General features: G+C 38.7%; 11 protein-coding genes, 1 non-coding gene and 1 pseudogene across 33 annotated transcripts; 9 read left to right on the forward strand and 4 right to left on the reverse strand.

Annotated features, from left to right (window-relative positions):
- The first annotated feature begins 8507 nt into the window (after nt 1-8507).
- On the forward strand, nt 8508-15852 carry LOC148869300 (uncharacterized). Of its 4 annotated transcripts, none has more exons than XM_088972731.1 (7): nt 8508-9569; nt 10216-10526; nt 10964-11704; nt 12702-12830; nt 13601-13804; nt 14430-14630; nt 15350-15852. In XM_088972731.1, the coding sequence occupies exons 1-7, from the start codon at nt 9305-9307 to the stop codon at nt 15482-15484; spliced, it is 1986 nt and encodes a 661-aa protein (XP_088828857.1). In that variant the 5' UTR covers nt 8508-9304; the 3' UTR covers nt 15485-15852. The 4 variants fall into 4 exon arrangements, with proteins under 4 accessions (XP_088828857.1, XP_088828859.1, XP_088828858.1 ...); XM_088972733.1 differs by having other exon boundaries at nt 14566-14630; XM_088972732.1 differs by having other exon boundaries at nt 10970-11704.
- Nucleotides 15853-17275: 1423 nt separating this feature from the next.
- On the forward strand, nt 17276-24370 carry LOC148869301 (heme-binding-like protein At3g10130, chloroplastic). 6 transcript variants are annotated; one of them, XM_088971502.1, is made up of 9 exons: nt 17315-17819; nt 19873-20408; nt 21071-21204; nt 21339-21407; nt 21502-21573; nt 22468-22550; nt 22651-22782; nt 23406-23619; nt 24013-24370. In XM_088971502.1, the coding sequence occupies exons 2-9, from the start codon at nt 20381-20383 to the stop codon at nt 24055-24057; spliced, it is 777 nt and encodes a 258-aa protein (XP_088827628.1). In that variant the 5' UTR covers nt 17315-17819; nt 19873-20380; the 3' UTR covers nt 24058-24370. The 6 variants fall into 6 exon arrangements, with proteins under 6 accessions (XP_088827632.1, XP_088827627.1, XP_088827628.1 ...); XM_088971503.1 differs by having other exon boundaries at nt 17371-17819; nt 19873-20188; XM_088971504.1 differs by lacking the exon at nt 19873-20408 and adding an exon at nt 18102-18306 and having other exon boundaries at nt 17375-17819.
- A 9146-nt stretch (nt 24371-33516) lies between these two features.
- On the forward strand, nt 33517-52046 carry LOC148869302 (protein ANTI-SILENCING 1-like). Its single transcript, XM_088969906.1, has 12 exons — nt 33517-33622; nt 34995-35096; nt 35197-35251; nt 42264-42668; nt 46063-46231; nt 46375-46554; nt 46636-47189; nt 47415-47451; nt 48374-48440; nt 51247-51352; nt 51450-51566; nt 51675-52046. The coding sequence occupies exons 4-12, from the start codon at nt 42312-42314 to the stop codon at nt 51723-51725; spliced, it is 1638 nt and encodes a 545-aa protein (XP_088826032.1). The 5' UTR covers nt 33517-33622; nt 34995-35096; nt 35197-35251; nt 42264-42311; the 3' UTR covers nt 51726-52046.
- Nucleotides 52047-70578: 18532 nt separating this feature from the next.
- Nucleotides 70579-89457, forward strand: LOC148869303 (Acyl-CoA N-acyltransferases (NAT) superfamily protein). 3 transcript variants are annotated; one of them, XM_088968912.1, is made up of 5 exons: nt 71224-71459; nt 71587-71754; nt 72349-72464; nt 88582-88693; nt 89070-89457. In XM_088968912.1, exons 2-5 carry the CDS (start codon nt 71601-71603, stop codon nt 89285-89287), a joined length of 600 nt encoding a protein of 199 aa, XP_088825038.1. In that variant the 5' UTR covers nt 71224-71459; nt 71587-71600; the 3' UTR covers nt 89288-89457. The 3 variants fall into 3 exon arrangements, with proteins under 3 accessions (XP_088825039.1, XP_088825038.1, XP_088825040.1); XM_088968914.1 differs by having other exon boundaries at nt 71269-71459; nt 72349-72468; nt 88659-88693; XM_088968913.1 differs by lacking the exon at nt 88582-88693 and having other exon boundaries at nt 70579-71459; nt 72349-72468.
- Nucleotides 89458-90022: 565 nt separating this feature from the next.
- Nucleotides 90023-135268, reverse strand: TTN7 (Structural maintenance of chromosomes (SMC) family protein). 3 transcript variants are annotated; one of them, XM_088970626.1, is made up of 29 exons: nt 135129-135268; nt 134704-134765; nt 134536-134611; nt 134339-134377; nt 134152-134219; nt 133966-134037; nt 118337-118416; nt 118112-118190; nt 117907-118024; nt 117650-117825; nt 115012-115257; nt 114801-114922; nt 114364-114508; nt 107060-107232; nt 106860-106959; nt 106064-106200; nt 105734-105935; nt 96573-96660; nt 96334-96483; nt 95710-95861; nt 95424-95615; nt 95143-95326; nt 94994-95064; nt 94741-94892; nt 93448-93616; nt 93196-93342; nt 92604-92699; nt 92041-92215; nt 90023-90763 (listed from the first exon to the last, which is right to left on the reverse strand). In XM_088970626.1, the coding sequence occupies exons 2-29, from the start codon at nt 134716-134718 to the stop codon at nt 90573-90575; spliced, it is 3615 nt and encodes a 1204-aa protein (XP_088826752.1). In that variant the 5' UTR covers nt 134719-134765; nt 135129-135268; the 3' UTR covers nt 90023-90572. The 3 variants fall into 3 exon arrangements, with proteins under 3 accessions (XP_088826752.1, XP_088826753.1, XP_088826754.1); XM_088970627.1 differs by having other exon boundaries at nt 134704-134751; nt 135129-135262; XM_088970628.1 differs by lacking the exon at nt 135129-135268 and adding an exon at nt 134911-134968.
- Nucleotides 135269-145174: 9906 nt separating this feature from the next.
- LOC148869305 (DNA-directed RNA polymerase subunit beta) lies at nt 145175-151803 on the reverse strand. Its single transcript, XM_088973232.1, has 7 exons — nt 151575-151803; nt 147048-147090; nt 146870-146962; nt 146712-146774; nt 146530-146625; nt 146309-146386; nt 145175-145514 (listed from the first exon to the last, which is right to left on the reverse strand). The coding sequence occupies exons 1-7, from the start codon at nt 151718-151720 to the stop codon at nt 145428-145430; spliced, it is 606 nt and encodes a 201-aa protein (XP_088829358.1). The 5' UTR covers nt 151721-151803; the 3' UTR covers nt 145175-145427.
- A 6311-nt stretch (nt 151804-158114) lies between these two features.
- Nucleotides 158115-195291, forward strand: LOC148869306 (DNAse I-like superfamily protein). 2 transcript variants are annotated; one of them, XM_088972631.1, is made up of 16 exons: nt 158115-158581; nt 158671-158971; nt 159241-159407; nt 174060-174125; nt 174207-174259; nt 181081-181162; nt 181336-181385; nt 189194-189275; nt 191933-192025; nt 192136-192168; nt 192276-192379; nt 192458-192816; nt 193162-193643; nt 194056-194141; nt 194283-194367; nt 194926-195291. In XM_088972631.1, exons 1-16 carry the CDS (start codon nt 158504-158506, stop codon nt 194992-194994), a joined length of 2190 nt encoding a protein of 729 aa, XP_088828757.1. In that variant the 5' UTR covers nt 158115-158503; the 3' UTR covers nt 194995-195291. The 2 variants fall into 2 exon arrangements, with proteins under 2 accessions (XP_088828757.1, XP_088828756.1); XM_088972630.1 differs by having other exon boundaries at nt 192458-193643.
- An 11189-nt stretch (nt 195292-206480) lies between these two features.
- On the forward strand, nt 206481-206587 carry LOC148869307 (small nucleolar RNA R71). Its single transcript, XR_016108578.1, has one exon. It is a non-coding gene; the product is annotated as a small nucleolar RNA R71 (small nucleolar RNA).
- Nucleotides 206588-211813: 5226 nt separating this feature from the next.
- On the forward strand, nt 211814-214861 carry LOC148869308 (3-ketoacyl-CoA synthase 11 pseudogene; annotated as a pseudogene). Its single transcript, XR_016106687.1, has 2 exons — nt 211814-212204; nt 212863-214861. The product of XR_016106687.1 is annotated as a 3-ketoacyl-CoA synthase 11 pseudogene (transcript).
- Nucleotides 214862-240622: 25761 nt separating this feature from the next.
- Nucleotides 240623-251558, reverse strand: HTA9 (histone H2A protein 9). The gene is made up of 2 exons (XM_088972360.1): nt 251292-251558; nt 240623-241155 (listed from the first exon to the last, which is right to left on the reverse strand). Exons 1-2 carry the CDS (start codon nt 251403-251405, stop codon nt 240859-240861), a joined length of 411 nt encoding a protein of 136 aa, XP_088828486.1. The 5' UTR covers nt 251406-251558; the 3' UTR covers nt 240623-240858.
- A 205-nt stretch (nt 251559-251763) lies between these two features.
- On the forward strand, nt 251764-263418 carry LOC148869310 (uncharacterized). 7 transcript variants are annotated; one of them, XM_088969268.1, is made up of 9 exons: nt 251764-251966; nt 252063-252150; nt 252439-252585; nt 252878-253013; nt 254167-254248; nt 257196-257371; nt 262129-262266; nt 262354-262493; nt 262997-263418. In XM_088969268.1, exons 3-9 carry the CDS (start codon nt 252468-252470, stop codon nt 263266-263268), a joined length of 1062 nt encoding a protein of 353 aa, XP_088825394.1. In that variant the 5' UTR covers nt 251764-251966; nt 252063-252150; nt 252439-252467; the 3' UTR covers nt 263269-263418. The 7 variants fall into 7 exon arrangements, with proteins under 7 accessions (XP_088825394.1, XP_088825391.1, XP_088825392.1 ...); XM_088969269.1 differs by having other exon boundaries at nt 251809-251971; XM_088969265.1 differs by having other exon boundaries at nt 251766-251966; nt 252063-252585.
- Nucleotides 263419-268655: 5237 nt separating this feature from the next.
- LOC148869311 (26S proteasome regulatory subunit 8 homolog A) lies at nt 268656-275889 on the forward strand. Its single transcript, XM_088967192.1, has 9 exons — nt 268656-269087; nt 269658-269755; nt 270794-271018; nt 271250-271312; nt 271415-271578; nt 271785-271941; nt 272054-272152; nt 275010-275120; nt 275500-275889. Exons 1-9 carry the CDS (start codon nt 268889-268891, stop codon nt 275638-275640), a joined length of 1257 nt encoding a protein of 418 aa, XP_088823318.1. The 5' UTR covers nt 268656-268888; the 3' UTR covers nt 275641-275889.
- A 1192-nt stretch (nt 275890-277081) lies between these two features.
- LOC148869312 (uncharacterized) lies at nt 277082-287112 on the reverse strand. 2 transcript variants are annotated; one of them, XM_088967193.1, is made up of 7 exons: nt 286935-287112; nt 286406-286609; nt 285608-285693; nt 285330-285476; nt 278934-279057; nt 277493-277779; nt 277082-277300 (listed from the first exon to the last, which is right to left on the reverse strand). In XM_088967193.1, the coding sequence occupies exons 2-7, from the start codon at nt 286581-286583 to the stop codon at nt 277208-277210; spliced, it is 915 nt and encodes a 304-aa protein (XP_088823319.1). In that variant the 5' UTR covers nt 286584-286609; nt 286935-287112; the 3' UTR covers nt 277082-277207. The 2 variants fall into 2 exon arrangements, with proteins under 2 accessions (XP_088823319.1, XP_088823320.1); XM_088967194.1 differs by having other exon boundaries at nt 286799-286944.
- Nucleotides 287113-288358: the final 1246 nt, after the last annotated feature.

Consider the following 288358-nt stretch of genomic DNA (forward strand, 5'->3'; position numbering starts at 1 on the left):
AGCCCAGAATCGGAACCACTTTGGTCACCGGTTTCTGGGTTAATGGTTCAACTGTTTAATTTGAATGATCATCTTTTAAAAAATTAAAAATATAAAATTAATTAAAAAAAAACTCAAACCCACTGTATAGGTTGATCAGGTCAACAATTCGACCATCCAAATCAGTGGGTAACTGACCAATTCAACAGTTTTTGGAGAAATAACAGTTAAGGGCAGAAATGGAACGATATACTAGTCAAATGGTCCGACCGCCCAGGTCAATAACAGTTTTAAAATGCTTTTTTTTGGAGTGGGTCATTAGTCAACATTTTAAAACCTTTGATTCCTCAAATTAAACAAAAAACACTGTGACAAATAAAAATTATTTTTATTAACGATAAAAATGACAAAAATACAGAAAAAAAGTTAATATATAACCTATCACATGCTTACCAGGTCAAATGCTTCAAGGGTTCAACCAATCAGATCACAAGATCGATGAATCTGAAGTTGCACCTCACAAAGTAATTCTCCCACCCACCTCTCAGTCTCAGCATATTCCCTGTATATTGGAAACATATCACCATGCCATGAATAACAGCACACAAGTATCGGAAATGTTCTGGATGTGCGGCTATAAGATGTTGTGAGGTCTGTCTGAGGAATGAGCAGATTCGGACTTGCTTGAATATGAATTATGAGAAGGACCTGAAATTCTATCCAAACGACAGATTGACCAATTTGACCACAGTTTGAAAACACTGCACACCAAGTGCTGTCCAAGTTGTCCTGTTGCAATCTTAATTCTTGAATTGAATAGTGAGAAGGACATAGTGGTCAAGAAAGAACTTTATTCCAAGTAGCCCACCGGTTCGGCCATCGTCGCATTTCTGCAAACGGATCGGATCAAATTGGATATAGGCAAATTTAAATTTGATTCATTTATATTACCATGATCGAATTGGATTATATTCATCAGATATTTAGTAAATTCTAATCGAATTTGGATTAAAATATGATATTAATAAATAGTATAAATAAATTAGAGGAAAATTTTTAGATCAGTATCATGTACTTTGGGTCTAGTGTCACTTTGGTCCCTGAACTTTAAAATGTGACAATTCAGTACTCGACTTTTAAAACGTATTAATTCAGTACCCACCATTAATCAATCGTTAAGTGACATTTGAAAAGGCACAAATGCCCTTCGAGTGTCATCTAATTCTCTTTATCAACCATCCAAACGTTGATAAAAAATGACAGTCCAAAATCTTTGCCTCGCTTGGATTGTTGATAAAGAGAATTAGATGACACTTGAAGGGTATTTGTGTCTTTTCAAATGTCACTTAATGATTGGTTAATGGTGGCTACTGAATTAGCACGTTTTTAAAGTTCAGGTACTGAATGTCACATTTTAAAATTCATGAATAAAGTGGCACTAGACCCAAAGTATAGGGTACCAATTGGAATTTTCCCTAAGTTAGACAAAAGTGACAAAAATATTATATATTATTAATAAAATAAACTAAAAATGACTTTGGTATTATATTTTATAAACAAAATAAATTAAAAATTACTTATATAAAAGTTGAACCTGTGGCATATGACAATTTAGTGAAAATATGACATTCAATAATAGATATGATATAAATTTAAGTGAGTACATATATATAAACCGAATGGAATCGGACTATATCAGATATAATAGGGGTAGATCTGGAGATGTCAATTGGACTGAGTTTGGTCCAATTTGATCCAGTCCAATGTGAGTTCATTATAAATAGCTCAGGTCCAATCCAATCCAACGAATATTTTGGACCGGTTCAATTCAATTTCTAGACCGTCTAATCTATTCAAATTTGTTTTAGTTTTGATTAATTCTAATCCAAACCTAATCCATTGACACATATATTCCTATCTTTTATCAAATATCAATGGACTAGATATTGGCTCAATCCAACCCAATAATACAATATAAACTCATTACAAATGGATCAGGTCCAATCCAATCCAATAAACAGTTTAGACCATTAAGTCTGGACTGATCCAATTCAATATGTCTTATTGTTCATCCAATCTGTCCAAATTGATTTTGGATTGCACACCGTAGATTCATATTTGATCCAACTAATTATAAAGGGATTGAATTCGGGTCACCTTTAATATGATCATATTCGAATTTGAACTCGGATAATGGGAATATGGGATACCGTTTTCAGCCCTAAAAAATATGAGAAAATAATAAATTTTGTTCTGTAAAGTGGAGGATGGGGCAATGGCGAGAACGTACGAGAAACAATTTGGGTTCTACAAGAGACAACAATCACGACGAAGAAGAAGACAAAGACAACTACAGCAGAAAGGAAAAAAATTTCACCACAAAGACATTGAGCCCCCACCACTGCCTCAGTGAGCAGCAGCAGCGGCAGAAGCAGTTTGTTTTTTTAAGGTTCTGTGATTAAATGCTAAATTGGCTTTACAACAAAAACTATATAATTTATGGGATTTCGAGTCCAGTCTCAACTCTCTCATCTCCCACTTTTGAGAGATCAATTTACCCGGAAAATCAGCTTAAATGAATGGTGTTTGTATGCTTTTTTTACTGCTTTGTTTTTGGCTGTGAAGAAAGAATCATGTTAAAGGCTTAGAAGAAGAACAGAACCCAGACAGAAAACTGCACTCATCAAATTCTTAAAAAGTCATATATGAATCGTATTTTGATACAAAAATCTCGTCGATGGACCCATTCAGTGATAAACCTGTTCCCCTAAACATGCAAAAACTGACAATCCACTCTGGGACGCCATTTACACAGGTCCTGCGGCCCTAGACTCGAGAGTCTCCTCGTATGAAAAACAGAAGAATGGACGTAGCTTCAAAAGTGAGCCACTATTTCTTTTTCTCTTTTCCTCTTTTCTGGTACAGAACAACAGCTTAATCCTTTTTACAAACATGGAAATTAAGCACAGTTAGTACTTCCGTACTGGTTTGAACCAAGGTTTTGATATTTTGAATTTTGAAAACTTCATCTCAGACTCTTGGTTTGTGAAGAAAATTTTCATTTATTTTGGAATTCAATTAGTAGTTATTTTATTCACATTTTACAAGATTTGCATTGTTGATTTTCATTATTTTAATATTATATATTAAATTCCATGTAAAAATGTATTTTTTCACTACTATTAAGGGGAAAATGTTAATATGAGCTAATTTATATTAAAGTGTAAATGCAATGTAAAACTTTTTTTTGACTAAAATTACCTCGTACTTCTTTGTAGAAATGGTATAGATGACAGCTTTAATGCTTTGATAACTACTAAAATGTCCATAATTGTGTATTTAGTCCATCTATAATGGTAAGGTTGAAAAATGTAACTTCAATTATTACTTCCCACCTCATTTAATTATCTCTCATTAAGTCTTATACTTAGGTATTAATTCCCATTTTCTCTTACTAAATCCTATATTTAAGTTATTTTCACTAATAAATACTACTAATTAGCATGGTTTTCAAAATCAGACCGGACCGAATGGTCGGGTCAGAAAAATTGGGAATCGACCTGTTCCATTTCTCCCCCAAAACCACTTTTTAGCAAAAAAACCATTGATTTGGTCAGCGAATCGTTGACCCAAGCAATCAAATCGTCAACCCGAAAAACAGTTTTTGGCCTTTTGTTTTTTTATTTTTTGTTAGAATGGGTCATCCATTCAGACCATTCGACCCAAGAACCAGCCCCTAGGACGGTTCCCTATCCGATCTGGTTTTAAAAACCTTGCTGACAATATAAACCAAATATTTTAAAATTAACTAAAAAACAAAATTTATTCTTTATTCAAGTGGTGGCTAAGCAATTCAACCATCCGAATCAAAGTGATCAACCTATGAAGTCATAGTTAGGTAATAAAATTTTAAAACAAAAATAAATATAGAAATTTAAAAAAAATATAGAAAAAAAGTTAGACACATTTATGATATTTTTATTAATCAATTTAAAAAAGTGTAATAAACAATAATTACTTTTATTGATAATGAAAATGAAATACATAATTTAGAACTAAAAGAAAATGAAATTATTTTATGATTTTGCAAAGACCAAATGTGTTAACATTTAATGTCATAAATAAGTAATAAAAATTAATAAAATATAAAAGTATAAAATACATAAACTTTGCAAAAAAAAAAACACTTAAACACATGTATGATATCATGTAATTATCATATTAAAAAAGGTAAGTGTGTCATATCAAAATTATTTTTACACACAAAAATACAAATAATTATAGAAAAAAAATTAGCACATCTATAATTTTATATTTACACTACTATTAAAAATATGAATATTGTGGAACTTTCTTTTGACTAAAATACTCATTTTTGAGTTTAGTCCCTATTTAATTACGAGGTTTGAATTATAAATTGAATTACTACTTTTCACCTCATTCAATTCTTTATGTTTAAATCTTATATTTCTTTGATAAATGAACAAAAAATTATACAAAAAAAAATTAAACATTACAAAAAGAACAATCTAGCCAAATAAGTAGTCATGTCAATGATACTTGAATTTGGGATGAGGTGTTTATGTAATCAAATTTGGATTTTGCAATTTACATCCGATTAATAATATATATAAGCAAAACAATAAAAAATACATATTTATAGAAATTTTTGATATAGTATATATTAATATCATTATCATCATATAGAATTGACACGTACAAAGCATGTACATGATTACTAGTATCTTCAAAACATGAGATGACCCTATATTAGAACTTTATTGAGTAATGGAATGAATCCACTATGATGAAATTGCACATCCAAATACAGAGGAAAATAACAATAAAATATGAAATAATTCTTCTTACATGGCCAACTTGGCCACATCCTATCTCAGTCAATTGGACCAAAACTTAAGTAATTAGCTACAGTTCAATTCAACCCAACTTTGCTAAGCTGTGAGCAATGACAGAAAGTTCAACCCAGCTATGCCTTGTCACAACTATATATATGGGGTTAGCTACATAAATTCTATTATGCCATTTCACTCTGTCAATGCCATAAGACTCCATTATTTCTGACTTCTGATGAGACCTTAAATCATTTCCCACTACTTCAACTTATGTCCCTTTTGGCCTTCCCCTATTTCTTGTTGATCCTTCTATATGCCATCACTTCTTTTCACTAGTGCCTAAGGGCGGATTCGAATCGAGCCGAGCCGAATAGTATTAGGCTCGAGCTCGATTCGAGCCAAAACCTTGAGCTTGAGCTCGGCTCACATTGGCTCATTTTATATTTTATAAAAATATTTTATTATATATTTATTATAAAAATAAAAATCATGTATATAATTTTTTATTTTATATTTAAAATTTTAAGCTTTATAATAATTAATAATTATAATATTTTTATTATATATATTATTTTCTATAATTTTATTATATATATATATATATATATATTTGAACCGGTTAGCAAGCCTCACGAGCCGAGCTCTAGTAGGCCCGAGTTCGGCTCGTTTAATAATCGAGCCACTAAAGTGGGCTCGAGCTCGACTGAAACCGAGCCGAATCGAGCTTGAACAACTTGTGAAAAGCTCAGCCCGTTGCGACCCCTATTGGTGCCCTTAGCTGAAATTATGTAAATCAGATTCCTGTTGAGGGCTTTTGATGTTGTTGGACAGGTTAGGTCAGCTTATCGAGTAGTTGTCCAGATTTTTAATGAATGCATGCATTCTATATGAACAGTTAAAGAAAGGGTTTTTAGATTCATGTTTATATATATGCTGGATTTTTTAATCTAATAAAAAGAGTTTAAATTTAACAATAAAACAATCAGTAAATGTTAAAGAACTGTGTTTGGTTTGGTAGAACATAAGAAATTTCACAAGTTTTGATAGAAATAGAGGGTAGTTGAAGGAAAGTTGTTAAAGAATTTCACAAGTTTTGTTAACAACTTTCCTTCAACTACCTTCTGCTTCTCTCTTGTTTCTATCAAACCAAACCTAGTCTGATGCAAAATCAAACTAAAAATGTTTGTATCCAAAGTCCAAATCCTATTCTTTAAACCCCATTCTTATTGAATTTTTTTTTTTTTTTTGGTGGAGTCGAATTTTATCCCATGTCCAAATTAGCCCTGCATCATACATTTGTTGTGTGCCCATTTGCTTATTCTGGCCAGGCTCGAGGACACCTGATTAAATCCAATGAACCCTAAATAAAATAAAAAGACCCAAATTTTGATTCTGAGGATATCTGAGGGAATGATGACAGTTCAAACTTTTCTGCAAAATGGTTGAGACAAGAGTCATGCTGGCCAAAAATTAAAAGCAACAAAAAGTTTACATTTCTAGAATCTGACCCAGCAACTATCAGCTTTTTCTCTCTGCACCAGCAAAGCTCATTTGCATGAATAAAGGAATGGTTGATTTTCCAATATTATATTCCATGACATAAATATTTATCTTAATTGAGAAATTTCCCCAGATTCCTGAGCCATGGCGCAAGCCATGTGAAATGCTTTTACTCTTCTCTAGTCTTCACTCCCCATTTCCGTCTTTAATTTCTCTAGTTCAATGAGGCTATGTGCCTATGACAATCCATTTGGTTGCCAAAATAAGCACAAATAATGGCAGGTTGAGTAGTTGACAACTCGTTTGGCTATTAAATTAGAGAATTGGCTACAAGGAAACCTACAAATGAGTCATTTCCAACACAAAAGGGGAAAAGAGAAAAGAAAAAAAAGAAAAGAATAAAACTTTGGTTGGCATCTTATAGATATAATTGCCTTTCCACAACCTAAAACAATTAAAAAAAAAAAAAAAACTACAAGCAAGAAACTTGAATGAATCTTCATTTATTTCTCAACAAATGAGAAGAATGAGAGACTCCCATGCTCTGGTTGCTCTTTCCTTGTTTATACGAGGAATTTTCATTAATCAATTCGGAGGTTAGTGTGGGGCCCATTTGGGGTCCTCTCCTGAATTGAGATGGCGACATGATTCCTCTTACCATGTTTTTCCAAATACCCTTTGTATCATCCTTCTTTCCTCCTCCTCTTTCCTTTTTGCCTTCTAGTTTAGTAGAAACTTTTATTCTTCTAAAGGAAAAGAAAAAATCAGTTTAGATATATTATCATTCCCATCATTTAAGTAAGGAGTGCAAATCGGGTGGGCTAGGCCGGGTTGAGGTCAACCTAAACCCAACTCAAGTTGTGAAAACCCTAATCCTTTTTAGATTGGGTTTGTGTTCGTCTAACTTCTCTAATCTCTCTTTTATTTTGTCAAATGTTCTTGTTCCCTATATTCAAGGGTTGAGGTAAATTCAGTTTTAGCATTATTGTATATGTAATAGGACATACTTGTCATGTTTTTAAAAAATTTTACCTTTAAATATAAAAGTGTTGATATACACACATGTATATATGTATGATGGCGGTTCAATTGGTAGTATCTCTGACTTGTCCAAGCATCGGTTCCCACTTCCACCACAATTTGGGGATACCCGAGACCATAAAGCCAATAAATAAATAGCTAAATAAATAGATTCATGACAAAAAAAAAATTAATAAATATTAATAGATACAAATAAGAAGCTACAACTCAAGCTAGCATTGGATCAAATTGGCTAGGCCTCAATACTAATCCAACTCGAAGTTAAATTAGGTTCATATTTTTCAACCTTAACCCTAATCTAAACTTTAGCCTGATTTTTCCAAGTTTAGCTCTACATCTAAACCTTATCTAACTATAGGATTGGTTACTTCCGAAGAACAGCACCCTAGCATGAATTCATGGATGATTTCGGATTTGCTTCTCACAAAGTCAGTACTCACACCTACCTCACAGCTTTTGCAGCGGCAATATTGGGAACATTTATGTCCTTAATCAATTTTGTTCATAAGGAGATGTTCCCAATTTTGTTAGAGAAATTTCAACAAGAATAGGAAAAGAAAATTCAAGTCATGAATTTTATTTTTACACGTCAGAATCCACCTGTCATCCTCAACATCATTTGCCATGGCCCAATGTCTCACATGTCACAACTCACACGTGACCAACCAACCCATCTGTATTTACTTGGAACCTTGAATCCTATGCCTAAAACATTAAATTTGTCTAAAGAACAATAGGCGAGTATCTGATCATCTGCAGCCGTTAAAGTCAAAACATCTCTGCCAAACTGAATCGTGCCGCACAGGCGTAAATTTCCGATACGTATCGCCCAGAATCTCCCTCGAGATCCATGTGACATACCGACACCACCGTCAGAGCGACACGATACGGTATCCAAAGAGAGAAAAGGAGAAGAAAAATCTGACCGTTAAAGCTTCCCGCCTCTCGCTACGGCTGCGCATACAGCGTCTTTTTACATTCTCATTGAAGTGCTGTACAGTGATTCCACGTGTCACGCCACTAACGAGTCAGACCACAGGCAAAGTGAGCCCCACATGGTCAGCGCCGAGCGGATCCGACGTGACCCTTCTTATTTTTAGATCTTTGGTCCCGACCGCGATCTCCTCCCCGGACCAAAAAACCTATCTTACGGTCACGCCCCCGGGAAGTACATTCCATTTTAATGAAACTACCAAATTAGCCCTTCTTATTCTTCTAATTTGCTCAACTTTCCCCAACTCTTTTCATATTCCCTTTGTGCCCTCTGCCCATGGGAGATTAGCGCAGTACAGTCCGCCATTTGGTGTTTTCCCATCTGAGGGCATATATGTCTTCCGAAACTTCAAAAGCGTTTGAATTTTGTTTTTATTTTTTAATTAAGATTTTCCTTAACAGGTGTAACTTAGTGGAGCCAGATTAATTATTTTCAATTATGATTTTTGTTAATGACAGGTAATTAAATTAAACGATGAAAACGAAGTAAAATTTTAAAAATAAAATTGGGGAAGAGAGAAATCCGATACGATAAAACCAGGCTCCTGCATCTCCTGAAAGCTGAAACATTTTATTGATTAAAAAAGGAAGAAAGTAGAAATCGAATCTTTCCTCTGGTTCGGGTGCTGTGATCTTTGAAACCCTAGCCATGGCGCCTTCGAGGAATTCCTGTCGTCCAAGCATTTTGCATTTTTAACCGCAGAGCAGCAGCATTCACTAGTCATTACAATGGCCGGAGAGCCGCCGGAAAACGAAACTGCCTCTGCTATCATGCCGTTGGCTAGGGTTTCATCACGTTCTCTGATTTTAGAGCTTTTGGAACCCCGCTTTACCGGTGATCTGAGAGCGAGAATTGTTTGATTTACCGGAGGAAAAGATTCTGGGAGAAACTTTTGATTTGTTTCCGTTTCCGGCGGTGTTGGACGGTGATTCTGAGCATGGCTGCAGGAAAAGGGAATCTGGAGAGAATTCGGAGAGGCATTCGGACGATTTTCTTCATGTTGACGATGGTAGCGTCACTTCTGCTCTTGTCGGCGCCTCTCCTCGTCGCAATAGGAGACATTTTAGTGCCGTCTGTATTGGCTTCGAGTTTCACGTGTGTAAGATGCTATAGCTTCAGAGAGCATTTGCAGAGATACGGTTTTAGAAGCTCGTTGGTGGATATTCCTCTTGTTTCGGCCATCAGATCTTTCGTGATAACTTGTATGGTGTTCCCCTCTATTCATGTTCGCGTTAATTTCTTTTTAATAAGCTATCATTCATGAAGGATCGGAGAATGTTGCTGGTTTCTTGATAAACCTATCTCACGCCCTTAAGGCACTTGAAACATCTCTATATATCCTTCTTCCTACTTTTCCTTTTTCTCTGGTTTGAAAATCCGGCTAGAAATTTCCCTATTGTACAAAAAAGTAAAAAAAATGAAGGCTGCGTAATTTTTTTAATACCTTTTTTTTTTTCGAAAAATTGGACTTGAAGTCGGTTTTGGTGGTAGAGACTAGAGGGTTGATTTTGGTTCATTTTCCGAGTAATGGACTTAAGACGATTATCTGAAAAGATGTTTGAAGACAGTATCAGTTGAGAAATCTTGTTAGTAATTTTTTCCTTTCGATAATGCTTTCACGACATGCTACAAAGCTTATCGTACCCTAAAAGCTGTGAATGTAATTATTTTTTCTTATTTCTTGTAGTAGATGCAAAATTTCCCTGAAATTTTAAATTTCAAAACATGTCTATCACCATGAGTTCTCATCGTTCTAGATAAACGAATTAGACTAGTGGTTGGTTAAATCTGTTATTTTCCCTTTTTTGAAATAATGCCTGTCATTGCTCAACTTTACTTTCTCGTCAGGTGTTTATTCTTTGTGTGATGGTCCAGGGCTCTCTCATGGGCCTTATCTTGGAACAACCACACTCTGCTGCTTTGTTTCCATTCTTGTTCTATCAGTGAAGGCCTGCACTTTTACTGTGATTTCGGAAATTGAGGCTGAAGCTTCATCTTCTTCTCTGGCAAGGCAGAAGCTCCATTTGAAGAAGTCTTGGGGGATGCCTGTTTTGTTTCTCTCTTCACTAGTATTTGCTCTTGGGCATATTGTGGTTGCTTACAGAACGAGCTGCAGAGCACGGAGGAAGCTCCTATTCCACATTGTCGACCCAGAAGCAGTAAGATTATCATAGCATTCTTTTCTCAATTTTGTTTATTTTCATTCACATTTTTTTTTTTGGTTTTGAAATAGGACTATTGCAGCTGACAAGCATGAGAAAATGGGTTTGTCTGAGAGTGGTCACCTTGTACCAAAAAAAAAAACAAATATTAGGTCTGCATCCAGTCAACCCCTCTCAGGCTGACAACATTGGTTTTGAAATCCAAGAACATGTTCCCTTTAGCTTCTCATGCTGTCTGGGTACAGTGGGAGACTATTATCAACTGCATAAATAGATTATCCAGTTTGTCTAATGCCTGGCCATGACAAAATTTGTAACAGATATCAAAATTGGCTTGACCATAGAGACAAATTCTATGGGCTTTTTTCTATGCATTTTGTCATATTACTCTAAATTATTGATAACTGGCATAACCTTACAAATCTCTGTCTAAGTCACAGGTTCTATCATGCAAAAATGTGTTTTCAAGTTACCAGAAGGTGCCGCGATCTCCCACACCCTCTGCAGGAAAGACCCCAAAGAGTGACAGTGAAACACGGCGGAAACCTTTATCCACAGCTCGCTGTGAGGAGGAACTCCCAATTAGATTACTTGCAGACAGTGATAGCTTGTTTATTGCCTGCCAAGGCCTGACTCTTCATTATAAACTCAGCTTCTCTGAATCTGCTCCTTCTCGGTCTTTAGCCTCCACTACCTTTATTGATCACAATTTCAATTGCACTTCACCAAGAATGACATCTGGAAGGCTAAAACATGATAGATCGTCTTCAACCATCCCATACAAAATACAGTATCATCTGCCTAAGAGCATCAGTAATCAATTCCATAATTCCTCCTTATATGATCCATTATTGGACAGCTCCTCAACTTCACCTGTCTATTTGTCCGAAGAGATCCCTGTTCTGACCCTAGATGATGGTGACACTGGAAATGGCCTGCTGAACCCTGTGAATTTGGTGGGAAATGTAGAGGGATCTGAGAAACTTGGTATTGTTTTAATCCATGGGTTTGGAGGGGGAGTTTTCTCATGGAGGCATGTAATGAGAATCCTGGCACGCAAGGTTGGTTGCACGGTTGCAGCTTTTGACCGACCTGGTTGGGGATTAACATCCCGGCCACAAAGGAAGGACTGGGAAGAAAAACAATTGCCAAATCCTTATAAGCTTGAGACGCAGGTAAATTCCTACTCATGATCATTTTTTATTTTTTTCTAATTTTTTTTTATTTTCTGTAGTACCTAAAAGGTCTATGAAGAAAAGTCTACTCTTTTGAAATTGAAAAGGAGTCCTAAGAGCCAAATCCACTGGTGGAATTACCAGTTTCAAGCTACTACAATTAATTATGCAACTGAAAACTAACAACAAGAAATAAGGTAGTTTTACTGAAAGTGTTAACAAAGAAAATTTTGGTCTGGGACTTCTACCATACTCTATCATGCAATCTGGTGCTCTTATTTTAAATGGATTGTTCTTGTAAACTTTAATTTGAAGGAAACTTATGGCTTATTTATCCCACTTATGAGTTGAGAAGAATTCAGATATACCAAAGAAGTTTTTGGCATGTCAATTATGCTACATGTTCATCTTGAACATTTTTTAATTATCAATGGCTATTCTTGAACAATTAATTTTTATGCCATCTCTCATGTATCACCAATGAACTATTGCAGCTTTCTTGATCGCAAAATTCAAGGAAATTGTAATTTAAGATTCAAGAGGTAGATAGCTAGGGCTGGCTACCTCTAGAGGGTGCTAGCATTATACAAATAATACTGGTTTTCCACTAATAACTAATAAAATTTTAACAGTAGGGAACTGACCCTATCCAGCATCTCAGGTCTTTTTTATGACTCGGTTGCAACTGTCAGGTATTTAATAAGAACTAAGAAATGCTGTCATAATGTCTTAAAGCTCATTATTGAAATAAGATAAAGAAAGGAATGAAACATTGTACCAGGGCCCATGGGATCATTCTATGATGAGATTTCTTTAGTTTGCTAAGGGAACATGTAGTTGTAAACTCATAATTGGTAAAAACATAGGTATTTAATGGAAATAATCTTGTCAAAGGCATTTGTGAACCTCAACTTTCAAGGCTTATGTTCTAGTTTTTTATTTTTTTAATCATCCTCCCTCCATGTGAGGTTTAATTTGTTTGATTCTGATGCATCAGGTTGACATGCTCCTTTCTTTCTGTTCGGAAATGGGATTTTCTTCAGTTGTACTTGTCGGACATGATGATGGTGGCCTGCTTGCTTTAAAGGCAGCACAAAAAGTTCGGGAATCTGCACATTCTGTCCATGTGAGTAATCTGCTAAGTTTTTGCACAAATTAAGCATCCTCTCTGTTATTGTTTTTTTTTTAACAAGATGTAATCCTTCTCCTACTGGTATTTTTTAAATTACTCTCACAAAGGATTCAAAATTATTAGGTTTCAATCATGTCCAAACTAAATCAGGAGTATCTTTCACATTGTGACTATGTGATCCTGAACTTGTATTAAGCAGTTTTTCATTTAGCCTTTTTTAAGTGCTCATAATTATTATATATTAGATTAGTTTTTTTTTAAAGAGCCAGGATTTTTTTTTTTTTTTTTTTTGCATTTTGGGAATAAATAGAAATTATCTTGGAAGCTAAGTTGAAAAGCTTATGATTGATATTAATGATTTTGAAATGTTAATTTGGTTCTCCTATCCCATGTTAGAACTACATTCTTAATGCAGATGTTGGAATCTACCTCAAGTTTCACCATATTCTCCTGGGAAAAACACAATCAAAATGTTGATATTTATTGTTAATAGTTTAAAGGTATTCTATTCTGTCTTCTAGATTGGGAAAAAATGAACAAAAAAATGTTGCAGATGTCACCTTTTGTTTTATGGACAATACATTGTACTGTATTTGCTTTTAATGCAAGCAGATCTGGATCAGGTTAAATTCTCAAATAATTGAATGCACAATAGGCAATATCATGATAGCTACTTCCATTTTTTTCCAAACTCCCCTTTTTTGACTGGTAAATCCCAACTTTCTGACTTCCCCTTCATTCATATTTCTTTCTCTGCATCTCAGGTGGAGATTAAGGGGGTGGTACTTCTAAGTGTCAGCCTATCAAGAGAAGTTGTCCCTGCCTTTGCCAGAATCCTCCTGCGCACTTCCTTGGGGAAGAAGCACCTGGTCCGTCCTCTTCTGCGAACTGAAATTACTCAAGTGGTTAACAGACGTGCATGGTATAATGCTGCCAAGCTTAACACTGAGGTTTTGAGTCTCTATAAGGTATATTTTACTTGCATTTGTTTGGTATTGATAATGAGTACAAAATCCTGGTTTAGAATATCATATCTCATTTCCTCAGAAGCAAAATTGTCACTCTTGAAAATCTGGAATTCAGATTTGTTTTCTATGTTATGCTTGAATACGCGTCTATGTTTGCAAAATAATAGATTGAGAAGTTGTAAGTTACACGAGAAGTTGTAGTTGTTAAATCACTTGAGTCCAACCAATATATGCAAAATTTTCTAGGATTAACATTCAACTCCTGTTTATTTAGCGTTGCTTAGAAATGGATTGATCAAATGAAAAAGTTGGCAATAAAATAGAAAAATTGGACAGCTCATTTTTTTTTACATACTTTCTCCAATCAGGATAAATAGGTATAGCTTTGCATTATGTATGGACTATTATGAAACTTGCAGCCATGTACGTGCACATGTGGTTGAATAATTAGTAATTCTTTATGTACGACTAGGTTAAAATCCTAATAACAGCACTTATCCATGCCAAATGATTGTACTTTTTGGTTAATTACATCTATATTACTTGGGACATTTAAAGTTGGTATGAAATGAATTGTGACTAGTCCACATTATTTTGTTTGTCTGCTTCCTTATGCATCGATCAGGCACCATTATGTGTGGAAGGTTGGGATGAAGCACTTCATGAGATATCTAGACTGTCATTTGAAACAGTCCTCCCATTACATAGTGCTGCATCATTGCTGAAAGCCGTTGAAGATCTGCCAGTTTTGGTTGTTGCAGGTGCAGAGGATGCACTTGTCTCTATTAAATCTGCTCAAGTTATGGCATCAAAGCTTGTAAATTCTGTAAGTATTCTGCCTTAGATAAATTGTTTTATCATCCTCACTATTAGCAGCTACAGTTAAAATGTGCTCTTGCAGTGTTATAGCAAAGAAATAACAATAAAAAAATACTCTAGCAAAGAAATGGAAGTCAGTGGTCCTTTAATTTTGTGTTTCTCAAAGAATGCTGAGTTTGACTACTTGGTTCCTCGGTTTGTGGACCAACCGTTTTGCATAGGATTGGGATTCATGAAGGATGAGCTTCAGTGCTTCACACACCCCTGACTCAAATAGTAGATATCCTGGTTTGCTTTTAGGGTCTTCAAGTCTTTAGGCTGTGTTTGGTTGCAGTGCAAATAAATTTCCACTAGTACAAATGCATGGGAGTGCAAATGAAAAAAAAATGCAAATTCTCATTTAATTTTGTTTTGGGTTTTACTTTATTCTGTTTCATGTCTTAATTTACTTCATTTGTACTGCAATCAAATAAAATAAGCTAAAATTTAAAACAAAAATAAGTCAGAATTTACTTAAATCATTTGCATTGCAATAGTTTTGCAGCAGTGCAAATTTATTTGCATTGCAACAAAACATAGCCTTAAGCACAAACCGAATGGTTGACATTGGGAGGAGCTTTCTAGCCCACATATCATTCCTGTTCAGTTCTGTTTGTATTGAAAACATATTACAGGGAAATTGTATAATTAATTACTTTGCTGTTACCATGTCTTGTGTTGATGCAGAGACTAGTAGCGATATCTGGATGCGGCCACCTTCCACATGAGGAGTGCCCCAGGGCCTTACTTTCAGCTTTATCACCTTTCATAACCAGAATCTTATCATCACAAGACCATTATCAGAGCTTGCAGAAACAATAGCATTTTTTTAACGTATTACTAGGGTGCTGAATAGTTGAAAAGGGTCTTTTTCTTTTTCTTTTTTTTTTCCCGCTTACATCAAGAGAAGAGCCTAATGTCCCCTCTTCTCTTGGGTATTTTTTAGATGTAGCTTGAAGCCAGGCCCTAATGTTCTAGGGTTTTTGAGCTCTCACATGTATTCTTTCCTTTTTCTGTTTGTACCCTTTTTTATCTTTTCGAGGTTTTGTTTCTGTAATGCTTGTTTGACTGGCTATTCTGGTTTTCCACTAAGGAGTGGAAAATCCCATATATTTGTATATTTATCTGAGTGAAAATGCATGGCTTCAGATGGTCTGTTTCATAAAAAAAAAAAACAAATATTGCTATTACTCGGTTGTGCCATTTTCCTTATTTCTATTTTCAGTGTAATGCAAACAGGAATAGTAAAAATGTAAAATCAAGTGAAGATGCTTAAACAGCATTTGGAGATCGAGATTATTGCCAACAATAAGATCACCGTCCATCTTTGGCATGGTCCAGAGGATGAACTATGCAACGTATGATTTTCTTCTCCCCACCTATACCCTTGAAGGACGCCAACTTTATCTTCTGTAAGGCAAAGAATACAACAGTTGCATAGCATTCCTCTCGGTCACACCAATTGACAAGTCAAGCCTGAGACTCTGAACTCGATGAATGTAAGCAGGGATAGACGCATATTTGACCTTCGTAATGCCGTAAAACATGGGAATCAACTCATAAACTGAAATGATCTATCTATTCGTTTTTGGGTTGATCTGATTTCTTGGAATATTAGTCCTTCATTGAAGGTAGCTGTGAGTGATGAGTGATGAGAACCTTGGATACTAGTAGAGATTCCTTTACCATTGCTTCTGCTACGTCTCTTCTCAATTTTTGGTGTAGAAAATAAATCACGTTCAAAGTAGTTTTAAAGAAAAGAACCAAAGTCAAAATAAACAGGAAGAGCAATTCTTCACTAAATATTTAAGAGAAAATCAATCAAAAACTATCAATCTTATGGTTCCTACAAAAAAGTTTCATAATTTATGAGAATACTCATTCCTTAATGGAATCCTATTAAGGCTCTGCTCTCTTTTTGGTTAGTTAATTACCTGGGTAAATGCATTTACCTAGATAAGTGATTTCTAAGAAAAATTTACCAAGTTAAGTGTATTTACTCATGTTCGTTTATTTCACAAGTGAAAAAGGAAATGATCATTTTAACTATAACAATTCATTATTAAAAGGACATTTTTGTCTCATTCAAGTGTTTAAAACTTTTTCTCATGGAATTCTTGGTCAATGAGAACCAAAATCCCTTTGACCATCACTCCCCCCCTCTCAAAATCCAAAAAAGAACTCCCTCTAAATTTCCTCAAAAAGAAAGTTTTAATTGAATACAAATTCCAAAATTCCATATTAATGCTAACTTAATAATTGTTTACTCAATCGGATCAATAATGTAATCCCAACTTTTTATGTCTTAAAATAACTTCAATATGCATTAAACTTATTCACCTTCTCTTGTATTTCATCATTGGCCTTTTAATATAATTCTTAAAAAGTAACTTTATAAATATTTACTCGATTGGTCCGAATCTCGTGCTGAATTTTCTAATTCTGAATTACTAAAACTTCTCATGGATAAAGGCCCATTCTGAGTTTCTGACCATGTGGCCTTGGACCAAGTAAAACGTGGCGAGCTATTGGCCCCAGATCAATTATGGGTCTCCCTCTGCTCTGCTCCCCAACCCAAAAAACCCAAAAAGAGTAGACACTCCTTTTCTTCTCGGAATTTCCTCAAACAAATGCTAGCCAATCGTTTTGATTGGCTGAGCTTTGCCTCTATACCACTCTAAACGTTAGCAACCCAGGTGCAGCACAGTAGCTGGGATCGGAGACCAACTCCAATTGACAAATGGCCACGTATCTGTCCGACCAATTCCTCCGGCCAATTGCGGGGCTCCATCCCAATGCCCGACGATTCAGCACCCTAAAACCTGCCCGAATTTCTCACTCACCGTCAAAAGTCTCCCGGAGAGGAAAGCTAACCAACGCTGAAACTGGTCCGAAATTCAATTGGGCTCTTAGACTAAGTTTAGCAGAACAAAGCCCACCCAAATCAACGCTTGACGTGAATCGGCTAGTGGATTTCTTATACGAGGATCTCCCGCATCTCTTTGACGATCAGGGAATCGATCGAACGATGTACGATGAGCGTGTCCGATTCCGTGATCCAATCACCAAGCACGATACCATAGGTGGGTATCTCTTCAACATTGCGCTCTTGAAGAAACTTTTCCAGCCGGAGTTTCAGTTGCACTGCGTCAAACAGGTACCTCTACCTTCTTCTGTTCAGTTTTCCTATAGCTTCGTCTCTTCCTCCACCAGTAATTCCTCCTATGGTTGGAGTTCCAACACGTAAAGCTGCCATGGGTTTTTGAGAATCTATTTGCTACAGCTCAATACCAGTAGAGACTGATAAATGAACTCACATACAGAATTCATCTAGTTTGGCATCAGATGCAAAGACCTCCATATACATATTTGGGGAGGTCCATTTTCATCATGTACAGAAGTTTTATTTACTAAACTTTATGGAAGCTTGTATTTACAGTGACGAATTTTATTAAAGTGAGAGGACAGCCCTCCCTGGGAATAAGGCACAACATTAAAGAAGCAAAATATCTAGCCCAATCAATGAATGCCTCAACCACATGTGTCAGGAGAACAAAATTTGAGGATGATTCTCTACATAGAGGGTAGACAGGGCACAGATGCATTGGTGACTGGGGCCATCTAGGTCAAGGGTGATTATATGGGTATGGATTTCAGGAGTTGATGACTCCATTTGTACACAATTATAGGTTGCACTCTCTCAGTAGACTATTTATAGTTCTATAGCTCTCAGGAGTTGATGACTCCATTTGCAGGAGTAAACAAAAATATGAATTGAATTCAAGTCAAACTCAAATATTTATAGTTCTTTAAATGTTCTTTTGTGTCTTATGGAAAATTCTAAAGGAGTGCCATGTAACTTTTTCCTTGAACTGTGCAATTTGCAACAGTCTCCAATGGTTTTCTTCATTAATTGCCAATTAACCACTTAAGTGGGAAGCAATCTCTATGCCCCCTCCCAAACAACTTGAACTTTAAAGATGGTCTATTCACCAAGTCTTACTGCATTTATTTATGGATATGATCATTAAACATATCCAAGAGGAGATCCCATAGTGCCTGATGTTTGCCGATGATTAAATCTGTTCATGGGTCGGGCCGGGTTTTGTCTATGTATCAAGAAAATACATTCAGGCTCAGGCCTGAGCCTAGCCCAACCATCGGACCTAGGTCTTGAGCCTGAGCCCGAGCCTGGCCAAAAATTTTATTATTTTTTTATTCAATAAAAAAGTGTTTTATTTATATTAAAAACCTTCAAAACTCAAAAAAAAATCTCACTATTACTTGAAAAAAAAAAGAGAAGAAGAGCATAGAAAAAATATTGTATATATATATATATATATACGTCAGGCTCAGGCTCGGTCTGGGCTTTTTTAAGAAAGCCCGAGCTCGGCCAGAAAAAGGTCAGGCCCAGTGCTTTGGGCCCGAGCCTGAGCCTGCAGACCTAAAATTATGACCAAACCCGACTTATAATGGGCCCATGAACAGGTTTATTGATGATATGGTACTAATTGATTAAATTATCAAAGGATTAAATGCAAAATTAGGTTTATGAACAACTGCATTAGAAACAAGAGGTTTTAAAATAAGTAAGGCTCAAACATAATATATGCAATGTAAATTTAATAATAATAGGAGTGCAAATCAGGGTACACTTAAAGGATTGGAGACCAAGAATTGTCCAAAAAAATCTATAAAATAGTTTTAAGGCCAGGCATGCTGTATGAAGCAAAGTGTTGGGTAGTTATGAAACATGTCCAAAAAAATGAGTGTGGCAGAAATGCAAATACTTATACAGTAGCAAGAAGACTATAAAAGACAGGGTTAGAAATTAAGTCATGTAAAGGAACCTAGGAGATCAGCAGGTGATAAAATGAGAGAAAGTAGATTGAGATGGTTTGGTCACATGCATAAAAGACCATCTATAGAACCTGTTAGAAAAAGTAATATGTTATAAGTTGAAGGGGCTAGAAGAGCTAGGGGAAGACCAAGAAGGACTTGGATGGAAGTAGTTAGGGGTGAGCATTCGTTTTTTGTTTTTTTTGTTCAAAACCGAAATTTCCAAAACCGATTTAATAAGATGGCAAACCGAAACCGAAACCGAAATGTATAGAAACCAATTAAACCGAACCGATTTTTTTTTCGGTTATTTCGGATATTTCTGCTAAAACCAAAATTAAGTCAAGCCTTATGTGTTCTATCAAAAACAGAAGGCCAGCAAAGGCAAAGAAGACACAACAGCAACCGACAGAGGCAAAGAACACGCAGTGGCAGCCGGTAGCCCGCAGCCATGGCACTCGGCGGTTGATACTCAACAGAACAGGGAAGCCTCAAGGGATTGACACTGCAACATGCCGGAGATCGGTTCCGGGAGGCTTGAGGCGGTGCCAAGATGGACGGCTGGTTTCTATCTTTTGCAGAGGAGAAGGGAGCAGGAGGAGAGAAGAAGACGAAGTGACGAACTGATTGAAGAGGGGGTTTATGAAGGCATGACGTGTAGGACCAAGCAGGACCCACATTGAATGGGTTTGTTTTGTTTTGTTTTGAAAAGCTTTCTCGGGAGGTTGCCGAATAGTCTTATTATTGAGATTGACAGTGCTGTTGGAACTCGGCTATGAGTAGCAAGTTGGTAGCCTAGTGGTAGTAAATGTACTACCCTATTGATTAAGTAATTAGTTGTGACAGATGTCCACTATCTTGAGTAAATGACAGATTCACATGACGCAAATGCCCCCTAATCTTATCAGTGAGTAAAATTAGATCGGTTTTTTTGGTTAACCAATTTATCAGTTATGATAACCGAAACCGAAAACCAAAATACAAAATAACCGAATAATAAAACCGAATCCAACCAAAAAACCGATTAGACCAAACTGATTAAACCGAAATCAAACTTTTGGTTCGGTTTTTCGGTTTTAATTGAATTATGCTCACCCCTAAAAATAATAAGAAATTATTTAGGTGCCCATAATTTAATAATGGATATGGCACTGAACAAAACAGAATGGTGAAAATGGTGAAACAGGATTCGTATAGCCAACCCTTGGGACAAAATATTGTAAGATATGCCTATAGGTACCTTAAAATAAACAAAACATCATTACCCATTGGGATATTTTAGTTTAGTTAACTTAGTAAAGTTGAGTACTGTGGTTGAAACATAATATGACTCCTACTGATCAAAAAATAAACATAATGTGACTCCTTCAACCATAATAATTTGTCATACTCCATAAATAGCTCTTCCTTCCCTGGACATTTGACATGAGCAGATCGTGTTTTCTTTTTATTAAATTTGTTCATTTTGTTGCATGATAATTAATTAAGTAAATTCCTCTTAATCCTTGTAAACCTTCTCCTCCTGTTTTTGGGTTTAGCTCCTTTGATTGATTTAATTGTTATAGACAGGACCGCATGAGATAACAACAAGATGGACTATGGTAATGAGGTTCGTTCTTTTACCTTGGAAACCAGAGCTGATCTTCACAGGGATCTCTATCATGGGTATCAATCCACAGACCCAAAAGTTTTGCAGTCATGTGGTAAGCTGCACTTCAAGTCACATTATAAGAGGAGGAAATGAGGCTGCAGATGCACATGTAATCATGTATGTGCATTCTGCACATTTTGAATTTTATAAACTGCTAATTATACAGAAAATTGTCTTTCCTTGTAGGATCTTTGGGACTCTATTCAGAAAAATGATTACTTTTCTCTAGAAGGTTTGTTGGATGTAATGAAGCAGGTACCAACTATTTTATTTACAAAAAGTTGGTTCTATGTGTTAAATTTGTTTCTAGACTCCTTGGCCATTTCTTGTAGTTTTTGTTTCTCTACAGCTGAGGATTTACAAGACCCCAGACTTGGAAACACCAAAGTATCAAATACTTAAAAGAACTGCAAATTATGAGGTATATCTACTACATTTTATGGAATCTTCTATTTGTATTCATTAAGATCTAGCATTTTTCCTATTCTATGATTCTGTCTTATTTAGATGTAGAACACATGCACCCAGTTCTTTAATTGCAAGATAAATTGCTAATTTCACCAAGGAAGTTATGTCTAATTTGAAATCCAATACAAGCTGCTAAATCCCATACTCATCTAAATAAATCAGTAGGCCAACTATATGGGATCAGCTACACAAATAGTGGTGTCACTCCACTCTTTCAAGGACCATGTCCATTGCTAAAGTGTGAACCCTCAAATCATTTCGTACTACCTGTACCCATGTCCTGTCTGATCCATCCTTTGCTCTTCTCGGCACTTCAACATTTGAAATAGACCATTAAAATCGAATATTTACTCTAAATATCCACAAGGTACCATATTTTCCTTTTCCAGGTACCGTTCACAGGTATAAATATTCTAACCAAAGCTGTTAAATTCCCGGTGTCAGGAGTCTGTCCATGTTCTGCAAATAGAACATGCGGACCAAGTAGGAAAATAGAACCAAGGTTCTAGAACCTGTCACAATGGATTATCCTGTTCCTTGTTTCCATAGATTTTAAGTATGAAATTTAAAGTATTCCTGATGTATTTATACTCTCAAGTCATCCTTGAAGCTTATTTGCAGTAACTAGGTATTATTTAACCAAATTTCTAGCTCCATTTACACAAGGATCTCATTGCTCTTATCCTTTTCATTTTCATGCATGTCAATTTTTAGATGTAGCTGTTGTTGGGAACTCTTAAGAAGATTATGTCAAATCTGATTGGTTAGATTTGATCTCTCAGCAAAGTCTAATTGGAAAATTGAAAGAAAACATCCAGGCTGATCAGATTTCCAAATGCAATTACAGGTGCGGAAGTATTCTCCATTCATTGTTGTAGAGGCAAAGGGAGACAAGCTGTCAGGTTCATCTGGCTTTAATGATGTTGCTGGGTCAGTTTTTTCTACTTTTTTTTTCGGATCGATTTTATTTTATGTTATTTAATGTTCTTGCATGTGGAATAATTTATGAGAGTTAATGGTATTTCTTTAGGTATATATTTGGAAAGAATTCCTCTATGGAGAAGATCCCAATGACTACTCCTGTGTTCACTCAGGCATTTGATGCTGATTTGTCTAAAGTATCTATTCAAATAGTTCTGCCATTAGAGAAAGATCTGAGCAGGTAATGCTTTTATTATTTGATTTGGTTCATAACTAAAATTTAAAAAAATTATAAATATATCATAAAAATAATACTGATCAGTAAATGGATCATTAAAGAAACATAAAAACTGGAAGCAGTAAAACACAACAACCAAGTGACCCATAGTTTTTTTTTTTATATTTTTTGGCATTCGGTGCCATGCACCATTAATAACTTCCCCCTTGACCCTTTTGTTCCCCAAAGTGCTGGTTGCGGGATTCGATTCCACGTCAACGCTGGAACAAACCAGCTAACACACCAACAAGTCAGCCCTAGGCTGAATTGGTGGCAAGCCATTCCTCCCATAGTGGAGGCACAAGATCAAAGTAACATGTCTGTAGGCTCTTTGTGGTATGGCCACTAGGTCTCAAGTGCACCTAATCCCTTCCCCACCCTGTCTTTACTAACCTCTGACCCACTAACCCAACTATTCAAAAAACAAAAATAAAACACTAAAAAAAAATTGGGTTCAAATATTTAAGTTGTTATGTTATAGAAAATTGCCTAAGTAGTTGGAGTAAATTCTCTCTTTGATAAAACGTTTTCTCATGCCTATTTAGTTTGATGTGTGAAATAATTTAATAAGTATGCTTCTCAATCAGTTTGCCAGATCCAAACAAAGAAGCACTTAGCTTGAGAAAGGTGGAAGGGGGCATTGCTGCAGTATCGAAATTCAGTGGAAAACCAACTGAAGACATTGTTCGTCAGCAGGAGGAAGCATTGCGCTCTGCACTTCTTAGTGATGGTTTCAGACCAAAAGAGGGTTGTTTGCTTGCTAGATACAATGATCCAGGGCGGACATGGAGTTTCATAATGGTATGATATTTTGGTATTTTCTTCCACTGTTCCAATAATGAGTATTCTGTTCTAGAAGTGTTGCAAATGATCTCTATGAATTCATTGATAGAATTACAATGTCACTCTATCCCATGCAAAACAAAAGAAAGAAATATTGAAATTTGGACTTGTGGTTATGCTTTTTATCTGTCTTCCTCACAATATATTTCCATGATCCAGTTCTCTTTACAGTTTCCTGCATCAGTAATTGACCTGCAATTTACCATTTTTTCTTATATTTTGCACAACTAATAGTTTATGTAGAATAGTCATTTGAAGTTGGATGTTTGCAATGGTTTTCTTTCTGTCCTTTCATTTCATCTTATCTCCTGAAATTGTTATTGACTTTTTTGTGGATGCTTTGCTTCGTAGAGAAATGAGGTGCTGATATGGCTTGAAGATTTCACAATGGAGTAGTGTGTACTAAATGCAGCCATCCTGTGATTTGAATTCCATGCTGATTGGCTTTGCATGAAGGTACTGCCAGAGGATGTTTTCAAGGTACAAACTAAAAAAAAAAAAAAAGGGAGGAAAAGAAAAGCAGCAGTTTAAGCATACAGATATCAACTGCACCATTGAAAATCTCTGAAATACTTAACAATCCAAAATGTAAAGCACTTGATTCAGTAAATATTTTGTATAGGAAGTAGTTACTTCAGACATTGTTCCCCTCCCTAAAGATGAGGGAAGTTTTACAAGGTATTCATTGGTATAGTGTTTGTTTAGGACATTATTGGTTTGGTACAGTTAACAACCCTGCAAACCTGCCTGTGTTTTCCTGGTTCTGGGCTATGTTACAAGGATGCCACAGTGCCAGGGTATTTCTTTGTGCAACTCAGACACGAGGAGTCCTAACACTCTGCCATATTGTGAAAAAAGTGTGACATTGTGTTAGAATTTGTCGAAGTAGCCGTCTGGTAATTGCTGAATTGGCTAAATTGAATTACTTACAAATTCGCACTTTTAGTGGATAAAATACCCATCTTACGAAATATTGGAAAAGTAGTAATTTGGGATGCCATTTAGCAATTAAGGCTCCATTTGGAAGAGTACAAATACAAATATGTAGAGCTTAAAACCTTGCATTATGTATTATTTTGTACCTGTTTGTACTGTACATATTTGTATTTGTACTCCTTCCTGAGTTTAAAGAATTTGTTTCATACTGATCAATAAGTACACCATTTAGCAATTTAGTAGTTATCGAGCAGCTCTAACAAGTAGATATAGGAGAGTACTTGAGTTACAAGGTTATAAATTTTGAAAATTTTAGCCATTTAATACCCTTACTTGGTTTGTTATCAAATTTTCTGAAGTTTCAAAATTCTGGGTGAAATTATTCTGATAAAACTTGATTATGCTATAAATGATTTAGTATTTTAAAAGGAAAAATCTATGGTACCAGAAAGACATGATACCAAAAGGCTTTGACCAAGCAACACTCCCCCTGGAATTTTGATGAAAATTACCACTTTTATACCTGGAATTTTGATGAAAATTACCACTTTTATACCTGGAATTTTGATGAAAACTACCACTTTTTTTTATACTGGTTGATTGGTTATAAATTTTTTTGATATCTTGTGTGAGACAATGGAGTTATATAAATACATAAGTCCCGTTGATCCACCGTAAATCCAAGACCAAACCAATGGTGCGTTAGCTGGTTTGTTCCAGCGGAATCGGATCCTCCGACCAGCACTTTGCCATCACTTTGGGGAAAAGGGTCAAGGGGAAAGTCATTAATAAAGTCATTAATGATGCATGGCCAGTACGCGCTTCTCTGGGAGTCCGGCCAGTTCAGTTTCCTTCTTTAATGTTCCAAATAGCAGTCACTTTGTTAGACTTTCAGAGTTAGACCGTCAATGCCCTATCTGTCGGCTTACATATCTTTTTCTGTAAATTTGTATGGATATATAACAATTAGGGGTGAGCATTTGATTTATTCGGTTAAAAACCGAACTGAGTAAACTGAAATTTTAATAACCAAACTAAAAAAATAAAAACAGAAATCGAAACTGGAATTTAGAAAAAACAAAATAATTGAAACTAACATTTTCGTTCGTGTTTTGGTTATTTCAGTTAAAACCGAATTTTAATATTATATACTCTATTATATATTATATATTATAAAATATATATTATGAAGTCAAATATCACTATATTATATATTATCTGTTACATATTATATGTTATATATTATATATTATATATTATATGTTACATATTATATAATAATAAGAAGTTCGATTAATTCAGTTAATCGAATTTCTAATTCTAAAAACCGAAACAAAAAATCGAATTAGCCAAAAATCGAATTAACCAAACCAATTTAACAAAAAATCAGAATTTTTGGTTCAGTTTTTCGATTTTAACCAAATAGTGTTCTCTCTCTCTCTCTCTCTCTCTCTCTCTCTCTTTGTGTGTGTGTGTGTGTATAGGTATTGGCTTCTAGATTTTTTCTTTACTAAAATATCCCTCATCTTGAAGTTAGTCCATCTCCATTGAAAGGGCGGAAAATGTAATTAAAAGAATACCATTAAGTTCATTCAATTATCTCTCATTAAGTCTCACATTTAAACCATTAAATAAATTGCATTCTCTCATTGAATCCAACATTTATACTTTTTTTTATCATCATTAAATTCCACTAATAAATTCATACACAATAATTATTAATAGAATAAAATTTTATATTTTTAAATAAACATAGAAATTAAATCATATTTTTCACCTAGGTGGTGGGTAAGTAGATCAACCATTTGGGTCAAATGGATAATTTCATGATGTCACAAGTAAATAATACAAAATTAGAAATATAAAAAGATACTTTTAATTATCATTATTAAATTACACAAATAAATCCATACACAATAATTATTAATAGAATGGAATTTTATATTTTTAAAATAAACCTAGAAATATAATCATATTTTCCATCTAGGTTGTGGGTAATTATTTCAACTATTTGGGTCTAATGGATAATTTTATAATGTCATAAATAAATAATACAAACTTAGATATTAAAAAAATATAGAAAAAAAAATATATATATATATTTAAATAAACCTAAAAATGAAATCATATTTTCTATTTAGTCCGTGGGTAAGTAATTCAACCATTTGGATCAAATGGATAATTTCATGATGTCATAAATAAATAATACAAATTTAAAAATACAAAAAATATCAAAAAATAAAATTTTGAAAAAAAAATGGACATTTTTATTATTATATATTTGTCATATTAAAAAATAAATATGATAAAATAGACATAATTTGTATAAAGCATTTTGATACAGTTCTATTGTTATATATTCACCATATTAAACAAAATAAACGTGAAAATAAGAATTACTTTTATTGATGATGAAAATGGAATACATTATTTAAAATTAACTAAAAAAGCAAAATGGTTTTTCCATCCAAGTGGTGGGTTAGTGGTTAAACTACCCATGTCAAATGGATCAACACATGATGTTATTATTAAATAATAAAATACATAAAATTCTAATAAATCTATAACATTATATATTCATCATATAAAAAAGTGTGATTAATAAGGATTATTTTCTTTAATGATAGAAATTGGATAAAAATTAGGATAAAAAATAAAGAGCATTAATGTCTAACACATGACTCGGCTAACCATGTCAAATGGTTCAATAATTTAATTAGTTAGGTCATCATAGGCAAGTGGTTTGGTAGGGATGCAAACAGATAAGATCATATTTGAATCAACCCTGGTTCAAATTTGATATTATCCAAAAATTCGACTATATCTCATAAATATTGATTCGAATTTGAATCTGATCAAGATGTCGGATATACGAATTAGATGCAATTTGATTTATTTTTTGTAAATAATAAATTATTAGAAGAAAAGGAAAATATAACAATTGAAATAAAGAACAAAAAAATATAAGTATTTTTCAACTATTGCCATCATATGTAAAGTTTACAAAAATGCAATATAAATAACATATTTCTATATAAATAATAAATAACATATATATTATATATAAATACTATATATAAATAATTGATTTGGCCACAATATTAAAAACCAATATTCAAACAATATATTGGAATTGCATTTTCTCTTGGTAAATAAGTAATTTGTACTATCTCATAAATTAAATAATAAAAAAATAAAAAATATAGAAATTTGTATAAATTAAAAAAATTGGGCATACATTAACATTATATACTCTTCATATTAAACAAATATATACATTGAAAAAATTAGAATTATTGTTAGTAAAGATAGAAATGGCTAAAATACAAAGAAAAAAAATGAATTAATGTCTTAATCACAGTTCATTTTCCTGGTTAAATAGGTTAACGGTTCAACCAGTAAGATTATTTGATTGTTGATTATTATCATCATTATCGTTTGATATTGGCACGTGCAAAAATAAGAATTATTTTTATTGATGATGAAAATGTAATACATGATTTAAAATCAACCAAAAAGGAAAAATGGTTTTTCCATCCAAGTGGTGGATTAGTGGTTCAACTATCCATGTCAAATGGATCAACACATGATGTTATTATTAAATAATAAAATACATAAAATTTTAGAAAATATATAAATTTGTAGATAATTTTGGGTACATTCTATGATATTATATATTCGTCATATAAAAAAATGTGATTAATGAGAATTATTTTCAATAATGACAGAAATTGGATAACAATTAGGATAAAATATGAAAAGCATTAATGTCTAACACATGACCCCACTAACCATGTCAAATGGTTTAATGATTTAATTAACTAGTTCACTGTATTCAAGTGGTTTGGTAGGGATTAAACTTTATTCAATCTGAAGATCTTATCGGATCTCATAAATATTCATTTGAATCTGAATCCGATCAAGATGTTGGATATTCGAATCTGATACGATCCGATTTAATTTAAAAATCATAAATTAATAAAAAGAAAATAAAATATAATAGTTGAAATAAAGAAAAACAAAAAATATAAGTAACTTTTCAATTATTTTCATCATATAAGAAGTTTACAAAAATGCAAATAAAAATATACATAAATAATTGATTTGACCATAATATTAAAAACCAATATTCAAACAATATATTGGAATTGCATTTCCTTTGGGTAAATAAGTAACTTTTATTATCTCATAAATTAAATAATAAAAAATAAAATATAGACTTTTTTATAAATTTTATACAAAAATCATAACACAAATTAATATTATATATTCTTCATATTAAACAAAAATATGTTTGAAAAATAAGAATTATTGTTAATAAAGATAAAAATGGCTAAAATACAAAGAAAAAATTAATTAATATCTTAATCATAGTCCATTTTCCTCGTTAAATAGTGATTCAACCATTAAATCATTTGGTTGATGACTACTATCATCATCATCATTTGATATTACCACTGCAACGTACTTACACTTTTGATATATATATATACATTGCTGAGTTTTGGCAACTTGGGAATGTTGATATGAGAATGCACTAATCTGAGCTCTGCGATTTTTAAAGTTTTTTTTTTTTTTTGTTTTTTTAACATCACATTAATGACTGTTGGTTCCCAAAACAAAGTGGGAGACCAAACGTCTCTCCTCTCTAACCTTTTCGTTCAAATTTCCTAACACAACTTCAGGACCTTCAGGAGGGCAAGGATACCCTCTTAGTCTCAAACGTCCAGCTCTCACACCCTTTCACTCTCAGACGTATAGCTCTCGCACCCTCTCTGTCTCAAACCGATATTTTTTTTTTCCCATTTTCATTCTTTCCTTGCATTCTCTTCTCATCTCACTTCTTTGTTTTTACACGGGTTTTCTTCCAACTTCTTTGTTTTCAGCTCATATGGGTTGCAGGCGTTTTAGCTATTGTACCGAGTGAGGTTTTAAATGTTACAAACGTTGCAGGCACTTCACCTCCTTTTTGGATTGAGTAGATGTTTCAGCTCTTTTTTGGGTTGAGCAGACGTTTCCGAGGTTCTGGACGTTTCAGCTCTATCAAACAATATCTAGGAGTAGGAGGTCAAATCTATTACCTATTGTGAAAAGATGCATAAACTATTAAAAAAAAACGAAGAATCAACAAGAGAGAGAGAGAGAGTAAAAAACACTCAAAAAAACCTAGAAACTAATCAGGTCGGCGCATGCCCCACGTGACAGTTTGGGCGAAGAAGACGTTCTAAACAGGTCAGTGATGACCTATTTTTGAGAACAAGGGGTAATAGCATATAAAGGCAATTTTTAGGGTTTAATATCAATAAAAAATATATATTTAAAAAAATTTCAAAAATAAGTTAATTTTTAAAAGTAATATCAATAAAAGACAAAAACACTATTCATCTTCTTCTTCTTGTCATTTATTCACCAGAGCCGTTGTCTGCCTCTGCCGCTTGCCACTACCCGCCCGTTGTCAAAGGCGGAGGCGGAGGTGGGTGGAGGCGGCAACAGACAATGGTGGCGGGTGGCAGCAGATGGTGGCTCTAGTGAACAAATGGCAAGAAGAAGATGATGAATAGTGATTTTGCCCTTTATTGATATTATTTTTAAAAAGTTAACCTATTTTTTGAATTTTTTTAAATATATTATTTATTGATATTAAACCCCAAAAGTTGTCCTTATATGCTAGAAACCCTTGAAAAAACCTGAATGCGAAACGACAGATCTAGCTAATCTAGTTCGTAAAGAGTACAGGTTAATTGGACTTGTGCATAATACAATTAAACCCATGCACAATACATGTATAATAATAATAATAATAATAATAATAATAGTAAGGGAAAATTCCCGATCAGTACCATGTACTTTGGCTTGAGTGATAATTTGGTCCCTGAACTTTCAAAATGTGGCAATCTAGTACCTAAACTTTTAAAATGTGACAATCAAGTACTTGTCGTTAACCAATCCATTAATCAACTGTTAAGTGACATTTGAAAAGTCAAAAATGCCCTTTCGAATGCCATATAATTCTCTTTACAACCATCCAAACGTTGACAAAAAGTTGAACAGTCCCAAATCCTAGCCTATTCTATTCAAAAAACTTGGTGATTATTTAGAAGAATCTAGAATTTGGGACTATTCATTTTATCGTCAATGTTTGGATAGTTGATAAAGAGAATTAAATGGCATTCTTTGGGCATTTTTGACTTTTCAAATGTCACTTAACTGATCAATGGACTGGTTGATGATAGGTACTAGATTGTCACATTTTGAAAGCTCGGGTATTGGATTATCACATGTTAAAAGTTTGAGTACTAAATTGTCACATTTTAAAATTCGGGGGCCAAATTGTCACTCGAGCAATAATCTTCCCTTAATAATAATAATAATAATAATAATAATAATAATAATAATAATTATTATTATTATTATTATTATTATTATTATTATTATTATTATTATTATTATATTATTATTATTATTATTATTATTATTATTATTATCATCATCATCATCATCATCATCGTCATAATATTATGTAAACTATTATTATGATTAATTATTAAAAATTAATAATTAATGGTAATACTTAAAAACAATAATAATAAATACTACTCCTAATAATAACAATAAATAATCATAATTAGTAATGAATAATTAAATTAATAATCATAAAATTATTTAAATTATTATTATGAATAATAATAATAATAATTAATAAATCTTAATAATCATAATATTATGTAAATTACTATTATGATTAATTATTAAAAAATAATCATAATAATAATTAATGAACTACATTAATTTTCTTTTCCATGAATTATATTGTTTATGATTATTTCCATCAACTATCCAATTGACTTTGTTTTGGCCATTCTTATTATAGTTTATTTTAGTTTTTTGTCAAATTGATCGGACTATTTTGATTCTTTTAATTTATTTATATGTATTGATTGTTTCATTCTTGATTAACAAACCGCGTTAGTATAAAATAATACAAAAGTACAAGATTTGCACTTATATATTTATATTTACACTCTTACCAAATGGAGCCTAAAAAAACAGATGTGTGTTGTTTTAGAAACCAAATTGTATGGTCATCTTTTTTTCAATTGATCCAAACCGGAAAGCTAAAAACTAGTCACCCCGATCGGTTTTGTTTCACTCCAAAACCGCTTTTTGGCCAAAAACCGTTGATTGGTCAACGAACTATCGACCCGAACAACGAATTTTGGCTTTTTTATTTTTTTAATTTATCTTGTTTTTCATCATAACAAGCTATCTGTTCGGACCATTTGACCTAGGAACCGGTCCCCATAATGGTTCCCTATTTGGTATGGTTTTAAAACATTGGTTGAGATGTATAACTGACTTTCGGATTAAGCTATCTCAAGTAACTCTGCTAAAATGGCTACTTAATGCAAAGGCCCTGTCAAATAAGCTCTAACCTTGTTTGGTAAAAATCCAAAAAGCTAAAAATAGGCTTACATGAGCCAAAAGAACTAATTTTCTAGTGGGTATATTCTTAGAAGCGGCTCAATCAATCTTAATCAATCATTGGACAAGCCCATTTTGGAGGGCTTTTTGGGATGCAACTATTGGCGATCATTATTCGGTTAATTTGGCTTTTGGAAATTTTGGTTTTCAGAATTAAAAATTCAGTTAACCAAAAAAATTAAATTAATCAAAATTCATTATATAATATGTAATATGTCATATATTAATATTATATATATATTATACGTTATAATATATAATATTTTATGTATGTTAATGAAATTTGGTTTTAACAAAAATAACCAAAAACCGAACAAAAAATTATGGTTCCGGTTAATTTGGTTTTGATTATTTTTTTTTTCGGTTTTTTAAATTTTGATTTATTCAAGTAGAAACCAACGGAATAAACCAAATGCTCACCCGCAACTTATTGAATTCCAAGATAGACTCCACATGAAATTCATAAAGCTACGTTTGGTAAGATAAAAAAAAGCCAATATTAAAGTTTCGAACACAAAGAACAGAACTATAAATTAAAGCTACTGCAGGTAGCTTGTTCAGAATCAACCACCACCTCGCCTCCAACGAAGAAGCCGTCCCAAAAGCGGCTTAATCAACGCAGCTCATTCAATACATAAGCCTTCCCCAAGAGACCCTATATCCCTAGGGCTCTGTTTGTTTGCGATACAAACATTAAATCGGGGTATTTATGCACCCGGTTTGTGTTTAGGAGCATTTGTTTGAAACATAAAAAAAGTAATGATTATCATAAAGTAAAAATGCATTTTATAATATATGCTCTAAAAGAAGAACGTTACTGTACCTATTTTTTAGATACAATTTTGTGTTCATTTAATAATTAACTTTTTGACTAAAATTGAAACATTTAATAAACTTACATCTTTGCATTGATTTTAAACAAATAGAACAAATGCAAAAACGATTTAAAATATAAACCCTAAGTTATTTGGTGAATCGAAAAATAGATAAATATATAATATACATATTTGCTTTTGCATCGCAAACAAACGTAGCCTACGTGGCAAGTGGCAACTAGCAACTGCAACTGCGAGCAGCTAATCCCTATTTGAGAGAGAAGGGAAATGAGTATACTAATCGTTTTCATTTCGTGAAATTTGTCCACTGTCAGTTTGTCACACTGTTACACAGCCACGCCATACTTGTACTTTTACAGAGTAGACCGTAGCCCCCTGACATGCGAGAGAACTCTCCGACCTCCAAGAAACGAGAAGGGTAGGGATTAGGGATTAGGGAAGGGTAAAATTGGCATTTTGATTGAACGAGATCTATGCGGTGCGCTTGGGCTCATGGACAAACCGACAAAGCGATGACCATTACCGTATTTTTCTTTGGATCCCCAAATATTCGCAATAGAAACTCAAAAAATTAAAAATAATAGACCACATGATGAGAAATCAACGGTACGATGCGTGTGATATGGGCTGCAAGGCAAGACAACGTCGACATATGTTCTAATTTCTCACACGCAGACGCACAACCAGCAGTCACCTCGGCCGCTCAGGTTAGCACGATGCACCTTCCCTCTCCCTTAGCAGTTGTAGATTATTTTTTTGATAAATCTCTTAAACTAACACTGCTGTTCACGAAATAGAAAAGCTGTACCTTTGTTATTTATATATTGTCTTAAACTATCATTTAAGTTTTCTGACAATCGATACGTCCTTAAACACTAATGAAAAAAATGAAATATCGAATTTATTTTTCATTATTTGTTAAATTTTTAAAATAAAACCCACTGATGAAAAACCCCTAACTGGGTATGTATGAATTGATCAGGTTTTAATGGTGACTCCCCTTATGTAGCAAATATCGTGGCATCGGTTCTAATCTGGTTACTGAATCCAACTAGCACACTCCACTCAGTACACTGCCTAACCCAAACAGAACACAGATTACTTCAAAACATTATGGTTTCATCAATGGCAAAAGCAGATTATTGGTGTTTTACCAATGAAGTAGTTCTTCATCACTTTGGCAAAAGCAACACTTTGCTCAATCTGCGTCATCTGTCCGGTCTTTTCCTCTGAAGTCATCGTGCTCAAAAGATCCTTGACCCGAACATTTATATTCGATGTACTCTGCTTCTGCTATGGCTACCTAGGAGCACAACAACAGAAACCCATTAGGGGGGTTAAATAATCTTCCCATTTTCTAGACCTTGTCTGCCTTTGGGCTGAAACCATGCAATAAGGAGAATCAGAATGCTTACAAAAAAGCCATAAAAATCCTAAGATGAAGTAAATGAAAGAAAATTCTAAATAAAACTAAAGGAATTGCAAGACCCATAAGTATATAACTAAAACAGCAAAAAAAAAAGTAAAAATGCATATTGTATGTTTTATAGCTGGAAAGTAAGAAAAGTTCTATCAATTTAACACAAAAAGCCCCAATTCACGTGTTCAATAGCTCAAAAAGAAATTCAAAATACTGGGGAAAATGCAAAGTTAGATCTTTTTCAATCAAGAAAATGGTTGGAAGTTGCAGATCTGGGAGGGGGCAGAAGAAAATAGGGAGAACGAATAGGGGAAGGGGTGTCGGTGCTATCTTAAAATTGCAACAGTTTCCGGGAATTCTGCCACCGTTGCAACTCCCAATAGCGGTGGTGAATAATAAGGGTATTTTAAGAATTTTAAAATAATTACCATTTTCATAATGTTACATATGAACCGATTATGATAGAAAATCAATGGTAAGAGAGATTTTAAACAATTATAAAAAAAAATTTAAAGATAGTTTAATAATAAGTAGGGGTAGTTTAAGTGATTTACCCTTATTTCTTTCATTTGAATATTCTTTACGAGAGAGAGAGCTGACGTTTCACCTCCTCCTACACGTACAACCAAAAACTCACTCGAACTCCCACCACCTTTCAGTTCAGGTATTTGCTCCGCAACGCACTGAACTCCTCCGGTGCTACTTTGAGATAAACCGTCAAGTTTCAAGTCACTTCCAACCTATTTCGCGCGTCTTCGCGTGTGAGTTACTGAGTTCGTCCTTTCTTTTTTTCTTTACCTTATTTAGTTCACAAGTTTTTGTATTACCTTTATATAGAGTAAGCCTTCGTGGGTTTTACAGTTCTGGGCTGTTCTGCATTGAACTTCAAATGGGTTTGTGTTTGATCTCGTTTCAGGTATCTTTCCTTCTCTTAGTAGTTTCATACATTTTTCCCCTATTCTATACTTTCTGTACGTATTCCTCGCTGTTGGGAGGATAACCATCCGTAGTTCTCTCATTTATTTCCTAAAAACACTGTAAGTGGGTTTGGTTGTTCTACTGTAATGTTTTCTCTGATTGTTCCCTCTTTGAACCTGGAAGATGGGTAATCTTGGAATCTTATTAGCATAGTTTTGGTAAACTTGAACTCTCCATCCAACTGTTTTAAGGGTTTGTCCTCTTTATCTTTTTCGCTTAATATTCTTTTTCACGGTTTTTTTTCACAGTTTTCTAAACTCGATGTTTTAAGTTCCATAAATGTATTCAAAGAGATTCACTGTAGAGGTGAATGGAAACATGAATTCATGAAAGGAGCTATCAGTTTCGAGTGTCAATTTCTTCATGAGATTGTTGCTTGATATGATGAATGGAGAATTAATCAATAGTGTTTTGAAGTTTAACATGTACCTTTAACCACCTGACCAAGAAGGGGAGTTAATCAATTTGAAACCATTTACTTTTTTCTAAGATGTCACAAGTTTTCATTTGAGCGAGTTGATTGGTTGAACCGGATGGTTGGAGTCTTTTGATCCATTAATCTATGACCTAGTGGCCAAAGTGGTCTTATGTCCAGTCTGATAAAGTTGCCTTTACTTGTAAGCAAGGACCATATTCATCAACTTTTTTAGTTTTATTTTTAAATCTGCTTATTGTAGAAACTACAAAATCTGGGACGGAAATATAGATCACAAGTAAGTGGCACTGTTCTAGTACTGTTGATAGGATTAAGTCGTTGAATATTTAGACAGGTGATCATAACATTTATAATATATATATATATATTTTGAGCAAACATAACCAAGAAAGATTCTAGGAATAGATTGGGGATCCAACTTACAGGAAGAAGGAGATGTGTTCTGAGCAAAGCATTGACAACAAAAAATGTGAACATGAATAGAGAACAAAGTAGGATGAGAAGAGTAATTGATGTGGTGCCTCAAAGTTAGCCATGGAATCCATGATGTAGAGACCTTCAACCATGTGTCCTTTACGAGTCATTTTCTTTGATGTCAAAAATCCTGGAAAACATGAGTCAAGAAGAAAAATTACTGAACACTTGAACAGTTAAGTCTTTGTAATGCAACTAATGGAGAGAAGGTTAATAGCCATATTAGGGATCTGGAGGACATTAGGAAGAGACAAACCCATGGGCAAAGAGACAAATCACTGGCCAGCAATACTAGAATTCTACAAAAGGAACCAGCATCAAGTTTAACCTTATCTCTATAGGAAATTAAAATATGAAGAAAAAATATTAGACTTACCAGTCATATGATTAATTTCTCCCTTTTGGGAGGATTCATAAATGCCCTTCTACTCTCCTTTGACTGGATCGAGGCATAAACCTCTTGTAAATTAAGCAATTCTTTACCACCCAAAATCTGAACCTGAATAGGTTCATAAATTGATTTCAGACCTGCTAAGAAAGCAAATACTCGCTGCCAAGACACCTGAAGTATCTTATTGATCCTTCCAATTTATGGTTTGGTAATGGTCTATCTCTTTCGATAAAGACATAAGAGTGGAATAACAGGCTTCAAGACTTTTATCACCTTGTCCACTTGTAGATTATTCCATTTGGAGTTGATAGACTAATGCAAAGTGCCTCTATTCAGCATATGTAGTTGTAGCCTTGGCTGTTTTAACCCACATGAAGTTCTTTCTAAGGGCAGGTTGTATAGTGGAAACCAGCCATGTCATTATCTTGTAATTCTTTTGTTCCCACTTATCATGTATAGGTAGTATAGCTCCTTCTCTACTAGGTTCCTTGATCTTTCCCATGAGATGCGATTTTTTCTCTTCCTCCAATAAACATCTTCACATCCTTGAACCACTCCAAGTACTTGAGGCCATCAAGAGAGACAATGGACATAAGAAGGTTCATAGTATCCATACCACTACCAGGTAGGAACAGACTCCCAGAGGATACTGAGGCAATTGAGCCTTTTGAAGTCATGATTTCCAGTTGCCAACAACCAGTTGAATACACTATTGGGTACTCTAAACAACATCTACAGAAACACTGCTGTTAACGGTTAACCTATGCTGGATTCCTAGGGAACTAGCTCACTACCTGAATGAGGCTCAAAACGTTTTGAACTCAATGGATGTTAACGATTAACCTATGCTGGAATCCTAGGGAACTAAATGTATTACCAGATGGCTTAGCTAAATTAGGTGCTTTCTTGGACTATTTGTATAGTGACAATTTCCTGCCAGTTTAGCCTGTAGGTTTGTCTGACCATTTTTTCATTTTTCTGATGTGCATCTTCTCATGTACTCCCCCTTTTTTCTTGAATGAAAGTTTATCTTTTCTCAAAAAAAAAAAAAAAAAAGGTTCCACAACTAACAACCTGTTTAGGATTCCAAAACTTTTTCTGATTGCTAAGATCAACACTGATCTAAGACATACATCAACGAGGAATCATATCAAGCACCTGCAATGCTGCTGCCTTGACTGTTAAACATTTTCCTTCCAATAGTCACTAACCTATCAAACAACATCGTAGGACTGTTCTGCATTGAAAGAAGTAGTCAACACCCTTGCCAATGACTTTCTACTGCCTAACAGCACTCCCACAGGTCAAACCAATCATTACAATGATCACCAGTTCACCACGAGCAGAAAAGACCCTTGCAGTTTAAAGGAGAGCTACCCAGAAGCTAAACCCTGGTTTTACAACCAAGGGAGGATAAAAGAAAAATTAAAAGAGAATTGATCAGATCTGAGATCAAGTTCTTTGATTGCTTTCAGTGATATGATAATAGAATATGTCAAGTGAAGAAAAGATTCCAAGTATTCTCCATGATAGATGTGGCTCTGATACCATGCTATCTATCAAGAGAAGCCCTAGAGAAGGGTGCAGCCCAGAGAGAAGAGAGAGTGAGAGAATCAGATTCATGGGGTGTGTCGGTGCCCCATAACCCCTTTTATATAAAAATAAGATAATGTTAGAATTACTATACTGCCTCTGTCTCTACAAATATTAGAAAATACTATGTCCCACAACAGTTGTAATTCACAGATTATGTACACATAGTTGTCAAGGTGTATGGGTATTTCTAGGTGACAATAGAACTTAGTTGCCTAAGCAATGGAATTTGACAAAGAAAAACATATATTCTAGGCCAATCATTAGTTTTATATACAAAGTTACAAACCAACGATCTTATAAATTTAGAAAAAGCATACTGATAAAAAATAAATTTAGAAAAGGCAATGCTATTTATCAAGTAATATTAAATTTCATATGAAAACATGGTAAATCACCATATGCAAATGACTAACATTACTATCATGTATCATCATCATCATCATCGTCATCATCAGCCAAGCCTTAATCCCTATTCCCTACTATATGAGGTTGACTACATGAATCCTATTTTGCCATTCTGTTCTGTTTAGGGATTGAGGGAAAAACAATATAACTATATTAGTTTTTCATAGAACAATGTATGACAAAAAAACATTAGCAAGCAAATAAGGCTAGAATTTATCACTAACAAAATATTTAAATTTAACAAATAGAGAAAGAGTAATGAAAGAAAAGACAAGCTAAGTAGCTCTTTGATAATGGTTGAAGTGGCTAAATGGCATGGCTTATTGCTGTCTTTCAGTAGATTATATAGTTAATATAAGAATCAAGCAATCAGCCCAACATTTTGTTTAGCCATTAAGGAGCAAACAACCTACTTAATGATTTATCTATATCCGGATCTAGTCCCAACATAGGGTCCCAACAGCCATTGCAGTCGTGCATTGGGAACACCTCTGTCCTTCATGGCAAGATGTTTCCAATGTACAGCTGCAATGTCTATTGGGACCGTGTTGGGACCAGACCTGAACTCGATTTATCCACCAAAAGAGAAAGCAATAAGCATTCTCCTCAGCCAATTCAACTATTATCAACCTAACCCTAGGTGACTGAGTTCTTTGTTCTATTAAATAAGAGAATAATTGAACAAAAGTAGACGGTTCCTTTCTTTTGTTATCTTCTTTTTGTCTCTCCTTCCTCTGAAACACTTAGATCCTTGTATGTTTCATCTCTTAAACTTTAAAAGATATGATGCACCAGCACGCGTACTAAACAAGATACAACCAGAACAATAATAATACTAGCGGAGGGGCCCTGCTTTGCAGGGCCTGGAATGGAACCGTCGACCTGTTGATTCGTTGATCCTGTCCCTGGTCAAAAACTATTGAATCGGTCAATGACCCATTGACTTAAGCGGTTGAACCGTCAACCCGTTGACCTGTTCAATGGTTTTTGGCTTTATTTATTTATTTTTTTAATTGGGAACCATCCAGGCAACTGGTTTTGTTTTATCCTAATCTCAGTCCATGGCCAAAAATCATTGAATCGGTCAACAACCCATTGACCCAGGTGGTTGAACCATTGACCCATTCAATGGTTTTGGTCTTTTTTTTTTTATTTTTGTTGTCAGAATGGGCCATTCATTCGAACCGAACAGTTGAACTGTAGACCCGAAAAACGATGGCCAGAACAGTTCCGTTGTCAAGTCATATGAGTCACATGATCGATTGACATAACATGTATGGTATTGCATAATGGACGTCACGCCCAATTTTTTGCTTGTACTTTTTTTTGTCAGAACGGGTCATCCGTTTTTTTAATTTTTTAATTGGGAACTATCTAGGCAACCAATTCCGTTTTACCCCAATCCTAGTTCCTGGCCAAAAACCGTTGAATCGGTCAACGACCCATTGACCCGAGTAGTCGAACCGTTAACCCGTTGACCCATTCAATGGCTTTTGGCCATTTTTTAATTTTTGTTGTCAGAATGGCTCATCCATTCGAAACATACGGTCGAACCATCAACCCGAAAACCGGTGGCGACAACGGTTTCGTTTTCAGGTCGTATGACTCACGCTCAAATGACATAACACGTATGATACTACTTAATGGACCTCACAAACTCAACTTTTCCCTATAATTTTTGTTGTCAGAACAGACTGTCTATTCGAATTGGATGATCAAACCGTCGACCCGAAAACCGGTGGCCACAATGGTTCCGTAATTTTTTTGCTTGTGATTTTTGTTGTCAGAACGGACCATCTGTTCGAACCGGACAGTCGAACCATTGGTTGTCAAAACGTTATTAGCAACAATTATCAATAATAGTAAGTAATTATAGTATTTAATTAAATAATCGTTAATGATAGTTTTAATAATATTATTTAGTTATTTTTAATATAACAATAAATATTCATTAAATTACTAATTACCAAAATTAAATTAAATTAACAGTATTTATCAATAATAGTCAGTAATTATAATATTTTATTAAATAATCAATAACAATACTTTTAAAAACATTTTTAATTATTTTAATCTAACAATAATTACTAAATTTATTAATAACAATATTTATAATTTTAATTTAAAGTAAATATCTATTTATTAACAATATTTTTAATAACAATAATTATTAATTATAATCACTAATTATATATTTATTAAATTACTGTAATAATAAGTAATTTAATAGTATTTATAATTTTAAAGTAAATATCTAGTTATTAACATAACAGTAATTATTAATTATAATCACTAATTATATATTTATTAAATTACTATAATAATAAGTAATTTAATAGTATTTATAATTTTAAAGTAAATATCTAGTTATTAACATAACAGTAATTATTAATTATAATCACTAATTATATATTTATTAAATTACTATAATAATTAGTAATTATTAAATTACAGTAATTAATTACTGTAATAATCAGTAGATTCTATTAATTAAATTATAGTAATTAATTATTATTATAATCAGTAGATCTATTAATTACTGTAATTAATTACAGGGTTGGTCTACGTGAGAATCTACTTGCATGAGTAGATTCCATTTCCTGCATGGAGAGAGCAGCCCTATTATATATATATATATATATATATATATATATATATATATACCCACATTCTTGCATGGCGACCATATAATATAATTCATGGTGCTCTGTCTAGATGCCCCCCAAATGCCTTATCACCTAGGCGTCACTTTGACAGCTATTTATGTAATCCTGGTTTTGGTAGGGGTAGGCTCCTTTTAATTTTCAGTTTTGTTTATTATAATAAGATTCCCTTCTTTATTGTTCTTTTTTTTTTTTTTCTTCCTAGGCTCAGCAAGATTGTGTTTTAAGTTTTGGCCTCTTTGTTGGAAAAATGCTTTATGAGTGCTAATTAATCACCACATCCCCATAATGAACAAGCTTGGAATAGCCTAATTTTTTAGATAATAAATTATAGTGAGGAAACATTTGAAGATCTACTCATTTGCAATAAACTGAGAATGACTGGACAAGATTCGTGTAGCTTGATTTCATATGACTGGGTATAACTCTGCCAATGGCGAAGAGGACTTGTTTAAATATTTAGGCTACCATTAGTGCAATAATTACTTAGACTTTACCCTTGGGTGCAACTACAGGTCTGTGATGAGCTGATTGTGGAGTGCTCCAGTAGTGTTCTAGCATATTAGGTGAACAAATGGGGTTTTTTCATTGACTTTCCCCTTAGCAGCATTCTAATCCTACTATTCCAACCTTGTACTTGGCTAGTTATCTGCTCTATGCTTGGCCTAATGAGCCTCAAATGTCTTGATAATGTTTGTAAATGAGCTTTAGGTTGAAATTCAAATCAGTGGCATCCTTTAAAGAAAACTGCTCTGTTTCCATTTGATGGTATATCAGCCACCATAAGTATTCTTTAATCTTTATCCTTTCTCTGAATAAAATGTTTCCATTACTTCCTGCTAGTTATACCCTAGCTTTGTTCTATATGATGTAGCATTTGATAATTAGTTTGCTCATTATAGTTACTGTTATAATGGTTTATTTTGAAGTTCTCATTATGATCTCACATCATTTTTTCCTCAAAACATATTTTTTTTAATTTTAGGTTCTCAAAAACAACATTGTTGAGCCCTAAATACTTGTAGTTGGAAAGATGCAAGCCATGTCTCATTTTGAAGGAGTCAATAAGAACTGCAAACTTAAGTGGGGAAAAAAGAAAGGAGTTGGTGGGACAAACAATGATGTCCAATTTTATGAGTCATTTACCTATGGCTATGTGGAATATATATTATATGATTGCGTATATTTGTATGCCAAAGGTGAGCCTGAGCCTTACATAGGCAAGCTTGTGAAAATATGGGAAAAGGCAGATGGTAAGAAGAAAATAAAGGTTGTCTGGTTTTTTCAACCTATTGAGATACGTAATTGGTTGGGAGATACTGTACCATGTTGGAATGAGCTTTTCCTAGCTTCTGGTCAAGGAGTAGGCTTGTCCAATGTCAATCTTTTGGTAAATTGAATTCATTCTTTATCTAGTCAATAGCCTGCCTCTTTATTTTCCTCCTTTAACTGGTGACTATCTTGATCCCTATTCATCGTATTCAATATTGGGATATTGTATTGCTTCTTGCATGTCTATTATGCTTTTTATGTATTTTTACTTTTTATGGAGTATAGTTGTGGTTGTTATGTTTGAGAAGATGGGAGTGGCGGGAGAATGGAACAACACATACATCATGGCCAAGGTTTGAGGTTTTGGCTTTATTAGCAAAATTTTCTTAGCATCCGTTTGGGAGTGCTTATTGGATCTAAGTGCTTATCCTAATGAGTGCTTAACAGCAAAGATTAAAGTATTGGTATCAGGTATCGTATCGGACCATTCAGATATAGATACGCTTTGGAAACGTGTGGATACGAACGAAAAATATGGAGATGCTTGGATACACTAAGAAATGCATATAAGTTCCACAAGTATATTAATAACATTATATTTAAGGTGAAAATGGCCATAATTAATGTATAAGTACATGGGAAATGTATATTCTAATGGTATATGTGAAGAAACATTTTCCAATTAATATAGTGGTATACATAGAAATCATACAATTTTATTGATAATGTATTAATCAAGAGTGCTAGAACATATTATATTTCTTTTTGCAAATTAATCCATGGATAAAGTTATTAATATATTATTTTCTATTGAAGTTCAAGGCACAAAACATATGTACTTATTATATGTGAATTATTATATCAATTATTTCCTCTTTTACTAATTTTAATTTTTAACATTAACAAAAAATCAAGTAAAATTAGTTCTCAAATGTTTGGTGAACAATATGCTTATAATTTTAACTTAAAATTTCTAAGATACATATCATATGCAAATTCATAATTTTTAATTACTAAAATAATTATTCCATTAATAATATTTTTATTTATATAAATTTTATGAAATAAAAAACCATTTTTTGATATGAAAGTAGATTAGCGGATTTGACAAATCCAATTTATATATATATATATTTATTATATTCTCAAGTATTTTGTAAATAATATTTTTGTTTTTGTAAATAATAAACATGTTGCTAATAAAAGCATAAGAGAGTCACGTTTGAATAGTGGTGAAACTATTTCCCATATCTTTATTTCCTGTTCCTTTGTGCATCGTGTTTGGGAGCAGCTTTGTTTTCTTTTTGGGTGCAGATAGAGCCCTCCTCAGGATACGCGGGCCTTTTTGATCCTCATTTCTTGAGACAACCAACAAAAAGAGGAAGATTACTTTGGAAAGCAATGAGAGCAGCAATGGTTAGGATCGTTTGGGAAGAAAGAAATGGGAGAATTTTCAATGACAAGAGTAGGACCCAAGCAGAAATCCTCAAGTTAGTTAAGCTGAAGGCTGCACATTGGGTGAAAACTTTGGATGATTTCAAAGTCTTTTCAGTGATTGATATCTTGAGAACTTGGAAAGAGGTGGCACTATTGACTATAGACAAGGCAAGAACAGTGATGGAATAGAAGCCCCCGGCCCCCAATTTTATAAAACTCAACTTTGATGGACGCTTCATTGGTAATAGGGGATTGGCAGGGGTAGGGGTGTCTTCAGAGATAAAGAAGGCAAAGTGGTGGCTTCGTATTCAGGTCCCTTGGAGCATAGCGACACATTGACAACTGAACTGGTTAGTCTACTGTAGGGGTTAAGGCTTGCGAAACAACTGGATAACCTAGAGGTGGAAGGGGATTCCCAAGTAGTCATCTCATGGACCAGAAATAGCTCCCAGATTCCTTGGGTATTCAGGCATAAATTCAGGGAGGTTGTAAGCCTAACAAGGGAACTAAATGCTTCCTTTAAGTGGGTAAGAAGAACAAAAAATGGAATAGCAGATTCTCTGGCCAAACAAGGGGCTGTGAGAAGGCAAATGTTTTGGGCAAATCTGTAATCCTTGTTGATTTCAGGTGGAAATCACACCCCAGACCTTGTAATTCCTAATCTTTCATTAATAAAATTCCTCTTCTGCTGATAAAAAAATTATAATAAACATGTTGCTATTTAGTGCAATTTAAAATATTAATTAATAATTAAAAAAAATTAAGATACATATCATGTTCAATTTTGTAAGTTTTAAGTATTAAAATAATTATTCTATTACCAATATTTTTATTTGTATAAATTTCTTAACATTAAAAACCACTTTTGATACAAATGCGGATTTGAGAAATTATTTATTCCATTAGTTTACAAAATAATAATTTTTAATATTAATACTTTTATTTGTTTGGATTACATTTAGATGTTAAAATTGATAAAAGTTATTTTATTTCATTAATTATCATAAGATGAAGGTTGGCCTAGTGGCTTAAAGTCATGTTTTAGGTTTGTGTGTTGGGAAATTTGGGTTCGAATCATGACAGACACATTTTCTAAACAAGGTGGAAGTGGAAATTCAGTCAGTATTGTATTGTATCGGTGCATATTGGCCGATACAATATGATATGAGCTGATATGAGTGTGTTGCCCGGTACACATGATTTAGGGGATACGGGTTTAGTTGTAGTGTTTCCTATATCCCCCTTGTTCAATACCGATACGATACACCCCATATTGGGCATACCGTGTCGATACTTAATCCTTGCTTATGAGTGTTTGGTGAAAATGCACTTCTTTTAAATGGGGGTAGTATAGGTATTTTGAAACTTATGTGGTGGACCAAGATGGGCCAGAAATGCAATAAATGCTTTTTTCAAAAAGTGCTTAAAAAGCCAAAAATTGGATCTTAATCAAAACAGGCTTATTTCTTGAACAAGTGCTTATTTGGGTTTCTTTCCCAAATGCATATAAGTGCTTATTGGTGTGGTCCTGGCCTAAAATAAGTGCTTAAACATAAAGCAATCTTTAATGGGGGCGTAGTGATTTGGAAGACTCATGGGGGAGGGGGTGTTTGGGGAAGGATTGGGAAAAACATGGAATTTTAGATGAAAGTGATGAAACTTCAGGAACTGTTGTGGAAGCATGATTTCACTCCTAAGATGCAAAAAACAACTACAATGGAAAAACCGTGTGCAACAAAAAACAATTGATATTCTCTTGTTTCTGCCCTCTTGTACAGATTCTCTTTGTACAGAAGGTTTGATGTAAATGCTTCTGTTTTGTTTATGCATTAATGCATTCTATACTTTACATTGTCTCAAAAAATTATACCATCCAAAGTATGTTTATAATCAAGAGAATGTGATACAAGCATAAACATAATGGTGAACCAAATACACTTCTCAAACTTTATCCATTTATTTGCCTTTCCAAATATGACCATACTGTGAGAGTAATATAATGTACTTTTACATGTTTCATGTATTAGTATTTCTTGAGATGATTCTCTTTATTCTAATGTCCATGCATTTGCCAGGAAGTGCTTGTTGGCAAATGCAATGTTATCTGCACATCCAAGGATAGGAGAAACCCACAACCATCGAGCAGAGATGTTAAAATGGCTGACTACATCTTCTATCGTACATTTGATGTTGGAAGTTGTATGATTTCAGGTAACTTTGAGGATGCAATAGATGGCATTGATGGTACTAACATCTTACAATATTTATCTTACCAGTTTCTTGATATGTATAATATATAATTTATGATTATTCCTGTTCTGCAGTCTGATTTCTATGGAGAAGCTTAATTTGTGCCATATTTTTGAATAATCTCTAATGCATTGCAGTTAGATACTTTTTTAACAAGAAAAAAATTCAAAAGTTCATCCCTGCTCCCAAGGTGGACAAATGTTGCAAATATAAGACCCAGGAAAAGAGTTCACCCTCCAGGTTGGACTCATCAAAAGCAGTAGATGGTGCAGCCAAAGATGGAAAGGATGATCATCAAACAAATGCTATAATGAAAGGTTGTTTTTAATGAATAGCTTTGCTTTTTTAATTTTTTTTTTATGTTATCCATTATGGAGGCAAGCTTGCTTTTGACACAGGAGAGGAATTGAAGGAAACAACTAGAGGGAAGAGGCAGGTGCTTTTTCTAGAGGAGAACTTACCAATGCTGACAACTAGTTTTGACAAGGATCAAGCTAAGGCTGGTAATATTTCCTTCCGTCAAGATGGAGCAGATAAAGGGAAATCTGTCAAGGTTTTATTGCATTCGGATGCACCAGAAAGTAGACTTTCAAAGAAACAGAGATTTCTTAATCAATTCACTAAACCTGGGGATGTGGAACATAATGCCTCTTTTCCATCAGAACTTGGCAAGGAATCGAGAACCAGTGTCTCACAGAAGCTAAAAGTTGCTAACATGGAGAATGCTGAAAGGTCTTCAGAACCTTTTAGAAAACCTTTATATAAAGCAAAGGGTGAAAAGGTGATTGTTGATGATAGAGCAACTAAGCTTTCTGGCAAATCAGCTCCTAGACTTGAAGGAAAGGCAGGAAACACCGACAACCAAGTAGTTGGGGCTTCGAAAAAACCAGTTATTGTTCTCTCTCTCCCTCCCTCCCTCCTCTGCATATGTAGAGCTGATGTAACCCTTTGTTAAATAAGAAAAACATCTTATTATTTTAGAATATCTTTTGAATTATGTAAAAGGAAATTAGTGGAATCACAAGGTTGACATAAGAGAGGTGATATCGTGAACAGACGTTTATTTCAAATGGTTTAAGTTATTTTTCAACATGCAAACAAAGTATTTATCCCCCACTTGAATTTTTATTATGTAGAGAATTTAGTTGTCATATGATCCTTTTATTGACAATGAAAGGTTATTCAGTCTACTCTCTCTTTATCAGTTACATCAGGTATGATTTTATTTCTGCTAGTTAAATGAAGTTTTGAGAAGTTTGCTGATGTGGTAATATGCCTTTATGCAATGTTTTGCCTAGACTTTACAAATATTACCATGTACAGAAACATGTCAATCACTAAATGCACTAATTCGTTGAATCTAGGGCCCCTAAAGATGCCTTTCTTGTCCTAGGTAGTTTGGACTCTAGGTTTTGGTCTTTGAACCTTTTTCTCCCTTCTTTCTTTAAAGTGTTAAATGAACCAACCACCCTTCATTTCTTAGTGAATTTAGCTCATTGTGATGGTCCCACTCCAATGATGAGATCATTCTGTTGGAAAGTTGCATTAAAGATTATAAATGCTGGTGAGATGATCCAAAAGATGTGGAAAACCTGGCTTCTCTCTTCTCAGTTGTGTGTCTCGTGCCTTAGTTGTGATGAGTGTGGCAAAATAAAGAGGAAGAGAAGAAGAAATGAAGAGGGAGAGAAGAAGAAATACTTCTGTATTGATAATGTGTTGAAAAAACATGTTGAGCATACAACTTAAATAGGAAAAGATAGGAGAGACAAACTCCTAGGATCTCTCTCAATTAGGGATTGATTAAATCTTTCCCTTAATTCTAGGATATGATTTTCCTAATTTTATTCAAATCTGTAATCAATCAAATCAAATCTTTCTAAATTTGTAGCAAATCATATCTTTCTTAATTTTCCGCAAATCATATCTTGTCGACACTCCCCCTCAAGTTGGTGCAAAGATATCTATCATGCCCAACTTGCTAACTTGAAGTTCAAATGGCTGTCTCAACAAGCCCTTAGTCAAAACATCTGCAACTTGTTGCGTGGTTGGTACAAACGGAGTGCAAGTTATTCTTTCTTCAAGCTTCTCCTTTATAAAGTGTCTGTCAATCTCAACATGTTTAGTCCTGTCATGTAGAGCCGGATTATGAGCATGCTGATAGCTGCCTTGTTATCACAATACAGTTTCATAGGAAAACTCATTGGTATCTTAAGATCTGCTAGCACCCTCTTTAGCCAAAGAACCCCACACATTCCTTGAGCCATTGATCTGAATTCAGCCTCAGCACTACTTCTAGCAACTACACTTTGCTTCTTGCTTCTTGCTTCTCCAAGTAACTAAATTGCCCCAAAGAAATGTGCAGTACCCCGAAGTAGACCTTCTATCAGTGATCGAGCTTGCCCAATCCGCATCTGTATACACTTTAACCCCTCTCTTCTCATTTTTCTTGAAGAAGAGTCCTTTTCCTAGTGTACCTTTTAGATACTTAAGGATTCGATACACAACTTCAAGATGTTCTTCGTATAGGGAGTGCATAAATTGACTCACCATGCTCACAGCGAAGGCAATGTCAAGACGTGTATGTGACAAGTAAATCAATCTTCCTACCAGCCTTTGGTATCTACCTGCATCTACTGGAACCCCATCTTTAACTTCTTCGAGCTTAGCCTTAACTTCTATCGGAGTGTCTGAAGGTTTGCATCCACTCATTCCAGTTTCTTTCAAGAGGTCTAGAATATATTTTCGTTGCGAAACCACAATGCCCTTCTTTGATCTAGCCACTTCTATTCCAAGAAAGTACCTTAGCTGGCCTAAGTCTTTAATCTCGAATTCCTTGGCTAAGCTCTGCTTTAGTCTGCTCATCTCTTCAATATCATCTCCAATCAAGATTATGTCATCAACATAGACAATCACAATCGATACCTTGTCTTTGGTGGATCTTTATGTGAAAAGAGTATGATCAGATTGTCCTTGACTTTATCCTTGACTTTTAACGAACCTTGTGAATCTTTCAAACCGGGCTTTGTGAGACTGTTTAAGTCCATATAGAGACTTTTTTAGCTTGCATACCTTAGTTCCAAACTTCTCAGTGAAACCAGGTGGAGGCTCCATATATACTTCTTCTTCCAAGTCTCCATTCAAGAAGGCATTCTTCACATCCATTTGATTCAGTGGCCAGTCAAGATTAGCTGCAACAGATAAGAGTACTCGAACTGTATTTAGTTCCGCCACTGGAGAAAAGGTCTCAAAGTAGTCCACTCCATATGTCTGAGTAAAGCCTTTAGCTACTAGGCGAGCCTTGTATCTCTCCAATGATCCATCTGAGTTGTACTTCAGAGTGAACACCCATTTACAACCAACAACTGTCTTTCCATCTGGCAAATCCACTTTCTCCCAAGTAGCATTCTTTTCCAAAGATCTCATCTCCACAAAAACAACTTCTTTCCACTTAGGAACATTTAGAGCCTCCTGGATACTGTTAGGAATGGATATACTAGACACTTGTGAAATAAAGGCACAATATGAAGGTGAAATATTTTTGTAAGATACAAAATTTGATAGAGGATGTTTTGTACAAGACCTAACGCCTTTCCTAAGAGCAATGGGAAGATCAAGCTGACTGGAAGAATTAGAATTACCTAGAGGAATATTTTCAGGTATTTTTGGAGAATTATCATGAATTTCATGATCCACCCTCAGATCAAATTCTTGTTGATGCTGCAGAGTAGTGCCTCTCCTTTCATTACTTTTTAATGAAAGGATTAGAGAAGGGAGTAAGGTCCGAACAACTATTCTCCCAAAACCCTATTGCCGCCAACTTCTTCATCTTCTCTCTTTGCTGCTGATATCTAATCCTTTTCACAACTTTTTAAATCAGTCCATTCATTCTTTTGGATCGTTTTTCTTTTGGCTCGTAACCCTTCTTACTCTAGAGAAGACTTTTGATAGTATAGGTATGTCACTGCTACCTAAAATCTGGGCACACACTGGTTCAAATTCATACCTCAATCCGGAAAGAAAACGTGCTCCATCCAACTGATCTCTCTGTTGTTTTTGCACTTTGAGATCAATCGAAAGAGGCTGATACAAATCCAACTCATTTTGCAAACTCTTCAAGCAAGCATAGTACTCTTCCACAATCCTATCACCTTGCTGTAGTTGGAAATACTCCCGATACAATTGATAGATTCTAGTTACATTGTCTTGTCTAGAATACAACTGCCTAGCATGTTCCCAAATTTCTTTTGCACAACTGCCTAGCATGTTCCCAGATTCTAGTTACATTGCAATGGGCAGAACTGCCCAATAGACTTGATCTTCTTGCTTCAGTATAATCTTAAGCTTGCTAATGCTCAAAGTTGTAGTCTTTTCCTTGGGACCTACCAATTTACCTGCTCCTACTTCTCGGAAAACGAATGCGGGTTTGTTTCTTCTCCACGGGACCTACCGACTTACCTGCCCCTACTTCCCAGAAAACAAATGAGGCCTAAGTATTACATTAAGATTAGATGATAGAAAAATGAGAAGTTACATTCCAGACAAATATGGCTGATTTTGCTTGGTTTTAAACAATGTTCAGAGAACTGGACCAGGCATAGAACCAGAAAAAGGGAGAGGCTCATGAGTCAGAGGTTCAACCATGGTCAGGTTAGGAAGGGTCTTGGGACTTCATTGCAAAAATTGCAGATTTGTCCTAAAACAATGAAAGCTTTGAAATGAGGAAATTAGACTTAGGACAGGAATTTTCAATATAATTTTGTAGATAATTTTAATTGATAGTGCCAGAGGGTGAGAGCCTTCTCTATTACATCTTTTGTATTTCTCTATAAAATCATCTTTTCATCTATGCTTGCTTTTTGGAGCTCCAAATAAAATTCTAATTCAGACCAACCTTCTTAAAAGGATTTTGACCTATGAACTCCAAGTACCAAACCTCTATGTTTACATTCATTGCTTTATGGATGCTTAATCCTTAAACACTGCATTATTTGGTTTTGCTGTGCTTGCAGGCTATTGATTGGAAGTAAAGGAACTTTAAGGAAGCCTAGTAAAACAGCCAAATTTGTGGGCCATCTAGTCATTGAAAAACTCAAATACCCAAAGCAGCCAGAGGAGGTTGTGGTTGCCTGGCCTCTTATTACTTGCTTTTCTGGATATAATGTTGTTAATTTATTATATTTGTCCTTAATATTGTTTTTTACCCTCATCTCAGAGAAATGCAGTTTCCACATCACACTTTTCCCAGCCTAACACTATAGAATATGATATGGCTGTAGAATGGTGCTTGTTGATGGGTCAAGCAGACTTGTGGTGGAAGGCCTTGTATCAGGTGCAATTAGAAGCTAACTGAACTCCAGGCCTCCCTTTTCTTTCTTGCTTGTGACATCATTTTTCTTTTTTGTCAACTGGAGTTTGTAACGCATTTATAGCTTTATAGAAACATGAAGAGGAATTGGAAAGCATCAAGAGCCAGCTAAAGACTCGATGACTATGAAATATAAGCTTCTGGTAAGCCCTCGCATGCCCAGACCGACTTGTTTGAGACTTGAGAGGTCAAGTTTTTGTTTGTCTTGAGAGGTCAAGTTTTGTGCCTTCATTTTCTTCAAATTCACATTTTTTTGCCGGCATGTTTTGGATGAGAGAAGAATGATGAGATACGGGTCCCTATTCTTTTGCTTTTACATTTAGAGGAAAGAGGGATAAATTGTGCATTTTGTATAGGTATCATGTTCTGCTGACATAGAGGATTCCAACAAAAAAAAATTGTACACTACAAACTCAAATAGATGCATTTTGTCTGTTATTTCAAGCTCATTCCTCAGAAAAATTGTGGTCTGCTAACTGCTGCTATAGTATCATTGATGGTTTCCAATTGTTTGTCTTATTATCGTATTTGACTACGATACCGGAAAGACAGGATACCCGAAAAGTTTGTAACTAATCAATTGGTTTCATAAAAGCGGTAATCAATGAGGAGGTATCTATAAAAAATTCACATGGGGATTTTGATGATCGGTCAATTGGTAATCAATTGGTTATCATTTCTTTCCGGCACCATAGTTTTTCTTTTGTTTTGTTCATTTATTAAATGCCCCTATAAATTTTATGAATTTATTAAAATTTACCCTATAGTTTGCATTTCACTAAAGCACTCCCTATAGTTAGCAATGGATTACTTTCAATAGATGATAGTGAAAATAACAGTTTTGACCCTAATGCTTATTTAAATAAATTTAATCAATAGAAAATATATTTTAAAATATTATTTTTGTCCCTAAATACAAACAATCATTTTATTTGGCTCTATTTGGTTAATTTTGTTTAATGTTAGAAGTATTTTTTGAATAACCAATCATGAGATGATAAAACAAACACTTTTGGATAGATCAATTACGTAAATAGGTTGCAAAGTATAGGGTGTTTAAAATAAATGGAATGAAAACTATACCATAGGTTTGTGAAGGGGTATTTTAGTAAATGGTCACTTCTTATAAACTTGTTAAGGCTTAATTTGGAAAGAATGCAAATATTTGTATTTGTATTTGTACTCATTCCAAACTGAACTTAAGGTTGCATTTGTTTTAGCTTTTTAGGTTGTGTTTGTTTTTGGTGTAAATATTTGTCCATGTAAACGTGTAAACATTGTACTTCAACACCCATTGGTTTAAATGAGAGAACTGTTGTAAAGTGAAAAGGTATAAAGGGTTGCTCACCTCATGCACGCCAATTTCCCAAGTTGTTAATGACTATTGTTTAATGGTTTTCAGAATTGGATGAGCTACCCATTGTATACCCATGAAGGGAGTAAGCGAAACTTTCTTTAATTTTCTCTGTTTCTTTCTCCAATCGTAAGTTGTTGATGTTATTTACTTCTCTTTCATTATGCGGTACCTGCGAGATCTTAGTTTCTTCTTGTTTCTGGTCCTAATTTTTGTAGTTTAGGTTTAATAGATTGTAGAGAAGAGGGAGGACGCCATGTCCGGCAGTAGTAAAGAAATACTGCCAAAAATGCGGCCACAAACAAAGTACGGACGAGTACTATCGAGGGAAATCCTCAAAAATATGTATTGGGTCAACAAAACCGATTGCTTCCTAATAAACACAGCAAAGTATATGAGAAACATCAAGAAAAGACAGAATGTGAAGTTACAGGCGCAATCCCAGAGGGCAGCGTCATGAAAATTGAATCTAAGTACGGGGGGAAAATGGACTCTTCAGTGTCCATCTTTAATGGGGGATAGTTGGCAATCGGTCAGTTCAAATTTCAAATGAAAGGGACCGACTAGTTACATCTTACATGGGAAAAACAACTACGGAAATTCCAAAAATAATTTTAATCAAAACAAGGGAGAAGAGCCCATCTCAGAATTCTTAGCCCAACATGTGGATTGATGGTAAATCCACGGGAAGGATGTGATTTATGGGAGGGGCTATTAATAAACTGTGGATGGCTTTAATTTCAGAATTCTGAAGTGGGATGCAACTTTATTGGCCTGCCGTCCTTGTTAAAAATAAAAATAAAAGCAGACGACGACCCCTCTAGTGCATGCACTCACCATGCAGAGAGCGGCTCAATAAAGGCCGAAGACAACCACGTAATAAGGATATGCCATGCATGGAGCCCAAAGGGCGATAAACCTATGCAAAAAAACTATGGGAAGACTGTATCTGGAAAAAGGATAATAAGGAAGATAACAAAAAGGAGCTGAAAGGTGGAATCGGAAAGAATCAAATGGATAATACACTTGCCACAGATCCTAGGCCAGATGAGGACAAAAATCTCGTTGAATGAGATGGAAGGTAAAAAAATCATAAGGAGCTCTTAAATAGTGGGGAAAATCTATGATATGGAAAATATATGGTATGGAAAGAATTTTGACCAATCAAAATCCATCCATGAATTTTGATAAATAACACATGATTTGTTATCAAGTCTATGATTCCAGTTGATTGGTCAGATATTTTTCGGATATCATATTTTTACCATATCATAGTTGAATCCTAAATAGTGACTAAAAAAGTATAATAAAGGATACAGATAATTCAAGTTTGAAAGTGCAAGAAGCAAATACTCAGGGAAGAAGTGTAAGAAATGGTGATAATCTCTTAAACCTACTAGAGAAACTAATAACCAATAAAGCTGGGAAGACTAGTGAAATAAGTAAACCCAAAGATTTGACTACCCTACAGGATAAGTGGGTGGAAATTGAACACTATAAGGACTTGTTAATTAACGAAATTCAAGATGAGTCTAATGCTTTTTATGGAAAGAAATGGGCCAAAATATTTGTACACATAAAAAGGCAAAATGAAACACTATCAAAAGTTTAAATGAAAACCTAATGGGAAGAAACACTTGAAAGTATTCCTAAAGAAGATAATCTAGTTGTAAAGGAAAACTCTAATATCAGTAAGATTAATTTGCAGAAGGAAACCACAGTTTCCAAAACAAATCTACCATGGGACATAAAGGATCATACAAGAAAAATAAAAAATTTAAAAATTGGGAGGGATCAATTGAATGGAAGGATCAATAGACTAGTGGAGTGGATATAAATATGAATCTTCAAAGTTCAAGAGACCACAGTGATCAAGGAGGATTATCATGGGATTGTGATTCTTTACCAATAAAGAAAATATCCTCTTCCTTAGTATTCAATACTCTCAAAGAACCATTCAACCTAAAAGCTTAAGCTATTAAGTGGGGTCCTTGAATAGGTTTTATTCACTAAAATGCCCCTTCACATGAAAGCCCATTGGGTTTGAAGCGTGGATAGCATAGGCCCACACATACCTTGTGCTAAAAATTAATTAATTATAATGGGGGTGACAAGAATTGAACACTAGACCACTTGGTACCATTCAACCTAAAAACTTAAACTATTAAGTTAGGCCCTTGAATAGGTTTTGTTCTCTAACAAATACTGAGCTGGTCAAGAAATCTCTCGTTACTCGTAATCAACCAATAAAAGACCACTGAGTTTGAGAATGGCCAAAGTAGATATTATAAATAGTGAAGAGTGCAATAAGAGTGACTGTAAATCTGAGTGCTCCACAATGGTGAGTTCTATCCAAAAACTTACTACGAAGTTTTAAATCTTAGCATGTTGAGTCGAGCAGCTCAAGCAAGGTTAGGAGAATTTTGAGTAGCATGTTCCTCAAGGAAGCTGAAAGAAATAATGTAGAAGAAAAGATTAATAAGGTAATCAACAAAGATTTGTGGAAGAGGGATGAAGCATGAATTTGGACCTATTAAGCAGTAATGAAGACGAGAACGAAGAGAGAATTGAATATGCACGCCAAAGTTCTGGGAGAGTCATTATGAGTGGAAGTCATAACAACCAAAGTAGTCACAATGTAAAAGTTACAAAAACTGGTGGACATTCAGAGCATAGGTAATGGTTTATTCCTCATCACCTTTGAATCTAAGGAAGATTATAATTACATTCTAGAGGAAGGACCTTGGTTTGTTAGTGGAGGTATTTAGTCCTTATGAAATGGAGAATAGGGCTCAACCCCCTCATGGCTACTATAGATGAAGCCAGCATTTGGGTGCGCTTGTTGGGTCTCCCTATGGAATGTTGGACAAAAAAAGTCTGAGTAATGTACTCAGACAGGTGTGTCCAGTAGTAAGATTGGATAAAAATATTGAGAAGAAATTTCGACTTTTATTTCCTAGAGTTTGCGTAATGGTTAACCTCAGGAGGCCGTTAGTCCTTGAGATTCCTGTTACTACATGAGGGGTGGAACGCACTCTTACCATAATGTATAAAAACATTAGTGACTTATGCATCAGGTGTGGTTTCGTGGCCTCGTGGGCCATAAGTCTTATAATTGTCCTAAGATCATAGGGGATGGTTGGACTGGGACAAAAAATGTAAGAAATTCTCAACAGAAAGACCCAAATTTGGAAAGAATGTAGACACCCGAATCGATAGCAAATATCACAAGGCTTCATGGTTCAATAGAACCAAGACTAATATAGTTTCCAAAAACAAAGCTCTAGCCAAAATCAAAATGATTAGGCCTGGATGTACTTCTTTGGTGCCCATTCAAAATGAACTCCTATGGGTTAAAAAAAGGCAACAAATCACTCGGTTAATTACTCTACTCCCAGTCTCGACAACTCAGGTAAGAATAGAGAAAATGAGCTCAGTAAGGAGGAAAAGCATAATGATGATGAAGATGAAGAATTGGAGGATATTGAGGATGAAGATGATGATCTCAACATGGACCATGATGCTAATGCAGTCATGATGGACGAGTTATGGGAAAAACAGGAAGATAAGCAAAACAAAGTAGATGCTCTTGTTTCTACATTCCCGCGAGCCTCTACTTTAGATAGTCGTGACAAAGAAAAAAAGAAATTACTCCCAATGGACGAAATGTATCCATCTAATCTCCCCAACAATGAAATCATGAACGAAAATGCTACCATGGAATGTTAGGGGTGGAGGGAGACCGACCCTACGACAACAAGTCAAGGACCTAGTTCGTTATAATCAAATTGCTATTGTTGCATAACTTGAAACTAAAATCCAGTCTTTTGATGTTGGTAATTTTGCAAGTAACCAGAATTTGTTGGTCATGCATCTTCATTTATGCTTTGCCAAACAAGCATAACCAGAATTTGGCATGGAAAATTTTGAAAGATATAAGCAAAACAAGCAACCTACCATGGATTGTAGTGGGTGATTTTAATGCTATAAGAAGCCCAAATGAAAAATCTGGAGGTAGGGCGGCTAATAAAAAAATATGAGTGAGTTTAATGAACTTATCAATGACTATGAACTTATGGATTTATAAATGAGAGGATTGAAATTCACCTGGAAGAATAATTATATTTATGAAAAACTAGATAGAACCTTGGGGTGGTTGGACCTATACCCACATGCGTACAATGAAAACCTTCCATTCCTAAACTCGAATCATACTTCGGTGATGGTTCACCTAGGTAATTGGATCAACTATGAACCTAAACCCTTCAGGTTCGAAAACATGTGGGCTTCGAGAGAGGATTTAATTCAAGTAATTGAAGAAGCATGGAACCAAAGAGATAATGGATCTAAAGGGTACCAATTCTTAGCCAAAACTAATTGTACGATTATGGAAATAAAAAAGTGGAATAAGAAAAAATTTGGGAATATGCATGAAAAAAAAGAAGAATTTAATGGAGCAAATAAAACTGGCTCAAGAAAAAAAAATAGAAAAATCCGGGAAGAAGAGACATCTACAATAGAGAACGAGTTATTCAAAAATAGTTAAATAAAGTACTTAGAATGGAAGAAATATATTAGGCACAAAAATCAAGAGTTGATTGGCTAAAATGTGGGGATAAAAACACCAAATTTTTTGATACTTCTACTCTTATTAGAAGGAACAGAAAAAGAAATTTGGCAATATTATTGAAGGAGTCAAGGAAATAAATGATTGTTTTGTTGGAAAGTTTATGGAAAGGTATCAAAGAGGATAGACAAATAATATAGATTTATGTCTAAATGGGTTGGAAAGGAGAATAAATGAAGATCAAAATAAAATGATAATAAGAGAGGTCTCATCTGAAGAAATTTGGAATGTGATTCAATTAATGGGAGATTCTAAGTCACCGGGACCAAATGGACTGAATGCATACTTTTTCATAAAACATTCGTAAATTATTGGCAACTCAGTTGAAGACACAATCAAAGTGTTCTTTCATTCAAGAAAATGACTAAGGGTATTAACAAAACATTCATTGCTCTTATTCCAAAATCTGACAGCCCTGATATGGTGGACAAATTTAGGCCGATTAACCTCTGCAACATAAATAGATTGAAACCAATCCTGGAGGCATAATTGCCCCTTTCAGAAGTGCCTTCGTGCCAAGACAGCAAATTACTGACAATATTTTGATTGTCCATGAAATGATGAACTCAATGAAGAAGAAGGGAAAATATGGGATTTTGGCATGTAAAATAAACATGGAAAAAGCATATGATAAATTGGAGTGGAATTTCATTCATAAAGTACTTAAAAATGGGTTTTCACCACAAAATGGATAAAATGGATCATGCAATGCATAACTATGGTTTCTTATCAAATCCTAGTTAATGGATCCCCAACAAAATCATTAAAGTCGGAAAGGGGTATCAGGCAGGGAGACCCTCTCTCCCCATATATTTCTGTCTTATGTAGTGTGGTGTTCTGCAATATGATATGCAGCAAGAACCCACAAGAGGGAACTCAACTGGGATTCAAGCCTTCCAGAAATAGGCATAATATTCCTATACACCAATTTGCAGACGACTTCATTATCTTTGCTAAGGTTAATCTAAACAATGCAAAAAAGATAAAGGAAATATATGCAGAGGCTTTTGGCCAATGCCCAAAATTTTCAAAGTCTACCATATTCTTTTTGATGTAGCGCGATCCGGTCACTTCTATCTGGCACTCACGTGGCTCCTAGAAGATACCTGAGATGAAGAAGAAGAATCCCTGGGGCGGGAACACTCCGATGCTTAAGTTAGTACTCTGTAGGAGAAGCAAGGAGAAGGCGAAGGCTAAGAGTGCAAATAGCGCGTTATCACTATACTTGAGAGATTAGAAGTCTCAAGAAGAAATTTCTCTTCTGCGCTGAGGGCTTTTATAGGGGCGTTCATGTCAGGTCAGGCATAACCGCCACTGGGCTCCTACCACAGCCGGTTCCTACCAGGGCTGCGCAGGTGGCCGTTGTGATGTACTTCTCGCCCAAGTGAGTGACATATCTCCAAAGTGGCAGGCACACCTTCGCCTACTGAGAGACGTGGACGTAGACTGTCGAAAGGATAGGGACTGCGCCATCAGTAAGGGACGTGGCGCAATCCGATCGGTACGGCCTGTCAGATAGAAGCTTCCTGAGGAGTGCTCACACGGCTCATTCGCGAGCTACTTTGTAGCGAGCTTGGAATACTTCAAGATTACCCTTAATAGAATTGGTCATTGGGATGACTTGTCTGCTTGGGAGCTCGGGTGAGCTAGTTCCCCTTCCTCGCGAGCTAAAATTGCCTCAGAGTATCCCTTCAAAGGTAGCTCAGGGAACCCGGAGCTCGCGTTGTGGCGAGCTCCTCCTTTTGTGAGCTACAATGTAGCGAGCTGCTTTATGGGCCCGTCACTTGGTCACACTAGGCTACAATGCTAAGTTGTCGCTCGTGCCGAGTCATTGTCCACATGTCATCGTTTCATAGGTTGGGTCAAATCGTGCTTCATCAATTAACCCCCACTCCTTGAGCTGAGAGCATTGCCTTAGCGCGAGGAGTTCATGAAGTGTGATGGACTGATTTGATCGGAATTCAAACTTGATTGACTACTCACATTAAACGCATTTGTGGGAATCAAGAGATTTTCTAACTTTCCTGACTCTTCGGATTCCGAAAATGTGCTGAAGTGGCTCTAAACTTCGGACGTCGTGCGGCCGCCATTACCTTATTCATGGAAGACGTGCCGCCAATCACCTTCAGTTTTCAGAAGGTGTGCGGTCAGTGCGCCTGCGAGCCATTGGATCTGCTTTGATCTGAGCCATCGATTTGGATGTGTGGAGACTATAAATAGGAGGGCCCTCTGGGCCTCATTTTCTCTCATGCCATCTTGTTGTTTTCGGATTCTGAGGTCGCGCGTTCATCTAGTCTGCCCAAGTTCCTCAGTTTACTTCATTTCGTCTCTTCTGGTGAGTCCCAATCGCTGTCAACCATGTCTGGGTACCCATACCACACCTACCACCGGGGCGATAACCAAGACGATGATGCTCCCTCAAGCTCGGGGGGAGCTTGGGAGCAGGTCCCGAAGGCTCAGGAGGCCTCCAGTGATGTAGCATCTACTTCTCGAGGGAGGGAGCTTGGCACTTTTGGCCCTTCCTCCATGACGGCGGAGAGACTCAAGTCTCTAATCCACTACTTTCGCCTCCCTAGGGACCTGGCCTATAGCCTCCCCACTGGCAACTTTCTTGGGAGCATGGTCCCAATGACATAGTTATCTTTTAGGAACAGCTCGAGGCTGGCTTGCGTCTCCCTCTGCACCCCTTGATAGTGGAGGTGCTAAACCATTTTAACGTCACTATCAATCAACTTCATCGCAACGCCATTTGGAACATGGTTGGGACTATATCTTTGTGTTACGAGTACTGTCTTCCCTTGGATCTTGATATTTTTGTCTCTGTTCTTTGTATAAAAAATGTCACTCCTGGGGTTCCATCGGAGAGGTGTTTTTACTACCTCTCTCCCCGTCGCAGCCATAAGCTCTTGTACGAGCTACCGAATAAGATTCTCGCCTGGAAGCGGGATTACTTTGTGGTCCGTAACCCCGAGGGGTGGCCCTTCCCAACTTCTTGGAGGGGCGCCATCCAGGACCCTGGGGCAAGCTGGACCCCGAAACTCAGAAAATGATGTTGTCCTGGGCATCGGTAGGCTTCCTCTGTTCAGACTACTTGGCCGAGGAGAAGCTCGTGCAGGTCGGCCTGAGCCCGGGTAGGTTGTCCTTTTAGGTCGCATGGTTTTTGTCACGACATTGTGTTTATATGCATATATATATATATATATATATGGGGGTGGCTCCCTGTAACCCCCTCCATCCATACCCTTACCCTCCGTTCTCAGTGGGGAACTGGGAAGGGGTGAACGACTACCTCGTGGCTCATTGGAGGAGCCGAAAGGCGATTAACAACGACGAGGTCGCTCACTGGGGGAATATGGAGCCCAGGGACTTCGCCGCGTTCGCCTCCTCCCACTGCATGGTGGTAAGTGATTCTTTCCTTTCTTCTTCTCTCATTTTGCTTCCTTTCACTATCATTTGATCTTCTTTTCTGTTGGCAGGTGAATACTGCCATCCATGACATGGCTCTCTCGACGCCCTTGACCAGCGGGCTACTAATAAGAAGCTCTAGGGCGAGCTCAACTGGATCCGGGGCGAGCTCCATCACACTCACAAGGGGAGTAAGTCTCAAGAGCTGCTTGTCCGCAACCAGGAGGCTCAAATTGCCCGGTTGTCTGAAGAGAGCGCGCATTACAGGGAGGAGTCATCGAGGGTGGCGGCAGAGAGGGAGCTCCTCTAGCAGTAGGTGCGGGACTTTGAGTCCACTCTTCTAGATCGGACTCGAAACTTTGACCAGATGGTGGAGGCTGAACGAGAGAAAGCGGTCTGGGATTTCAGAGACTCCCAGGAATACCATGGCCTCCAGGCGGAATATGGCTCGCGTTCGTACCACTTTGGGTTTAAGCTTTGCCGGTGGTTGGTTCAGAAGAAGTTCTTCGGGCTCAACCTCGACGGCATCACTATGAAGGGCCTGTCTCTTGAGACGGCGGATCAAGCGGAAGAAGAGGAGCCTGACTCCCCAGAGGATGAGGATGAGGAGGCGGATCCCTGAGGCGGTGTTTTTTCGGACTTCTGGTGGCTCTCGGGTGCCATAAACCCGGTCTTTCAAAGGTCTTTGGTTGGGCGGTTGGGCCCTATGATTGTCAAACTTTCCTGAGTTGTTTAGATCGGTTATTGCATTGTCATTTTTCTCTCTCTTTCTTTTTTTTTCTTTTGAAATGGTAATGAAAGTTCTCCCTTTTTCTTCCAAGTATGATGTGCTCTTTTATCTTTGCTAAGGCGATCTCAACACCCAAGCTATTAGAGCTATATACCCGAAATAGGACTCCTCGATAATCGTTATCTCGAACTGTCCCTTAAATCATTTAAGGCATCTCTATGGTGCACGACGAAATGATTACCACATGTGCCCAAACTATACGCTTGTCGGTTATTCTCTAGTTCGATCATCGTACTAGAACGAGCTATGCTTGGCAGGGTTTAAGCCCGAACTATTTACACTTCTCATACTTTACCTTCATCATCGAAATGGATAAGTCTTTCTTGATGCCGAGGTGTTGGTCAGCTCGGCACTTGAAGTTCACCCATGTCATGGAGACGACTAGGTCTTATTGTGCCGAGGTCGTGTTAGCTCGGCATTTTGGCCCTTTGGCTCTAAGAGTGACTTATACTCCACTCTTGGAGTTCGCACATGCCATAAAGGCGACTGGGTCCTATTGCGCCGATGTCATGTTAGCTCAACATTTTGGCCCTTAGGCTCTGGGAGTGGCTCGTGGCCTACTCAGTTCTTACAGATAGTATTGTCTTAAGTTGACAATATTCCATGCCCGAGGTACTTGTTTCCCTTTGAGAGTCTCGAGCTCGTACGTTCCTTCCCCGAGCACTCGTTTCACTCGATAAGGTCCTTCCCAGTTGGACCCGAGCTTGCTAGCGCCAGGCTCAAGTACCATAACTTTGCGAAGAACCAGGTCACTGACGTGGAGGTTCCACTTCTTGACCCTGGCGTTATTGTACCGAGCTACTCTTTGTTGATAAGTTGCGGTCTTGATGTACGCGAGGTCTCTTACTTCGTTGAGTAGATCGAGGTTGGTACGGAGCTCATCTTCATTCATTTGGTCACTGTATGCTTCTAGTCGCAGTGTAGGGACTTCGATCTCTGCGAGGATAACTGCTTCGGTGCCGTAGGTGAGGTTGAAGGGTGTTTCTCCCATGGCGGTCTTCTCCGTGGTTCGGTAGACCCATAGAACACTAGGCAGCTCATTTGCCCACAACCCTTCAACCCGGTCCAGTCATGCTTTCAGTCCGCGGAGGATGGCTCTATTCGTGACTTCTGCCTGACCGTTTGCTTGAGGGTGTGCGATTGAAGTAAAATTCTGTTGAATTCCCATGTCTTGGCACCAGTCTTGGAATTTGATGTCCTCGAACTACTTGTCGTTGTCAGAAATCAATACCCGAGGTAACCCGAAGCGGTACACGATGTTCTTCCAAAAGAAGTTTTGGATGTTCCGGGCTGTGATCGTTACAAGGGGCTCAGCTTCTACCTACTTTGTGAAGTAGTCCACTGCTACTACTAAGAACTTCCTCTCACCCGTTGCTGGCGAGAGTGGCCCGAGTAGATCAATGCCCCACTGTGTGAAGGGCCACAGGCTGGTGAGATACTTGAGGTCGGCAGCAGGTTGGTGGTGAATATTGGCATGCCTATGGCATTTGTCACATTTTCTTACGAGCTCAATAGCATTTGCCTTCATTATTGGCCAATAATACCCCTGTCGAAGTGCCTTATGGGTGAGGGCCCTGTCCCTCAAGTGCCCACCGCACAACCCCTCATGAGTGTCGCGGAGTACGAGCTCGGCTTTGGTAGGTCGCAAGCAATGCAAGTAGGGGAGCGTGTAGGATCTCCGCTATAGTCGTTCATCTATTATGACGTATTTGGCTGCCTGGCGCTGCACCCTTCTGGCTGCATTGTGATCTACAGGGAGGGTCCCATGCAGCAAGAAGCTCGCGAGTGGGTCCATCTAGCTCGACTATGCTTGAACGACAAAGAGTGACCTCCTCTGCCCCCCCCCTCGAGAAAGCTAGGTCGAGGCAGGTCCTCTATGTACACAGTTCTCATGGTGATGTCGCTGGCGCTGGCTAATCTGGACAGGGCATCGGCCTCAACGTTCTCTGACCTAGGGATTTGCCTAATAAAGTGAGATTGGAAGTTGAGCATGGCTTCTCTGACCTTGGCTAAGTAGGCGACCATGGTTGGCTCGCGAGCTTCGTACTCGCCAATGACCTGGTTGGCCACGAGCTGGGAGTCGCTGTAGATAACGATGTGCTTGACTTTTACTTCTTTGGCTAGAGCTAGTCCAGCTATCAATGCCTCGTACTCCGCTTCGTTGTTAGATGCCGCGAACTCGAAGCATAGCGTGCACTCCAGCTTCGTGCCACTTGGGCCATGCAAAACTATTATGGCTCCACTGCCCTGTTAGTTCGAGGAGCCATCTACGTGAAGGATCAAGGGCTCCTCATCCCAACTCGCGCTTGGCCGAACTAGGAGAGATGCCACACTGGCTGCTACCTCACGGGGCTCAGACTCGACCGGCCTAGGAGCTTCGGGCTCACCCGAGTTGGGAGCCTCATGCTCAACTGGCCTGGGAACTTTGGAATTGAATGTGCACTCGACGATGAAATCTGCTAAGGCTTGGGCCTTAATGGCAGTTCGCGGCTTGTATTGGAGGTCGTACTCACTGAGCTCAACGGCCCACTTCGTCAACTGACCAGAGACCTCGGGCTTAAGTAAGACTTGCCTCAGAGGTTTGTCGGTGAGAACGATAACAGTGTGAGCCTAGAAGTACGGGCGGAGCTTCCAAGCTGCAATTACTAGTGCGTATGCTAGCTTTTCTATCTCTGGATATCTCATCTCTGCTCCCTGCAATACTTTACTAACATAATAACGGGTCATTGAACCCGATCTACTTCCTTTATTAGCACCGAACTGACCACTTCGTCGCTTGCCGAGAGGTACAGTTCTAAAACATCGCCCTCCTCGGGCCAAGTTAAGATCGGCATGCTAGCGAGGTACTTCTTGAGCTCGTCAAAAGCGAGCTGGCAAACTTGGGTCCACTCAAACCCTTTGCTCTTAATTGCCTTAAAGAACGACAAACAGCGGTCCGCCAACTTGGACATGAAGCGACTCAAGGCGGCTATGTGGCCGTTCAACCTCTGAACCTCGTTCCACTTCCAGGGTAGTCTCATATCTAAGATGGCCTTAATTTTATCCGGGTTGGCCTCAATGTTGCGTCGGTTGACGATGTACCCTAGGAACTTGCCCAAGGTCACACCGAATACACACTTGTTTGGGTTTAATCTCATATTAAATTACGCAAATTTTCAATAACAGAATGCAAGTCTTGTATTAATTCATGTGAAAATTGAGCTTTGACAACCATGTCATCTACATAGCATTCTACTTTTCTGCCAATTAACGGCGCAAACAACTTATTTACAATCCTTTGAAAGGTTGCCCCTGCATTTTTCAACCCGAAGGGCATAACCTTGTAACAGTATAGCCCGAACTCCATGATGAAGGTTGTCTTTTCTTCGTCCGCTGGGTCCATCTTGATTTGGTTATAGCTTGAATAGATGTCCAAGAAACTTAGCAACTCATGCCCTGAGGTCGCGCCTAGCAAGCGGTCAATTCTGGGGAGTGAGAAGTAGTCTTTTGGGCAAGCCCGGTTTAGGTTGGTGTAGTCGACGCACATGCGCCACTTGCCGTTGGCCTTCTTTACCAGGAGGGGTTGGCTACCCAGCTCAGGTAATGGACTTCTCTTATGAAGTCAGCTGTGAGGAGCTTCTCGACCTCCTCGTCGACCGCTTTCATCGCTCCGGGGCTAGGTTGTGTTTTTTTTGTCTAACGGGCCTAACTACAGGATCAGTACTCAGCTTGTGAGTTATAAGGTTGGGGTCTATACCGGACATCTTTGCCGCGGGCCATGCAAAAATATCTAAATTTTGAAGTAAGATACTTACCAGTTCGGATCGTAGAGGTTCCTGGACGGAAGCACCGATCTGAAGCGTCCGAGCTGGGTCTGCTACTGAGGTCGGAACTGCAATTGTTTCTTCCGTGGACGTGGCTCATTCTTCGCCTTGTTCCGTAGGCCGTTCCAGTTCGAGGTCGTTGACCACCTTGGTCTTTCCCTTTAGGGCGGTGACATAGCACTTGCGGGACTCGAGTTGGTCGCCCCGCGCTACCCCACACCGAAGTCTGTAGGGAACTTCATAGCCAAATGATAGGTGGAGACCACCGCTCGTAGAACATGGGTGATCAACCGACCTATTATGGCATTGTATGGGGAGGGGGTCACGACCACTAGGAAGTCGTGGTTGAGTCTGACTATGTAGGGCCATGTGCCAACTTTCACAGGTATTGTTATTTTCCCAAGGGGTCGGACTTCTTCTCCGCTGAAGCCCACCAAAGGAGTGTCCGCGGGGTTCAAGTCACTTTTCTGCAACTGAAGCTAGTCGAACGCGACTTTGAAGAGGATATCTGTCGAGCTACCCGATTCAATGAGTATGCGCCTAACCTCGAAGTCGTTGATCCTTAGCTTTATCACAAGTGCATCATCATGGAGGTAGTGGACCCCTCGCGCATCATCTTCCATGAAGAAAATTGGCTCTTCTGTCCTTGGCCATTTCGGAGGATTCTGTTCTTCCCGAGCGGCCTCACAAACTGACATACGAGCTGTTGTTGAAGTACAACTCGCGAGGATCAAACCTCCCACTATCACGTGGATGGTGCCCTGAACCGGCCTCTCTTCCGAAGGCTGCCTCTATGACTGTTTGGCCGGCCTGTTGTTGGACTCGGGAGCATCCTTACCGTGCTCCCCTTGCTGACCTGTTTTATTATTATTATTATTTTGTACAAAGTTCCTTAAATATTCGCGACGGATGAGCTCCTCAATCTCATCGCAGAGGTTTTTACAATTTTTGGTACTATGACCGTGATCTTCGTGAAAACTGTAGTACATATTCTTGTTTCTCTCATTGGGATTTCCCCTCAAACGGGGTGGCCACTTCACATACGGGGCATCCTTGATCGCCATCAGGATTTTGGCCCACTTCGCGTTTAGTGGGGTGTAATCAATTCGGTCTGCTACAAGAGCTCGGAACGACTGACCCGGCTTTGCCCCCCGAGCTGCATCCTTTTTCTTTCGGCTATCCCCTTGATTGGAAGGCTCTCCTTCCCTTTTCCTCTTTTCAGGTGCACCCTCGCCCTTCTGGCTGATCTCTTCTTCGGTGGCTATAAACCTGTCCGCGAGCTTAAGAAATTTGGTTATGGTCGCCGGTTGGTTGACGACCATGTGCCATTTGAACTCTTTGTGCATCACGCCTTTCTTGACTGCTACGAGGAGCACAACGGGGTCCAGGTGCGATATCTGCATGCAAGCATCGTTGAACCACTTGACATAGCTTCAGATGGATTCTCCCTTTCTCTGCACTATATTGAGGAGGTTTTCTTCAGTCCGCGGGCACCGCTTGCTGGTAACAAAGTGGGACGTGAAGGCTTGCACGAACTGCGCCCAACTTCTTATTGATCCAGGCACTAGGTTCCGGTACCATGTGCGGGCTACTCCTCTGAAAGTGGTGGAAAAGGCCACGCACATGCACGACTCACTAGCTCTCGCTAGGTGCATCTGCGACTGGAAGGGGTCCACGTAATCATTTGGGTCGAACGACCCATCGTACTTGTCAAGAGGTGGGAGCTTGAAATCTTTAGGCATTGGGACTGCCAGGAGCTCGGGAGATAAGGGGGATTGAACTAAAAGGAGGGGAGCCTTGACTTCGCCCAATCTTACCTCTTCTTTGCTTCCGAGCTCGGGCAGGTCGTGGGTGGCAGATCGGCGAGCTCGGTGGCGACATCTCTACTTCTTGGTGGGCTCGATGTTTGTGCTGCTCACCTCTGTGCTGTCAGGGATGGTGTGTGCAGGAAGTAGCTCAGGTCGTTGGTGATGATTGCGGACAAAGGGATCCTGCTTGGAGCCTGCGGCCAGAATCACGAACCGGTTCTCTAGGAATGGGGTATCGGGCTCGAAGGGCTAAGGCGACGTTGACTTGGCGAATTGAGGTCCTTCCGACCTGACTGCCTGCGATGAGACCGGAGTGGCCGATCTTTCTTGTTTGCCGTGGAAGGAGGCCTGGCTCCTAGGAGGGTTATGGGGGGCCTCTCCTTGGTGAGAAAGGTGCTCCTCCTGACGACGAGACCTAGCTCGCTGTGAGGCTGGGTGCCGAGGAGGGAGTTGCGGCTGCTGAAGCTGGGGTTGAGGCAGCTGAGGGAATTGCTGCTGATACTAGTACTGAGAGACATGGTGTAGCACCTGTTGTTGATAGAGCTGGAATTGTTGAAACTGTTGCATTTAGGCCTGCATGGCCCACATGCACTGCACCAAGTCCTCTAGTTGGTTCGGGTTGGCCGCTGGGGGCACAACCGAGGGTTCGGTGAAGGTTACTCCGACTGTAGTAGGGAGTTGAGCAACGATGGGTGCCCCTACAAGAGGCACGTTCAAACTCGTGATCCCGTCCGCTGAGAGGAGGACGGTGAACTGTCTGATGTAGACAGTAGGAAGCTGGGGCTGTTCCCTGGAGTTATCCATCTCCATGCTTCACCCGATGTTGCTTGAGGAAGCCATGAGTGTCAAGTTTTCAAGGAAGAAAGTGTTGTGAAGGTTTAGAGAAAGGCTTTTCGAAGCGTTTTTCACAGACGATGCCAAATGATGTAGCGCGATCCGGTCATTCCTAGCTAGCACTCACGTGGCTCTTGGAAGATACCTAAGATGAAGAAGAAGAAGAATCCCTGGGGCGGGAACACTCCGATGCTTAAGTTAGTACTCTATAGAAGAAGCAAGGAGAAGATGAAGGCTAAGAGTGCAGATAGCACATTATCACTATACTCGAGAGATTAGAAGTCTCAAGAAGAAATTTCTCTTCTACCCTAAGGGATTTTATAGGGGCGTTCATGTCAGGTCGGGCATAACCACCACTGGGCTCCTGCCACAGCCGTTTCCTGCCAGGGCTGCACAGGTGATCAGTATGACATACTTCTCACCCGGGTGAGTGACACGCTTCCAAAGTGGCAAGCACGCCTCCGCCTGTTGAGAGACGTGGACGCAGACTGTCGAAAGGACAGGGACTGCACCATCAGTAAGGGACGTGGTGCAGTCCAATCAGTACGGCTTGTCAGATAGAAGCTTCCTGAGGAGTGCTCACGCGGCTCATTCGCGAGCTACTTTGTAGCGAGCTCGGAATACTTCAGCATTACCCTTAATAGAATTGGTCCTTGGGATGACTTGTCTGGTTGGGAGCTCGAACGAGCTAGTTACCCTAGCTCGCGAGCTAAAATTGCCTCGGAGTATCCCTTCAAAGGTAGCTCGGGGAACCTGGAGCTCGCTTTGTGGTGAGCTCCTCCTTTTGTGAGCTACAATGTAGCGAACTGCTTTATGGGCCCGTCACTTGGTTACACTAGGCTACAATGTTGAGTTGTCGCTCATGTTGAGTCATTGTCCACGTGTCACCATTTCATAGGTTGGGTCATATCGTCCTCCATCACTTTTCTTGTAATACCCACAATAGATTTAGGAGGGTGATTTCAAGAATTCTGAAAATCCCGATGGAAAGGAACAAAAGAGAAATACTTGGGTGCTCCCATAATTGAGAGTACGGTGAGAAAGGAGACTTTTAAAGAAGTAGAGGAAAGGATAAATAAGAAGTTAGCAGGATGGAAGAGAATCACATTATCAGTTGTTGGTAGAGTTACCTTGCTTAGACCTACCATTAATATGATGCCTCAATATTTAATGAGGGTGTTTAAATTCCCCCAAAAAATGTAGTGGAAAATATTGAAAGAAAGCAAAAAAAAAAATGTGGAACAAAGGAAAAAGTAAAGGTCTTAACCTTCTTAAATGGAGCTAATTTGCCATTCGAAAAGAAATGGGGCATGGGGTTTAAAAAATCTCAAATGGGCAAATGAAGCTTGGAAACTTCTTACCCAACCTGAAAATTTATGGGTCCAAATTATGAAATATATATAATGGAAATTTCTAGTTAATTAAGGCAAAAAAAGTCGATTTCTTGAATTGGAGAAGCATCCTCCATTTCCGACCGAGATATTCTAAAGAAAGGGATGAGGTGGCAATTTGGGAATGGAAAATCCATAAATTTTTGGACGGACAAGTGGTTTGGAGAAAGAGCTTTAGTAAATGAGGATCCGGACTCTCATTCTAATCTCATTAATACAGTTAATGAATTTATCTCCAATTCATGGAACAAGGAAAAAATCTTGAGTAAGGTAAGCCTCAGGCAATGGGACTAAATCAGAGCAATCCCAATTCCATCAAGGGGTACTAAGGATAGGATAATTTGGAAATTTAGTCCAAATGGTGAGTATTCCATTAAATCGACCTACACTCTCCTTGAGGGTACCCTAAGTGATAATGCAACACCCCCCCCCCCCTAATGTTCAGTACTTCATGTACTTAGATTTAAAAAATAATCTGTTAACAAAATCGTAGTTAAAAAAACTAGATCTTGTTGATAATGTTGACTACTATTTTTGAGGAAATGAAGAAGATTTAAAACACTTCACAATTGTGAAGAGGTCAAGCAGTTGTGGCAAAGATGTAGCGAATGTTGGTGGGTTAGTATTGCAAGTGATGATCCAAAACATAACCCAAAGCTTTCTCTAGAAAAAGCTAACTTAATCATGTTCAACTTATGGAAAAGGCAGAATAACAATGTTTTTAATAACAAAAACCTTCTCATGGATCAAGTATTTAGTAAAGTCAAAGGAGATTTTGATGAATACTTAGTTGCTTGTCAACCATTACCTTCAACCAATCCGGTGGGGAAGAGGGATAATTTTATCAGATGGACCTCGCCAAATAATGGTTGGGTCAAGCTCAATTTTGACGCCACCTCTAGAAATCAAGATGGAATCTCAGCTGTTGGAGTTATTATGAGGGATGAATGGGGTTAAATTTTATGGGTGACTTGTAGAAACATTGGAGAATGCTCGATAAATGAGGCAGAAGCATGGGCAACTCTTGAAGCCCACCACATTGCATCCAAATTTCCTGAGAACAAATATATCATAGAAGGGGATTCTAGCCTTATCATTGATTGTCTTCATGAATGTTTGGTGCTTCTATGGAACTTATGCAATATCATCAATGAATGTCAGCATCTGAGACTCAAGTTTGAGATAAACATCTCATATTCTCATGCGTTTAGGGAAGCAATTTTTGCAGCTGATCGCTTGGCAAGCTTGGGTCACATGTTATCCTTCTTTGGTTCGAGGCTCGAAGATCATCTCTTCAACTACACTTGTTTTTGTGATGGTTGGGGTCATTTTACTAATCATCATGCTTCTTTTTAGTGTTTGTATGCTTCTATTTTTAGTTATTTGTTTTCTCCCAACTGTAAAAAAATGGGTATAATTATTCATGTAAATAGTTGCATCAATTTTGTCAATATTAGATTTACAACGATTATGGATGTAAAACTTTGCCATGGGTTGAATTTGTATCAATTTTTATGTAAAACTACATTCAAAACAAGAACGACAAACCATGAGTGAAGTTTTGCACCGGTCTGTATTTACACCCCGACTTCCAAGGGCTACAAACATTGTATCAGTTTACCATTACACTACACCATGCAACGCCAGAGACCGTCCGATGGAAAAGTTGAGGAGTTAAGTTTTTAGTCCGAGGCCCCTCAACTTCGTAGAACAACATTTCCTCCCATTCCCGTATTTATTCGTGTATTATATTATCAACCTTCAACTTGAAGTCTACACTCTACTGTGAACATCTCTGTCTCCATCTTCGGCTCTACTCATTCGCGAAACAGAGTAGGGGTCTCGGTAAGGCGTTGCCGGGGATTTTTTTTTTTTTTTTTTCTCTCGGCTCCTCTTTATTTATTTATTTTTTTTTTGTTTCCTTCCTCTCTTTTTCTTCTGGATGTTATTTATTTCTTTATTTCTAATGCAGGAAAAAGGGGGAAGATGGGAGCTGGTCGTGAGGTTCTGATCTCTTTGGATGGAGTGAGAGACAAGAACTTGATGCAGCTGAAGAAGCTCAACACGGCTCTCTTCCCTGTTCGCTACAATGATAAATATTATGCGGATGCCCTCGCTTCTGGCAAATTTACGAAACTAGGTCTGAATACTCTCATTTTTCCCTTTTGTTTTTCTAACTCGCCGCTGATAATCCAGTTAGCTGCATCCTCATCGTTCTGATGTTCTTTGTGGGTTGCATTCTAGATGTTAGGGTTCTTTTTTGTGCAATGGATGCTTCGACTTTGAGGGGGATGGGTTGGTGGTTTATAGTTGACCCATTAATGGGTATCCTCTGTTTTGGTGAAATGATGATGGGTTTTTGGTTTTCTTTTTTTAAGTCTTGGTGGTTTTCGAATCTGAACATCGTTTCTTTGAATCCTGTGATCTGCTAATTCGTTGGCAGGTAGAGTGGCAAGGAGTGGAGAGGAGTGAGCTTTATTGGGGTATAAGCCACACGGGGTAGATTGTGGTATCTGTTCTACCGTTTTTGTTGGTTTGAGGTTTTTGGCCTTGGTTCTTGATCATCTGGTTCTGATGGTCTTGTGTTCTATGTTTGATCTCAAACGAAGTTTTATTGTCATCGATTATAAAAAGAGTTACTTGAGTAATTGCTTTTAAGATGCATATAGATTCTCTATAATCATGTAAGTGCTGATAGTATCGTTCTTGAAAAAACATCTTCCTTTGTGTCCAGCATATTACAGTGACATTTGTGTTGGTTCAATCGCATGCCGCCTTGAGAAGAAAGAAAGCAGTGTTCGTGTTTACATCATGACGCTGGGTGTTTTGGCCCCATATCGTGGTCTAGGGGTAGGTAAGTTCACAACATATATTTTACCTTTTCTACTTTCATTTTCTGGACTATGCACCTTTTTTCTAGCACCAGAGTCATAGATTTCTTTACTACTACTCGTAGATGTGTATTTTTTATAAAAAAAATGTTCAAACTTGTTTTTTTTTTTTTGAGCAAAGGTGAATTGTATTTATCAGAACAGGAGACTTGACTCAACTTAACTGAGTTTGTTTAAGCTGTTTCGTGTTTGGTTCTCCTCAAGATATTTGAGGATAGGTTGATTCCTTTTTGCCCCTTTGTTAACAAAGATTTTGTTAATTGTATAACAAAAATTACAAGTACAAGAGGGGAAGACATAGGGGCGATTGCTTGGTGCAATAGTAAAACTTTGGGTTGATAAGCATGACAATGCTGGCTTGAGTCTGTCTGAGAGCAAACACTTCATGCTAAAGTTGAGAAGGTTAGGTCCATGTCCAGCCCACCCCACCCAGGACCCTTGATAACCAAGACCATCATTGGGTAATGCCATTTATAAGAGGGGAAGACATCTTTAATATACAGTCAAAATGAACTGTAGAATTTCCATCCTTTAAAACTGTTTAGATTACTACTAACTTGACAAGATATAGAGATCATTGCTTGGTGCAACAGTAAAGCCTTGGTCTGACAAACATGGGAACACAGGTTTGAACCTGAGAGTGGCCACTACATGTTAAAGTGCTGATGGTTAGATCCATATTCAGTCCACCACAGCACCACGACCAAGACTGACATTGTGTAATGGAAATTCTATGATTTTCACTGTCAGATAAACCATAGAATTTCCATGACCTACTTTCTGAATTAGATATATACTACCTCATGAAAAAACCTGAAAGATTGAGAATTTGAGTTCTTTAAGTTCATTGAAAATGGACTAATCATAATAAGCAGCTTTTCAGCACACATGTTCTCAAAGAGGACCGCCATTTTTCTTCAAACTATCAACTCTCCATAGAAATGGCAGAAGAAACTATCCTCCAAAGTATGGAACACATAACTCGAGCACAAGTTCAAGGGAGGACCCCATGGGATGTTTAGGTCATATTAGAACATCTCTGAAAGAAATACCAAATATCATTATCAATTCATACTGAAGAAGTGGTTTCAATTTCTCCCATTGCCGCATACACCAATTTGCTTATTGAGAACCCCTGATCCTCTGGTTGATCAAATGTTTCTGTGAAGCATTACAATACAAACAAAAGCTTTACCATCAGGACCATGCTTCTCCAAATCCACTCAGGAAGTTGAAAAGAAATCGGTCTAGCAGCTAACCAGAAAGCCATATGGTGAGCTTACTTAACAGAGGCCTTCTGCAGAACCTGCACCATTCTATAAAGCTTAATGTTGAAGCTTCAGAAGCATTTATCAAAAAAAAAATGTTGATGCTTCAGCAATCAACATGAGATTATACTTTGGTTTTTCTTTAATAAAAGTATCTAAGACTGGGTTTGAAACTTTTGAGTTCTATCTTTCTTGAACTTCAATACTTTGGTAAAGTCTGGGGGAGTTAAACCCAAGATGTACTGATTTATCAAAAAAAAAAAGGAAAGGAAAGAAAACCAAGATGTACTGGTCCCATAACCTTTGATCTAGCTATTTTGGTAGTTGGGAGCTCAATAGATTAGCCCATGGGTATTGTTTTATGGAATTGTATGCATTGTCATCAATTTATAGTTTTATACTGTGCAATCCATGGACTTCAAAAATCAAATAGGAGTTTAAGGCTAAAGATAGCTTGTTCTCATTTAGCAACTTTTTGCTCAATTTAATACGTATGTGCTTCTCTCTCTCTCTCTCTCTTTTAATTTTTGGCCATCAAAATGCCTTTTTTCATGGATCATGGAGATTTTTAAACAATTGAATATTTTGGGCTGCCAAAGATTTTTTTTTATCAATAACAATTTCAGTAATTTTATTAAAATATGATAGGAATAGTTACATCAAGGAAGACAAACTCTCTTATCTTCCAAAGACAACATAAGTCCTCAAAGAAAGAAAGGAAAAAAGAAGCAAATTAGTTACAACTTATCCCAAAACATTACATCCCTTTCTATCCCCTGTTTAGCTAGCCCATCAGCTATAGAGTTAGCTGATCTTTTAACCCAACTCAGCCTGATTTCCATTTCCCGCACCAGCCACTTGAACTTTCTTTTCTCATTGCTGTACTTCCATAATCCACAGTTGTCTTTCCTCAGCCACCCTATGACCACTCCCAAGTTCCCTTCAATTATGAGTTTTCTAACATCCATTTCCTTAGCTTTTTGAACACCTTCCATAACTGCCAAGATCTCAGCTCTAAGAGAGTCCCCCGCTCCAATTGGACCTGAAAACATGGTTGAAATGACCCCATTCTCATCCCTAAAAACACCCCCAATCCTTGATTGTCCAGGATTACCCCTACGACTCCCATCAAAGTTCAGTTTTAGGAATCCAGTAGGTGGGGGTGTCCAAGACACCTTCACCACTGATTTGGACTTCATACAGCTTGCAATCTCACCCCACTTCCTTAACATGTCATCCACCTGCAGTCTGTGAATAACTCTAAAGATTTCAGCCACTGTATAGCCTTGATACGAATCACAGCCCTCAATTCTTCAGCCCCTCCCTCCTTATTCGAAAAGGTTCTAAGATTTCTTTCTTCCCATAAGGACCAACATACTGCAGCCCTCAGTCATCTCCACATTGTCCTTCCCCTTTTCACGCGCCACCTGAACAAAGAAGGAGAAAATAGGATCTGCAAATCTGATGGAGGGTTTCACCTGCACCTAAAGAGAGAAAAAGCCCATTCCCAAATTGACTTTGCAAATTGGCACGACACCAGTAAGTGAAAACTAGTCTCCCTATCCGCTTTGCATGGAACACACCAATGAGGCGATAAGCATGTATTGGGTCTCTTCTTTTGAAGCAAGTCACCAGTATTGAATCTTTCCAGAAAGGCTTCCCAACAAAAACTACCAACCCTAGGAGAGATTGGTCTGCACCAAACCTCATTAACTGGGAAATGAGAGGTTGCGGGATTGGTGGGCTGACATAAGACTCTGAAAAATGAAGCACAGGAAAAAGAACCCATGGGAGTCGGGGTCCAAGTTCTAGAGTCCACCTTTGAGGGGACAATGAAGACATTATCAAGGAGGTCAGGAAAGCTCAAGACGCTGTGGAAGTTAGAGTCCCTCACAACCCTCCTCAATCCCAGGTTCCACCCAAACTTAGAACTGGAGGATGAAGGGGTGATGAAAAAAGAAATTGGCTTATTTTTAAACTTAGAGAGGGCATACAGGGAGGGAAACAAGTCCTTAAAAGGAACATTCCCCACCCAAGTTTGTTCCCGAAATTTAATGCAAGTGCCAGAGTTCAAATCATACCTGACTAGTAGGGAAAAGATTGGAAGCAAATTATGAATGGCTTTCCAAGGTGAGCTGCTTGTGGTCCTTGCTCTGATTCCAACATCCCATCCATTCTGCTCCATCCCATGTATGCTTGCCACTATTCTAGCCCATTGCTTCTCCTGCTCCAAAGGAAACCTCCACAACCATTTTCCTAAGAGGGCCGAGTTCCTTTTCCCAATATTCCCAAGCCCCAAACCTCCACAAGCTTTGCTCCTGGTCACCATTTTCCAGCTAACTCTATGGTCCCTCTTCTCCTCTCCCAGCTCCCTAAGGAAATCTCTCATTAATCTCTCCAACCTATTGGAAACCTTCATTGGAATTTTGAACACTGAAAGGAGATGGATAGGTAAGTTTGCAAGCGTGGCCTTGATCAATGTGGTCCTTCCACCAAGGGAGAGATAATTCTTTTTCCAAGAAGCAAGCTTTTTTTTCAAACCTCTTCACCACCAGGCTCCACAAACTCTCTCTCTTGGGGTTGTCCCCTAGGGGCAAACCTAAGTAACTCAATGGCCAACTTGAGACTTCACACCCAAGCACTTCCGCAATCTCCCTAGCCTCTCCCTCCATATTCACACCCACAACACAACTTTTCCTGAAGTTCACTTTTAAGTTTGACATTTGCTCAAAAAGTTGAATCACTAACTTCAAATTCCTGATGAACCTCACATTACCTCATTCACAAAACAAGATTGTATCATCAACAAACTATAAGTGAGTGAGTGGGATGTCCTCCCTACCAACCCTCCACCCTCTAATTAGGCCCCTAGAGTCTACTCTATGGATCAACCTTCCCAACACATCAGCAACAAGTAGGAACGGAAAAGGGGATAGGGGGTCGCCCTGTCTTATACCCCTAGTGGCTGGGAAAAAATCTACCACTGCCCCATTCACTAAAATTGAATAATGACAATTCCGAACACACCCCATGATCCATTTACACCATCTAGCCCCAAGCCCCAATTTGGTCACGATTTTCCTAAAAAATTCCCAATCCACCATGTTATATGCCTTCTCCAAATCCAATTTACACACCATTCCCTTCTTATTATCCTTCATGAAACTCTCCACACTCTCATTGGCAATGAGGATTTGATCTATAATCTGTCTTCCACTCACAAAGGCACTCTGATTTTGTTCAATTAAGTCTGGCAAAACCTTCTTTAGTCTCAAAGATAGTACCTTTTCAATGAGACTAATTGGTCTGAAGTCCCTTGGGTGTGAGGCTTCATTCTTTTTGGGAATCAGAGCAATGAAAGTGGAATTCATCCCCAAATTAGTAATTCCTCTCCAATGAAACTCCTCAAAAACCTGTAGAAGGTCCTCTTTTAGAATATATCCCAAAAATCCTGATAGAAAGCCATTGTAAAACCATCCGGCCATGGAGCTTTTGTTCTATCCATAGAAAAAACTGATTCCTTAATCTCTTCCAAGTCAAACCCCCTCTCCAAACTTCTCATGTTCTCCCCCCTCCCCCTACATCTGACCAGTCTAATCCCTCCACCCACATCCTTCTACTTACAAGCCTTCTCAAAATGAATTTAAAATGTTCTACACATGTCCCAACAATCTCCTCTTGTTGAGTTAATTCAATTCCATCCACAACTAGCTTAGAAATGTAGTTTCTCCTTCTCCATCCATTAGCCAAAGAGTGAAAGTACCTAGTGTTTCTGTCCCTCTTGTAACCATTTACACCTTGATTTCTGCCTCTAGCTAACTTCCTCCTTATGTAGGTAGTCCTCTAACTGTCTTCTCAAGGCTCGTCTTAATTCCTTGTCCCCCTCTCCAAATTCTCCCCTTTTTTCTTTAGAGTCAAGGCTTTCAATTTTGTCTATCAGAGTTCTCTTCCTTTCTTCTAGCTTCCTGTACTCCAAGATATTCCACTCCTTAATCTTAGCTTTCAAGAACTGTAGCTTCTTATGAAATCTCATCCCCTCCCATTCCACCACTGGGTTACACTCATTCCACCACTCTCTTACCCTAATTGTAAACCCATGATGGAGTAACCACATATTTTCAAGTCTAAAAGGAACTGGTCCTCCATTCCTTTTTTCTTCCTTGCAGATCACTATGGGCCAATGATTCGAGGTTACCCTAGGTAGGGCTCTAGATGCCATGTCTCCCCAGTGTTCTTCCCAATTCAAAGAAAACAAGAACCTATCCAACTTAGAGCAAATGGATCTAGATTGGAGATTTGACCAAGTAAAAGTCTTCTGGGCTAGAAGTATTTTCTTAAGCTCAAAGGCATCCACAGACCTGTTAAACTTCCTTATGCTAGTTGTCACCCTCTAATTGCTCTTATTTGTTTCCTCTGAATATATGATCACATTGAAGTCTCCACCCACACACCAAGGCCCATCCCACAATCCTCTTACATCAAGCAATTCCTCCCACAACTCCTTTCTCTCTCTATGATCATTTGGCCCATAAACATTTGTGAGCACCCACACATATCCATCCTCTTGTTGTTTGAACTTCATGGAGATTGAGAATTTTCCAATCAATTCCTCCAATCCTTCTACCACATCCCTCTTCCACATAGTCACTATCCCCTTTGAAGCACCCCAAGATGGAGCTGCCACCCAACTGATCCCCCTCGCTTTCCATACACTCCTTGCCCATCTATCATTAAATTCCATCTTCTTGGACTCCTATAACATTACAATGTTTGGGTTATACATCTTTATTACCTCTTTTATTATTGCTCTTTTCCTCGCACTCCATATTCCCCTCACATTCCAGCTTAGTGTCTTCATTCAAACTCTTTCCTTAATTCCCTTCCACACCTACCCACTACTTTCCCCTCTTCCTCCTATCTCCTTTTGCTCCAAACTTCTTATCACCTTCCACATCTCTTTTCAATCTCTCAACTTCACTCAACTTTATCTTTTTTGTTCTGACCTCCCTCCTCCTCTCTGTAATCCCTCCTTTAGCACATTTAGATCTTCTAATCTGTATCCCAACTTCCCCACAAAATCTGCTATTAACTCCTCTTGTTTATATTCCTCCCCCACTGACCTTCCTCCACATTCCTTTCCGGCCCTATCCTCCTCTCCTTCCCTTCTCTCCTTTGATCCTCCCTTCCTCTCTCCTCTCCATCCCTCACCCCTACCTCATTTCCTCCCTCCTCCACAATGCACTCCACACTCTCCTTTCCTTCCTTGCCCTCCTGTTCTTCCCTTCTCTCCAGTGAACCTTCCCCTCTTCTCTCCTCTTCCCTCCTCTTCACCCCTTCCCCCCGTATCCCATTTCCTTCCACTTCTTTGAATACCCTCTTAATAATTGCCCACACTTTCTCATTTCTATATCTCCCTTCCCTCTCCTCTCCGTTGTTCTTCACCTCCCTTTCCAATACTTCCACAACCCCTCCCTCTTGATTGACTGCACATACATGGGCATCAAAACAAGGATCGGAAGCAGAATCTGGAACAACGGACACAGGAAAAGCATTAGTACCAAAATTCGAATTCACTTGATTACCCGGGTGTGAGAGGGAAAATGGATTAGGAATGTTCCAGGCCTCCCTTTCTAGATCCCGAGGTTGGTCAATATTTGTCTCCTTGGGTTGGTGGGAGAGACCTTCTGTCCTTTGGTCAACATGATGATCTGTTCTCTGTACCCTTGATTCACCCCTGAATGGTATGTTCCAGCTTTGCTTCAGGTTCTCCTGATTTGCACTTTCATTTGTGCCTTGCACAATCTGAGGTCTTGGAAATAGGTTTTCTTGCTTCAGACCTACAATCTTGCTTGTTTCATAGGGTCCCAAACTTCTTGCTACCTCTATCTGACCTTCCTGGCCTCCTCTTAAACACCTCCCGTCTTCCTCTAAGTCATCCCAGAACATCTTCACAATGTCCCATTCTCCCTTGTCACCTGTATCGTAACCATAATCTTCATCCACACTACCGATACTGGTGCCATCCTCTACCCCTTCATTTGAATCATCTTCGTCACCGCTGCACATCACCCAATCTTCATCCGCCTCCTCTCTCTCTTCGGCTCTCTCCCTCGAGTATCTCGGGTTTGGCCTCTTTGAGAGTCGTCGTCCGGAGCTCCCCTCTTCCTTGTTCTGGCGAGGAACCCACTATAAATCCCCCGACCAGTTTGCGCGCGACTACTGGTAAGAATTTCTAACCTCCTTTCTCTTTTGGGACGATGATAGACCATTACTTGTGTCTATCATCGTGCAAATTAATCTCCCCTTCCCCCAACCTATGTGACCATTTAAGTTGTCACGTGGGTCACTTAAAAGAGTCCCCGGTTTGCACATCAGCCCACCCGACCCTCGTTTCATCTCGACCGGCTCAGACCAAGCCATTCTGCCCCCTGGTCTATTCGGTTTCCTTGCCACGTCAGAATAGCTTAATCCCGCCTTATTTTTATTTCGTTCAAAATTTTTTGAATTATTTTCTTTAATCAACAGGCCTAACGTTTGGGCTGCCCCAGCTGGCCCATTAAACCTTCCTTTAATGTCCATCTGCACCTCTTTCTCGCCACCCACTTTCTTCCTTCCACGTGTCCACCACCCCGCTCACTCATCATCTTCAACCTTGGACCCCCCTCCCCTCCACGCCTGTTCAAGTTCCGCAGCAACCCAAACTTTGTACCACACCTCAATGAACCTCAGCATGTTCTCACGCTTGATGCCGACCACTTGTATCTCCACGGCGACCAAGCTCCGTTTATCAGTTTCCACCAAGACTCCTCCTAGACTCTGTATAATGTATTCAAGAACAGAGTCGCGCCAAAGGTGGAATGGGAGACCTATAAGTTTCAGTCTAACACACCCATCTTGGGCAGCAACTTCATTGCAGATGGGATTCCATTTCTGGACCTGTATAAGGCCCCCGTTCACTGCAACAGCTTTAAAGCTCAGTTCCAGCTCGCCCACATCCAACACAGCCTTCGTATCTGCGAGTGGAACCAGTGTTGCTTCATCCCCAACACCTATCTCACCGGCTACTACATCCAGGACCTTCTTCCAGTCTTCGACTTTTTTTTTGATAAATAACAAATACTTTTATTAAGAGATATTAAAATTGAAAAATACAAAGGGAGGGGTAAAAACTCTTAACCCTCCCAAGAGAACATTTCAGATTACAATGTTGCCCATAACAAATTATCTCTTCCCACCCCTTGTTTAGCCAATGAATCTGCCAAGGAATTGGCACACCTCTTAGTCCACTGAAATTTGACTTCCATATTTTGTATGAGATATCTAATTTTCTTCTCTTCATTTAGAAACTTCCACAAACTAAAATCATCTTTCATTAACCAGTTGATAGTCAAATTAGAATCACCTTCCACTATCAGGTTTCTGATATTTAATTCTCGAGCTCTTTTTAACCCTTACATAACAGCCAATGTTTCAGCTCTAAGAGAGTCCCCCCAGCCAATAGGACCCGAATACAATGCGATAATTCGACCTTCATCATCCCTGAAAGCTCCCCCTATACCCGACAGACCTGGATTTCCTTCGCTGCTTCCATCAAAGTTTAATTTAGTGAACCCTGAAGCCGGTGGGGACCAAACTGGGTGAATTACATTCTTCATTGGAATTGACCAAGCCACTTCTTTCCACTTCCTGATGATATCTCCTGAAAAGTTTTCAAATATGTGCAAAGTCTTAGCCCACTGAATCACCCTTATGGAAATTAATTTAGTAATTACACTTTTTTTTCTTTTTTTCCCATGAAAGGTCCGTTGGTTCCTTTCCTCCCAAACTGCCCAACATACAGCTGCTCTTACACACCTCCATAGAATTTTCCCTCTCTTCTTCAGCCCCCTAACAGTAGTAGAATGGAATAGGCTTTGTACATTTGAGGGAGGGGTCCGCTTGCATCCAAAAAGGTAGAAAAACCAACACCAGATTTCTAAAACAAGTGGACAAGAAACCAGTAAGTGATAACAATTCTCACCATTCTTCTTACAAAGAATACACCACTATGGGATAAACACCAATTAGGCCTTTTTCTTTGAAGTAAGTCGCAAGTGTTACATTTTTCAAGGAAAAATTCTCAACAAAATGCACTTACTCTGGGAGGAATTGGTTTACCCCAGACTTCCAAAACTGGAAAAGGGATTCCAAAGACAGGTGGGGAATGGGCTAATACTTTGAAGAATGATGAACATGAGAAGACACCCGAAGGAGGAGTCCAAATCCTACTATCCCTCCTGAGTGGATCAATAGTCACCCACTCAAGGATTTATAGTAGGTCAGCAATGAGGTTCAATTCCGGGTCTCTAAGGGCCCTTCTAAAAACCCAAATTCCAATCAATGGATGAACTAGAAGAGGTCAAGAAAGTGGAGACTGGCTCATTTTTAATGTGATAGAGAATACAAAGACGGGAAGAGCTCCTTTAGCGGAATGTCTCCCACCCAAACATGATCCCAAAATTTCACAAGATTACCAGAGCACATATCATACCTGATTAGAGGAAGGAAAGAAGGAAGGATGGCATGAATTGATTTCCAAGGAGAAGCTCTCGTAGCCTTAACTGAAGCTCCAGAGTCCCAGCCATCTGCTGCTTGCCCATGAATACTTAAGACCACTTGAGCCCATAATTTATCCCTTTCCAAAGTCAATCTCCAAATCCATTTCCCCTGCAGAGCTTCATTTTTTTTCCTGCAAATTACCTAAAACAAGGCCACCATCATTTTTGGTTTTGGTAATTATATCCCACTTGACCCTATGATCTTTTTTCTCCTCTCCTGGTTCTCATAAGAAGTCTCCCATTAATTTCTCCAAAATCCCACAAATTGCTCCAGGCATTTTAAACACCGACAAAAAGTACACTAGCATATTTCCCAATGTAGATTTTATCAGAGTTATTCTGCCTCCCATGGATGGGTAATTTTTCTTCCAAGATGCTAACCTCTTAGTGAACCTCTCAATCACCGGGTTCCAGAAACTCTTTTTACTTGGGTTATCCCCTGGTGGCAGCCCCAAATAGATCAACGACCATTGTGTGATCTCACATCCCAAAGTGCGGGCCCTATCCTCCACCTCACTTTCACTCAAATTAATGGCAATCACACAATTCTTGTCCAAATTAACTTTAAGATTAGTCACCTTTTCAAAACCATTGATCACTTGCTTTAGGTTACTCACCCAACTCACCTCCCCACCACAAAAAAGAATTGTGTTGTAAATGTGTTACTGGGACATTATTCCTTCCTACCCTCCAACCTTTCACCAAATTTCTAGAGTCTGCTCTCTCAATGAGTTTTCCTAGGACTTTAGCAATTAGAGTAAACAGGAAAGGAGAAAGGGGGTCTCCTTACATGATATCCCTGGTAGCCTGGAAATGATCTACCACCCTCCCATTCACTAAGATGGAATAGTGGCAAGTCCTAATACATCCTTTCACCCACTTGCACCATTTCTGCCCAAATCCAAAAGACTCTAAGACTTCCAGTAGAAGCGACCAATCCACCATATCATATGCCTTTTCAAGATCCAATTTGCACACTAACCCCCTTCTTCCCACTTCTTTTGAAATTTTCCACACTTTCGTTTGCAATAAGGATTTGATCCACAATTTGTTTACTCTTCACAAAGGCACCCTGATTTGGGGAAATTATTAAGGGTAGGACTTCTCTAGTCCTCCGAGAAAGCACCTTAGCAATGATTTTATAAAGGCTGTGTACCAAGCTAATGGATTTGAACTCTTTGGGGTGACAGGCATCTCCCTTTTTTGGGATTTAGAGCCAAGAATGTGGAATTGAGGCCTGGATTAATCACCCCCCTTTCAAAGAATTCAGAAAACACTTTTTGGATGCCATCCTTCAGAATCTCCTAGCAATCTTGATAGAAAGCCATCGTAAAACCGTCAGGACCAGGTGCTTTAGATCTATTCATTGAAAATCTGGCTATTCTTATTTCTTCCAATTCAAAGCTTCTCTCTAACCACACCCTTGACTCTTCCGGTAGTCTTGGCCACTCCAAACACTCAATCTGTAATCTGCTCGACATAGGTGTTCTAAAGATTGATTTAAAATGGTCCACAAAGGCCCCTTCAATCTCTTCCTGCTGAGTCAATATTGCATAATTTATCACTAGCTTGGATATCAAGTTCTTCCTCCTGCCATTGGCTACAACATGAAAAAAATTTGTGTTTCTATCTCCCTCCTTTACCCACTTATGTCTGGACTTTTGTCTCCAGCTAATTTCTTCTTTAAAGAGAACATCCTCTAGGTTTTTCCTCAACTCCCACCTAAGCTCCTTGTCCCTTTCCCCAAACTCACCTTGTTCTTCTTCTGCATCTAGCTCCTCAATCTGACTCATCAATTGTTGTTTTCTTTCCTCATGCCTCCCAAATTGGAGAATATTCCATTCTTTAATTTTGATTTTCAACTCCTTCAGCTTTCACTGAATTTTCATACCCTCCCAATTAGCCCTTGGATCACTTGCTACCCACCATTCTTTCACTTTCTCCTTAAAACCTGGATGGGATAACCACCTGTTTTCGAATCTGAATGGGATAGGTCCTCTATTCCTAGGATCCACCTTATTAATCAAAACTGGCCAATGATCAGAGGTGACCCTAGGCAGTGTCCTTGACATCAGACCTCCCTAGTATTCTTCCCAATCAGTAGTAAACAAAAATCTGTCTAATTTTGAACAAATTGGATCAGCTTGGAGATTTGACCAAGTAAACCGACTATGCGACAAATTCAGTTCTTTGAGCTCAAACACATTGGTAAACTCGTTGAATTTCCTCATACTTGTAGTGTTTCTTTGCCACATCTTGTTACACTCGTCAGTGAATCTAATTACATTAAATCCCCTCCTAAGCACCAAGGACCTTCCCATAATCCTCGTATGTCTCTAGCTCTTCCCACAACTCACTCCTCTGCCTGTATCCATTGGGGCCATATACATTAGTTAATACCCATTCAAAACCATCGCCCACCTGTTTGAATTTAACAAAAACTAAGATTTTTCCAATCAATTATTCAACTCCTTCAACTTCATTTTTCCACAAAGTCACTATTCCTCCAGAAGTTCCCCATGAGGGACTCATTGCTCAACTGATGCTTGGATTCCTGAATTAGGAGTATATCTGGATTTTCTTTTCTCAGTAGCTCCTTTATTAACACCCTCTTTCTTGCATTCCTCAATCCTCTCACGATCTTCATATTGCCTTCTTATTCTGTCCCTAACCTGCTTTCCTATTTTTCTCCTTTCCTACCCCTGCCCTTTCTCTCACTGATTTTCTTATCCCCTTCCACATCTTGCTTCAGCCTTTCAACTTCACTCATCTTTCTTTTTCTCACCTTCCCTTCTTTTCTATTCTTAAGGTATATTTTCAGCTCATTCAGATTTCTTATTTTACATCTCAATTTTCCCACAAATTCCGCCGACGACTCTTCTTCTGCTCCTTCCAATTCAGACTCCTCTAATTCCTTCTCTTCTGTCCCTTCACTCTTTCTGTAATCCATCTCTTCTCCAGTATCATTATACCATCTATCCGCACTTTCACTTTCCTTCTTTTTCTCCCCGCTCTGCTCTTTCTCTTGTGTCTCAATTTCATCATGGGCAAACGGTAAGGAAGCAGCTCCGGAACCTGGAGTACAAGCAGCAAGACCAGAGCTAGAGTTAGTATCAAAACCCAAAGGCACAGACATACCTGGACTTGAGTTTGAAGTAGATTCGGCACTGGTCTGGACTTCACAATTCTCTCCCAGAATATAATTTTGTGACGAATTTTCTGAACCTCGGACTCACAACTACTTCCATCGCTGTCATTTATCCCCCTCTGTTATGCCTTTGTTCGAAGTTTGGATATTGATTGATATTATCTTACCCATTCCTTGCTCACTGTTCATTCTCTGACTTGGATTTCCTCTTTCTGGTACACCATTTTCCCTTTTATCCTCCAAATTGTACTCTGCATCTTTCAGCATTCCACCATTATTAGGATATTTTTTATTAGGGGTTAAATCCTTATGTTCTCCAACGAACAGTTCAGCAGCCGCGCTAAGCATGTCCTCCATGTCTTCTTTCTCCATCATATCTTCCCCAAAGCTGTCACTCTCTCTCAGATTCTGGTTCGTATTCATCGTCTGAGGATTCGCAGTGAACCCAGCCAGCGTCCTCTTCATGCTCCTCTCTTCCACATCTGAAATACCTTGGATTTGGGTGTTCTTCTCCCAACTTTCCTTGGTTCGCTGCATCAGATCTGGAAACTGGGATCCACTGTAATTTTCTCTTCACATCAGCACTGTTTCTTCAGCCGAAACAAGAATCCTTCTTTTGTTTTTTCTGTAAGGATGAAGATAGATCACCCATACAGTCTCCAGTCGCACCTAAGTGGACCCGACTCACCTGACCTTTAAAGGTATCACCTGAGTCGAGTAAAATATATGGACCACTCCCCCAGTTGGACCTCAATTGACCCACTAGGATGCCAGTTGGGTCAGACCGGGACCTATAAACAAGTTTTTCTCCTCTGGGTGGACCCAGCCCTTGGTCCGACCGAGTCACCCCTTTGACTGCCTCTGCGAAAGAATGGCCCTCAGATTTTTTTGGATTCAAAAAAAATTGAAAACTTTTCTTAAAATGGCTGAATATTTGGTTCTGGCCATTCAGCTTCTAAAGTGGAAACGTCTTCATTCCTAGAAGAGTTTTCCTTCCCAAGTCCGCACACGTGTCCACTTTTCTTTCCTTGTTCATCACCAATTGTAACTATCGTCTTCAATCTTCGACCTTCCATACCAGAGCGACGCTTCAACTTCCGATGCTACCCAGATTTTGTACCAGTAGCCGTCCGCATACAGATTGATGGATCTTGAAACCTTCTCAGGTTTCACACCAACGACTTTCAAGTTCACTGCTCTCAGGTCCACCGTCTTGAAGGATAGGAGAGCACCACCCGAAGCTGTCGCTATTTTTTGGAGAGTGGTTTTTTGCCATAGATGAAAAGGCAAACCTAGAAGCTTCAATTGAAGCTCCCGTTGCCCATTGTTACTTCATTAGCCGATGGGCACCAGTTTTCAATTGTTACAGGTCCCTCACTTGTTTCTACAGTTTTGAAGTCCAATATCTCCCTTCCCCCCACTTCCATTACAGCTTTTCTGTCATTGAAGGGGATTAGTATCACAGTATGAGGAGTACCAATCATGGAAGTCACCTCCTCGAGTAAGCCTTTCCAGTTGTTTACTTCCTTCTTTGCCAACAAGATTAGTCTTCGCTCCCAACTTCCTTTCTCCCCCTCCAATAAGATCTTTGGTTCCTGCATTGTTAGAGATTCTGCCATTGAATCAGTATTTTCTTCATTTTCTTCTAACCCCAGCCTCTCTAATTGCTTCCTTCTCTTTGTCATTTCTTCCTTTCCCAGTATTGCTGTCATTTTTTCTGGTTCCTTTATCTCTTCCTTCTTTCTCACAGCTATTCTCCGGTGAAGCTCGTTTGCTACCGTACTCCAGCCTTGCAGACTGTTGCCTACTGGTATGATGATGCTCTGTTTTTTCTCTGCTCAAAACTTTCCTCCAGAACAACAAACCAGCCATTGGAGTTTCTCTTTCTCTCAGCAAAATACTCCCTCCTTAACTGCCTAAGGGAACTCTTCCGTGGCCCACCCCAACTTACATGTACTGCTCCGTCCAGGAAGCTCTGGAACCATGATACAGCTTCACCCACCAACAGTTTCGTTCCTCTTCTTCCTTCTCTTATCTTTATCGTAAGATTCTTTTGGTATACAATTTCTTCCATCAAGAATCCTTTTCTCTCGGCTGTAATCACTTTTCTCCATTTTCCAGTTGTTGTGAATCCTTCGATCTTCTCCATCAAGAATCCTTCTTTGTTTTTATTATTTTGATCAATAACTTTCATGTTGTGTTTTTATATCCCTCCCTCAGCCAAATTGTCGTCGATTTTTGTCTCCAGCTCCACCTCCTCAGCGCTCATAGAAGTATTAATATTCTAAGAAATGAAAACTATCCAACCTTGGTGGCTAATTTTTTTCCAGTCTTCAACTTTTTTATCAGCCAACAGAACCATTCTTTTCTTTCAATCCTCCTTCCCTGCTCCCACCAGAATTCGTCGACATATAGATGAACAGGTCACCACCACTTCGGACATCTGAAGATGTTGGACTTCTGCACTTCCAGTAGTTTCTACTGCCAAAGATGTGCATCATTTTCCAAAATATTGCTTGTATTTCTCAAATCAAGTTTTACTCGTTGAGCTTCAAGTTTGTGAAGGAATCCTCCCTAGGGTAGATTGCTGGATGCGAAACTTCTGAATTGGGGGATTGATAAAACTGTTTGAACCTAGAATTGTGAGGACTGGATTTTCTTTTTGAGAAAGTTAATATTGGATTTCCTTTAAAATAAAACCAACCCATGCACATTGAGAATTTATATAGTGGGAGTACAATCTATAAGGCCATTAACCAATATTTCTTTGCTTTTCTTTCTTTCTTTTGGTTTTTTGGTCATTAACCAATGTGGTCCCAGCTATATGGGGGTCCGTGGAGGGGTGTACTGGATGCTTTCCTAATCCTTGGCATTTCTTTGCACAAAATGGCCGCTCTCAGACTCAAACCCACATTCTCACGCTTGACAGCGATTACACTGGATCTGTATAATCAGTATATGAAATTGGATTACAATTTGAATGCTAAACCATGAGTACAATAGCCCCATAAGATTGTTCTTCACCACTTCCATCTCATAATCTTTGTTGTCAATGATTCTCAGATTTTCCATGTTATCCATAATATCACTGCCGGTAGCATGCTTTATAACACCCTGCTCCTTTTACTCAAACCCTGCAGTCTCCATCCTTGGAAAAGGCAGAGTACTAACTTGGGTAAGCATCCCTTCACTCAAAAACAAGCTAGAGTCATCATATATAGATTGAAAATTATTATATTGATGGAAAAGCCACAGTGAATGAACGGGCAGTTCGAAGATACAGATCGAAAATTATTCTATTAGAATCATAAAATCAGTTTAGTGCAGCTAAACTGACACTCGGTGATTTGAACCTGCCAGCCTGTTGCCCCTTGTATACCATCGCAATTGTTGTATAAATGGAGGAATGGAATGTTAAAACATACTAAGTATGCGTTGCTGAAAGTGCCACCATGATCTATTCTCAGTTAGATATAATATTTGGGTTTCATTCTTTTTGTTCAATTTCTAGTATGCTAAACTTGGATTAACAGTTATCTTGTTACCTGCAGGCACCAAGCTGTTGAACCATGTTCTAGATCTGTGCTCCAACCAAAACATCACAGAGGTTTACTTGCACGTTCAGACAAACAATGAAGATGCAATCAATTTCTACAAGAAATTTGGGTTCGAAATCACTGAAACCATCCAAAACTACTATACGAATATTACGCCTCCCGACTGCTATGTTCTTACTAAGATTATCACCCAATCTCAAACAAAAAAATAGCATTTATAAGAACCAGCCATCATGTCATTAAAAAAGGTGGAAGTTCGAGGTTGAAAGTTGAAAATGAACATTGCTTTCAACTAAACTCCATAGTTCAGAAAAATGGATATTTGTGAGTAATTATTTCTTGTTTGGTGAATTCTATGCATTTGATTCTCATTAGGCGAAAACTCTGAAAGTCTGATTTTTGTGAGCAACTCGTACAGCAAGTCCAATGGTAAAACCTGGTGAAGAGGCATGGAATCAGTCCATTTTTTCTTATGTTTCTTTCTTGAAATTACAGTACCAATATAATGTTCTCTACCCAGGTAAGATATCTTGTTGCTGCATTGAGGCCAATCTAAGTATCTAACAAGGTATCTTACCTGGGTAGAGAACATTATATTGGTACTGTAATTTCAAGAAAGAAACAGATAAGAAAAAAGTGGTCTGATTCCCCATTACGGTTTAGTGGTTTACTGTTGTTTTATTCTATTGCCTTTTGAGTAGGCTATGCTCCGATCATTGCATTTTATCAACACAGTAACGTCTTTCTTGCTGGATAGGCTGGATTCCCTGAAACAATAATCATTAATCCACAGTAAAAGAAATAGGCTGTTTGATTAGGAAAAAAGAACTTCCAAACCAAACCTAGCATTAAAGATGAATATGAAAGGTGTAAAAACTCAACCAAAACTACTTTCAAAATTCAAATTCGTTAAAATAAATCACCAAACAAATAATAATATGGTATGATTTATCCAATGACCTGAATTTATTAATCATCGCAGGTGTGCCCTGTCATGTTAATTCACAGTTCACATTTTGTAGTCTATAGACCATTAGGTATACATTCTACATTACTTAGCATATATGCGTATCCTCAATGATTCTACGGTATCCATGTAGCAAATCCCAATATCTTAATTGCCTTTCTAAATACACGTTGAGTCTGTTACTGATTCTTTGAACCTTGGCCTCGTGCCATCCAAATTATTGGAATTAATCTTGTTTCTAGTTACATAATTTCTGAACCACCCAAATCAACTTAAAAGAGCAATCTCTTTTGGTTGACATGGACTTGGGGTTGAACCTGTGCTATCCAAACCATGCCACACGTGAGAGAGAGAGAGTATGTGCTAACCAAATCATTAAGAACAGTTTCTTGACAATGTGCACAGAGATGAGAAAATAGATGTGCACTCATATTCCAATCTGTCCATGCTCCTTGATAATCTACACCTACAAGCAATCCCTACAACCTAATATAAACAGGCTACTCTAAGCATGTATTAACCTGTAACCTCTAGTCAGTATTGTGAGTTTGGTCATGTTCAATGAAGTCCAAGGCTTCTTCCTTGGAGACGACGTTGACACGGCTGACCCTGCTTTTATGTGTCACCCCATATATCTTGTCAGCAACTTTCACAAGCTCTGGCCGAAACGTCGTGGTAATAAACTGAGTGTTTGCCATGTCTGCAAGGCGGCGAATCATATCTAGAACGACAAATGGTTAAGATTCCCAATCTAATGCCAAACAAGAACAAGGAAAATTACCAATTTAAACATATAACGGCCAGTAACCATGCAAATAATCAACTTAATTTGAAAGAAAGCAATAGTCTGCATTTATGTAAACAAAAGGTAAAAAGCATGTAACTAATAATCAAACTTTGGGCTTTGATAACAACATTTTGCTGCGTTTGGTTGCTGTGTAAATCTTGACCAGGTGAAAATTTTGCACCTGGTTCAGTTTTGTTTTTGTTTGTTTATAGTTGTGCTTTGCATTGTTACATGGTACAAAAATTTGCACCATCTTCCTCTTACCTTCATTCTGTTCCATTTAAAATGGAAGTCACCACATTTTACTTTTCACAAACAAATAAGACAGTCAAATCTGAAGCAAAAGTAAACCAGAATTTACACAGCCCTTTAGCACTCCATGCATTTACACCAATGCAAATGCAATTTGTATTCCAACAAACGCAGCTTTGGGAACACCAGTGGCTGCAGATTATCATAATCACATACAAAAGTCAACAAAATAGAAAGGTCTCCCACCCATGTTCATGAAGTAGGTCGACGTGGCAAGGTGAACCACCTATCAAGTTTTGCCCAAATGCTACGTCAGACAGTAAGAGCCTAACCCTTTTACACCATTTGAGGATCTTGACTATTCAATCTAGTTTATTCTTTTCAAAGGTCAGAAATCAAGCTGTAAAATGGGCCCCGTGGGCCAGCACAGGCCACAACCCCAGGCTGGGATGGGCCAGGGGATTGAAGCCTGTGGCCCATACAGGCATGTGCCGGCACAGCCCACTACAGTGCAGGTGGCACGAAAAAGTGGGCTGTGCATTACACCTATAGTTAGAAAGTATTAGCACTGCATCGAAGAGTGACCTGATAGTCATTTGTTAAGACCATCCAAGAGAGCATTTGACCACGCCCTATCCTAGGGGGGCTTCCTATTGTATGGACTTGAACAATGACTACAGCAATAAGCTTTAGCAATCTGAATAATGGTTTTTCACCAAACAAGAACTTCTGGTAATCAATCCAGGGAATCATCTTTTGGACAACCAAATCTAATAGGCACAACATTTAGGATGTTCAGACTTAAGATTAATGACCACTTGTTATGATATGGATGTCTACACAGTTTCTACCAGTTAACTCAATATATGCATTACCTCTATTTCCCAACCAAAAGATGAAAATTTAGATAGGTAAAGATAGAACATGGATAAACATAGCACAAACAAGAAATTGGATACTTCCGACAGCAGTCCTGTATTGGGGATCTAATGCTGCATCAATCTCATCAAAAAGATAAAAAGGAGCAGGATCACATCGCTGAATGGCAAAGATCAGTGTCAAGGCCACAACAGTTTTTTGACCTCCAGAGAGTTGTTTCATCGACTGTGTTTCCCCTTGGCCAGTAAAAGAAACCTATCAGAAGAGACCAATTCAAGTATCACAAGTTAGAGCAGGGAGCTGATCAAGAACTACATGAATACCATGACTTTTTACGTATGTGAAAAGAAAGAGATAATCCTCTTGGGACCCTTGATAAGCATAGAATTTCAAACAAAACTAGGTAAAGGTGCACCAAGTTGACAGCGCCAAAATACTAAATGAGGCATCTTGCATTATGATACCCAAATACCTATATATGTGACATATGATACACTTCAATTTTGAGTGTACAGTCCAATACCCTTTACAGATATGTCCCTTCCGTATCTGGGTATTATCATAGAATTATCATAGATGTTCTCAAATGTTTCTCATTTATATCTTCTGCCTATAAAAGGAAATTAACATTGAAGATACATGCCTTCACTTTTACGCCAGTATATTTCTCCACCCTTCCCTCCCTCTCTGCTTCTCGAGGGCCATCCTCATCCTGATCTTCATCCCCATGATCACCATCCTACAAAAATAGGAAAAGTACAATTACAAGGGAATTACCAATCATAAGTAATTCTTTTAATTGTTCAACTGACATTGAATCTAATCAATATGTAGGCTTAGGTGCAAGATAAATCCAAAACTGAAATTTTCGCACAAAATTGCATAAAACATGCTCATGACAAGGAGATGGCCATAAAAAATGTGTGTGCTGATCTTCCCTCTCCATGAGATGTAACTCATCACTTTCTTGGTATGTGAAATAGGGATGGATTGAAAGAATATACAAAGCAGAACCTGATAGAAGACAATTTTGCAGGAACATCATACTCATAATGGATTAAGAAAGCATAAGAAAATTTTACAGAGAAAGCATGGTTAAGATGTCAACAAAGACTCACAGTGCATGCACTGCCAATTTATGGAGGAATTTATTTTACCTAGCACACTTGATTCGATAACCAAAAATATATAGAGATTGGCCAGCATGGTATACAGAAAATAGAAAAATAACAAACCTTTTTCTTCATCATAACCAAGTATCCATGACCACCTTGAACAAGTTCAGAGAAGACTTCTCGGAAATGCCTAGCAACACCTTTGAACGTCCGTTCAATTGATTCATCTTTCCTCTGATCCAAGACTGAGATAAGTTCACTAATTTTCTGCAGAAGGTAAAAAGCAGTTGATTCAGGAAGCCCTGGCCCATAGCCATTAATTATAAGCTCATTGTCATGATATGCAAATCATGAGCTAATGGAAAATAATACCTCATCACCAGCATCCAGTTCAGCTTGCCTTTTCTGGAGTTCCTCTCTTTGCTCAGTAAAATTGATATATTGGTCAAGTGCCTTCTTATTTACATGGCTAAACTCTTGCAATTGTTCATTGCACTTGTGAAGCATTTTATACAATTCTTTGATGCTCTTTCGTTTGTATCTGTTAATTGTGTTAGAAAGAAAATGAATGAGTTATCTAAAAAACTTGACTTTAACAAATTAACAAAAACAACTGCACTACCAAATGCAATAAAATAAAACAAGCAATGCCAAATGATAATACGACAGTGGATACATTGCAAGCACATCATTATTTTTGTGGGTTGGGGGGAGATTCATATTCCAAAAGGGAAGAAAGGTAATGAATTATCATCTCAAAGAAAACTAAGCAATAACAAATTAGTATGATAAAATAAGCAGTACCAAAGGTGATAAAAAAATCAAGCAGTAGCAAATAACACAATAGTGCAATACCAAGTACATCATTTGTTTCTTCTGTTTTCCCCCCTCTGGAGAAGAATTGGAGTTCATAACTCCAGTGGTGCCCAAAAGACCAACCTATAAAACTGAGAATTACTATGTACATTTTTCATGACCAACAAGATGGTAAAATTTTACTCAGCAAGATTTGTAATTCAATGGTTTCCATTTTATCATCACCATCCAAGTTTTGTCCCAGCCTTTCAGTTCAACTACAAACACCAGAACAACCATCACCTTAGGGGTAGACCCCCACCCAATACAGAAACTAGAAAACTGCAACCCTTGAAAATCCTATAAGATTGACCTAAGAAATCAATATCCTCTCAATTCTTCCAACCACCACCTAATTTCATGCCTTCCAAATAAAAATTCTCTGATTTCTCCCCTTCTAGATGCTCCAGAAAATTGTGAAAGATGATTTGTCATTACAGATTCCCAGCTATCCGGGGTTTTGGGAGGGTGGAGTACATAAAACCTTTTGCATTTTTTTGGTGTGAGTTGGCCGCTCTCAGATTCAAACCTGCATTCTCATGCTTGTCTGCCCAACATTGTACCATTGCCCCAAGCAATGGCCCTAGCCAATATGCTGTGTCCTGCATGCATATTGGCCCATGATGGAAATTTCCAAGTCAAAACCAAGTACCAACAGAAAAATAAATTCCAAAAACTAAGGAAAAAACACCACACACATATAGTAGAAATTAAAGGATTATAAGGCATTATTCACCACGAAAATTGAAATGGAAAAAATCACTACACTACATTGAATGGGAACTTTTCAAGTGTAGAGAAAAGAATTACGTATCAAACGCATCTGATGGTAATGAACCCAAGTCCCTAATTTTCTTCATGTAATCATCTTGTTTAGCAATAAGAATATTCCTTTTACTCAATAGCTGTTCCAATTCTTTTGCTTCATCCTGAAGTGTCCGCTCATAATTGTCCTCCAAAGTCTGGAAATTACAATAGAAAAATGTGAAGCATAGATATTAATGCCAAGCCTCCCATACTTTCTGCTGCTCAATACACAATTAATACCATATAAAAATATAACCTTTAATCTATTTCTCTCGTCTTTGATTTTCTTGATCTCCTTTGTTCGTTCATCTATATTTTCTACGACTCCTGTGAAGAATAATTTCAGTCAAAAGAGGGCAATATACCACTGGTGAAAACTTAATCAAGGTAAATCTTTTGTCTCACTTTTGAGCTGTTGTGTTGCATCATCAACCAATGCTTTAGCATCCTTTAACTCCTGCCTCTTAAGTTCAGCTTCCCCAGGCAACATGTCATTCTCTACAGATAATTTTACAGCCTCCAACTCTTGTTGACGCCTTACAAGGTTGGTTGACAGGTTGGTCTCAAGCTCCCCTTTTCTTGTCTCAGTCTATTAATCAAAAACAAATATGAGAACACTGAACACTAAAATCCAACTTGAGCTTTAAAAAAACTTTTAACATAGGTTAACGAACTTGGTAATTTACCTCTATTCGGTCCGTCTTGCAGGCAATAAGCTTCTCTTTCAGCTCTGTGATTTCAGGATTTAAACGTGAAAGAAGATCTTTCTCCTCTGGTGTCAAATGATCAATAAGTTCTGTTCCCATTTCAGCCCTTTTCATAGCCATACCCGCTCTAAGCTGATCAATTTGACTACGAGCATTTGAAAGCAGTTTTTCCTGTAAATGAATAAGGTAAGCATGTTAATATCAAGAACAGCCAAGAAACCAATAGAAATGCATAATTACACATATTTGATGCAGTAAAAGATACCTTCTTTTCAAGAGCTTTAGAAATGGATTGCTTCTGCTTAAAAGCATTAGCAATATCCTGCTTGACTTGTTCCAATTCTGATTTATCATGGGCTAGCTTAGCATCAATTTTCTGCTGTTCGCTTACAAGCTCTGTAATTTTCTTGTCTATCCGTTGGAACAGTCAAGTTTAAACGAAAAGGAAATAAAAATCCACATATTCTTTTTGACCATCCCAATTAAGGCTAGCTTATCTACATTAAGGCAGATTATTAATTAGTCTGGACAACTCCTCTCCAAGGAGTAGTAAAGCTAAACTTTGATGGCTGCCCCTTAGGGAACCCAGTGCCATCAATGATAAGAAGTGCATTTAGGAATACAAAAAGTTAGATTTTATCAGCATGTTCAACTCCTATTAGATCTGATGGCTCTAGGATGGAGTAAATTCTTTTGTTGCCTAACATTAGATTCTTGGTAGGTACAGCAGGTTGGTCAGATGTGATCATGATTTCATCATTTTGTTTCTGAAAATTTAATAATAAAGCAGCAACATGTGTTATAAGAGAAAACCAAGATAAAAAGGTATGCAAAAATATAATAAAGTAGTGAAAATAAGCTCAAGATTGGAAGGTCATTGATGGGATATCTTCAAGATTCATTCTAATCTTTTTTAGTTCCTCGCCTTTTGTATTGATAGACTTCGTATTCTGCCTAATTATGTTCATAAATTTCAGTTTAGAACGCCTATAATCGTAAAATCCACCAGTCATGCCACCTTTCTTGCTAACTTGATCACCTGGTAGAAGAATGAAAAAGAAGACGGTTTAGATTTACAAAGCAGAAATTATCAAACAAAATGCATCGCAGCAAAGTTCCAATTCAAACCTTCCAATGTTATGCAGTCCAAACCATCAGTACGAGCAACCCTTGTAGCCACATCCAAGTCTCGACAAATTACTGTTCTACCAAATACCTGTTAAAAAAACGAATTCAATCATGTTAGAATTCTAGAGAGGTGCTAACTTCATTAGCTCAGATTAATAGTATCCAAACAGTCTCTACATTAAAATACTGTGAAAAGGAAACTTAAAAAAAAAAAAAAGCAGTGCAGTTGCCCTTCACAATTTGCCATCTGTTGAGCAAAGTACAAAAATTCAAAATGAAGTACATAAACACACAAAGAGAGGATCAGAACACCAATAAGGTCTCTTAAGAGATTTAGGGCATTTGGAAGGGAACCCAAACAGTTTGTAAAGAATTACAGGTTCATCATTTTCAAGCTCAACAAAGGTGATGGCATCAAAATTGCAAGCATTTCTAGGCTAGTCTTGAAGGAAATATGGTCTTCCCCTTATCATTTAGTCGTTAATAAAGTGGACAAAATAAGAACTGCTATGACTACATGGCAGATGCAATAATGTCCTTTTCATCCTCTCTCCTTTACTTTAAACAGTAGAACAACCCAGACATTATCTTCAAAGAGATAAAGGTTTTAGCTTCAATAGCTACCTTTTCCCCCAATGAACTCGTCCTGGGTTAGCTATCTCCTTTAGGCTGACGTTACTTTCCTCATAGCTCATTCTAGGGATTCCTTTCCAGCCCAACCATAACCACAAGAACTGAAGCAAAATAAACATCATCAAGCATTTGTATTTGGTGTTTAATAGTTAAGGATGAATTTTATCAAGAGCAAAGTCACTCATTGATCAAACCGTGTTTGAATTCACAAGCACAGAATACCAATGTTCAGAATCAAAACTGACAACACCTAGGGCCCCAAAGAATGTAATAGGCCTGCAGTGTTCAAGGTACTGTATTCAAATAACAGTTAGATTAACCCAAATGGCCGGTGCTTCTCATTGTATCAATATGTAAAAAAGGATTAAGATGTCAACACCCTAGTCTTTAGACAAAAATTGCATAGCCTAAGCATAGTAGCTCATATACAAGAAATGAGTAGAAACCTGCTGAATTAAAAAATATGAAAGAAAGTAGTTTCTTGAAGAGAGAAGGAAGAGAGAAGGAGAAGAAGAGAAATTGAAAGAAAAGAGAGCGATTAATCTGGCCGCCCCCTTCACTTATTATTTATACTAAAATAATAAAACAGTACAAAGACAACTATACCCTTATAGGGCGGCAAAACATAAAACAGCATATATAACACTCAAAAAACATAATAAAATTTGGACTCACATAACTATTGTGATCCCCACCTCCTATCTAACAACTAACATGAACATCTACTCAAAAAAACATCATAAAACTAATTAATCTTCAACACTCCCCCTCAAGTTGGGAGTAAATGTCACACATTCCCAAGTTGCATAGATCATGTTCAAGCTTGTTCCTTGCCACCACTTTAGTGAGAACATCAGTCAGCTGCAACTCTGAAGAGACATAAGGCAAACAAACTTCTCTGGTTGTTACCCTTTCTCTTATAAAGTGTCTATCAACTTCAATGTGTTTTGTCCTATCATGCTGAATTGGATTGTTTTGTCCTATCACTCAAAAGAGATCTAACCCAAAGAAGTTCTGAGACACCATGAGCCATGGATTTATACTCAGCCTCTACACTTGACCTTGCCACAACCGCTTGCTTCTTACTCTTCCAAGAGATCAAGTTTCCACCTACAAAGGTGCACACTCCTGATGTAGACCTCATGTCATCTTAGGATCTTGCCCAGTCTACATCTGTATAGGATTGTAGCTTCAAATTCTCATGATTTGAGAAAAGAATACCTCTGCCAGGGTGTTTTTTCAGATATGCAAGTATTCTCTCAATAGCTTCCCAATGCTAAACCTGAGCTGCATGCGTGTACTAACTCGCAACACTAACAGCACAAGAAATATTTGGTCGTGTCATACACAATAGGTTAAGTACATACTTTCTCAGTCTCCCGCACATCCTTTACCAATTCACTATCCACACCATTAATTATGTGATTTGGATCAATAGGAGTCTCTTGTTGGTTTGGTCCCCAGCTTCTGAGTCTCTCGCAGTAGTTCAAGTACATACTTTCTCTATGAAATGAAGATCCCATGCTTGGATCTTGCAACTTCAATCCCTAAGAAGTATTTGAGCTCACCAAGATCTTTGATCTCAAATTCTTGCTGCAGTGATTTTTTGAGATCATCAATCTCCTCCAGATCATTTCCTGTCACCAATATATCATCCACATACACAATCAGAATTGACACCAAAGCATATCTCCTCTTCACAAAGAGGGTGTGATCAGATTGTATTTGTGTGTATCCAAAACGGATGAGTGCCCCTCTGGACCTGTCAAACCAAGCCCTAGGTGACTGTTTTAGTCCATACAACGATTTTCTGAGTCTGCACACATTTCCTTTACCAACATTTTCATAAAAGCCTGTTGGAATGTCCATATATACCTCCTCCTGTAAGTCACCATTGAGGAAAGCATTTTTTACATCAAGCTGGAACAAGGGCCATGAATGGGTGGCTGCTAGAGATAAAAGAATACAAATTGAACTCATCTTAGCTACTGGTGCAAAGGTTTCCAGATAATCAACACCATAGGTCTGACTATACCCTTTTGCTACCAACCTTGCCTTGTACCTCTCTATCTTGCCATCGGCCTTATACTTCACTGTGAATACCCATCGACATCCGACTGTCTCCTTGTCTGGGGGAAGATCAACTATTTCCCAAGTTTGGTTTTTGACCAAAGCATCCATCTCATCTTGCATGGTTGTTTTCCACTCAAGTTTTCCACTCATGTGTGGAGTCAACCATCATCTATCAGCACTGATATTGCTGTGAGGTTGCCCATAGTGGCTCAAATAATGAAACTAGAGGTGCAGGTGTTGGCTGAACCGATGGTGTAGGTGTTGGCTAAACCGATGGAGGCACCACAAAAACAGGAAGAGGAACAGATTGTGAGTTCTCCTCCCCAAAACTCTCCCCCTAAGGAGAACTACTCGAGAAGAAGAATGTGGATTCAAAAAAGGTAACATCCATAGTGACAAATCTGCTCCTCGACACTGGGTCATAATAGCAATACCCCTTTTGGTTCTGAGCATACCCAAGAAAAACACATTTCTTGGCCTTAGGATCAAATTTCTTGCGACGAGGGCTAAGAATGTGAACAAAAGAAACATAGCCAAAAACCCTCAGAGGTATATGAAATATCTCTCCATCTGGAAAAATGAAGCTAAATGGCACCTTAAACCCCAAAGTCCGTGAAGAAACACGGTTAATCACATGTACGGCTGTAAGAACTACATCTCCCCAGACTGAAGCGCACACCATAAGACTCCTTGCCACCTCCACAATGTGTCTGGTTTTCCTCTCAGCAACTCCATTCTGTTGCAATGTATATGCACAACTGCTCTGATGAACAACACCATGTTCTAAGAGATACGTGGTTAGATCCTTCTCAAAGTACTCTCTAGCATTATCTAATCTAAAAACCTTAGTTCTCACTCCAAATTGTGTGAGAACCATCTGGTGGAATTGTCGTACTAAGTTAGGAACCTCATCATGTGATTTCATCAAATATAGCCAAGAATATCGTGTATAATCATCCACAAACAAGAGAAAGTAACGGAATCCTCACATGGAAGGGATTTGATATGGCCCCCATACATCAGTGTGAACAATATTAAAAGCAAAAGTACTTCTTTTATTACTTGGTTTAAAAGACTATCTACAATGCTTTCTTAACTGACAACTCTCGCACTCCAAGTAGATAATTGAACATACTTAAACAACTTTGAGAAAAGACATTTCAAAGAATTAAAAGAAAGATGTCCCAAGCGATTGTGCCAAAGCATAATTTGGTTTACTGACTCTGACCAACTACTACTGCTACTGCTAACATGATGGCCCTGATGTCTCGAAATCTCATCCAAAAGGTAGACTCCATTCACTTCACGATCACTCCCAATCATCTTCTTTGACTCCAGATCCTGCAAAACACATTTACCAAGAAGAAAGGACACTGAACAATTCAAATTTTTTGTCAAATAACTAATAGACAGTAGGTTGGTATGAAGTCTATAGACATGTAAAACAGAGGACAGAATTATATCATTGGTCATTCAAACCGTCCCCTTCCCAGCAATGGGCATATAAGTCTCTACCAAAGCACAACTGATAGGAACTGAAAATGGTAGGGGCATTAGTCATATGCTCAGATGCTCCTGAGTCTATAATCCAGGGAGGTCCCTCCTTACCTGAAGTGGATGCAAGATTCGCAGTTGCATATGGACTACCTGTATGTGCAAAGGAAGTGGTGTAGTTGGCTCATGCATTCTGTTGTCCATCTGGAAGGTTAGGGCTGGGTAAATCTTTCTTACTCATAAGATGTCCAAACCTCTCCAATTCTGTTCTCACTGCTACTACTGCAATGGATTCCCAATCAGTTTGGGAGAGAGGGGCAAAAGAGTCTCCTGTAGTGGCTACATTTGCATTTCCCTTCTTGTTTCTTATCCAAGCAGGCATAAGATTTGGATGAAGCTTCCAACAAGTGTCCCTAGTATGCTTAGGCTAATCACACACCAAGTCCTTATCTTCCCTTCTAGTCTCATTACTCCCCCTCTCTCCATTCGGCTTAGGTTTTGTTGTACCAACCATAGCCGATTGTTCAATCCCAGGTTGTCTCAACATTACATTCCTCCTACTCTCCTCTCCAGAGACAAAAGCATAGGCTTGAGAGAATGTCACACCCTCCCTAGAAAGAATATGCTGCCTAGCAATGTCAAATTCAGGGTCCAGCCCTGCCAAGAACTCAAAAACCCTATTCCTCTCTACCAGTTTGTGATAAGTTGTTGCATCATTTACACTTTCTCATACCACAGTTTCTAAGTGATTTATTTCCTGCCATAGGGTTTTCAGCATGGAGAAATACATAGTAAGAGGTTTTTCTCCCTGATTTCTTAACTGATAGGCTATGGCTTCATTTTGCTTCCGAGAGTAAGTTTCAGTCACTCCATCCCAAATCTCCTTAGCAGTCTTAGCCCATAGGAATTTTTTTGCAATATAAGGTAACATAGAATTACACAACCAAAACATTACCATGTCATTCTCTTGCATCCATCGGGAAGAGTCTGTATCAGGTTTCTTCTCCTCCCCAGTGAGATACCCTAATTTTCCACAAGCACCAATAGCCATCTTAGCTGATTGTGCCCACTCCAAATAATTTGTGCCATCAAGTTTTACTGTAGTAATGAATCCTAGACCCAAAAATATCACTACTACCTCCAACACCCAGTCCCGCAGTACCGGTAGATTTCATCTCGGTATTCCAACTCTCCATTTTACTTCAAACAGTTCAACAGTAAGAAAAAAAACCACAGTGCCAGTAGATTTCATATCGGTATTCCAACTCTCCATTTTACTTTAAACAGTTCAACTGTAAGAAAAAAATATATTAGAGACCAAAAAATAATTTAATACCACACACACAGAAACCAACCCTTCCGGAAGAAGAAAACCCAAGCTGGAGGGAAATCTCTCTCCTCCCCACGCCTCCCAACAGAGAGAAAAGTGAATCGATCACTCCGAGAGGCCTACAAAATTTCAGAAACCAAACCGCCCTCTTCAGAAAATCAAAAGAAAACTGGCAATACATGGGCGCCCAAGGCCAAACCAAAACAAAGAGTCTAAATTTTCTGTGACTCTTCCCCGTAATCCAGTTCTTCCTGATTTTGATGTCGAACAGTAGATCACCTTCCCGATGTCTAGATCCCACCAAAAACTCCAAGAATTGGGCAATTTATAGTAGATCGATCAGCTCTTTACTTCTTCATACAATCGACTGATCTAGGGCTGCATGAGAATGCTTCAAGAAACCCTAGTCGATGCTCTGATACCAAGTAGAAATCTGTTGAATTAAAAAATATGAAAGAAAGTAGTTTCTTGAAGAGAGAAGTGAAAGAATGGTAGGATCCATCTAATGGACGCCATAAAGGTTGCGGAATGGGTGGGCGAATTTCAAAAATTTCCTACCTTCTCTCAACTGGGAATCATATTCCCTAAATTTAGAATACAATATTCAAGGATCCTACTTGAACCATAATCAAACCAGATCTGTACCAAAAGATAAATGGGAGGAATATACCTGATCCGGAGAAGCAGTATCTCCCAAAGTTGGTGTTCACGCCCAAAGAATGCTCCAAGATCCGTTCCTGCTGAAGATGACACAGCTGTGAATGGAACAGAACCAGCAGGGTGCGTCCTACACATTGGATCCTTCACAAGAATCCTCTGGAAGTATTAAACACTGAATCTTTTTCAGTCTTTCTTGCAAGACTGATGTCAAGAACAGATTTCTTGACTTTCTTTTCTGCGAAGATCTAATCTTGCAATGGCAGATGGCGGCGGCAGGAGGAGATCTCCAAAACGAAAAAGGCTTAACTGCTTTTTCTGTTTTTTTGGAGAGTATGAATGAGATCCTCTCTCAATTCGCAGGAGATATCATATACCTCTTCAAGGTGGTTCGAAATCTCCTCCTTTCTTCTTGATTAAGAAACCTCCTTTTTAGGAGTTATCCCAATCCAAATCAGTATTTGGATAGGGGATAATCTTAATCCTTTCTGTAGATAGAGTTAGCTTACTCCTGATCTTATCAGGAGGTTACCAGATTCAAATCTAATTTGAATTTGGTCTCTAAGAGTGGATAAGGCTAAAGGCCCAATCCTTTTACTAACTTTAATCTCAAATTTGCCCCATTGATGGGTGATCATATCAGCCCACCTCGAAATGGGCTTTTGGCCCATTAAGTGTTCAGTGTCTAATTACTTTCCAATCTGCTGCCCAGTTGGGCTTCTTTGTATGGCGTGGGACCCAAGCATTGATCTACACACCAGCCACATGGGTTCGGCCCAGCCTCTAAAACAGGGTCCAGCCGAATTCACTGAAAAACTCAATGAACCCCTTGAGTCCATCATATGGACCCTATGAGCCCAACACTTACATTAAGTGGTCCCTGGGCCAAGCCATCTTATAAAAACCCAGGGACTGTGGGCAGGTGCAAGATTAGCCCATCAGGTATTAACCTCAATGGTCTTACACTTAACCTCTCAGCCCTTAATGATCAAGCACTGCCCGACAAGAGATGACCTCTCCCTCGGCTGCAAGGAACAGTGCCGCACTCTCCTCTCACATGGATCCCGGGAATTAAAACCATTTGCAAACAATTCGAAACCGTACATATATATATAAATATATTAATTTTGCAAAACAAAATTCCAACGATTGAAATCAACTGCCGGCAGTTTGGTTTCCATCAGAGAGAGTGCATTCCCGATCATTACCCTTTGTCCGACAAAGTGGCTGATTCTATCACTATGATCACCCACTCAGATGAATTCTCAAACTGCCCCAACATACCCAGGTTTTGATCCCCGCTAAGGATCTCACTGAATGGCATATCAAAGGCAGTCTGATCCAACACCTAGTGAAATGTCATAATCGAGTCTAGGGGTCAGGTGTAACTTTCCAGTTTTGCCCATCTATCTCCAAGGTCCAGGGTAATACTGGAAATCTGATCCGGTTCAAGGATTCAAGTAATCTCATACTGCATGTGCCTCGGGTCTTACCCTGATGGCTGAGACAGGCCATCCCAACACTTGGTGGCACACCAGTATCAACCTTGGCAGGATAAATCTCCCCAGACTTATCCAACGGCTGTGAACATTTAAAACTAACAAGAGTCTCTATAAATGTCCAGTTTTAGGGTTTTACACAGAATTAAACCAAACAACATGAATCAAACATGCACTTTATTTATTTCCACTAAATAACAAAAGTACATCAAATCAGATTGAAGCTAAGGGCATACAAAACTGTCTAACACCGATGTCTAGATCCCACCAAAAACTCCAAGAATTGGGCAATTTATAGTAGATCGATCAGCTCTTTACTTCTTCATGCAATCGACTGATCTAGGGCTGCATGAGAATGCTTCAAGAAACCCTAGTCGATGCTCTGATACCAAGTAGAAATCTGTTGAATTAAAAAATATGAAAGAAAGTAGTTTCTTGAAGAGAGAAGGAAGAGAGAAGGAGAAGAAGAGAAGAAGTGTTGAAAGAAAAGAGAGCGATTAATCTGGCCGCCCCCTTCACTTATTATTTATACTAAAATAATAGAACAGTACAAAGACGACTATGCCCTTATAGGGCGGCAAAACATAAAACAGCATATATAACACTCAAAAAACATAATAAAATTTGGACTCACATAACTATTGTGATCCCCACCTATCTAACAACTAACATAAACATCTACTCAAAAAAACATCATAAAACTAATTAATCTTCAACAATATGCATATGCACAATATCATTAGATATCAAGATGATATTATTACAATAATTGCAAAACTTATGGAATCCTCGGTCCTTAAATTCCTCCGATGAATACACAAATATATCCAGCTTTCAAGTTTCAACCACCCAATAATTTGTATCTGTGGAACATCCCTTGCCTTTAATCGAAGCAAATGTTGCCTCATACTATGCACTCAATCGGAAAAATGAACCAATAGAATGCAAACAACCATGAAAAACACATGTATTAAAAAGTCAAAAGCACCTCATATTAGTTATGCATTCAATCATTCCCCAGTGCTAGTAATGTTTCTTATCAATAACTGTAGATTTTGTTACTTCCTAATTCCTTTAAGATTTAATAATTAATTCCATGTTTCCTGATTTTTTAGATTTTCCAAATATCTTGGCGAGACTAGTGAAATGTCTCCGAAACTTCTCTATCTTAACATGGTGAAATGCCCATTGATACCAAAATTGTGAACCATGGTTATACCTCAAACCACAGTTATGTTTTTCCTCGACTTTTATATGAATCTCTAATATTACAACAAAAGTCGGGGAATGCACCATAGTTCTACTTCCAAGAATGTTCAGCACTAAATTCATAACCCACAGTCCATAATTCCTGTCAATACATGAAAAATGTTTCAAATAAGGTAGTAAAAAAAGAACTCTACATAACACAGGTTGCACATCCAGTAATAAACAAATGTTTCAATAGGAAATAAGAATGTCATGTAAAAATTAACCTGTGCAAAGGCCGGAGTGTGCCTAGAAGAGAATTTGAGTTTCTTCAACAATGGTACAACATCAGAACTCTGGGGATAGGTTACACGTGGGGCTTGTACCCTGTTCAATGGTATAAAAGTAACCCGCCCACCTTTTAATGCATTAAGGTGTCGAATTATCTGAGTTGATATTTCGTCTGTTTCAACCACCACATGAAATAAGCTGTATGCACAGAACAATGGACATCTTAGAACATCATTGAAAACATTGGATCCATATAATGAGATTTGACACATATTATAAATACAACTGAACACAGATTCATCACAGAAAGTACAGATTGCCCAAACCTGTTTCCAGCAGTAACTTCAACAGCTGTGAAAAACTTCTCATCACAATCAAGCAACTCAAGGACTGGACCAAACACTCCTTCAATGTTATAATCTCTGATGATCCTTCGAACAGAACTCAATCCTCTTCTGATATCCTAGGAGATGTACATAAAAAGGGGTGGAGAAGTTGAGATAATAGGAAAACAGATTTTGAGATAATATAAAAGAATACTGCAGAGTTGTACCCAAATAAAAAAGAAAAACAGGTTCTTTCAAATGAAACCCCTTGTGATCAAGAATTTTTGTTATCCAATTCAACATTCACTGCAATTAACCTAGGAATTATCCAATTCAAAACCAACTGCAACTAACATAGGGAAGTATGTAGTAATTAAACTCTTGTTTAATTGCATGCACAAATGCATCAAAATTAAATTCAGTAAATGAGGAAAGATATCCCTCACAATGGATGAGAAGGTTAACCAAATCCTAAAGATTCAACTATATCTACTGAAAAGTTTACTCAAGTCAACGGATCAAGTTCCTAGCTAAGAAGGCAGTTTGAATGTGTGAGACTACGAGAGTCAGAGACAACTAACCAAGGATTAACAATGTCCAGACCTGCCTTCTAGAAGTAGTTGTTAGGTCAATTCAAGCAAGGATCAAGCAAAGAAGTAACCTCTTTTTTAATCAATAGCAAAGACGCAATCTCTTTTGAATCATCTCTAAAACATTTTTGTTCTTTCTTGTTCTCTTGATCTTTTAGAGCAGTAAATTAGTCCAGAGGGGAGAGGCAGGGAAAGCAACTACTTACACCAGGTGTAGCATGATCAAGGCTCTTTTCAGCCTTTACAACATCCGCTTTAAGCTTATCAACTTCAGCAGAAAGCTCGCTTTCCTTCTCCCATAAGGACCTAAAAGGGGGGGAAACTCTCTTAACTATAAGGGGAAATTTTCAAAATTCCTCATTCAAATAAAACCAGCATTCACACAAAGAAACAAAGAAAACCATACTTCCGCTTATCCTGCAGACTATCCCTCTGTGCCTTGAAACTGTTGAAACCTTCCTGAGACTTCAGGATTATGGATTCTAGCTTTCCCGCTTCAACTCTGCGTCCCTCTATATATGCTTCCTTCTCTTTAAGCTCAGCATCAAGCTGCTGGATTTCATCCTGAAGCTTTTTCTCCTGAAATAAAAAATACAAAAGTAAAAATGGGGGGACAAGAAAAGAAAGTAATAAATGGTACACTGTTATTCACCAAAGAAAAGTAATATAAGCATATTCTTGAAAAATAACTTCAACATAACACTAAACTACCTGTAGGAGAGAGTAATAGAAAGAAAACACAAACAAATAATGATCAAGGAAACACAGCTAGGTTCAGATACACAGACCATTATGGAATGGTATGCAAGTTTCAACCTAAGTGATGATGCATGTCCATGCTCCATGTATCTGTCAAAATTTGATGATCTACATAGGATTAACAATTTTGATTTAAATCGTGTAATTGGATACTATTCTGGAATAAAAACTTACCATTATTGTTTAAATCTCTGATTCATGAATGAAATTACCTTTTTTCTCAAAGAAAAAATATTTGATTCATGAATCTTACTATTTACCCAAGCATGCAATTCAAATCAATGAACAGAACCTAGTCATGTGTTTCATTAAGTCTTTACCCCTAGGAGCTTTTTGTTTTGAAACCCATTCTAGAATAAAATTTATTGGGATTATTTAAAACCTACTAGAAAATCCCTCTGAGTCCAACATGTGGGTTAAAAAACCATAAGGTGTGTTCTCCAACATGAATTGTTCTCACGTTGTGAGTTCCAAAAATAAAGGACCACACCTGCTTGAAAAAAGAATTGATTCTTAAAACAAAAACTCAAAACATGTTTTCATGCTTTCATAATATATTTCTTGTTTCCAAAACTGAAACCAAAATTGCCTTGCAACTACCTTATATACAAAGCACATATGAGGTGATAATTTCAAAATTCTACACCTACATTGGACCATCCTTGTGAGACCTTTTATGCACAGCAACGTATAGATGGTATCTATCTAACAAGGATTCATTGGAGCATGGTTCCTTTAACAGTTTGATCATGTTTATGGAAAAAGGAAATCAAATGATCCTTGAATAGAAGGGAGGTTTTTTGGGTAATCATTTGCATATGCGAGTGTCCCTATTTTGTATAGGATCTTGATACTTGAGGAACTTAGATGACAAACAGAAAAATAACATAACGGAATATACAAGAACTTTTTAGTTTTGACTACAAACAGGAAACTTCTTTGATGAAAAACAAAGAAAAGGGGTGGACACTGAAAAGCTACCCGTACCCCCACCAAAAAAACAGTCTAAACAAGAAGGATACAATAGACTCTGGGAATCCCTGATATATTCAACAGATAGAAGAGCAGACCCCCAATACAATCTCCCCAGTCAACTCCAAGCCAACAGTCTGCAAGAGAATTGGCTTATCCTCTTCTCCAGTGGAATGAGATGTTCATACAAGTAGCAAGAAATCTGCTATCAATGATGTGATGATGAAGTAGCTAGGGGCCTGAGTTTGGAAGACCTGTTCTGCCATTGTGCTCTATAAATATCCATGTTTGGAAGACCTGTCTAGGAAAGCATACATAGACCATAGCAGCATCTAAGCCTTGTCCCAACCATATGAGATTAGCCATATGAATCCTCTTTCACCATTCCATTCTGTTTACTTGATGCGTTCACAAGATTAAATGCCCAAATTAGTGCAAAAATTCCATGAATTTGTTCTCACTCAGTTTGGTAGTTGCATCAAAGTATAATGATCCAATAAGAAAAAGGAGTACTTTTTGGGTAATAGAAGGTGATTCATGAATTTGTTCTCCTAGTGGTTTTATCAAACTTAATTTCGATGGAAGTAGCATGGGTAATCCAGGTCTATCAGGTATTGGAGGTGTCTTAAGAAATGAGGGAGTGATAATTGCTCTCTTTTCGGGGCCAATTGGAATGGGCGATTCTCTTAGAGCTGAGATTTCAGCTGTTATCAAAGGAACTCAAAGGGCAACTGAACTGAACATCACCAAATTGGTCATAGAAGGTGATCTAAGCTGGTAGTAGATTTTGGTTAGGTGAGATAAGAGAGTTATCTCCCTTTTCCTGTACCTGTGTATTTTTTCTCTAATTTTAATAAAATCGTGAGTTATTGATCAAAAAAAAGTACTTTGAGAAGGATTTCTCAACCTATCTTGAAAATTTTAGTGCTCTTCATCAGAGTTCTTGTGGTTACACTCCACAACAAAATGGAATTTTTGAAAGGAAAATTCGTCATATTATTGAAGTTGCTAGAAGTATGTCATTTCATGTCCCAACAAAGTATTGGGGGGATACTATTCTTACTGCGACCTACTTGATTAATTGCATGCCATCTCAAGTTCTTCGTTTCAAATCCCCTTCCAATTTTCTTTTCCCAGACACAGTACTTGTTATGTTCATATTCCTGGTTCAGAATGACATCAATTTCAACCCAAAGCCCAAAAGTGCATTTTCCTTGGTTATGCCTTCAAAGAAAAGGGTTATTGTTGCTATGATCCTGTCAATGACACTTGCTTGGTTCCCATGGATGTTACTTTGGCTGAGTTTCTCCTCTATTACTCAGCTTCATCTAGGGAGAGAATTATGAATTATTTTACCCCTTCACTCCCAGTTGTCTCCTCTCTTAACCGACCTTCACCTCCTGTTGAGTCTCTTGTTGTCCCTCCACCTTCAGTTGAGGCTCTTATTGCTTCTCCTTCACCCCCAACAGAGCCAATTTCAGTTATATCACCATCTTACATCTAGAGAGCATGAGTCTATCAATGACAGCACCAGCGTAGTAGAGGGAACCCAGGGCAATCTGGTAATGGGGGAGTATTCAGGGATGAGAATAGGAATGTTTCAGCCATGTTTTCAGGCCCAATAGGTGTAGGTGATTCCCTCAGGGCTGAGATTCTTGCGGTATTGAAAGGAGTCCAAAGGGCAAAGGAATTGAATATAAGGAGGTTTGTGGTTGAAGGTGACTCGGAGGTGCTAGTAGGATGGTTGAAAGAAGATAAGGCTGGGTTGTGGAACTATAACAATGAAAAGAAAATTTTCAAGTGGTTGGCTAAGGATATGGAAGTAAAATACAGTTAGGTGAAGAGATCTGCTAACTCTTTTGCTGATGGGTTAGCCAAGCATGAGGTGGTTCAGGAATCTATGTTTTTTGGCTCTTTTGTAATTCTGTTTTATTGCTTTTCTGGGGGCTCTTGCCCTTGTCTGGGCAGTTAAGATAGTTTATCTCCCCCTCCTTATAATTAATATTTTTATCTTTTTAATGAAAGCTTCTGTTATTGATAATAATAAAAAGAAAAAAACAGCACTGGTGTAGGCATGAACAAGTTGCTCCTTCATCACGACCTCTTCCATCAATTCTTGATGAGACAACAAGTTCAGCACCTCCTTCATCAGCTCCACAACCTGAATTTCCCCCCATTGCTGTCTGAAAAGGTACAGCCCACTGCACCTCAAAATAACTTTCCTATAGCCTTTTGTCCCCATCATACCTCTGTCTCTGCTCAGTCCATCCCCAAGTCTGTTTCAAAAGCTTTATCCCAACCAGAATGGAGGGACACTGAGGTCTGAAATGGAAGCATTAGAAAAGAACCATATTAGGGACATTGTTGATTTGCCAGATGGAAGGAGCAGTTGGTTGTAGGTTAGTAGGTATCTGTATACTATCAAGTACAATGCAGACGCACACATTGAGAGATATAATGCTGGCCATGTGACAAAGGGGTATACCTAGTTGTATGGTGTTGACTATTTGGAGACTTTAGCTCTTGTGACCAAAATGACCTATGTTGATGTTTTATTATCCTTTACTACTTTTTCTTGGCAGCTATATCAATTTGATGTCAAGAACGCCTTCTTGAATGAAGACCTTCATGAAGAGGTTTATGTCTCTTCCTCCTGGAATGCATAGTAAGAATATGGAAGGTGTGTAAGTTGAGGAAATCTCTCTATGGGCTCAAACAGTCACCACAAGCTTGGTTTGAGAGATTCAAAAATGCATTGTTTGGTATTGGTTACCTTCAGACATAGTCACACCATACGATATTTGTGAAGTGGAAGGGTGCATTGGTGACTATACTAATTGTCTATGTAGATGATATATATATTTTTTTATCAATTGTAGATGATATTGTTGTCACAGGAGATGATGTTGAAGAGATTGATTAAATTAAGTATTTACTTAATATTGAATTTAGATTAAGGACCTTGGAGAGCTGCGGTATTCCTTGGGTATTGAGATAGCTCTTTCCTAGGAAGGAATTTTTATCTTCTAGAGGAAATATGCGCTTGAATTGTTGGCAAAAACAAGGATACTTGGTGCTAAGCCAGCTCCTACTCCAATGGACTATAATCAAAAATTGTCAACTACAGAAGGAGAGGTACTCTCTAATAGGGAAGTGCTCCAAAGAATTGTAAATATGTTGTTATACCTTTACGTGACTCATCGTGATATTTCCTATGCTATGAGTGCAATCAGCAATGATTTAAAAGGTGCCTAAGACGCGCCTAGGTGCACAAGCGAAACACATTTTAAGCTATGCACCTCACCTAGGTCTTAGGCGCATCACTTTCAAAAGGTGTCTGGTGTGTCGTGTGCCTCAGCCCAGGTGTGCACATATTTGCTAATGTCGTTCATCTATTCATCCTAACAAAAAGATATATTTTAGTAGTAACTCAAAAAAATGATTTTATTAAGATCAAGAGAAAGCAGTACAACAAGACATTGTGGGAATAATAAAAAATATATTTTTAGGAATTAAGAATTTAAAGACCCTAACATAGACTTCTTTGGGCTTGCCTCAAGGGGCATGGTACAAAGGCAGCTCGTAGAATTAGGAATGAAAGATGTAAAATCACATTAACTATTTGAAACAATGCAATTGAGAAAGAAATAAAGAAATTAAAAGCTTGGCATGCTTGAATATGTTTTGTACATTATATTTATTCTATTTTTGCATTATTCACTTTGAATATGTTTTATATGTTATTCTATGTATTTAATTTTTAGCTAATAGGCTTTTTCAAAATATTTAGTTTAAAAATAAAGTTTATTTTTTTAATTAAAACTATTTTTAATATTTTCTTAATTTATTTTAAAATTAAACATTTAGTTTTTACATTTTTAGCTAATAGGCTTTTTTTTAATTTTGCACCTTGCTTCATAAAGGTGCACGCCTTGGGCACAAAATGGCCTTCACAATTTTTTTGCACCTTGCACTTTTAAAACATGAATGATTAGCAAATTCATGCATGCCCCTAGAGATACTCATTAGGCAACAGTTGAGAGGGTTTTGTTATTTAAAGGGAACTCCAAGAAGGGGAATTCTTTTTGCTAATTATGGGCACAAGAGAATAGAAGCTTACATAGATAAAGACTGGGTAGGTTGTGTTGATGACAGAAAACCTGCGTCTGGGTATTGTACTCTTGTGGCTAGAAATGTAGTTTATTGGAAAAGTAAGAAGCAATTAGTGGTAGCAAGGTCCTCAGCAAAGGCAAAGTATAGGGCAATGGCCCGTGGAGTGGTAAAGCTATTGTGGCTGAAATCACTTTTTGGAGAGTTTGGAATAGTTCATGACAAACTTATAATAATATATTGTGACAATCAGGTTGCTATCAATATAGCTCATAACTTGGTTCAACATAACAAAACAAAACATATTTAGGTACATAAACACTTCATAAGGGAGATAGTTGCCTTTGGAGAAGTGTGCCTTCCTTTTGTAGCTTCAAAAGAATAGCTAGCATAGGGGTGCAAATGGATCGGATCAATCTGATCTGAAATCCAATCCTATTTTATTGGATTTGAATATACTCCTGCCAGATTTTCGAATCTGATCGGATCAGATGGTAGGTATTGAAAATCATATCGAATTCGAATGAGCCCCCTGTCCAATCCTATATGTGTTTGTGTTGTTTATTTATTTATATATGTTATTTATTTATTTATAAATATGTTTATATTGCATATTTGTAATTTTTATATTATTTATTTTTTATAAAAATACATGTATATATATGATGAAAATAGTTGAAGAAAATACGTGTATTTTTTTGCTTTTTCTTTATATAAACTGTTATATTTTTATTTTTCCAAGAATTAAATCGGATCGGATCATATTCGGATATCCAACATTATTAACGGATTCAAATTTGAAATTGTGTTTATGAGATCCGATCGGATCTTCAATCAGATGTTTGTACTATCGGATCGGATACGGATATACCCTTATTCGAATCTGATTCGATCTGTTTGCATCCCTAAGCTGGCAAATGTGCTTACAAAAGGGGGCTCCTAGACATAAGTTGGAAGAATATGTAAGTAAGCGGGGTATGATTGACATCTATGCCCATCTTGAGGGGGAGTGTTGAATAGTCACTTTGGGCCTTTTTTTTATTCTTTCCTACTAGCCTTTTTATTCTATTCTTATTGGACCCAAATGAGATTGTTATTTTTAAGTAGTCACATGACCCTTTTAAGTTCTAGCCGCCTCATAAGGGTCCTTGATGTAATTTCATTCTTATTTCAAAACTATAAAAGTGGACTCATTAGACCCCACAATCAGTTCTGTTCTTCTAAACCAATCTTCTCTCTTTCTTACTCCCCTTCTTCTCTATTACAAGACTTTTTTTTATATCTTCTGAAGGGCTACACAACGGAGGGTAGCCCATCCCCCAACCCAGGTGCAAGCGGAATTCGATCCCAAGTCTCCGCTATGACCAGCAGGAGACCTTACCAACCAGCTGGGTGGCACCTTGCTCTGTTACAGGACTATTGTAAGCTTGCTACAGCACCTTTCTACTTTTCCTTCGTTGTTTTTGGCTTTATTTTACAGCTTTGATTGCTAACCATTTCAGCAATATCAGTTATTAATTATAAATTTCAATATTTCATACATGATATAATCAATTGGATTAAGCTAGATATCAAGGCATAGTTAAAATCATGAATTATTATAACAAGAATTCAAGAAAATAAGCAAAACAAGTAAATAGCACAGTAATAGCATATTGAATCCAATCAAGGAAGAGCTACAATAAGAATCCAAGCAAATAAGTAATGAACAACACATTAAAATGTACAGCATATAAATTTCATGTATCATAGTGAACAAATAAAATATACAATATATGATACCCTTGCATCACCCAGGCATCGCCCTTATATCTATGATTACTTATTATACCAAGTTTGATTAGACTGCAGTTTATGTCAAGTAACCACCTGCACCAAATTTGATGAAAGAACTCGTTCAAGGTCATCAATTTCCTTTTGAAGCCATTTGTCTCGGGCTGCTTTACTAGAAAACTGAGTCGCACGACCTTGTTTTTGGTAAAGAATGCTAAGCTGTTTTTCGCGATCCATGATTCTACATTTAGCGTGAAAAGAGACAAATTGAGTATGCAAGTTTCTAATCAGAACCTTCCTTCAACAGAACAATTATATTCAATTTTTTTAGGCAGATAAACAATGTCAATATACAGCAGTAAGAAAATAGTGAAGCACATCATTTCCTTGGAGAAAGAGAACATACTAAAGAATAGGTACATCTGGAAGCATTATGGCAAAAAGACAGAAACTGTAGTTGGGGGACAGCTCCATCCCACATCTAGAAAAATACTTAAATAGTTATAGAGCTTTGGCTATGAAAAAGGGGATACCCTTTCGTTATTTCCTCCTCCTCAATCACTTGGGCATTATATAAAGGCCTAATTTTGTTCAGCTCATCCCTGGAGTCCTGAATTTCTTTCAGGAGAATCTCAAGCTGTCGTGCAGCATCTTCCTACACAAATGAAAATTTTATATAGGCATTAAAACCATCTTCTCCAATATAAAGACTCCACTATCAACTTAAAGTTACAAAAACAATACCTTTGCTCGAATATTTGCAGAAATTCTTTCTTCTAGGTCTCTGACATCAAGCTCAACCTGAGCATGCTTCTTTATTGCTTCTGTTCTTCGCTTTTCTATTGTATCTTTCTCTTTGTTCAAACCTTGAATATCTTTCGTTAGATCTTTAAATTTCTTTTCCAGGTCCTTCGATTTCTCATGAGCATCTAGAACACTATTATACATCTTGGCAGATGTCTCAGAAACCTTGGATCGAGCATCTTCTATCTACAAAGCAAACACAGAAATTTTAAGCTGCCAAGGTAATATGATCAGACAACAGAAAGAAATGAAACAACATAAGTTGCAGGTCAAAGAATCACATAACAGTGTGGTGTTTCTTTCTTAATGGAATAGTTGTTATTCATCAAATAAAATTTTCTAAATTTTTTATGTATTCCTTTTATAAGTTTTCTGTGGGATCTAGCCCAGTAGTTTGATTTGTCTAATCATATTTTAGGTGTGTTTAAAACTTCAACTTCATTGATTTAAGTAGCTTTAAGAATTAAGAGTTCTTTAGGTGCCATTTGGCAAGTCTTTTTCGAAAGATCTGACAACCAAAAGATGTAGTGGGCTTTTACATAAAGATCTTGGCAGCTCACAGACTGTTTAGTTGGAGGCACATCTTTCCATGCATCTTTTCATGCAACAGCAAAAAGGGCGAGAAGCTCCATTTCTGGCTTCCTGAAATAAGCTCAAATCAAGCTTCTTGCATCTTTTTGGGGCACAATCTTTCGGCGGCAAGATCTTCCCCCAACCAAAAGGGAAAAGACGAAAATGCGGGCAGTTGGGCTTCTAAACAGCCGACAGCCCGTGCTGAAAGATGCGCCAAACGGGGCCTTAGTTTTCTTATGATAGTGCCAACTCTGTTTTTTTTCCTAGTTCTAGTACGAGTGTAGGGTTAGCCATCCCTATATACAAGTAGCTCTAACAGTTGATAAAATGAGAGGAAGTAGACTAAGATGGTCTTGTCACGTGAATAAAAGACCATCTACAGCACCTATAAGAAAAAATAATCTGGAAAGTCTAAGGGACTAGAAGGGCTACGGGCATACCAAATAGGGCATGGGTTGAAGTGGTAAGAAATGATTTAAGCAATCATAATTTAACAATTGGATATGGCACTAAACAGAATGGAATGGTGAAACAGGGTTCATGTAGCCAACTTTGTATGGTTGAGATAAGGCTTAAATGATGATGATGATGATGATGATCAAATCCATATTTTTGCAGTATACACGTGTGCATAAACTTCAAAAACATAGATACAACCATACAATGAATGACGAAATGAAGTTTACTTGAGATCTTACAGTTCATTCTATGTGGTGAGTAATTCCCATGCCCTAGAGTGATTCTAGGCACTAGCTTTATATTTCTCTTCTTTCTCCCCATTTACTTTTTAATCCTTTAAGAAGCCACTACAAATCTACAATCATCAACAGCAGTAAGTTCATCAAAAGATATTCATTCAATGTTCTCAAATGATTGGAATTGATCTAGATGAGCTTTCCTTTCATTTTCATTGAAACCCAAAATTTTCTCACTTTGGCCATTTTCATCTTTTTGTGTCAAACCATCTCCAATCCCTCCCATATTTGGACGCCCCCCATAAATCCTTACACCCTTTCATCCCTCCAATTATCAACCCAAAATTCCACCTAGAACCTTAGATTCCCTAGTTATTGAGTTTTCTCCCAATGCCAGAATTTTCATCCTTTTATGCAAAAAGTAACCCAAAATTAACCAAACTTAAATCACCCTTTACAACCACTCATTCTAACCCTACCTATGAAATTTTATTACAAAATTCCTATCCAAAGACCTATTTTCCCTATTTCAAAGTTTTTCGATGTCCTTGGGTACATTTGCAATCCATGCAATTAAGGTCCTAGACCTTTTCTAACCTAGCCAAACTTTGTTTTTTAGTTCTAAATCACCCCTAAACCCATCCTAACCCTCCAAAGCTTGTCCTTTGATCATTCAAGTCCTACATTTGGTATTTAAAGCTATTGATCCTACATGAATTGGTATCAAAGCAAGCAGTCCTGCATAAGCAATTCAACTCCTTTGATTGTATCATACTAAGGTCAGGGTATCTTGTATATTTCAAGGAAGGACCCAATTGAGGTCATTAGTAGTCCCAAATTCTAATTTTTTTATACTAGATCTAGGGCATTGTGAATGCACTATTGTCCCTAACACCTTTATTCTTTAGCTTAATCATTGGTCATCCAAAAGTGAACGTGTCAACATCCACTGTAAACCTAGAAAACATAACATGTGAAGAACCACTAGGCTACATATAAAATAACCAACCACAAGACTGGAGCACATTAACAATAGAAAAAAGGGCAGCACAGTGCACGAGGCTTCTTCCGATGCATGGTCTGGGGAGGGACAGATGTACGCAGCCTTACCCTTGAACATATAGAGAGGCTGTTTCCAAGACTTGAACCCTGGTCACTCAGGTCACAATAGAGCAACCCAACCGTTGTGCCAAGGCCCACCCTAAGTTAATTGAACACAATGAAGCACCAACAATAGAACTTGGTCTATAATATTTTTTTCTTATCAGTTACTCGAACTTGGTCAATAATTCAACACAAACATTACTGACCTCAGCTAATTTCTGCTTAGCATCATGGAGTTCTTTGTCATATATGGTATATTCTAGAGACCTCCTCTGCTTGTCAAGCTGCTGATATTTTTTCAAATCTTCCTTCTCTGTCTCCAGATCATGTAATCTTTCATCCAAGTACTGAACAACTTGAATTATTTGTTTCCTCTTATTACCTATGAGCAAAATAGACATATAAACCAAAGCATACATGCACATATATAAGAAGAAATTAGCTTCAGAAACTATTGACTTGCCAGTTTCTTGCATAATTTTCAAACTCTCACGGCGCCTCTCCTCATAAACTCGAGTACCACCAATTTCTTTCAGCAGATCAAGTCGCTCAGAATCTTTCATCAATGTCAATGATGCTATCTATGAAGAAGAACCAACAAAAGTAAGAAATGAAAAAAGACATCATGCTAGAGAGAATGCCAAAAACCTATTAGAAAGAAGTTATACCTTCCCCTGCTGAACAACATAATAAGGATTTGAACGAGAGAACCCAGCACTTTCAAGTAAATTCATTACCTCCGTTTTCCTGAAAGATGCATTGCATTTTTTTAATCAACACCAAACAGGTAAAACGCAACAAAAAGAAGGAAAAATCAATGAATTGTATCAAGCAAATAAATCCACAAATGAAAAAGGAAAACAGGTGAATTGCATAAAAGCAATCAAGCTTACGTAATATGCTTTCCATCTAAAAAATACTCATCCTTTTTCAGACCAATTGTTCTCCGTAAGCGCACCTCTTCCTTGTCAACCTGTCATGCAAGCATAGAGGCACATAGTAAAGTGACTAATGAGAGGAAATGCATCCAAAGATAGAAATTTCCAAGTGGCAAGCAGATCCCTTGTGTGCATGGAAACAAAAGCAAAAACCTGCTAGGTCATTGCAATATTTTTTTGATAAATAACAGAACTAATTGTATTTGAATAAAGTAGAAACTTCTTACTATCCAAAACCTGGATAGCAGGCTAATGGATAGAACACCAGCTTCAGCTACAAAAGCAATAACTTGATGAGAATTTACAAGCTTATTTCTGGCCCAGGCAATCCCCATACAATTCTTCCCCCTACAATCCTGCTTTTGCTAAGGTATCACCTAAGACATTTGCAGTCCTAGGCACCCATTTGAATGAGTGCCTAGAGTTTGTACCTGTCTCTCACCAAGGACCTTAAAATCCATGAGGTTTCCCCGTTTACCCTCATCCAAGAAATGATAGTGTCCTTTGGGAGTCCCCCCCACCATCAAATCAGACAATCCTTGCATAATAATCAGCTTTAAGCCCTGGATTAAAGATATCAATTCTGTATTTAAAGGAGCTGCCTTGCCCAACTGGACCTGAGAAACTTAGTACATTATTGTGGTCTCTTACCACTCCAACTCCTAAGGTCACTAGATTGCCAAGACCATACCCATCGAAATTGAATTTCATTATTCCCAAACCAGGTGCTCTCCATTTTTCATTTGTTTATTATTGTTGGCTTGATAACCTACTAACCCACCACTATGGGAAATCACAACCTTTTGCAGTTTTTGGACAAATTTGGAGGGGGGAAGGGAAAGGAAGAATCTCTGAACATGTAGTATAACCTGATAAGTCTTGAACTAAGATCCGGTTGAGCTACTTTAAGGGAGCTCTGCCTCAACACAAGAGAGGAGTAGAGAAGAAAAGGAGAGAGAGAGTGGGAAGTAGGGATATTATTTATTAATTACATAACAAACTCTGGAGGCCTTATATAAGCATGACCTTATTACATATTTACATACAATGCATGCTTCCGCGCTAATGCCCTGCACAAGGGTTCCTGATGTAGACAAATCAAACTGGTGGCTTGATGGGCTGAGGAGTGTGAGGCCCGTTCATCTTGGTGTGGCCTGGAGTCATTGTCCCCTAGGCTTCTGGGCCTGAATGTCATGCCCTGGGTTTACCGGTTTGTGTGGCTCCTATCAGCTCCTCCCCCTGGATATTGACCTTGTCCTCATGGTCTAAGTCGGGGTACTGCTGCTGCAACTTTGAATAGTCTTCCCATGTTGTGTCCTTTGTTGAAAGGTTGCTCCACCAGACCAGGGCCTTCTTCACAATTTTTCGCCCCACTTTGATGCATCTGAAGTCTGTAATCTAACATAGCTCAACCTCGAGCTCCCCATCTGTAGTGAAGTGAGGCAAGGTAGGGCTAGCTATGGGTGTACCCTCTCAGCATGGTTTCAAGAGGGAGGCATGAAATAAAGGGTGGAGCCTTGAGGAAGGGGGTAATTCCAACTTATAGGCAATAGACCCAACATGTTCCAACACTCGGAAGGGACCAAGTACCTTGGTGATAACTTTTGCCATGCTCACCTAGTGATGGATGACTGTCTATATGGATGGAGCGTCAAATAAACCATATCACCAACCTGATATAATACCTTCTGGTGGTGCTTGTCATAACTCAAAACTGAGTTTCATCTGTTGCCATGCATTCTGGAGATTGGAGATGCAGTTTTAGTGCCTTAAGAATCCCATCTCAATCTAAGAGTTGAACATCTACCTCCACCACTGAAGTGGATCCTTTCTCATAGGGAAGCATGGAAGCTTGACCATACAAGATCTTGAAGGGAGTAGTTCCAGCAGCAACATCATACAATGTATTGCACCAATATTCAGCTCAAGCCAACCATTCCATCCATTGTGTGGGCTTCTCACTCACATAGCACCTGATATGTGCTTCCAAACAGCAATTTACCACCTTGTTCGATTATCTGACTGTGGGTAGAGGCTCGTTGAATGGAACATGTCTACCCCTTGCGCCTTGAAGTACTCCTCACAAAACCAGTTCATGAATGCCAGATCCCAATCAGTCACAATGGAAACAGGGTGTCGTGCAGCTTTGCCACATTCTAAATATATACTTGTGCCACCTATGCAGCAGTATAAGGGTGGGCTAGGCCCATGGTGTGGGCACACTAACTGAGCTTGTCAAGCACGACCAAAATCACTGATTTGACCATGGATTTTGGCATCCAAAATCACTGATTACACACTCTGGAATAGGAAGAGATTGTAGGAGACAGGCTGATGCTTAAGTCAAGTATTTCTGTTGTTGACAAACGCATGGCCACATTCGCCTGAATAGCTCTTTTCATATCCTTCCAATAGTAATGGGCTGCGAGCCTTCTATATGTTCTAAGCACCCCAAATGGCCGAGTCATGGAAAAGCCTGAGGAGATATTGAAGATAAACTGAAGTAGAAGGCACCACTAATCAGCCTTTATAGAATAGGGTTGACCCCACGAGGGTGTACCCTAGAACTGCTGTTGGGTCCTGTTGGCATTGGGCTTGGATGTGGCCCAACTTTGGGTCTTGTAAGGCCTCCACTTGGATCTGTTCCAACAATGGATAAGTGGGCTTACGGTCAGTTGTGCCAGTTCTTCCCTTCAAGGTAAGGCCTCTGCAAGTTTATTAGAGGAGCCAGGTTTCATATTGTATTAAGAAATCATACCCCATGAGCTTCAATGCCCACCTTTGTTGTTCCAAAGTCAAAACTCTTTGGTTGCACAGATACCTGGGACTTCGTTGGTCTATTCTAATAGTGAACTTGCAACCCAACAAGTAGGCCCTCCATTTTTGTACTAAGGGCCGCAGCCATCAACTCCTTGTACGTAGACTCCAGCAAGGCTTGTGAAGATAAGAAGTTGCCATAAAAAGCAATGGGTTGACCTCCTTGCATGAGAACCGCGCCAATACCTCTACCGGATGCTTCACATTACATTATAAATTCTTTAGTGAAATTCAGCAAGACTGAGGAGGGTGGTGTGGTTACAACCTTCTTGAGAACTTTGAAGGCTTGACCAGCCTCTTCACTTCAAGTGAATGAGTCCTTCCTAAGCAACCAAGGGATACAACTAGGGAGGCATACCCCTTAATGAATCAGTGATAATACCCAATTAACTTCAAGAATCCGCACAAACTACATATGGATTTTGGCCTGGCCCATTCCTTCATTACTACAATTTTCTCCAAGTTTGTGCTCACCCTTCCACCCAAATATGACCGAGATAATGGATTTGTTTCTTGTCAAAGTCACACTTGGATTGTTTAGCAAATAGTCAATGCTGCCTTAAGAGAGATATTGTGTTTCTAAGGTGGTCCAAGTGTGTGGTCCAATTTGGGCTATAAACCATGATATCATCAAAGAAAACCAACACAAGTTGTCATATATATGGTCTAAATATTTCATTCATGAGGCTCTGAAATGTCATTGGGGCATTGGCTAGCCCCAGGGGCAGAACCAAGTATAAAGATGGGGGCCCTCTCCTCCCCCCCCCCCAATTTTTTTGTTAAAATCATCATTACTTGTATACTTAGTGGGTGGAGGGAGGGGTAGACGCATAATAAAGTGGGTCCTTGGCCCCCCAAAAGATAAATGTCCCATTAAAATGTTAATGACTGCTCTTTAGCCCTTTAGCGCCTCTCTACTTAACACCCAAAATTTAAAAAATAAAATAAAATAAATAAGAAAAACTGTTTATTTTTTTCTTTCAAAGAAAAAGCCATAATAGACCCAACCCCCACCCACACCCTATTTCTCTTCAAACCCTACCTTTTCTACTCCCTATCACATTTCTTGTATTTGCCAAAAAGACATGGGAAAAGTAAGTTGATTACATCGAGAATTAAGTAGCACTTGCAGGATTCAGGAGTTGCCACAAAGCCCATAACCCAAATATATGGTAGTAGTAGAAAACTCAAAACTGCAACCTGATTTGATAACAGTGATAGAAAGAATGAGAGAAAAGAGTTTCTTTGAGAGAAGAAAAGATGAGAGAGAAAAAGAGATGGGAGAAGCCAATAATGACCTAGTCGCCCCACTCATTATCTTATATACTCACAAAATAAAAGAGATTACAATGACTAATATGCCCTTAATAGGGTGGCTACCGCTAATAACTGTTTTTTTTTTTTGAAAGATCAAAGGAAATTTCATTAAACTGAAAAAAGTCCGAACATCGCAAGAAGATGGTTGTCTAGTTGACAAACCAACTACAAAACAGAAATGACACTGAAAAGAATCAAATTACAAGGATTCAACTCCAAAGGCCTCCAAAAAATTCTCAAGCAGATCAGACTCATTCACTTGAACAAACTCTGGAAGACAGAGATCCCGAACTGTCATCAAAATGCCCATTCCTGCAATCAAAAATTCAACGCTCCACCCATTCTGCTCCCTTCTACCTTCTCTCAAACCCCACCCAACCCAGCTAGAAACCTCATCTTCCCCCCCCCCCCTCTCCATGTCTTCCCACCAACCCCGAGTTCACCACCCACAAATTGTGACATCGTCCTTATCCGCACCCGATTGTGACAAACAAAATCTCTTCAGCAACAGGACCTTCAACAGTCACCTTGCCTTCTTGTTGTTCCTTCCTCAAATGGGAACCCGCCCATTTAGCCTACATCATTGACCCCTTAAGATCAGGTTCAGCAGAACCACTCCCTTTCGCATCTTTTCTCCTAGAGACCCATTTATAATTCTTTGTTGATCCTATTCCAACAAGACCAAGCTTCAACCTTGAAAACATTTTCATCACATGCACAACATTATTATTTCTTAAACTACGCAGTTTTTGACAGTCACCTCAGGAGGTGCCTCCTCCTCCTCAAAGTTGCCTCTTCAACCCAGATCTACACCCAAACTTCACTTCCTTAAAGCAATAATTGCCTTCCCAACAGCTCTCCTCACCACCAACAATGGTGCCACCATCTGTTTTATGTTATTAGTGGCTACTGCTAATAACATAAAAACAGTCTTTAAAAGTAAACATAAACTAATGGGCCTTAGGCCCAACCCAATAATACTAACTAATGATGCTAAATAAAAAAGAAACAAAAAAATTGTTGAATATCTCAACACTCCTCCTCAAGTTGGAAGTAGATGTCACACATTCTCAACTTGTATAGATCATATTCAAGCTTATTTCATGCAAATCCCTTGGTTAGTACATCAGCAAGTTGTAAATTAGATGAAACATATGGTAGGCACACTTCTCCAAATGTCACCCTTTCTCTTATGAAATGCATGTCCACTTCTATATGCTTTGTTCTATCATGCTAGTACAGCAATCATAGGTTCCTTTGCATCAACTCCAAATTCTCCTAGTAAGGACCAAACCCAGAGAAGCTCTAAAACACCATGTGCCATAGCTCTATAGTCAGCTTCTGCACTTGGCTACAACTTTTTTTTACTCTTCCACGAAATCAAATTACCCCCAACAAGAGTCCAAACTCCTAATATAGATCTCCTGTCATCTAGGCACCTTGCCCAATCAGCATGCGTGTAAGCTTCCAACTTCAAATGTTCATGGTCAATAAACAACGTCCCTCTATCTAGGCGTCCTTTCAAATAGATAAGCATCTTGTCAATAGCTTCCCAATGTTGAACTCATAGGGCATGCATGTACTGACTCACCACACTAACTACACAGGATATATCTGGTTGTGCCATGCACAAGTATAACAGTCAGCCCACCAATCTCCAATTCCTTCCAACATCCTTTACTAGTTCACCTTCCGAAGCACTAATTATGTGATTCTGGTCAATGGGTGTATTAGCAAGTTTAACCCCAAGTTTTCTTGTCTCTTGTAATAGGTTCAACACATACTTCCTTTGGGAAATGAAGATCCCATGTTTGGACCTTGCCACCTCAATGCCCCAAAAATACTTCAGCTTCCCAAGATCCTTAATCTCTAACTCCCAATTTTTTCTTCAATGCATCTCAGGCCATTTCCTGTGACTAGTGACTACAATGTCATTCACATACACTATCAACACTAGCACCAATGATCCCCTAATGTTCACAAAGTATGATCAAACTAGGTTTAAATGTACACAAAACCAATCAATGCACTCCTAAACCGGTCAAACCAAGCTCTAGTGATTGTTTCAATTCATATAAGGACTTCTTTAATTTGCATACCTTTCCTTTGCCTATATCACCATAAAAAACCAGTTGAAAAGTCCATGTACACCTCCTCCTACAAGTCTCCATTAAGGAAAACATTCTTCACATCAAGTAGTTGCTTAGAGACGGTGCAAAAGTCTCCAAGTAGTCTATCCCACAAGTCTAAGTAAACCCTTTTGCAACCAGCTTTGTCTTGGTGTGAAGTCAAAAATAAAGTGGCATCCATGATGACAAACCGACTTCCCAACATTGGATCATAACACCAATACCCCTTTTGATTTCCTACATAACCAAGGAATATACACTTCTTTGCTTTAGGGTCCAGCTTTGAAACCAAGGATGTGGATAAAGCATACACATCCAAACAACCTCAAAGGAACATGAAACATTTCCCCCTTGGGAAAAAGAAGGTTGAAAGGAATAGTGTATCCAAGAACACAAGAGGCACCTGATTAATCAAGAAGATTGTCATGAGAACCACATCACTCCAAAACCGAACCGGAACTGTGGAGCTCACCATAATACATCTTGTCATTTCCACAATGTGTTATTCCTTTCTGCTACATCATTCTGTTGTGGAGTATATGAAGCAATTGCTCTAATGAATTACTCCATGCTCTAATAAATAGTGTGCCAAGTCTTTTCAAAATATCCCCTAGCATTATTTGATCTTAACACCTTAACTAGTACTCCAAATTACATCAAAACTATTTGATGAAACAATTGTACCAAGACAGGTACCTCATCATGAGATCTAATCAAATATGCCCATCAACATCGTGAATAATCATCCACAAACAAGAGAAATAGTGGAATCCACCCACAGAAGGAAGGAACATGATATAGTCCCTAAACATCGGTATGAACAATATCAAAAACTGAAGAATATATTTTATTTTATTTTTTATCAATAACACAATTCATTAATTATCACAATAATTACAGGGAGGAAGACAAACTTTCTAATCTTCCATCTACATTATGAGCCCCAAGAGAAGAAACAAGAGAGAAAAAGAGAGCATAAGAAGAAAAAATTAGTAGAAAGCTTGCTGAATTAAAAAATATGAGATAAAAGGAGTTTCTTGAAGAAAGAAGGAAGAGATAAGCAGAAGAAGAGAAGTCGAAAAGAAAGGAGAGAAATAATCTGGCCGCCCCCTTCACTTATTATTTATACTAAAAATAATAGAGCAGTACAAAGACAACTATGCCCTTATAGGGCAGCAAGACATAAAACAGCATATATAAGACACAAAAACATAACAAAATTTGAACTCTCATAACTATTGTGGTCCCCACCTCCTATCTAGCAACTAACATAAAACATCTACTCATAAAAAACATCATAAAACTGATTAATCTTGAACAAAATTAAATTACATATGTGCCCAAAACATGGCGTCCCTGTCCACCCCTTGTTTAGCTAACCCATCAGCAAAAGAATTAGCTTACCTTTTCACCCAAACGATTTCATTTCTCAAACCGGCCATCTGAATTTCCTCTTCAAATTACTATAACTCCATAAACCACTCTCTTCTCTGTTCAGCCACCCAACCACCACCTCCGAGTCCCCTTCAATTATGAGTTTTCTGATATTCATCTCCCTAGCTTTCTGGACACCTTCCATAACTGCGTGGATCTCAACTCTGAGAGAATCACCCACCCCAATTGGGCCTGAGAACATGACAGAAACAACCCCATTCTCATCCCTAAAGACACCCCCAATCCCTAATTTTATGGGGTTCCCTATGCTACTTCCATCAAAGTTTAGTTTTATGAAGCCCGCAGGTGGGGGAGTCCAAAACACACTCACCCCAGCCTTAGTCTAGGTACAGCTAGCAATCTCACCCCACTTCCTAAGCATATCATCCACTGTATATTCTATGAAAAGCTTTAGGGACTTCATCCACTGAATAACCCTTATGTGTATTAAGGCCCTCAACTCTTCAGCACCTCTCTCTACATTAGAGAAGATTCTGGAATTTCTTTCTTCCCACAAAGACCAGCATACTGCACCCCTCAGTCCTCTCCACATAGTCCTTCCCCTTTTCATACACCACCTGAAAAAGAATGATCAAAAAGGCCCTGCAAATTTGAAGGAGGAATCCAGGTACACCCAAAAAGAGAGCAAGCCCACTCCCAAATAGACTTTGCAAAGAACACACCAATGAAGGGGCAAACAAGTATAGGGTCTCTTCTTTTGGAGCAAATCACCCGTGTTGATTCTTTCCAGAAAGGTTTCCCAACAAAACTACCAACCTTAGGAGGAATTGGCCTGCACCAAACCTCATTAACAGGGAAACTGGGGGTTACAGGATTGGTGGGCTGGCTTAGTACTTTCAAAGAATATCTACAATATTTTCCAAGTTGACAACCTTCATACTCCAAACTTGACAACTTAACGAAGTCAAATAGCTTTGGAAACAAAAAGTGCAAAGAACCAAAAGAAAAATGCCCTAACCAGTTATGCCAAAGCATAATACGATCCACTGACTTTGACTCTACTCCTACTATTGGCATGATGACCCTGATGACTAGGAAGCACATTGAGAATGCATATGCTATTCACATCACAACCACTCCCAATCATCCTCTTTGACTCCAAATCATGCAAAACACAATGACCAAGAGAAAAAAAAAACTAAACAATTCAATTTTTTTGTCAAACTACTCATAGATAAAATATTAGTACTTAGTCTAGCCAAATGCAATACAGAAGGCATGGTAATGGTATCAATTATTTTGATGGACCCCTTCCCAGCAATGGGAACATAGAAGCCATCAACTATAAAAACTCAATCTCTACTAGAGTAGGGTGGTATGAAGAAAAGATGGTGGAAATACCGGTCATATGTTTTGAAGCTCCTAAATCTATAATCCAAGGAGATCCCCCCTTACCTGTAGTGGAGGAATAATTTGCAATGGCATATGAACTACCTTATGAGCAAATGAAGTAGTATGACTAGCTCATGGACCACTTGCACCCTGTTGTCCACCCAATGAAGAACTAGAATTAGTTGTATCTCTCCAACTCAGCCCTAACTGCAACCATTGCAACTGATTCTAAAGAAGTTGTGGTAGGCGGTCCGATTATGTCACCAATCACTACCATGTTAACACTCCCCTTCTTATTTCTACGTTGAATTGGTATAAGATGTGGATGACGCTTCCAACAAGTATCTTCGGTCTTAGGCTTCTTACAGTAGTCACAAATCAAGTCCTTCTCGTCCTCCTTCATACTATCACTACCACACTTATCCCTACTAGGCTTAAGTTTATTTGTGCTAACCATAGCAGATTGCTTAATATTTAGGTTCCTCATCATCACATTCCTCCTCTCTACTCTAAACACAAAGGCATATGCCTGAGAGAGAGTTACACTACAATGAGAAAGAACATGCTGCCATGCAATATCATACACTGGATTAAGTCTTGCTAGAAACTTAAACACTCCATTCTTCTCTACTAGCTTCTGGTAAGTGGTTGCATCTTTACTGCTCTCCCAAATCATAGTCTCCAAATGGTCTATCTCCTACCACAACGTTTTGAGGGCTAAAAAATAAACTGCAATAGATTTATCTCCCTACCTAGTAGCAATCACCTAATTCCTCAACTAGTAAGCCCTAGAAAAATTCTCACTCTATAAGTAAGTCTCTGCAGCTCCATCCCAAAATTCCCTAGTTGTGTTAGCCCATAGAATGTTCTTGCTTATATGGGATAACATAGAATTGCACAGCCAGGCCATCACCATATAATTCTCCTACGCCCGTTGAGAAGAGTTGGTCTCAAGTTTCTTCTCTTTTTTTATCAATAACAAAATGTTTTATTAAATAATAATATTTGTGAAACTTCAAGTACAAGAAAGGGGAGGTAAACAATCTTAACTCCCCCACAACAAGGAATAAAGAAGAAAACTAAAAATTAACCCAAAACATAGATTCCTTAAGCGCCCTTTGCTTGGCTAACCCATCAGCCATTGAGTTAGCGCTTCTCTTCACCCAGTTGTACTTCACCTCAATATCCCTACTTAGCCATTTAAATTTTTTCTTTTCATTTCTATAGCTCCACAAACCATTGTCATCTTCCTTCAACCACCTCCGAGTCCCCTTCAATGACCAAGCATCATATGTTTAATTCTCTTGCTCTTTGGATTCCTTCCAAAACTACTAGAATCTCAGCCCTAAGAGAGTCACCCTCTCCAATTGGACCTGAGAAAATAGCATTAATAATCCCAGCCTCATTCCTGAACAACCCCCCAATCCCAAAAGGCCCAGGATTCCTTAAGCTACTACCATCAAAATTCAATTTTATGAATCCAGAAAGAGGGAGACCAAGAAGGTCTAGAGGTCCTCTTACATTAGGCAGAGGTAGCCATTTCTTTCCACTTTCTCAATATGTCAGCCATGGAAAAATCTGAGAATAGCTCCATAGATTTCAGCCAGTGAACTACCCTTAGGTGTATCGATTCAACTAAGTTCTCCATGGTTCTTTCCTTGTCTGAAAAAAAATTTGTGAGTTTCTCTCTTCCCATATGGACCAACACACTGTCACGCTAATGCTTCTCCACATGACCTTCCCTCTTTTCTTAGGCCATCTTGAGAACAAAGGAGAGAACAAGCTTTGCACACTCACGGGGGATTCCAAGTACATCCAAAAAGGGAAAAAACCCACTCCCAAACAGTTTTAGTAACCAGACAAATAATCATAAAGTGGTAATCCGTTTCCCCATCAACTTTGCAAAGAATACACCTATGAGAAAGTAAACAGAAATTGGGTATCTTTCTTTGAAGCAAGTCATTTGTGTTTATTCTTTCCAAGAAAGTTTCCCAACAAAAACTACCAACTCGAGGAGGAATGAGTTTGCTCCAAATCTCTTTAACAAGGAAGGACAACCCAAAGAGAGCAAGAGGTTGGAACAAAGTCTCGAAAAATGACGCACAAGAAAAAGAGCCAGAGGAAGAGGGGGTCCAAATTCTGGAGTCATCCTTACTCGGGTCCAGGAAAACATTTTCAAGGATGGCTAGCAAAAACGAAATACAACCCAAGTTTGTATCCCTGATTGTCCTTCTCAACCCTAGATTCCACCCAAAAATCCAGAAGTAGATTATGAAGGAACTAAGAAAGAAGTGGGTTCATTTTTCAAATCAGACAAAGCATACAAAGAGGGAAATCGGTCCATCAGGGATGAATCCCCAACCCAAGGTTGCTCCCAAAATTGGTCATTCTTCTCTTCACCAGTGACATATCCCAATTTTCCACGAGCACCCATTGTGACCACTCCAAATAGTTTGTACCATCCAACTTAACTGTAGTGATGGTCCTACCCCAAAAGGATCGCTAGCACCTCCTCCACCTAGTTCCATTTCACCAATAGAGTTGTATTCAACTCCACTGCCCTCCATAATTTCTAGAGCAGTTTAGAAATTCAATTGTAAACAAAACAAAAAAAAAATAGCTTATCCCCTTTAAAGACCTTAACCTACCTTCTAGTACCCAGATACCTTCACCCAGAGAGATTCTTATCTTTGCGTGAGCTAATAGAAATAGGAGAAAAGATTTTCGCTCCCTCCAAAGACTTCAAAAAGCTCCAAAACTTGAAACGCTCCTTTCAGAAAACACCAAGAAGCCTAAAAAATCTTGAGTGCCCTTTCCTACGTCAAAAATAAAGAGCCCTACTACAATCAAGATTCTTCCTCCTCCAATCCTTCCTGATTATGATGATCAACCCAAGATCTAACACAAGGAGTTTTAGATCCACCAAAAAAAATTTAAGATTTGGGACCTTTTGAAGTCTTCGATCAGATTTGTAACTCACCATGCAATTGGCTGATCTAGGGATGCATGATGGAAGACTCAAAAATCTTGTAAAGTGGCTCTGATACCAAGTAGAAAACTCAGAACTGCAACCTGATTTGATAACAATGATTAGAAAGAATAAAATACTTGGGTGAGCACTCAACCCCTAAAAGAATGTTTCCCTTCTCTCTATTCCATCTCCCTCTTTAAAAAGAAACCCATTTCTTGGTTCCTCCCCCTCCCCCCCCCCCCAGTTTGCCCTTTGGCTTTAAATTGGGATTTTAGGTTTCAGAGAGGGTTATGGGATGAAGAATTTCATTGTGTCTCAGAGCTGTTGTTGCTTCTAGATTTGGTGTGCCTAGACCCCACTAACCCAGACAAAAGAGTCTGGGCTCTAAATCGGGTTGGCTCTTTCACTTGAGCATATTTCTTTAAAGCCCTTTGCTCTAACACTTCCTCTCAGATCTTCCCTGTTAAAGAGGTTTGGTCAAGGCCAATACCCCCCAAAATAGCAGTGTTCTGTTGGGAAGCCTATTATGGTAAGATCAATACTGTGGAAAACTTGCAAAAGAAGAAACTTTTTTTGTGTTTGTCCCAAAATTGGTGCTTTATGTGTAAAGTGAAGGGTGAGGACTGTGACCATTTGTTGATATCGTGCTTCTTTACTGCCAATATTTGGAACTGGGTTGTTTCTTTATTTGGGTGTAGGTGAAACTTGCCCTCTGAAGTAAAGCTATTGTTCACTCCAGCTACTCTTGGGAGATTGACAAAAAGAGGGAAGATAATGTGGAAATGTATCAAAGCCGCCACCTTGTGGATTTTATGGGAGGAGAGAAATGCTAGAATATTTCAAGAAAAGGAAAGAAGTCTTGCTGAAGTCAAGGAATGTATATTGGCAAAGACAATTTCATGGCTGAAATCTTCACAATTGTTGGCAGATTTCTCCTTTGATGACTTAAGGAGAAATTGGGAAGCAGTGGCTTCTACAGTCTCCACCAAGAACAAATTACAAGTAGAATGGAAACCCCCACCGGATGGAGTGGTAAAATAGAATTTTGATGGCAGCTGCCAAAGGTAACCCAGGGCCATCTGGAATTGGTGGAATTCTGAGAGATAAAGACAGCAATATGCTGTCTCTTTTCTCAGGACCAGTGGGTGAAGGTGATTCTGTAAGAGGAGAGTTACTAGGTATAAGGTATACAGATGGCTAGTCGATTAGGAGTGAACAATTTGTTAGTAGTCTCCTTAGTAGTAGGCTTGCTGAATAGCCCAGACACAGTTTGTTGGGGCTATAGGGATCTGTTAAAGAAAGTTAAATGGATAACAAGAAACACAACTGTTAGGTTCCAGTGGGTTAACAGATCAGCAAATGCATGGCTGATTCTCTGGCCAAGCAAGGGGTGTCAAGGGGTGATCTGTTTTGGGCTACTTTGTAATTTGTATCTCAGGTTTGGGCATGTTTAGTGTTTATGATTCAGTACTTGGGGGAGGTAACATCTCGTGCCTCTTCAAGGCTGCTTGTATTTCTGATATTTATTTCAATCATTTATCAAAAAAATATGTGAATGCAAATTGCAATTTTTGTTGTTTCAGTTTTTGCCTTGTTTTGTTTGTTTGCATTCATAGATGAAGCAGGGGAAAAACAAGAAGCAAGCTAAGTGAACCAGAATCTGCATTCTTCTCATGTGCACTAATGCATTTGCGTCATAAATGAAATTGCACTACAAATAAATGGAGGCCTTGTGTTTTTGTATACATATCCACAATCATGTGGACAATGTCTCATCCTCCTTTACTTTCACATTTTTCATATATTTAATGAATTTCCCCATTAAAACTGGGAAGGCATCAACCTTCTCAGTAACTTTACGAACCGCCCTATCTGCACTCCAATCATTTTTCAACCACAACCTCCCAGTAATCATGGAAGTTAATCAAAAACTTCCGCTTTTTATTTGTCTTTTAATTGTTAGTGAAGAAATTATTAAGGAGGTTATGAGCTCTTTAATGGCTGAAGCTAAAGCTGGGTTGATTAGCATAACCTTAAGTACTATATCCATTTAAATATAGTGTCCACTAAAAGACAAAGCAATAAGTCATTCAGTTCAGCCACTTCACCCATTATCGAACAGCCCACAAGGAAAAATTATTTGAGAACGCTTAAAACTACACATGTTTACTTCACTAAGGGAATGCTTTGGTTAAAGGAAATTCATCTAATACCATGAGCCAGTGCATGGATTGTGATTTACACCCTTGGAAGTTTGATCATTACCTAAATGAGCTTAAACACTCTCTCCTTGTTTCCAGTTCATCTCAAGTGGATACCTAAGGATATAAATGTTACCGTTAATGGCCTAGACAATCCGGGTGTGGGAAGGGTATAAAGCTCAATGCCTACATGAATTTTTGTTATTGGGAGATGGGGCTTTAAAGTATTTTTGCTTTGTTTTTTTACATCCTCGTATGTAAATTTTAGGCACTATCAATTAAGGTTGTGTTTGGTACCATTGCTCTTTCTACCCAAAATGTTTCAGTTGATCAATACAAATTGCCATACAACTGTTATTTAAGGCTGTTTATAGTTGAAATTGAAAACAGGCGTACCTTAAAAATGCATGACTCTTTGCTCAATGGGGACAAAACCTAATCAGTCTACCTAAAGTTACTCTTATATGTGATGTGACAACAAAACATATCTCTCACTAATTCATATTGATCAACCCAAAACCTTTCAAGTAGAAACAAGTATACAAAACACAACCTAAGTATTCATTAACAGAGAAAGAGGTAGGGAGAGAGTGGGGGATAGAGAGAGAGAGAGAGAGAATTGAAAATGGAAATATTTCAATTTTCATGAAGAAAGCATAGAGAGCACGAAAATAACACATTTTAGTTGCTTAAATGAACACATTAAGTTCCTGGTAGACAGTAAGAACTAGGGGTGTCCACATTTTAGTTAACCTAACTATGGCCTTTTTTTTGTAAACCAAACCGGTGGTACCAGTTTTTCCATCTCTCCAAACCGGTACCACTGGTTAACCGGTCCACCGGTTTCAGTTTTTGATCGGTTTGGTTCTTCGGTTTTTTATATTTATAATATATATTATATAAATATATGTATAATATTATATTATAAATAATAAATAATATATTATATATTATAAATATTTTAAAAATATATAATATACATAGTATATTTATAAATAGATCATTATAAATATAATATAAGTATAAATTTATATATATATAATGAATATATATATATATATATTTTTATATATAATATATAGAAAATATGTGACATATGTTCAAAATATATATAATATACATATAAATATGTATACCGGTTGGTTCGTTTAACAGCCGTTTTTTTGTAGGTTAACCGAAAATCTTTGGTTTTTCAAAAATTCTGAATCGAAACCGAACCGATCGGTTCGGTTAACCGCATTTTGCAGTTCAGTTTTCTCGGTTTGGTTCGGCTTTTTTGGTTTTTCATAGACACCCCTAGTAAGAACTATTAAGATTGACATTTAGGAAATAAAGGAAACATAGTGGCAATAGAGGTCTTACAGGGATGCGATTGTCAGAATTGTCAAACACTATCTCCACAAAAGCAGATAACACTTGGTGACCTGCGCCTTCCTATTCAATTGGATATTCAAAAGCAAGTATGGATATTAGCACCAAGAATCTATGAAATAACAGAAGAACAGGCAGGGCATCCAGTAAATAAATAATTCAATGAGCAATACATACATGGAGAAGGGCATGTCTATCTTCACTGCGAAGATTCTGGAAAAGGTCGCTGAGTACAAAACGTATTGCTAAGGAGGAAAAACCACGAAATACGAATTAATCTTAAACCAGTCTCTCTGCTTTGGATTTTAAGATAGGTAAATTAAAAAAAAAAAAATCGAATGCTGTTCAGTTCTAGGTTACATACCATGGAAAAAATTTGTCTTCCCGGACCCATTTGCTCCAACTATTGGAACATTGCAACACCAGTCGTGTCAGAAGAACATAAACAATAACACCAATAGCATTGGAATACTTAAAGAACCAACATTTATATGGACATCACTAGCATGCTTATGTCAATTAAGAAATAACAATAATAATGAAGAAGAGCAAAACCATTACCTACACAATTAACTTTTGGACTGAATGGTTCTGTAGCAATTTGCTCTCGGTAACTCTTGAAGCCCTCGATGATAACCTGGTTTTCGAAATTTAAAACAAATTAAGCAAATAATTAACATGAAAGTCAATTAACGCAAACAAACTGCATAAGTAATCTGCTAAGATTACCTGCTTTATGTACATCCTGAAAACGAAACATGAAAGCTCCTTCAACCCCTGTAAAAGTAATACTGAAAAAACAAGTGAAATGAAGAATAGCGCAGTGTATGATGAAAAAACTGAGGGAGAAAGTCCCTAGGGTTCTGCGAACAAAAAATCTAGCTCAAACAGAATAACGGAAGAATTGCATTTCTGAAATTAGGGTTTCAATTATACAGGGAGAAGTAGCGTATGGAAATCAAACACTGGCTAATTGCAGCTGTTGATGCTGCTCTTCTGCTGAAATGAACAAAGCGCGGGAAAATGAAAATCCGAGAAAAGGAGCGCGGGAAATGAACAAAACGATAACGTGGGTTGACGCGGAAAGCGCGGAAGGAGTAAGGGAATGAGACGGCGAAGCGTTCGGAGAAAGAGGAGGAAATTCTTAAGCCTACCTATGCGAATTAACCTCCTAGAGCGAGAAGCAGCTTAGGCAAGTGTCGGAGTCACCAGCGGTGGGTTTTTAGCGGGGCTCTTTGGCTGGAGCTGAAACGTTGGATCTGCAGTGACCGATGCGCAGTTTGGGAGGGATTTGAGGATTTCGTGCGGGGACATTTTAGAATTAAGATGTGGGGCCCACGCGAGAAGCATTTAAATAATATTTGATGAAAAATCCGGAGAGCCAATTTTAATCATCGTACAGCTGTTTAAGCGGCTTTCCGGACAAGCCTCTACCAGTAACTTCTTTAAGGCAACCGAAACAAAGCAGTTGCGTAGTAATGATGGCTAGTAACTAGTATGATAGGAAAAGTCGCATGGGCTAAATATCATCTCTGTCATGTGTAGATGTTCCCAATACACGGTTGGATTGTACTGTCAAACATTTTTTAGGAACATTCTATGGGGGGCAGATGTCAAATCGCATGTGGCCGCTACATGCTAAAGGCTCTGTGTTCTTTGGCCTCTTTAAGTGAAGATGCATTCTAAGGCAAATCGGGTCGAAACCCATAAGGTGTTTGGAATGGATAATGATCCTCTTGTGAGATTTCTGCAAATCACTGATGTCTCATGATGAGTGCAGATTTGGCCCTCCACTGAAATTGCGACATGTGGTACCTTATGACAACTAGGCGGCAGCTCGCCAAGGAGCTAGGCAGCTCACCAAGGAGCTTGACAGCTCTCCAAGGAGCTTGCTGAGGAGCTCGGCAACTCTCTAAGGAGCTCGCCAAGGAGCTCAACAGCTTTCCAAGGAATTCGCCAAGGAGCTCAGCAGCTTTCCAAGGAATTCGCCAAGGAGCTAGGCAGCTCTCCAAGGAGCTCGGCAACTCTCCAGGGAGCTCGTCACCAAGTAGCCACCAGGGAGCTCATCGCCATAAGCAGCTCACCACTTGTAGGGTAGCTCGGTACAAAAGAGCAATTCGGCATATCGCAGGAAGATCTCTTGCCTGACAGATCTGGTGGCAGCGCCCACATCTCTTGCCAGGTGGCGTCGTGCCTGCCGTCTCTGAAAAGCATGGCACACCTAACGAGTCCGTACCCTGCAACAGTAGCCTGCACCTGTCACCTCAGTCCTGGCAGTAATGGCTTGGGCAGTGGCAGTTACGCCTGGTATGATTGGGCACCACTGTATAAGGACTCCAACCCCCAAAGCCAAGGGGGAGAGAATGGACAAAATGGAGGTAATCCCTACTCTCTAGCTCTCTCATTTCTCCAATATCATCTTCAAGCTCTCTACAATCAAAGTGCTAACTTAAGCGTCAGAGAGTCCCCACCGGGAAAATACACCTGGGTCCTTTGATTCAATTCTCATAGGTCCCTCAGCTCCCGTCGCCTACAAAGATGAGGAAAATATGGAGTTCTCGCAGGTCCCTCAGTTTTCACTGTTTACAAAGGAGAGAAGATCACCTCATGCAGAGGGTAGTCGGGTTGCGTTGCACCAGGGAGCTCCACCATTCTCTGAGTCACAGGCCACCTAGGAGTAGGGAGCTCGTCACTAGGTAGCTCGCCACCAGATAGCTCACCACCAGGGAGCTCGTCACCAATTAGCTCTCCACCAGGGAGCTCGTCACCAGGCAGTTCTCCACCAGGGAGCTCGTCACCAAGTAGCTCTCCACCAGGGAGCTTGTCACCAGGCAATTCTCCATCAGAGAGCTCGTCACCAAGTAGCTCACCACCAGGGAGTTCGCCACCAAGTAGCTCATCTCCAGGCAGTTCGCCACCAAGGAGCTCCATCATCCTCTGAGTCATAGGCCACCTGGGAGCAGGTCAAATGACGAGGTACTTAGCAAAAAAAAAATTGGTACGTGACCAGAAACAGTTGCATCATCTCACGAATCAGAGAAATTGTTTGTTTATCATTGTTGTCATGTCATCCAATTTGTGAGAAATACACTGAGTTTTGTTTCATAATAATTATTAACAATGATTTTAATTTTATAATAACTATTTCTCCTATCTAGATGCCACGTCATTCAAAAAATCATAACCCTGCAAAAAGAGAAATCATGGAAAATGTTAATTCCTCCTTTTTCAGCCCCATTTTTTATAATTAATTTCTAACCAATTTGTTGATTTCTTATAAATCAGCCAACCAAATTACAAATTAATTAACAGTTTCTGAAACACTAATTTGGCACCAAACACAGCCTTAGTCCATCTTAGAGATGTCAATGGGTCGGGTTTGGCATGGGTTTGCCTCAACCCTAACCCAGCCTTAAAAACACATAATCTTTTAACCCGATCCAACCTGATTCGTAGCATTTCAATTATATTTTTTTTGACATGTTTTGAATGCCTAAGATCCATTAATTTAAGTTAGATAATTGTTCTATATAATTTAAGATGTCACTTTTCCATTAAAAAAATCAAAATCAATATGTAAATAAATCTTAAATTTTTAAAGATATAGAGTTAGAATTAAAAAAATTACAATAATACTTTGTATATATATAGGGTATCATGACCCAGTGGGGCAGGTCAGCCAAAACCCCAACCCAACTCAGGCTGAATAATCAAAACCCTAACCTAACCCTAAAACCAAATATATTGACCCTAACCTTACCCTACAAGGTTGAGTCAAGTCGGATTTACTATTTAACCCGACTCGTTTACATCTCTAGTCCATCTCTTTTAATTAAATATACTCATGTACTAGGCTCATGCTTGCCTCTTCCCAAAATTTTGAATGGGCCTACGCCGAAGTGTGAGCCTGATATAGTATAAATTCATGCCATAAGCCCGACCCATGAACAGGTATAGTTCAAATATACATGTGTGTAAATATTGTGTTCTCGTTGGCTTGGATTGTTGTTACATAAAACACAATTTTGTAGGCTTATGGGCCCAGAAGCCCATCCCATGAACATGTATAGTTCAAATATACATGTGTGTAAATAATGTTCTAATTGCCTTGGATTGTCGTTACATAAGACATAATTTTGTAGGCTTCTAGCTTTAACTTGGAGAGAGGTGAATAGCAGTTTAGATTGTTTTTTAAAGGCATTTTATTTGTTCAGGTTTTTTCTTTTTTTCTTTTTTTTCTATTGGGTGCCATTCACCATTAATAACTACCCCCTTGTTCTGCGTTGATGCTAGAACAAAACCACCTAACACACCAACGAAGCAGCCCTCAGTTGGTCTATTTGTTCACAAGTTAAAAATCAATATGCCGAGTGCTAAAAACCGCACTAGTCGATATTCACCTTGCAATTGGCAACCCTTCCAATTAAGGTGTTGGATTCCCATAGAACCACAATGTCACAGGGCTAGTTGGCGAGGCCCCACTCAATGCTTAATTGGGTCAAGTATGCCTATGAAATCAAGTAATAACACACAAAAGGCAATAAATAATGCAAACTAATTAGTAAAAAATGCTATTTGTATTGCACAGACGAATGGCAAGCATAAACACACAAGTTTGTATCAAGGGGACTCCATGCTTAACTTTTACACGATATTGGCACACTCGACTACCTATCTCCCCTCAAAGAGTAAATTAAGCTTTTGGGGGAGTGACACAATGAAACATCAAAGTGGTGAAAAAAATCATACTATACAATTATAGTATTGCCATTCGCAATCCCCCCTTACAAAATACATAAATAACCCCACCCAAGACACACCTATGACATGTTGAAGGTGTGCTTCAGACATGGTGAATGGCATTCGTGGGCATGGTGAAGAGTTCAATTGTGATAATCTTCCCCATTCAAATTAGTCATCGTCCTCGAAGATTGGCATCTGCTTGTTGTATAGATCCACTGTTGGCAAAGGAGGATTCTTTGACTGCTTCATGAAGTATGTTTCTTCCAAGGCATGGGCATAGGGTTGGGTGGATAGCTTGAAGATGCTCATCGTGTTGGGAAAACCTATAGCTAAGTCCCAAGGAATGTCCCTTATTGGTTGCTTCAATGTAAGATACCAGGCATTCCAATTTGAATGGTATGAAAAGTTAAGGCCAAGGTTGGGTCAAAATGATGGTTTAGATGTTTGGGGTATTGGTTCCCATGAATGTTATCCCAATGGCAATTCCTCACAGGTTTACTATGGTGATTGGTTTGAGGCAAGGCAAGGGTGTAGACCCTAATATGATTGGGATGCACTTGCTCTCCCCAATTGACATAGTAGTAGGTGTGATCATTGTTGGTGGCGGCTTGAGTTTTCTATTGAGCTTGATGGTTGAAGGCAAGTGTGGTGGCGGTTGCTGCTGAAGTGCTAAGGATGATTTGCTCAACAATTGCGTGCAATCATTGTAACCATGCAATGTAAACGACCATCTATGATAAATATGGTGTTGATATGTGGAGCTGGTGCCACCTTTGCCTATAGCATAAAGTCCATGCCTAGGACCACATCAAAATCGTTCATGTGAACGATAGAAAGATCAATCTCTCAATCCTAGGTGCTGACTTGTTTGATTGGTCTAGCACCTGTATTGACAGCTTTGAACCATATTTGCTCCTTTGAAATGGCCAAGTTAAGTTTCTTGTCCTATGCAATTGATATGAAGTTTGTGAGTGGCCCTTGTGTCAATTAGGGCCTTGGTTGGCCTCCCGCCAAGGTTTATGTCAACATACCTTAGCCCTCTCTTCACTGTGACAGGCTACTTGGAGGTATCCCATTTTTTCATCATGCCATTAAAAAGTTGAAGGGCATCCACTCTTGGTGCCTAGGCACTCAATTCCCCATTGCTCTACTCATCATCACTAAGTTTGGCAATAAGAGCATTTAGCTTCTCTCGCTTTGGGCAATACTTTATCAAGTGCTCATTCCCATAAATGTAGCACATGGGATGATGGGTTGGTCTCCTTGGGTATATGCTATTGTGAGAGCTTCAATTTCCATGTGGTTGCTTCTCCTTCTGGTACTTTGGTGGCCGATGTTGGTAAGGCTGCTTATCCGATGGAGACTTCTTTTGCCTGTCTCCCCCACTCAAATTTGAGGTGCGTGGACTAGCAGGCTTAGCAGCTTCATCATTCGACAATATCATTCCATTGAGTTGTTCAGCCACTGCCATGGCAGTTGCAAGGTCTTGAACACCTCTTTGTTGGAGCTCTAGTTCCACCCATGGTTGTAGCCCATTCATGAAGTTGAATAAAAAAGTCTTTATTAGACATGTTGGTGATCTCCAAGGCAAGAGCCGTTAACTCCTTGACATAGTCGTGGTGGGAGTCATTGTGCTTGAGGGACTTCATCCTTTGACGAGCAAAGAACTTCATGTTTTATGGGTAGAACTGTCTCTTCAACTATCGCTTGAAATCGACCAAAGTGTTGATGGTTCACATACCTCGTTCAATGTTAATACATCTTATGTGCCACCACAACATGGCAACATCAGTCAAATACATTTTGTAGTTGTGTGTACCTGGGTCATCTCATCACTGATGTTGGCTGTTGCAATATATTGTTCCATCTGCCATAAGAAACTGTCAAGCTCATGTGTATTGCGTGTTTTGTGATAGGGGATTAGCTCCCTAATCCTGATGTGGGAAGGACTATGCATAGTGGAGGTGCTGGTTGGATTAACAATGGCTCTCTTCAGGATTGCACACTTTACCTTGAGTTTATCTAGTTGAACTTGGACATTGGAGGAGGTATACAAGTCTGACTTCATGACATCCCACTCTTCTTTAATTTAATTTGTTTGGGCCTGGATGGTCATAGGGGAGGACATGGTCCTCCTCCATGTTCCCCACTCGCTTTTCATTTCATCGAGTTAGGTTTGAAGACTATCAATTTTGTCTTGGATGTGCGAGTTGGATGAGATTCCTTCTTGTTGGCGCATGGTGCTACAAACTTCCTTGAGCGCGCCATTGAGTACATCGCATACCTTGTCCACAACATCGCTTAGGCAGCTTTCCACTTTCACCAACGCATTCTCCATGGCTTCCATGTTTTGATGGAGCTCGTCTACCTGATTTCGCATCTCATCTATGGTGGCTTCACAACGTAGCACGCACAAGTCAACAATTTCGTACTTGTTAGTAGATTTCTCACACTTGCTAGGTTTTGGTGCTCGGGCCTTCAACGATTTGTCTTTGGTGGTGTAATCCGTGGGTGCATCGTCATATGGGGAGATTCCATGCTCGACCTCTTCCATGATGTCCCTGTTGTGCTTCATGAGCTCATGCTTTGATACCAAGTGTCATAGGACTAGTCAGCAAGGCCTCATGCAATGCTCTATTGGGTCGAGTAAGCCTATGAAAGCAAGCAATAACACACGAAAGGCAACGCATAATGCACATGAATTAGTAAAAGGGTTCATTGTATTGGCACACTCGTCTACCTATCTCCCCTCAAATAGTAAGTTAAGCCTTTTTGTGGAATGTCAAAAGGAAACATCAAAATGTTGAAAATCATATTACATAATTACAGTATTGCTATTGGCGTCCCCCCATACAAAATACATAGATAGCCCCATCCGAGACAAACTCATGACACAATGAAGACATGTTGTAGGCATGGTGGATGGCACTTGTGGGAGTGGTGAAGAGTTCACTTGTGACAATATGCTCTTTGTGGTGTGGTGAGTAGGCTTTCAAGTGCACGTTGCTCTGTTTCACTAGGGAACCTTCAATTCCCCTACACCCCCCCTGAAAAAAAAAAAAAAGAAACATCAAGTTGTGATCAATTTGATAATCGCTGAAGTAGTTGAAATGAATTATTTAAGGGGTTTTTTAGATTCTTCTACCTTAAATTTTTGTATATGTTTGTATGGCTAGAAATATTTAATACTTTGATATTTTGTTTGGGAAGAATGCAAATGTAAATATATAATACAAACTCAAGGTTTAGAAATGCCTCATTCGAGGTTTTGTTATAAACATATTTGTATTTTGCACTAATCCCCAAACTAAGCATTAACCTTTGCAAGGTGCCAATTGGCTAGTTTGCGAGGTGTACTTTTCTTTTATTTTTCTCTTTTTTTTTTTTTAGGCGGGGGGGAGGGGGGAGGGGGGAGGGGGGAGGGGGTATGGGTACTTGATGCAACCAGAGATGCTTTAGTCTTTTTGAAGGGCATTTTTTGTAGTTCAACTATGGTTAGGGTTGTAATCAGACCAAATTCGACAAAATATGAGTTTGATCCGATTATTGAAAACTTACATCTAAAAGCCCATTCTGATTTGAAGATATCGAATTCAAATTCGAACCCAGGCAAACTTTGATCAGTTATGGATCTAATATGACACTTTAATCAATTAAAATACAAAAGAAAGTTAATTATTTTAAAACTTTGATATATAATAAACTAATGTAAATGTAACATAAAGCATTTGTTATATAAATATAATATAATATTCAACATATATATATGTACAATTTTAAATATAATTGATGATGGGTGATTTGTCCCTCTAGTGACATATGACATGTGGCACCCTGGAACCGTCTCATGACACCTTAGCGCCATGTAGGCAACGACTTTAGAAACACTTCGGGCGCACCTCGCTTGCCTTAGTTGTCTTAGCACCACATCGATAGGGTCGCCATGCAAACATCTCAACAAGGCAAGGTCGACTTAAGAGGCAACCTATTTTATGCTAAACTGATTGAGACTCGATTGACGATCTACATGATGTGGCGGCTAACCTCCTCTATGTGTGGGCTATCGTTTTTGAATCCTTTGGGATCATGTCGCCTCATTGATGGACCTAGCTCCCGCTTTGCCCACTTTGGAGGCAACCGTATAAGCTTCATCGTTTTACGTGGAAGCCGTCTCTAAGTGTGAAACAACCTCCGAACGAGGCAGGCTGGTGATCTCAAACATGCTAGATGAAGCCCACGTCAATCTGTGTCTATATAAAGGCATCTCATTCATTAAAGAATGGACACACAATTTATCTCTCAATCACTCTTGCACTTTCACTTTTTAAGCATCAAAATACTCTTTACTAACTTAAGCATCACAGTGCCCACCCCCGGGTACTTTGAGTTATGTCTTCCTACAGCTCGGCTAGCTGACCTCGTCAGCCCAATGTCCAAGCTGCCCTCCAGTAGGGAGCACCATATCACGCACCACCGATAATCATATAAAGTTTACATATTAAAATCAATAAACATTATAATATATTTAGTTTTGGATTTTAATAAGATTGAATGGAGTCAACTCTAAATCTAATATGATTATTCATCAGGTGTAAATTCCAAATTATGAATCCAATTCGATTACATAAACACATCATCCATATCCGAGATAATCAGATTGGATGTCATATCAGGCCTTGGATTTTTAGGGTATCATTGACAGGACTAACTATGGTGCTTTCATTAACATTGAATGCACATTAAGTCCAAATATCAACCAACCATGCTATAAGTCTCACACCTTTCATTGATCCATGTTTTACAAAGTGTATTTTTACATTTAGTAAGGAGTACTCACCAGCATGTTCAACTAGTCATGTCTTTTGCACAATGGATGCACCATAGATTTTGCTTTTCTTTTTTTTTCTTTTTTTCAATTGTTGTTGAATAATCTAACCACGATACATTTGATTGAAATCAAGCTTTAATACAAAATATAATAATCTAAACACATGGTTAATATGTATACTTATCAAACACTTAGAAAAAAATGAAGAAATTCAGAGTCCAAGGGGTGCTCACCAATGTGGATGTACCAATCATGTGCCTAGTACCCGTTGAGTTGTTTCTACATTGCTTATACATCACATTAGACGATAACTTGCCACATAAGTTCCATTTGGGAAGAGTGCAAATAGAAATATGCATAGTCCAAAAACAAAGAAATTCAGAGTCTAAGGGGTGCTCACCAATGTGGAGGATGTACCAATCATGTTGCCCAGTACCCATTAAGTTGTTTCTACATTGCTTATACCTCACATTAGATGATAACTTGCCACATAAGCTCCATTTGGGAAGAGTGCAAATACAAATATGCATAGTCCAAAACCTTGTACACGGTATTCATAAACCTTGTATTTGCACTCCTTCCAAACTGTGCCATAATAAAATAAATATTTAGGCTCAGTTTGGAAGGAGTACAAATACAAATATGTAAAGTGCAAAACCTTTAATTTTATATTATTTTGTATGGATTTATACTGCACATATTTGTATTTGTACTCTTTCCAAACCAAGCCTTAAAGACATAGCAAACAGCCCAAATTTTTATTTGTGTTTTCCCCAACAATAGCTCAAAGTGCCATTTCAACCAATCAAAGAAATGGCAATCTTTAATTTGAACAATTTCTCCTTATTCATGAAACCAGATGTCTCAATGTAGGATGCTCGACATTAATTGGATTGAGAAAGTTTTGGGCCGAGAAAGGTGGGGTGGACATATAGGATAGCCGGATATTCATAACAGAGAAAATTTATTTACGAGATAAATACATTTTTTTTCTTTATTAAAAATACAAACCCATGACCCGCATGAATGTCAATCCCCATTAGTCTCCCTTGGCATGCGATAGAATAGGAGGGGTTTCGGTTTACCATACCAAAAAGGAGAACAGTAATGGCTTAAGGTTGTGTTTGGTACACTTTTACTAACATTTTAGGTTGGCCAACACAAGTTTTATAAGAATATATATTACCACAAATGGTTTGAATTATCAATTCAACAATATGGTACCATTGCTGCTTCTTTAGGAAAACATAATATTTGGTGTTTATTCTATAAATGCCAACACTTAATCCAATACTTATATTACTTTTTTCGGTGGTTATCTGATGTGATGTAACAAGACAAATTTTCAAACATTTGTATTGGACAATACAAAACGCTGCAAGTAGAAGTGATAATGGTACTAAATACAACATTAGTTGAGATATCAAGTGCCTCTAGTGTGGTGATGGCCCAGTAGTCAGTATGGTCACTTGGTGTCCTCTCTAATTTGGAGGCACGGATCAATACAAATAGAAATGGCTATGGTGTACCAAATACCCTCATGTTCACCCAGCTCTGCATCCACCTAATGACCTTGTAATGTGTAGCATGACAATACCACAAAGAGAGAGAGAGAGAGAGAGAGAGCTCTTATAGGGCAGAAGCAATTAAGCAACTCCCTAAGTATCATTTTGTCCGTTGGACATACAACTTTACAATTTCCATTTACAATGTTTAATCAACCTCCAGCGACGAGACAATGAGAATGGAAGGACTCTAAACTTATCATATATACAAATTGTGGAAGTTAAAAGAAGGAAACCCATTTTAATTGTAGTTTAATCAGTCCCCAGTTAATAATTTACAATTTACAAAGCTGTGGTATGACTACTGGATTGGCAGATCAATAAGCAACACCTCCAGAAAAACCATCTCCATCATGAAGTAGGCTCTCTGTCAACCAATAACCGTCCCAAGAACCACCAACCCTCTGCCAATGAGAAGGAACAAGCGTTTGCTTTGTCAAAACGCAGTGAATGTGTTCAAGCATATACTAAATCAAAACTAAAACAAGTAATATGCTATATATTTTATTCCGAAGAAGCAAAAATTGGGTTGGGTCAATTCCTTGTTGGCATAGTTAGCATTGTAATTATGTCATATCATCAATTTCCCGTGCTCTTTGCAAGACAATAAGGTCATGACCAATTATTGATTTCATTAGTTGGCTTGATGTGGATATTCAAGAGAAATTATTCATATGGACACGAAGCTTGCAATCTGTAACCTTTCATATCATAAATTTGCTCAACAATTCACTTTCATAAAAACATTGAAAACTTAATTGAATTGCATAGGCTCATTATCAGATGAATTTTCCAACTATTGGGACATTTAACTTGCTTCTGTTTTTGGTTTTGACATCACGTGGTAAAGATCTTTACGTTCTTTGAATTTCATGTCTAGGCCTTGGGATATTCCTCATATGAGGACCTGCTCCTCATATTGAAAGATTTGAATCTGAGTTAATATCCATGCCATCTGTGTAATGCTTATGCATGAACAAGGGTTATAATAGAAATATACTGGGAAAATCGAGTTCATCTCATCAACTAAACATTTTTTATAATAAGAAAGTGATAGATGGTAACCGAAAAACAAAAAAATCATTTCTAACAGTGGCAGACTGTTTTGAAAGCACATCATATAAGGAACTATTATGAGAAAATGGAGTGTCATTTTTATGAAGACAGCTATCATGAGAAGAAGGCAAAGCAAGCAAACCTGAACCATTGTAAATTGGAATATCTCTTCTTCCTCTGGACGCGATCCTCGTATCCAAACCCGCTGCTTGAACCGATTCTATTTAAGAGCCACATGTACACCAGGCAATTTGAGAGATCAACATAGAAAAAGCTTACAAAAGTGCCATCAAGGCATTGGGACTTAGGCAACAAAGTTATCTATTAGTCCAATTTGGTTGCCAAGTTATATTGCTTATTTACCTCTTTTACCCACAAACTGCTCAAGATCTTTCTTTCTTTGTGACCAAGCAAAACTCGGTATGTTGAATGGTGGAAAATCCGCCTAAACCGCTCAAACTGCATGAAAGGCAAGAAAGTCTCCCATAAAAATTAGCAGTGGTTACAAAAAATTACATGCTAAAGGTTTCAGAAAGCTCACTAACTTGTCCCAAATCAAAGAAGGGCCCAAAATAGGTGGAGCGTTCAAAAGGATCAAAACCAGCAAACTGTTGTAGAAAATCCATATAGCATTCAGATTGTGAGTCCAAGTCAGGCAGTGAAAAACACAAGATTGGGTTGTACCACTTGATGTAGACATTACCCTATACATCACTTCCACCCCATAATCTTGACGAGGTTGGTCATTGTATTTCAATGCATCAAGCTGGTATTGTACTGCTTCTTCTGCACTAAACTAAAATAAGAGACCAAGGTAGATCAATATGTTATATAGATGCAATAGCAATGGTTGGTACACATTCTGAAATCCAGAATCTTACATTTAATCTTGGGCCAAAAGGCCTTTTACTGCGAGACTCGAGCCTGCAATAGGTAAGAAACTCTAATAAGCTAAAAGTAGACGGGTATTATTTTCACAAATCAAGGATGATTTCTATCAAAGGGTGTGGATGCTCAGTGTAATGGTTGATACTAGCAAGAAGATTTGTCCAATTAAAGCAGTGTGTGCCCCCACCTAGGACCAAGTCCTATATTCAGGTGGTAACATTAACATTGACTAGTCACTTAACTAGACTGTGCATGAGAGAGAGAGAGAGAGGAAGAACAAAACTAAGTTATAGTCATGTGGGGGGGGTGGATTTTCCACTAAAAGATCTTTCTCTTGTCATGTTTTTTATTTCTTCCTACAAAGTAAGAGCTGTTTCTTATTTTGTATCCACCTCAAACCTCGAGATTTCTTGGGACTTCAGCCTCAAGAGAAGGCCAAGGGATTTGTTGAAACCCCTTAGCTGATAATCTACTTAGTTCACTCGAGGGTGTCTTTTTAGACTCTTCCATGTCCAATAGGATAGTGTGGACCGCTAATCCTTTAGGAGTAGTCACTTGTACTTCATTCTTAAGTTCTTTTTTCTCCTCCTCGCCCCTCACAAACTTGCTAATCTATTGTCCATTTGTTGCTAGTATTTGGGGGTGGTTTTTTCTCTCTCATTGGATATAGGTGGACACCGCATGGATATGAAGATTTATTCAATGCTTGTTTCTTCTTGCCTCCACAATGGGGAGGAAAATTTGTATTGAGAAGCACTAGGATCACAAGGTCCACAACTCTTTAGACTGTTTGGGGGGAGAGGAATAATAGAATCTTCAAGGGAAGGCACAAACCAAGGAATCTATCATTGAGACATTAAGCAGAACATTAGGTAAAGACCTTGAGGATCTTTTTCCCCTGCATGCGAGATGAATCGGGAGAGGATGGTGGTGTATAGCACCATCATCGATATCTAGATCTGTCTTGTTGAATAGCAGTCATCAAGTGAGCTCACATCAAAATAAATTTGATGGCTGTAGCATGGGAAATCCTAGGCTACCAGGCATAGGAGTGGTGTCTAGAGACATCCATGAGACCATTTTATCCATTTTCTTAGGTCCAATGGGATATTGGAACCCCACAAGAGTCAAATTGTTAGCTGTCTTACATGGTTTGAGGCTGGTAAAGTGCTTGATCTTAGGGATACAATGATTGACGGAGACTCCAAGGTAGTTGTGGACTACATTAAGGGAAAAAATCAGGAACCATGGCAGTATAGCCATGTTATGAGGGATATTAGAAGCTTAGGCAGGGTCTTGGGAGACAACTTATTATCCAAGAGAAGCTAATTTCTTGGTGAAGTTTTGGGAAGACTTGTGGTGGGTGGACTCTCCTCTCTGTCTTTCTTTCCCTAGAATTTACAGCCTATCCACTTTCAAACATAGAACAATTGCTGAAATGGTATCCAGAGAAGGGTTTGGGCTAGCCTTCGACTTAGGTATGAAAAGGCTTTTGAGAGATCCTGAAACTTGTGAATTAATCCCTTCGCTTGAACTTCTCCAAACTGTCCAGGCTTTCTCTGAAGGTTGTGATGAGAGGATTTGGGTTCCCAATGATAAAGGCTCCTATTCTTGTGCTTCCTTCTTCAAAACTTTGATTCCCTTTGTTGATCCTCAACCCTTTCCTTCCAGAGAGTTGTGGTCCAGTCCAATTCCTCTAAAACTAAAGATGTTCTGTTGGAAAGCTACCAACCAAATCTAACACCTCTGAAAGGCTCCAAAGGGTGGAACATTTGGTATCTTTCACCCTGTGTGTCTTTTCTCTGAAGAATGGGGTGTCTACTAACTACCTCTTGTTGCAATGCCCTTTTGCACAGCAGGTTTGGCAGCATTTCTTTTCATTGGTGGGTAAGATTTGGTGTGCACCAAGCGAGGTGGTGAATTTTTTCAAGACAGATTTCCTGTGATTCTCTACTAGGAGGCAAAAAATACTTTGGCAATGCTTGAGAGGTGCAATTCTGTAGGGACTGTGGTGTGAAAAGAATGCTATACTTTTTGAGGAAATTCACAAATCAGTTGAAGAGGTTATAGAGATCACTCTAATCAGGGTGGCACATTGGGTGCTGGTGACAGAGGAGTTCAAAGAAGTTTCCTTAAATGATTTATTGAGGGGATGGCAAACAGTGGCTGGTTTCCAAATGAGCAAACTGAAAACTTTTCTGGTTTGGTCTCCTCCTGCAGAAGGTTTAATCAAATTCAATTTTGATGGGTGTTGCCTAGGGAATCCAGGACCCTCAGGGGTGAGGGTGTGAGAGATCAGCATGGTAATACTCTTCTCAGTTTCACAGGCCCAGCAGGAAGGAGAATTCTTTAAGGGCAGAATTTCTTATATAAATTCAAGGTTTGAAACTAATACAGCAGCAAGGGTGGAGAGATGTGATTGTTGCAGGGTATTGTCAAACTGTAATATGTTGAATGAAAGCACAGGATCACCTAACCTAGGAATTTAGGCAGTTGGTGAGGGGGGCAGTAGCAATTGGAATTTCATTAAATGCCTCATTCAACTGGGTTCCTAGGTCTGCAAATGTGTTGGCAGATTCCTTTGTATTCTGTTTGTGCTCTGCTGCTCTGTTTTGAGCAGTTGGAGTTTCTTTATTTAATATATATTCAGTGAGTTACCAAAAAAAAAACTAATTGCTTGGCTGATGCATTATCCAAGCAAGGGGTCAATTGTAAATGGTGAAATGCAGGGGGTAGAGGGTAATTAACAGCCTATAAGAAGGGGGATTAATTGCTTGTAGATTGTGTGTGTGTGTGTGTGTGTGTGTGAGAGAGAGAGAGAGAGAGAGAGAGAACTATAAGATTGTAAGGGTAATTTAAATGAACTGATCAGTTATGAGATGCATCTCAATAATTGCATTTTCATAGACATTTGGAATTAACCGGGAATAATAAAAGGAAATTCTCATCCTATTTGCATGACCCCTCTCAAAAAAAAAAAGAAAAAGGTAAAAAAGAGGCAGCTTGGAGAGTAACCTCATTTTCATATTGGGTTAGATGATGATTAAAATGTGGGAAAGACAAAAGTTGGGAATAAGTAATGAGTGAGAAGAAGTTAGAAAGGAGATCTTCTCAATGGATAGAATACACGATTTCTAATCTACAATCAATGTTTCAAATTCTTATATTTCTTGAATTCTGAACTCTTGTTGGAAATTTGAAAGGCCAAAGATGCATTAGGCAATGCATTTTGGAGGCTTTCCAAAATTGTGATGATGGATAATCTGCCTATGAAGCACTGATGGTAGGCCTCTAAGAGTTTGAATAAATAATTACAATAGGTTCCATCAGATGTGAGGGTAAGTTTCTGTCCTTTACCATTATTTGCCTTGAATTTTGTCTACTTTCAAAGTATCAGTGTAAATAGCCCCTTTCCTGGGTGTACAGTTTATATCTTTTATTCTAAATGTGATTTGTTTATTTTCTGCACATACACTCATTTTAATGCGCAAATGGGTTTTCTGTGAGTAAACAAAGCAATGCATTCATTGTGGTGTTTGATTTCATGGAACTGAAGACTGAAAAAGGACCCACCCTTTAATATTTTGCAGCTAGTTTCCTGTCATAGTTTCTTCTTTTAGCCTATAACAAAGAAGGAAGTTCACTTGACACCAAACTACTGCAAAATCCATAGACTGGCTGGATAGAATTTCCAAAATTATCTAACAGATTAAGATCAGTGTCCAGAAAATGGCAGTATTCAAGTTGTAGCAATGAAAGTGATATTTGCAGATTATAATGAAGGAAACGTAAATATGGCAAAATGATCCCACAGTTAAATGCCAAAAGAAAGAGAACCTGCATATAATGAAACAAAGCATATTAATATCATATTTGTGTGGAATTATCATTCCCAATCTGTTCCTTCTCAAGCAGTGAAGCCAAAAGCCAACTAGAAAGAAGGCATGACTAGAAACTCAATAACTTGGAAAAAATAAATAAATCATTAAATAAGATATTTAAATAGAAATTAACACAATATGAACCTAGATAATGTCTTTTAACATGAAGAACCGTCGGCTTGTAAGTCTTTGAACGAAGGGAACAATATCCAGATATTGAGTTTCCCTAAAATTCCAAACTGAACTTCTCCAGATTCTCTGAACATTAAATAGTTCATCGCCTTCTTTTGAGTTTTGTACTTAAATTTCCGAAATTGCACAACAAAAAGACAAATATTCTCAGCTATTGATAATTTGGCTAAATGCATATGCACACACCTAAGGGTGCAAGAATTTATATCATAAACCGATAAAAGAAGGTCCTTGAGAAATTCTTCTTGATTCAGGGGTGAAATTCTAATTTAATCATTTCAACATCTTCCGAACTACAATCTGGAAACATAATAGATTACTACGGAATCCCAACCTAACAATACTCTTAATAAGAAGGAATGGAATGAAAATATGTTAGGAATAAAACATTATTCGGAACATATTTTGACAAACCTAAAAAAAAAAAAAAAATCAAGAATCACATACCAATCCGCAGAAAGAAAGTCTGGAACGTCCGTAGAAGCTTTGAAACGAGAACTCACGGAGAAGCTATGAAGTCTGTCACCATAAGAACGTTTGGAGAATAGACACAGAGATTGAGGAGATGATAACGAGGAGCAGATCGCCATCATCTTCACCCAAGAAACAACAGAGAAGAATTAAGGGGGTTGAAACTTGAATTCCCCTCTTATCTATGACGTCATGACGTATCAGTTGAATGGGAGTTACAGTTCATCGACCCTCTTCCCTTACACGTGGAAAGCGTAGAACTGACGTGTGGGACCCGCTCTCTGAACACTACATGAGTAAACTCGAGCAATAGATATAATAAACGTGGCAAACTGCCAGCCAACTATATTCTCGATCAGTGAAAAAATAGATTTGTGTGCTGTCCACGTTTTACATGCCACGGAATCGAGATTCCAAGTCACCATCGTGCAAACAAAGAACAAAATTCTGACAGGGCTCCAAGTGAAATTAGAAGTCTGATCGGCTCCTCTTGGCTCTAGGATAGAACTTGAGTTTGGCTTCAGTCAGAGCAAATTCATGATCACACCGTTCTAACGGCTACACAACAGGGGTAGCCCATCCCCTTTTCCTTAACCCCCCTCCCCCCTAATCCCCAGTGGCACCAGGATTTGATCCCAGGTCTCTACTCTGACAAATCAAGAACCTACCAACTGAGCCATCAGTTGGCTTAAAATGTGAGATACTGTTAGAAAAAAAAACACTCAATGTTACATGGGTGGAAAGAATGAAACAGGGAAAAAAATAATTTTCTAAAAACATGGTAAGCATACTGACAACTTTGGAAGAACAAGAATAAAAAGATTTTTGAAAATGAATGTCTCTCACCTTCTATGATTTTTTTTTTTTGAGTATTTGTTCATATGCATCACATTAAAAATCCTCTTCTCAAAATCAATGATTGTAGAAATGAAATCCGTATCTATATTGAAGCAAACCAAATAACATACCAATCGAGTCACTCCTCATTTGGCACCTCCTGTAATCTTTGAGAAAGCTAAATACTAAATGATAGGGTGCCTATAGGTTTGAACCATGAGAATTGAGAATTGTGAAATTAATTGTCAAGTAGTACTTTGATTAATTGAAACCTCACCCCCCACCCCCAAATAGGTGAAATTAATATAATTTGAATGCATTAAGAAAGAAATGATGGGCCAACTACAATAGCTATTGTGGCTAGAAATCATTTGGGGTGGTTATTTCAAACATAATTTGAGAGTACACTACTGTCAATGTAGGTGAAGCAGAGTCCCATATTTTGGAAATGTCATTTCAAAGACATAATATCATCATAAAAAGTGATTGATTGTTTAAAGACATCACAATTCCGCCATGTATTGGGAACATCTCTCAATGACAATAGAGATGTGTTGTGCGGCAGATATGTGATATCGTCTAAACGGGTAGAATCGGCATCCTTGGAATATAAATTTTCTCATAGCAGATTGATTTGCCAACCTTTCATAATGAGGGTTCTTGTAATAGGTAGGGTTATGTTTTATTATTATTATTTGATGATGCGCGATCTATAAACTCCTAACTGGAGGATGATCTGGACCTTAGTCGTGTAGCAAGCTGGATCAAGCTGCAAGACAGAAGATTAGAGCACCCGGGGTGGTTAACTCGACAAGATCGCTCCAATGCTTAAGTCAGTACTGTGTTGTGATTGCAAACTATAATCAGAGTGTTAAAGAGCTTGGATGCAAGTAATCGCGCATCCCCTATGTCATTGCAGTTGGTGCCTTTATATAGGCATTGCTTGGTGTAGGTTTCGCGCACTGCATCCGAGATTTCCAAGAGGTCATGCCTTGCCGGTCCGAAATCCTCAGAGATAACCGCTATGCACGTTGACCATCCTCCGGGACATTTGGTACGCGGGCCAACTTTAGAGAAACCTGGGAGTGTCGGGGTATGCATGTCGAATTTGTCGGCGAGCACATCTCGTAAGTCACCACCTAGTCATCAGTTAGGTCGGCAAGCCCTCAAGAGAGATTGCGCCTCGCATCAAGGTCACTTCAGCCGATGACGAGGTGCTACAGGTCAGCCCTGGACGAGGTGCTGCAAACTGACCTAAGTTATGGTTGAGGTCGCCAGGTCAGCGATAAAAGGCAGGTCGCTAGGTCGGGGCGAAGACAAATTATGATCTAAGACTCCAAAATATCGCTTAGGTGGCATCTGGGTGTTGTCCAACTGTTTTGAAATGCCATGTGTCATGAGGTTATTGGAGGGCCAAATCCGCCCTCATCATTATTATTATTATTTATTTATGTGATGTGCATTTTGTGTAGCTCCTTTATGTAAAAACTCAGTTGATTAGATATGCTCAAATCCAAATCGCTTGCCAATAAAATACATTCCAATATCCTTCCAACATGATCGAACACCACACATCTTATTCATGGTGAGATGTACGGTCTCACGTTAAGTTGGAATAGTATTTAAATGTATTTTGTTGGCAGGAGTTCCCAACTCCTATCTTATGTCTTCAACCGAATGCCGATTGAAAAGGGCTAAAGTGGTTGAACAAAATCAAACACCTCTGGCTGCTTACGAGGAGAGCATGAGAGCACTTAACAAAATCAAACCATCATGCCATTTCCTTTCGCCCATTAAGTGGGGTGTGAACGGAATTTGATTGTTTAAAACTCCAAATTTGAATTCAATCCCATCAAAGGTAATTCAAATTCAATATGATTATAATTGCATAAAATCCGATGACATGGGATTTATTTTATTTAACTGCGTATGTTCATAAGTATTTAAAGTTTATATCGTATGTATTAGTTCAAATATTGTGTCTTTTTATTAGGCTCGGTTTGGAAAGAGTACAAATACAAATATATAGAATGCAAAACCTTGTATTTTGTTCTATGTTGTATGTATTTGCATTATACATGTTTATATTATATTATTTCTAAACTGAGCATTAGGGAAATTCTCGATTAGTATTATGTACTTTGGGCCCAATGTCACTTTGGTCCCCGATATTTAAAATGTGACAATTCAATATCTGAACTTTCAAAACGTGCCAATTTAATACCTACTGTTAACCAATCGTTAATTGACATTTGAAAAGACACAAGTGCCCTTCGAGTGCTATCTATTTTTCTTTATCAACCATACAAACGTTGACAAAAAAATGAACAGTCTCAAATCCTTGCCTTTTCTATTCAAAGAAGTTGGAGTCACTAGAATGCCCATTGAGATGTGACCCAAACTTTTGGATGGTTAATAAAGAAAATTAGATGACATTTTAATGGCATTTGTGTCTTTTCAAAATCCGCTTAGCAGTTGGTTGGTAGGTACTGGATTGGCATGTTTAAAAAATTAAGGTATTGACTTGTCGCGTTTTAAAGTTTGGGGATCAAAGTGGCACTAGGCCTAAAATAGAGGATATTAATCGGGAACTTCTATTTTTATTAAATTATTATAAGTTTAAGTTTCATGCAAGTTATCTTAGATTCATATTGTTAAAGAAATACAATAGCGGTCATTTTTAGTTCATTTTATTAATAATATATATCATTTTAATCGTTTATTTATTTATTACTATTCAATATCCGGTTGGAATCCAAATTCGATTATAATCAGATGGATAAGATTCGATTCAATATTGAACATAAAAGAATCGAATTTGGATATATTGAACATAAATGAATCAAATTTGGATATGCCTATACCCAATTCGATTCATTTGCAACCCTACCATTAGGGATGGGGCGTTCAATAATGGTCTGAGTAGTTAGAAACCAATCATGTACTATGTGATAAAAAACAATGCATTAACACAATACGAAAATTTTAATAGCTTATTTGGGAGCACTTCGAATATGCTATTCATGAATTGTTATTACATCCATACCCACCGAACACCACCCCCGTGTATTTGGGAACATCTCCCCATGAATGATAAGGGAAATGTTCTCAATGCACAATTGTAATTACTGATGGAGAGGGAAGTGGGAATAACGAGTGGGTAGCATATCCAATTCCATTTGGGAGGGCTCTGGGAGTTGGATTATAGCATTGATAAGTGGATCCCACGTAAAATGCCCTCTACGCAATGTTTGGTGAAATCTTGTAAGGAAAGTTGACATCAACCAACATTCAATCGGTTCAATGACCTTCCCATGGAACTACTTCCATCACTTGTGTGGAATTCACGTGGGCAAAATAGCCTGTTACATAGAAGCATCCTCCAATATTCATTTCCCCCAAAATTACATTCAATGCCCATCGGGCTATCAAACGACATAACTTAAAGAAAACACATGAACATGTTTCTTCTTCTTTTTTATTTTTTTTTCTTGATGGGACTATACAACAGGGGTAGCCCATCCCGGCATCCCCTTTCCCTTAACCCCCCAACCCCTAGTGGCAGAGGGATTTGATCCCAGGTCTATTCCGAGTAGTCAGAGAACCTACCAACTGAGCCACCATCAGTTGGTATTCTTATTGCATGTATTCCTCTTCCCTTTGCCATTAAGGCTGCATTTGGAAATGATGCAAATGGAGTGTAAATCCCGGTTCAGGGTAAATTTGCACTTTTTGGTTTACTTTTGCCAGTATTTGGCAACATTAAATTTATAGACTGACAAATGACAAGCCAATGCATATTTATATTGATAATAAGATGTAAAAGTGCATCAATAAAAAAGAAGTAGATTTGCATTCGAGTGAGCTTTTAATAAAAAAAAAGCATATGCTTTATTAGAATTCATGTTTGCACCCATTGCAACCAAAAGTCAGTTTGTTAATAAGATAAATTTGTTAGTGCAAAACTAACCAAACTTCACAATTTGGTTTTACACTTATTTGCATCATTTCCAAACGCAGCCTAAGAAGAAAATCAGTCATTATTGTTTTCAAACAAATTTTAGCCTAGGAAAACCATAAACATTGAAGAATCTGCATTATTAAAGGTCTCTCTCTCTCAGCATTTCTTATTATTCATTCTCCATCCATGTGTTTTTTCCTTGTTTGCATTAGACCCCCCCCAAAATATTACATGAAAACAATGTGATATTTGATGTACACAATAAAAGGTAAGTTTGATAGACTATCATAATTTTTTTGTGCTTTCTTTTTTTGACTGTTTCACTACCATATTTGATAGACTACCACATTTTTTTTACTATTTCACTAGTAATATCATTAATCTCTTAGAAATGTCTTGGAGGGGGGACCTCATCTATGTGCTGTTCACTCCATAGACAACTGAGACAACCCTAAAGATTTATCTACTGATCCCTACATCTCAATAAACGGTTTTGTTTGGAGTGGACTCCTGTTCCTCATGGTAATTTCTCCACTTCATCTTGTTTAAAACTCATGTTACTAAAAGAACCCAGGTGCTCAAACAGGGGAGATATTTTGGGTAGATTGACTTGGAAACAACTTTGGCCGCAAGAATCATACTCTTCCTTTGGCGCTGCAAAGGGAATCTCCATCATATTTATTGGGTACCTACACAGGTGAAAAAACCAATTTGAGGTAGGAAGAGTTTTGGGATTTTACAATCTATATAAGTATGAATACAGTATTAGGTTAAACATGACACTTCATGACCTACATATTGAATTTACTAAGATACCCATGGTGTTTATAATTAGATTGTTGTTCTAAACAATACTCAAAATTTTGTCATGTAATGATCAATATGTATCGTATCAGTGGGTTATCAATATGCCAAATATGACGGATTTTCTGTATTGGTCCTTTTTTGACCCACATATTGAATTTACTAAGATGACTATAGTGATTATAATTAAATTGTTATTGCAAGCAATGTCCAAATTTTTGCCACGTATTGTATTGATGGGTCACCAACACGCCAAATAGGCATGATTTGGTTATTTTGACCCGTTTTAAAACGTAGAGAAACATTAAACCGACCCGTCTAAACAGGTTTTGAAAAAAATTCAAAAAAAGAAGAGTAGAGTATGGGGGTCAAAAAACTCAATACGTCCCATTCCGTGTATCCGTGTGTATTGATATTTATAATTGTTGTAAGGCAATATGAACTTATGCATTGTGCCTTAAATTTAATAATGTATATGACCAATCAGTCCAGGGTCAGAATTTGTCGACTTAAAGTGCTGTCTCGATATATGTCAGCTCAGAATTGATGTCAATTTATGAGCGATCATTAATAAAAAAATTTTAAAATTTATAAAAATCCTTTTCTGAACCCGTCCCGTTGCCATTCGTAATTAAGGTAAAGGATGTGAAGGGGCGTATAGGGTTGGGTTAGAACGGTCCTGGAAATTATAGACCGAGACCGAGCCTTTCGGATTGGGCTTGAAATGATCAACCCCATATTCCGGAGATCACTTTGCCTGTTTCGAAAAAACATCTTGGGCTGTTTTGGAAGCACACCTATTTCATCTACTTATTTGTCTTTATCAACTAAAATATTATTCAGTGTAATTATTATTTTACTCACACTCATTACGAGATGTCATTCAAAACAGGCTTCCAAAACAGACCAGCCTCAGATTCCGTGGTATTACAGTATACACAGTCACTCGGTCACGATAGCATGAGTCCACACCACACGCACACGCCGCCGCTAAGCTGCATTGCACCGCTGCAGACAAGAGCTACCTTAGTAAATAATACTCTTTAATGACATAAACGCCCTTATGAGAAAATGTACGTGGCATCCTATATCCTAACGCGTTCATCATCGTCTTCCTTAAAACACTCTCGCAAGTTGATCAGAGCTAAAGCCCTTCGGCAGCAAGTCGGCGACCTCTGAGTGAGTGAAGTGAAACACCAGAAGGGAAAGAATAAGAAGAAGGATAAAGAGATTCTTCTTATGAAGAAAGTGTTAGAAGTTCGAACCTCCTAACAATACGGTCTGGAAAGTAAGGCCGTGAACGATGAGGTTATCCGCCTCTTCTTTCCAATGTCTAGCCGCAGCAGTCGCTGACGCAAGCATGTCTTCTTCCCGCGCTTCTGTATGTATTGTAAAAAGCTGAAAACTTTTAAATCTTCATGCTTCAATCATTTGACCGAGAAATCCTAAACGTATATGTTTCGTTGCTAGTCCGGCGGTCGGTATCCATGGCGACGAGGGTTCTCGGATCGGCCCAGTGGCGGAAGAGACACTTTTGTGTCCGGAGATTCACATTTCAGGACGGTAAGGGAGACAAATTACGGTTTCCGGCAGGGACAAAGAGGGAGTTTCCGGGACCCCGGTGGGTTTCAGCCGCAAAATTTCCGTCCTCGGCCACCTTTTCGCCAACCACTTCCATACGGTCATCATCCACCTGTCCGTCAACAGCGACCGAAACCCTTGGATTACAGGAACTGGGAGTACGCTTTGTCACAGCCTCCTGGTCAATGTGGTATTGCTTTCTGCTTAGTCTTTAAAACACATGTTTTTTATTTATTTTTTATTTTATTTTTATTTACTTCTCCTTTAATTAAGGTGAAAATTTAGTTAATAACATCTGAATCACTGCTGGTGATGAATTGGATTATAAACTAGTTCTGTTGTTCATTTAAATGGTGGATTAAGTCGCAAAATTGTTGCATTTCGATACAATTATTTCTTAGGATAATTGCAAAGTTGGATGCTAGACATTGTTTTTTAATCCGTTTCAATGATTTACAGAGCGGTTTATAGTCCTCTCATACAATATACTTGCGGATTACCTGGCTACGAACCACCGGCGAGAACTTTACTTTCACATACCCAGGTATATGCTAGACTGGGAATGGCGAAAGAAAAGAATGGTTTTTGAGCTTAGGCTATGGTCACCTGACATCATGTGTCTTCAGGTAATAAATTTCCTTTCCATATTGCAGTGTTTTATAATAACTTTTGTTTGATACAAGCAGAATACCAGAAGGCGTATCCCTCGTGTTTTCTCTCATATTATTCAGCTTCTTTGGTCTTGAAAAAAAGTATACATCTATGTTAAAAGAAAATACAAAATTTGGTGTAGTTGGTCTTCAAAATCATAATGCGTATGAGATGGCATAGTGATTTTTGATGGAAGCTCTATAGGTAATCCAGACCCATCTGGTATAGGAGATGTTTTCAGAAGGCAAGATAATAGCTTTGTATTCAGGTCCAGTTGGAATTGGAGATTCCTTAAGAGTGGAAACCTTGGCACTACATCAAGGAGTAAAACCGGCCAAACAATTGGGGCTACAACAGATTGGGATAGGGGGGGACTCCAAATTGGTAATTGGGTGGATGTAGGGGTGTCAATGTTATTTGAAAATCCAATTTCGAATTCAAGATTTGACATAATCAATCGAATTTGGATAATTCAAATATCTAATCAGTCAAATTCGGATATGACCTGATTCGATTCGATAAATATCTGAATTCAATTGATTATTTAATTCTTATATATAATATACAAAATATTTAAATGTTATTTTTAAATAAAATATTTATTTTATATGTTTATTAATTACCTAAAATAATTAATTGGTTGAATTCGAGTCGAATCAAATATTCTAATATTTAATTGAATTTGAATATTAATTTTCAATATCCATCGGATATTGAATCATATTTGGATATTGGATTTTCTAATCAGATTCGAATTCGATCCATTTACACCCCTAGGTGGATGCAATTAGGGCAGCTAGGAATTTGGCAATATAGACAGCTGATAAGGGAAATACTTAACATAACAAGGGAGGTGGTGTTTGTTTTAAGTGGATAAGGAGATCAGCAAATGGTTTAGCCGATGCCTTAGCAAAACAAGGGATTGTAAGGGAGAGCCTTTACTGGGCAGTGCTGTAGTGTATGATACTATGATGTCTATTGGATCAACCTCTTCTAATAGGGGTTGACTTCTATATTTCAGATTTAAATTATCTTTAATGAAGTTATCGCTTCTGATAAAAAAATGGCATAGTTATCTTTTGCGAAGTGTATACTTCGTTGTACATGGACTAGTTCCTTTGGGATAGACACAACTTAGTGATATGAGCCTTAGGTCTGAGTTTACCTTTTTATTGTTCAATAGAAGATAATTGACCTATTATCAATTAGAAAGACAATTGAGGAAATAATTAGAAGAGTCTTGCAATTTGCTTCTTGAACTGTAAGAGTTCCATCTCGTACAAAGTTAAAAGGGTGCAAAGCGCTTTCACTCTTTGGCAGATGGATGGAGAAGGAGAAATTTCATTTCCGAACTGGTTGTGGATGGAATTGAGTTAATTCAACAAGAGGAGATAGCTGGGGCATGTGTAGAACATTTTAAATCCATTCTAAGAAGGCCTATAAGTGGAAGGGTGTGGGCGAAAGGATTGGATTGGCCAGATGTAGGGGGGATAACAAGAGAAGTTTGGAGAGGGGGTTTGACTTGGAAGAGATTAAGGAAGCTGTATTTTCTATGGATAGAACAAAAGCTCCAGGACCTGATGGTTTTACATTGGCTTTCTATCAGGATTGTTGGGATATTCTGAAAGAGGATCTTCTACGGGTGTTTGAGGAGTTTCATAGGAGAGGAATTATTAATCGGGGGGTGAACCCCACTTTCATTGCTCTGATCCCCAAAAAGAAAGAATCCTCACACCCAAGGGACTTCAGACCAATTAGTCTGGTCAATAGCCTGTACAAAATCATTGCAAAGGTGTTATCTTTGAGACTGAAGAAGGTATTGCCAGACTTAATTGAACAAAATCAGGGTGGCTTTGTGAGTGGAAGACAGATTACAGATCAAATCCTCATTTCCAATGAGTGTGGAGAGTTTTGAGAAGGATAAAAAGAAAGGGGGGGGGGTGTAAATTGGATTTGGAGAAGGCATATGAAATGGTGAATTGGGAATTTTTGAGGAAAGTCATGACCAAATTGGGGTTTGGGGCTAGATGGTGTAAATGGATCATGGGGTGTGTTCGGAACTGTCATTATTCAATACTAGTGAGTGAGACAACGGTAGATTTTTTCCCAACCACTAAGAATATAAGACAGGGTGACCCTCTATCCCCTTTTCTGTTCTTACTTGTTGCTGATGTGTTGGGAAGGTTGATTCATAGAGCAGACTCTAGGGGCCTCATTAGAGGATGGAGGGTTGGTAGGGAGGACATCCCACTCACTCACTTACAGTTTGTTGATGATACGATCTTGTTTTGTGAAGGAGGTAATATGAGGTTCATTAGGAATTTGAAATTAGTAATTCAAAATTTTGAGCAAATGTCAAACTTGAAAGCAAACTTCGGGAAAAGTTGTGTAGTGGGTGTGAATATGGAGGAGGGAGAAGTTAGGGAGAATGCAGAAGTGCTTGGGTGTGAAATATTAGATTGGCCTTTGAGTTATTTAGGTTTGCCCCTAGGTGATAATCCCAAGAGAGAGAGTTTTTGGAGCCCGGTGGTGGAGAGATTTGAAGGCTTGCTTCTTGGAAAAAGAATTATCTCTCCCTTGGTGGAAGGACTACACTGATCAAGGTCACGCTAGCAAACCTACCCATTTATTTCCTTTTCAGTGTTCAAAATTCCAGTGAAGGTTTCCAGTAGGTTGGAGAGATTAATGAGAGATTTCCTTTGGGAGCCAGGAGAGGAGAAGAGGGACCATAAAGTTAGCTGGAAAATGGTGACCAGGAGTAAAGCTAGTGGAGGTTTGGGGCTCGGGAATATTGGGAAAAGGAACTCGACCTCTTGGGAAAGTGGTTGTGGAGGTTTCCTTTGGAGTAGAAGCTATGGGCTAGAATGGTGGCAAGCATACATGGGATGGAGTAGAATGGATGGGATGCTGGAATTAGAGCAAGGTCCACAAGCAATTCACCTTGGAAAGCCATTCACGATTCGCTTTCAGTCTTCTCCCCACTTGTCAGGTATGATTCAAATTTTGGCACTTGCATAAAATTCTGGGAACAAACTTGGGTGGGGAATGTTTCACTTAAGGACCTGCTTCCTTCCTTGTATGCCCTCTCTGAGTGTAAAAATAATCCAATTTCTTTTTTCATCACCCCTTCCTCCTCCAGTTTTGGGTTTGGGTGGAACCTGGGATTGAGGAGGGCTGTGAGGGACTCTGACTTCCAAAGTGTCTTGAGCCTCTATGACCATCTTGATAATGTCTTCATTGACCCTTCTAAGGTGGACTCTAGAACTTGGACCCCGACTCCCACGGGCTCTTTTCCTTGTGCTTCATTTTTCAAAGTCTTATGTCAGTCCACCAGTCTTGCAACCTCCCCTTTCCCGGTTAATAAGGTTTGGTGCAGACCAATTCCTCCTAGGGTTGGTAGTTTTTGTTGGGAAGCCTATTTGGAAAGATTAAATACTGGTGATTTGCTTCAAAAGAAGAGACCCAATACATGCTTATCACCTCATTGGTGTGTTCTATGCAAAGCGAATGGGGAGACTGGTTTTCACTTACTGGTGTCGTGCCAATTTGCAAAGTCAATTTGGGAATGGGCTTTTTCTCTCTTTGGGCGCAGGTGGAACCCTCCATCAGATTTGCAAAGCCTATTTTCTCCTTCTTTGTTCAAGTGGCGCATGAAAAGGGGAAGGACTATGTGGAGAGGACTGAGGGCTGCAGTATGCTGGTCTTTAGGGGAAGAAAGAAATCTTAGAATCTTCTCTGATGAAGAGAGATGGGCTGAAGAATTGAGGTCTGTGATCCATATCAGGGCTGTACCGTGGCTGAAATCTTTTGAGCTATTCACAGACTAAATAGTGGATGACATGTTGAGTAAGTTGTTATGGTCACACCAACCGGCAGCGCGCAACACGCACCGCCCGGCAGCACGCATCGCTTGACAGCGCGCTGGACGCACCGCCTGGCAGCACGCAGCACGCACCTCACGGCAGCAGCACCGCGAGGCGCGCGCACCGCCCGACAGCAGCAGTAGGGCGGGGCCCACATGACAGCTCATCAGACCGGGCCCACACATTCTACCACATCAGCTCTGCCCGCCAACTCACCGTTAGCTTATCTTATCCCTTATCTTATCTTATCCTTATCTTTATCTTATCTTAAGTAAGAGTGTGTTACCAATAGGAGTAGGTAATTAGGAGTTTGAGTTTAATTAGGAATTTCCTTCTGTAATCTCCTATTTAAGGAGCTACGAATTGAAATAAAGCATTCAGTTTTCTAGTCAAGAAAAAGTGTGAGGAGAGTTTGGGTGGTCTCTTGGACAAATCACCCCAAGGGAGAGTTCGGGTGGTCTCTTGGACAAATCACCCATTCAGTTTTCGTAATAGGGTCTGCACGCTAGGGAAGGCGCAAGGGAAAGCAGGGCTTTCTCACCGTGGACCGACTGTGACGGGATCCTATGCGCGGGACCATAAGAAATTGGTATCAGAGCCAAACGTCACGGGCGATATGGAGCAGCTATCATTCAAGGTCAACGAATTGGAACATAGGTTAGCAAAAACCAGCATGGAGGTTCGTGAAGTCAGGGAAGACGTTCGGGAGATGCGACGCCTGCTGGAAGCCTTCCTCTCCAGCAAAGAAATGAGTTCGGAGGGAATCGCCAACACCAACAGACGCCGTCCGGACTGGGCAGAGGCATCCAGCGAACAACAGATCGCTGCCCCTACAGCCGCAGTTATTCCCAAGGATCAACGCATGGAGGATGAAACTGTAAAGTCTCCTCCTTTGGCTGGGGACAATGTCACGAACATTATAGTAGAACCTGCAGAATGCGCTCCTTTGACGAAGATAGGTGGGCTTGGCGATGCTGCTGGGGCTTTACCGAAGGCTTTGGCTCGGCGTGGACATAGAGTTATGGTTGCGGCACCACAGTATGGTAACTATGCAGAAATCCAAGAAACAGGAGTGCGCAACAGATGTAAGGTGGAGGGGCAGGATATAGAGGTAACTTTCTCTCAAGCTTATATTGATGGCATGGATTTTGTGTTCATAGACAGCCCTATGTTCCGCAATATTGAGAAAAATACATATGGGGGAGGCCGAGGGGATATTTTAAAACGCATGGTTCACTTCTGCAAGGCTGCTTTTGAGGTTCTCTTCTGTAAGTATACCTGGTGCGTTCCTATGATCCACAACATAGAACACGGGGGCCGTGGTCCAGTACGTGATTCTTGTTATGTGGATCGCCCATAAAACTACTTCAAACTATATGACCCAGGAGGTGGGTAACACTTCAATGTCCTTGCGGCTGGCCAAAGTGCAGCAGATCGTGTAGTCACTGTAAGCCATGGTTACACCTGGGAGCTGGAAACTAAAGAAGGGGGTTGGGGTCTGCATCAAATAATCCAGCTTTATGCACTAAGCTACGGGGCAGTCCCTGTTGTTCATGCTGTTGGTGGATTGAGAGATAGTGTGTAGCCGTTTGATCCATTGGCAGAGTTCCTAGCCCCGTATCCGGAATTTGAGCTTGAGGACAAGCTCATTGTCTAGGAGGGGTGTAACGTTATGGTCACACCAACTGGCAGCGCACTGCGGCGCAGTGGCAGCGTGCAGCACGCACCGCTCGGCAGCGGGCATGGCAGCACACACCGTTCGACAGCGCGCTGGATGCACCGCCTGGCAGCACGCAGCACGCACCGCACGGCAGCAGCACGCACCTCAGGGCAGCAGCACCACGAGGAGCGCGCACCGCCCGACAGCAGCAGTAGGGCGGGGCCCACATGACAGCTCATCGAGCCGGGCCCACACTTATCCTACCACATCAGCTCTGCTCGTCAACTCACTGCCAGCTTATCTTATCCCTTATCTTATCTTATCCTTATCTTTATCTTATCTTAAGTAAGAGTGTGTTACCAATAGGAGTAGGTAATTAGGAGTTTGAGTTCAAGTTGGAGTTTGAGTTTAATTAGGAATTTCCTTCTGTAATTTCCTATTTAAGGAGCTACGAATTGAAATAAAGCATTCAGTTTTCCAGTCAAGAAAAAGTGTGAGGAGAGTTCGGGTGGTCTCTTGGACAAATCACCCATTCAGTTTCCGCAATAGGGTCTGCACGCTAGGGAAGGCACAAGGGAAAGCAGGGCTTTCTCACCGTGGACCGACCGTGACGGGATCCTACGCGCGGGACCATAACATAAGTGGGGTGAGATTGTAAGCTGTATGAAGTCCAAATCAGTTGTGAAGGTGTATTGGACACGCCCACCTGCTGGATTCCTAAAATTGAACTTTGATGGGAGTAGTGGGGGGAATCCTGGACAATCAGGGATTGGGGGTGTTTTTAGGGATGGGAACGGGGTCATTTCAGCCATGTTCTCAGGTCCAATTGGAGTGGGGGATTCTCTTAGAGCTGAGATCTTGGAAATTATGGAAGGAGTTCAGAAAGCTAAGTTGATGGACGTCAGAAAACTCATAATTGAAGGGGACTTGGAGGTGGTGATAGGGTGGCTGAGGAAAGACAACTGCGGATTATGGAAGTACAGCAATGAGATAAGAAAGTTCAAGTGGCTGGTGCGGGAAATGGAAATCAGGATGAGTTGGGTTAAAAGAACAGCCAACTCTATAGCTGATGGGCTAGCTAAATAGGGGATAGAAAGGGATGTAATGTTTCGGTCTAAGTTGTAACTAAATTGCTTCTTTTTTTCCTTTTCTTTCTTTGAGGACTTAAGTTCTTTTTGGAAGATAAGAGTGTTTGTCTTCCTTGCTGTAACTATTCTTGTGATATTTTAAAAAAATTTCTGAAGTTGTTATTGATAAAAAAAAAAAAACTTGGTGGAAGTTGTTGTGGCATAGGGCTTTTCTTTAAAGATTCCATGCTTTCTTTGGATCCTCAAAATGCACATGCCATGTGGAACAAAATCCATTGACTATTGAAGCCTTGGTTGACCTTCTCAATAGAATTACTTTGGCCAAGAAGGTGTTGAATTATCTTGGTATGTTTTAGTATTTGTTTTCAAGTCAACCAAAAATTTGGCAGTTGTATAATGTGGTTTAATAGGGCAAGAGGAATGGATTTGTTCAACTATCCCACATTGGTAGTATGGGATGCTAATGTGAGATATCCCACAACTAGCTTTTAGGGGTGAGTTCTCCTAAGGCACGTAACAAATGGTATCAGAGCCTACACCATGCCTCCCAGTTGCAATTGTGCGGTGCAGGCAGTGATGTTGGTATTGCAATGTTCAGCTGGGAGTAGGTGGACTAGGGCAAAGTCGGCTTGCGTAGGTGCCGGGATTGCGGAGTGTGGTGGAATGTTACGATCCCTTTGTCCCACATTGGTACTACGGGATGCTGTTGTGTGATATATATGTGCTTGGGTTCTCTCCCTCTAACAGCTAGCTTTTAGGGGTGAGTTCTCCTAAGGCACATATCAAACATTATGATGAGTGTTTTTCCATCATTGGTGCTTTGGTAAGCTTGCAGGTAAAGTAAGTACCAGAAACACAAGGAGGATTTGTACCATTGTAATTTCAATGTTGCAAAGATTTTTAGGTGGATTAAAGAGATGGGACTTTTAATCGAAACTAAGAATGAATTCAGCTTCTTGGGATTTTTTTAAAGCCTTGAATAACAATCCTATGAGGCAACAAAAGAAATATTCTTTCTGCACCAGGCTTGCTGCAAACATGTTTAAACAGAATGTTGATGGGGCTTGTAGAGGAGATCCTGAACATTTTTCTTTTAATGTGTCTTAGGCCATGTTTGGGAGTGCTTAAGTTAAAAATAAGTGCTTATTCAAATAAACACTTATTTGCATTTGGCACCCAACTTTTTCAAGTGCTTATTTTTTTAAAATAAGCACTTATTTTATATTGGGCGTTTGGTAGTCTTTTTCTCTAATAAGCACTTAAATAAGCATTTGTGACTATTTTGTCCTTCATTTTCTTTCAAAATTTCAAAATATACCCTTTGAAAGCACTTTTATTAAATTATTACTTTCATAAAAGTAATTTAATAAAAGTGTTTTCATTAAAGTACTTTTATAAAATTCAACTAGGGATAATTTTATATGTGGTATTTTAAAATTCAATTAGGGATAATTTTGGAGGAAAAAATTTGAATAAGTGCTTATTGTATAAGCACTTAAAACAGCTGGAAAATTGGGCTTAAAAAATAAGCCCTTATTTTTAAAATAAGCAATTATTTTGGACTTATTTCCCAAATACCAATAAGTGCTTAATGGCCCAAATAAGCACTCCCAAACATGGCCTTAAACCTTTATTTGTGTATCAACATTCATAAAAAAACATTTATTTGTGTATCAATTGAAAGTGGTGCTTAGATCCAAAATACTCATTTGGGCATTATTTTAAAAGTCTTGCCTGGGTTCACAGGCAAGGCTTATTTTGTGGGGTGCCAGCTGTATGAGTCTCACCTTAACCTGGGTTCTCCTTACCTGGCTTGTTGCTTAGTTCAATGAATTGACCTTGAATTTGATGCTGAATAGGCAATTTGCTACAGTGTAGGTTGTAGTATGATGTTCAATGTTTAAATAGTTTAGCCTATATACAATTTAGATGTACAAAAGGTTACAATATACATGTTAGTAGCATGATGTTTTAACTTGTTTCGACTGTTGCTACAGTAGTCCGAACAGGAAGAGGAGAAGAAGAAGAAGAAGAAGAAGAAGAGAAGAAGAAGAGAAGAAGAAGAGAAGAAGAAGGGTCTTTCGAAAATCTGATGGGTTCACCCATTCAGTCGACCCCCTTAATCTATATTAGATTCTAATCATAGTTACAAAGACAGAAATAACCTTACTTAAGTGTGGGGCATAGTAACTCTAATAACACTGCCACATAAGCAAGTTACTTAATAAACAGAAGAAGACTAAACTACCCTTATTCGACACATCTTAACACTCCCCCTCAAGCTGGAGAATATATATCATATAATCCCAGCTTGTTACATAGATAGTTCACTTTCCCTGAGCTTAGAGCTTTTGTAAACAAATATGCCCACTGGTCATTGGAACCCACATGTTCTGTATTTATCTCTCTGGCAAGAACCTTCTCTCTCACAAAGTGGCAATCAACCTTTGTGTGCTTTGTTCTCTCATGAAAGATAGGATTGGATGAGATATGTAGTGCAGCTTGGTTGTCACAGTACAATTTCATAGGTTTATCCATGTGAAACCCAATTTCTTGTAGGAGATTCCTCAGCCACACTAATTCACAGGTAGTGTGAGCCATGGCCCTATATTCGGCTTCAGCACTGCTTCTGGCTACAACCGTCTGCTTTTTACTCTTCCATGTCACAAGATTTCCTCCCAGAAATGTGCAATAGCCTGTAGTAGATCTTCTGTCACTCACTAAGCCTGCCCAGTCTGCATCTGTATACCCAACTACTTCAAGTTTTCCTCTTGGTTTATACAATAGCCCACGGCCTGGAGCTCCTTTCAGATACCTCACAATTCTAAGGACTACATCCCAGTGAGGTATACGAGGGTTCTGTATGAATTGGCTCACCACACTGACTGCAAAGGAGATGTCGGGTCTCGTGATAGTCAGATAGTTCAACTTTCCCACTAGTTGTCTATACCTTCCAGGATCTTCAAATACTTCTCCTGTATCGCTGCTCAACTTAACATTTGGTTTCATAGGGGTCTCAGTCGGTTTTGCACCTAACAGTCATGTTTCTTCCAATAGATCAATGATATATTTCATTTGGCACAGATTCACACCTTGTTTTGACTTGGCAACCTCTATTCCCAAGAAATACTTTAATGTTCCAAGGTCCTTTGTTTGAAAATGATTTTGCAGAAATACCTTTAGTTTGCCAATCCCCAATTTATCACTACCAGTGATGACAATATCATCCACATAGACCACTAATAAAATCTTCCCAGCTTCTGAGTCATAGCTGAACACTGAGTGATCAACTTGTCATTGCTTCATTCCAAAACTCTTCACCACTTCGCTGAACTTCCCAAACCAAGCACGTGGAGATTGCTTCAACCCATAAATTGCTTTCTTCAGCCTGCACACCTTACCACCCTCCCCCTGAGCAACAAACCCAGGTGGTTGCTCCATATATACCTCCTCCACTAGATCACCATGGAGGAAGGCATTCTTTATGTCAAGTTGAAGGAGAGGCCAATCATACATAACTGTCAAGGAAATTAGGACACGAACAGAATCAATTTTAGCCACCGGAGAGAATGCCTCCATATAGTCCACACCATATACCTGTGAGTAACCCTTAGCAACAAGTCTGGCCTTCAGACGCTCCACACTACCATCTGGCAAGTATTTCACAGTATACACCCATTTACAGCCCACAACATGCTTCCCAGGTGGAAGAGTAGTAAGTTCCCACGTTTGAGTATGTTGAAGAGCAGAAAATTCCTCCTCCATTGCCCGCTGCCATCCAGGTGAACTAAGAGCTTCTTGAACATTGTTAGGTAGGGAAATAGAAGACAAAAGTGAAACAAACTGGCGATGCGAGGCAGAAAGACGAGATAATGAAATAAAATTGGAAATGGGATGGAGAGTGGAACTACGTTTACCTTTCCGTAAGGCAATGGGTAGGTCAAGATCTAAAGGTTCAGCAATAGGAGCCATGAGAGGATCTGCAGATGAGGTAGAAGCAGGAGGAGGGGCCGGTGTCGTTCGACGTGTATACACTTGTCGGATCGGTGGTCGTTCAGTGGTGACCTGCACTAGATGAGGAGATGATGTTACTCCAACAACAGCCTCTGGAACTGAATCACTGACAGGAAGAGGAAGAGGAAGAGGAGGTAAGGGTGAGGACAAGGGTGCTTCATGACTGGAGAAGAAGGGGATAGACTTAAAAAATGTGGCATCAGGGTAGACATAGCACTTTCGGGCAATAGGATTATAACACTTGTACCATTTTTGAGTCTGAGAGTAGCCAAGGAAGACACATTTAATTGAGTGTGCATCTAGCTTGTCTATTCTAGGACTCAGATTATGAACAAAGCACACACAACCAAAGACACGAGGAGTTAATGGAAACGGAGATAAAGTGGGAAACAAGATGGAGAAGGGGGACCGACCATGAAGAATAAAAGAGGGCATCCGATTAATGAGAAAACATGCAATGAGTACAACATCACTCCAAAATCGTTTAGGAACATGCATGTGGTGAAGCATAGACCGAGCAATTTCAAGAAGATGACAATTCTTCCATTCAGCCACCCCATTTTGTTGAGGGGTGAAAGCACACGAGGTCTGATGAATAATGCCATGCTGTTCTAAATACTGTTGAAATGCAGTAAGAAAGTATTCACGACCATTATCTGAACGAAGAATTTTGATTGGAACACCAAATTGTCTGCGTATTTCAGCATGGAATTTTTGAAAAATGGAAAATAATTCACTTCTTTCTTTCATTAAGTAAATCTATGTCATTCTTGAACAATCATCAATAAAGGAGACAAAATAATTGTACCCATTATAAGACTCTATTTTGATCGGACCCCAAACATCTAAGTGAACCAAAGAAAAATGACTCAACATACAACTCTCAACACTTGGGCTGAAGGACACACGACGGTGTTTACCAAACTAACATGACCCACATTGTAAAACTGACAACTGACTCAATGATGGAACCAACATCTTGAGGACCTTGAGAGATGGATGTCCTAGTCGGCAATGCCATTGTAGAGGAGTAAGGGAAGTCTGAAGTGCAATTGAAGATCCACCGCCGTCAAGGTAATACAATCCACTAGCTTTATGCCCCCCACCAATCTTCTTCCCCGTCTTGAGATCCTGAAAAACACAAGTGGAAGGAAAGAAGGTAACAGAACAGTTAAGAGCTTTGGTTATTTTACTAACAGACATAAGATTGAATGGAAACTTAGGTACGTATAAAACAGATGATAAAGGGACAGAAGCCAAGTCAACATTACCAACACCACAGATGGGAGATGAGGACCCATTGGTAAGTGTAACAGTTTGTGGTGTGGAGGTTTCAGCAAGAGAAGAGAACACACCTGGAGTCCCGGTCATATGATCTGAGTCTCCAGAGTCAATAATCCAAGAAGGAGTTTTAGATGACATGCAAGCGATACCTGATTGGGCATATGTGGCAATGGTATGCTGTGAAGTGGTTTGAAGGTACCGTTCATACTCATCACGTGAAACATTCACCATCTCCCTCCCAGAAGTAGATGTAGATGTGGAAGGTGTTAGGTCTGCCAGTTTACTGTCGCTAATAGCATCCTCGCCTGCTACAGCATGATTAGCCCATTTAGAGGGAGGGCCATGTAGATCATAACAGAAATTCACTGTGTGTCCATCTCTACCACAATGAGTACACTTCCTTGTAGAGTTATTTTTTCCTCAGCCACGGCCTCCCCCTGAGTCACGGCCACCCCTACCAATCATGGAATTGCCACGACCCCCTCTGGAATGACCTCCCCCTCTTGTACTATGTCCACCACCTCTAGCTGTGACAAGTGCTGATCTATCATACTGTGTGGGGTTCTCTGTCTGGCCCAAAGAGATTCTACGAAGTCTTGAGAATACTTCCTCAAGTGTAGGAAGAGTAGAGCCCCCCAATATTTGAGCTATAACTGGTTCATATTCCGCCTTCAGCCCCACTAAAAATCTTGTAACATCTAGCTGCTCCCTTTGCTGTTGCTGAACTTGAATATCTGGAGTAAGGGGATGATAGACATTGAGTTCATTCCTTATATTCTTCATGCAGGCATAGTACTCTTCTAGTGTTTTGGTTCCTTGTTGTAAATCAAAGTACTCCTGATACAACTGATATACTCTTGTTGTGTTATCTTGTCCAGAATATAGCTTCTTAGCATGCTCCTATATATCCTTAGCCGTATCAAGGAACATGAAGTTGGCATTGATTTTGGGTTCCATACTATTCCACAGCCAAGTCATGATTTGAGCATCTTCTTGTTCCCAATCATCAAACCCTGGAGAGGCAACCGGTGGCTTCTCATCTCTAACATGCTTTGCTTTCTTCTTTGCCTTGAGAAAAACTTCCACTGATTTAGCCCATGGAACATAGTTCTCCCCATTTAGCTTAATTGAGGTCATTTGTACTCCTAGGTAGTCGGAGGAAATTACTACACTAGGTTTCTGATCATTGTAGCCATCTCCTATTGCTGCCATTGTACTCTTTCACAGTTGCCTCTAACTTCACTTCTCAGCTACAAGCTGATTGATGTTGTTCACAGTTTGATATTTCAGCACCTATTGCAGCCTCTAAACACCACTGCTGACTTCACACACTTGTTCTTATTCACACTACTGCTGACTTCACACACTTATGTCCCACATAAGCATCAGTTTACCATTCACTAATCACAAGTAGAGGCCCTCTTACAACCACTCAAGCACCACAACACAACCAAATCTGCTGCACCTAGTTCAGACTTATTTAACACACTTAAGAGGGCATTACACAACCACAAGGAGTTCGGCAAGGTCACTACATTCTACCTTACACCACTCGGCCACTTACAGCAGCCTTAACACCACTCAACGACTTACAGCAGCCCTACACCATTCGGTTACTGCACACACAGCCCTTCCTAGGGCAACAATGAACCTAGTTCTCTAGGTTCTACTCAGTACAACAGTTTCTTGTAGGGTTTCTACCCAGAAATATATGTAACACTAGAAGAAGAGAGAACCGACCTTCCTTTGAGAAAATCAATCAACCATTCACTACTGAAGTCACTTTCCTTGTTGAAGAAGGTTATGCGCAGCAGAGAGACAAGCTGTAGTGTTTCTGACCTAGGGCGAACCAGTTCTCTCCATCGACTGATCAGAAACGAAGGTGAAGAGTCATGAACAATGCTGAGGTGCTTTACCAACTGACTTAGGTCAGGAGCATGGCTCTGATACCATGTTTCGACTGTTGCTACAGTAGTCCGAACAGGAAGAAGAAGAAGAAGAAGAAGAAGAAGAAGAAGAGAAGAAGAAGGGTCTTTCGAAAATCTGATGGGTTCACCCATTCAGTCGACCCCCTTAATCTATATTAGATTCTAATCATAGTTACAAAGACAGAAATAACCTTACTTAAGTGTGGGGCAGAGTAACTCTAATAACACTGCCACATAAACAAGTTACTTAATAAACAGAAGAAGACTAAACTACCCCTATTCAGCACATCTTAACATAGCCAATTGAGCTAATAGGGATTTTGAAATATTTTATTTCTTCAAGAATTTAGATTTGCATATCTTTGTATATTAAGTTTTACTTTTTATTGTTTTTTTTTTTCCAAAAATAGTGCTTTACTTTGTTTAGAAGCATGCCTTGTCTTGTGCCACAACCTCTAGGAATTCATTGTTGCATTTTAGTTGCACTTCTCACTTTTAAAGCACTGCATGCAGGTAACACAATTTCTTTTGTCATTAATAAGGGGTTAATGTTTTATTTGCTTTTCATATTCATGTTTTTTTCCTTCCTACTTTTAGTTTTGTCCATAATAACCGTTTAATCGTGCTTCATTTTGTGCTATTATTCTTGTGGTTCTGGATTTTTTTCCACCTATTGGTTGTTGACTTCAAATATCTTTTGTAATACCTTTGATGTATTCTTACCTCATGATTTTTTTTTTTCTTATTATACAAGTTTTGTTGTCAATGTTTTTCTTCTTCTCACTTTCAGGAGGTTGATAGATTTCATGACTTAGAGGAGGAGCTAAAGCTCCAAGGATATGAAGGCATTTGGAAGGTCAGTTTAATGGTGTTTATTGTTTTATTATTTTTTTTTTCTAGATGTATTTTCCACAAAAATGGTTTTGTGAATCTGCAGATGCGAACTGGCACTGCAGTTGATGGATGTGCAATTTTTTGGCGAACATCAAGGTAAAATACTTCATTTGTGGTTGTATGCCTCTTATCTCTGAATATCACCATAGATTATTGAATTTTGTTTTGTTTGCGGGTTTATCTAGTTGCATCTACTACTATTAACTTTCAGCTACATTGGTGTGTTCTTACCCAATTTTGGTCCCAAATATTTCGGGTCTTGGGAGGAGTGGACTGGATATGAATACATACACAAACACAAAGTGGCCGCTACATAAAGTAATGTATGGATAATGAACACAATACTTAATGATTCTAGTACTTCCTTAGAAATCCAGTCCTTGTTCACACTCTTATTTGCAAACTCCTATGGTAGGATTTCAACTTGGGCTGGTTTACAATCTTAAAGTGTGGTTGGGTTGGGTTGAAGGTCAAGTTAGTGTTAGGGTTGAAAAAATGAACCCAACTTAACTTCAGGTTGGGTAGGGGTGCGGCGTGGTGCAACTTGACCCAACTTGAATTCGATGTGTCTTCATTTTGCATAAATAAATATCAAGTTTAAAAGCTAATGTTTTCCCTTTTTAGTATAGCATCGCCTAGAGAGAAGAAGAAAGGTCTTCATATGGTGTTCATTGATCTAGAAAAAGGCTTATGATAGAGTTACTAGAGAGATAATATGGTGGGTCTTGGAAAAGAAAGGGTTTCAAAATAGGTATGTAGACCTAATTAAGGATATGTATGAAGGGGCAACAACCAATTTAGAATACCACTGGGAGAGACTTCAGACTTTACAATTACCGTGGGTCTTCACCAAGTTCCATGGTGCATGTTGTTTGCGGACAACATTGCTTTAATGGATGAAACTAATGAAGGATTAAATATAAAATTAAACTTATGGACAAATTCCCTAGGAACAAGATGTTTTAAAATAAATAGGACTTAAACAGAGTATATGACATGTAAGTTTAGTAATAATAGGAGAGTAAGTCAGGATAACCTTAGGATTGGTAAGCAAGAGATAATTCAATGTGGCCATTTCCGGTACCTTGGTTCAATAATTCATAACAAAGAAGAGATTGAGGAGGATACCACCTTGATAATTAAAGCAGGTTGGGCAAAATGGAGGGGTGCATTTGGACCTTTGTGTGATAGGAGGATACCACGACAAAAATAAAATTCTATAAAACAATTTTAAGGCCAGCTATTTTGTATGGAGCAGAGTATTGGGCAGTCAAGAAACAACATGTTCAGTTTGTTTGGATGCAGATGGAACCGGCCAACAGAAGTTAAGTTGCTATTTTCTCCCTCTACCTTTGTTTGGCCAACAAAAAGAGGAAGAAATATGTGGAGGTGCCTTAGAGCGGCCATTTTGTGGACCATTTGGGAAGAAAGAAATGCAAGAACCTTCCAAGACAAGGAGAGATCCATTACAGCAGTGAAGGATTGCATCCTAACCAGGGCTATTCATTGGCTGAAATCTTTGGATTCCTTCAGCTCTTCTCCTTTGATGATTTCTGGAGGAATTGGAATGTTATAGTCCATTCCTCGATTAAGAAAAACAGATCTATATCAGTTTGGGCACCTTGCACCTCTCCAAGGGAAGCTTGTAAAGTTCTATTATGCTTGATTAATGAAATTAATTCTTCATTTATCAAAGAAAAAAAATGAAACAACATGTTGAGAAAATGAGTGTAGCAGAAATGTGAATGCTAAGATGGATGAGTGGAAAAACTAGAAAGGATAGGATCAGGAATGAAGCCATCTGTTGAAACCTAGGATAGCTCCAATAAGTGATGAAATGTGTGTGTGTGTGTATGTGAGAGAGAGAGAGAGAGTAGGCTAAGATGGCTTGTCATGTGCATAGAGGACCACCAACAGCTCCACTGCTCTAGTTATTACAAGTAGAAGGGGCTAAAAGAGCTAGGGGTAGATCAAAGAGGACATGTGTAGAACTGTAGAATTAATAATAAATGATTTAAGCACTACTAATTTAACAGTGGATATGGTTTTAAATAGAACGGATTGGCGAAACAGGATTCATGTAGCTGACCCATATAGTTGGGACTTGGTATAAAGCTTGGATGATGATGATGATTTTCTAAAGCACCACAACATTGTTCCCATGCACAAACATGCACATATGTATGTATATGCTAAAGCTAGTTAACCTTAATTGGCTAATTCTAAACCTGAGAAGTGAGAACATTTTCTTATCGTATTTGGTAAAAGAGAAAAAAGTGAGAAAATGGCCCAATCCAAGCCTGACCCTGAACCCAACATGATGTTATGGATTGGTTTAGGGTTAGAGTTTGGGGGTTAAGTTTAAAAACTAATATATTTTTTTCCTTTTTTTAGTGTAACATATCTTAAAGCACCACAACTTTGTTCCTATGCACAGACATGCACATAAGTCCGTATAGACTAAAGCTAGTTAACCTTAATTGACTAATTCTAAGTCTGAGGAGTGAGAACCTTTTTTTTTTGGTAAAAGAAAAAGAAGTGAGAAAATGGCCCAATCCAAGCCTGATCCTGAACCAACAGGATGTTATCAGATTGGTCAGGGTTAGAGTTTGGGGGTAGGGATACAAATAGTTTGGATTTAATCCAATTTGAATTTGAATCTGGTTCATTTATGTTGGATATGGATATCTATTTAGCCATAATTGAATCAAATCAGGTTTGAAAATATGATATGCTTTTAATCCGATCAATGTGGATTAGTGGATATTGCTAGATCCGATCTTATTTGATTATATATATCTCTTTTAAGAATTTTAATTTAAAGTTGCTTAGCAATAAATGGGAATTGGGATTTGGACAAGTCTATTTATAATATAAAAAATTAATACATTTTATTTTTTTATACTTATTTTTGTGGATTTATACTAGTTTTATACAAATTTATTGATCTTCAAATTGAACCAGTGAACCAGATATCCTGATATGTAAATGAATCACATTTGAATTCAAATATCATATTGAATTTGAACTCCTGGGTTTTTGTAGGATCAAATTTGGATATACCCCTAACCGACTTGCACCCCTATCTTATAATTTTTTTTCCAAGTTCAATAGCTATTATCTCTATGTTCAAAGTACTTTTTCAACTTTAAATGCTGGTTCATATAGCATTAGAAGATCTAGTAAGGCAACAAGCCAAGTTGTGATCATTGCACAATGAGGTGTTCTTGTGATCAATTAGATGAGTTTCATTCTGAGTTTGAGCCATGTAGGTACAAGGTCTTATCTGTTTCATTTCATATCGGAAAAAAAAGGGAGGTACTTGTCTTCGTGTACAGGAGAGATTTATAAATTGTTGTTTTAAATAAAAAATTGGCAAAGATGTTAGTATCTTGGAGAATATAATTTATGAAGCCCCCTAACTTTGATAAGTGGAGCCCTTGTGGTAAGAAGAATAAATACCCTCTGGGGCATAACTCCAGATATCCTTGTTAAATGATTCCTCTGGCCATTAAAGTAGGTCTACTTTTGCCTTTTCACCAAGATTGGTTCCCTCAAACAAGGGATGCTTATACTTTTGTCCTGTACAAATATGGTCAATAAGAATATGTGGGTTTACGGAGCGACCTACCTTAGTTATATTCTATGAGATAATAAAACATGCAAGTTTCTTTGATCATCCAAAAACTCAAGAAGGAAAATTGTGAATCTTAGGATCTGTGAAACAAAATGAGAATCTTTTCTGGAATTAGAAGATGGGGCTTTGGGGTGAATACTAGAGGGAAATAGGGACATTTAGTAGGCAAAGGAGCATGAATATTGTGGAATATTTGTGAAGAGTGGAACTCCAGAATATTTCGTGAGAAGAAAAGGAAGTTGGAGACATTGCTAACCTAATAACTATAAGAATAGCCTACTGGATCACCACGAAGGACCTTAGCTCAGAGCATTCATTATAAGAGGATGGGAGCCCATTGCCAGAGTTACTCACTCATAGTAGGAGTAGCATGATATTTGCATCTACAAGACTTGAGTAAAACTGAATTCTGATGGGTGCTCTCTGGCCAACCTAGGGCGTTTTAGAGAAGTAGGAGCTTTCAGGGTCCAGTGGTATAGTTGGTAGCAGCATATTCAGTACCAATTATGGAAGCAACACTAGTTAGTGCATAAATATTGCCCTTGTTATAGGGTTGGAAGTAAAAATTGTGAGGTGGAGAAAGACTTTAGCAGCGATTGGTTTGAAGCTACTAAATCCAGTTGTCTGTGGACTATTCAACATTCATTAGGTTGCGTTTGGTAAGACTGCTAATGCAGAACTGAAGAAAATGTGCACTCTGGTTCAGTTTTGCAGGCATTTGTTAAGAACAAGTTATTGTACTGAAAATGAAAGTAAATTTGTTTTTTTCCCAACTGTTTTTGCACTCAAAATGAGAGAGGTTAGTTTCCAAAAAAGCAATTTTTGCACTGAAAGTTGGTGAATGTATAATAGGTTGGTTCTGGCCATGGGATTCATGTTTGAACCCATCACAACTAAACAAGACACTGTAAATTTATGACTGCAAAACCGAACCGGGTTTGCATCCTTCTACTTGAAAGATTTGCATTCACATCAGTGCATTCATTTTTTGCACTCTTACCAAATGCAGCCTTAGGAGGCTAGGTTGCTGATTTCAAGAATGGACAGCTAGTTAGATGGTTACAGAAATTGGCTAATTCCCTAAATGATAGTCTAGCTAGAGGGTGGCTTGAAAATGGCTGACTATATTGGGGATGTTGGTCCTTACACAGCTTGGTAGAAAAGGTTTTTGTACTCTTATTTGCCAACTTTTTCATATTAGTTGATGCACCTAATCTTGTTACAGATAAAAAAATCTGGAGTTCTCATTGCTTCACACGTGATATAAAAACCCTCTGTTTATATGCATTGCCTATTTAAGTGCACACAAATGCATAGTAATGTAAGCAGAAATTGCAAACTAGCACACATATATAGGATAAGATTTCTTGCAGCAATCAATAAAAGTAGATTGGGAGCAGAGAAATCAGTTCTCAATAGCAGGCAACTAACGAGAACAGTAGAAGAAAATAAAACCTCATTGCTAAAACAGAAAATCAGTTCAATTTGAATAAGATGGGGATAGTGGCATGAAGAGTGTTAAGAACCTTTATACTCTCCTAAGTACTCTACAAAATTACCCCTGCTTGTTGGAAACTACTAAAAGACATCAGGCTTTATCTATTAGACTCCCCAAAATACCCCTGTATGGTTATATTGAAGAAATGAAGAGGGATGTACTTGATTGTAGGGGTGGTCACCAAAAACTGAAAAACTGAACCAAACCAAACAAAAAATTCTGGTTAATCAAACTGACTGGTTTGATATTTTTGAAAAACCAAAGGTACAGGTTTGATTTTGGTTAACCAATATAAAAAATTGGCGGTTAACCGAACCAACAGTATATATATTTATGTATAATATATATTTTATATTATCTATATATTATAAATGAATATATATGCATTATATATAAATATATTTTTATAATAAATAGTATATTATTTATTATTTACGATATAATATATTATATGTATTTCTAGTATTATTATTGTTTATATATTTATTCATTATATATTATAAATATAAAAAACTGAAAAGCCATGAACCAAACTGGTTGAAAACTGAACTGATCGACTGGTCAACCGATTGGCTTTGGTTCAGTTTTGGTTCACGATTTTCAAAAAACTGGTGGTATTGGTTTGGCTTGGAAAATAGGCCCATGGTTCGGTTGAACTGTGAGCACCCCTACTTGATTGGGGTTGTAGGGGTGCTCAGGTCCCAGTTGTAACTTTTTGTACTGTTTGGTTCCTGAAGCTTTGTTGAAAGAAGCTGTATTGTATTGTTTTGCCTACTATTTTTGCTGAGCAGTAAGGTGTTTCTTTCTCTTTTAATGAATACATGTTATTTATCAAAAATATTGAATAAATGAGGAAGAAAGTAAACAAAAAAACTGACCTCAATTTCCCTACCAAAAGAACTACTATTACTCATTAACCATGGCCCAATTAACATGAAACTTGAACCGCAAATACTCAATGCTGATGTAACCCTAGATGCGGGCCCCAATGGTCAAGTATTTTACTTTGGCTATGACCAACTATTAACAGCTGGATTAACCTCCTTTGATGAAATTCTCCCTGTAGTCTGATTAGCTTGAGATATACAGGGTATCTAATGCACTTCTTAACCTTCAAATATCTGAATTTCAAGCTAATCCAGTGGTTGGATTATTAGAAATTAAGTCTCACATGTTTTCTCAGGTGTTGTATTGCTGGCATAGATAATCTTCTCCATCTTTCTCACGGGGGTGTTTGATAAAGGCTGAAGTTGCTGAACTGAAAGACGTATTGCTTTGTCTTTTAGTTGGTAAAATAATCAAATATTAAAATTTTCAAGGGTATAGTTCAGTTTCAGCCATTAAGGAGCCCACAATCTCCATCTCCTTGAAAAACTTATTCACTAAAAGACAAAGCAATAAACTTTTCAGTTCAGCATCCTCAGCTGTTATCAAATGGCTCCTCAGCCTTCTTCTGAGATTTGGTCCAGGATTGATGAAAACCATCTGTCACATATGTACATAAAACAGATGGATGTGACCATCTATAATGTGATTGTTTCTTGATTGTGATGGTTCTGAGGGTGTATTATATGTTATGTTACTGTTGGCCAGTGAAGCTTTTATGGTGTAATGTAATTTTATTTTTAATATTTTTTCTGTATTTTTAACGAAGGGAGTAACTGGCATCATTAAGCTGTATTGTTGTGGCTCAATTTTGCTGGATTTATGTGATTTCATATGTTACCTTCAAGAAATAGAAGTGCTTAACTCTAACTACAATTCTAATTCTCCATGTACTAGATTCAAGTTACTGTATGAGGAGTTCATTGAGTTCAATAAGCTTGGACTTCGTGATAATGTTGCACAGATTTGTGTTCTAGAGGTACATTACATCTCAAATAATTTGCAGAAAACATGCCTAATTTTGCTGATATTGAATAGGAAGGTTTCTTATTTGGTTTTTATCTTTTTACTTGGTTTTATGCATTCAATGAGATCATTAGTTCATTACAACTTACAAGAACCTAATTACAGTGGTGTTCTTCTTTTGAGCAGTCAAGGAGTCAAAATGCTGCTGAAAATGAGTCTGAAGCTTTGTGCTCAAGGTAATCCCATTATTTTTATTTTTATTTTTATTTTTTATGGCATATGTATGAATTTGTAACATATAAGTCTTGATTTGTTATTTAGTTTATAGATATTTTCACAATTAATATAACAAAATTAAATTAACTGATTTTTTTTTCAATCATGCCTCGCTCTCAAAAGCCTCTTAAATGAGAAATTTCTTCTTAAAGCTCTTTTTTTTTTTTTTTTCTTTTGAGAAAAAGCGTAATGTATTGTATTCACTATACTTAAATCTCTTTTTACATCTTAAATGAGAAATTTCAACTAGCTAGAGGATTAGATTTGTTAAACACCAATCTTTCTCTAGTACAATCCAACATATCACAAATGACATCATCATCAAAAGGATAGATAGCCTTGAACCCAAATAAATCTGAGGCTAAAAGCTTAGCATCCAATTGATTGAAGGGAGCTTAGCAACCAAAAAAAGAAGTACTAGAGCTCCAAAGTGCCAATAAAAGCCAAAGAAGTGATCTATAGGATTCTTCATCCACCTCACATGCAGAACACCTCTTAGGGATTTGAAGCCCCTATGGTTGAGATTGTTAACCATGACAACCTTACCCAAAGTTTCAAGTCACATAGGAGCCTCCACCAATCCATTATGGATAGAAGCGTGTGAAATGCAATTGTTATGTACTTCAATGCAAAAGCCTTCATGGCTCTTCCATGGGAGGAAGATGGAAATAGTGTTTTAAAAGTGCAAGGGGCAATTTGCGCCCGAGGTGCAAGGTAAGGCACTTGCTTTTTCGAAGCAAGGTGCAAAAATACAAAAAATGCCAAAAAAAAAAAAATGCAAAAAAATATTAATAAAAGAATATAAACTTAAAATTTAAAATAAATGTTTAAAAAAACCTATTACCTAAAGTTAAAATACATAAACATAACATGTAAAGTGTATTCATAAAAAAAAAGTGTATTCAAATGAAAATTTAAAAATAAAACCAAACATATAAAACATTTTCAAGCATGTAAAATCCACAATCTCTTTTTTTCCTCAATTGCATTACTTCAAATAGCTAATCCAATGTTTTAAAAGCGCAAGGCACAAAAAAAGTGCAAGGGCCAATTCGCGCTTGAGGCGCAAGGCGCAAGGCGAGGTGTGCGCCCTTTTAAGAAAGGCGCAAAATTACAAAAAAAAGCTAAAAAATAAATAAGTCAGAAAATTCAAAAAATAGCCAAAATTTTAAAAAAATGCAAAAACTATTAAACATAATGTTAATAAAAATATAAACTTAAATTTTAAAATAAATGATTTAAAAAACCTATTATCTAAAATTAAAATACATAAACATAACGTGTAAAGTGTATTCAAATGAAAATTTAAAAATAAAAGCAAACATATAAAGCATTTTCAAGCATGTAAAACCCACAATCTCTTTTTTTCCTTAATTGCATTGCTTCAAGTAGTTAATGTGATGTAAAACATATTGCATTCTTGATTCTATGAGTCGCCTTTGTACCACGCCCCTCGAGGCAAGCCCGAACAAGTCTATGTTAGGGTCTGAAATTCTTATTTCTCACATAAAAAATAATGATTATATAACTTTCATTGCCTTTTAAGAAGATATTTTATTGCAATGAATGAATGACCAACATCAGCAAATAGGGGGTTCTCAAAGCACCCCTTTCACAAGGCGCATTAGGTGCATGCCTAGGCGAATCAGGCGCGCGCCTTTTGAAAGGGGTGCGCCTGGGACCTGGGTGAGGCGCATACCCCAAAATGTGCCTCGCTTGTGCACCCAGGCACACCTTTTAAATCACTGAGCTAATCTGATGTAAAACATCTTACATTCCTGATTCTACGAGCCACCTTTGTACCAAGCCCCTTGTGCCTTTTGAAAGTGTTGTGCCTGGGACCTAGGTGAGCCGCATACTTTAAACTGCGCCTTGTCTGAGTGCCTAGGTTGGCCTTTTAAATCACTGGATGGAAATACTTTGCTCACACTTGTGATTAGGTTCTATCCTCCTAATCATTGAACTTTTTTTTTTCTTTGGGGAAATGGAGTACCTTATGACTTTTGGAAGAGGATGATGCCTTACCAATTTCCATATCCAATGAAAGGGCATATGAAAACTGGGTTCCAAACCACTGGATCACCCATGAGGCTAAAGAAATTCATAAATGGTTTCACCAACTTTGTCTAAACATTGATAATGTGATAAAGAATTCCAAATCACTCTAATCATCCTCCCAAAAAGTGAATCCTGTTTCTTCCTCAAGCCTTGGTCCATTTAAAAGTTTTGTGTAACCTTTTTAGAGGATGACCTTCTAAGAGCTGTTTACATCTCAGTGGTCTAATTCTCCAACCAAGAGTGGAATCCCTCTATTAACAGCTGCTTCCATTTTAATGAGTCAATTTTTGAAATACCTTCACGGAGAATTTGTGAATAAGGTTTTCTTCATACTGCTCATTAGTCATTACTTGAAGCCCAAGCCCTTCACAATGTTAGCATGCCATATCCCCCTTTCACTTAGCATGATGGAACTTTCTCATTTTACATCTTTTATTTCAAAATTCTTTGAATCTTTTTACCAGTTGCCTCAAAAGCAGGCTTTTGTAGAAGTGAGTAGCAGTAAACTGGAGTACAGACCTATTAATTAGTGTGATATGCCCCAAGAAGGTCAGGAAGTTATTGTTCTGACTTTCAATCCGCCAACATAGTATCCATCTTCTCAATCAGCCGACGCCAAGCACCTGTAGAGAACTGCTTAGCAGTTAGCACCCAAGGGGGGTTTCAGATGGAGTCAAGGGAGTAATCAGAAGCCACAACCTAAAATATCTGCACAAGCTTCCACAATTTCCTGGTCACAATCCCAATCCATAGGAGACATTCTACCTAGGTTAATGAAGTGGCATTGCCTTAAAACATTGATGGCTGTGAGATTTCTAATACATAATAAGAGGATTCAGAACAATTTGCACATCTTCAATCTTCAGCGTATTGAAGATGGGAGATATTTGGTGCCATATTCAGTGGAATCCTAAAATCAGCATAAGATTGTCTAACAATCATCCTACTAAGAGCCTCTGCCCGAAAAAAAAAGGGGTAAAGGGATTATCTTGTTATAGGTACCTAAAGCTCAGAAAGTAGCCTTAGCAACCCTATTTCTAAGCATAGAGGCGGCAGCCAAACAAGCAATAATGAAACCATAATTTGGCTCCTCGACTAATTTCTGCACAAGAGCAACAAGTCCACATGATCATAAGCCTTCTCCAAATCCAACATACAGACACTTTGGCACCCCATCTCTAGCACAACAGTCTAAGCACTCTTTTGGCAATGACCAGTTCACCCAATGTAAGCTGATGTTCATGCTCCTTGTTAACCAGTTAGCTTTCCTTAGGATGTCCCTATAACACCAAATGACTGAATCCAGATCTGTCAACCACCCCACAATGACATTAGAATCTCCTTAAATTATTAGATTCTCCACTTCAAGTTGGTTAGCAACCTGGATGCCTTATATAGCCACTAGTAATTCAGCCCTATTAGAGTCTTCTGTTCCATCTGGGCCCGAGAATAAAGCTGAAATGTTGCTATGATTATCTCTCAATACCCCTCCTATACTAGAAGGGCCTGAGTTACTTTGACTACTTCCATCAAAATTTATCTTTACACAACCTTCGAGAGGAGGAATTCACACTACAGTAATCCTATCCTTCTTGGAAGAGCTAAGTGCCACAGCTAAACAATTTCTCCAAAGATCATCAAATGAAAAAGATTGGAAGGAGTCCATAGTTCTCAACTAATGAATTGCCCTTGTTAAAATGCAATCCTTGACATTTAGTAGACTTCTTTCATTTTTTGGAAGTCTTGCATTCCTTTCTTCCCAGATTGTCTAAAGTGAAGCTGTTCTAATACATCTCCCCTCTTTCTGTATTTATTTCTCATTAATCTTAATGAAAGTTACGAGTTATTGATAAAAAAATATGTTTCCACATAGTTAGCCCTCTTTTTGTGGGCCACACAAAGGACGGATCAAACAAAAAACTAACATCTATAGGTAGGTTTCACCTGCACCCAAATAAGGCAAAGATCCAATTCCAAATAGCAACAACAAAAGGACAGGTATTAGCAAGTGGAAGCAATCCTCACAATTAAGCACCTCTTAACAGAACACAATAATTTTAGGGGGAACAGGCCTAGTTCAGATCTCCTTGACCGGGAAAACCCAACTGTACAGAAGAACAAAGGGACTTAAAAAAAAAGACACAAGTAAAATAACCTCTTGGATGAGGGGACCAAATCGTCCTGTCCGGCTTGAGAGGATCCAAGTCGGCATTGCCAAGAAAAAAAAGAAGATCTGAAGCACAGCCAAGCTCATCATCCCTAAGACCCCTTTGGAAGCCAAAGTTCCAACTTAAGTTAAGAGGGAGGACTGGGGATGGAGAAAATGAGAAACAACCTCTTTATTAAACAATTAAATAGAGTAAAGAGAAGGTAAAATGTCCTTGAGAGCATAGTTTCCACCCAAATATCTTGACCCCCCCCCCCCCCCCAAAAAAAAAAAAAAAAAAAAAGAATTCCTAGAACAAACATCATACCTGACAAAATTAAGAAAAAGGTCCTTTTACATTGCTTTGTCCCTCCCTTTCACTATCTATAGTCCCCCGAAGAAGCTGGTTTCTACTGGTGCCTTGTCTCACTAGTGTATTAAACATGCTGTTTGCTGATCTTCATGCCCAAACCACTACGGTGTTCAACTTCTTTGCTATGTTCTTTGCTTTTCTTACTACATGTCTTTGTTTCAATGGAACTGGAAAATTTTGTCTTAACCACCTTGTCATTATTCTTGAGTCGCTTTCCACTATAAAGTTTTTGCATCCGAGTCCACAAGGACATGGGATAACCGTGGAGGTGTAAGCCACAAAAGACAAGGTGCAAAACATTGGTTAAAGGGTAATAATTTATTATCAAACACCTTAATCACACTTTGTTCTTTTGTGTTTTATACATTCATGGCTATCTCCATGACGTTAGTGCTTTGTGTATACATGAGAACCATACTAATATATAGTGGTAATCTCTTTTTCTAAAGAATGAAAGGATTTTATAGGCTCAGGGTACAAAATCTTGTGTACAAGGGCTATACACTTAACTTTTTTTTTTTCTTATAGTTCTTTCAATGAAATCATCCTTGCCTTTTTTTTTAAAAAAAAGCACTATACTAATATATGAATGGAGGAGATAGGTACACAGTTTATCTTTCCTTTTATGGTGATTAATTTGCTACTTCCAAGTTGTTATTTTTTTCCTTCCTTTTTCCTGGTGAGTAAATTTTGTTCTATGATCTAAAAGGGAAAATCCTTAGTACACTTTTTTGCATAGATTAACAAAAGAAGCCAAGATACTGTAAATAAAGAACATTTTCAATATTATAGGGTCCCCCTCAAACTATATTTAATAAGCCAATCGGCTCTTTGATGCCTAAGTCTCAAGGAGCATATGATATTAGGGATTATAGGACAATTAGTTTGATTGTCTTAATGAAAGTTGCCTTCTCTCTGAAAAAAAGTTTTATTGGTAGTATTTTACAAGGTAATATCTAAAGTATTAGGAAATTGGCTTAGAAGAGTGTTGGGTTTGATTATTTTTCCCTCATAAGATGCTTTTGCGGATAGTTGATAGATCCTTGATGGTTCTCTCATGGCTAATGAGTGTATTGATTCAAAGTTGAGGCTAGGTGAGCTGGGTGTGATTTATAAGCTGGATATGGAAAAGGCCTATGACCATGTGAAATGGGGTTTTAGTTGACTATCTCCCTCAAAAAACATGGGATTCGGTTTGAAATGGTGGGGATGGATCGGAAGCTACTTATTTTCTGTACATTTCTCAATACTAGTCAATGGAACTCCTAGGGGATTCTTTGTTGGAGAACGGGGTTTTGGACAAGGGGACCCCCATTATTCATCGTTGTGGTGGAGGCTCTTAGAAGATTGGTAAAATGGGTAGAGGATGGAGGTTATCTTCAAGGTTTCAGAGTCTCAAATAATTGTAGCCCAATTACACTGCTTCAATTTGCAGATGATTCTCTAATCCTCTCTAGGCCATGTAAGTATGGGGAGGTTGGTCTTGGATAGGGAACAAATCCCCTAAATGATTCTTATGACACAAACTATGGAGAGGTATTAGGAAAAACAAGGTTCTATCACCTATGTTTTAAATTCATTATCCTTAAATCAGGTAATAGTGAGAATATCTACTTTTGGAAGGATCTGCAGTGTGGCAATTCCCCTTTTCACCTTGCTTATCCCAACATTTATGCTCTGGCCAATATAAACTAACCATGGTAATAGATTGTCATGATATCATTGGAAATCATATTGTTTGGGCTCCAAGACTGAGAGGGCTGGTGGATGATTGGGATGTTGACTCGTCCATTGCTTTGTTGGGTGAGATATACTAGATGAAACCACAACCAATGGTGTCTGGCCAAATTGGTGGATAGGTGATGGCTCTTGCAAATTCTTGGTTAAATCCTTATTTTGAAGTTTTGGTTCTTTGAATGTGGTAAATTTCCCTTGGAGTTGGATCTAGGAACAAAAAGGATGATTATCATCAACCAAGGCTGGCTGTGTGGTGTGGTGCAGTTGAGATCATTCAGCACTTGCTCATCTAATGCTGTTTAACTCATACAAAATATGGGTTCCCATTTTGAGGTTGTTTGGTTGGAAGTGGGTACCTCCCCCAGGCCTTCCAAATCTGATCCCCTTTTGGCAGTAAGTCGAAGGCTTTTAGCAAGAGGGGCAGGATGCTTTGGAGTAGGGGTGATCATTTTCATATTGGCCTGGAAATTCTGGGCCTGGGTTTAGGTTTTGTGCTTAGGCCTGGCCCAGTCCTGCAATTGTCTCACAAATTTCAGGGCCAGGCTTGGGCTCAACACTTCAGGTCTACCCCCCCTCCCCCATATATATATGTATGTGTGTGCGTGTGTTATTTATACGTAATTTATACATATGTGTATATGTTATTTTATGTTATATTTATATATTTTATATATAAATGTTTGGGTTACTCCACTGTGACCTGGGTGACCAGGGTTCAAATCTTGGAAACAACCTCTCTGTATGTGCAAGGGTAAGGCTGCGTACATATGTCCATCCCCGGACCCTACATTGGTGGGAGCCTCGTGCACTAAATTGCCCTATATAAATGTTATAATATGACACCTATAATTCATATTATATATAATATAGCTTATTATATATATTTAATATTTTATACATAAAAGCTATAGGCCTGGAATCAGGCTTGACTTGTGTAGGCCCAAGCTCAGACTTATGTTGCTTGGAATCCGTGCCTAGCCCAGCCTGGGCCCATACCACTACCTTGCATCTAGCAAGTTTCTCATGAATTTGTCTCTTTCTCCAAATATTATGCAGTTGGAAAGCTATTACCTATGATCTAATCCATTTTGAAGTTTAATGATGTAAGACAGCTTTGCTTGTACTCCTCACTCCTTTGTCCTGGTCATGCTTATTTTTGTTTCTTTCCTTCCATATGGACCAATAGATAGCAAATGATGTTAACTTTTGTATGATTGGTATTTAACAGTAAATTTGTTGATTCTTAATCCTTTAATGCGTGGTCAAACATAATTGGAAGAAACTCCATTGCCATTGAACCCTAATGCAAAGTGGTATTGCCACAATTTATTTGTTTACTTGAATTTTTGAGGTTTTCTCAGGCCAGGTTTTGATTGCTTGAATCTGTAGTACTTAAGGTTCCAGTGCTTGCTAATTAGAATTCTTGCTTAAAGTAAATAACTACATTTTTGCAGCTCAAAACTTGTTAATCAAGTTGTTATATGTAACACTCATGTGCTGTACAACCCTAAAAGAGGAGAGGTTAAGCTTGGGCAGGTGTGTAGCATATATGCAGTTGGCCATGCTAGTTGTTTTACATTTCTATTTCCTCATTGTTTTGCAGTTGTTGATGAATTAAATATTTGGCATCTTTTTTATGACTTTCTGAATAGCTTGATTATGAATTCTAAATTATAGTGCCATTTTTCCTGGTGGAGTTTCTTCTTGTATATCACGTTATACCTGCCATCCTCTGTTCAATAAAATCAATTTATTATTGGTTAGAAAAAATTGAAATATCATTAGGCTGTTTGTATGCCTTTAAAAACATAGATATGTAGTTGTGGTTGCCTATATGTTTATGTATACATTCATGTCCATACGTGCATGTGTGCATGCACAAGCATTCAAAATGGTATGGTTCATGAACAATGGTGTGATGATATAACTTCTGGGAAAAAAAGATTTAACCTGGAAAGAAAGCCTGATATTTGAAAGAAACTTATAAAGTGGGGCCAACTACGTTGTCAACTTGCAGAGAAAGAAAACAATAACAAGAAAGAGGAAGAGAAGGATAATAGATCTACCATGATTTTGCTTTGTAGCCTACATACATAGGGATGGCAAATTCTAACCCAACCTACCTGACCCATCCAACCCATTCACTTATTACCCACCCAAAGCAATCCATAAGTTGTAGGTCGAGCATGGGTTGCATCATCCATTGGGTCAAATAAAAAGGGTTTGGTTAGGTTGGGTTATGGCCCTTATGGGTATCCATTTAGGTCAATTACATGAAATAAGTTATGTATGTCAGTCCCTCTTCAATCCTTGCTCTCTCTTGTCCCCTCTCTCTCCTTTCTTTCTCTTATTATTTTCTCTCTTCTCTCGTTACATATTCCATCTCTGTCTCTGTCTCTCTCTCTCTCTCTCATCTTTCCTAATGATTCTTTCTCCTCTCTTCTCCCATTTTTCTCTCCCTCTCCTCTCTTCTTTTCCTATCAAGAAATCAATGAGTAGGATATAGGTTAACCAATTAGCTAGTGGTATAAATTTTAGAGGGATTTAAAAATATGGACAAACTGGGTTTTTAAAGAATGCAAGTTCTAGAATCTAAGGTTTATTTAAAAACCTGATGAAGTGAACTTAGTTTAGTAAAGTGGAATCAGCAAGTTATGGGTTCTGGGGGTTCCCTTAGAGCAGATTTTAAGCAGGATAGAATCTACTAGAAAAACTTCAATATTATCTCCTGTTGATGGAAAAGGAAATTGTATAGGAGACCACGATAAACACTTCTTCCCTTGGGTATCCCTCAATTTGCATCAAGCTAAACTAAACTTTGATGGACTTGGGAGCATGGGAAATCCAGTAAAGTGAGGTATCAGAAAGTATATAGGGGTATAATGGCATGATATTTGTGCTATATTTAGGAGTTAGGACCTATAGGATAAGGCGTCTCTTGAAAGGTTGAACTGTTAGCTTTACATCAGGGACTCAAACTGTGCAAATCACAAAATTCCAAAGTTATCTTGGAGGGTGATTCAAGCAATGTTTTAAAAACCGACCCGGAGGCCAAACTGTTTTTTGCCTCTGCGTCATCGATCACCAGTTCGACTGTCTGGGTTGAACGGTTCAGGCTGTGATATCATAATTAAAAATATTAAAAAAAGAGAAAATATATATGTAGACATATTATATTATACATATATAAGAGCTGTGTGTGTGTATATATATACAGATCCGAAACCCTCCAAAACTCCTGATCCGATTGCAAGTCGCCGGAGATAACCACTGTAGTTGCCGGCACTAAATCTCTCATTCAAAGATGGTGGGATCTCTGTTCTCTTCTTCTGAAAGACAGAAATTTCCTTCATTTCTTCTCAGAAAAACCCTAAATTGAAAAAAGAAAGTAAAAGGAGAATGAAAATATAAGAGGGTTGGGGTTGGGCAAAGGGTTAGGACATGTCTGGCATTTTAAAAAATTTTAAACCTAATCGTCACCCGTTAACCGGGTCGTCCGGGTTGACAGTTCAACTGTCTGGGTCGGCGGTTTGTTGACTTGATCAACGGTTTTTCATTAAAAGATGGGTTTTAGTGAAACCGGAACCGGAAATGTGGCCGGGTGATGGTTCGGATGGTTCGACCGTCCGGGTCAATGGCAGGTTAGAAACATTGGATTCAAGTATTGCATTGAGCTGTTCAATAAAAATAATCTAGGTTCATGGAAGCATTGTTACATCACGAGGGAAATCAGAAAGTTGGCACACAAACTAAGAGTTAAGTTCCATTGGATTAAAAGGGAAGCAAATTGATTAGCAGATGCTTTATCCAAACAAGGAGTCAACTAAGATCAATCGTATTGGGGGGCAATAAGTAGGGAGCATGGGTGATAATTTCTGTATATAAAATTTTCTTTTTGGCAGGACAAATGAGCTACACAACTGGGAGGGTGGGCTAATCCTCTCCTATACTCTACAACCAGCTGGAGATCTTAACCACAAGCTAGCTGGCACCTTCAATCCCCCCCCCCCCCCAAAAATAAAAAAAAGGAAAAAAATAAAAGAAAAGGATACTGTAATTTCACTGAACTTATTTGATCAGTTTCTCATGTTTTCTATAACTCAAGAACATGCTTAGGTTTTTACATATACAATATTTTTTAACATTTTGAGATTCCTTTGGCTTGATGAAACTTCAATACTGTACTCAAACAGGTTAGAGTGCTTTTGGATAGAGCTCATGCTGTTTCTAGGAGTTGGAATAATGCTCCAGTTGTGCTTTGTGGGGATTTCAACTGTACTCCAAAAGTACATCCATGATATCATTCCTCTTCAGTGGAGGCTTCAGTTCAAAATTTTTCTTAGATGATGCTAGAATGACACTGACATTTATTTATTTGTTATTTTCTTTGGCTCAGAGTCCATTATATAACTACATATTGGAACAAAAGGTAAATGCTCAATTTTTTGTAGTCTATGAACTTTATTTTCTATGTTTTGATGCTTGACATATTATGTAGCACCCAATGCTTAATGTTCTGTGCTTCATATCCTTCAGTTAGATTTATCTGAACTTGCTAGAGATCAGATATCTGGGCAATCTTCTGCTGAAATTCATGCCCCAAAGCCACCAGACCGGAACCTTGTGAATGGCTTGTACAGGTAATTCAATCGGCGAAGTCAAATTGGATTTTATGTTCCAAGGAAGGTTGAGATAAGAAAGGCTTCACTATGTTGCAGGGGAAAGTCAAGTAGTGATTCAATTGGAGCTTCAGAGATGGTTGATGAAATGGGATTTGGCATCAAGCAAAGTGATAATCTAACAGACGTGCATGATCAGAACAAATCAAGTAATGATGTGGAACATCTGCTTTCAAGAGGGAACTTTTCCCAGCCTCAGCATGTTATTGGTGTCTTAGACATGTCTAATAAACCTTGCTCTAATGAACAGTATGAGGATGCCAATAATCCAATTTCTAATGTAACAACAAAAATTACAGAGTTTGACATTGTAGATGGCCGTAAGGAAGAAATTGGCTCAACTGCCTCCCTTGCTAGTGATTGTTCGAAGGAAAACCCGAGTAATTATCAAATGGAAGGTAAGCTCTCTGTTGATCAAAAGGAAGTTGGTGAAGATTTTTCTTATGTCCACCAATCTGTGGGTGAACTTTCTCAGTCAAATTCATACCTGAGTAATATGACAGTTCCTATGGTGCATGATGAGTCTAATCTTAGCAATACTAACAGAGAAGATTTAGAGAGTCAATCATCTTTTGAAGGTGATGTTCGACTCACTGAAGTTAGAACTGATGCAAGGCCTGAAAGTTCTTTCATTTCAGATTCTTGTTTAACTGAACTGGTCTCAGAAGCTTCCTCTCTAAATCTTACTGAAAACTCCGTTATGAAAAGCCTAGGAGGATTCTCATCTGAAATAATTGATACAGATAAGGTAACCAAGATGCAAACTCCCTACCAAAGTGCTCTTCTGGGGAATATGTCAGAAACTTCTTTTGGCATTGAGTTTAATGGCATATCTGTAGATCCAAAAGTGGTTGACATGGTTAAAGATGCATGTGTTTGTGAAACTGAAAGCAGTGCACATTCATCCAAGGTAGACAATGAGAAAGATAGCTTTACATTTGATTTTATATGTGGGGACAAGCTCAAAGGACCTGATCTTGCAGAAGCAGATCAGTCTTTAGAAGAATGTGTTATCATCACAAAAGAATCAAAATCTCATCTATTGAGTGGTGAAGTTCAAGATGGTTTCCTTCCACCCAAGGAGTCTGTACTAGCAGAAATGGAGAAATATACTTATGATCCGTACCTATGGACTCCAAAGGAAATAGAAACAGCAACAGGAAATGCAGAGTGCACCCTTCTTGAGCATCCTCTTAAGTTAAGGAGCACGTATGCAGAAGTTGAGGTAGTTCATTATTGTTGTTTCAGTTTATAATTTTCTTTGACACTGTTTAATGCTGTTCTTGCAACATTATTATTGATTTAGTATTTTATTATGTGCATCATAGTAGCTAATGCTGGAATGTGAGAACTACTTGATGTAGCTTTTACTTCATTGCACATTTCCATATATTTATAATCATCATGATCTTCATAGCCTCATCCCAACTATATGGGGTCAGCTACATGAATGTTGTTTCACCATTCTGTTCTGTTTAGTGCCATATCTATTATTAAATTATGAGCACTAAATCATTTTTTACTACTTCAATCCATGTCCTTTTTGGTCGCCCATATCCCTTCAACTTGTGTGTTTTAGTTATTTTGAGGAAAAGGATACCAGCATTTGGATGATTTTTTCCCTTTTGGCTTTGTAGGATTATTCTGGGACAAGAGACTCGAGCAGGGAACCTCAAGTTACCAGTTATAACAGGCGATTTCTGGGAACAGTTGACTATATCTGGCAAGTTACTTTTGATGTCATTTTTCCTGACTTAAGATCTGTCAACTTCTTCCTTATTGTAAAGTTGATTCTGGCCTGTTGAAACCTGGGGACAAAACAGCAACTATTTGAAATGTTAACTGAAATTTTATCTGCATCCAGGCATTCCGAAGGTCTCCAGACGGTCAAGGTGCTTGATACAATACCAAAACACATTATGCAATTCACTCCTGGATTCCCAACACATGTAAGATCAAGAATTTACTCAGTTTTGGAATTCCATTAATTTAACTGTTGTAGGCTTAGTGGCCAAGTCCTAATCCAATTATCATGGGAAAACATGACTAGTGGACCAACTAACCAACAAATTTATATTTTATTATTTTTAGGATAATCATCCATTCCCTGCACTAACACATCTAATGCACATGCTGGAGCATGGAACACATAGTTAAGGTGCACTACATCCTAGAGATCTCTTGTGGCAAAAACCAAGCTGATGGAATGATCATAGCCATCCAATAAATTGTAGTCTTATGGATTGTCGTACCAAGATATACTGAACATCAAATAAGGTTCTGACTTCTGAAGAACAGATTGTCCAAATGGGTTGCTTTTGTCACAAGAGATTCTCCGTGGCTGGATAAGTCCACCCTTAAGGTGACAGACATTTTTTAAAAGAATACCATAGAGGGTTCCTTGGATACTTTGGTTTAATCATCAAAAGTGACTGGATATGTTTTATCTTTTGAAATTCATACTTACACACTGATTTGAGACGTATTTGCTGACGTTGCTTTTTCAGAAATGGGGCAGTGATCACATTGCCTTGGCTTGTCAGCTGGCATTTGTGAGAGATGCTGCTCAATCATAATAAGCTATTCTATGTTTTCAATTTCCGGAAATGTTTCGGGAGGGTATCCTGGAAAGAGAGCAGAGTAACTTCCACGGATGCTCTTGCGTGTCTGCGTGATAAATCTGTTTTTTAAATTGTCATTTAGTTGTGTTCATTTTGCATATAGATTTTTCTGCATGTAACCCATGGTGACTTAACATTAACATTATTGTAACTTACCCATTTTGGGAGAGATGATTTACTTTATTTCTTATTAATCTGAACAATGTTACTTGGATTAAATTCGTTTAAGAATGAAAAGGAATGCTACTAAAACAACCGAGTTAATGCAACTGTTGGACCTCGAAGGTGATAACTATAAACTACTTGTAAAAAGACAATTCCAACTTCTATTCAGTTTCTTGTAGTGCCTTTTCATGGGTGCCATCATATATATGTAGGGTGAAGCATCCCAGAGTAGCACGAAGTGGTTTACTAGAACTCTACCTGTTTACACTTTACATGGGAATTTTATATGATATATCCGAGTCCTTGGTGGATAAATTCGATGTGATCCTATATTTGGACGGTAGAATGCTAGAGTGGTAATATAAGGCTGTGTTTGGTTTGAAAGAAAAATAAGGGAAGGGGAAACTTCTCTATTCATAAAACGGCCAAAAACCATTGAATGGGTCAATGGGTCAACGGGTTGATCACTCGGATCAATGGGTCATTGACTGATTCAATGGTTTTGGCCAAGGACCAGATTTGGGGTAAAACGGAACTGGTTGTCTAGGTGGATTATTGGCCGAATGGTCAAACTGTCTGCAACAACGGTTCAAAAATCATGCTTTACTGACCCTTCGTTTGTAATTCTGTATAGGAGCGGTCCCATACCTTTTTAAAATGAGTAAAAATAGGACTGAGCATGGGTTCAGGATTTTTTCCTTTAATAAGATCCCTAATAGTTCTCATATCATTCACACTCCATGCCTTCTAGAGATTTTGTCGGGATAGGATTTTGTTTATGACTGGTTGATGTGAGAATTATTAAGAGATATTTTTAGAATGAAAAAATCCCTGGGCTCATGTTTTTTCACATTTTTCATTCATTTTATGGATATGTTTTAGCAAATACATCTAACTATAAGGTGTGTTTTAGTAAATGATCCTTTTATTTTCTAGTGGAATGTTGGACAACATGGTTGGTTTTGTTTTTGAAAATAAAAATAAGTGCCATGTCGGCAAAAGCAATATGATTTTATTGATGCAGCACTTGTTTTTTAGGCTCATTTATTAAAACACTCCTATAGTTTGATAGATTTATTAAAACTTACCTATAGTTTACCTTTTACTAAAACACCCCTATAACTTGCAATTTATTTAGTAGTTGTTTGGCGTAGATGTCATTGCTTCGGAGATGTTTTATGAGAAAATGGTGCTGTATGTAGGAGGGACTATTGCACCATTTTCTCAGAAAATGGCTCATTTTTTTTTTTGTTTGGCATCGATGTTGTCATATAAGCTATTTTTTGGGAAAACAACACTGGTTTTGTTTGGTACTAGTGTTGTATAATCGTTTTAAACATTGTTTTACATTATCCAACACCCAAAATGATGCCACATTGATGTCACGGCATTGCACCACTGGCAGCAATGAACTATTTTTTGAGAAAACATTGAATTTGGCGTTTCTTCATGCCACACTTTCCCGATTTCCAAGATGTGATTTGGAGCTAGATTCAAAGTATCATTACGTATCAGCCCGTATTAGCTAATACGTATCGTTCTGGGACCCTTCCGATACGCCCCTACAGTGGGTGTATCGGGGGTTTGACCTGTTTAGGGGATGGAGGGGTCCTAGACTAGCTCCCCTGAACCCGTTTTAAAAAAAAAAGAAGTAAAAGAATAAGTATCAAAATGCCCAGTACGCCCCTACTGACATATTGGGCGTATCGATATTTTGAACCTTGGTTTAGAGCAACATTTTTTTTTGGAAAAATGATGCCAAATAAGAGGCCATTTTCTCAGAAAATGGCATTGATGCCAAACAGTCTTAATTGGCCTTCTATTAGATGACTGTTGAAATGACAGCTTTGACCCTAATTTCCATTTGAATAAATTTGATCTAAAAAAATAAAAATGAAAATATCAATTTTGCCCTTAGTAGGATATGTGCAACCATTCTATTTGGCTCCATTTGGTCTTTTTTTTTTGGTATGAATAAGTATTAGGGAGTACTTTTGAAATAAACAATCAATGGCCCATGCCCTTGAACATTTTCTATTCAGTTTAAATGATTATATTACTACATGGTAAAACAAACACTTATTAAAGAGGTCAATAAAATAAATAGGTTGCAAATTAGAGGGTGCATTTTAATAAAATTAAAATTATATTAGTAGGTTTAAGTAAATTCGTGAAACCATAAGGGGGTGTTCTAGTAAATATTTCTTTCTTCCCCCCCCCCAAAAAATTTGTGCAACACCCCCTAAACACAACCCAGTGACAAAAATACTTGCTCATAAAAAAGCTGACACATGGTGTTGCCGTGACGGTGGATTGGGTTAAATCCACCTTTGGCCCGACCGTATTGGATCAGGGTCGGGTCAGCTTAACTGGTTTTCTGTCCAACAACGTAGTAGCATTGAAACATTTGAAACTATAACCTTTACCAATTATAGAATAGTATTTGTGAAATAGGTCAACAGGTCTCAATATCCCTCTTCATTTAGTTGGATCGGATTTGGAATTGAGTGTTTGGTTGAACAAAATCCGTAACAAATTCGACCCCATGACATCTGATCGTGATTATTTGACTAGCGTCTTATTAACAAAACACGTTTCAACTTCCTACCAACATGATCTGACACTGCATCTGATTCATGTCGGGTCGCAGTCTCAGGGTGAGATGTGCGGAATTAGAGTTGGTAGGGGTTTTTGTTGGTAGGAGATCCTAATTCGCTTGATTAATGGGCGACCTTCCACTGGAGCCTTGTAAGTACAAGTCTTCTTCCATTAGACTTTACTTTCTTAACACTCAGAAAAACGTTAATAAATGAACCCCAAGTTGAAGAAAGAAACATAATTCATCCTTAGTATGTGTTTGGTTTTTTGGGGTTTATTGATAGGTCATTTATTTGTACCTTTTCATTTTAAATGTTTATTTATATTTTTTATTTTAAATATTTCCTATTTTTGTTGTTTGGTTGAACTTTATTTTATACGTTTTTAACCCTCCACCTCAGATTAATACAATTACACTGTGCTACATCAATATTTAGTTTCAAGAAACTCTCAGGTATTGGGAGAAACAAAAATTTGACGTTTCCCCAAATGCTTTATACACAAAAATCAAAGTGTTTCAGTTTTCTACCATTTATTTGATAAACGGTAAAATTAAACAGTTATTTCATTTTGCTTCATCTGTAATAAACATGATACTTATGTGGTGCTAGCAGTATTTTTTCAATAAATGCCCACAAAACCAAACACAGCCTTAGTCACTCCACTCCAATTGCTTTTCCCAAGGTAAGATGATAAATATTTACAATCTATACATCACAGACAATTAATAAAAGCTATTTTCTAATTCATAAACTATGACATTAATTTTTGGGAAAGCATTTAATGCCGTACCACACAAGATGGGCAATATCAGACTGATGGCATTAGGTATCTTGTTTCATATTTCTGTGTCTTTTCAAGGTTTATGTTTTGTTTTTTTTTTCTTGGTATTAAATCACTCGCCTTTTGTGATATTACAACATTTTAATAATTCTTTTCAAAGGTGGTGGGGGCCGATAATAGGACTTGAAATCATATCCCTTTTCGGACTACCCAATTTATGTATCAATCGAGCCACCACTCACTTAGATGGTGTTTGATATGGATTTCGTTTATTTGAAAAACAGTGTTAGTTCATTGTCATGTGGCCGTTTGTCCCAAAATGCTATTTAGTAAGCCTGTTTATCAAATAAACATTTTTCTTGGTTTATGTGTAAGTCAAGCATTTGGGAAAACTTTATTTTAATATTTTCCTAACACCATAATATTTATTTACTGTTCTGCTTAGGTGGTACCTAACTGTGAATAACAGTAGAAAAATGTTTATCAACCACTTTTTCTTAGTTTTAAAGATAAATCAAGTACACACATTTTTTTTTTCAAATAAATGAAAGCCATAACAAACATCACATTGGCTTTTATTGTAGTTTTCAACCTTATACAACTATATTCCACTTTATCAACTTCATTGGATTTCTAATTTCCATGGTCCAAGAGAAGGACCAATGCTCTTTGATAGGGTTTGAATCAGCCTTAATTGGGTAGTAACTGGGTATGCCATAGTTTTTCTTCCTTTGTCATAACTGCTTGATATTGTTGGTTTGAATGTTTTGGTTAAGTTAAATCCTTCTCCATGATAAAGGAAAGGGTACCGGTAGAGCTTTGACCAATCAAAGCACCCCTGTAAATTTTGATTAATACCACTTGACTGGTCATTTCTTTTATGATAACACTTGATTGACTGTGAGTTTTTCTAGTTTTTGGTATCATAGTTGAACCCTTTATTATGCATTTGGTTTGAAAGAAAAGATAGGACAAGAAAGGGGAAGGTAGGGAAACATATACAAGGTTTGTACAAGTTTCCCCACCTTTCCTTACCTTTTCTTTCAAACTAAACACAGCATTAGAAGAAAGAATTTAATCATTTTTTTTATGAAATTCAAAAACTATATTTATATAAACATTTGGCTCTGTTTGTTTGTAGTGCACTGGATGCAAGATTTGCATCTGGTTCAATTTTGCATCCACTTGTTTATAATCATAATTTGTACTCCTGTTTGATGCAAAATTGTACATTTTTGTTTCATTTGCATTTGTTGGCAGTGCAAATTTTGCATTAAAAATTTGCACCATCTTCATATTTTTACTACTCACAAAAAAAAAGAAAAAATCAAATTTAAAGCAAAAGTAGACAAGAATTTACACTCAGCCTGCTTGCACCATTTGTACTCATGCATTTACACCTACTGCAAACAAACCAAGCCTTGTGAACACACAATAGGTGATACATACTTAAATGAAATATTCAAAGAAACTTCCTTCACAAACAACTTTTGATTCAGTTGTCAGAACATTCATTGACTGCTTATTCAATGTGCTTACAATGCTGTGCTTACTAGACGTGGACGCATGGTGAGCACACTAAGCAATTAGAAATTTTTTTGACACCTGTCCCCTAAAATACACCCAACCTACCCTTGAAAATGATTAAAATAACTTATGATTTCAGAACATTTATTTAGTGCTCATTTAATGTGCTTACAATGCTGTGATCAGCACACCAATCAAATGATGACATTGAAAACCCCTTAATCAATAGGTTGGATTTGACATGGACCCACAAAATTGGGTTAGGTTCAGGTTTCTATTTCATTCACTCGATATTGGAATCAAGTTGGGGTGTGTTCAGTTTATTAACCCGAACCCAGCCAGTTAGACATCCCTAAACATACTTGCAAAATGTTCCATATGCAGCGTGCAATACTTGTGTTCAATTCAATGTACTGAACCCAATTCCAATAATAACAGTGTTTTGCTTAAACTCATGAATCATAGTAGGTTGTATTTAGAATATTTGCTTCATGTTTCATCAAAATTTTAACCAATCACATTTAAGGTTTTTTTTTACAACAATTTCCATAAAATGCACTACAGATTTTGATCAATTTTTTTTTTTATACTTGATACAATACATACTAATTTTTCAACGTAGGTAGTAATAATGGGATTTGAATCCACTACCGTCCCTACTCAACTAACATGCCAACCAAGCCACCGCTCAGTTAATGTTTCATTTGATCTTTCTCCTTGCTCCTTTGAGACCTTTGTATCAAGCCACTCCCTTTTTCATCTGTGTAAGATTGGTCATCCTTGCACACAAGCACAACCAACCACTTTAGTCAGCTTCGTTCATTTTAGTTACAAAATGTCGTTTTCTCAAGTATCCCTTGAAGGTGCCCATTTATGCCGATGCTCATGCATATGTTGGGCATCCATTGGTATATGCTAATTATTTAATATTTAATACATTATATCTGCTCTTCTTCACTTTAATAATGAACATGGCATTAAATAGAACGGAATGAGGGACACCTGTAGCCGATATGGATGATTAATAGAGACACAAATTAGGCGAGGTTAGGTCAGTTGATATCGACCCTAACCCAATCCACACACTATTGAACCCTAACTCTAAACTTAAGCTTACACATAAGTCGGATAACTCAACTTTTTGGGTTGGGTTCGGCTGGGTTTGGGCTTATCTGGCCCAAGTTGGAGTTGGGATCTCTATAAGTGGCACCATATAGAACGCGGACCAAGCCAGAGTTGGGCTGAAAAGTAAAACCGGGGCTTTTGCCAACTGGGGATAGGACATCTAAACGGAAAACCCAGAAAAATCTGATCAGAGTAGTTTAATCATGGTTTTTAAAATCAGACCAGACAAGGAATCATTTTGAGGATCGATTTTTGGGTTGAATGGTCCGACCATTCGGTTAGTAGGCGATCAAGACTACAATCAGCCTTGAATCCTAATGGATTTCAGATTAGAAAATGTAGAAGAAAAATAAGGAAAAGAAGGAAAGAGAGGAGAAGAACAGGAGACCATAAAGGTTTGAAAGGAGGGACGGATTCTCTAATTGATCTGCCGTCGCCACTCTCTTAGTATTTATAGGTTATGTTCAGTACATAGAGGAAAAGACTGAAACAACTAACACTAACATGACAGATAAAGCAAATAACAAACTGAAATAACAAGCTGACCACCAACTAACACTAACATGACTGAAACAAATAATTGGACATACTGTCCTACGAACACAGTGAGGACTACAAGTGTGGGGCCCACATCAGTATTCTCTACACTCCCCCTCAAGTTGGGAATATATATTTATCATTCCCAACTTGGATAAGTCTGCCTCTAACTTCTTCCTTGGTACAACCTTGGTTAGGATATTTGCGAGTTGCATGTTGAATGTGATATATGGGAGACACACTTCTTGTGATGAGACCCTCTCTTGGACAAAATATCGATCAACTTTGATATGCTTAGTTCTGTCATGTTGCACTGGATTGTGAGCTATATTAATAGTTGCCTGATTATCACAATACAACATCAATGGCTTCTCATAATCAATACCCAACTCTTCAAATAGTGATCTTAGCCATAGAATTCAGCCACTCCGTTAGCCATTGACCTGTATTCAGCTTCGATACTAGAGCGGGGAACAACACTTTGTTTCTTACTCCTCCAAGAGACAACGTTACATCCCACAAGGGCACAATATTCAGAGGTAGACCTCTTGTCATCAGCACTCCCAGCCTAATCAGCATCTGTATAGACCTCCACCTTCATGTGATTATCATTATTGAACAATATACCCCTACCCAGGCATCTCTTCAAGTATGCTAATATTCTCTCTGCCGCAAGAAGATGAATAGTTTTAGGGGAATGCATGTACTGGCTGACAACACTAACTGCATAACTGATATTTGGCCGAGTGAGGCAGAGATATAGGAGCTTTCCAACCAAATGTTGGAATATAACTTTGTCTTCAAGAGGCTCCCCACCCTCTGCATTGATCTTGTGATTCTGTTCAATGGGTGTATCAGCAGGCTTGACACCTAACTTTCCAGTTTCCACCAACAGATCTAGAACATATTTTCTCTGAGAGATAAAGATCCCTTGTTTAGATCTAGCAACCTCAATACCCAAAAAGTACCATAGTGCACCAAGATATTTCACCTCAAACTCTTGATGAAGGAGCTGTTTGAGGGACTCAATCTTACTACTATTATTTCATGTCACTACAATATCATCCACATATACAGTAAGCAGGGTTAAAGATGAATCCACCCTTTTAGTGAACATTGTATGATTTGACTGGGCCTGTACATAATCGAATTTTCCAAGGGCTAGTCTAAATCTATCCAACCAAGCTCTAGGTGATTGCTTTAATCTACAATGCCTTATTTAGTCGGCAAACCTTCTTACCTGTCTATGTATCATAGAATCCAGGAAGCAACTACATGTAGACCTCTTTCTGTAAGTCTCCAAATAGTCTATACCATAAGTTTGGGTGAACCCCTTTGCAACAAACTGAGCTTTGTACCTTTCAATGGAACCATCAACATTATGCTTCACAGTAAATACCCATCTACATCCAACTGGCTTCTTTCCCTTGGGTAGGCCAACTAGCTCCTAAGTGTTATTTTTCAACAGAGCATCCATTTCAACTTGCATTGCATCTTTCCACTATGGAATTAATAAGGCTTCTTGCACTATTATGGGAATAGGGACATTGGCAATGGAAGTGAGATAGGACTTGTAAGAGGGAGATAGGTGATCATAGCATAAAAATTAAATGCAGTGAGTTGTAGATGTGGTGCAATGCCTTTTCCCTTTACGGACAACAATAGGGAGGTCAATTCCTTCTATGGCTCCAGATCCAGGTATTACCTCATGTTTTCAGTTTTTCACAAAAAACACCCCCTCTCTCAGCTGGACTTCATACCAGCTTCCCAAAAACTGCAATTTAGCCATGTAACTTCCCCAGTTTTTTACAAAATTTGCACAAAGACCCTCAAATGTCACAACATTGAATTTAACTAGGAAAATGACACACTTTGACTATTCTAAGGTCAAAAATACCCCTCAAATGATGCCCTTAAGGCATCAAAATGCTGTATTATCACACCCCAACTTAACCATTGCTAGTCCCTTAGCAATGCAGTCTTAAAATTACACCGAGCATAGAGATCCTTCCTATCTCAAGGTCATCCCTGACAGAATTAGTCAAGCATCCTAATTCCAAAATTCTCAAACTCTTTATAGATCAGTATTAGGCTTAAGGGGTAAAACTATCATATTTTGAATATTGCAAAAATGTGGCTTAAAAATCTTATCTACCCTTCCAATTGCAAACTGTCTTGATAAGCTGAGATTGATTTTTGAAATCAGGTGGGTATTCTTCTTATCATTTTTGACAATGGATTTCTACCCCTGAACTTGATATACACACTTATTTTTATTGTTACCTTTCACCGTTTGATGTAAATCTCGACACTTGCCTTAGGTGAAGAGACCTGATTACTAAGTGTTAGGTAAGTGTCTTTGGCATTCCCTTTTCCGTTTGACACGAATCTCGACACTTGACTTAGGTGTTCATTGACCCTTTTTTTTTTGCAGAATTGTTCAGGGTAGTCCATTATTTCTAACAATTTGAATAATTTTTGTCTAATTTCTCAATCTTTCTCTTCTTATCTTGGCAGGGGCAAACTTGGTAGTATTTTCAATTTCTAAACAATTTTGACTATATTCAAATAAGACAAATTTTTGACTCTTATCACTTGCTACAAATTTCTACAAAATTCAATATTCTTTTATCAGTTTCCTTATCTTTTTCTATTTGGGAATCTCTTTTAATGGAAATAAAATTTTAAAAAATTCAGTGAAATTTTAATTCTACATATTTAAAGGCTTAGCTTCACATTATTTTTTCAAAATTTCATTTTTTTTTCTCTTTTTTCCTCAGCCCCCAACTTAAGTGCCATTGTCCCCAATGGCATAACTAGGATGATGCAAAAGGGACTTGGGCCAAAGGGAACGATCAATAGAGTTTTCCTGAGGGGTTCAAGGTCTGCCACTCGGTCTTGAATCAAGGAAAGAAAAACTCAAATCCTAAAAGTAGAAACACTAAAAACTATGTTGGGTTGCCTCTCAACCGACGCTAAATTTAATGTCTTCAGCTGGATGCATTACTCACTTCTTCCATCCAAACTCTCAGACTCACTTTCTTTTTCATACCAACAGGGCTCAGACTGGGTGAACCAAGGGGTAGATAAGTCATCCAAAAGATCGTCCACTATATCCACATTGCACTCATCTTCCCCTAGGTTTGGATAATTATAGGCACTAAAAACATTCAATTGGACTTTCTGCTCCCCAAATGAAACGGCCGTCCTAAGTCTACAGGGAAATAACAATTCTCTATCCTAACAATGACATCTTCAATAACACCTCGAGGAGTCTTGACCGATCGATTAGCGAGTTACAGAATTACTGGGGTAGGTTTTAACTCGCCGATCCTGAACCTTTCATAGATGATGAAAGGAAGCTGATTTACAGTGGCCCCAAGATCCAATAGGGCCCTATTGAAGGTGATTCCAGAGATGACACAATTGATGAGAGGAGCACCCGGGTCTTTCATCTTCCGAGGAAGTTGGTTTAGGAGGACCGCACTAACATCTGCAAAGAGCACCATTTTTTGTGGGGCCGACCATGGCTCCCTCTTTTGAGTGCATAGCTCTTTCAGAAATTTGGCGTAAGCCGGGACATGTTGAATCGCATAGAGGGATGTTAATATGGACTTGTTTGAAGAGTTCCCTAATCTCCTCATTGCGAATCTCTTTCTTTTTTTGCAATGGCCCGACTGTGAGTGCGGTTGGAAAGGGGACCACAGGTGGTTCACTATGGGCTCTTCTTCTAGGTTTTCCTTTCCTTCTTCTTCCCCCCCCCCCCCCCCCCCCAACTTAGGGTCTTCCTACTAATTCTCTTCTTCTCATATGCATCTTCTAAAATTCTCTCATGAGGTGGTTGAATTTGTTGAGGAAAACCTGGTGGCTGATTCCTAGGATTTGCAACTGATTGACTCGATAATTGCCCCACTTCTCTCCTTGCATTAGGTTCGGATAGCTGTCCTATTTGGATTTCTAACCTAGCAATGCTGCTGATTTAGGATCAGTTGCTGAAGTTGCATGAATTGATATCTACTGAACATGATTGTGGAGGTTGTGGGTAACCCTGATATGGTTAGGCCGGTTGGTTCCTAGGGTACACCTACTGGAATTGACTTTGTAATGGTGGCCTCTAAATCTACTAGGCCATAGAGTTAGATGGATGATGATACTACTGGGATTGTGAATTGGGTTGATGTGTCCTCCAAGAAAAATTAGGGTGATTTCTCCACCCAAGGTTGTAAGTATTAGAGTATGGATCATTGTTGGGCCTTGGGAAACTCTGGGCCGCCTGAATCTTTTCTTGGATAAATGGCGGAAGCTGGGCCGCTGTGGGACAGTCATCAACCTGGTGGGTCGAGTTGGCACAAATGGAGCACACTTCGGGATAGGGTGTAGATGGGCCCGATTGCTGGTTAAAGGTGAAAAATTGATCAAGCTTTTGGGCTAAAAGGTCTATCTTGTCCAACTTTCTAGAAATGGCATTCAAGTCCATTTTTTCCTTAGGCTCTATATTATTTTTGACCTCATAGAGCCCTACCCACCGACCTTTCATAGGAATACAAAGATGCATTGTTAATGGAATTCTCACTCAGGGTCTTGAAAAGAGCATACGCTTCACCCTCATTTTTGCTCATAAATGCTCCCCATAGGATGCATTTACCATTTGCTTGTATTGATCCATCAAACCTTCATAGAAGGCTTGGACAATTTGCCATTAGGACAGACCATGGTGTGGGCATTTTCTCATAAGCTCCTTCATTCTCTCCAAAGCTTCATGAATTTTTTCACCCAGTGTTTGGGTGAATCCAGTGATGGCTCTTCTCATGGTATTGGTTCGTCCTATAGGGTAGAACTTTCTAAGGAACTCTTGTTGCATTTTTGTCCAAGTTCTAATGGGTTTTCTGTAATCCCTAACTAGTGATTGGCCTTGTCTTTCAAGGAGAAGGGGAAAAGAGTCAATCACTAGTGATTGGCCTTGCGTGGGTCCTCACTCAGGTTCCCATAGAAAGAGGGGAGCATTTGGATTGTGTTTAACTTAATTTCATACTATAAGGCATGGGTATTTGGCAGTTGTATGCAGGATGAAGGGTTTATATTGGATTGGAGTGAAGTATTCCTTCAACTTTTTTGGTTTTTCATCATTGATTCTAGCCATTTGGTTGCTTTGTTGGTGATGAAAGTACCTCTCTATTTCAAGTATGGATTTTGCAGTTTCTCTCCTTAGAGATCTCCTTCCCAACATACAACTCAGAAGTCCCTTTTTCTTCTTGATGAAATTTGAAATTTAAAATTTGAATTTTAATTTCAAAGTGATCTTTTGAAACTTAAACTCAATTTTGATTTTTTTATTTTCTTTATTTTCTTTAATTTGAAATTTAAAATTTTGAAATTTTAAATTCAAATTCAGATTTTGAAATATAAATATAAATATAAATTTTTAATTTTCTTTTAAATGCAAGCAAATCAACCAGACGACCTAGGGCTAACCTAGTGTTTCCTAAACTAGTGGTTCAACCAATGTGAATCCTTTTAGGTTCACTTGGAATTACACCACTTCGTTTGGTTAGCCAGGTAAGAGGTGGGGATGTGGGAGGCTCCCCTTGTTCTCGCAATGACTTAATTAAGTAGCCACAAAACCCGCTTTGGTGTAGCCGTTTAACCTCTTTCCTTAGACACCAACTGCTGGTTGTGGAAAGTAATTACAAGTTTTCCTAAAATTCAGCACACCATTGAACCAAGTGTGAGGCTTACCTAAAGGATCTTGGTATCCAAAGTTTAAATTAGGGTTTAGCGTAAACCACACGTGAAGGGTGGTGATTTTTGGGCCAAGGGAGGGTGATGAAATCCCCACCTTATCTTATTTAAGTTGGGTGCCCTTAAATAGATTAACGAAACAAAAACAATCAAACAAAATGAGTGCAACTAATTACAATGCATGAACAATTATTTCTAAAATGCAATTCAGCAATATAACATAAAAGAATAAAACAAACTAATTAAGCAAAAGTAATAATTAAAATAGTAAAAAGAAGAAAACCTAACACATTCACAACTAACAAGATGATTTCAACAAGTAAATAAACCTATATGGTGCATGCTCTAGAATATGAAACCCTAAACGTTGGAATGCAAATGCAAGAATTTTAAAATATTAAACAATTTCTTTTTGATTTATTTATTATTATTATTTATAATTTTTTAAATTCAAAATTTTAAATTTAAATTTCGAATTTTGAAATTCAAATTCAAATTCAGATTTGAATTAAATTTAAATTCAAATCCGAAAATTTGGACAATATTCTAGTTAACAATTAATTATTCAATTAAATAACTAAAAAAGGAAATTAAATAAGGCAACAACTAATTATAAAAAACAGAAAATAAAAGAAATAATTATGCAAAAAAAGAAATTAACTACTACCAAAATAAATTATAACAAGAAAATTTCTATTCTAAAAATTAAACCAAAAATAAAATAAACAAAAGAAAATTATGCGGCAATAAATAAATAAAATAAAATAAACAATTTTTTTGTTCTTTTTTATCTAAAAAAAGAAAAACACAAACCTAATAAGACAGAAATTTGAACAAGAAATTAAAATAAAGAAAGAAAAATAGATCTAGAAACAAAACGGAAGAAAAATAATACTAAGAAAAATAAATCAGATCTAGAAAAAATTAATTAAAATTTCGAAAATCACTATTTTACCGAAAAAAAGAGTTCAAGAATAAAAATAAAAAGTCAAAAATAAAATGGGACAACTACACCTGAAACGCAATCCAATTTAATCTTCTATTCTCTTCTCTCCCATAGTCTCACAATGCTTTTTATAATTTTTTTTTCCGATACTCAAACAATTACAAACGCAGTAAAATTGTGAGAATGGGTTGTATCCACAGGGAAGCGTGGGAAAAATTATTATTTACTTAGATCCGGGAAAGAAAACACAAGTGGGAGTTGTAGAAATACAAAAATTAATTAATTAAACTGGAATAAAGTAGAATTCGAACATTGTTGAAAATTAAAAGTGCAAAAAAATAAATAAATACAAAAATAAATAAATGAAAGAAACGAAATAAAGAATATGTGATCCAATCAGAGGTAGCAGTCTCTGGATCTTTCCTTTAACCCTCGAACTTCTCGAGCTAGGCCTTCCGTCATACCTGGCCAAATTCCAGATCTGCAGACAAGTAAACGAAAATTAAACTGAATGAAAGAAAATTGTAGAAAGAAAGAAACAGAACTAGAAATGAAAGAACGGAATTAAAACTAAAGCTAATGGTTGGGATCCGAATCCAGAGGTGGCAGTAGTGGTGTTGGCGAACTGCAAGTAGGAACCCCTTCTCTTGCCTGGGCGTCATCCTCTTCTTCTACCCTTGAACTTCTCAAGATCAACCTTCCATCTTACCTGGGGGTAGAATCCAACCCTTTCTCAAGAGCCTTTGGATCGTTTTTATAGAGAAGGGTGGATACAATTGGAATTAGAGAGAAAGAGGGGGCGACAACTGGGTTTTAGCAAAGATATGGGCGCCCTAGGGTTTCTAATGGAGGGTTAGGATGGTTCTGGGGTGATCATAGGGCTGAAAAGAAAAGGAGAGGGTGCTAATATTATGTAGGGCTGAGATTTGGGCGTTTAGGGTTGAAAGGTGGAGATTAAAAGAGGTGGGTAGCACCTTAGAGTGGATAGCTGAGATAGAAGATGGAATGGAGGGTTGAGATCTAGTGGTTAGGGGCTGAATGGTGAGGATTAGTAGTTAGGTGGTGCCCTAGGGTTTAAAAACTACACATAAAATGCCCTAGAATGAATGGTGGATATTAGAAGAGGTGGATGGTGGAGATTAAACAGCTAGGGGCGGCTAGGGTTTGCTAAGGATGAAAAGAATGGGTTAAAAGGCGCTCTAGGGTTTGTTAAGGAGAGAGGAGCATGCTAATATAGTAGGAGGGGCGTCATTTTGGGTTTAGCAGATAGAAGGTGACCTCCTGTTCTCAGTTTTTCACAAAACACCCCCTCTCTCAGCTGGACTTCACACCAGCTTCCCAAAAACTACAATTTAGCCATGTAACTTCCCTAGTTTTCCTCAAAATTTGCACAGAGACCCTCATATGTCACAACATTGAATTTAACTGGGAAAAAGACACACTTTGACTATTCTAAGGTCGAAAATACCCCTGAAATGATGCCCTTAAGGCATCAAAATACATAGTTATCAAAAGGTGCCATTGAGTTTGTAATTAGAGAGAAGGTGTGAGAATTAGGCCTTTGTGTATCATTTCCTACAAATGATGCCAATTGATGCTGTGCAATTTGACGTTCCTGCTGGCGGACAGCTTAGACGTTGAACTGGGTAGGTCGTGTGGCCGAACTACAAGAGAGAAGTGATCAAAGTGTCTTGGTTGCTTTACTTGGGGTGGTCACTCTGATGCATAAGTTAGAGACTAAGTTTGCAAGTGTGAGAAATAGAGTGCTTAGAGAGCTAAATCACACGTATTTGTTATATGAAAGGGGATGCCTTATATAGGCAAGTTGTTGTGAAGCTCAAGAAGCGCGTCTGGGATCTCCAGCCCGTTTGGTTTGAAGGTGGTTTCACGCCTAGAGGTGGATTCTACGTATTTATCCAGTCTCGCCCGAAGCGGGTAGGGTGATAACCGGCTCTTCTGATTTGGCATTGTGATCCTGGGAAAGTTGGAGATGATAGTCCGCTTAAGGAGGAGGTCACCCGACACGTCGGACAAGCCGCTAACTGAAGTCGGGTCTCATTGGCAGGAGCAAATTGCCTCTTACACCGAACTAATGTCTTGTTGGGAAGTTCACAGTTTGGCCTACCGAAGTGGTGCCGAGGTCATCAAGGTGGTTGCAAGGTATTCGAAGTGCTCCCGAGGTCCGCCTACGTGGTGTTGAAATGTTGGATGGCTACTACGAAATGCCATGTGTCATCACGTTAGTGGAGGGCCAAATTGCCCTTCATCAATTTTCTTTATGTAAAAGAAAATTGGGGAATTAGCCGCATATCCATATCCATAGAGTGTTAATTAGTCTAATCATGGATGATGTCAATCGACATCTTTGGTTAGTGACTTGTTTTTCTTCTTTCATTTTCTTTGGAAGAAGGTGTAGGAAAGGGGAGGTTTTTGTCCACATTAGACAGATGTCACATGGTGAAAAGGGGAAAGTTTTATCCAAGAGCAAAATTGGATTTTTCAGAAAACTTAAACTGCACATGATGTCGTTTGTATCAGGATGTAAACGGATCAGATCGTATTCGAATTAGGGAATTTCGAATCCCATTTGACATTGTTCACTTCGGATTCGATCCAATATGAAGATCTGATTGGATCTGATAGGATTTGATTTGAATTCGAATTCTATCGGTAAGTCAGATCTTTGTATCGGACCCGGTCCGATTTATTTTCTTTAGAATTAATAAATTATTGAAAGAAAAATAAAATATACTAATTTAAATAAAGTAAACACAAAAAATACAAGTATTTTTTTTAACTATGTTCATCATATATATACATATTTTTTTATAAAAAATAAATAACACAACAAATTTATAAAAATATAATGTAAAAATATATCTATAAATAAATAAATAACATATATTATATATATTTATATTTATAAGTATATAATATATATCAGATCAGATGATCCGAATCCAATCCAATTTCTAATGAAAATTCGATCAAAAAATTCGAACAGGGGTGATCCAAATTCGATCAAATAGGATCGAATCTCAGATCAGATCAGGATCTGATCCATTTGCACCCCTAGTCATGTGCTAACAGAACTGAATGGAAAATCAACGGATGGAAGTTTTTTATACGCTGAGAGGAGGTCTTAGTCGATTTTTTTAAAATGTGAGGGGATGTTTCAGTATTTAGGTGAAACATTATGGGTGGTTTAAGTCTTTTAGAACACTGCATTCGATCAAGTAAATTACCCATTTACATCTAAAGATCAGGATTTTCTAATCATGCTGATAGATCAACTTCGAAGTCTCTCCGGCCTACTAACAACTATTTAATTAATTAAATTTCCATCGTCTTTTCATTTTCAAAATTTCAAACACATCTGAAAAAAAAACCGTCTTTTGGTAAACGAATTATCAGTTGATGCGTCTAAACATCAAGAAACAAGAGAACCCAGGACCGTTGATTTGTCCAACAACGAGACTACGATAATTACAGATTCCGGCAAATGCCCCCTGCGCAGTCCGCATCTCTATCTCTTTTTTCTTAAAACCTTGTGTATTGCGCCGTTCAAGTCGGTTACTTCAGTAGTTATTCTCCACATTATATAAAGGCCCGCATTCCACGACCCCAAGACATTCATTCTACAAATAAGAAGAAACCAAAAAGCCTCCCTTTGTAGCCCTCTCCATTTCTGATTCTGCAACCTTTGATCTTCTTGGGCGGGATTCCAACGGATTAGAGAACAAAGGTCAGTCTTTTGTATCTGGGTTCTCTTCAAAATTTGTTTTCGTGTAATGGGTTTCTAAGAAGCATAAGAAAAAATGTTCTTGGATTTGCATCTTTTATGGTAGATCCGGTTTTAAAGCTGAGAGGGGGAAAAAAACAAGTTTTCCACTTTTTTCTATTGATTGTGTTGATGATTTGTGTTGTTTTTTCTTGTATCTGTAGTGTTTTGGCTTGTTTCTGACTCTGCATTTCGTTTTGTTCTGACTTGGTCACTTGGGTTGCCACCAAAATAGAAGGTTGCTTTTTTTTATATCATCTTTTCTGATTTGTTTGTTGATCGCCAGAAATTGACTACAAAGGCCACTCCTTTTTTTTCTGATGATTCATCAGGTCTCCTGAGAGATAGACAGGAGGAAAAAGGAATTCTTTGGTTATTTCTAACACGTAAACTCAGTTATCAGAACGATTGTTCTTCAACACAGAAAACCCAGATCTTAGAACTCATCCTCTTCTTTCAACAACTGTTTTTTCCTATAGAAAAACGTGGAAAACAAGTCACTTTTGATCACAGAGGCACGGATTTCGCTGTAGGATCCATTTTGTTTTGTATATTCCTTCACCAAGATACGAAATTGCTTGCAGTTCGCTAACCAGTGATTTTCTGTTCCTTCAACCTGCAGGGAGAATGACAGAACCAAAACCAGTGACACCCTTAATACCACAATCATCTTCTCGAAGGCTCCCTGATTTCAAACAATCTGTTAAGCTGAAATATGTCAAGCTCGGCTACCATTATCTCATCACCCATGGCATGTATCTATTAATCATGCCTACGTTAGGCATCATTGCCGCCCAGCTATCAACATTCTCGTTCCAAGACCTGTATCTCCTATGGGACCATCTGAGGTTCAATCTCATCTCCGCGATCCTCTGCTCCACCCTTCTCGTCTTCTTATCTACAGTCTACTTCGTCACCCGACCAAGGCCTGTCTACCTCGTAGATTTCTCATGTTACAAGCCCGATGATGCTCGGAAATGCACAAGACAGATTTTCATGGAGCGATCCAGCCTAGCAGGCACCTTCACTGAACAGAACCTTGAGTTCCAGAGGAAGATCCTCGAGAGGTCTGGTCTCGGTGAAGACACTTATCTCCCAGCAGCCGTTCTCCGTGTCCCTCCCAACCCATCAATGGCGGAGGCCAGAAAAGAGGCCGAGGCTGTGATGTTTGGAGCCCTCGACCAGCTCTTCGCTAAGACTTGTTTAAAACCCAAGGACATCGGTATCTTGATAGTCAATTGTAGCTTGTTCAATCCGACCCCCTCTCTGTCTGCCATGGTCATCAACCATTACAACCTCCGAGGGAATATAATCAGCTACAACCTTGGTGGAATGGGTTGCAGCGCTGGTCTAATCTCAATCTCTCTTGCAAAAGATCTGCTTCAAGTCCACCCCAATTCTTATGCCTTGGTCATTAGCATGGAGAACATCACTTTGAATTGGTACGTCGGCAATGAACGCTCCATGCTCGTCTCCAATTGCTTGTTCAGAATGGGAGGAGCTGCAGTTTTGCTTTCTAACAAACGCTCCGACCGGCGACGGTCCAAGTACCAACTGGTCCACACTGTCAGGACACACAAAGGTGCGGATGACAAGTGCTTCAGCTGTGTGACCCAACAAGAGGATCCCGACGGGAAGATTGGCGTTTCTCTGTCCAAGGATCTGATGGCAGTTGCAGGGGATGCTCTGAAGACCAACATTACTACCTTGGGTCCTCTTGTTCTACCCATGTCCGAGCAATTGCTCTTCTTTACTACATTGGTCGGGAGGAAGCTATTCAAGATGAAGATCAAGCCATACATCCCTGACTTCAAGTTGGCTTTCGAGCATTTCTGCATCCATGCTGGAGGAAGAGCTGTTTTGGATGAATTGGAGAAGAACTTGCAGCTATCTGATTGGCACATGGAACCAGCAAGGATGACACTTTACCGATTTGGTAACACCTCCAGCAGCTCTCTTTGGTATGAATTAGCTTATGCAGAAGCCAAGGGGAGGATCAAGAAGGGAGACAAAACATGGCAGATAGCATTTGGGTCAGGGTTCAAGTGTAACAGTGCAGTTTGGGAAGCTCTGAGGACCATAAACCCAGCAAAGGAGAAGAACCCATGGATGGATGAAATCCACAATTTCCCAGTAGATGTTCCAAAGGTCTCATCTATCTAAACTCCAATCGAGCTTGAATGGTATTAATCCTTCTGTTTCTGTTCTGGGCCTCTGTAGCTCATGGTTGTACTAAGTTGTGAATTTTTGTTTGGATGATGGGTTTGGACTTTGGAGGTAGCATCTTTCATGATTTTCTGTTATAGAGCAGGATGTGGTTTAGGCCAGCAACAAGTTTGCTTCGTGAAATGCCATATTGCCATGTATGGGGGACTTCAGATGGAAAACAAATTAAAAGGAAGTTGGGTGCTTCATACTAAACTTCTTCATGACTTGGGGTCAAGAGATCCCAAATGGAACTGATTAAATTAATTGAGATATTATTCCTGTTACCATCCATGGTACATTAATTAGGATTTCATTACTATTGTTTTTCAAGTTGATTTGAATGTTTTATATAGGTGCTCTGTGATCTTTTTCTACTTGTATCTTTCATAAATGAAGATTTTGTCCTTTGCCCATTTGTTTTGGCCTTGTTCAGGTTGTGATCTTGATCCTCATTTGCTAATGGGTTTCCTCAATTTGCAAGATTTGGTGGGTTTGATCTGAATTTACACACCCTATCTGTTTCTTTACTAACTTTATAAATAATATTAGGCCTGAGGCCCTGAGCTGTGACTATGAGCAGCACTAATGATCTCCTTCAATTGTATACTATAATATCAGCAGCATCTTGAGAGATGACAATAGTCAAAGGGTTTTAGCCATTTCGTGCATTTATGTGCAATTATGGTGGTTAGATGAGATAAAAAAAGGGAATTCCATAGTTGCAGGTGAGAAATTTTCTATTTCTTTCGTAATATAGTAACAAATGAGAACAGGATTGCTGAGGGTGGTGGGGAAATTTTGGAAATTGCGTTGAGGGTGGTGGGGAAATTCGAATGGGACGAACCTGTCCCTCTTTTTTAATGACAAAACTACCCCCACTCGAGTTTATCATCTTCTTCTTCCATTCGAAACCCTACGGTAATAGGCAACAGTGGCATTTGGTTCGGGTCCACCGGCAACGGCCGGCGGACCTGCCATTTTGCTCTTACCTTTATGTTTCTATAATATTCCATCAATTTGTGATTTTTTTTTTTTGCGTTTTTTTGAAGTCTAAAGCTCTCTTTTTCTCTATGGTCGTAGATCTGTGTTTGGGTGACTTCAACGGCGATATCCCACCATCTAGTCGCCGGTGACTAGAAGGTGAGGTCACCCAAATTTGTTTTGTTTTGTTTTGTTTTGTTTTTTTTTTTGGTTTTTTGGATGGTTATTTCTCAAGTTTGATTTTTTTTTTGGTTGATGAATCCGAAATTCTTTTGGGCGTTTTTTTGTTAGAAATCATGTAAACAATTTGCATGAGTTGGATGAATATTTGTGTGAAAATTTGCTAAAGTTGAATGAATATTTGTGTGAAAATTTGCTAGAGTTGAATGAATATTTGTGTGAATATATTAATCAATTGTGATTGAATTTTTTTCTTTATTTGATATGAATATTTGTGCAAATACATTCTTCAAGTGTGAATATTTGTGATTTTTTCATGAATTTTTATTGGCGTTGTTTTTAATATTATCTTATTTTATTTTTTTGAATAATCCGAATTTAGTCATCCTATTTTATTTTTTTTAATTTGATATTGGTGGTGTTTTTTTATTTTCCTGAATAATTTGAAATTCCTATTATTAATTTATATGTATAGTTATATTATCCTATTTTATTTTTTTGAAAAATCCAAATTTAGTCATCCTATTTTATTTTTTTTAATTTGATATTGGTGGTGTTTTTTATTTTCTTGAATAATCTGAATTTCCTATTATTGTTTTATATGTATAGTTAAAATTATCATATTTTAATTTTTTTTGTTGATTTATATGTATTGTTAACATTATCCTATTCTTTTTTTTTTGAAAAAATCCGAATTTAGTCATCCTATTTTATTTTTTTGAAAAATCTGAATTTAGTCATCATATTTTTAATTTTATTGATTTATTTGGAAGTATTTTGTGAAAATTGCACCTTGAAAGTGCCTTTTGGAAGTATTTTGTGAAAATTGCACATTGAAAGTGCCTTTTGGAAATATTTTGTGAAAATTGCACCTTAAAAGTACTTTTTGAAAGTATTTTGTAAAAATTGTGCCTTCAAAATGCTTTCTGGAAGTACTTTGTGAAAACTATGCATTGAAAGTACTTTTTGGAAATACTATTCAATATTTGTTAAATTATTATTATTGTTATTTATCAATATTATTCATTATTATTATTATTATTATTTATTATTATTATTATTATTATTATTATTATTATTATTATTATTATTATTATTATTTGGGTCCACATAGGCTCTCAATTGTCATAATGTGGCATGTTTTCATTGAAATATATAACATATGAAAAACATTGTATGTATATGTATGAGTGAAGTGAGGGCTAAAATTATTATTTGTGTCAATATAAACACTTATGGGAAAAGAAAAGTAACTTACCAAACATCCCCACCCCAATAAGTGCTTAAAAACATAATAAGTGATTTGGCAAGTGGGTCACCAAACAACCTTAAGTAGTTGTTAAAATAAGTACTTTTAAAAAGTACTTGTGCAACAAGCACTTCTTTTAACAACCACTTAATCATCAAACAAGGTCTAAATACATTTACCCGATTAATTATTTTCGAGGTAAAACAGTAAAACCCTATTTGTTTTTCAGTAAGTTATTGCATTTATCCATGTTGTTTTATTTTTTAAGTAAATAATGCAATGACCATTTTAGCCGTAAAAAATAATTATTAAAAGGGGCATTTTGTCCAATGCTTCCCTGTAGGTGAGAAAGTTATTTACACACCTAGGAAATGGGTATCCCAGGAAAATAAACTTTCCATAGTCCTCACATAAATCTAAAAAAAGAATTTGAGTTTCTTGTCAAAATCCCATTGACCAATTTTCCCTTCTTTCAAAATCCAGAAAAAGAACACCCCCTAGATTTTGAGAAGGGGACAGTTGGTCAATGGGATTTTGATTCCCATTGACTAAGAATCCTATGTTCTTTTTTTAGATTTATGTGGGGATCAAAGAAAGTTTATTTTATAAGTAAGTGATATCCATCTCCTATGTGGATAAATAACTTTCCCACTTGGGGAGAAAGTTACCAACACTTGAATTGGACAAAAATACCCCTTTTAATAATATATTTTTATGGCTAAAATGATCATTGCCTTATTTACATGGGAAATAAAAGAACATGGGTAAATGCATTTATCCGAATAAGCATTTCTTGAAAAACACCTACTTGTGTAAGTACATTTACCCGGGTAAATAACTTACCAAAAAACAAGCGGGGTCTAAAAGTAACATTTGCCCAAGTAAAGAAGTTTCTAATGCTTTTGTACGCTAGTTGTTACCAAGGTAAACAAGTTTTTAGTATTTTTGTACGCTAGTTGTTACGTAGGTAAAGAGAGAGGTGAGAAGGAGAAAGCGGTTATTAGCTTTCAAAAAGCCTATGAATTACCATTGATACTATTATTATTAAATATCGGATATTACGGGAGAAAAAGTAAAAAACCCATCTAAAGGGAAAATTGAAGGTTAGAGTGGTCCCCAAACATTAAAACATGCCAATGCAGTGTCTAAGCTTTCAAACCATGTATCCTTTCATATGCCATTTAAGGCTGATTAACAGTAGATACTAAGTTCACCACTCATTCATGTGAGGATTTTGGTGGTACGGATCTAACCTTCTATTCTTGAATAGCATAGAGGTTGAATTTTATTTTATATACTTTTTTGGGTGAAGTAGGATTTTGGGTTTGGACTTTTTAGAATTATTTTTTATTGGTTTTTTAAATGTATATTGACATTCACCCCCTTATAAACATATCCCCATGAATTGGGAATCTTTCCCTATTGATAAGAGATCGGCTTTAATGCTCACAAGACTGTATTCACATTATTTTTACAGTCTTTTACAATCATGTATTAGGAGTATCTCCATAGTTGTATGCTTTTTCTTATGGGAAAATACTCCCAATGTAAGGCTGTATGAATACGGTCTTCTGACGACCAAATTTGATTTCCCTTCACACTGACCCGAACTGTACCACCTCATTAAGAATTCTGAGGTGGATTGGGATTAAAATTAACAAACTATACTATTTGCACTGTACATATTTGTATTTGTACTCCTTTTAAACTGAGCCTTAGGGTTTTTTGTGCATTGGTGAATCATTTCACTCAAGGGTTAAAATATTGGCCCGTATCGGCCGATACGTACTGCTTCCATAAGAAACTGATACATGGAACATGTAAAATTCATGTGTTTTATTTCTTTTCGTATGTACCGGTCGATACGGGTTCGTATCGGGTCATTTCAGATTTGTATGGGCCGATACAATCCCGAAATAGGCTGATACAAACTGAACCGTTTTGGTTCCCCTTGTTCAATTAATCTATATTTAATACCAAATCTTTCTCATTAATGTCTTTTTATTACTTATCTATTTAAGTCTGATTTCTTCATTAATTAGTTAATTATTACTATATTTAAGACAAATTTAAATTTAAATTTGAATTTTAGCGCCTAATTACATATCCCTCATTAATTCTATTAATTATTGACTCTCTTCTCTTTCTCTCTGGTTAATTTCGTTTTGTTAGTGTAAAAACTACAAATATTAACAATAGCAAGACTTAAACCCTAGTCACCAAATTTTAATGCACATAATTTCGCCACTAAGCTAGGCCGATTTAATTGTTTTAATTACATGCATTTTTAGTTTTAAGTCAATTGTTTTCTTTTCTTAGTGGTGCTTATTAATAAATGCTAAAATTAATTATTAAAATTTATATATTAATAAATATTAAGATAATTATATCGGTTATTTGAAAATTGATGTATATGCATTCATATTTTAGTTTTTTTTTTTTTTTTACATTTTAGTTATTCCTTCATTTTTTGACGGCTACTAATTATGTCTCGATATGTCACATTTTATATAAAAATTAAATTATGGGTTTTTACATTTAAATGACTTATTTACAATCATATAAAACTTGTAATCATCATTAATAATATATTTTTTATGATTTATTTGAATTTTTAACATATTTATGCATATGTTAATTTTTCGTCTATATCCATACGTATGTAAAACGTATCCCATAAGTCTCTTAAAATTGTCTTTCGATACACTTTGCGTTTCGGATATTTTAAACCTTGATTTTACTTAGTTTAGGCACCCTCAGTCAAGGCACCATTCGCGCGCAATTGGAGGACGCGTCAATTGAAGCATGGTAGGATGTTTCACGCCGTTACTTAACAGTGTCCTCTCCTCTCCCTTGACAGTGGCAGTGAACCAGCGGTGAATTCTCTCCTATTTCAGACCTCCACCTCTAGCCTCTCATCCTCTCTTTCTTTCTCTCTCTCGTCTTCCCCTCCCTTTTCCTCTTCTTCCCTTCTCTGTTTCGTCACTGCCGAGATCTAGAACACTCCCTTGTTCAAGACGAAGCACAGCAGCGGCAAGCAGTGAACCCAGGCCGAAATACGATCAGGACCAGTGGCAGCAGCGGGAGTTAACAGCGATAGCCCCATCCCATTTTCTGATCTGATTCACCTTAGTCGAGATTTACCCTGAAGGAGAAAGAGCAAATCGGGCCTTCTGTTGCCAGCGGCGCACCACCAGCCCACCGCCCCAAGACCATCCCTTTGGACTCAATCCTATAGCATTTGACTTCACTCACCGGCGCCGACTCACTAGACGTCGGCACCTACTTGTGCCAACTCTTCGGCGGCGACGCAAGCATCAAGTTCCGCCTGTAAAAGCTTTAGAGCAGTCTGGTGGGGTCTCTACACCCAGATGTAGGCCCTCGATTAGCAATTCTCTGCATGCAAAGTTCTACTCCTAGGTCCCAATGGCTAATACTATCACCAAATACTTGGTGTCAGACCCCCGTTTCTTGAGCTTCACCTGGGTGTGATGCTCCGCAGTATGCGCATTCGTCAATACCCTCCACCCATTAATAATGAAGCCACTACTACTGGAACTGTACTGCCTCTTCCGCTGCCATGGGAATGAGAAATTGGGTTCTGTGTGAACACAAAACATCTTAACAATCGCATCCATGAAGGGACGACCTTGACTACATTTTCCCATGGGGTGGTGGCTCAATAACCGAACTATGTCTTGCAAGATCTCCAGCGACAGAGACAGCAATGATACTCTCCATTATTCTCGACCGTCCGAGAAGTCTTTCTCACTAGAGAAGCGACGACACTCGTATCAGCTTTCATGGCATGCTTTACAGCTTTGTGAGGTTGACCTCGTCCCTTGCGGGCAGTGGGAGGACCGACCTCTTCGATTTCAACATTGCTGACGAAGAAGATGCCATCGATGTTAGCCGATGAAGTGACTCCGATATTGTTCATTTGGAGGTCCATAGTTTCAGCAGCTGGTTTCTTGGGCTTTCGACCTCGTTTCCTCTTCTGGTCTCCCATCTTACATTAGGGTATTTTTCCAGTTCCACTGCAACAGAGAGTTGTTAGCCGACAACACTTATTCACTCACTGACAACTCTCTGGACCGCCAGCCCACCTTCCCAAGACCATCCCTCTGGACTCAATCCTGCAGCACCTGATTTCACTCACCGGCATCGACTCACTAGACGTCGGCACCCACCTGTGCCAAGTCTTCCGCGGCAACGCAAGCATCAAGTTCCGCCTTCAAAATGCTTCAAGCAGCAACCTCTCCTTGAAGTTGATTCGTCCATCGGTGATGATTGTTTGTCGCCGGCGATAATGAATGTTAAGTCGCTGCCGGGTGAATTTGGGAGAGAGAGAAGAGAACGAGGAATCGAAAAATGGGTTTTGCTTAACTAACGGCGTGAAGCATCCCTCGCATGCTTCACCTGCAATTGCGCGAACGGTTCCCTGACTGAGGGTGCATGGACTGAAGCCGAACTCTCTAGTATGCTTGATTTTACTGTATGTGTCATTTGATTCTGTATTTCTGACTTTTCAGCATGACCACGTGAGGGGAGAAACTGAGAAACTGAGAAATGACAATAAAGTATCTGAAATTACAGTACGCAAAGTCTACTAGTAGTCCCTTAACTAACGGCGTGAAGCATCCCTCGCATGCTTCACCTGCAATTGCGCGAACGGTTCCCTGACTGAGGGTGCATGGACTGAAGCCGAACTCTCTAGTATGGTTGATTTTACTGTATGTGTCATTTGATTCTGTATTTCTGACTTTTCAGCAGTGAGTAGTGACCACGTGAGGGGAGAAACTGAGAAATGACAATGACCACTTCCATCATTTAATAAAGTATCTGAAATTACAGTACGCATAGTCTACTAGTAGCCCCTTATTGGATTTGGGGCTAAGAATTGTGAGATGTGGATTGAACGGTCATTCTCCCTAAAATAAAAAGTCAACTGATTTGATTTTGGTACCGGGGGATTGAATGGAAGTGAGATGCGAAGAAAGAAAGAAAAGCTAACGACTTCTAGTTTTATCGTTTAATGAGATCGGATCTGTTCCTCACACATGGCGCCTTATACCAATCTCACAGGTACATTACCGTGCATTGCGAACATCTCTTTATACTTATATTTTATTATTTACAGGAGATTTTAGGTCGTTGTGAGGCGCCTGATGTCAGGAGCAGATCCCAATTCTCATTTAATGCAGCAAAATTAAATTCAACTAATTTGGCGATTAGGATATCCGGATTTGATTGATGGCTATCTATGCTATATTCCAACTCAATACATGATTTTTAAAAATGAACCAATCAAGGGTCCGGTTATTATGACAAAAAAATAAAAAATTTGGAAAACGGTCAAAATCGTTCAAATGATTAACCGGCCAATTCAGTGGTTTACTGATCAAAATCAATAGTTTTGAAGAAAAAAACGGTTTTAGAGGAAAATAGAACTAATCAAATGACCGGTTATTGACTTTTCCAATCCGACTATCCATTTCAGTCCGGTTTTGAAAACCATGATCGTGTGTAATGAACACGGGTGCTAGCTTTCCATGTGATTATTTTCTACCAAAATTCATCTAACCGTTAGGAGGGGGTTCGAAATACAACGATCAAGACTTAAGCCTCTTGAGCAAATGATATGTTGGACCATGGCTTATAGATAAAATTTACATCAGAAAATAACTTAGGTTATGTTTGAGAGTATTTAAAAATAAATGCTTATTTGAAATAAGTGTTTATTTAGATGAGATGATACTATTAAGCATTTATTGGTATTTAGGAAATAAATTCAAAATAAATGTTTATTTTTTAACCCTGAATTTAAAATTTTAATTCTTTTAAGGACTTATATAATAACCATTTTTTCAAAATTACCCCTAGTTAGATTATAAAATATCCTCCGTCTCTAAGAAGAAGAAAAGAGCAATGGCGATGGGGTTTCGGCTTGGGTGGTTGCTGCCATTAAATCCATGGATTGAAAGACTGTAATTAAGCACATCCAACAGTCCTTTCAACGCCTTGAAACGAAGGCAATCAACCATTTTCATGACTCATTCCAACCCATCCAGCAGTGTATTAAAAGCCACATCCACATAACCATCGAGCTCGCTGGCCACCTCACCATTAATTTCTGACTCGTGTAGTCAGCCGAACCAACTCAACCATTGGCCTGTCGGCCAAGCCCACGGCCCACCTGTTGCCTCTCCATTTCCATTTCTACCTTCTCTTCTTCCAACTTGATCCTCCTGCAGAGCTGCTTCATCTTTTTCAGTTGTGCCTCCGACATTTCCCCTAGACTAGACCCATGGATTTGAGTCTGGCGCAGAGTCGACCAGTCGGAATGCCAACGAGGGTCTCCCATCTGTCATCCATGTGAAAGCATTCTCCAGAGGAGACAACCATGGTGGACAAGAGAAACCGAGAATGTCTTCATGAGCGGCAGCCCACTTCGTAGTGCAGTAAGCTCGGTGTTCTGGCTCATGGGACTGGTCTCTTGCCACAGATCGATAATATTTCTTCAAGGTTTGTTTCCTGTTGGCAGAGCCATTTCTTACAGAATTCTGAGAAATCTCTCCTGAACTAGGCTTTTCATGTCTTCTGATCTTTGTAGCTAGTTAGTATGTTCAGAGACACAGACTAATTAAGATCATAGAGCTGGTGAAATTGAGGTTGAGGTGGGGGATGTATTTATAAGGGTGAATTGTCGAGGGAGTTAAATCAAGGGTTAGAGAGGAGAGAAGAGGTGGAAGGTAGAGTCCAAGCCAAATGAGGTATGGCTTTCGCATGTTTACGCCGTATATTTTGAAAATTTGAAAGGAAATGAAAGAGAAAGGATTTTTAAAAAGTAAGTTATGCTTTTAAAAGTTTTCAACATTTTTTTTATATTTCTGTTTATAAAAGTTATTCTTATTTATCGTAATTATTTTTTTAATACGATGAAAAGATGAATATATATGATATTAAAGATATACCCAAGTGTTTTGTACAAATTTTTATATTTTTCATACTTTTGTGTGTTTTTATTTTTTAAATTATTATTATTATTATTATTATTATTATTATTATTATTTATCGTAATTATTTTTTTAATACGATGAAAAGATGAATATATATGATATTAAAGATATACCCAAGTGTTTTGTACAAATTTTTATATTTTTCATACTTTTGTGTGTTTTTATTTTTTAAATTATTATTATTATTATTATTATTATTATTATTATTATTATTATTATTATTATTATTATTATTATTATTATTAGGGTAAAATACAAAAATCTCGTTTAGGGTCTGTTTGATTGTTGAGAAAATTGGACTGAGAAAGGATGGGATGAGAAATGCTGGGATGAGAAGAGGAAAATTCAATTTCTCAGTTAGTTATAATGTGTTTGTTTGCTGAGAAATTTTTTGTGAGAAAATTCACTTTCTAGTGTTTGTTTTGCAAGAAAATTTATAGGAGAAAATGGCTTAGCTTCCAACGGAGAGTGGGGGTTCAATACGGAGGCGGGCGTGGAGCAACAACAACCAACATTCTTTGCATCTTTAAACAGAGTAACAACGTCCGACGAGGAACTAGACGGGTCAGATGAGAGAGGGAATGGGGAAGAAGCATTGGCGTATTCAGGAACAACGGAAACGTCCTCCTGTTTCTTGGGCACTTCATCTCTAGAAAGATTAGCAGATCCTTCAATTGGTTCAGCCGTTTTAGGGATTTGTTTTCTCTTCTCAATCGACAGATATTCAAGTCTAGAGCTTAACTCGTTGAGTATGTCTCTAATCTCGTTTCCACCGCCGGCAGCGTCATTGGCAATGGTTTTTTCAGGTGGAGAATCAAAATCCCTAAATTCGTAACCACAGCTGGGGACACTCTCGGTGGCGTTCTTTACAGGTGGGGAATCAAAATCCGTGATTCCTGCAAAACTAGGTGCATCGAACACAGTTTCACCATCGTCATCTCTCGAAGTTGACGAGAGCTTGCAGAGTCGACGTCGACCCTCTAGTTTGACCTTGCGAGGTTGCTCCGGGTCCTGAGAGGGTTTGGGTGGTTGGCGGTGGGAAGACAAGTCTTCGAGAAGGTGACTGTGGTAATCGTTGAGACTCAGGGGCTTCTTCTCCACCATTGGAGCGAGAGGCTTCACTTCGCAACAACGACAGAAAGAGATGAAAAGTGTTGTCTGTGCGTCTGGTCTCTGGGACGCGGATGTGGTGCGTTAGGGTCTCAACGGAGGGCATGGAGTGGGGGTTTAATACGGAGGCGGCGTTTTTGGCGGCAACGCTCAGCAGTAGCCTCCTCCACTGAGGAGTAGGCGAATGAGCGAACAGAGAGGAGGTTATGGTTGGGATGCTGGAGGAGGATGTGGTGATGATTGGCAGCAGCGGTGGAAGTGGTGGAGGTGCTGATAATAGGAAGAAGATGGTTAGTGGTGGAGAGAGAGAGAGGAGATGATCGACTTCTTGCTCTGACAAAGCCCGAGCAATTTTCTTAGCGTTTTCTTTTCTCACCGGGGTCGCACTGTTTTGGTGCGACTCCGCTCACTTAATTTTGGGATCCCGTGTCCCTCTTGTTTCTCATCCCAAAACACTGTTTACCAACAAACAAACACAAGAAAGGGAGAATCATTCGGGAATATTCCCTTTTCTCATCCCTTTCTCAATAAACAAACAAAACCTTAAAGTTTGTGACAATCATAGAAACCTCCCCTATAGTTTTATTTTTACATTAGTAAAACCCTTCCCTTTATTTTTGAAAAATTCGATAAAAACCTCTCTTTCATCAATAATCAAGACAAAAAACGTGTATAACTATAAAATTACCCCTAAATGTCATCTAATCAATTTGTAAAATATCATATTTGCCCTTAATCGAACAACTTCTTACACTTTCTAAATGCAAACCCTAACAGTTGCAGCTGCACTACTATTCTGAATATTTCATTTGTCAAAATATTCCATCCATTTTCCGATGACCGTTCTTCACTAGAGATCATCAATGCTCAGAAGCCCGTGCTCACACCGTTCACACAACCCCAAACATAAAGATTTGAAGCATGACAGAGATGGTTGTTTCCCCTGTGAACGGAGAACAAGGCTTAAAAGAGAAATCTGTAGACAGATAGACATGAATTTGAAGGAGAAGAGGGAATTGGGCACATGGAGCTGCAGTTAAAGAGTAGAAAAAAAAACTGTTTGGTTTCTTTAGCTTTTTGACTTAATTTTCTATTGTCTCTTGTTTCTTCAGAGTTGAGAAGAAAGTGGTAAAAATTAGAATCACGTCGCTTTTAGCAACTGAAATGCTAAACCCACGTCGCTTTTAAAAAACGATAGTTGACATATGGTCTTTGGTGTGTGCCACCAAAAAAACTCAGAAACATTCAAAAACATTTATCCCTTCCGAGTAATAGCGCCACTGGATTGCTTTCGTCTGTCCTGTGAAAGAAAATAGAAAGTGTAAGAATTGTTCAATAAGGGCAAATATGATATTTTACAAATTGATTAGATGACATTTAGGGGTAATTTTGTAATTATACATGTTTTTTTTTTTTTTTTTATCTTGATTATTGATGTAAAGGAAGTTTTTGTTGAACTTTTCAAAAATAGAGGGGAGGTTTTTACTAAAGTGAAATTATAGGGGAGGTTTTTATGATTGTCATAAATGTATTTTACCCTTATTATTATTATTATTATTATTATTACATCAAGGGTTTTGATGAAGGAAGATTTGGCCCGACCTCTTTATTATGAGACACATGGCAGCAACGACAACTCGGCAAAAGGGGCCAAGCCTAGGTGGGAACAAGGGGACACACTTCGCCGAACTGCCACCTTGTAACAGCTCGGGATAGACTTCGCCGAACTGCCACCTTGTAACAGTTCGGGATAGACCGCCGAACTAACCCACCTTGTAACAGCTCGGGATAGACTTCGCCGAACTGCCACCTTGTAACAGCTCGGGATAGACTTCGTCGAACTACCTTGTAACAGCTCGGGATACATTTCGCCGAACTGACCCACCTTGTAACAGTTCGGGATACCTTCGAGCTCAAGACCGCCTCGCTCAGCACTTCGCATCATCTTCTGGGCACCAAAGCCAAACAAGTCATACCATGCCTGACACCAGGGAAGTCCATGCCCGAGGGCGCCTCGCCTGACTGACTTGGGATCTGACGTTTGGTAGCAGCACTCTAAACGGCCACCTGCCACCGCCACTGACGCCGCCATCTCCGATTAGACGGTTAGGCAGTGACGGTTCTGTCTCAGCAGAAGGGACGACAGCCGAGTTGACAAGCGCAAGGTTAATCATACCCGATCTGACAAGGGCCTCAGGACGAGTACACGAAGTGACTATAAGAGCCCCCTGCCCCCCCGGCAACGGAGGTATGCAAACTTTGTGCTATCTGGTATTACCTTGCTTTTGAAGGATTCTAACTTGAGCTTCGGAGCCTCTACATCGGGTTCCCCCCGGAGCTTTCCCATCTCTTCCGTTTCAGGTTCCCTGCTACCCCGAATTCAGAAGCAAGGCAGCGGACAGCTAAGACTAGCCGGATCGCGCTCCATCAATTGGTGTCGTCTGTGGGAACACGCTTCAAAAAGCCTCCCTTCGAACTTCGATACCCCCTTTCTTCTTCAAAAAACCCAACACTCATGGCCTCCTCCAGTAACACCGGACGCGGCACGGAGACAAACGCCACCGGGGAGCAACTTCAGGTCCCCGTAGTGTGCGTTGGACAGTTCACCATCCCCCTTTCGGCGGATGGGATCCCCATCCTGAACACGCCACAAGCAGTGGCACCCGTAAACCCTCCTACCACAAACGTCACCTTTCCTCTCCCCATTGAGACAATTTTCACTGAACCAACTGCCGTCCCCCTGGCAGCTAGCCAAGACCGATTGGAGGACCTGATGCAGTGCATGCGGGCAATGCAAGCCCAAATGCAACAGTTCCAGCAACACCAGCTTCACCAGCACCAAGTGCTGCACAACATCTCCTAGTATCACTATCAACAGCAGTTCCCCCAACTGCCACTGAACCAACCACTACTTCCACCTCGCCACCCCGCTCCGAGGCTAGTCAAGGCCTCCCCGCAGGATGGGCGCCCCCGCCAGGCGAAGGCCTCCCGGCCCCAAAACCACCCCAACAGCCAGGCCTCGTCCCCATGCCAAAGAGAGAAAAATGTCATCCCCGCCTCGCAACCCGCGGGTGGGTCGGGAACCTCGCCCGCGAGGTCGGCACCCCGACGCTCCAAGCCCGAGCTCCCGCTCACCAAAAATCGATTCAGCGCCCTGGCAGCGGACTACCAACATTCTGGGCCCATCGAGCTCGGTAACACGGAGGTCAGCAGCGCCAGCACAAGGCCCGCTCAACGGCGAAGGCGCCGGCGAATTCGCCAAACCACCACCCGTGTCTTGTCGGAACTCAGAGGCAAAGCCACGAGCTCGGACGAGGTAGGGGCTACCCCGGCTCTCTCCGTTCCTTCCCCCCTCGCATCGGAACTCCTGGCGGTCCCCTTACCCAGAGACTTCAAACTCCCACCTCTGGACAAGTACGACGGGTCCTTCGACCCCAACGACCACGTTGACGCCTTTCAGTCGCAAATGCACCTCGCGCAGGGCTAGTGAATCATGCATGTGCGTGGCCTTTACCACCACCCTCAGGGGGGTAGCCCGCACTTGGTACAGGAACCTGGCCCCCGGGTTGATAAAGTGCTGGGCCCAGTTCGTGCAAGTCTTCACCACACACTTCATCACCAGCTGACGGTGCCCCAGAACAGAGGAAAGCATCTTCGGAGTAGTCCAAAGAGAAGGAGAATCTATTAGGGGCTACATCAAGCGGTTCAACGAGGCATGCTTGCAAATACCGCGATTGGACCCCGCAGTGCAGCTCGCGGCGGCCAAAAGAGGGGTGACGCACAAAGAGTTCAAATGGCACATGGTGGCCAACCAGCCCGCGACCGTGGCCGAATTCCTCAAACTTGCGGATAAGTTCATGAGGACAGAGGAAGAGATCAACCAACGAACCGAAGGCAAGAACGAGAAAAGAAAGAGAGAAGGCGAGCTCTCCAACCCGGTGAGTAGAAAAAACCCAACCCGAGAGCCGAAGCCGAACCAGTCCTTCCGGGCCCCCCTAGCAGTTCGGACGGACTACACGCCGTTGAACATGAGGCGGACAGAGATCTTAATGACGATCAAAGACGCTCCGTACGTTAAGTGGCCACCTCGCCTGAAGGGAAATCCGAACGATAGAAACAAGAATTTGTATTGTAGTTTCCATAGAGACCATGGTCATAGCACTGAACAATGTAATAACCTCCGGGACGAGATAGAGGGACTCATCCGTTGCGGATACTTGAGAAATTTTGTACAGCACAACAATAACAATAAAGCAGGTCGGCAAGGGGAGCAAGAAAAGGATGCACCCGAGTCTAGCAACAGACCTGCCGAACCGTTGCAGAAGCAGCCTCCGGAAGAGAGGCCAGTTCGGGGAACCATCCATGTAATAGTGGGAGGATCCGTGGTAGCGGGGTGTACCTTGGCAGCAGCCCGGACTTCAGTTTGCGAAGCAGCCCTCGAAGAAAGGAACCCCCCAAAGAGACCAAAGACCGAAGAACCAATCTTTTTCACGGAGGACAACGCGCGAGGAGTCCACTACCCCCATGATGACACGCTCGTCATTAAGCTAAGAATCAACGACTTCGAGGTCAGGCGCATACTCATAGATTTGGGCATCTCAGCGGACATCCTCTTCAAATCGGCATTTGACCAGCTGCAGTTAAAGAGGAGCGAGCTGAAGCCCGCGAACACTCCCCTGGTAGGTTTCAGCGGAGAGGAAGTTAGGCCCCTCGGGAAAATAACTGTCCCTGTGGAAGTCGGCACATGGCCTTGTGCGGTCAGACTCAACCATGATTTCCTGGTAGTCGCGACCCCCTCCCCATACAATGCCATAATAGGGCGGCCGATCACGCATGTCCTACGGGCGGCGGTCTCCACCTACTATTTGGCCATGAAGTTCCCTACGGACTTCGGTATAGGGGTAGCGCGGGGCGACCAGCTCGATTCCCGCAAGTGCTATGTTGCCGCCCTAAAGGGAAAAACCAAGGCGGCCGACGACCTCGAGCTGGAGCGGCCGACGGAGCAAGGTGAGGAGTGAGCTTCGCCCACGGAGGAAACAGTCGCAATCCAGACTTCAGCTACGGACCCAGCTCGCACACTAAGCATCGGAGCTTCCATCGAAGACCCCCTACGAGCCGAACTGGTGAGTTTTTTACTTCATAATTTAGATATTTTTGCTTGGTCCGCAGCCGACATGCCCGGCATTAGCCCCAGACTGATAACTCACAAACTTAATACTGACCCTGTAGTCAGACCCGTTAGACAGAAGAAACGCAACTTAGCCCCAGAACGCTGGAGAGCGGTCGATGAGGAGGTTGAGAAGCTCCTCGTAGCAAACTTCATAAGGGAAGTCCACTACCCGAGCTGGGTGGCCAACCCGGTGTTGGTAAAAAAGGCAAGCGGCAAATGGCGCATGTGCGTCGACTATACCGACCTGAATCGAGCCTACCCGAAATATTGCTTCCCCCTCCCCAGAATTGACCGCCTAGTGGACGCGACCTCGGGAAACGAGTTGCTAAGCTTCCTGGACGCCTACTCGGGCTACAACCAAGTTAGGATGGACCCATCCGATGAGGAAAAAACCAGCTTCATAACCGAGTTCGGCCTGTATTGCTACAAAGTCATGCCCTTTGGACTAAAAAACGTCGGGGCAACTTTCCAAAGACTTGTAAATAAGCTATTTCGGCCCCTGATTGGTACGAAGATAGAGTGCTATGTAGACGACATGGTCGTCAAAACTCAGTTTTCACAAGAGTTAATTCAAGACTTAGACTCTGTTTTCCAAATCCTGCGTCACTTTAGCATGAAGTTGAATCCCAACAAGTGTGTCTTCGACGTCACCTTGGGCAAGTTCCTTGGCTACATTGTCAATCGGCGCAAAATTGAGGCCAACCCGGACAAAATAAAAGCCATTCTAGATATGAAACCTCCTCGGAAAGTAAAAGAGGTTCATAGGCTAAACGGCCGCATAGCCGCTCTAAGCCACTTCTTATCTAAGTCAGCAGACCGCTGCCTACCCTTCTTCAAGGCAGTCAAAGGCAAAGGGTTCGAATGGACCCAGGACTGCCAGTTCGCGTTCGACGAACTAAAAGGTTACCTCGCTAGTATACCAACCTTAGCCCGGCCCGAGGTGGGCGAGGTCTTACAATTGTACCTTTCAGCGAGCGACGAGGCGGTCAGTTCGGTACTAATAAAGGAAACAGATCGGGTCCAACGACCCATATATTATGTTAGTAAAATTTTCAGGGAGCAGAGGCAAGGTACCCGGAGATAGAAAAACTAGCATACGCCCTAGTAATAGCAGCTCGGAAACTCCGCCCGTACTTCCAGGCTCACACCGTCATCGTCCTAACTGACAGACCTCTTAGACAAGTTTTACTCAAACCCGAAGTCTCCGGTCGACTGACGAAATGGGCCATCGAACTCAGCGAGTACGACCTCCGAGAACCGCTATCAAGGCCCAAGCTTTGGCAGATTTTATCGCCGAGTGCACTTTCAACCACAAAGCTCCACAAGTCGAGCCCGAGGTCCCCATTTGCGGTGAACCTGGAGCTCCTGAGCCCATAGAGTTCAAACCCCATGAAGTAGCACCCAGTGTGGCCTCTCTCCTGATCAGGCGAAGAGCGAATTGGGATGAGGAGCCCTGGATCCTTCACGTGGATGGTTCCTCGAACCGGCAAGGCAGCGGAGCTGGAATAGTCTTGTGCAGCCCGAGCGGCACAAAAGTAGAGTACGCGCTACGCTTTGAGTTCGCAGCATCCAACAATGAGGCAGAGTACGAAGCGCTAATCGCCGGGCTAGACCTAGCGCGAAAGGTTAAGGCAAAACACTTGGTCATCTGCAGCAATTCTCAGCTCGTGGTAAACCAAGTTACCGACGAATACGAAGCATGCGATCTCTCCATGATCGCATATTTGGCCAAAGTAAAAGAAGCCCTGCTCAACTTCCGGTCACACATCATTAGGCAAATCCCGAGGTCCGAAAACACTGAGGTCGATGCCCTGTCCCGGTTAGCCAGCACGAGTCATAACAATATGAGAACTGTGTACATAGAGGACTTACCTCAGCCTTGTATTCTCGGGGGGACAGAGGAGGTCGCTCCCATCTTACGAACGACCGAAAAAGCAGCCACGGGAGAAACCCCCTTCAACCTCACCTACGGCACTGAAGCGGTGATCCCGACGGAAATCGAAATACCAACGTTGCGATTAGAAACATACAACGATCGGACGAACGGAGACGAGTTACGCACCAACCTCGACCTATTGGACGAGGTAAGGGACCTCGCGCACATCCGAACAGTGGCATACCAGCAGCAGGTAGCTCGCTACTACAATAGCAGAGTAAAGCGATGAAGCTTCCGAGTCGGCGACCTGGTCCTCCGGAAGATTATGGTGCCCGAACCCGGCGTCGGCAAGCTTGGACCTAATTGGGAAGGGCCCTATAAAGTAAAAACAGCGCTCGAGGGCGCATACGAACTCGAAACCTTGGAAGGAAAACGAGTACCCCGAACGTGGAACATCGTGAACTTGAGGCGATACTACCTATAAACCACCTAGCGAAGTGGACGAAATCAGGCCATGTGCCACAAGGCAAGCCGAGGAACTTCAGCACATTATCAGCTCGGAAAAAATAAGTTCGCGGCATAAAAGGTCACGGAAATTTAAAAACCCGGCAAAGAAACAGCTCGGGGAAGATGAGCAAGGGGAAAAAGACTCCATTGCAAGAAACAATACACTGGCAAAAAAAAAAAAATTTACATGCCCGGAGCAACTTCTTCGCCATCGGAAGGCACTTCAACAACACCCGAAGCCCCTGCCTCTCCTTCAGAGTCCGGCTTGCCATCGGCAGCGTTGGCCATCTCCTGAGTTATGCGCGAAGTGGTTATGGCACTTACATCGAGGTCGGGGTATGTATTCTGGATCATCCACCGGCTCAACTTGAACCCCCTCCTGTAAGAGTCCACCATCAGATCGTCAAAACGCGGGGAGGCAATGTAGTCTTCAACTGCCTTCTTTTTGGCGTCTTCAATGCCTTGGGAAAAAATCTGTGTTCTCTCCCTAATGTCCTCCTGAAGATACTCGACTTGATGCTGCAAATCCAACTTCAAGTCCGCCATGTGCTTGACAACTACCCCCATGGCCTCGGCGTCACGCTGAGACCTCACTTGTCTGGCCATCGCAACTCGAGCAGCCTTTTCAGCAGCATAAGCAGCCGCCTCAACAGCCCGGGTATTTGCCTCTACAGCACGGAAGGCTTCTTCAGCAGCATGAGCAGCAGCCTCAGCAGCTCGCGCCTGTCGCGAGCTCCTCTCCACTTGGGCTACCAAGGCATGAATCGAAGAATTCACCTACCAAAAGAAACTAGTGAGCAAAAAGACAACAGAAGCAACGGAATTAAATAAGACAGAATCTTACTTACCACCATGGCATGTGTTACGGTGCGGCAAGTGACCTGATTCAAGGGAAGATCGGTCCACGCCGCGACTTCCTCGGGGAAAGTAGCGTCCCTACTCTTCTGAAGAGCGTAGTTTGGCATCAACACACTCCTAAACTCCCATTGAGCTCCCGAGCCTGAGGGCCCAGCCCGCGTATGAGCAGACCCAGAGTGAGGAGCACTTGAGTACGCAGGAGCGCCCGTATGAGTGGTTTCAGCGAAAGGCGCCCCGGCAGTCTCGTGCACCGGTGGAGTCACTTCGGGCTCCCTGGGCAGATCCTCTGTCGTATGGTTTGGGGCTTGGGGCTCCTCATCTAGCGGCAGCTCGTTACGAGTTCGCTTGGCGACCCGCTTCCTCCTCTTCATACCTTGGAACAAACGCCCGCCGCGAGTCCTCTCCGCATCCATCACACCTACAGAAACGAGTTTGACATCAAAAAAAAAAAAAAAGAGAAGCCGCATAGCCAGAAACCTACCCAAACTCAGGCCGACTGCAAAAAGCTTAGCCTCCGTTAAGTAGTGGTGGCACTTTAAGCCTTGCCGTGCTCACTGCCGGAGACCCTTCACCGTCTCTTTATCAAGAGTTACGCCCAAGTCGGGAGCGGCCTCACCCTACCCGGTCTGAAAGGGCCATCCTTGTGCACTTCATACGCCGAAGTAGTCCCGCTTCCACACCGGAACCTTGTTAGGAAGATCGTGCAGAAGCTTAAAACCCTGGCGAGGAGTAAGGTAATACGCCCGTCTCCCCCCAGGAAGAGGACCCGCCTGTCTCTTGAGCATCAAGATAGAGGAGAATATCTCTAAGTCCAAGGGGAAGTTCTGCTCGCAAAAAAGGGATATTGTCCCCACCAGGTTCCGAATAGAGTTCGGATGAAGCTGGCCAATGGTGACACCGAAGTGGTTTATGACTTCGACGAGAAGGGGATGGAAAGGAAGTCGCAACCCTGCAGCGAGCTGCTCTCGGAAAATCACGATCTCGTCGGGACCGTGTTCCCAAGGAAAGCTACCCGAAGGAATGAAATATGTGTACCCCCCAGGAAGATTGTAGGACAGAAGTATGGATTGAAGCCCCTCAGGCGTCATGGTCGAAGGACCAAACCTGTCTAGCATCCGACCTCGGCGGGAGGTAGACGCCAAACTGCCCGAAGCGACTCGGCCCACTGGTTCATAGTCTTCAAGCTCCACCTCAGGATCACTGAGGCAGTCTGGGGACACGGCTCGGTTGGTGGAACTACGTAGGCCCTACTCGAAGAATCGTCTGAGCTATCAAAGCTAGACATTGGGGGAAAGATAGATTGAAGAAAGTACTCACCGGAAAGTTTGAAGAACAAGTCAAAGAACCGTGAAGACTGTATAACCAGCCTCGACGCGAGCTGGAAAAGATTTGGACGCGAGTTGAAAGATTGGACGCGAACTCAGTAGACATACCGCAGAAGTGACAAACCAGCCGGGGTCCCCCACTATTTATAGCTACAGTAACCAAGAATCGACCGTGCAGACTGAAGACGATCCGACGGCCCACGTTCTTACCGACCGCACAACCCTTAAAGTCGAGACGTGATTGGCGCACGTCTTTCCGAAAAAAGCGAAATGTCAACATGTCTTTTTGAAACCGACGTCGCTTCGACACGCGTCTTTCCGAAGCTGACGCGCCGCACGTCTCCCTGACAGTCAACGGCGCACGTACAGCAATAGCGTGCCTTTTTGAAATGACCCGCTGTCACGTCCCAGCGGCGTGAGTTGGTTTGAAATTTAAAACGCACAGTTACAACCACCAGCGTTCTTGAGTAAGCACGTTTCCAACCTTCTCGAAAACCGAAAAAACCCTAGCAAAAGCGTCTCATACAGTGAAGGTTTGAAGGACGGGACAAATCTACAACCACCTCGTGAAAACTCCCCGCACCATGGCAAGGCCCTCGGCGCAAGGAGTGGGGGGCAATTGATGAAGGAAGATTTGGCCCGACCTCTTTATTATGAGACACGTGGCAACAACGACAGCTCGGCAAAAGGGGCCAAGCCTAGGCGGGAACAAGGGGACACACTTTGCCAAACTACCACCTTGTAACAGCTCAGGATAGACTTCGCCGAACTGCCACCTTGTAACAGTTCGGGATAGACCGCTGAACTAACCCACCTTGTAACAGCTCGGGATAGACTTCGCCGAGCTGCCACCTTGTAACAGCTCGGGATAGACTTCATCGAACTACCTTGTAACAGCTCGGGATACATTTCGCCGAACTGACCCACCTTGTAACAGTTCGGGATACCTCCGAGCTCAAGACCGTCTCGCTCAGCACTTCGCATCATCTTCTGGGCACCAAAGCCAAACAAGTCGTACCATGCCTAACACCAGGGAAGTCCGTGCCCGAGGGCGCCTCGCTTGACTGACTTGGGATCTGACGTTTGGCAGCAGCACTCTAAACGGCCACCTGCCACCGCCACTGATGCCGCCATCTCCGGTTAGACAGTTAGGCAGTGACGGTTCTGTCTCAGCAGAAGGGACGACAGCCGAGTTGACAAGCGCAAGGGTAATCATACCCGATCTGACAAGGGCCTCGGGACGAGTACACGAAGTGACTATAAGAGCCCCTGCCCCCCGGCAACGGAGGTATGCAAACTTTGCGCTATCTGGTATTACCTTGCTTTTGAAGGATTCTAACTTGAGCTTCGGAGCCTCTACATCGGGTTCCCCCGGAGCTTTCCCATCTCTTCCGTTTCAGGTTCCCTGCTACCCCGAATTCAGAAGCAAGGCAGCGGACAGCTAAGACTAGCCGGATCGCGCTCCATCAGGTTTATACATTTGAACCGAAAAGGTTGAATTGTTGACTTGCCACCAAACCGGAAAACAACTCTATTGTGTTGGTTTTAAGTTTGTATTTTATTTCTATCATCGATAAAAACAATTATTCTTTATCACACTTATTTTTTAGAGTAAAATATAAAAACCTTCCTTATAGTTTAAAAAAATACTACAGTTGCCTCCCTTCCATCATTGTCTTAGCTAGAAAACATTGGCCTAATGCATTAATTTTTGAAAAACTTTTATTTTTTAACTAAATATTTTAAAAATTATGATTAAGTGAAGTTTAAAGAGTAAAGTAATTTAATTTTGTAAACTCATTATGATTAAGTGAAGTTTCAAATGGCAAATCTAGCATTTTGATTATATTAAAAGATTTCCTAACAAATAATAAGGGCAAATTTTGTAACTTCAAAGTCTCTATTATGGAGACAATAATATTTTTTTTCTTGATAATGAACTAAGACAATAATGGGAGGGAGGCAACTGTTGGATTTTTCAAAACTAGATGAGAGGTTTTTGTTAAAATGAAACTTCAGGGGAGGTTTTTATGATTGTCAAAACCTTAGGGGAGGTTTTTGTTAAAATGAAACTTCAGGGGAGGTTTTTATGATTGTCAAAAACCTTAGGGGAGCTTTTTGTTAAAATGAAACTTCAGGGGAGGCTTTTATGATTATCAAAAACCTTAGGGGAGGTTTTTATATTTTAGCCTTTTCTTTAATATGTTTGACTTAGGGCATGTTCATTTGCTCCAAAGTATGACATCTAAAAGTGCAATAATTACATTAAGAGGTATATTGGTATTTATGGACTTTTCTTTTCTTTGAATTCTAAATAAAGAGAATGGGTTCTGAATTCTGAAAATTTGTTATGGACACACCGCCCGGCAGTGCATTGCGGTGCAGTCATAGGCAGCAGCATGCACAACGGGCCACCCAACAATGTGCACCGCACGCATCGCCTGGCAGCGCGCAGGATGCACTGCCCGGCAGTGCGTAGCACGCACTGCATGGCAGCAGCACTAGGCAACAGCATGCACTGCACGGCAGCAGCATGCACCGCACGACAGCAGCACGCACCTCACGGCAGCAGCACTGCGAGACATGCGCACCACCCGGCAGCAACAATAGGGTGGCGCCTACATGACAGCTCATCAGGGTGGGCCCACACTTATCTTACCACATCAGCTATGCCCGCCAACTCGCTACCAACTATACCATTCCTCATCCCTTATCCTTATCTTTATCTTATCTTATCTTAAGTAAGAATTGTGTTACCATTAGGAGTTTGAGTTCAAGTTGGAGTTTGAGTTTAATTAGGAATTTCCTTCTGTAATCTCCTATTTAAGGAGCTACAAATTGAAATAAAGGCATTCAGTTTTCCAGTCAAGAAAAGAGTGAGGAGAGTTCGGGTGGTCTCTTGGACAAATCACCCATTAGGAGAGTTCAGGTGGTCTCTTGGACAACTCACCCATTCGTTTTCTACAATAGGGTCTGCACGCAAGGGAAGGCGCAAGGGGAAGTAGGGCTTTCTCACCGTGGACCGACCCGTGACGAGATCCTATGCACGGGCCCATAACATTCTGATATCACAGCCTACCGTCATGGGGGAACAGGAGCCGTTGCCTTCCAGGGTCCACGAGCTAGAGCATAGGCTCGCCGAAACCAGCCAGCAGGTTCATGAGGTCAAGGATGATGTCTAGGAGCTGCGACGCCTGCTGGAAGCGTTCCTCTCCAACAAAGAAAGAAACTTTGAGGGAACCGCCACCACCAATAATCGTTGTCCAAACGGGGCAGAGACGTTCGGCGAACAACAGACCGCTGTTATTCCCAAGTATAGCTGGCTGGAATTTCCATCTTACAACGGCACCGGAGACCCGTTAGGATGGTTGTATCACTATGAACAATTCTTCCGTAACCAACGTACTGATGACAAGGATAAAGTCAATCTGGCTGCCTTCCACCTATCAGAAGAGGTGCAGCTCTGGTTCTACAGACTGGAGCAAGAAGAACCCGATCTCAGTTGGGGGCAGTTTAAATCATATTGTCTCCTCAGGTTCAGACCACCGTTGACAAGCAACCCGCTGGGCAAGTTAATCAACCTCAAGCAAACTGGAACTGTGGCAGAATACCAACGCCAATTCCAAACCCTTCTCGCTAGAGCAACCTCGGTTCACGCAGATCAGCAAGTCGACATGTTCACCGCGGGGCTAGCAGAACCCCTAAGGGTGGACGTGGAGATGCAACACCCTCCCAACCTGGTCATAGCCATGAACCTAGCACGTGCCTTCGAACGCAAACTACAGCTCAGCCATGGGACCGTCAGTATGGGGCAGCCTCCATCAGCATGGACATCCCTAGAACCAGTCGGAGTGGCTCTATACTCAACAGCCAGCCAAGAACGGAAGCCACAGACAAGCACCAATCCCAAATCGGCATCCAGTGCAGGGAGCATCGTCGTTACACCCCCCATTAAGCACTTGTCCAGGGCTGAGATGGCAGAACACAGGGCGAGGGGGCAGTGCTTTAATTGCGACGAACTCTACTCAGCAGGGCACAAGTGCAAGAGACTTTTCTGCCTCCTAGTAAAACAAGAGGAAGATGAGGCTAAATCCCCTCCATGGGAACCCGATCTAGGAGGGCAAAGCCATCTAGGATTCCTTTGAGGGTGTTTTCGACACCCAATTCGAGCTTGAGGACAAGCTCATAGTCCAGGAGGGGTGTGATGTTATGGACACACCGCCCGGCAGCACATTGCAGCGCAGTCATAGGCAGCAGCATGCACAGCGGGCCGCCCAGCAACGCGCACCGCCCGGCAGCGCCGCACAGCAGCCCGGCAGCGCACCACATGCACTGCCTGGCAGCGCACCACACGCACCACCTGGCAGCGCACCACACGCACCGCCTAGCAGCGCACAGCACGCACTGCCTGGCGGTGTGCAGCACGCACCGCCTGACAGCATGCAGCATGCACTGCACGACAGCAGCACTAAGCAGTAGCACGCACCGCACGGCAATAGCACGCATCGCACGACAGCAACACTCACCTCACAGCAGCAGCACTGCGAGATGCGCGCACCGCCCGACAGCAGTAGTAGGGCAGGGCCCACATGACAAATCATCAGGGTGGGCCCACACTTATCTTACCACATCAGCTCTACCCGCCAACTCGCCGCCAGCTACACCATTCCTTATCCCTTATCCTTATCTTAAGTAAGAGTTGTGTTACCATTAGGAGTAGGTAAGTAGGAGTTTGAGTTCAAGTTGGAGTTTGAGTTTAATTAGGAATTTCTTTCTGTAATCTCCTATTTAAGGAGCTACGAATTGAAATAAAGGCATTCAGTTTTCCAGTCAAGAAAAGAGTGAGGAGAGTTTGGGTGGTCTCTTGGACAAATCACCCATTAGGAGAGTTCGGGTGGTCTCTTGGATAAATCACCCATTCGTTTTCTATAATAGGGTTTGCACGCAAGGGAAGGCGTAAGGGGAAGCGGGGCTTTCTCACCGTGGACCGACCCGTGACGAGATCCTATGCACGGGCCCATAACGAAATTATCAAATATCCATTTTGACCCCATATATGGGAGTTTTTGTTTGTCTTTTTGGCATATCATTAGAAAACAAAAAAAATGTATAATTGCACTTTAAGAGATAAGAGATAAGAGGAAACGAACAACCATTTTTCTCTTAAAGTTATATGGTTCCTCTTAAGAGATTAAGAGTTAGAAGGAAACAAATAGGCCTTACATTTTTTGTAAGAGTCAATAAATATTAATGGATTTAACCTTAAATTTAAGATTTAATGAGAGGGACTTGAACAAGGAAAAAAATGGTTGTTTAAATTACATTTTTGTCCTTATAATTAAAGAGCTACCAAATTCAAATATTGGGGTATTTTAGTGAAACAAAAGTTTCACTCTCATTCACACTTTTAAGTTTTAATAGTAGTAAAGATAATTGAAACAAAAAAAAAAGAAATATTTAGTCCATTCCGAAAAACCTACAGGTACTTTTAAATATTTTACCCATGATTTTGTACATGGTGTTTCATATCAATATGACATACACACATGGAAGTGATGAAACAATAAAAAAAGACTAATAGTAGTGGTCATGACCAACATTAGAGTTTCCAACTCTTGGCATGATTTTACTTTTTTTGTTTTGAATATTAATAGATGCCCAAACTTGTTAGATTTATAGCAGTGGTCTAACCACAGACATATATCTAATTGCATTGGTGGTCAAAACTTGTTAGATTTATGGATTTTTCAAAACATGGAAAAAATCCCAAAAAATATAAAAATGTTTTTTTTATATATTATAAATGTTATTCATTGCCGGAAAGAACTATAATATGATCTATTTCGACTACGAAACAAAAATTAAAAGCAACGAAATAAGATAAAACAAAGATCAAGTATGCCCAGCAAAAAAAAAAATTTGCACAATTTAGAGTCACATGGAGATTAACAAATCCTATCTGTCTAACAAAAACTAAGAATATAACCAAGATTAAAGCAAAAAGATGATGAGCAGCATTCAGGGTAGCCTCAATCCATAAACCATGGAAAATCTTCAATGTACACAACCAAAATACGTACAAGGCCTTCTCAATGATTCTCATTCATTATCCATAACATGAGAGCATAAGTCATGCTAGTCCTTGGAGGACTTGTTGATCAAAGACTTGTGAATGTGCGGAATCACACCTCCACCAGCTATGGTTCCTTTGATCAGAGTATCAAGTTCTTCGTCTCCTCTGATGGCAAGTTGCAAATGCCTTGGTGTTATACGTTTAACTTTCAGATCCTTGCTGGCATTGCCTGCCAATTCCAACACTTCTGCAGTAAGATACTCCAAAATAGCTGCACAGTACACAGCAGCTGTTGCCCCTACCCTTCCATTTGCTGTAATCCTTGATTTCAGGAGACGATGGATACGACCAACTGGAAACTGCAGTATTATGATATACACAGAGCAGACCATTAGAGGAAGAGATATGCAACAAATATGCCAACAAAACGAATCTGGATTTGCTCTTCAAAGAGCGTGCCTCACACCAACTTCACAGCTCTTTCTGTTGTGCATTGAGAACATCTCCCATACTTGATGTTGTAATTCATGGGAAGATATGCCCAATGCACGGCCACAATGTACTCTGAGTTTGGTGTGAGGCACCCTCTGTGAGGAGCAAATCTGATTCCCAACAAAACATGCTTAAGTTTTTATAACGAGTGCACTTGCAAATTAGGAAAAAAAACAGCATGTAACTTTACAGTGGATTCTTGTGTCCTGGGAAACAAAAACAATGACTTCCCCATAAAATGGGGAGGCAGGAAGCATGTCAGAAACTAATAAACATAAACAGAACAAACAAGGTAGGACCGAAGTGTTCCTTGGGCATTTTACATATATTGTCCATTTTCCAAATATAAAAAAAGGTAGGACTGATTCTTGTTTCTCTCTGTCTCTCTCTTGCAAATTTTCAAGCACCATTTTTCTTCTTTGCTTCTGGCAGGTAGTGCAGAATAGATTAGGAATATTTTCCCTAGTGAAGTTGCAACCTGAAGAAAAAACTTCACAATAATATTCAACAAGGATTTTTTTTTTTGGTAATAAAATAAAATTTAGGCCAAGTTTTGTTTATCCTAATAAGCGCTTATGGGTGTTTGGTGAAAAAGCACTTATTTCAAACAGGGGTAGTATAGGCGTTTTTAAAGTGTTGTGGCAGACCAAAACTGGCCAGAAAAGATATAAGCATTTACGAATAAGCTCAAAATTTGGGTTTCTTGAATAAGTGCATATTCCTAAAAATAAGCACTTATTCAGGCTTATTTCCCAAATGCAAATAAGTGTTTATTGGAGTGGTCCTGGCCCAAAATAAGTGCTTATTCGAATAAGCTCTCCCAAACATGGGCTTAATAAAAGAACAAAGAGATATTACAGGGAAAGTGACCAGAAGTCACCCAACAGAGAAGAAAAAGAAGAGATAAAAGAAAGATATTACAAGACATGTAGAAGATAGTTCTGGTGAATCTCAAAAAAGTTGTCCTTTATGGTTCTAAAGAATCTAAGTTCTAAACATTGGATTTCACTGCTTCTGGCTCAACCAAGATATACTTAATTTGACAAAAACTTTAGCCCAGCCATTTGGGAAGTTGCCTACAGAATCCTGCTTTTTCATTTCACTCAATCAAGGGCCATAATGTTGGTTAAATAATGACTTCTCATATCTTATTTTTTTTCTTTTTTTTTTTTTTGATTTCTTTCAGAGGGCTACACAACGGGGGGTAGCCCATCCCCCAACCCAATAGCTCCCCCAACCCAGGTGCAGGCGGGATTCGGTCCCAAAGTCTCCACTACAACCAGCAGGAGACCTTACCAACCTGCTGGTTGGTGGCACCTTGCACTTCTCATGTCTTCTATCAATACTTCAATCCACATCCTTTCTGGCTCAACCAAGATATATGGTGCTCCGAATGAAAGTAACAATTTGATCCATCATACTCCTTTGTCCTACCAGATCCAGAAAAAGCATATGATTGTTTTAACTCAACCAGATCCAATCCAGTCTAGCAATTTCCTTGGCAAGAAGGATGCCCCTGGATCATAAAGGTATTCCAAAAGTTGAAGACTTCTCCAATGACCACAAAAATCTCCACCACTCTGCATGGACCATTCCCAGTCTACAGAAAAGAATAACCAACAAAATACCAATATGAGTGATTCCAATTCCCAAGTGACAGCATTCTCGTGGCCACGGTTCCATACACATCAAAGATGAATAAACATGCCAGGCAAGTCTCCAATTAATATTGTTATTCTGAAATTTATGACAAGCGGATCACATCCTATAGGCAACACACAAAATGCAAATCATGTCTAACTCAATCACAATATCCAAAAAATCAATCACTTGATAGAAAACAAAATGCAGTTCAAATCATGGTCATTCTAATCAAGACACTCGTAACCAATAATACATCAATCAAGGATCAAAGAAAGAAGTGTGTGGTGGTCGGGGGGGAGGGGAAGCTCCTTCAGGTGGACACCTAGATCAGCAAAATGTTACTGATGCACTGGCGGGAGAAATGGTTTCAAGGGAGAATTTGGTATGGGGGGCATCAAGCAAGGGGAAATTTTAAATAAAGTCGGATTTTCTGCTTTTTTTTATGTAATGTCAGCTTTTGGCTATTGTAAAAGTTGTCTCGCTTCAATCTCTTGAAAGTGAGTTTTTTTTTTTTTATCAATGACTGTGAAGTTTCATTAATATAGAAAAGTAAAATATGATACACCATAATATACAAACAGTGAGAGATAAACCCTCTTATCTCTCCCCACAAAGCTTGTTCATAATTTTATAGTTGTGCCCAAAATAGTTGATCTATTTCCACCCCTTGTTTGGCTAGTACATCAGCTAATGAATTAGCACTTCCATATTTTTCTATACTCAGTAATAAGATATTGATTGTAGTGATGATTAAAAAATGTCTAAATTTTGCACTGTAATAACCATCCATGTCACTAGTCCTCATCCATGCACTTCACCGACCAATTTTATTCAACAAAATTCAATCCATATTCCATAGACAAGAAAACAATGTTTTCTTGTTTCACTCCTTATCCTTTTTGCTTTTACCATTTTTTTTTATTTTGCTTCTTTTCTCCACTCCCTCTTCATATACAGAAGGATCCCAATTCCAAAACTTCAACTTAGCCTTGCAGCATCATCAAAGATCGGCCCAGGTGGTTTTGGACTGCCAACTTGGGCTGTCTTCCATTTAAAACTCTCTTCAAGAAGGAAATCGAATGAGGAAAGTTCAGATCCACAAAGTCTCTCCAAGACTTCTTATTTCTTAACACCATATATGAGAAGATTTGTGTGTCATGAGTAAATACCAATCACATAAATATTAACTCAAATTGAGGAAAAGAGAGTTGCTTACCAAAAAAATCGAGGAAAAGAGAGAACTAAAAGGACATAGAGAATTAATTCTTTATATGCATACATATTAACTCAATCATGCCAAAGAGAGTTATACAAGAATAGGTTCAAAGAAGATAGACATCACACATGATTTAACCAACTAAATATAAAGCCATGGTTCAACACATTATCAAATTTTCCTTGATATGAAATATACAACTCCTGATACTTTTGTCTGTTCTGAATACTAATTATGCATGGCTGATATGATCAGGGTCATTGCTTGCCGCAGTGGTAAAATCTCAGGCTGACAAGTGTGAGGAAATGGACTCAATTCTGAAAGCAGCTACTTTGTGCCAAAAAAGAATGCCAAAGATTAGGTAGCTGGTCCACCCCTCCTAAGACCCCAGAAAGTTGGAGTAATGACCCTTTTTGTTAGGATTAATATGATCCAAGGCTATTGACAACAAATTTAAGGGAAAAGTGACAATGAAATGAAGTTTTCAATAATCTAAGTCCAAAGTTTGGGTTTGTAGAGTGGAGCGAAGAGTAGCCACTTTGTGCCAAAAATGCCAAAGTTTTCAAGGGTCTAAGTCCAAGATTTCGGTTTGTTGAGCGAAGGGAAAGTCTAGGGAAGATGAATGACAGTTTGTCTAGGGTTCCATGCTGTATGATTTAATTAGGAAGCTAATTTAGAACTGAAATTCCTACAATGTGCAAAAGATTCTAAAAGGAGAAAACAAAAACAAAAAAAATCAATTATGTTGAGATTGAAATTAATCATTTTCTTTCCAAATCATTTCAAAAGAGTATTTAGGGTGATAAAATAAAAAAGGGGATTGAATTTGGAAGGGCTCTAAGATGGTTTGGCACAAAAGACAAGAATTCCTAAAATTAGAAACCCTTGAGAATTAGGGTTTAGTGGATTTTTTTTTATGAATAACGACAAAAAATTTTCATTAAAAGAAACACCACACTGTTCACAAAGTGAACAGCAGGCCAAAAGTACAGAGTTTGTTCCTATGCCAAGGAGCCCAAAAAACAAATTACAAATTACAACCGGCCCTGGACAACCCCATAGCCCATTCAAAGTTATCCTTTGCCACCCCAGCTCTTGCTAGTGAATCAGCCAAAGTATTAGCACTTCTGGGTACCCATATGAATGAGCTATTCAAGGTGGTACCTAAAAATTGTGCCTGTCTCACCATCAACCTGAATTTCCATGGCATCTCTTCTTGAGCTCTCATCCAGCAGATTATGGTATGACAACCTCTCTCCACCTCCACATCATTCCCTTCAAGGTCATCAACGTTAACCCTTGAATCAATGCTTATATTTCAGCCATCAGGGAGTTACTATATCCAATTGGGCCAGAAACTCCACATGCTATATTGCCATTGTGATCCCTTATAACACCCTCTACTCCCAAATTCCAATATCGAAGTTTAATTTTAGCTTACCCAAAGCTGGGGCAGTCCACCCTACTGCCCTTTGTTGCCTTCTAACTTAAAACTCAGCAACTTGCCACCCTCTTAGAATATTGATTTGAGAAATGCCCTTTAAGTCCTCGCTGTCAAAGCCCAATTAGCAACTCTTACTTATAATTAGTTTTAGTGAAAAATTTTGAAAATTGTTTTAATGGGATGAAAAAAGGAACATAAATTATGGGAGATGAGTTTTAAGCACGGCTTGACGATGGTGATTTAGAAAGAAGTTTCTCTCTCTAGATAAAAGTGTGTAAAAGTTGAGAGTTGAAGGAAATTGATATGAGACTTGCTCTGAATTAATTCAATCCTTTAGTTGATCTTGAATGGCGGCTTTTGATTGCTTTTTTCCAATTCATTGATGGTTGTTGGTGTCTTAAGTCACAGAGAGAGAGAGAGAGAGTAGGGACAGAAGGAGAAAACAATAGAACAAAAATCTAGGAATCACACCTAAGGTTCATAGAATCACTTTAAGACTTTGGAAGTCAATCACTAAGTCATACAAACAGAAAATGATCTCCAGATTTTTTTTTTTGAAAAGTGGTAAAAATGGTTGTATTGAAATAAACTATAAGAGGGTGAGTAACTCTCAGTATATACAAAAAGGTGCCTATGTGCCTATATATGCACAGAAGCCTTTACATTCAGCTCACTATACAAAATTAAAAAAAAAATCAGGAGAACCAATTATCAGTGAAATAACTGACTGGAATTCCTTTAAAAAGCCTAGAACCACCAGCCCAACTCTGCAATTCCGCTCCTTCCAAACTGCCCAACATATTGCAAAGGGAAGCAATTCCATAGTAATCTCCCCCTCTTGGAGAAAGAACCACATCTGCAAGAAAAAAGCAACTTAGAGAAAGTGGATGGAAGAGCCCAGTGCATCTGAAACAGCTGAAAAAAAGTGGCACCAAATCTGATGGGTGAAAGGACAATGAAGCAAAAGGAAAGAAGGTGAACTGATTCTGACTGTGCACCACAATGGCAACACCCAGTGCCCAGCACAAAGCCCCATCTTCCTTTTACAAAGGGACCCACCAAAGCATGAAATCAGGATTTTGGTTAAAAAAAATCCCATTCTTCTCCCCAGCCCACCACCAAGCATCTTCAGCCCCTGGATTGAGCTCTGCCTCATGCAATCTTCCCAACAGATCCAGTAAATGGGGAACCTCCCAAATTCCCAATTGTTCAGATTTCTCCAGCCCCGGATTGAGCTCAAAGATAGCTCCTTCCTTGTTGGAAGCAATTGCATAAAGGGAAGGATACAGCTTGCAAAGGGGCTGTTGATCTGAGCATCAGCAATTTATCTAAAAGTAAATACCATTACCTCTCCCTGGCTTGTATTTAATGTTTTGAAACTTGGGAAGCCTAGCCATGATTCCCTTCCACACACTAGTTACATAAGAAGATTGAGGTTCAAGGGAAACCCAATCCACTGGCGCTGCTCTATACTTGCCTTCAATCACCTGCCACCACAACTGAGTCCTTTCTTGCCATATCTCCATAGCCATTTATATAAAAAGGCCATCATTCATAGTTCTCAGATCTTTAATACAAGCCCCACCTTTCTCCTTGGGTTCACACACCAAATCTCCACAACTCATTAGCCATGTTTTGCAGCTTCACACATATACATAGATTGTCTAGGGTGAGCCAAACTCCTTCCTTAAAAAATTATGCTCATAATTGGCCCCATCTATCTGAGGTCCTTGGAGGAGTGGACTGGATATAGAACTATCTTTTGGCATAAATTTGCATAAAGTGGCTGCTCTCAAATTTGAACCCGCTTTCTCACACTTGTCATCTTGAGGTATGTCACTCATACTAAAACTTGAAAAACATAAATAAATAAATAGCTACTAAACTACTTTACCAATGATTCTTAACTTTTAAACACAACTAACTAAACTATAACTAAACAAATCAAGCTAATATAGGTTTGCCCCCACATAGAACATGTAAATTGGATTGAAAAAAAAAAAACTATTGTCTACTTACAAAAGTACATAAAAATCCAAAAAATAACTGCAAATTTGACTCTTTGGCTCCTGCACCAACTAATCTTCATCTACTATTTTTCTCATGTACATATATTACATGCATATTGATCCTAGAAATGGAAAACTGAATACTATGTGGATTATCTGGTTGTTTTGCCTGGTTGAGATCATTTCCAAGGCTTCTGGTGGTGGTTTGCTAATCCATGCTACCATTATGGAGATTTTTTTTGAAAAAAGGTAAGGTAAATCAGGCCACAAGCCCCCAACTGGGCTAACCCCTTCAACCCAACAAACAAAAGTAAGCTAATAAAGTATTAGCTTTATTTTCTTGAATGGGGATGGTTAGTACTTTATTGTTTTTAGAGGGTCTTTTTAAATAGTGGCTTTACATAGGGTGATGAGGTGCAGAGATGGTACCTTTTGTGTGCAAAACCCTGGCTCTTTTGCTTTGTGCTTTTTATTTCAATTTTGTGGGCTCTATGCCCATATAGCTCTTAAAAATGTACTTTTTCTACTTTAATATGTTTTTTCTTTCACTATCAAAACAAAAGCCTGTTTTTTTTTCCTGAAAAAGGAAGGGGAAAAACAAGAAATAAGAAACATGATGCTTAATAAAAGATTCTTCCTGACGATATAAAGCAATACTACCTTTGCCATTTCAAAGAGAAAAGGGGAAAATGTAACAAGATCAAAAAGAATTTTCTTCATGATTAAGCAGAAAAAAGTACAAAACTAAGATCTCCTTAGGGCTGTCAACAAGTCGGGTCTGGGCCGGAACCAGATAGAACTGGAACCAACCCGATAGGAAATATTGAGGACTCGGAACCGGCAGGGTCTATAATTTTCAGACCCAGAACCGAACTGATTGGTTCTCAGGATAATCTTGTCTGACCTGACGGACCCGATTGTAATAAATACATACATTTAATATATATTAAATATTATATATAATTTATTTAATATATATTATGTATTATATGAATATAGCTCGGGACTGGGTGGAACCAGTTCCGAACTGATAATAATGGGGACACTATATCAGGACCTGGAACCAAAACTGTCACAATCGGTTTGGGTCCGTTGGGTCAGCCCAACCCATTGACAGCCGTGGAACTCCCACAGCAGAGGTGATAAGAGAATCAAATCAAGTACACCTCCTCCCTTCCCAGATAGAAACCACTCAATGCTAAACCACAACGGCTGGCTTCCTAAAAGCCCTCCCAGTGCACACCTTCATCAGCTAAGAAATCCATAACTCTGTTAGATAATCTTCTGATCCAGTCACTCTTGAAGACAAGAATCTAGCTTCCCGAATATGGTTCTGGAGAGTCTATTGGCTACCTCAAGTATCCATCATCTTTCATCCATCTAGTCACCACTTGGGTTTCTCCTTCCACCTTGAATGAAGAGCATTCTAGTGAGAAAAGCAAGTGCAGCCCCTGCAGAAGTGACATAGTCTAAAGCCTGAACAAGTTTATTCTGCCAATGGGTCCAAACAAGCACTTCTTTTTTTTTTTGGGGGGGGGGGGGGGGTTAAAATGAGCACTTCAAGTTCTAGGAGATAACACAACTTCCTGATAGGCATATATTATTAAGTTCAAACATAGTGGTGTTACGCAGACCTGCTTGGCAAGGATTGTTCACAAACATATGGTAAGGATTTCTTGGAGCCTGAAACCATGTTCAACTCTATCCAAATCTCATTTTGTTTGCAATGAACCTTAACTGGCATATGTCTCAAAACTAGATGAGAACATTAGTTTTTCTCCATGGTGATTTATATGAAGAAGTACATATTTGTAAACAATGTAACCTCTAAATCCTGTGGTCCCTGGACAGAAGAATTAATTTTTTAGATAAACAACAGTAAATAGAATTTCATTAATGAGAGTGAACCATGTAATGATCAAATGGTTCTTACTCAGAGAACTTTTGGGTTTAGCTTAGGGTTTATTGGATCATCATGGTTCTAGTGTTTATAAAAAATAGTGATTCTGGTATGAATCTGAGGTCTCAATCGATTCACCTCAACAAGAGAACTTCTATCAATAAAGGGCAGCCCAATGCACAAGGTTCCCACCAATGCAGGGTTTGGGGAGGGATGGATGTACGCAGGCTTACCCCTGCACATACAGAAAAGCTGTTTCCAAGATTTGAACCCTGATCACCCAGGTCGCAATGGAGCAACCCAACCATTGTGCCAAGGCCCACCCTCAAGAGAACTTCTATCAAATATCAACAATAAACAATAATAAATTTACATTACACATAAATAAAAATCACAAATCAAATAAAAAATTGGGGGTAGAGAAAATTCAAGAGGCCTGTAACGATCAACATAAAGACAAACGAGCCAACTTGATATTTGGCATTATCATCACAAAGAGGAGTTTCATGTTGTTTAAGAGCTTTAAGAGTTCAACAGCAACATACATAATAACAGTATACTTCTCACCGGTCCAAGAAAACTTAGAAGTTAGAACTTCTAACATGATGTTTTTTTTTATTGGTAACATTGATGTGTTTATTAGAAGTCATAAACATTACTCCATTATCAAATGGGTGTCAGAATATCCTGCACTTGTTTATGCTGATAATATCATCATTTCAATGATGCAAAAAAGGGGATTGATAATCCGAAAACTTCATGGGGTAGAAGTTTACAATGAAAGATTTTTCAGTCCATGCAAGCTTAAAATCATCACATCTCCAGGATTCCCTATGCATCTTTAATACCTGTGAAAGAGTTTTAGCCATGGCATCATCTACCAGACACATGACCATCTTTTATTGCAGGGCTACATAGATGTTGATGGGACTGGTTCACCTGGGATCAGCATTCTGATATTGGCAATTGGACCTTCATTAGCGAAAATCCTTTATTGCTCTTTTTGGCTAAAGATAAAAACCATGCTTTGGCTCTCACTACTGTCAATTAGTATGAATTTGCAGTGTTGAAGATAAACCCTTTTCTTTTCAGCCTAGTGATTTAGTTGATTTAAGGATACGAGCCCAGCTCTGTGTCGTCAAAGTTCACACATTTTACCAGCTCAGCAAGTGGTTCCACCACTTAATTCCCAGAACATGAGGACTGATAATTACCAATTACAATGAGGCCAATATGATTTGGAAAACGGTAAGCCTGTAAAACTCCTACCTCGATTTCCTAATAAGTCAACGCCGTCGAACTTTTTAAACAGCAAATCGAAACAGAATTCAACAAATCAAACGAGTACAAGCAAAAGTCTTCCTCCAAACTCCTTTCTGCTTATAAAACGAAACTGTCTTCACTAATAATTCCACCAACATATCTCACCATCTAGAATGCCATCCTGAGGCTTTAGGCAATGAAATGTCTTTAGATCTTATAACTCGCATTCCCGTCTATTTTACAAAAGACCGTCTTTTCTAGCTTCATTAGGCTATGCTTTATCTTTGTCATCCTGCTAATGTTTCTCCACTTGTTTTATGGAAAGTTCAAACTGCAATTGTCAATATTCTTAGCTACCATGCACCCATGATGGGAAAAGAATCTCAGAAACAGAACAAGGAATCATGCATTCAAAAACCCTTGTAGGATTCGACCAAAGAGAAAGAAAGACACAAAATAATCGAACAAAAATGTCACCTAGTAAAGAGAACAGATATTTATATATAATATGGAGAGAGGGAAAGAACCTGCAATCCAGCTCGAGAAGAACGAGAGACGGGTTTCTTCTTGTCTTTGTCTTTATTCTCACCCAGGGCTGAGGATTTACCTGTAATAAAACCTTTCGCGCCTTTTCCTGACATCTTTCTCGCAAGAGATCAGAAGAGTACTCGATGATTCGCACACAGAAAACTAGTTTTTTGAAGCACGGCAAGAACGAGAGAGAGAGATGAAGAGCTTAGACCCGAAAAACGATCGGGCAGAGAAGCTTAATACCGGTACAATCATCAAATGACAAAATTATCCTTATCTTTAACTGAATTTAACTCGTCATCCACAAAAGGCGCGTGAGCCTTAAACATGCCGGGGGGCCCGGGTCCGCATCAGTCCTACAATTTGCTGGGCCGGGTCTGCTCCCTTACTTCAGGTCCGGTCCGAAACTTTGCTGTTAATTCCGATTCGAACTCGACCATAAAGTACAAACCAATGAAATTTGGATCTACATCTGCCAGACACTCGATCCTCTTACCCAAACAAAAAAGACCCGACTGATCCGTTTGCAACTCCACACAGGTACAGATGCGTACGATCATCAGCTGAGCTGACGGAAAAATCCCCAAGCCGGAAGAAAACCCGAAAGTCACCTTATAAGAACGAGAAGCTTATGTGCATTTCTCTTGCGCCTAGCCCTTTCAGAATTGAGAGTTCTGTACATTTCTTCTTTTTCTTTTCTTCCTTTTTTTTTTTTTGTTTCTTTGTTTTTTTTCTATTTAATTTTCAATCATTTTTGGTTTCTTCAGAGCTGTTCTTTGGAGGGTTAGGGGGTGCGGATTACTGCAAAGCAAGAAAAACCGATTCATTCCTCACTTGGGTTAGCGTTTCCTACCTGTGTGTAAAATGCCGCCATTCCTTCTCATTTCTGTATAAAGAATTCCGATTTTTTCCACTGTGACTGTTTTCTCTGATAAACACTCCGACGTCTCCGTCTTCGCCTTCAGAAACGTCTTCTTCTTTTCGATTCATAGCATTAGTTTTATTAAAGGGAACCGGGTATACTTGTATCTTCCTATAGATCGCTAGAGTAATATTTAGGTTAGAACATTTCCGATCAAGAATTTAGGGTTTTCTTCCCCATTTCCTCAGATTTTGCTTGAAGGTTTGGCCTTTTTCTGGTAGGGTGTTGAGTTCTCTAATTTGTGAGAAGGATGGATAAGAAAAAGGTGGCGGTTCCTCTTGTTTGCCATGGCCACTCGCGGCCGATCGTCGACCTCTTCTACAGTCCGGTTACTCCTGACGGGTTTTTCCTCATCAGTGCAAGCAAGGGTGAGTCTTTTTTTCTTTAATTCTTTAACTGAGCTATGTCTTTTAACTTATGCAGCATATTTTAAATACATATTTTAAATATTTTCACTGTTTCTTTCTGGCTATTAAATTTTTTTTCTAATATATGTATCAGAATCTTGATTAGATAGCTATGGATTGCTATCTGTTAATGTTTTAAATGGTAAATTGTATGCGATGTGGCACAGGCTATTTTTGATATTGCCAGAGAAAGATTTCATTTTCTTGTTCAAGTAGTCTTTTGTTCATATGGTAATACTCTTGTTAACGCCAGATTCTAGTCCCATGCTGAGAAATGGAGAGACTGGGGATTGGATAGGGACTTTTGAAGGGCATAAGGGTGCAGTGTGGAGTTGCTGCCTTGATACCAATGCTTTACGTGCTGCATCAGGCTCTGCTGATTTCACTGCGTATGGAGCCTTAACTTCTTTCTGTTGAAAGTTTATATTGATATCGGTGTTAGCCTGTTAACTCAGTCCTTGTAATGAGGGCATGCACTATTTAATAGTTATTCCTTGCTAAGGCAAGGGGATACCCATAATATGTACCACAGGAGTGCTGTTCCAAAACATTGAAGTCATGTTTTTCTTTTTAAATTTCTCAGTTTCTAAAGTTTTGGTGTTCCACAACTGGGTCAGTTTTTTGGTTGCTTTGCAATTCTTGTTGGAATAGGATGTATTTCTCTTTCTTTCCCCCTTTATTTTTTCCCTTCTTTGTCTGTTGCATTTGTTCCTTGTTTGTTCTTGAAGCCTCTTTCTTTCTTATTATGTACAAATGGAAGAGACAATAGATATACACGGCTCTAAAAACAATTTGGGCAATCATACTTGTAGGTAACACTATAGAACTCGGTGTTGTTAGATTTTAACAGTTCACAAAACTGGAAAGGCTACTGGGTCATGGGTCAAAATCAAACAGTCCGACCACTGGGTCATGGGTCAAACTGGAAAGGCCACTGAATCGCGGTCATTCTTCTTGTTTTTATACAAATGATGCAGGTCAAGTCTCATAAATCATGTTTTTGCAAAAATACATATACATGCTTTTTTATCAATAAAGTACATATACATATTTGATCAATACAGATTAGATAAATAAATAAAACACAAAGTGTCATGGCTTAATGGTATCATACATGTATATAGGATGTCACTGGTTCAAGTCTCTCCACCATTATTTTATAACTTATGATAAATCACTGACCTAGGTGGGTTGCTAAAACATGGACGGTTTTAAAATGTTCATCAAGGTTAGTAGGTGGTTAAGAAATTTTTGGCAAAAAACAGAAAACTGGTATTCTGAAAACTGGAATGCTCACTAGTTCCTAACTCTGACCGTTTGGTTCAGTCTGAGTCTGTCAACATTGAGGGAACTCTTGCATGGTGGCTTATTTGGACATGAATTGGAAGTATCAGAGTTATTTGGACCTCATCTTCCTTTTTTGCAGATATTTTTCTATCTGATTTTGTAGACAGTTGTCTTATGATGGTTAATTGAGCAAATATTTTAATGCCACAAAAAGTTAAAAAGTAAGTTATTTGAACCACATTTTCCTTTTTGCAGAAAGATATGGGATGCATTAACAGGGGACGAATTGCATTCTTTTGAACACAAACACATTGTTCGAGCATGTGCATTCTCAGAGGTAATTGAGAATATACATGTGTGGCTATTTTGTTTTCCAGAACTGTTTTGTTTGTACTTCCGTGTCTTCAACAATTTTCAGTATTTTTTATGATTCCCGTCCTGGATAACTTAACATATGTTCCTTGGTTGATTTAATCTGACTTCCATGATCTGCACTGTACATTCTTTTTATCAGGTGGTATGTTCTATCCCCTCTCTTGTGATCTATGTTTCTCTGGAATCCTTTAATATTTTGTATTTTGATCTTCTACTATTTCCAATATCTGCACAATAAATGATATACATACGGCTCACCCAATTGATTGATTCATATTGTTTTGTACTCTGCATTTGCTATGTTAGAGTCCTATAAGTGCTTTTTTCACTCACATTATATCACAGATTTGATCTTTTATATGAGAATGTGCTTTTTCTTTATTCAAGTTCATTACAACTAATTTTGTGTAGAGAAATAGCTAATTAGTTTGTGGTCCCACTGATTTAAACCCTAAAACACAAACCAACCTGTTTCCTCTGACTCTTCCTGGTCACCGGGAAATTCTCCAAGATGTCACACCTTGGGCACCTTCTGTAATCTCCAATGACCTCCAAGAATCAAGTGATTAAAGCTGTAATCTCCAGCCCTATAAGTGCTTTTTTCACTCATATTATATCACAGATTTGATCTTTTATATGAGAATGTGCTTTTTCTTTATTCAAGTTCATTACAACTAATTTTGTGTAAGAGAAATAGCTAATTAGTTTGTGGTTCCACTGATTTAAACCCTAAAACACAAACCAACCTGTTTCCTCTGACTCTTCCTGGTCACTGGGAAATTCTCCAAGATGTCACACCTTGGGCACCTTCTGTAATCTCCAATGACCTCCAAGAATCAAGCGATTAAAGCTGTAATCTCCAGCCCTAGAAAGTTCTCATGTAGCCAGCTGAATCAGGCCTACATGAGAACCCTAATTGATCCTAAACTTGGCTCTGATACCAAGTTGACTGTAACCAACGATGATCTGATTGGTTTTGATAAGAGAACAGCAGAAAAAGAAGAGAAGGGGTGCAGAATCAAATCTGTCCTGCCTCCCCAAAGATTGCTATATATATTAAACAAACAAAAGAGATTACAATCACATGAATACCCCTGCCACCTATTTCTCTACATTTTGCTTTAGTTCTTGCTGGAGTTTCTTACTATATATGAGAAGTGATCTAAAGATAGGTCACTAGCTTACCCAGTTAAAACATTCATTCTGGCACTCGCCATGGTTTAGTCATGCTACTTTAGTGCCTAGGAATTCCAATACTGTACATATAATATGCAAGGAATTAACTTCTCTTGCATCTACAGGTTGGATAGTAAAATGCATGCATGTGGATTGTGACGTAACATATTTACGTATCGTACTATTTTCCCAATGGGGATGAAATGACATAAATTTCTGAAGTCTATGACATTGGGTTATCTAATGTTATTGTTAAATGCTCAACTTTATGATATTTTTGGTGTATATTGGGGAATACCTTTTCTCTTGTACTGTCTGCTCTGCATCCTGATTCCTGATACACCATTTATAGAGTATATAACTTTGTTATTGATCAAAGAAAAAAGGTCAATAATTTTTTTGAGAATTGATAAAAAATAAGTTTTTTGAGAAGTACCAGTTGGGAATGAGATTACAAAATCTTGCTTGGCCCAAAAGCCAAGACCCAGCCATCAGTCTATCTGTGTTGGTAAGTGGGTGAGCTTGCTTGAAACCTCCTTTAACTGGGTTACTCATTCCTTTCTAAATATTATGATTTATGATCAAATTATCAATTAATTCAAGCTTTTATAAGATTTATTTTCCTCTTTTTTTTGCCCCTAGAATTTATATGGAATTAGGAGGCACTCAAAGAAGGAAAATGGAATCTAAATAAAATGAAAAGAAATTTGAAGAAAAAGGAAGCACTCAAGCCCCTGATCCTTTTTACTTGATTCTTGAAGGTCTAAACCAAAATAGAAGAAAAAAAGGAAAAAAAAAAGATGTCATCTTAACATCTTGGTACCTTTTTTCCCAGATGAGAATGTCTAAAAACTTGGTGAATGACTTATTTCTTTTGATTCTTATTTTGTACTATTGAAAACTTTGCTTTTAGACGTATACTTCATGTCCAAAAGTCCAGCTAATTTTGAAGTTATTATTATTTTTGGTGGGTGCTGTTCAGTGTTGTGTGACTCAGACCAGATAGGATGGTTGAGCCAGTGAACAGTAACCATTCTGGGTCCTAGTTAAGTAATTGTCTTTTATGGTTTGAGCTGGGTAACTGCTTAGTTAATCAGTAAAACTGTGACCCTACAAGCATTCCGGTTTTAGTTCAGTCTCAGTCTCACAACATTGGTGCTATATGATATCCTCATGCTGACAAGCATAAGAAGAATGCTGAGTTCATGTCTGTGAGTGGCCACTGACCACTGACCACTTTGTGTGAAATAAATACCAAAGGTTAGGTCCATATCCAGTACACCGCATCTAAGACCCCAGATAGCTGGGGCCAACATTGGGTTGTGGCTTTCTTTTTGGGTGTTATGTGCATGGATGTCAGTGGGTTGGGTTTAAGTGGTAAATCAGCATTCACCTGACCCTAAATCTGATAGGGTTGGGTAAGCCATAATTGGGTTTTGGGTAAGGTTTGGGTTGAGGTGGACCTGTGCAAAGCCTTGCTCCATTGGCATTGTCACATTGAAACATTTGCAAAATATAGCCTTGATTGAGCATATGTATATTTTTGTTGTACGGGTTGGGTTGGGTTCAGATCCAATTTCGTTTAGCTGGGGAAGGACAAGTCTGGTAACTATGGTTGGGAATACTAGGTGATTCTTTTTAAACTCCTTAGTCAATTATTGATGGGATATATATTACTTAATGTTCCTTAGTTGAATGTGCTTCTCATTTTAGGTTTGTTTATCTGTGTGCAGGATACACACCTGCTGCTCACTGGTGGAGTTGAAAAGATCCTTCGTATTTTTTATTTGAATCGTCCAGATGCACCACCTAGAGAAGTTGATAGATCTCCAGGTTCAGTCAGAACTGTAGCCTGGCTCCATAGTGACCAGACAATCTTAAGTTCCTGTACTGATATGGGTGGTGTAAGGTATACATATGATACCACATGGATATTGTAGCCTTCTTATTTATCTGCAGTTCACCTTCTCATTTATTTGGGGCAACATTTAAGAAATGGAATGAAGATTGTCATTATGAAACACATGACAACTTCAAATTGTTGACATGCTTATGACAGTGTCTAAGTGCCATATTTATGGTTATATGAAATTCATTATATGTTTAGTTGTTAGATTCTATAAATTTCCATGATATTTGTTAAACTTGTAACTTATTTAACTGATTTGGAGTATATGTGCAAGGATGTGTTAACTTGGTCTTTTATACTATGTTGGATCTACTAGTTGTACATCCAAATATAATTGTATGAGACATTATGAGACTCTGAGCAGAAAGACCAAAAATAGAAATATAATGCTAAAACAATAACTTGGTTGCTTGGTATGGCATTGCTTAATATTACATACATTTATGAATGTGCAAAACATGTCATATTTAATAAGCAATAGTTAATGGGAACTTGTAAAGTTTGACATAGTTTTAGGTTCAAACGAAACTAGAAAAATTACCATGGAAGCAGGTATTGAGTCTATTGACTTTTGGAGCATGCTGCTACAGAACAAATTATACTTGGTATTGTCCACGAAATGATGCTGCAGTGCAACTTGGGTGAGCTCAGATTGGGCTTTTGTCAAAATTTGAATGGGCTCAGCCCAAAGGTCTGAGCCCAAAGCATTGTAAAGTGCTAACTTGGGCCAACCCAAGCTGCACCTCTATGCAGGAGAATCTGAAAAGGTATTGAAAATAAGTGGTGTACCTTTGTACTAGAGGCATGCAGACAACACCAAGCAACCCAAAAGAGTAAGGCTGTGTTTGGTTTGAAAGAAAAGGTAGGGAAATTTGGTACATGCAGACAATATTGGAAAAAGGAACAATGGGGTGATTCATGTGATTTTTGTAAATGAATGAAAACTTTAACCAAGAAAAAGGTCAGAAAATAATGGTAGGCTTCAGTCATATGCTTGTGTGGAGCACTTCAAATCTATTCTAAGAAGGCCTGTATGTAGAAGGGTGTGGGTAGAAGGTTTGGATTGGCCGGATGTAGGGGTGGAGAATAGGAGAAGGTTGGAGAGAAGCTTTAGTTTAGAAAAGATCAAGGAGGTTGTATTCTCTATGGATAGAACAAAAGCCCCAGGGCCGGATGGGTTCACAATGGCTTTTTATCAGGACTATTGGGATATTTTGAAAGATGATCTTTTGCGGGTGTTTGAGGAGTTTTTCAGGAGAGGAGTTGTCAATCCGGGTGTGAACTCTACATTTATAGCCTTAATTCCAAAAAAGAAATATGCTTCCCACTCGAAGGATTTTAGGCCAATTAGCTTGGTTAATAGCTTGTATAAGATCATTGCAAAAGTGTTGTCTTTGAGGCTGAAGAAGGTTTTGCCAGATATCATTGCACACTACCAAGGAGCTTTTGTGAATGGAAGACAAATTATTGATCAGATTTTAATTGCTAATGAGAGTGTGGAGAACTTTAAGAGGGATAAGAAGAAGGGAGTGGTCTGTAAGCTGGACTTGGAAATGGCTTATGACTTGGTGGACTGGGAATTTTTTAGGAAAGTTTTGACTAAATTTGGGTTCGGGGATAAGTGGTGTAAGTGGATTATGGGTTGTGTCCGAAATTGTCATTACCCAATGCTAGTATGGGATAGTAGTAGATTTCTTTCTAGCCAGTAGGGGTATAAGACAAGGAGACCCCCTTTCTCCTTTCTTGTTCATTCTAATTGCGGAGGTTTTGGGGAAATTGATTCACAGAGCTGATTCTAGGGGGCTTATTAGAGGCTGGAGAGTTGGGAGGGTGGAAACCCCCCTTACTCACTTGCAGTTTGCTGACGACATGATTCTGTTTTGTGAAGGTGGTAATGTGAGCTTTATCAGGAATTTGAAGTCGGCGATATAACTATTTGAGCAAATATCAAACTTGAAGGTTAACCTTGGGAAAAGTTGTGTTGTGGGGTAGAATTTGGAGGAGGGAGAGATCAGGGAGAGTGCTGAAGTGCTGGGGTTTGAAGTCTCAGGGTGGCCTTTGAACTACTTAGGGTTGCCTTTAGGTGATAATCCTATGAGAGAGAGCTTTTGGAACCTGGTGGTGGAAAGGTTTGAAAAAAGACTGGTTCTTGGAAAAAGAACTACCTCTCTCTTGGTGGGAGAATTACTCTTATTAAGGCCACGCTTGCTAATTTACCTATCTTTTTCCTGTCGATGTTTAAAATCCCAGTGAAGGTTGCTAATAGATTGGAGAAGCTAATGAGAGATTTCTTGTGGGAACCAGAAGAGGAAGAGAGGGATCATAGAGTTAGCTGGGAGATAGTTTGTAGGAGTAAGACATGTGGTGGTTTGGGGCTTGGGAATATTAGGATAATGAATATGACTTTGTTGGGAAAGTGGTTGTGGAGATTCCCCTTGGAGAAGGAGAAGCTTTGGGCTAGAATAGTGGCAAGTGTTCATGGGCTGGAGCATAATGGATGGGACGTTGGAATCAAAGCTAGGACCACAAGCAATTCTCCTTGGAAATCCATTCATGATCTGCTACCAGTTTTCTCCCCTAATATCAGGTATGATTTGAATTCCGGTAACTTCATAAAATTTTGGGAACAAACCTGGGTGGGGAGTGCCCTTTTAAAGGATCAGTTTCCTTCTTTGTTTGCTTTTTCTTATCTGAAAAATGAGCCAATCTCGTCTTTTACCACCCCGTTCTCTTCCACTTCTGGGATTGGGTGGAACTTGGGTCTAAGAAGGGATTTGAGGGACTCAGACTTTGACATTATTTTGAGCCTTATTGCAATTCTTGATAACGTTGTCTTAGACCCCACTAGGGCGGATTCTAGAATTTGGACACCTTCTCCCAACGGCATTTTTTCTTGTGTTTCTTTCTTCAAAGTCTTAAGTCAGTCCACCAGTCCTACCTTCTCTCCTTTTCCTGTTGATGAGGTTTGGTGTAGAGCAATACCTCCTAGGGTTGGTAGTTTTTGTTAGGAAGCCTATCTGGAAAGAATCAACATTGATGATCTACTCCAAAAGAAGAGACCCAATACTTGTTTGTCACCTCAGTGGCGTGTTCTTTGTAAAGCGGATGGGGAGACTAGTTTTCACCTATTGGTGTCTTGCCATTTTGCGAGGTCAATTTGGGAATGGGCTTTGTCCCTATTTGGATGTAGTTGGAATACCCCATCAGACTTGCAAGGCCTTTTTTCCCCTTCTCTTTTCAGGTGGCGAATAAAAAGGGGAAGGACAATGTGGAGAGGACTAAGGGCTGCAGTATGTTGGACACTTTGGGAAGAAAGAAATTCCAGGATATTCTCAGAAGCTCAGAGAGGAGCAGCAGATCTGAGGGCTATCATTCATATTAGGGCGGTACAGTGGCTGAAATCTTTGGAGCTTTTCACAGATTACACTGTGGATGACATGTTGAGGAAGTGGGGTGAAATTGCAAGTTGCACACAGACTAAGTCAGTAATGAGTGTGGCTTGGACCCCTCCACCTAGTGGATTCGTGAAACTAAACTTTGATGGGTGTAGCAGGGGAAATCCGGGACAATCGGGGATTGGGGGTGTTTTTAGGGATGAAGATGGGGTCATTTCTGCCATGTTCTCAGGCCCAATTGGAGTGGGTGACTCCCTAAGAGCTGAGATCTTTGCAGTTATGGAAGGAGTACAGAAAGCTAAGGAGTTGAACATCAGGAAACTCTTAATTGAAGGGGATTCAGAGGTGGTGATAGGGTGGCTGATTAAAGATCACAATGGCTTATGGAAGTACAATAATGAGAGGAGGAAATTCAAGTGGCTGGTGCGGGAGATGGAAGTTAAGATACCTTGGGTTAAAAGATCGGCTAATTTCCTAGCTGACGGTTTAGCTAAACAAGGGGCAGAAAGGGATTCACTTTTTTGGGCTAAGCTGTAACTATAGTGTGTTTTCTTTCTTTCTTTCTTTTTTCTTTTCTTGAGGTTCTTTGTTGCTCTTGGAAGATAAGCATGTTTGTCTTCCCATTGTAAATCTTCTTTTGATGAGTTAATGAAAGTGTTATTGATCAAAAAAAAAAAGTGATAGTACTGTATTTAATGTAAAGTTAAGTGCATAGGTGATAAAGTGAGAAAATGTGATGGATAAGTACCACATTGAGTAAAGAACTTGCATATTTTCTTATGATGATTCAATTATCTTTCAGAATCAAAAGCCTCTCTGAAGATTTCTCCTATAGATCTTAAGACTTGGTTTGGATATACTTCTACTTGTGAGAAGTGTCTATTTTGGCATTTTTACACACTGCAGTCTGCACAAACTAGTCCGAATGTCAAACTGCTGAAAAAATAAATGTTATAAAGAAAAAAACAGAAAATTAAAGCATCCTAAGAGCTGAAACGTGGAACCAACACATTTCTATATTTAACAAAAGTAGCTGCAAGACTATATTTTTTCAACAAAATATATCTAATTTCAATTAAGTTTGCTGTTCCCTGTGGACACGTGATTGGCTATTACTATGTAAAGCACTGACTATAGTAAATTACACTAGCAAATTTGTGTTATTTAGCACACCCATATATTGTCTTTCATATGCTAGCAATATAAAACAAACTAAAGAGATCTGCCCCAATCTATTGGGGTTTATCTAATGGTTGGGAATTATGAATTGCATACCCAAACCTGAATCAGGTGAACTGCAAAATGTGCAATTATGGAGTGCTTTTTGTATTTTTGCCTCATGTTATCTTGGTGACTTTACAGGTTATGGGATGTGCGTAGTGGTAAAATTGTCCAAGCACTCGATACTAAGTCTCCGGTAACTAGTGCTGAAGTGAGCCAGGATGGCCGCTACATCACAACTGCAGATGGATCAATGGTTAAGTTCTGGGATGCAAATCAGTAAGTTCCAAATTGAATTGCCTTCAATTACTTGCTTGGGTTGGTTTAACTGTTTTGCATTGTTAAGGATTTTTTCTTGTGATACAGTTTCACATTAGTGAAAAGCTACAACATGCCATGTACTATGGAGTCGGCATCACTGGAGCCAAAGCATGGAAATAAGTTCATTGCTGGTGGAGAAGACATGTGGATACATGTCTTTGATTTCCATAGTGGTGCAGAGATTGGTAGGTACTGTAAACCAGTAGGTTTTGCCAGTGAAAGAAATGATGTTTTTTGTTTTTGTTTCTATTTTGCAAGAAGAGTGACATATAGTTCAAAGGAAAAGATATTGCTGCACGCCTACACCTAATACCTGAACCAAATCGAAACTTGCATTCTTAGTTGGGTTCCTAATGTGAAGGTGCCAGCTAGCCTGCTGGTAAAGTCTCTGGCTGGTTGTAGCTAAGACCTGAGATCGAATTCCACTTCACCTGGATTTTGGGGGGGTAAGGGCTACTCCCTGTTGTGTGGCCCATTACAAAAAAAGGGGTTCCTCTATGTATAACAATCTTAATGAATGATGTGCAAGAAATGTCTACATGCATAGATCCTGAGTTAGGGATTTGGTGATGCTAGAGTGTTATTATTAAAGTCTTATTCGTGATTGCAAAATCTGGATTATTGTTTTCATTTTACTCTATTCTCCTTTTGTAGCTGCAATGGCTATAATATCTTACATTGGGTGCAGGATGCAACAAGGGTCATCATGGTCCTGTCCACTGTGTTCGTTTCGCACCTGGAGGGGAATCCTACGCCTCAGGATCTGAAGATGGAACCATTAGAATATGGCAGACAGGTCCATCTCATGATGAGATTGAGACGTTTGGAGCAAATGGACCAGCAGGGAAAGTGAAGGTAACGGCAGATGAGGTTGCGCATAAGATTGAGGGTTTCCACATTGCAAAGGATGGGAAGACTGAAGAGAACAAGGAACCAAATGATGGCCGACGTTGCTCATAACAATGTCCTCTCTTGATGGATTTTGTTTGTAAGGATATGATATGGTCTGTCACCTTTGAACAATTTTCATTTGTTAAAAAAAATAAATGAACCCATTTTTTTTGTACACTTGCTGTCAATCAGCTTTAATGAATGCTTCATCCAGTGTAAGATTTGATCTCCCTATTTACCATGTCAAGGAATTTCTGTAGGACTCTGAGGCTCCTCTTTTGGCATGGATATTTTTAGATCTCAGTATGTCACTCATCCTACAGTTTTGCTCTATATCGCCATTCCTTCCTGTCTGCGGACTGAGCCTCCTCCAGGTTTCCCTACCTTTACCTTACTTTCCTACTCTCTTTCAAACCAAATACAGCTTAACGCTCAGTTTGGAAAGAGTGCAAATGCAAATATGTTTAATGCACGTATTTCTAAGCCTTGTATTTTGCACTGTAGATATTTGTATTTATAATCTTCCCAAGTTTGAAAAGAGTGTAAATACAAAGGCTTAGACTGCACTGAGCAAAGAATTATATTGTGATTCCGTCCCTCCCTTCCCCTCCTTTTAAGCTATGTTGCTGATATTTTAAAAACCTGTTCTTGTTTTATTTGAAAACGGTTTAACACAAGGCACTGAAACTGTCTATTTAACACCCACTTTCGCATTAAGGCTCAGTTTGGAAAGAGTGCAAATTACAAATATGTAGCAAATACAATTCACTTTTGCACTCTTCCAAACTGAGACAAAGGGTCGCAGCTTTATGGGTTGGTCCAGGTTTAACTGTTCAAGGCTATCGCTGGCCTGGGCTTTGGCCCAATGTGAGGTCAAAGCCCAATGTTGCTGATTAGGCTTAGGCTTCGTGCCTTTTATTAATTTGGATTTCGTACTATAATAAGTGAGTACGAAATCTTTGGTGGTCATGATAATAGTAAATAATATGTTCTTAAATTTTTTTATTTTTTTATTTATCTGTTTATAAAAATTATTTTTATTTGTCATGATTATTTTTATTTAATATGATGAATATATAATATTAGAGACGTGTTCCAATATTTTCTATAATTTTTTTGTATTTTTTATACTTTTGTATGTTTTCATCTTTTTAATTTTTATTATTATAATACTATTTAATTATGACATCTACGATTGACACATTTGACCCAAAAGGTTAAATTGTTAACTCCCACCAAATAAGAAAACATCATTTTTTGGTTTGCTTTAAATTTGTATTTTATTTTTATCATCAATAAAAATATGGGTAAAAAATTTAAACATACCCTGAGTTTTCATAAATTGATTTAAATGTACCATGAGTTTTTCAAAAGACTTAAGTATACATTCTAGCTAATAGATTTGATAGAATCAATTGAAAGGCTTTTTGACCTTCATCATTTTTCAAAATTTCAAAGAAAACCAAAGAGAAGAAATAAAATAGAAATGAGACCTTGACTTTCATCTCCATCCAACCTTCACTTGCCCATTTTCATTTTAACTCGTTTGTATAAAATTTATTGTAGGTTTATTATTTATCTTATGCAATGATGGAATGCCTTAAACCCTTAATTTTTATACTCTTCTTTGCATCTTTTGTTCAAAGGACGTGGACAAAATTTGTATATTTAGTCTTATTCATCTGGAGGTGCCAGTGACTGCCGATTATTCTTTGCTGTCTTTTCAAGTTTGAGTGGTGGAATTTCTATTTATTTTGATGGTACTTTTGAAAATACGAGGTCTGGGATGGCTTGTGTTTCTTTATCAAGCTCATGTCAATTCATAGTGGCTTGCTCATGACCTATAGATGGGGATGAACCAGTTGATGCTAAGGCCTAGGGTTTATGGCATGCTTGGGATCTCTATTAATTATGTTCCTAGGTTGTTAAATGGTATTGCTCTGCCCTCAACGATATAATCTTTTCTATTTTCAATGCATAAATTCTGAATTTGGCACAGGACCAAATATATATATATATATATATATAATCTATGAACCAAATCCTCAAAGTCACGGCAAATGCAAACCCAACAACCTGTACATCTCAGCTATTCAATATCAGAACCAATGCAACTAAAAAAGGGTGATTAGGTTTCATTGGCTTGCAGAAACAGAAAAAAGAAAGGATGTTTATTCTTTTTAGGGGTAAAACATGATTTCTAAAATATTAAAAGAGGTCTTTCAAATGGTAGTTATGATTTTATCAAAAGAGGGTATAATTAAGTCCAGTGGGGCCAGATAATACTGTATTCTTAAGTCTATTTGAAACGGTCAAGGTATCTTTAAGTCTATTGTCAAAACCCAGTGTACGTTTAAGTCTTTTACCCTAGAAATAATTATTCTTTGTTACACTTATTTTTATTTAATATACCTAATTAATATAGGATTCAACAAAAGAATAAGAATTAATACCCTAAATATAAGAATTAATGAGATGGAGTTGAATGATGAAAAACATAGTAGTTCAAATTACATTTTGTGCCTTTATGATTAGAAAGAGAACAATTCAAAAATTGGGGTATTCTAGTCAAGAAAAAAATTAAATGAATATTAATGGGAACTAATACTTTAAATAAAGAAGTTAATGAGAGGGATTTCAATAGGGAGAAAATGAGTTGTTCAAATTACATTTCTGTCCTTGCAATTTAGAGGGGGTCCAAATTCAAAAAAAACTGGGTATTCCTGTCAAACAAAAGTTTCACACCATCACTTACACTTTTAATAATAGTGTAGGTGCTAAGAAATAAAGTGGATAGATTATAGATACTGACCCCATACTTTTAGATTTAAGCACTTTTTGCCCCAATATCTTTCCTTCAATTATTTGCATGGAATATTTTATTGTGACTGTTATGTGCACTTCTGTACATTTTTAAAACCCTTGGCTACCTCTTTTAACTTAGAGTCCATTTGATTCTCAGTGGGATTCAGAATGGTCTATCCCCATAGTATGTTTAATTTATACATGAATTAGAATGGTAGTTGGAATCAATTGAATCAATGAGAGGGTGGAAATGGCCATTCCCTCAAAATGGGGGAATGTCATTCCATTAGTTATGGGAATGGGTCATTTCATATCCAATTCCTGACCCTTATTCCCACAACCAAATGAGCCCTTAGTTTTTCTAGAATTAGAATACTAACTCTTGCATATTTCTCACTAGGGGTGAGCATTATTCGGTTAAAACCAAAAAACTAAATCAAAAATTTTCGATTTTAGTTATTTTTCCTGGTTCAGTTATTTCAGTTTTTGAATATTTTGATTTTTAGAATTAGAAATTCGGTTAATCGAAAATCGAATTAATCAAACTTTTCTATATAACATATAATATATAATATATAATATATAGCATATGATATTTAATATATAACATATTTGTATGTTAATATATAATATAATGAAATTTTATTTCATAATATATATATATATATATATATATTATGTTATAATATAAAATATATAATATAGTATATATTATTGAAATTCGGTTTTAACCCACAAAAATGAATAAAAAATTTCAGTCTTAGTTTAGTTTTTAAAATTTTGATTTATTCAATTCAATTTTTAACCGAATAAATCGAATGCTTACCTCTTTTTCTCACAACAAAGGCTGGTAGAAATTTCGCCAATTCACACCCTTTATGAAGGAGCATTTGATCTTCAAATACCATGCTTTACATATATATTTGTACTTTTTGTCATTATTGCTATTAACTCATGGAATCATAAGGGGTAATTGGTAATTTTACTTTTACCATTAGTAAGAAAAAGTAATACATATCAATATAATGTATAATACATGTGATGATTGAATATATACTTGTCACTATTTGAAGAGACGATAGGTCATTGGATCTAGTACTCACTAAATGAATGAAATTCGTACTAGGGTTTCTTCGCTAGAGGCGCTCTCAAAGGGATTTCGTTGGGCTCTCCATCACCTTCCTCCTTCTGGTTTCTTTCTCCCTCCCTCTCTCTTTGTTTTGAGAGAGTCTCCCTCTCAAGTTTTTATGAGGTTTTTTCAAGGTTTTGTTTTTCTGTTCGTTGTTTGATTCTATTCGAGGTTCTCGCTCAAGCTCGTTGTCCACAGGCGAAGGCAGTCTTTTGGTTTCCTCCTCTATCAGTTCGCGGTTCCCCAACAATTGTTGTTCATGGTGAGTCTCGTTTGCGGTTCTCCGGTTGATGCTACTCAAAGTGAGTTTCCAATGATGACGGTCTTTTGGATTCCTCCTCTATCAGCTTCGTTCATAGTCTGTGGCGGATTGGTGGATTGGTGATGTGTTTATTTTCTTATGTTGGTGATTTGACCTCACCGTTTTCTCGTTTGCAGAAGATCTTTTGATCCTCTTTCATCCATTGTCTTATTTTGTTCTCTTAAGAAATTGTTCCTGGGTTTTCTGATTGGCCTCATCGGCCTTTTTTTGTATCAATTTCTTGATGAAATTAAATATGATGCTTAATATCATCCTCTATCCGATTCAAGAAGATTCGGTCCAATATATATTATATATTTATAAATATATAAAGATGTTATTTATTTATTTATAAATATATTTATATATTATATTTTTATAAATTTGTTATATTATTTAATTTTTTATAAAAACTATGTATATATAATCAAAATAATTAAAAAATACTTGTATTTTTTGTTTTTACTTGATTTAAATTAACATATTTTATTTTTCTTTTAATAGTTTATTAATTTTTAAAGAAAACGAGTCAGATCGAATCAAAATCGAAGATTCGACTTGTCGATAGGATTTGAATTCAAATTGAGTCCTATCATATCTAATCCAGATTGGTCGAATCTGACATGATTAACGTCGGATCGAATTCGAATATGATTTTCAACTTGATCTTCATATTAAATCGAATCCGACATGAACAACATCAGATTGAATTCGAATATATCCTAATTTGAATATGATCTAATCCGTTTGCATCCTTATATATTAGTTTCTTACATTATATAAAAATAATAAGTATCACATATCCCTAATCTTATAGGTGAATAAATAATTTTGTCACCTTGGAGAAAGTTGATAAGAGGTGTTGGGATCATTTTGAGAATCAAACCAACAAATATAAAAGTAAGTGAATTTACCTACTTAAATATCTTTTCAAAAAAATGACTATTTTTTACGGGGAAAATTTAATGCGAAAAAGATATGATATAAGAAGAATTTTGACTAATCAAAATTCACCATAAATTTTAATAAATAATACCTGATTGGACTACCACGTTTATGATTCCTTTAATTAGTCTGAACTTTTTCAGAAATCATATCTTTTATATATAATAATCGAGCTAGTTTGAAAAAAAAAAAAAAAAGAATGAACCGATAGTTCCGGTCACTTGGTAGTTGGACTCGGATTGGACCCGACTTAATTAGGGAGCAACCGACCGATCAATGTTATGGACCTGAACTAGACCCGTCCATCGATTAGAACCGGGGCTAATCGGAACTGGTTGGTATTCATCGACGTTCTCGCCATAAACGCCATTAACCCGTAGGCGGTGAAGGAGTACCGCCCAAGGCAGCGAAAACGAAAACGCCGATCATCGAAGCGAAAAAGCTACTTGACTTGATTCCGAAGGAAAGCCTCCCTCTGTTGAAGAAGTTTCTCTCTAATCAGAACGATAATGGCTACGGCAGCGATAGACAGTAAGCAGGCAGCCGCGGCTACACCAGAAGAGATGTGCTCTTCGAAGACGATGAAGCAAGGAGAAGGTCTCAGACAGTATTATCTTCAACACATCCATGACCTTCAGCTTCAGGTCCGGCAGAAGACTCACAATCTCAATCGCCTTGAAGCTCAGCGGAATGATCTCAATTCCAGAGGTACGCCGATTTCTAACCCTAACCCTAACCCTAACCCTGTATTTTGCTTTCTCAAGCTTTTATTTTTTTCCTTGATGGTAGTGTTGTAGCTTTCTTGGGTTATTCTTGCTGATTACTGATCTAGGGTTTGCATAGAAGAGTTGACATCCTGTTTGTGTTATTTAAGTCTCATTTTTTTAGTTATGGATAAAGAAAACTATTGTTTTTTCAGTTTCTCCCAATTTTTCTGGGAATTTTAGTTTAATTGGGGAAGGAATTGTGGTTCCCCGGTAAGAGATGGCAGAGGCATTTGTTTCTCAGTTATTGGCGCTTGGAACGGTGAAGGAATGGGAAGAATATAAGGGCTTTTATTCAGCTGCTAATGTGGGAACATCTTTAGAGGGAGTTTTGGGCTAAAGCATTGATTTTTGTAAACTGCAATTTGTATCGTTGTTTAGCTAATTAGTTATGTTGTTTTATGTATTGTTTTATAGGAGTCAACTCTCATCTTTTCTAGGCTTCATGTAGAGATGTTGGAATACTTTTAATGTTTTGGTTGGTAATGCTAAGCGGATTTTATAAATTGGACAGTCAGGATGCTTAGAGAGGAATTACAGCTGCTTCAAGAGCCTGGATCATATGTAGGAGAAGTGGTGAAGGTTATGGGTAAATCGAAGGTTTTAGTGAAGGTGAGTTGGTTTTCTATTCCTTCCTCTTTTCTCATCGCAGGAAAATGCAGCCCCAATTTATGTTGTTTTTGAGCTATGCTTGGAATATAATTTAGTATGATACTCTATTGGGAGTTGGACTGTTGGAATCGGGTTCTTCTGTTCTGATGCTTATTTACATTGAGTAAAACAACTCGTACATTTGATTCCATGTATTATATGAAGACAGTGCATTCTTCTGTCCATATGGTTATGCCATCATAATTTACTGCTATTTTGTGCTTGCTTCTGTGTCAACGAGTGTGTTAATTCTTGGAATTTACTTGGTAGCTTAGTGAAATGGTAGTCCAACATTTATAGGTAATTGAATTTCTGGTGCATTATGCAATCTTTTTCTTTGTCAAAAGGAGGAATTTTGGTCATTCTACCGCTCCGTCTGTATTGACCAGTGAGATTATATTATCAGTCATAGAGATGTTGTTACTTCTGAATGTTGGGCCTGGTTGAGTAATCTGTGGACTGTGGTTTACATGTGAATTAGAATGAACCAAAGTTTGGATTTGGAAACAATATGTTTAATATCATAACAGAAAAGATTTATTGGATGTAGTTGATTGGCATCAAATAAAAGTATAAAAGAAAACAAAGCGATGCAATGCACCTTTTATTAGCTTAATTGGATTACTGGATGCCTAGACAACTGGATCTGTCAATTCCATTGTAGATAAGCTAAAATAAATGACTGATTTCTGACAATGTTCAGGATTCTTGTTGTATCATATTCAAAGCATTCAGTTTATGCAATATGGGGGTTTTGGCTTCTGGAATTTTCCTTGTTTTTGGTCCTTAACTCCAATTTCCATCTTTGTATCAGACTTTGATTCTTTCCTGCTTTTTTTCTTTATTTACTACTTACTTATTTTCTTTAAGCAAGGGAAATTCACTGTGAAGTTTTTTTTTTTTTTCTGATAAAGAGGTGAAATGTTGCAGCACTATTTATAGAAGTAAATATGCAATATATTTACTTCTAGTGTATAATGCTTCTTTTCTACTTTTCAGGTTCATCCAGAAGGGAAGTATGTTGTGGATATTGATAAGAATATTGATATCACAAAGATCACACCATCAACCAGAGTTGCTCTTCGTAATGATAGTTATGTGCTTCACTTGATCTTGCCCAGCAAAGTTGATCCCTTGGTCAACCTTATGAAAGTTGAGAAGGTTCCAGATTCTACATATGATATGATTGGTGGTCTTGACCAGCAAATAAAGGAGATCAAGGAGGTTTGTCAGTTTTCCAGTAAATTTCATTTTTATTTTATTTATTTACATTTTACAATTGGGATTTAGATTTTAAACTTTGATGCCACATCAAATTATCAATCTGAAAAGGGTGTTGTTATTCAATTATTTGGTGTATTTTATGACTTTTATTGGAAAATGTTGAATTTATGTCTTTAGATTATACAAAAATACATAGTTAACATTCTTTCCATGTGATATTTTTCCTTTTAGGTCATTGAGCTTCCAATCAAACATCCTGAATTATTTGAGAGTCTTGGAATAGCTCAACCAAAGGTAATTTCATCCTGCTAAAAGAATACATCTTTCCACATTATTTTTGCAAGAACTGATTTGCACCAGAATTGTGATCAATTTTTCCTGTCTGAACTTTGATAGGGAGTCTTGCTTTATGGACCACCTGGTACCGGGAAGACATTGCTGGCAAGAGCAGTGGCTCATCATACTGACTGTACTTTTATCAGGGTATCTGGTTCTGAGTTAGTTCAGAAATACATTGGTGAAGGTTCTAGGATGGTTAGGGAACTTTTCGTTATGGCCAGGTTTGCTTTATTCTCTTTCCTAAACAACCAACTATATATAAATAACAGTAGTGTTAACATACCTAACATTTATATCTGTCCATTTATTTCTGTGCACAATTTTATGCATTGAAAGGATATTTAGCATTATAAACTTAGAATTATTCTTTTATTTAGCATTTTATCTTGTATCTCGTGTTTATAAGTTTTGTCTTTGCTTTCCACAGGGAGCATGCTCCATCAATCATTTTTATGGATGAAATTGACAGTATTGGATCTGCTCGCATGGAGTCTGGGACTGGCAATGGTGATAGTGAAGTGCAACGTACAATGTTGGAGCTTCTAAATCAGTTGGATGGGTTTGAAGCTTCTAATAAGATTAAGGTGCTAATTGTTCCTTTAATGTTAAAAGTAGTGAAAATGTTGGTGATTCCATTAAAAAATCTTAAGTCCAATTTTCATTTGTTTAAACTATTAAATGAGATATTATTTACAGGTTTTGATGGCAACAAATCGAATTGATATTTTGGATCAAGCTCTCCTTAGGCCTGGACGGATTGACAGGAAGATTGAGTTCCCAAATCCCAATGAAGAGGTACATGCTACATTCACCATGAATTAATGACCTAGTAGCAAATGACAAATTGCTACATCTTGAGTTCATAGCAGAAGTGGATTTGACCGATCATTTTTCTTGAATTATTTTTGTGGCAAGGGAATAACATGTCTGCCTATCTGGCTGTCTATTCCTATATTCTATGAATCTAGCACCCTTTGACACTAACAACCCAGACATTATTGCACTTTGTGGGTGCCATCTTTGCATTTGGAAGATTATGCACAATAAGAAACATTTCAGCTTTTCACCATATGAAAAAAATCTCCTTGCCCCCTTGGCAAGATCCACTTCAATTTTTTTTTTTTTTTTTTTTTTTTTGGGGGGGGGGAGGGGGGGATCAAATCTTGAATAACTGATGTTGATTGGACAAGTATCATATACACTAGCTTATCAGGTTGATGCTTGGGTTTGGTTTATGTAGTCTCTTCCCTAATGGCCCTTTTTTAAGCGACAGGAGAGGGTCTTTATTTTACTATGTGCCCAGAGAATGTAAAATGTGTGGAGTAATAGCTATTGCTAAAGTCTACTCAACTTCCAGCATTTTCTATATATTCAACTACTCCTAGACTTTTTTCCCTGTATTTTTTTTTTTTGATAAGCAATGCCAAATTTTCATTAAAGAGACCTGCCATACTGCTCAATTAGAAAGCAGTCGGCCAAAGTTGGTATAAACAGATACAAATATAGTACAATACCAACTCCTTTTTCATGGAATTCTGATTGCAACAATAATTGGAAATTACAGATTATAACACAACCCTGGACATCCTCATTCAGGCTGATTCCTTGCCACCCCTACCCTGGTTAAAGAGTTTGTTACTTTATTTGCACTTCTAGAAGCCCAATTGAATGAGATATTTAATACGGTGCCAAAGATTGTGCTGTCTCACCATCTTCCTGACTGTCCAAGGAATCATATCTTGTTTACTCAACCAACAAATTACACTTTGGCAGTGTCCTCAACTTCCACGTTCCCCATTCCATTCATGTTCATCAATTTTAGACCTTAAATCAAAGCATGTAGTTCATGCCTTTGGAAAATTTCCAAAGCTGATGGGACCAGAAAAGCTGGAAGAATCTGTCCATTATGCTCAGTTTGGGAAGAGTCATCTTCATAATCATCCATGCCTCATCCCAACTATATGGGGTCAGCTACATGAAATCTGTTTCGCCAATCATTCTATTTAAAGCCATATCCACAGTTAAATTATTAGTGCTTAAATTGTTTCTTACTACTACCCATGTCCTTTTTGGTCTTTTTTGCCCATGCCCAAACCATCTTAACCTACTCTCTCATTTTATCACCTATTGGAGCTACTCTTAGGTTCCTATGGATAACTTGATTCCTAATCCTATCCTTTCTAGTTTTTCCACTCATCCATCTTAGCATTCGCATTTCTGCTACAGTCTATTTTCTGGACATGTTTCTTGACTGCCCAACACTCTACTCCATACAACATAGCTGGCCTCACAACTGTTTTATAGAAATTTCCTTTAATCTAAGTGGTATTTGCTTATCACATAAAAGTACAGATGCACCCCTCCATTTTGCTCTAATTCGTTGGGTGACATCTTCTATTGAACCAAGGTACCAGAAATGGTTACATTGAATTATCTCTTGGTCTCCAATCTTAAGTGTATCGTGATCCACACTCCTATTATTACTAAATTTACATGTCATATACTTTGTTTTAGTCCTACCTACTTGAAAGCCTCTTATTTCTAAGCCATTTGTCCATAATCTTAATTTTGCATTTAATCCTTCATTAGTTTCATCAATTAAAACAATGTCATCCACAAACAACATGCATGATGCACCATGGAACTTCCTCCTGAATATGTTTAGTCAATTCTTCATCTATGATCAGTGCAATAGATAAGGGCAAAACCTTATATTGTATTTATAAACCTTATATTCATATTGTACACATTTGTATTTGTACTCTTTCCAAATTGAGCCTTATGATCCCTGATTACACCTCCCAACTCCTGAGTCTCCTGGTTTCCCAAGCTGCACTAGGAACCGAACCGTGGGGCAATTTTCTGGACTGAACCAACTTGTTTGGTTTATACATTCAACCGAACCGATGCAACCGGTGGATCGGTTAACCGCGGTCTGGTTTTTTGGGTTTTTTATGCCCTCAAAATAAAATAAAAAAGGGAATTGGAGACAGGGAGAGTGGGAGAAACACAGAGAGCTCAGAGATTGGGGAAGAACGAAGAAGAAAATTGATTTTTGGGAGCGCCGAAGGCTGTCGCCCGTTGGTCCGTTGAAGCTATTGCACTTGGGAGCACCGAAGGCTGTCGCCCATTGGTCCGTTGATTTTTGGGAGCGCCAAAGGCCGTCTATGAAGCTATTGCAGTTCATTTTAGAGAGAGAGAGAGAGAGAGAGAGAGAGAGAGAGAGGGAAAAGCAAAAAGTTTTACTTTTAGGCTGAAAAGTCTGGCTGTTCGCAGTCTGGCACACTCTAGAGCCTAGACTGCCGAACTGAAATGTCTGAGTTCAGTATTTATTAGATTTTCAAAAAAACAATAAAAAATAATATATTATTGTGTATATATCGGTTGGTTCGGTTAACTGCCGGTTTTTTAAAATGGTTAACCGAAACCATACCGACCGGTTTGGTTTTCTGGTTTTTTTGCTCACCCCTAAGCTGCACCCATCAAACTTGAATGAGTTTACCCACTACTGGTGCATTCCAATTGATCAACCTATCCAATTTTCTCAATTGAAAATCAGCAATAATTTTCCTGTGATGTTGTCTGAGGTGTTTGAGTTCTTTCTGCTAATTTGTTTTTTCCATATCCTGATTTGGTTGTTTAATTTTTTCAGTCCCGTTTTGATATCCTAAAAATACACTCAAGGAAAATGAACTTGATGCGTGGTATTGATCTAAAGAAGATTGCTGAGAAAATGAATGGTGCATCTGGTGCGGAGCTCAAGGTATGTTTACTTATACATGGAATTCGGATTAGCTGAATGCTTTAGCTGTTCAGCGGGCTGTGGAACCAATGATGAGGTTCCACGCCAGTAATAAATTCATGGGCTCCACTGTAAAAGATGCGGGCCCCATGTATTTAATACTGGCATCGAACCTTATCATTGGTTCCACAGCCCACTGAACAGCTAAAGTGTGTTCAGCTAAACCTTGCAATTCTACATGTACTTTTTTCTGGTAGTCATTATTTATTCTTTGCTTGCTAATAGATCCCTTGATCTACTTTTTCGCTCAATATGCATGTATATAAAATTAAGTTTTGGTGATTTTCAATCAACTTTGATAACTCACATGTTAAAACTTAAATTTTACTTCCTTTTTCAGGCTGTGTGCACAGAAGCGGGGATGTTTGCATTAAGGGAGAGGAGAGTCCACGTAACACAAGAAGATTTCGAGATGGCAGTGGCCAAGGTCATGAAGAAGGAGACTGAGAAAAACATGTCTTTAAGAAAGCTATGGAAGTAGTTGCGTTTAGATGCTTCTATTTCAGTTCTAGATGGATATGGTTTGGGATATCAATTCAGTTTTAACTTTCGAGTTTCAACTGAGCATTTCTTTAACTTGTGTTCCATCTGCCGTAATTTTTTTTCTTGCTTCCTTCCCACCTCTCTTGTTTTTTCTTTTTTATATAGTGACAAGTCGAATTGTATCAAGTACATGAATCACTATAGATTTGACTTTTGGTGGCTATGCAATTCAAATCTTAATTCTTAATGCTGGGATTCTCCAACGACGCCAAAGAAAGGTAATTAGGTAGGCACCAGAATTGTATCAAGTGCATAAATGGAAGCTTGCTAATTCTCTTTTTGTTTTTTATTCTTTTTCTTTCTATTTTTTCCCCTACACAATTCATGTTTGGTTGTGGGTCGTGGATTGGATACTGAATCCTATTTCCAATATATTGATTCAGCATTATTTCGTAATCATGATTCATTTTAGGTTGTCAATTCGCCGACCTGACGACTTTACGAGGTCTGTTGTTTTCATGAGCTTGATTCTTTCAACTTATTATGGTTTAAAGGCACTAGCTGGCTCGGCTGGTATTGTCAGCACTGTTACTTGGGTGGTCTTAGTAATTATATATTACTTTCATTCGAGCAGGTCTGATGACCCAACCAAAATTGTTTTATATTTGTCTGATGACAATTGAGGAAGGGACCTGATTCATCTCACCCCTACGGCCCTACCCACAACTCCCCAACTCGGTGGCAGCAAGATTTGATCCAAATCTTCGCTACAATCAGCCAGAGAACTTGTCTATGTTTTTATATATATTTTTCAGTTTTTTGAAAGAGTCAAAACAATTTAGTCTATAAGCATCTTGGTGGTTATTGACTAGTTTCATGGGCTATTCATCAGCACATTTATAAAATGTCGGGTTTCTTAGTTCAATACAGGTTCAAAAATATTTTAATTGCGTAGTGTATTAATAATGCGAAGCATCGATTCTTTGAACCTTGTCACAATATACACATACTTTAATAGTTCATGTGAAGTGTGAATCATCGGAATACACTTACAGATGTTCAAAGTTCAGACAATGGAAGAAAAACCAACCATTTAAAACAGTTGAATATAATTTTTTTATTAATACTTAAAAATGCTAATTTTATAGTTGACATAAGATTGGATTAAAGGCATGGATTAAAAAGCCTGCACCTCGTCAAAGGGATGAGTGCAGAGTGACCAACTAGGTCATTGGCAATGTGATAACGTTCTTGCATCTCATATAAAGAGCTGTGTTCAATTCTCCATAATGTACTTTGATTTTTAGCATCAATTATAGATTATAATTTAGAGAGATGCAATTTTCCATAACACTGGTTAATCACTCTTTGATGGGCATACCAAAAGAGGAATCTCAGACAGCTACTGACCCCAATTGTCAGGTTCAAGAACATGCAAGGGAGATAACCATTCTATACATGTTATTTACTTCAACTTTTGCCAGGTTTCACTAAGTTACAGTCATTCACATTCTACACAGGCATCGTCCAGAGCTGTTCTTATCATGTAACAGAAGCATTATGTCCTACAAGAGTTTAAGCATTTTCAGACGTTCTTCATGTTCCCGGTCCAGTTTTGGCGGTGTATAGCACCCACGAAGATCCTCCACTACATATTCCTGCAATGTATTTTTTAGCAAAACTAGTAAATGCCAGAGATATACTCCCAGTTCCTAAATAATGCTAAAGTATTTTGAACCATCTCCATGCACTTAAAAGATCTCCATGAGCCCAGGAAGGAAAATGAGGTCCAGTGATTTTACAGATGAATTATGAAAAAGGCCTACTTGCACACATTGAGTGATCTTTACCTTTGTGAGCTCCCTCTTGGTAAGGATGTGATAATGTCTTTGCCAGATTCTCTGAATAGCCATTGTGGCAGCAAGGAAGCCATAGGCAATGCCAAGGATGGTGAAGATGACTACAAAAATAATAACAAGGGCAAAGCATGCTTCCATAGAAGCTGGGAAGCAGTCCAATATGCCCCATCCATAACAACAGTTACGACAGCCAGCCATGCATGGGTCATTGTTGTTGAAAGAGGAGCAGTGTAATATGAGACCAAAAAACCCCAGCAGTGCAAAGAAGGCTAGGACCCCTGCATTGCAAATGGAAATGTCAAAGTCAAAGTGTCAAACATTGCACAGATCCAAGAAATGTTAGAAATTTTGAACTACGCTTTGAAACCATAGTCGATTCATTGACCTCATAGTATGCAATAAGTCTTCCAAACAAGCCAAACAGGGTAGACTTGCTGGTAATAGATCCAGAGTTAATTTATGAAGAAACCTAATTTATTTGGTAGAAGATTTGCATCATTATGAAATGTGAATGTGTTGTAACTTAAAGAAACTCCCTCCCCAGACCCCGCATTGGTGGGAGCCTCATGCACTAGGATGCCCTTTAGGTATCTAGGAATAAATGAATTCTTCTATTACATTGACAATTTTGAGATAGATATGAATTCATGCATTGAGAAATTAATTGATAAAATGTTCTTAAAATATCTTTTTTTTTCTTTAACTAATGCAATTTATGGATGAAACTTCCTTCTACAATTTTTTTTCTATTTGTGGCATCATGATTGATCCTTATGCCACAAGTTTAAATGATTGTGCAATTAGAAAGATCAGACCCATGGCATCTCATTCTAGTCCAACCTATGGCATAAAAATGCTTTCAAGCCATTCCATGAGATATCCACATGATCTAAATTATTTCTATTTTCATGTATGTTAGCCTGGTAATTTATAGCTTCTTGCAATGTGTATTTCTCTATAGCTACACTGAAGGTAGACAGTCTTTACTCTGCTGCTAGAAAGGCACTAATGTTTCCTCATTATTTGTTGGTCAAAAATTAGATGGATAGATAGCCATTAATGTAACAGGGGCTACACTTGTACACGTTATTTTCATACATAATGAAATACTTTATTTTAAAAATAAAAAAATACAACAATGTAACAAAGATGCAGACAATCTGTGTCCTATATTTTTTTTATCAATATCTGTGTCCTATATCAATATGCAGCAATTGGCACTTTGAATTCCAAAAAACTGAAATAGTGGTGTTCACAGTCTCCCTGTGTTGAGTATCATACATCGATACAAATTTCAGAAATGGAGAATCCTTATAACATAATTTATGACATAAGTAAACACCCACTACATTTTAAACTACTGTGATTTATAGCCCCTGGCATAAGATACAATATTGGCCTCAGAGATAACGGTGAAAGGAACAAGTCATACCAATGCAGTAGTAAAAGGGTATTGGATGCTTTGATAGGATACGGTCCCAACCATCACTGAATGAATTCCTGAAGCTCCCATTTTTGTCCATGACATACGCAAAGCCACCCATTGCAGAAATCACCTGAACCAAAAATACAAAAAGACTAGTTTCAGCATTTTAAGGCAGGCATTTATGGGCAAAAAAGCAAATTCAGAACCGTGTAAAGAAAATGTGTTTCCCAAGCTCAGAAATGACAGAAAATATCCCGCACAAAGATAAATGCTTCTTTCTGTGAATAAACAAGGGAGTCTCTGATACAGGTACATATTTAATCTCAAACAGCATAATAGCTCATTGACCAATTGATTTATAAAAAGAGAGGTTCATTGATCAAGCTAAATGTTCTGTGCAGAATCATCAAATGTGGCCAGTCAAATAATATGTATTTCTGGTAGACAACCCAAATACACTCTTTTTGGCTTACCAACTATATTAATTCCATTGATTTAAGCAATTTCATGACTTAGTGGTTTATTCATTCATAAAAAATTCCTTTCCAGGGTTTAATTTAAGGATGGATATATGAGATGCATAAGCAATTTGCCTTCCAAGCAAAATGAAATCCTTTGTGCAATGCAGATGTCCATGTATGCTGCTCAGTACTACATTAATTGCTTTCAGACTCTGGTTCATAAAGGACAGGAGATAAATTTTGAACTGTACAAAACTCTGTTGTAATAGCAAATATTCCAGTATCATGCCTGAGCAAATTGGAATAGCAAAGAGATAGGAAGTAGGTAGGCAAATTGGAGAGAGTACTCTTAATCAGAGTCACCCTCCCCCCAAAAGAAAGGTATTTAGCCTTCCAAGAAGCCAGCTTCCTTCCAATCTCTCAATAACTGGGCCCCAAATAGCAGAGGAACCACCACTCACCCCAAGCGGGAGTCCCAAATATTTGACTGGGAGAGATTCAATCTGACAAGCCAGAATACCAGCACACTCACCTAAATTGGAAACAAGTCCAACTGGGATAATTTGGCTGTTATTCCAATTAACTTTCAAGCCTGTAATCACTTCAAACCAAGAGAGAATCCCAATAAGTAGCTCCACCTGAGAGGGAGAAGCATCTACAAAACATACTGTATCATCTGCAAATTGAAGAATGTTCACCTTCTCTCCCCTCGGCACCATTGCAAAACCTTCCCAATCCCCTAACTCAGCAGCCTTCTTGAGAAAAGAGTGAGGATCTCCATTACACATAGAAATAACAGAGGAGATAGAGGGTCTCCCTGCCTAAGACCCTTGGAGCTATCAAAGAAACCTGCAGACTGTCCGTTTACCAAGACAGAACTTTGGGGAAGTGATACATACTTTCATCCAATTTCTCCATTTCTGTCCAAAATTCATTTGAAGAAGCACAAGGTCTACACATCTCCAGTTAACATGATCGTAGGCCTTCTTTTTTCCTGGAATGAATGAGCTCATTGGCAATAAGAACTGAATCTAGCATCTGTCTACCCAGAATAAAAGCACTTTGGTTATTTGAGATAACCCTACCAAGAACTGCTTTCAATCTTTCTGCAAGGACTTTAGATATGATTTTGTAGAAGCACTTTGGTTATTTGAGATAACCCTACCAAGAACTGCTTTCAATATTTCTACAAGGACTTTAGATAGGATTATGTAGAAGCTATGCAACAGACTAATTGGCCTAAAATCCTTAATATTCACAGCACCTTCAATCTTTGGAATGAGGGTTATAAAGGTAATGTTTAGACTTCTCTGCAATGAACCCCTCTCAAAAAAGTCCTGGAAAACATTCAATATATCCTGTCTCACCACGTCCCAGCATTTAATGTAAAAGAGATTTGTAAGACCATCGAGCCCCGAAGACTTTTCATCAGCCAACAACTTGATAGCTTCTTTAATTTCCTCCTCAGAAAAAGGTCTCTCAATGAAAGATGACTGCTCGTCACTCAGCTGGTTAAAAGAAAGAGATCTTGGAAAAGGTCTGAATGCCCAAGATTCCTTATACAACTTCTTGTAAAAGCTAGTTGCCACTAGCTTCATATCAGACTTAGTGATACTTACCCTGCCCTCTCCCTCCAGCCTGGTAATTACAGAAGCTCTAGCTTTGGCATTTGCCATTTTATGAAAATAATGTGTATTCCTATCCCCCTCTTTCAGCCACGCCACTTTGGCTCTGTCTCCATTTAATTTCTTCTGCCACTGCCAAATTGTCAAACTTCAACTTAGTCTGAAATCTTTTTAATCTGAGCTCCTTAGTAATAGGACCTAATTCTTCAGCTGTGTCAATCTCCTTTATAGTACTCAGTAGTGCCTTCTTCTCAGTATCTAGATTCAAACTTTTCTCCACTTTCCAAATCTTTAGCTTTGCTTTAATGGCTCCCGATTTCTCTGCTAAAATGAATGAACCGGTACCTCAAACCAAGCATTCTCTAATTTGAACGGAACTTTTGTTCTCTCTCTAACACCACAAACCAGTTGAATGGGAATACGGTCTGACACTGGCCTTGGACGGGCAATCTTCTTAAACTCCGAAAAAATATCCTCCCAGTTAGAAGTAACCAGAAACCTATCCAGCCTCACTAGGGTAGGAAGGTCTTGCTAGTTGGTCCAAGTATACCTATTGCCATGAAGGGGTAAATCTTGAAGTTCAAATCTGTTGATAAAATCAGCAAATTGCACCATTTCCCTTGATCTTCTTCCCCTCGAGCTTCTCTCCTCCCCAGAAAGAGTGACCCCACCAATAACCCACAAGCAATCCAGACTTCCCCTAGCCGCTGCCAGCTCCTCCCAAAACTCCTCCCTCCGACTTCGGTCATTAGGACCATACACATTAGTAATCTGACACACATTGCCATCTGCAAGTTTCAAGAAAAGAGAAATTGAAAAAAGTTCAATCTAATGAGAGATCAAGCTGCAAACAGTCGGGTCCCACATACTCAATAACCCCCCTGCACTACCAGCTGCCGACTTCGACCTCCACCTAACCTCCCCCTCCCCCCAAATACTCCTAACCACTCCAACCTCCACAGATTCCAATTTAGTTTCTTGAATCAATACCACTTTTGAACCTTAACTTTTCAGAGATTCACAAACTACCAGCCTCCTCCCCGGCCCCAGCCCCCTAACATTTCAAGATAATATCTTAAGCTCCATAGAAAACTAGGAACAACAAAACACCTGGCACTTAAGCCTTTCTCCCCCCCCCCCCCCGCCCCCTCCCCTCACTCCTACCAACTTTACCATTAAGGTTCCAAGTCAAGCGCAGCAATTCTCTACTTTTTTTAGATTTATTGCCCCCCTTCTTTACTACAGCTTTTCCCCTGGCCATACTCATTCTTTTCTCTACCCCCTCCAAGTACATAATTGTTTCCTCTTCCAAGCCTTCTAGCGAGATCCCCAGAAACTTTCCCAATCCCATCAACTTAGAAGAAACCCATGACGAATCAAAAACACTTTCAAACTGCTCCCCTACTTGGTTCGACTGATCCACTAATAGATTGTTATTCTTCTGAGACTGTCCAATTGTGACAACAAACCTATCCGTAACACAGAGTTTGCTACCTCCCACCTGTGACCCAACACCCTCAAGAATACCTTCACCACCTGCAATTTGAGAATCTGTAGCCACCATCACTATTGGATCCACCTCCATCAAGTCCTCTTCCTCTCTTAGCACCGCTAGTTGGTTGGAATTTAGCTGACTCTCGCTTGCCAGAGCAGACGCTTGGGAAGGCCAAGATTTCACAACCCCAGCGCCAAGATCAGAAACTCCCTCTCCACCCTTCTTCTCCTTACCAGCAGCAGTCCCCCTTCGTTCCTGAGAATCCCGAGCCTCCCCAGAACCCACACCCTGAAGACCACCGCCAACCTAAGGGCTGAAATTTGGTGTCAGGTTCGTCCTTCGAACAGAGGATGGACTAGACTCAATATAACCATTGAGCCCAGGCCCAACCTCCAGAATAAAAGGTTGAAGAGTTGGTCGGGCTGAATAAAGCATTCCAAGCCCATTAACTTCATCCGAAGTCCCATGGGCCCACTGAAACTCGATCTGGGGGAGGCTGACAGCCCTTCTGACAATTCTCTGGCGCACTAACTTCCCTAGGGGCCAACTGGAGCTCTGCAAGGCATTCTCTGATTAAGGTTTTAATGGCCTCAGTACCCCAAGCCTGCCCACTGCCCCTCAGATTTGAATTTCGAATCTCCTTCACAGCTGGATCCTGGGTAAACCCATCTATACCATTCGAAGTCACCAACATCGGATAGCTCAAAAGAACCCCCAAACCTGCATCTTCTTCTCTATCTACGGTCACCGGAGAAGCAACTCGCATCTCCGTCTTCTGATACCTCTTTGCTGCCGAAAAACCGGGAAGCTCACTTTCACCAAAATCTTCCAGGATTAACGTTTTAGAGCAGTTCAAACTCTCCTTGTCTCCTTTAGGGACATCGCGAGACAGCCCTTCTCCACCTCTCCAACTTCGAACTGATGGCATAACTTCTTGCCAAATCTGGATCCTGGGTAAACCCATCTATACCATTCGAAGCCACCAACATCGGATGGCTCAAAAGAACCCCCAAACCTGCATCTTCTTCTCTATCTACAGTCACCGGAGAAGCAACTCGCATCTTCGTCTTCTGATACCTCTCTGCTACCGAAAAACCGGGAAGCTCGCTTTCACCAAAATCTTCCAAGATTAACGTTTTGGAGCAGTTCGAACACTCCTTGTCTCCTTTAGGGACATCACGAGACAGCCCTTCTCCACCTCTCCAACTTCGAACAGATGGCATAACTTCTTGCCAGATCTGAACCGTGAAGACCACTTCAACCTTGCTCAAAATTTGGTTTCCCCTACGGATTTTTATTCTTACCCACTCGTAGGTTGCAATCTCCAGCGAGGAATCATCCTCCTATATAAAACCCCCACAAGCATCCCCAATAGCCTTTATGACACTTGGGCACCAGAGCAGGAGTGGCAGGTCATAAACCCTAATCCAGCATGACTCCAGGTCCTCTCCCGCACTTCGAAGGGATCAAGATAATGGCATCCCACACTCGCCCCCCAACAATCCAGCAAAAGGGGATTTCTTCCCATCTGCCATAGACCTTGTCTTAAAACCCAATCTGCACCAGCTCTTGACGGACAAATAAAGAGGAATAGACCATCCACCATTTCCTTCACTCTCACACCCCCCACCTCTCTACCTCCTTAATCTCCACCCCCCATCATAACCTACCCACCAAACAGTTCCTCAAAAACTCTCTTCTCGCAATCACCCCCTGAGGATCCGTTGCTACCACCCTATTACCATTAACCCATTTCACCTCTGACTCCCCAAAAGTAGGCCAAACCCTCGCCACCACCACTTCTCTGTAAGAAAGAATGCATCTTACCCTCCCATTGTTCTCCAATCTACGGAACCAGGCAAAAGCTTCCCATCTTCGCTTCCCCCCCTGAGGATCCGTTGCTACCACCCTATTACCATTTACCCATTTCACCTCTGACTCCCCAAAAGTAGGCCAAACCCCCGCCACCACCACTTCTCTGTAAGAAAGATTGCATCTTACCCTCCCTTCGTTCTCCAATCTACAGAACCAGGCAGAAGCTTCCCATCTTCACTTCCCCCCACATGCTCTATTATAAGAGAATCCGCGCTCCATCAATAACTACGGAAAAGAGACCCTTCACCAGTGAAACAGACTGAAATCATCACCGCATTGAAAAAATCCTTCATATCCACAAATCTGCAATCTCAAATAAATATGCCAAGCATGAAACCTGCTTGAAAAGACTTTGCCAAGCATAGGGAAAAAAGATTGAAAGAAAGAGATAAAGATTGTACAACGCTTGGTCAAAGGGAAAAGACTTTGCCAAGTCACGCTGGAGCTTTTCAAGTAAAGATTCTTGGTGTAGCAGCTTTAGATTTCTTATTATAGTTTTGTTCAATATTGTGATAGAATAACCTCTATTGATAACTAAAAAATTTTGTCAAATTAATTCAGTTCTTCTTCTTGGAAAAAATAACATAATTACATTCATTTTCTTTATCAATTATTAAATTCATTAATATACTTTATGCATCATTCTGAAATACAAGATAATGATTAATATTGAAACTTAAGTACTTCTACATTTCATCCAGGAAATTTTTACAGTGCAAATAAAGAACATGACTACATTCATTTGTATCCTTTTCAATAGGTACATGGCGTCATGGCCAAGTTCAATGTCTTACCATATGCAATTAACTCCATTAATGGAATATGATAAAATATGGTGCACTCAAAACTTTTAAACTGTGCAAGGCTCTTTTGTTTCTACTCATATCAATGAAACATAGGTGGACCAACATATTTCCTGAAATGATTTACTGAAACTTTCACTTACAGTTTGTACTGCCAAGAATACAAGGAGCACATCCCTGGCCACGAAAATTCTGAATTTGATTTTACGCCAAGAATAGTCCTCTAACAAGTCAACTCGAAGATGGAATTGTGCCTTGCAAGTTGTGCAGTGGGAAAAAGCAAATCCTTCCTGTAACAAATATACTGATTAAAATCACCTTGCTACCAGATCCATAACATACACATTGTGTCACAACCCTCTGTCAATTCAAGGTTTATTTGTACAAGTATGTCATTTGCACTTCAAGAATTAAAATTTGCCTTCACTGAGCGCCAATGGTCAAGGCATGAACGATGAACAAACTGTTGAGTGCCTTTACACATGCATGGGGATATCAATCCCTCACCTGTACCAAAAATTAAGTAAACAAATAAGATTTAAATTGTAGATGGAATATATGCTACTTCATATCAAATTTAATTACAAACTCCGCATTCATTTCTTTCTACACGATTGGCAGAATATTTTACTGCAAGAAATTAGCTTTCCCCTTGGCATAAAGATCTAAAAGACTCAAAACAAAGAAGGGTCATGTTTATAAAAAGGAAAATGAAAAAATACACTGCCACAAAAGGTGTGCCTGTAGTAAGGTACTGAATACATGCCAAATGGATGGTTCTCCCCATCTATCCATGTTAGAAATCAGGAGCATGATACCAGGACTTTTGGGCTATATAACATATTAAACCTTGATTGGTCAAAATATAGGTAATTTACTTTTATCATTAAATAGTAATAGTTACTAATCTAACATTTCTACCGAGTACATTAGTGAAGAAAGTTACATTACGGTATAGTTTAAACGTGAGCATCTACCAAAAGTTGAAATAGCCATCCCAAAATGGTGGAGTTCCTTGATTCATGAATTATCATAAATATCGTCAATCTTGAAACTTTCTAAACAAATTCCAGTTTCTATGATTTTTCTGCCATTAATCAATAGAAGCAGAGAGCTTAGTTTTTATCTAAATAATGCAGAATGGTAGCAAGCTATTTCAACAGACGTATAATATTGTGCTGAAGTTGATTAGATTCAATTATTGGAAAATGAATTGCACCTGCTTCACCATCGTACTCGAGGCAGATACGACAGCAAGCCGCAGAAAAAGGTTCAATCTCTTCATCTTTTATCTCGCTCGAACTTCCTGTGGAAGTGTTGGCCTTGTTCTCGAGCAGAGGATCGGAATCGCTTGGATTTCGTTCACTCGAAGGTTCCAGCTGCACTTCCCCTTTCATTGATATATAACCAGAACCCCAAAACCCTAGCGTAAATCCAAGATTCCAAGATTCCAAGTCAGAATTCGAACTCTAAAGAAGAGACGGGCAAAAGAATAGATAGGTAGACAGAGAACAAAAGACTCAAATGAAGATAAAAAATTGATTCAAAGATGGACTCTCACGGAACCAAAATGTTCCGAAAACCCTAATAACTGATTTCTAGCAAAGATTACCCAACAAACAGCTGCTGAGATGGCGCAAATCTATAAATATGGGAAGAACTAATATCAAATTCAACAGAAAGTTATAAAGATTCTGTGAAACTTCTTCATAAACAAGGATACGACGAAAAATTTTCAGAAATAATACCTAAAAACTTGCGACGAATTATCTCCAAAATTTCAGATAAGACCAACCACGTCGAATTGATAGAATAAAAGAAGAAGATAAATAAATAAAATAAAACAAAGAAGAAACGTAATAATGAAAATTAGCAAATAAAAATCTCGGAAAGCTTTGTTTACATGTTTCTTTCCGAAAGAGCCAGATTATGCTACAATGAGGGCGCTCTCATTGTAACTGCAATGACGTGTCCTCCTCATAATGCTGTCGGGCCCACATAAAAGGGATCTGGACTAACCATCAAATCTGTATCACGTAAAAGATCACATGTCTAAATAGATCGGAGAGATCAGATGATCTCCAGCCATCTGATTCGTTAATACCTTTTAAGATTCTAACAATTGCTTATCTGCCGTCGGATAGAGTATAGCTTTCCTTATCAGACAATTGAAATCATGCGACTATGTTGATTTTTGGTTAAAGACCCATCTGATGGTGGGCCCGATCATCTTAGTTGATGCTGGTCATCATAAAAACAAGAGGAATAAAATCTAGTTGACGCGTGGCGTTCACACCCACTCTCGATTGTGATATCATTCAGAACATTCAGTTTCGTGTTTCGAGTAGACATGTTCATGCGTCGGGCAGGGTCGGGTTTTTAGTCCCCATTAATAAAAATATGTTAGGCCCGAGCCCGAGCCTAGCCTGACTTACGGGCCTATAATTTGGGCTTGAGCTTGAGCCCAAAGCCCGACCTAATAAATTTTGCAAAGAGAGAGAGAAAAAAACTGATCGTCGCATTTGACAGAGATCCCTCATCAGTTCGCAACTTCGCATTTGAGAGAGAGAGAAAATTCACCGCCACACTTTGACAGAGATCCATCATTAGTTCGCAACTTCACATTAGAGAGAGAGAGAGAGAACTCACTGTCGCTGCTGGACTTATTGTGCCGATGAACATTCGCTGCCTCACTGTGGAGTGTGGAGGTTGGATAATAAGGGTTTGGCTAGAAAAAGAAGAGGCAAAGAGGCAAAGAGATAATAAAAAGATGGAGCTATTCAATTAGGGTTTTTTAAGTCTAGGTTTAGATCGGGTAGGGCTATTTTAACAAAACCTGAGCCCGGTTCAATTTATTGTGGGCCGGGCTTTTTGACCCGAGTTTAAGCCCGCGGGCCTATAACCATGTTCAAGCCCGTCCGGGGGCCGGGTCAGCCCATGAATAGGTATAGTTTCGAGCTCCCAACGCAGTGGCAGGCTACGCTGTAGAGTAGGGGTACAACTCCGTCTGGTTGGGTCGAGTTGAGGGTCAACCCAGCTCGACCGTAAATGTACAAACTTCGGTTTTGGGCCTGATCCAATTTAGGTTCAAACCGAAATTTATCAAGCCAGGCCTAACCTGTGCATAACTCAACACAATTACACAATTGGGATGGAGTTTGGCTGGGCTTAA

Source organism: Nelumbo lutea, chromosome 2 (genome assembly GCF_056320005.1).
Source record: "Nelumbo lutea isolate HS-2025 chromosome 2, American lotus-T2T, whole genome shotgun sequence".
NCBI lineage: Eukaryota > Viridiplantae > Streptophyta > Magnoliopsida > Proteales > Nelumbonaceae > Nelumbo > Nelumbo lutea.

Coding starts and splice junctions, on each gene's coding strand:
- LOC148869300 (XM_088972731.1), top strand. CDS start 9,305: ATGGCTGCAGGAAAAGGGAATCTGGAGAGAATTCGGAGAGGCATTCGG. Junction 10,527..10,963: donor ACATTGTCGACCCAGAAGCA/GTAAGATTATCA, acceptor TCTCTGTCTAAG/TCACAGGTTCTATCATGCAA. Junction 14,631..15,349: donor CATCAAAGCTTGTAAATTCT/GTAAGTATTCTG, acceptor GTGTTGATGCAG/AGACTAGTAGCGATATCTGG.
- LOC148869301 (XM_088971501.1), top strand. CDS start 17,403: ATGGCCACGTATCTGTCCGACCAATTCCTCCGGCCAATTGCGGGGCTC. Junction 21,205..21,338: donor AAAAGTTTTGCAGTCATGTG/GTAAGCTGCACT, acceptor CTTTCCTTGTAG/GATCTTTGGGACTCTATTCA. Junction 23,620..24,012: donor GGACATGGAGTTTCATAATG/GTATGATATTTT, acceptor TTTGCTTCGTAG/AGAAATGAGGTGCTGATATG.
- LOC148869302 (XM_088969906.1), top strand. CDS start 42,312: ATGCAAGCCATGTCTCATTTTGAAGGAGTCAATAAGAACTGCAAACTT. Junction 46,232..46,374: donor TGCAATAGATGGCATTGATG/GTACTAACATCT, acceptor AATGCATTGCAG/TTAGATACTTTTTTAACAAG. Junction 48,441..51,246: donor TTTCATAGGAAAACTCATTG/GTATCTTAAGAT, acceptor CTGTGCTTGCAG/GCTATTGATTGGAAGTAAAG.
- LOC148869303 (XM_088968912.1), top strand. CDS start 71,601: ATGGGAGCTGGTCGTGAGGTTCTGATCTCTTTGGATGGAGTGAGAGAC. Junction 71,755..72,348: donor TGGCAAATTTACGAAACTAG/GTCTGAATACTC, acceptor CTTTGTGTCCAG/CATATTACAGTGACATTTGT. Junction 72,465..88,581: donor CCCCATATCGTGGTCTAGGG/GTAGGTAAGTTC, acceptor AATGATTCTCAG/ATTTTCCATGTTATCCATAA.
- TTN7 (XM_088970626.1), bottom strand. Junction 94,893..94,993: donor ACGAGAGAAATAGATTAAAG/GTTATATTTTTA, acceptor TGTAATTTCCAG/ACTTTGGAGGACAATTATGA. Junction 92,216..92,603: donor ATACTGGCGTAAAAGTGAAG/GCATGTATCTTC, acceptor CTCTTCTGATAG/GTTTCTTTTACTGGCCAAGG.
- LOC148869305 (XM_088973232.1), bottom strand. CDS start 151,720: ATGATGGCGATCTGCTCCTCGTTATCATCTCCTCAATCTCTGTGTCTA. Junction 146,963..147,047: donor CTTTTGGCCCAAGATTAAAT/GTAAGATTCTGG, acceptor CTCTTATTTTAG/TTTAGTGCAGAAGAAGCAGT. Junction 145,515..146,308: donor TCCAATTTACAATGGTTCAG/GTTTGCTTGCTT, acceptor TCTCATTGGCAG/AGGGTTGGTGGTTCTTGGGA.
- LOC148869306 (XM_088972630.1), top strand. CDS start 158,504: ATGAGGTTATCCGCCTCTTCTTTCCAATGTCTAGCCGCAGCAGTCGCT. Junction 159,408..174,059: donor CTGACATCATGTGTCTTCAG/GTAATAAATTTC, acceptor TCTCACTTTCAG/GAGGTTGATAGATTTCATGA. Junction 181,163..181,335: donor CACAGATTTGTGTTCTAGAG/GTACATTACATC, acceptor TCTTTTGAGCAG/TCAAGGAGTCAAAATGCTGC.
- HTA9 (XM_088972360.1), bottom strand. CDS start 251,405: ATGTCAGGAAAAGGCGCGAAAGGTTTTATTACAGGTAAATCCTCAGCC. Junction 241,156..251,291: donor CTTCTCGAGCTGGATTGCAG/GTTCTTTCCCTC, acceptor ATAATACTGCAG/TTTCCAGTTGGTCGTATCCA.
- LOC148869310 (XM_088969268.1), top strand. CDS start 252,468: ATGGATAAGAAAAAGGTGGCGGTTCCTCTTGTTTGCCATGGCCACTCG. Junction 252,586..252,877: donor CCTCATCAGTGCAAGCAAGG/GTGAGTCTTTTT, acceptor TGTTAACGCCAG/ATTCTAGTCCCATGCTGAGA. Junction 257,372..262,128: donor ACTGATATGGGTGGTGTAAG/GTATACATATGA, acceptor GTGACTTTACAG/GTTATGGGATGTGCGTAGTG.
- LOC148869311 (XM_088967192.1), top strand. CDS start 268,889: ATGGCTACGGCAGCGATAGACAGTAAGCAGGCAGCCGCGGCTACACCA. Junction 269,756..270,793: donor AATCGAAGGTTTTAGTGAAG/GTGAGTTGGTTT, acceptor TCTACTTTTCAG/GTTCATCCAGAAGGGAAGTA. Junction 275,121..275,499: donor CATCTGGTGCGGAGCTCAAG/GTATGTTTACTT, acceptor TTCCTTTTTCAG/GCTGTGTGCACAGAAGCGGG.
- LOC148869312 (XM_088967193.1), bottom strand. CDS start 286,583: ATGAAAGGGGAAGTGCAGCTGGAACCTTCGAGTGAACGAAATCCAAGC. Junction 285,694..286,405: donor CGAGTACGATGGTGAAGCAG/GTGCAATTCATT, acceptor TTTTTGGTACAG/GTGAGGGATTGATATCCCCA. Junction 279,058..285,329: donor TATTCTTGGCAGTACAAACT/GTAAGTGAAAGT, acceptor TTTTTGGTTCAG/GTGATTTCTGCAATGGGTGG.